General features: G+C 40.1%; 4 protein-coding genes and 1 long non-coding RNA gene across 16 annotated transcripts; 4 read left to right on the top strand and 1 right to left on the bottom strand.

Moving 5' to 3' along the window:
• The first annotated feature begins 1,957 nt into the window (after positions 1 to 1,957).
• MED4 (mediator complex subunit 4) lies at positions 1,958 to 49,487 on the top strand. Of its 8 annotated transcripts, none has more exons than XM_055096759.2 (8): positions 1,989 to 5,144; positions 9,671 to 9,737; positions 13,639 to 13,809; positions 16,646 to 16,703; positions 18,338 to 18,424; positions 20,087 to 20,218; positions 22,746 to 22,904; positions 46,612 to 49,487. In XM_055096759.2, exons 1-8 carry the CDS (start codon positions 5,020 to 5,022, stop codon positions 46,809 to 46,811), a joined length of 999 nt encoding a protein of 332 aa, XP_054952734.1. In that variant the 5' UTR covers positions 1,989 to 5,019; the 3' UTR covers positions 46,812 to 49,487. The 8 variants fall into 8 exon arrangements, with proteins under 8 accessions (XP_063452025.1, XP_054952737.1, XP_054952734.1 ...); XM_055096761.2 differs by having other exon boundaries at positions 1,991 to 5,038; XM_055096760.2 differs by lacking the exon at positions 1,989 to 5,144 and adding an exon at positions 6,414 to 6,548.
• Positions 49,488 to 52,896: 3,409 nt separating this feature from the next.
• On the bottom strand, positions 52,897 to 62,085 carry NUDT15 (nudix hydrolase 15). Its single transcript, XM_003811418.6, has 3 exons — positions 61,928 to 62,085; positions 59,013 to 59,209; positions 52,897 to 54,472 (listed from the first exon to the last, which is right to left on the bottom strand). The coding sequence occupies exons 1-3, from the start codon at positions 62,083 to 62,085 to the stop codon at positions 54,333 to 54,335; spliced, it is 495 nt and encodes a 164-aa protein (XP_003811466.1). The 3' UTR covers positions 52,897 to 54,332.
• LOC129393635 (uncharacterized) lies at positions 61,789 to 97,277 on the top strand. 3 transcript variants are annotated; one of them, XR_010109693.1, is made up of 4 exons: positions 61,789 to 62,226; positions 71,654 to 71,826; positions 84,617 to 84,694; positions 96,501 to 97,277. It is a non-coding gene; the product is annotated as an uncharacterized LOC129393635 (long non-coding RNA). The 3 variants fall into 3 exon arrangements; XR_010109692.1 differs by lacking the exon at positions 84,617 to 84,694; XR_010109694.1 differs by lacking the exon at positions 71,654 to 71,826 and having other exon boundaries at positions 62,097 to 62,226.
• Positions 97,278 to 97,399: 122 nt separating this feature from the next.
• On the top strand, positions 97,400 to 156,675 carry SUCLA2 (succinate-CoA ligase ADP-forming subunit beta). 3 transcript variants are annotated; one of them, XM_003811416.6, is made up of 11 exons: positions 97,400 to 97,927; positions 102,100 to 102,280; positions 110,156 to 110,255; positions 110,434 to 110,596; positions 125,851 to 125,979; positions 130,644 to 130,782; positions 144,818 to 144,979; positions 145,093 to 145,235; positions 149,777 to 149,897; positions 150,350 to 150,438; positions 155,889 to 156,675. In XM_003811416.6, exons 1-11 carry the CDS (start codon positions 97,838 to 97,840, stop codon positions 155,961 to 155,963), a joined length of 1,392 nt encoding a protein of 463 aa, XP_003811464.1. In that variant the 5' UTR covers positions 97,400 to 97,837; the 3' UTR covers positions 155,964 to 156,675. The 3 variants fall into 3 exon arrangements, with proteins under 3 accessions (XP_003811464.1, XP_063452024.1, XP_034792603.1); XM_034936712.3 differs by lacking the exon at positions 97,400 to 97,927 and adding an exon at positions 98,074 to 98,217; XM_063595954.1 differs by lacking the exon at positions 102,100 to 102,280 and having other exon boundaries at positions 97,792 to 97,927.
• A 31,595-nt stretch (positions 156,676 to 188,270) lies between these two features.
• Positions 188,271 to 190,751, top strand: LOC100972230 (protein LSM14 homolog A-like). Its single transcript, XM_034936711.3, has one exon. The coding sequence runs from the start codon at positions 188,449 to 188,451 to the stop codon at positions 189,838 to 189,840; it is 1,392 nt and encodes a 463-aa protein (XP_034792602.3). The 5' UTR covers positions 188,271 to 188,448; the 3' UTR covers positions 189,841 to 190,751.
• Positions 190,752 to 243,793: the final 53,042 nt, after the last annotated feature.

Genomic DNA, 243,793 nt, shown 5'->3' with positions numbered 1-243,793 from the left:
AAATGCTGAGAGTGCCCACCTTTAGTGAGAAGGATATGCTAGGAAGTGGGGCTCAGGAGGTGGTAATTTAGAACTTTTTAATTTTCATTAGAAGCTTTTGAGTACCATTTGATTTTAGACTATGTATATATGTTGTTTGATGAAAATAAAAAATAGGCCGGGTGAAGTGGCTCACAGAGCAAGGCTCTGCCTTAAAAAAATAAAATAGGCCAAGCATAGTGGCTCCTGCCTATAATCCCAGCATTTTGAGAGGCCAAGGCGGGCAGATCACCTGAGGTCAGGAGTTCGAGACCAGCCTGGCCAACATGGCGAAACCCCATCTCTACTAAAAATACAAAAATTAGCCAGGCATGGTGGCACATGCCTGTAATCCCAGCTACTTGGGAGGCTGAGGCAGGAGAATTGCTTGAACCTGGGAGGTGGAGGTTGTAGTGAGCTGAGATCGTGCCACTGCACTCCAGCCTAGGTGACAGAGCAAGACTCTGTCTCAAAAATATAATAATAAAATTAAAAAAAAATTTTTTTAAGATACATAGTGTATTCAGCTATCTATTCTGCCGACCCTTAGGGACAGCGTTGGTTGAGTTTCTCGCTGCACCTCCAAACCTCCACACCAACTGCTTGCAGCTGCTTTTTGCTCAGAATTTCAAGCTGTGCATTTATTTGATAGTGTTTGTATGAGGGGTTCTTCAAAAAGTTCATGAAAAGTGTGTATTATAGAAAAACTATAGATGCATTTCAAAATATTTTTCCACCAAAATAAAGTCATACTAACTTGTTATAACATGTATGAACAGGATCTAGTTTGAGGCACAAGAAGGATAAGACATCAGTTTGACAAGAGCCCCTATCAGAACAATATGAATTCTACTAAAATTGAAGCAAGAATATCAAATTGATGGTGAAGCTTGTGTGGAAGAATGGTGAAATCTTGATGCTTTATGAAAAGTTTATGAGGACAATGCCCTAAAGAAATCAGCGGTTTTACAAATAGAAAACTCATTTGAAGAAGGGATGAGATGATGTTGAAGATAAAGCCTGCAGCAGCAGACCATCCACATCAATTTGCAAGGAAAATATTTATCTTGTTTGTACCCTAATTGCAGAGGACCAGCAATTAATAGACAACACTATAGACATCTCAATTTGTTCAGCCTATACAATTCTGACTCAAAAACTAAAGTTGAGCAAACTTTCCAATCAATGGATGCCAAAACTGTTATGCCCAAATCACCTGCAGACAAGAGCAGGGCATTCAATGGAAATTTTAAACAAGTGAGATCAAGATCCTGAGGCACTTCTTTGAAGAGCTGTAACAGGAGATGAAAAATGGCTTTACCAGCACAATCCTGATGATAAAGCAAAATCGAAGCAATGGCTATCAAGAGGTGGAAGTGGTCCAGTCAAAGCAAAAGCAGACCAGTCAAGATCAAACAGCATGGCAACAGTTTTTGGGATGCTCAAGGCATTTTGCTTGGTGACTTTCTGGAGAGCCAAAGAATGATAACAATGGCTTATTATGAGAGTGTTTTGAGAAAGTTAGCAAAAGCTTTAGCAGAAAAACACCCGAGAAAGCTTCACCGGAGAGTCCTTCTCCACCACAACAATACTCCTGCTCATTCCTCTCATCAAACAAGGACAATTTTGGAAGTGTTTCAATGGGAAATCATTGAACATCCACCTTACAGTCCTGATCTGACTTCTTTTTGTTTCCTAATCTTAAAAAAATCTGGGCCAGGCTCAGTGTCTCATGCCTGTAGTCCCAGCACTTTGGGAGGCTGAGGCGGGTGGATCACTTGAGGTCAGGAGTTTGAGACCAGCCTGGCCATCATGGCAAAACCCCATCTCTACTAAAAATACAAAAATTAGCTAGGCATGGTGGCACATGCCTGTAATCCCAGCTACTCGGGAGGCTGAGACAGGAGAATCACTTGAACCCGGGAGGTGGAGGTTGCAGTGAGCCAAGATTGTGCCACTGCACTCCAGCTTGAGCAAGACAACAGAGAAAGACTCTGTCTCAAAACTAAATAAGTAAATAAAATCTGTAAAGGGCACTCATTTTTCTTCAGTTAATAATGTATTGGGAGGATTGCTTGAGCCTGGGAGGTCAAGGTTGCAGTGAGCTGTGGTTGCACCACTGCCCTCCAGCCTGAGTGACACAGAGTGAGACCCTGTGGCAAAAAAAAAAGAAAAGAAAAAAGTAAAAAAGACAGCATTGACACGGTTAAATTCCAAGGGCCCTCATTTATTTAGGGATGAACTAAATGGCTGGTATCGTCATTTACAAAAGTGTCTTGAACTAGATGGAGCTTATGTTGAGAAATAAAGTTTATATTTTAAATTATTATCTTTTAATTCCATTTTTCCATGAACTTTTTGAAGTCCTCTCATATTTTAGGTCAGAGGTTCCCAGTCCTTTTAGTACCTGAATATCCTTCTTTCTTTACAGAGAGCTGGGATAACCAGTGGTAAAGAGCACAGATCCTGGAGCCAGACTCTGGGTTCAGATTCCAGCTTTGCCATTTACTATATGACCCCGGCATGTGTCTTAACATTTCTGCCCCTCAGTTTCATTATCTGTAACATAGGGATAGTAACAGTACTTACCTCATAGGAGTGTTAGGAAAATTAAACAAGTTAATATTTTTTAAGTGCTTAGAACAGTGCCCAGCATGTCAATAAAATTTCATGAGAAAGTAGTGTCCTTTTTGAATCTACAGATTGAGAAAATATGTACCTAACTCCAAATTACCATGAATTCAGTAATACTATATAAAATAATTCATATTTGTTTATCACGCCTGGATTTGTACAATTTGCAAGACAGTATATCTGTGAAAGATGCTATTACTTATCAGTCTATAGAAACTGTTTAATATGCATATGAATTTGCAATAAATCTGAGGAGGTCAGGAGTTCACAATACACATACATGCTCCACACACTGATCCTCAGTGTCTGCAAAGTAGGACTATAATTGGTCATTTTTAACTAATTAGAATCCTTCTAGAATTTTTATGTTTACACTAATATAATGTTCTCTCTCCTCCTACCAGAGTCATGGCTCAATATGACCCGTGAGAGTTGAGTAAACAAAACCAACACATACCGCAGAAGTTTGGCACCCTGGAAACTTAACATAAGAAATGATTGACTAGAGTACTGAGAGGCATGTTTAGAATGCAAGTGTAATGAACAAAGCTTCAATCTACTTTAACCCATTGCCTAAGAATTGACTGCATTAACAAAAAAGGGTTAGCCAACAGCAGATGCAGGGAACGGTCAGAAAACAAAAGGTGACAAGGATCTCTTGCACTGTCTAGAGGAAAAGGTACCGTGACCTATGAACACAAATAATCCAATCTCTTGAACACAAATATCCCTACACTGTGGAGACACAAAGCCTCATGATTGTGTCATTAATTTTTAATCTATCCTTGTTTGTTCTGATCCAAGTTTAACAAGCAACATCCTGTGATAATATGGCTTCTCATATAGTTTTGTCTATGGGAAAAAGATATGTTTGGCACTATTACTTTTCATCGTAAGTGAGTAAATCAGCATTCTAGATTACGCAGCAGTTGCTATGAGTGAATTTATTTAACATGAATTTCTAAAAGACTTGTCAACTCTGGGTGCCCAGGAGTCAGGTTTAGCACCTCCAAAAAGACAGAGCAGAGGATGAGACCCTGAAATGAAAGGACTACAGGTACTACTACCTCATGGGAGTGAGGCAGTCCCAGACCATCTTTTATAATAGCAATATGGAATCCTCATTCCCAATAGGCTTGTAACTTTGGTTTTTTCTGGTAGAGAGTGATCCCTACTACGTTGTTATCCCTAGGAAAAGTAGGCTAAGACGTATTTTTGCCTTTGACAACCAGTTCTGGTTTGGAATGTGTGGTACATCAATGACTTAAACTATGTTAATTAACTACTACTTATGTACTGTATTGGTTCCTTCAGTTCAATAATTAACCTGAGTAATGAGCAAAACATTTTGTTGGAAGATGTATGGCTATAAAGATGGATTATAGCAATGTGGAAGTAACCTAACTGTCCATCGTCAGATGAATGGATGAACAAAAGGTGCCATATGCATACAACGGAATATTAGTCTTAAAAAGGAAAGATATTCCAGCACATGCTACATCATGGATGAACCTGGAGGACATAATGCTGAGTGACATAAGCCAGACACAAAAAGACAAATACTGTATGATTCTGCTTATATGAGGTACCTAGAGTAGCCAAACTTACAGCAATGGAAAGTAGAATGGTGGTTGCCAGGGCCTGGAGAAAGGGGGGGATAAGAAGTTAGCATTTAGTGAGTACAGAGTTTGTTTTACAAGATAAAAGGTTTTGGAGATGGATAGTTGCTCAACAGTATGAATGTATTTAATGCCACTGAACTATCCACTTAAAAATGGTTAAGGTGGGCCGGGTGCGGTGGCTCACGCCTGTAATTCCACCACTTTGGGAGGCTGAGGCAGGCGGATCACGAGGTCAGGAGATTGAGACCATCCTGGCTAACAAGGTGAAACCCCGTCTCTACTAAAAATACAAAAAATTAGCCGGGCGTGGTGGCGGTCGCCTGTAGTCCCAGCTACTCGGGAGGCTGAGGCAGGAAAAATGGCGTGAACCCAGGAGGCGGAACTTGCAGTGAGCCAAGACATCCGCGACGATGCACTCCAGTCTGGGCAACAGAGCGAGACTCGTCTCAAAAAAAAAAAAGAAAGAAAGAAAGAGAAAAAAACCATTAGGCCCAGGAGAATCAGACTGCGTTGCCCCCACTGTTCTCAGTTCAGCTGTCGCTCCCAGGGTTTGGACCAGAAAGCCCTCGCTGGCCCAACAGATGGCGCCGGTGTCCGCAGTGCGCCTCCAGGCGCAAAGGGGGCGCTCTCGCCAGGCCTCTTGTTCCTCTCCTGGGTGACTCTTCCGCCTTCCGAGCCCGCCTTCTCGCCACGCACCTGCGTCAGCGCGCTCTGCGCGTGCGCCGGTGGCGGGACTCTGGGGAGAATGGCTGCGTCTTCGAGTGGTGAGAAGGAGAAGGAGCGGCTGGGAGGCGGTTTGGGAGTGGCGGGTGGTAACAGCACACGAGAGCGGCTGCTGTCTGCGCTTGAGGACTTGGAGGTCCTGTCTAGGTAATGCGGCGAGCCTGAGAGCCGGGCTGGAGCTGGGCCGGGGGACTGACCCCGGAGCCGGCCGGCCCTGCCTTTGTGCTCGTTCTCGGGGTTCGGCGGGGAGGGCCAGCTCGGGAGTTTCGGGTGCATGAGGGTCATGGACGTGGGGTCCGCAGCCCTCTGGCACTCTGGGCGGCGGTTTTTCCCGTTAGAGGGAATTTTAGTAATGATAAGAACTCGTGCGGTCTGAGCCCCTTCGTCCGCGGCCAGCCACTTAACATTTATGGAACGCTCCTTGGGGGCTCAGCATTGGGGAAACGGTAGTGAAGGGCAGACTGGATGCCAGCTGTCGAGGGAGAGACAGATGTGCAAACTGGCTTGGGGCCTGTTTTTATTAGAGGGCTGCGCTGCGGGGTACTGGAGCACAGGGGCTAGGCACCTTTTCTGGTTCTAGTCAGGGCAGGCCCTCTGAAGAAAGGGCTGCTTGGGAAGCATGAGCTCGCCAAACTCTAGGCAGCACAGGTAGATGGAACAGCAAGTGCAAAAAGCCTGGCTTGGTGGAGTTGCAAGTTGTTTAGGATGGTTGTGTGTCAGAGATAGGAGATGAAATTAGATGTCGTTCTTCATATTCTGTCACCTTTCATGATAAGTCTTTCAAGTTGAAGCCTTCCTTGACTCCCTCCCATTGACTTGGATGGTAAATTATCTTGGTTCTGCCTCCTAAAGTGTTGCTCCAATTTGCCCTCTCGTTCCAACCCCGCTGTTCATAACTCCTTCTTAAATGTAGCCTCTCAAACAGTTTTAATTGCCTCATGCTTCTGCACTTTATCCTTTTATATTGGCCGATACCAGTTTTAAAAGGCATCTTATATCACTTTTCTGCAGAAAAATTATATAAAAGCTACCTCATTGGTAGGTTTGCGTTGTCCAGTGAGGTAAAGTTCAAATTCTTTAGTCAGACTTCCACATCTTCAGTGCCATTCCCAGTCTACTCCCGATTTGGTGAATGATTCATATATCCTTCAGAATCCAGCTCAAATGTCACTTTTTCTGTAGCCAACATTCTTTGACAGCTTTAGAATAAATCTTATCTGTTGTATTTTAAAATATACCTGATATAATCAGCACTTTATTTTTGGTGTAAATTTAGTCCTTGCCATCGTATTGCTACCAACTTACCAGGTCAGCACAATATTTAATGATGGAAGAAAACCCGAAAACACCTAGACACCAGAAATTAAATGGCTTATGTGTTTGATCCACTGTTTAAAATAAACTGTATTAGGGCCGGGTGTGGTGGCTCACGCCTATAATCCGAGCACTTTGGGAGGCCAAGGCGGGCGGATCATTGGAACTTCTTCACAGAATGAAGCTGCTCTGGTGGTGTGACTGGCTTCCAGAAAGGTCTCATGTGTTCACTCAGAGGTAGTTATGTGTACTGATTCTGTGATCTGTGAAGTTTGTCAGTCTCTGAATGTAATTTGTGTCTGGCTTGCATTTATGAAAATGAGAAGAAAAATCACGAATGTACCTTACATATTTTTAGATTTAGCCTCTTTAAAAATAGTGGATTTATAACTTAGGATCTTTTTTTTTCTATTAACCTGATTATATAGCCTTTCGGGATATTTATTAGTTTGTAAAATGTAATGCAAGGAGATAGTCTTAAAAAGTTGAAACACAGGTTGTAGGCTAAACGTTTTTTTTAACCCATTTGTAACTCAAAACTCATTGTTCCACAGAACCATGTTGATAGGAATCTTGAGTTTTCCACACCAGCCTGTTAATTCTGTTTACCTGAAAAGTGTATTACCACTAATAATGTAGGCTCTAACCGCTATGGAAATTTTATTTCTATGGGGAATTGTGTCTGGATTCTAATGCAGTATGCTGGGAATGCACCTTCTTTTTAGCAGGACAGGGCTCTTGAGTGTGGGGGCTTCCTTTGGCCTCTTTTTCGCAGTTGGGGAGGACAGGGGTTTCTATTTTGTCCTGGACTGTTACAGAACATGACTAAGTCTTAGAGACTTCTACCTCCCCTCTACTCCGGCGCCTAAGGCAAGCCTTGTAAAGCCTTCTGTGGACTCACGCTCCCAGATTTGCAAGAACAGAGGAAGGCTTATCCCACATCTCCTACCATAGCCCCACTCTAGTCAGCACCACTCCTGCCCCACCTGAAACCAGCTTTTACTTAGACCAGAGGTTCTCAACCGTCTATGTCTCACTTGTGGCGTACACTAAAAAGTTTACTTAACATGCTGTTTTCATACGCTGTTGATCCATCAGCAAGTCCTGTTAGCTCTACCTCCAAAAGATATCTGAAATCTGTCCATGTTTCTCCCATCACCATTACTAAGTCCTGGAGGCTATAACCTCGTCAAAACCAGTGTCATTTTTTGCCTGGAACACTACAGAAACCACCTAACTTACTTCCTGTTCTGGCCCTCTTACAGTCTATTTACCAAATCACTCAACAGTTTTTAAAAGTATAAATCAGGTCATGCCATTTCCCTGTTTAAAATAATCCAGTGGCTTCTCATTGCATATAGAATGAAACACTAGGCCGGGTGCAGTGGCTCATGCCTGTAATCCCAGCACTTTGGGAGGCCGAGGCCGGCGGATCACCTGTGGTCGGGATTTCGAGACCAGCCTGACCAACACGGAGAAACCCCATCTGTACTAAAAAAAAATACAAAATTAGCCGGGCGTGGTGGCACATGCCTGTAATCCCAGCTGCTAGGGAGGCTGAGGCAGGAGAATTGCTTGAACCCGGGAGGTGGAGGTTGGGGTGAGCCGAGATCGCGCCATTGCACTCCAGCCTGGGCAACAAGAGCAAAACTCCATCTCAAAAAATAAAAAATAAAAAAAGAATGAAACACTAATCTTTACCATAACTATAAGGCCCTACGTAATCTCACCCCTAGCCACCTGGCTGCTACATCCTCACTTTGCTTTCCTCTCCCCATTGTACCAGGCCCTGGCTACACCTCCTCAGCTCCATCTTTGGGGCACTGAACTGTCTGTGTCTTCTACTGTGCTCTTTCCTTCCAGACATCTTGGCTGACTTCTCTCATTTAATCCGTGTCTTATGTCAAAGCTGTGCCCTTAGGAAGACCTTCTCTGACCACCCTATTGAAGTAGCCAACCCACTCCCCCAATAGTCTCTAATAAAACATTGCTTTATTTCCTTCCCAACCCTTATCACTCTAGGTTTATTTCTTCTCTTAGTTCTTCTTGTCTCTTGTATTAGAATTTAAGTGCCATTGTTCACTTTGATACCCCAAGTATCTAGAAAGTGCCTGGCACATGATAGGCACTCAATAAATATTTGATGAATTAGTGAATAAATGAAGACTTTGCATTCTTATATCTACTTTTTTCATTCATTGATTAATTCATAAATAATGGTATGGGGAAGTAGTAGTGGGAAGGGTTGGGTCTAGTTGACATGATCCAGAAAAATGATATGAGGCTAGCTGGAAGGAAGGTGGAAATTTGAAGGTAAAAATAGCCTGGTAGCCAGTGAGAAAGTACAAATGCTCAGGCTGATCAGAGCAGTGTCAGGTAGCTAGTTGTGAAGCTGCCCCTTCTGCATAATTTCTCAAAAGTCCCATCTATCAACAAGTTTGAAACTAATATATAAACATTACCTGCTATACATTTTTCCCAATCTTATTTTGCTCATCAGATACTAATTTTTCATACAGGGAAATTGTCATATTTATTAAATGAGCATTCTAAAAGGATATCATTTTATTATGTGTAAGGATCCCTCTTAGTTGATGTTTAATTTAAAAAATTCAAATAAAGTGGAGAATCATTAAAAAATGGTCCATGCATCCCTTGTTTTATTTTACCTTAAAATATATAAACATATGTTCATTCACTAATCATGTTATGTAAGACAGGAGTCAGAAAACTTTTTCTGCAAAGGCCAGATAATAAATACTTTTGGGTTTATGGGCCATATAGTCTCTGCTGTAACAACTCAACTCTGCCTCTGTATTTAGGGAAAACTGCCATAGACAATTTGTATATTAATGGGCAGACTGTCTTAGGAAAATGTTATTTACAAAAACTGCAGATGTGCTGGATTTGGCCTGTAGACCCCTGATGTATGAGTTTTTCTTGCATAAATTGCTCATAATGCATTGTCTGCAATTGGTAGTTTGATTTCTAGATCAAATCAAAATGAGAACTTATCCTCTTATCAAGCAGTCTTAGGGCAGACCCTTAGTTTTTATGACTTTTCCCTGGTCCTTTCTTTATAGCTGTCCTTTGCAAGCCTCTGTAGAGTCTTTCCAAGCATTAGGCTTAGGTTTTTATAGAAAGAACTCTTTCTATTCACAATAGTCTTTCATTGGCATTTAGGTGATAGCTATTTTTATAATGATAGTATTAAGTAGAACTTTTATAAATAAGTTTGGTAACCGGCACAAGCGAGTCTTGGTGAGCTGTAGTTCACAGTCATAGCGGACTGTAGGGAGTAGCCCTGAGTGTTCAGTATGCTGTGAAAGGGTTTTTGTTGTTGTTGGTTTTTTTTTTAGGGAACTTATAGAAATGCTGGCAATTTCAAGAAACCAAAAGTTGTTACAGGCTGGAGAGGAAAACCAGGTAAGTGGCTTCTTTTTAAATTAGTTAATTTCTCTTTGTTTTTTAATTAAAAGAAAAAAACTTGATTTCTGCAAGTTTCCTCTTTATATTTACTTTGTGTGGGAACAGGAATGTTGGATCCTTTTAAGTTATTAATTAAAACTTTAAAATTGGTATTTTCTTTGTATCATTTACTTAAGATAACAGTGCGCTTAAGAAGAATAGTTGCCTGAGGGTTTAGCAGTATTTTATTATTTTCTCTTACAATTCTAGTTACACTTACATGTTTATTTATTTTTGTCCTTTGAATTAACCAAGAAAGGCTTGTTGTATGGAGATTACAACAATATTTAGAATCAAAAGTTAATGCTCAAAAACTTACCGTGTATTGTAAGTATAGTTCCCTAATGCAACTTGAACATGCAGGGAAATAAAAGAGCATACAACTCTTATTAGACATTGCCTTATAGGTGCGGAAGTACGGGCAGTTTTTATTTGCTCACTTTTCTGTGCTTTCTAATTTTCCATGGTGGGTGAACAGACTTTTTTTCCTGATTCAGAATTTTTTTAGAGGTAAGAGGATAAATTTTATATTATGTTTTTGGCACAGTTTTTTCTTTTTTGAGACAGGTTCTCGCTCTGTAGCCCAGGCTAGAGTGCAGTGGCATGATGACTGCTCACTGCAGCCTCAACCTGCTGGACTGAAGCGATCTCCCACTTCCTCACCAGTATCTGGGACTATAGGCATGTGCTATAATGCCTTGCTAATTTAAAAGAAATTTTTTTTTTGGTAGAGACATAGTCTCACTGTGTAGCCCAGGTCAGTCTTGAACTGTCTTGAACTCCTGCCCTCAAGGGATCCTCCCCACCTTGGCCTACCAAAGTGCTGGGACTATAGGCATGAGCCACCATAGCTGGCCAAAAAAAATGTTTAAGAGAAAATGAATGGAGAGGATTAACCTTTCTAAAGATGATGTAAAGGAGAAGAGGAGACAGTAATAAATCTTTTGTCTGCATCATTACCTTAGTTCTGTCTTATATTTTGAGGGCAGGGAAATCTGATGGACTCAATAGAAAAGTGTCAGTGAGCCTCAAAAGGGGAGGAGGGGATCCAGATGAGGCCACAAGCTAGGAGAAACAGCTAACCTTAGGGGTACTAAGGTTTTTGTTTTGTTTTTTTCAAAAAAGAAAGAGGCTAGAGATAAATATGTTAATAGAAGACTGCTAGTCTCTCAGGTACTCTGTTAATACCCGTGGGATTAAATAGGAATTTATACAAAGTATGCAAGAAGTAAAATGCAAGGCTTGACTTTATTTGATAGACACTTATTAAATGCTTGCTATGAGCCAGGCACACAGATTATTCAGAAGGTGATAATTAAGACCTATAATCAGCACTGATCTTTCTTGTACTTTTTAAAGAGTAGCAATTTGTGAATTGTGTCTTAGTACTGTGGCTTCCTATGTAATTTTCATTGAAACTGTTACTATTAGAGAGGGATGTGCCCATTTGAAAATTTTCTAGCCACCATTTTATTTGGATATTTATAATTTTATATAGAATTTTAGAATTAGAAAGGATCTTAACGATGTTCAGTTCAACCTCCTGTGAGAATAAGCTCCAGGGTGGACGGATGAGGTAGAGGTTAATGGTGAGTGGAACCAGAACCTAGGTCTTCTGACTTTAGTTGAATAATTTTTTTCTACTGAACAATAAGATCTAAAGAGAATATTTTTTACTCATGGGTAGTATACAAATTAATTCAACCTGTATAAACTTCTTGAAAGTTGTCAGGGAACTACTGTGTACTACTTGCTTTAATAATACAGCTTTTATAGAAATGGAAACCTAGCTTTCTCCTACAATGTGGGAGGAATGAGGATTAGAAGTCTGTTAAATAAATAGAATATACTTTACTTTTTACAGAAAAAGCTTTCTGTTGTTATTTAAAATACTCTTAATATTTGGCAGTTTGTAGCTCAGTCTTTTGTCTATTGTATTAGAAGAATTCCTATAAAATGAGAAGAACTTCATGTCAAAAGGAACTTGAAGAGGCATACCTGTACTTTTTAGTCTTCAACAAATCTTTTTAAATAGTTTTAAAATTGATTCTGAATTTTGATAGATATTTTCTTTCTGAAGTAGTATTCTCTACTTAACACAGTAAAGTAAGGATATTTAGACTAGACTTGCATCTTAATTCTGTACTGGGGTAGTGATCGTAATAACTAGCCTTTGCTGAACTCTTCCTGTATGTACTTAAAGTGCAATATATCATGAATCCTCACAATAGCTTCATGTAATGGCTACTATTAATATTATATTCCTTTTCCTATTAAGAACACAGGCTCAGAGAGGCTGGTAACTTTCCCTGTGTCACACAGCTAGCAGAGGGAGGACTAGAGATATGAACCACCAGACTTTCTATTTTATGTGTTTTAGCCTTCATGGTTTTTGCCGTATCTGCATACCACTTGTTTGTTTACTGTTTTATGAAATCACTGTATTTTTTTTTTTTTCTGAGACGAAGTCTTGCTCTGTCACCCAGGCTGGAGTGCAGTGGCGTGATCTGGGTTCACAGCAACCTCCGCCTCCTGGGTTCAAGCAATTCTTCTGCCTCAGCCTCCTGAGTAGCTGGGATTACAGGCATGTGCCACCACCCCCGGCTAATTTTTATATTTTTAGTAGAGACGAAGTTTCACCATGTTGGTTAGGCTGGTCTCAAACTCCTGACCTTGTGATCTGCCTACCTCGGCCTCCCAAAGTGCTGGGATTACAGGCATGAGCCACTGCGCCTGGCCGAAATCACTGTATTTTTAAGATCATCTTCATTGTAAACAGTACTGTGCATAAACTCAGAGTTTCAGTGTCTCAGTTTTTTCTAATATATATTAGCACAAATGTGTAAGTGTAAAAGTTTTTTTAAGTTCTTGGTGCCACCTAAAATCATCTCAACTACCAAATTTTGGGAGAACTTTCATTATTTATATATACATATATATATTTGCGATGAAGTTTCGCTCTTGTTGCCCCGGCTGGAGTGCAATGGCGCGATCTCAGCTCACCGCAGCCTCTGCCTCCGGGTTCAAGCGATTCTCCTTCCTCAGCCTCCTGAGTACCTGGGATTATAGGCATGCACCACCACGCCCAGCTAATTTTGTATTTTCAGTAGAGATGGGATTTCTCCATGTTGGTCAGGCTGGTCTCGAACTTTTGACCTCTGGTGATTCGCCTGCCTCGGCCTCCCAAAGTGCTAGGATTACAGGCGTGAGCCACCGCGCCTGGCCTATATTGTATTTTTAAGGATAAACTTTTTTTTTTTTTTTTTGAGACAGTGTCTTACTCTGTCACCCAGGCTAGAGTGCAGTGGCGTGATCTTGGCTCACTGCAACCTCCACCTCCCAGGCTCATGCAGTTCTCCTGCCTCAGCCTGCTGAGTAACTGGGATTTTAGGCGCCACCACACCCAACTAATTTTTGTATTTTTAGTAGAGATGGGGTTTCACCATGTTGGCCAGGCCAGTCTAGAACTCGTGACCTCAAGTGATCTGCCCGCGTCAGCCTCCCAAAGTTCTGGGATTACAGGCATGAGTCACTGTGCCCAGCCATAAGGATAAACTTTAAAATCGTGTCTTCCCTAGGAAATCACTGAACTTGCTCATGTTGCCATATTGCTAGTTCTGAAAGGCTAGTTTTATTTTGTTTTGTATGAAAGAATAGCTGAAAAAGTAGAAAAGTTTGATATTAATGTTTCGCAAAATAATCATAGGTAGGCTCTTTTTATTCTTAACAAGAATTAGGAATAAAATTTTGAAGGTGTTGAAATTTATAGCCTAGCCAATTCAGTTATGGGTTCTTTGTTTCATTGGAATGCAGCCTTTCAGTAGTCTATTGTCTGATTTAATTGACTGTTATCTGACAGGTCCTGGAGTTGTTAATTCACCGAGATGGGGAATTTCAAGAACTAATGAAATTGGCACTTAATCAGGGAAAAATTCATCATGAAATGCAAGTTTTAGAAAAAGAAGTAGAGAAGAGAGACAGTGATATTCAGCAGCTACAAAAACAGCTAAAGGAAGCAGAACAAATACTGGTAAGTTGACAGAGGTTGGTTCTTAAGGTTAAAAAGGATGTTGTTTAATCTGTTTCTGAAAAATCTGTTATCAATATTTTGAAGAGCAGAAAACTAGACTTGCCAAGTCTAAAGGTGATATCTTGTCACTCACCATTGCCAGTGGTTAAATGAAAGGCTATTGTCATTCTCTTTTTTACTTACTGTTTTCAAATAGTCTGCATTACTTGTGAGCCACATTTTCGTTGCTTAAAGATTTTACAGTATTGAATTATAGAAATGGAAAGTTTTACTTTTATCCTGGTCTGATATAAATTTTAATTATCAGTAGTCTAAATCTCTCTTTTTTTTTTTTGGTCTCTGATCCTTAGCATAAAAATCAGGGAAATTTTTCATTTTTTATATATTTTGAAATCAATAAAAATATATACACATTTTATAAATTGATTAAAATTGACATTAATTTAGTCATTCATCCTCATCTAGGTAGGATTTGGACATATATCAAGGATCCTAGTTTTCCCTTTGCTGTTCTTGGCTACTATTTCAAAGAGGCAACTTATTTGCTATTATTTGCCCAGTTACTTCACTAAATACTAACTAATATAACATGATAGTATTGCAGAAATAGCTGAGCTTGATTCTCACGTCGACCAGACATTGCTGGCATCCTTACCACTGATTAATCTCTTAACAAATGTATTAAAATGAGCTCCAGTAACTAGAAGCCTGGGCAGTTCAGGGTAAATTAATCACCTCTACTAAGGAAACAACTCACTAGCAAATCGTTTTTAAAAATATATAAAAATCAGGCCGGGCATGGTGGCTAATGCCTGTAATCCCAGGGCTTTGGGAGGCCAGCGCAGGTGGATCACGAGGTCAGTCTGTGATTGAGACTAGTCTCAGTTCGAGACCAGTCTGGCCAACATAGTGAAACCCTGTCTCTATTACAAATACAAAAAATTTGCCAGGTGTGGTGGTGTGTGCCTGTAATTCCAGCTACTCAGGAGACTGAGGCAGGAGAATCGCGTGAACCTGGGAGGCATAGGTTGCAGTGAGCTGAGATTGCGCTATTGCATTCCAGCCCAGGCGACAGTGCAAGACTCTCAAAAAAAAAAAAAAAAAAAAATTAGCTGGGCACAGTGACTCAGCACTTGTAATCCCAGCACTTTGGGAAGCCAAAGTGGGCAGATCACCTGAGGTCGGGAGTACAAGACTAGCATAGTCAACATGGTGAAATCCATCTCTACTAAAAATACAAAAAAATTTAGCTGGGCATGGTGATTCACGCCTGTAATCTCAGGTACTTGGGAGGCTGAGGCAGGAGAATCTCTTGAACCCGGGAGGCAGAGGTTGCAATGAACTGGAATCACCCCACTGCACTCCAGCCTGGGCGACAGAGGGAGACTCTGTCTCAAAATATATTATTTATATGTTTGTGTATATTATATATATATTAAAATCTGTAAATATGTATATAAAAATCCTTATGTATGTAATACTTGCTTATCAAAATTCAGAAAATACAGAAAAATGGAAAGAAGAGGGAAAAAATTGTCTTTAGTTCAGCTGCGGAAAGAATGCCACTATTCATAGTTTGGTCTATTTCCTTTGAGTCTCAGGTGTATTAATTTTTTAGGTTATTGTAGTTAGCAGGATACTAACAGACTTTCAATTACTGTTTATTGAAACTTAAGCATTTTTCATATAATTGTATCCACTTTGTTTGATTTTCCCACTTTGTGTTATAAATAATTAAAGACAGTGAACACAGGACCATAAAACTGAATTTCATGACTTAAATAGTAGTAACTAACATTGATTGAGCACTTAGGCACCAGGCCCTGTGCCTTGCATTTTATATGCATTACTTCCATCTTCATAACAGTTTATATCAAGTCAGTGTCGTCATTTAGAGGAAGAAACCAATACTTTAATAACTAACTTGCCCATGGAGGCTAAAAAGTAGATTGAATTTAAACCTTGATCTCTCTGACTCCATATTTTTTTTTTTTTTTTTGAGACAGAGTCTTGCTCTTGCTCTATTGCCCAGGCCAGAGTGCGGTGGCACAGTCTTGGCTCACTGCAACCTCTGCCTCCTGGGTTCAAGCGATTCTCCTGCCTCAGCCTCCCAAGTAGCTGAGATAGGCGTGTGTCACCATGCCCATATAAATTTTTTGTATTTTTAGTAGAGATGGGTTTTTACCATGTTGGTCAGGCTGGTCTCAGACTCCTGATCTCAAATGATCTGCCTGCCTCGGCCTCCCAAAATGCTGGGATTACAGGTGTGAGCCATTGTGCCTGGCCTGACTCCATACTCTTAACCACTGTGTCATAGTCGAAGATATGCATATACTAGGTTAACTTCATTTTGTCCTTTAGTGTACCTGGGGGCTTGGAGAGAGTGTTTTTGTGATAAAGTCATTAAACATTGAGCTGATATATAAACGAATAAGAATATGAATTCAAGGTTGTATCTTCCAAACTAGGGGAGAAAAGGGTATTTTATTCTTGAACTATTTGCAAGAATAGGATGCTTTTGGGGTCGTCCATAGTCTGGGTGTCTTCTGCATGTTTATGGTAGAAGACGTGAAGAAAAAGACAATCCAATTTATGTTTTGTTTCTACAACTAATTTGTGAATGGGAGACTAGTTCCTAAATATAATATTTATTTCATTAAATATGACTGAAATAAATAATGTCAAGTGGTATTTCAGAACATTACAAATAAATTGTTGGGATTTCCAAGTTTCGAAGATTGTTCTTGTAGGCTAAAGGATCTTGTGAATTAAGCCAAAAACTAAGTTTGATATAGTTGAAGAATAAACCACATTTTTTTAATGTTGTTTAAATTAGGCAACAGCTGTTTACCAAGCGAAGGAGAAACTCAAGTCAATAGAAAAAGCAAGAAAAGGTTAGTATCATGGGAAGACTGAATGACCTGAAAAGTTAAGGTTCTGGTTTCAGGAAACCAGTACAAGAGGATATTACTGATAATCATTTGTTGCTGTTGAAAAGATTCAGTAAATTTTTATTGTAAAGTGTGTTGTGTTCTAGCATTGTGCTGGGTTTTGTGAGGGAGGTAGAAGTATCACATCTTTTTTCAGATTATAAAAAGCAATTAATACAAGGCAGTTTATGGCTGTGTGCCCAAATGTGCAGTAAAAACTGAGTTTATAAAATTGGTGGGAGAGGGAAAGAGAAGTGTGGGTTAGAAGTGGGATTTGTACCAAATCTTGAAGGCTAGGACAGAGAGAGTGAGAAGACATCCATTGGGCAGCTGCGCTGGGACTGAAACATCACGAAGTCAGAGCCAGACGTACATGAAGTCAGAGCCAGTTATACCCTTGGCATATAAGCACATTTGGTGGTGCAGAGGCCCACATACCTTCCTGCCCTGCTGTCCCTTTTTCAAAGGCTTCTGTTAAATAGCTAATATTCCTTTTTTTTTTTTGAGACGGAGTCTCGCTCTGTCACCCAGGCTGGAGTGCAGTGGCGCGATCTCGGCGCACTGCAAGCTCCGCCTCCCGGGTTCACGCCACTCTCCTGCCTCAGCCTCCGGAGTAGCTGGGACTACAGGCGCCTGCTACCACACCCGGCTAATTTTTTGTATTTTTAGTAGAGACGGGGTTTCACTGTGTTAGCCAGGACGGTCTTGATCTCCTGACCTCGTGATCTGCCCACCTCGGCCTCCCAAAGTGCTGGGATTACAGGCATGAGCCACCGCGCCCAGCCAAATAGCTAATTTTCTTTTGAGAGTTAGGTTAGGCTGCTGTAGCAAGAAACAAATCTCTAGGAGAGATGGCTGAGGCTGGCTGTTGACTTCTAGACCGTTGTTTGATTCTTTTTTTAATCTTCAAAAATTGTACACACATACACTTTGTTACATTGAAACAGTATCTAAAGTTTGTAAAATGAAGTGTGTGGTTCTCACTTCTCAGAGGTAACTATTAATGTTTGGTATATGTCCTAGATTTTTTTTTCTAGATCTGTGAGTATGTATGTAATAAAAATACAAATACATATATGTACATACATTTTGAACAATCGGGTCATACCGTACATATTATTTAGCAGTTTAGTTTTTTTTTTACCTAATGAATACATTGTAGACATCTTTCTATTTAGGTCTACTTAAGAGCCTTAGGGCATATTGATCGAACAGAGTGGTGTGAACTGTCTGCTCTGATTTCATAGCTTGGATGTCTTTGAGAAATGAAACACTGTTTTCTCTATTTTATTTGTGCTCACTATTGCTTTCAGAAGAGTAATGGTATTTAACGGTAGTTAATAATTGAGATTATTGAGTGCTATGGTGCTAATCTCCAAAATTTGTTTATGTCAGCTAATTTTTCTGGATTAGTGTCCTGTTTTTGGAGATTTAAGTTTATACTAAACATGTAGGTATTGTTAAGGAAGGCAGGTGACTGAGATTATTTTATTTTCAGATAATTTAAAATTAAATACGATGTGTAACTGATAGATACATTTCTAAACTTGTATGTTTGTTAGACTACAGGTTATACTGTCCTCTTAAAACTCTTTCAGGTGCTATCTCCTCTGAAGAAATAATTAAGTATGCACATAGGATCAGTGCAAGTAATGCTGTATGTGCTCCACTGACCTGGGTTCCAGGTAAACATACTCGTCTATTATACTAGATATATGTGGTTTTGAAGATTCTTAGGTGACTATGTACAGACATAGATTTAATTTAAAATGTATTTATCCTTAGAAACCTCTGCCACATATTTTCACATCTTTAATGGTTTATAAGTAATGATATAGGCCATGGGTTTTATAAATTTGGTTTTCTATGAAGCCATTGTTGCTAGGGACTGTGTTTCTTTCGTCTTTTGAAATAATAAATTGATAATTTTTTAAAGTACAAGATAATAATGTGATGCTTCTAAAGCTTTGGATTTATATACCATTTTATCAGGGCTGGCCAGAAGCAAACTCTTTAGAGCCATTAGGATTTCCACAAAGGTTCCAGCCTGAGAAAGACAATTCCAGTTCTCTTAGATGCTAAAGACAAAGCGCTGTGCACCCAACAGTGAACATACAGGCTTGGAAAGAGCTGGGATAATTAGACAGCAAAAGAGAGGATCAAGCTGCAACTATATTGACAGTGGATGAAACATAAAACAGGAGACGTAAGGTAGCAGCCTTATTGGAGGAAGGGGAAATATTAGTAGTTATCTCCACTTCAAAATAACTTCTGAAGGTGCTGTGTTACCATGCTGAAAGCACTAAGGGTGACTATAATTTTGGGGATGGGTAATCTGCAGTTGGTGAGATGTGCCCAAAAAGTCAATCCAAATCTGGTCAAGTTTTTGTCAACCACATACTGCTATTTAGTGTGCTTTCATGTTTGGGATGGACATTACCTGCTCCTGCTATTTTGCCACTTACACGAATTAGTTTCTGAATTACAAGATCAAAGAGGTTGGTTAGAAAAAGGTTTTATCTTAGACAAGGTGGCATGAGGAAAATAAAAGTAAAACAAAAAGATGAAAAATGTAAAAAAAAAAAGATTTTAAATTGAGACAGTCCTTCTATTAAACATTCCAGTCCTTTCTGTCTTATAAGTGTCATGATTTTTTCTCCCTTGCAGCATAATCATTGTCATTTTCTTGCTAGAAAATACAGTTAAGTTTGAATAATTGAGATTATTATAATTTTCTTAAGTTGTCATCTGGAATGTCTACAAAAAAATGACATCTCTTTTTTTTTAAAGTATAGAAAATAGTGTATTCTTGGGAAGATTCAGAAAAGAAATTAAAATGCGTGTATTTTAAAAAGTAATATGCTATTAATAACAATTTATAAGGTGACTTTTATATTTCTTTCTTTCTTTTTTTTTTTTTTTTTTTGAGACAGGGTCTTGCTCTGTGGCCCAGGCTGGAGTGCAGTGGTGCGATCTCAGCTCACTGCAACCTCTGCCTCCCGGGTTCAAGCGATTCTCCTGCCTCAGCCTCCCGAGTAGCTAGGATTATAGGTGCGTGCCACCACGCCTGACTAATTTTCTTATTTTTAGTAGAGACGGGGTTTCACCATGCTGGCCAGGCTGGTCTTGAACTTCTGACTTCAGGTGATCCACCCACCTCGTCCTCCTAAAGTGCTGGGATTACAGGCGTGAGCCACCGCACCTGGCCAGATGACTTCTGTATTTCAAAATTGAAAATGTAGCCTGAACTTTTCAGCATGAACCAGGGAAAATGAGTATGTCAAAGAACATATTAACACTTATTTTTTAAAATATGATTGAATTAAATGCAGTCTTTATTGTTTTAGGGGACCCCCGGAGACCCTACCCAACTGATTTAGAGATGAGAAGTGGGTTACTGGGTCAGATGAACAATCCTTCCACTAATGGCGTGAATGGCCATTTACCAGGAGATGCACTTGCAGCAGGAAGATTGCCAGGTAATGTTAAGCCGAAGAGTGTTTTCAAACAGATCAGGGTTTTCCAGAGATGACAAGGTTGGAATATCTGGCGGTAAAGCAAGTTTGAGATTCCCGACACAATTTTTTTTTTTTTGTAAATTTGAGACAGTCTTGTTATGTCACCCAGGCTGGAGCGTGTTGGCGAAATCTCGGCTGCCAGGTTCAAGTGATTCTTGTGCCTCAGCCTCCCAAGTAGCTGGGATTACAGGCGTGTGCCACCAGGCCTGGCTAATTTTTGTATTTTTAGTGGATATGGGGTTTCGCCCTGTTGGCCAGGCTGGTCTCGAACTCCTGACCCCAAGCAATCACCTGCCTCAGCCTCCCAAAGTACTGGAATTACAGGTGTGAGCCAGTGTGCCTGGCTCTCAGACCCAGTTCATTGTAATAGCTAGATTCTTTGCTGGTTTATTCTGCTCTAAAGATTCTCCTTGAGGGAGGTATGAAATTAGAACAAGCTGCCTTTCTCTTATTTGTAAATATTACACTGTCTTCCTCAGGCATTTGGCCTCTCTTTTTAAATTATTGCTCTAAACATAGCTTTTTTATAATTGTGAAACATGCTATGTAAATAGAGTAAGATAGTTTACGGAATAAAGTGAACACACTCCTGAACAACCCCCAAGTTAACAAAATGAATAACAATAGCTTTTTATAAACTTTTATAACTTTATAAAATAGTATTTCTGTGAGACCCAGTTCATTCTGAGCTTCAGTTTTCCTCAAGTTTTTCATAGGTTTGTGCTATTTTTATATATATTTGTTTTATATTATTCCTCATCTTTTATAGTTTGTAGGTGACTTTTGTTTTGATGTGGTAGAACATTTGGGAAGTAGAAAAAGGCATTTAAAAAAGGAAAAAAATATACCCTTTCTGAGGCAGTCACTTTAAATATTTTAGCCTGTTTCCTTTTTTCCCCTATACATTTTTTGCTTAATGTTACATCATAAGGCTGTCCCTGTGTCATTAATAATGCTTTGTATGCATCATTTTTGTTAGCTACCTAAAGTACAACCGGGGAACTCAACTGTGATATCCTTGGATATCACCTCATATTTCTCATGTTTTAAAAGTACAGGAAAAACAGATATGGGGAGTCACTGCCACATTTTGGACCAAGGAAGGGACAGACCTAAAAACAGTCTTCCCCAGCTCCATCCCAAGGCCGATACTCTCATATCATGGTGCTGTCATTGGAGAGGGTGCAGTGTAATGTGGCCCACTCCATGGCAGAGAAGTTAGATGAGGCATCAGAGGCCAGAGCTGGCGAGCAGGAAATTACCCACTGGGGTTCCAGGGAGACTTGCTGGGAAGCTGCCCTTTGGGATTCTGGTGAAACCTGCTAGGAAACCACCTTTAGAGGCGCCACTGAAAGTTGCTGTGGTGAACACCACTTAATGTCCTGCACACCAACCAGGCGTCACAGCAGTAAAGGAGACAAAACCACCTGATCCAGGAAGTGAAACTTGTTTGCTAGTGGAGTCCCACCTGTGCCCTCTACTGACAAAACTTAATTGTGGCAGCTGGCAAAGGAGAAATGGTTTCAGGGGCCAGAGAGAAGGGTAGATTTGAAGCTAACTGGCATACCTTTCTAGTTAATACCATAACTCTTTCTTTTGACCCTTTAAAAATCTGCCTTCTTTATTTGAGTCTTGAACTATACCTGTTTATGTGCTCTGTCCCTTTGCTTCAGAAATACAGACTTTAAATGTGACTTGGGCCCTTTTTTAAGGTATTTCATATGCATACATTGCTAATCAACCTCTCTTTGATGAGAGTCACTTACAATAGCAGTTCCTCTATCAAGAAATCATTCAAATCTATTATAATACTAAAGTACCTATTACTTGTTTATAATATGTAGAATAATCTACATAACCTAGTATACATAAGTATGTATTACATATGCATATAATAGATACATAGATATAGGAAAAATTTGTAATTACAAATGTCTTACAAAAGAAAAATTATGTCAACTGACTAGTTTCTTACAGAGTAGTATGATTTTTTTTAAAAAGTCCCCAGTTGCTAAAATATCAACTTTTCCTTGATAAATTTGATTTTTATTAATTTGGCTAAATGTGTATTTTTTTCCTAGTCTTAAAAAAATTGGCACAATAGCTTATGCCTGTAATCCCAACACTTTGGGAGGCTGAGGTAGCAGGATAGCTTGAGCCCAGGAGTTGGAGACCAGCCTGGTTAACATAGTGAGACCTCATCTCTACAAAAACTTTAAAAAGTACTCAAGCATGGTGGCGCATACCTGTAACCCAGTTACTCAGGAGGCTGAGGCAGGAGGATTGCTTGAGCCTAGGTCAGGGCTTCAGTGATGTATTCGTGCCACTGCACTCAAGCCTGGGTGACAGAATGAGACCCTGTGTCAAAAAAAGAAGAGAAAAAAGTAAAATTAAAAAAAATACTTCAAATTGTTGCATAAAGGGAAAAGTAAGAACTAGATTAATTACAGATAGAGCTGTTCTTATCTGTGCTTCTTTTTTTCTCCAGATGTCCTTGCTCCACAGTATCCATGGCAGTCAAATGACATGTCGATGAATATGTTACCACCAAATCATAGTAGTGACTTTTTGTTGGAACCTCCTGGGCATAATAAAGAAAATGAAGATGATGTAGAGATTATGTCAACGGACTCCTCAAGCAGTAGTAGTGAGTCTGATTGAAAAACCGTAAAAGACAATATACAGAATTGAATACTGTAGAATTCTGTTTCTTTAACAGTAGCAGGGAAATGTAAACTACAGGTGACAAAAAATACCCAGGTAAACACTGGCTTTGGTAGAATTGTGCAGTCATTAAAAGTCAAAATTTTTTGACTTTCTTTTTAAAGCCAAAGACCATAGTTTTAGTTTTAAGCCACTAGGTAGATATTTAGGGGAATAGTCAAAATTTACTGTTGAAAAAGCAGTTGCTATGTGCTTTCTTACCCTGTTCTTTTCCAGTTTTGCTGGATTTGTACATAGCCATTCTAGAAATAGAGTTGAGGGAAATTATCCATATACATATCACTAATAGGCTTCTTGGAATTATTTAGAAAAGCATTTTTAAACTGGCAGTGGATGACTGAATAGGCATCATATTTCTTTTTGTGTGTCATTTAAAAGTAACAAAAACTCCCATTTGACAGTAAAGGCTCTTGGCTTCTGTTGGAGGCATGGGAAATTGTCTCAATTTGTACAGTTTGTAATTATTGTAATTTTTGTAAATAAATTTGTTTGTACATTGTATGCTTTTTTTTAGTTTAAATATACTGTCAGTGTAGGTAGGAAATTATTTCTGTAAATCCAGTTGCATTTTATAATACTTGAGTGACTAACTGAATTGAAACCTATTACAATTAATAGGGTTCTCAAAGGCCTATTCCTATTAGAAGAAATAATTTTTTTTAATAATTGAAAAAATTTACCACAGCCTTGTCTGATTTTAAGAATAGATTGTGTGAAAAGATTTAGAATGGAAAGCAACCATTTCTTCCCTTCACCTTCCTCTTCGTACAGTTCCCCAGGAGTCATTTTTAACCACTTTTAATTTCTGTTGGTAACCTCTGTGTTTAGGTAATATGCTTATACAACTATTTCTTGATGTATCAGTTTTAGACAATGTATCTTCTGATTTCAAAGGTAATACAACATTTAATGTGAAACATTTAGTGAATACAGTAAAGGAGAAAATAAAATTGTTAGCATTCTACCCAGAGATAATATCAATTCATATTGTAGTGTAGATTTTTTTAAAGTTCACATACACTCTTTTTTGTAAAATGAGAATAATGTTTATTTCCTGAGATACTGCTGTATTTTTTAATTGCTAATCTGTATTCTTCAAATGAACTGAGAATTCCATTTTTCCATCATTTTTTCCTTTTGATTATTTTCGATCTCTAGAAAAATTGGAAAATAGGAGATTAATCTTATATTTTCACCATCTAGAATTAAGGACATACAATGTTTGAATGTCTTTCCCTCCAGGGTTATTTTTAGGAATGGACTAACACAATATCTAATTTTAACCTTGCCTTGTCCGTATACTAGGAATATTGATCCATGTGGATACATTCTTGAAAGATTTACTTTAATGGCTAAAATTTTATTGTGGTATGTGCCATAATGTAACTGCCTGTTTTTATCACCAAATCTTTAGGATAGATTCAAAAGGATTGTGTTTTTCAAATTCTTTAATACTGTATTAGTTTTCAGTTGCTGCCGTAACAAATTACCACAAACTTGGCTCAAAACAACACAAATTTATCTTAGTTTTGTACATCACAAATGTGAAGTGGGTCTCACCTAAAATCAAGGTGTGAGCAGGGCTGCATTCCTTCCTGGAGGCCATAGGGGAGAATCTGTCCCCTGTGTCTTCCAGGTTTTAGAGGCCGCCCTTGGTCCTGCTCCAGGCCTCTGGTTGGTGAGTGTTTCTCATTCTGCATTACTGTGATGCTCTTCTGCCTACCTGTCCCATATTTAAAGGATCTTGTGATCATTCTGAGCCCACTGGATAACCCAGAATAATCTTCTTATTTAAAGTGAGATGATTAGCAACCTTTATTCTGTTTGCAACCTTAATTCTTCCTTGCCATGTAACAAAACAACATTCATAGGTTCTGTAGATTGGGATTTAGACATCTTTGGGGAAAGGGGGTCATTATCCAGCCTATCAGAAATAATCCAAACTTTTCCCCTGAAAATTACACAAATATACATTCTATCAGTTTTACAGAATGAGACTTTATATAAAGTACTAAGTCAATATCATAAGTCTATATATTTCTGAATTTTTTTTTTTGGAGACGGAGTCTCGCTCTGTCACCCAGCCTGGAGTGCAGTGGCTCTATCTCGGCTCACTGCAAGCTCCACCTCCTGGGTTCATGCCATTCTCCTGCCTTAGCCACCTGAGTAGCTGGGACTACAGGTGCCCACCACCACGCCTGGCTAATTTTTTTTGTATTTTTAGTAGAGACGGGGTTTCACCATGTTAGCCAGGATGGTCTTGATCTCCTGACCTTGTGATCCACCCTCCTCAGCCTCCCAAAGTGTTGGGATTACAGGTGTGAGCCACCGCGCCCGGCCTGAAAAATTTTTTTAAAGGTTTTTGTGTGTGTCCCAGTAGATGCCCTTAAAATAACTGCCTCTGGAAATGATGTCTATAAAAGGTCATAAACTCAAATTTATCTGCAGAGACGAGGCCACTCACACAAATGTAAGGAGTTGGCTAGATATTACTTAACAGGGAGTGGTAGAAATTTTGGCCAAAACTAGAGTGTATGCCCAGGCTTTTAAAATTAGATTATATAAACTGTGGGACAAATCTAGCCCAAAAGTGCCTGTTTTGTTTGTTTGTTTCTTTGTTTTTCCAGAGATGAGGTCTTACTTTGTTGCTCAGGCTGTTCATGAACTCATGGCCTCAGGCAATCCTCTTGCCTTAGCCTCTCAGAGTTCTGGGATTACAGGCCACCATGCTGGGCTCAGAAGTACCAGTTTTTGATCTTGGTATAACTTTGTGCAGTTGTCGCTTTGGGAAGCTAGAGTGAGATCTGCCTAAGAATTATGTATTCTGAGGTTGTGAGTGGACAAATCCATCCCTCAGCTGCATCAGCAGTTATTTTTAAGTGGTAAAGGGAAACACCTTGGGGCTAAAAACAAAGGGTAGAGGAAGAAAAACATTTGCAAAGCCACACTTCTGTAGGCAGATTTCTAAATTTGTTCATAGGAAGTTACTATCTTGTATTTGTTTCTCCAATGTCCCCTTTAAGGAAATCTGTAGGCTGTTTATTCTTTCCTACTGATAAGTATAACTTTTAACTCTGGGGATGTCAGTCAGCTTTTTTGAAATGATCTTGGTGCTAGAAAGACTTGTAACTGTTTAAGGGTCTCTCTTCCACTAATCTTATCCTCCTAAACTTCTGCCATACTTGTGACATGTGAAATGCATGGGTGTTCTGAGTAGGTTTCTGCCTTCTCAGCATAGTGCTTGGCACTTTGTAGGCCCCCAGTAAATAATTATTGCAAGAATGAATCTCAGCTCGGTGCAGTGGCTCACACCTATAATCCCAGCACTTTGGGATGCCAAGGTGGGCAGATTGCTTGAGTCCAGGTGTTTGGGTCCAGCCTGGGCAACATGGTGAAATCCCATCTCTACAAGAAATGCAAATATTAGCCAGACATGGTGGCACATGCCTATAGTGCCAGCTACTAGGGGTGACTGAGGTAGGAGGATCACTTGAGTGTGGGAGCTGTGATCGTGCCACTGCATTCTAGCGTGGGTGACAGAACAAGACCCTCTCTCAAAAAAAGAATAAATTTCAATTTATGTCCCTGGAGGACTGGCTTGAAGATGTTAAAGAAAACTCTAAGGGCCCCCTTTACACCTCTTGTTTAAAGCCAGAATCCACTTAACGCTAGACCCTTGCGGGGTGCCCTACCTGCATCTCCCCTAATTATATAGCCAATACAAAGAATTAACCTCCCATAGCTCACTGAAAGAAGATAAAATAACAAATTATATCGTATAAAGAGGCATTTCTGAGGTAATAGATGTTATTTAATTATAAACTGAGTATTAGATGATAACGAAATTTTGTGAGCAGTTAAACAATGGCAGTGTGGTTCTGTAGAGCTATGTCTGCATATTGAGCTGAACCGTAAGAGTGAAATGGGGTGACGCCAAGGATTGTCTTTAAGATACCAATGGGAATGGTAGAGAAAGAACCTATGAAAAGCCACTCTTTAAGAACAATGAGAATAACAAATATGTCAAAATGAACTCCAGAATTCAGGAAATTAACCAAAGGCAATGTGGGAAGTTTTACTCAAGAAAACCACCTGAATCTCAGCAAGAACAGCCTGCTTTGTAGCATTTCCACTAACCCTCATTTCATCTCCATCTCCCAAACTTTGTGTTAGCCTTGACAACCAACAGTGCCACAATCCCAGGGAAAACCAGCAGCCACTGGAGGGTATAGAAGGGGCTCTGAAGCTCCCTCAAAACACCATCTGCTGAGAATTGTTATTTGACCTGACAGTTCTGTGTGGCATTTTTCTGGAAACCCCCCTTCACAATGTTGCAGAATTTTGCCCCTTCAGCTAAAATTGGGATCTTGTCACACAACCAGGAAAATTTGGGCATGCAGACACATTGAAGGGTGAGTAGAGCAGGATTTTATTGGAAAAAAGAAACCTCAGCAAAACAAGATGGAGTGCTGTTAATAGGCCCCCCACCCCACAGATTGATTCTTAGATCAGTCACCACACAAGCTGAAGAGAGCAGGCTCCTCCCCTGTAAGACACAAATTCCCTGGGGCTCCATCCACTTCCCCCAGTGCGTATGTTGGGCTCCAGTCCTTTGTGGGCATGCCCAGACAAGCCCTGGACAGGTTCCCTCATGTGCAAAAAAGCATATGATATAAACACTTATGGGGCGAGGCGAACATTCTCAAGGGACCCTTTTTTTATCTGCCTAGGCATCTGGCTGTCTTATTCCCTCCTCTAAAGAAGTACATCTAACTGCTTTTAGAATAAGGATAAGGATAAGGATGAAGATCGAGCTTAACTGCTTCCTGCTAACAAGCAGTGCTATTTTGGGAAAATGGCAGTCAGATTTCCCTCAGAGGCCTACCTAAGGGTCCCTGGCAAAAGGGACCATCCTCCGAGGCTGCTTTGCATGACCATTTGGAATTTGATGGCCCAAAGGCTAGAAGAGACAAACTGGGTTATTGGAAAACATATCAAAACAAAGCAGGGCGGGGGTAAGGACAGCTCAGAAATCCCGAGGCCTTTTACCAGTTTGCACAGGGAGAAAGAGGCCAAAAGCCCCACTGGTAAAAGACCTTTTACCCTTTTGCCAGCATGTCAGGCTTCTGGGTTGCCTTCCCCTAAGCCCAATCCTAAGCCAAACAATCTAAGGTTTGGGAAATTAATTCTTCCCAGTTTGGAGGATGCATCTCAGGGGAGTGTCCCATAGTATGGAGACATAATTGCCTATTAGTGAAGAGTGGACAGGAGGAAAAAGGAAAAAAGGTGTTTTTTCCAGAGGAGTCCCAGATGTTCAGGATGCATTTGAAAGTGGTACAGACTGGCCGGGTGCAGTGGCTCATGCCTGTAATCCCAGCTGTTTGGGAGGCTGAGGCAGGTGGATCATCTGAGGTTAGGAGTTTGAGACCAGCCTGAACAACATGGTGAAACCCCATCTCTACTAAAAATACAAAAATTAGCCAGGTGTGATACACACCTGTCATCCCAGCTACTCAGGAGGCTGAGGCATGAGAATCTCTTGAACCTCAGAGGTGGAGGTTGCAGTGATCTGAGATAGTGCCACTGCACTCCAGCCTAGGCGACAGAGCAAGACTCCGTCTTAAAAAAAAGAAAGGAGTACAGACTGAAGATGAATGGCTACTCATTTAGAACGAGGGGAATGAGGCATTCCAGGTTCCCTTCCCTTCCTAGCAAATACCCGGGGTATGTGAGGGGGGGAAAGCAAGGTGTCACTCTTTCTGTCTTCTGTCCTTATATCCCCATTTCCCAGCACCCGTGACATGGTGCCACCCATGGGTGTCAAAGCGGCTTTCACCCATGTTAACGGGGGCCTAGGGGGTGGGAGTATCCACTCTTACCCATGTACACTGTACCTCCCCTGCTATCAGTAGTCTTTGAATTCCCTAGACCTTGTTTATGCTATGGATACTAGCATGACCTTTATCCATGAAATGGGAAGCTTGGCTTTATTGCCAGGAATTAGTCATGCTCACCTATGCTGTGCCTTTTAACCTCCATATCTGCCTCTGGATCCCTCAGACCCAGTTTTCTTTCCAAGGGCTTCAACTCGAAGCTTAGAATTGAGTTTGGGACAAAATTGTGTCTTGAGGGGTTGCATTGACTCCTCATCATAAGCCAAATGCTAAGGTGAAGCTGTGGGATTGAGTCCTCCTCCAATAAGGAAGAGAAAAGAATGTCCTGTTACACACCCAGATAACTGGTGGCTATAGTTATGCTTGCTAAGATTTGGGTGCATGGGGCTTGGCTTTGGTTAGCTCCCTTGGTCTTACTTTCCCAAAAAGGAAACCCCCATGTTATGAGCACCCTATTTATTCCCATCACCTGGCAGGATTCGCAGGATAATTGCTCAAAACTAGATTATTGATCCAGATTTTTATATCACCCATTCTCTTTTGTTCCTTCTGAGCTGCAGCCAGAGATTTCTGGTTAGTTCACAGGAACAAGCATGGTTAGTCTAAAATGTAGGCAAAAACTTAAAAACAACTAATGAGTTTATAATTTAATGACAAATGTATAAGTTTTGAAACATAATTTCTCTCTCTCCAGTCCTCATTTTTGTTAAAAAAAAATCATGATACGACTGAGTTGTTTGCAAAATAGACTTTAGTCTTGTACTTAGCCTGATTATTGCATAAAGTGCAGTAAGAATAACTATATCTACATAGGCCTTTTAGATTGGCTTTGGTGGAACTCTGTTCCACAAGAAATCTCAGATAAGATCTTTTAAAGCTGAGCCCAGTCATAGGTTTGTATCCTCAGATACCTGTGAGTTGGGTGATCCTCTCCTCTTAAGGTCCCAAGATAAACTTGGAGCTCCTGGGCCTGTTAGAAAGTGACATTCTTTACTGACTACAGGTCAGGAAGCTGTAGTCTACAGGGACTGTGTAGACAAGGGCATGAAGCCAGTTTTCCTGAGGGGCTTTTATTGGCTCTGCAAGTCGAGCTTGACTCCTTAAAGGAAAGCATACCCTTCCAGTCAAAGCCTTGGTAAAACAACCAGTTTCTCCAGTTGCATCCTGTTGCAAAAGAAAATGGATTTTTCTTGCACCAGTGCAAACAACTATATTGCCATAAGTTAAGAATACTCACAAGTAGTTCCCAAATTCTGGAGAAGCCAGGCAGAGAGAGAGAGACAAATATGCTCCAAATTTTGTTCACAGGAGTATACCTTACTCAATTATTAAAGGCTGTAAATAGCTCAAAATGAGTTTCCTTGACTCTGAAAAACAAACAAAAAAAAAACGAGGATCAGCAATATTCCAAGCAAAAGTCAAAAAGATTACTTTAGTTTTCTACTAGTTCACTCCATTCAGTTAACTCTTGTTTTGCTTGATATTCATGAACATTTCAGCTCTTCATGACTCCTGTACATTTTTCCTTTATCCCAGTGTCACAATCTCCAAAGTTATTAGAAACCTGTATTTGAGAGCACCTGTCAAAGATACACAGCTGATTATAAACGATCTTTTGAAGAGGATCCAAACAAGACAACAATTGTCTATGATAACAAAATGTCCAGAGTAGTTACAGTTAGAAACATAATTGACAAAGACATAACCCCCTTAATTATGATTGATAGCATATACTTCAGACATTAGAATTTTAGAAATCCCAAGTAATTTTGGAACATATATTAGTATTATTCACTAAAATATAACCTAAAAAAGATTGAATATCATTTTGACAATCCCATGTACCTAAACATGTCAAATAATCCTGTTTACCTCTCTTTTGGATACTCCAGGGGCCCTTTTAGCATCCAAAATCCAAGCATCAGGAAAGACTATTTTGAAACTGAAGTTTGATTATTTTGGGGAGCCTGTTAAATACGTTAAGGTTTAAAACACTTGATGTTATGAAACAGAATTCCAAATTACTGTAAGTTATTTATTTTGCCAAAATGATGACTCAGAAATTTTGAAAAAGCAAAAACTTTTTATAACCCTTTACAAATTTTGCTAAAGAGATTAGTGTCTTAAGAGGACTTTGTTGTGCTTTTATTTCAATGCTCAATTTATAGAAAAACCATATAATACCTTTGTGAATTTAGTCAATATGTTCCCACATGGAATTTCTTTTGCAAGATTAATTTTTACAGTCCTTCCACAACTTGTTTGAACTTTTAGCTTATCTAATTCAAGGCAATCCTTTAACTTAGGCAAGAATTTACATTTCCACACCTTCTTATAATCTTTTTCTAAAGACTTACTTTACTGTTCTTACACACCTCTCATGTAAATCTATTTCCAGTAGTTTCAATTACATGTTATAATGGTAACTCCTAGCAATTTGTAACTTTAATGTAAAACCTGGTAAGTTGTTTTAATTACGTGCTAGGTGCAGCCAAGTTTTGACTCCTTCCAGCATAATTAAGGTTGTGGTTAATTCCGTATGTCCCTAGGGCTTACCAATTGTGAAACAGGCAAGTCAAACAGTTCTCAAAGACCAAAAAAGCAGTTTATTACCTTAAAATATTTAGCAAACTTAGTATCTGACCTGCATAATTTAGTCCACCTATTTACATTTTGATCACATCTGCATTTTACCAATAATCTTTAAGACTGTTTTTATTTCTCAAAGATTAAAGTCATGTAAACTGAAAGGTACCACACCTTTTATCCTCCCTTTTACAAAATATTTGATTCAAGTGCTTATCCTTCTTTAAGTAAATTAGAGCTCTTTTTTATAGATGTCACATACACACAACATATGTAACTACACAGACAGGCAGAAGGATTTTTAGCAGCCCTAAGATTTTTCATTTGCCAATCTCCTAATTGGATTATTGGCCTCCAGGTGGAGCCCTTTAAGAGACAGGGCTAGAAAAACATGCAGCTTCTAAGGCCTAATAAACAGGCATAGGTTGGGCAAAAACAGATTTTGAGAGGGATCCAACCACTTTTAATTCCTGGGGTTCCATGAGGAAAACAAGTTTCTTCCCAAAATGGAGTCAGTGGTGCCTTCTCTGTTTTTCACAAGTAGTCCCATGGCCCCAGGAGTTACCTTGGGGCTTGTCATGCATGCATTGAGAGTGACAAGGCAAAATGAAGAAAAATAATTCGGTCGACTGAGAAAAAACCCTTTTTCCAGCAAAACAAGATCCAAGAAAAGAAAAACATAAAGGCCTTTTAAATATACTGATAACTTAGATATCCACTTTTAATTAACCTGAGTGCTCTTTACTAAAATCCTTTTAAATCCCTCGTTATCTGACTTTAGACATACCAAGCGGCCATATTATTTGCTTTCAAACTTTACTAGAGGCTCAGAGAAAGGAAAATCCAAAGTGGTTCATGAGGGGAAGAGAATCAACAAATAGCAAAGGTTGCACAGACATCAGACCAGAAAGGATACATTCCCTAAGCCAGGATTGAACCCAGCTGCCATTGTAAAATGGGCTAAACAAAACATTGCCACGTGGTTACAGGTCATGCTGTCAAGGATGTAAAACAAGATGGAGGCCTGCAGCGAAGTTTGCTGCTGACTATACAGAAAGTCATGCAAAGCACACCAGATTGGCTACAGCTTAAGACAAACCTTACAGATCCTTTTTCATAGTTAAAACTTTACAGAGAATATAAATAATGATCCTTATCATTTCTGGCCTAGTAAAATGTCTTCTAAAAAGAAAAAAAAAAAAAAAACTCTTACTTAAAAGTTAACTGCTGACAGGGTAGAGAAAAGGAAAAAGTTTAAAGTGCAGGGTTGGAAAGACACCTGGAGGAAGAACCTCTTACTCTTAAATGCAAATGGGTTCTTCCAACAGGGAGAGAAACTTAAGAGGGGAGCAGGGGAGCTGCCAGTTTGCCTGTCTATCCAGAAAAAGAAGGAAAAGACTGACATTCCCAACCCCTGGGAGCAACAGTGGTTGGGAGGGGAGGGAGGCATAGTTTTCTCTACCTTCAGAAGTTCGAGGACAAAAAGGCTTAGAAGCAAAAGGAAAAAAGTTTTTGGTTTGCATCTTACACTTCCTCAAGTCCTACATCTGGGTGCCAAAATGTAGCAGAATTTTGCTCCTTAGTTCAGCTAAAACCAGAATCTTGTCACACGATCAGGAAAATTTAGGCACGTGGACACATTGAAGGGTGAGTAGAGCAGGATTTTATTGGGTGAAAGGGAAAAAAAGAATAAAACTCAGCAAAGCAAAATGTAGTCCTGCTAACAGGCCCCCCCCCCCCCACCTCACAGATTGATTCCCAGGTCACCACACAAGCTGAAGAGGGCAGGCTCCTCCCTTGCATAAGGGGTGAATTCCCTCTGGCTCCACCCACTTCCCCCCATGTGCATATCAGGCTCCAGTCAGTTATGGGCATGCCCAGACAAGCCCTGGGCAGGTTCCCTCTGTGCAAAAGTATCTGATGTAAACACTTGTGGGGCAGGTTGGAGATTCTCTGGGGACCCCTTTTTATCTGCCTAGGCATTTGGCTGTCTCAATAAGGTTTGTCTTTATTTGACCTGACTGAGCGCTCTCTCATTGTGAACAGTCTTTTCTCTGGATGCATTTGTCAGAAACAATCAGTGACAAGAGTTTAGTATCACAGCTGCCTGAGGCTGCAGTAACAACTGAAGCAAATAAACAGCTGACTTAAAACGTAGAAGGGAAAGTTTGGAAAATAAGATATCCACATTGGGCTTTGAAAAGCTCTGACATATTCCTGGAAATCTAGAAGGTGACATGCATGCTCAGTGTTGTGTGTATGCCCAGGTAATACCTAAGATGGCCCTAATCTGTCACCTCTGTCTGACCTTGAGGCTTCCGGCAAGCAGGGAGTGAAGGCACGGTAGAGTTGTAAACTGCCTGCAAAAGCATTGAAAGTGTGCTCCAACATGCACGTAGAGCTCACTTGGCAAAGGCAGGGAGACTTACTTGTTTGAGGTAATTATGGAAACCTCTGTCTAATCATAAGCTAACCACTAAACTAACAGTAAAACTTCAAGGATCATACACAATATATTACAGATGACATGATCTTGCATATAGAAAACCATAAGAAATCTACTAAAAAGCTATTAGAATCAGTAAGTAAAATCAGTGAGGTTGCAGAATACAAGATCAACATGCAACACTGCATTTCTATACAGTAGCAATGAATAATCTGAAAATAAAATTAATAAAATAACTCAATTTACCATAGCATAAAAAAGAGCAACACACTAAGGAATACATTGAACAAAAGAATTGTAAGACTTACATTATAAACTCTAAAATATCATTGATATACCCAAAAGAATTGAAGGCAAGGACTTGAACAGATATCTGTACACTCATGCTCATAACAGCATCATTTATAATAGCCAAAAAGTAGAAGCAACCCATGTCCATTGACAGATGAATCAATTTTAAAAATGTGGTATATACATACAATGGAATATCATTCCACCTTAAAATGGTAGGAAATTCTGACACTTGTTATGATACAGATGAACTTTGAGGACATGATGCTAAGTGAAATAAGCCAGTCACAAAGGGACAAATACTATATGATTCCACTTACATGATGTACCTAGAGTAGCCAAACTCATAGTGACAGAAAGTAGAACGGTTTTTGCCAGCGGTAGTGGGGAAGGGAGATGGAGAAATTGGAACTCTCATATATTGCTGGTATAAAATGTGACAACCACTTTGATAAACCTTTTAACAATCCCTCAAAAGCTAAACACAAGGGTGGGTGTGGTGGCTCATGCCTGTAATCCCAGCACTTTAAGAAGCCAACACAGGTGGACCACTTGAGGCCAGGAGTTCGAGACCAGCCTGGCCAACAGGGCAAAACCTTGTCTCTAAGAAAAATACAGAAATAAAATTAGCCGGATGTGGTGATGCACGTCTGTAATCCCAGCTACTCAGGTAGCTGAGGCACGAGAATTGCTTCATCTCAGGAGGTGGAGGTTGCAGTGAGCCAAGATCATGCTACTGCACTCCAGCCTGGGCAACAGAGCAAGACTCTGTCTCAAAAATGTATATGTAAAAAAGCTAAAAACAGTTAAACTTTATGACCCAGCAATTCCACTTCTTAGTTATATACCCAAGAAACTTGAAAACACATCTGTGCAAAAACTTGTACACAAGTATTTTTAGAAGCATTATTCATAATAGTCAATAGCAGAAACAACCAAACTGTCCAACTAATGAGTGGGTTAATAAAATGTGTTAAGTCCATATAATGGAATATGCTTCGGCTATAAAAAGGAAAAAGTACTGATATGTGTTACAACCTGAATGAACCTTGAAGAAAATAGATACTAAGTGAAAGAAGCCAGACACAAAGCCCCATATGGTGTGATTCCACGTATATGAAATGTCCAGAATAGACAAATCTTCAGAGACAGAAAGTAGATGAGTGGTTTCCAAAGGGATGGGGGAGGGAGCAATGGGGAGCAACTAATAGGCACTGGGTTTCTTTTCAATGCAGTGAAAATGTTCTGAAATTAGATGGTGGTTCTTGAATAACTATGAATGTACTAAAAACCACTGAATTGCACACTTTAAAAGGGTAAATTTTATGGTGTGTGAATTATATCTCAATGAAAAAGTATAATATGAATTTGAAATATGTCAATGTAGGGAAACAACTTAAAAAATTTGTGTTTCAACTTCTGCAATTTCCCAGGGACAAAATTGTTTTTTAGATTGGTAACTTGAAATATTTTAGGGCATAGAGTCAATATTATAGTTTGGAATTCTGACAGTGTAAATATTTTATCTCAGTTTAGTTCAGTTTCTTTACCTTTGTGTGTATACCAATATACATAAATTAAGTCATCCCATAGTGCATTGAAGAAAATAAAATGTTGATGGGCCAAGCATGGTGGCTCATGCTTATAATCCCAGCACTTTGGGTGGCTGAGGCGGGTGGATCACCTGAAGTCAGGAGTTCGAGACCAGCCTGGCCAACATAGTGAAAACCCGTCTCTACTAGAAATACAAAAATTAGCTGGGTGTGGTGGCGTGCGCCTGTAGTCCCAGCTACTTGGGAGGCTGAGGCAGGAGAATTGCTTGAACCCAGGAGTTGGAGGTTGCAGTGAGCCGAGACTGCTCCACTGCACTCCAGCCTGGCAACAGAGCGAGACTCCGTCTAAAAATAAATAAAATGGTGATGAATAAAAAAACATACTACATCTAAGGAAAATAGGGGGCATGGAGACAAGGAAGCAAATAAGGTGAAATTGTGGTACTCGTTGAATGGTGATAGGTGTGTGGGAGTTCATTGCCCTATTTTCTATTTCTGGTATGTTTTAAATTTTTCATGTAAAAAAATTCCTTTGTTCTCCACATCAAAAGTATTTCCCCAATACCCTGTTTTAAAATGCCAGGGAGTGGAAAAGTTTGGGCACTCTCTAAAGATGTCCTTGATGTTGCCAGAATTCCAATTCAAGGATGATAGATGTGGAAGGAGTGTGTGGGACCCACTGTAGTGAGTATTTATTGACTCTATCACAGTACTTTGAACACAGCTGTGAGATTTAGGCCATCTGGATTAGTTTGCTAGGGCTGCCATAACAAGATGCAGTGATTTTGGCTTGCCTATGGCCACCTGCTCGCTGAATCTTCCTGTGGCCTTTTCTCTGTTCATGCATCCCTAGTGTCACATGTGTGTCCAGATTTTCTCTTCTTATAAGGACACCAGTCAGAATGGATGAAGGCCCACCCTAATTACCTCATTTTAACTTAAACTGCCTCTTTAAAGGCCCTATCTCCAAATACAGTCACATTCTGAAGTACTGAGGGTTAGGGCTTCAGCACATGAATTTTGGTGGGACACAGTTCAGAGCATAACACCACCCAAGAGCCTGTATAAACTTTATTAATTAAATGTTGAATTAATATGTAATTACTTTATTTTTTGAGACAGTGTCTCACTCCATCACCCGGGCTGGAGTGCAGTGGCATGATCACGGCTTACTGCAGCCTCAAACTCCTGGACTTGGGTGCACCTCCCACCTCAGCCTCCCAGGTGGCTGGGATTAGAAGCGCCACCATGCCAAGCTAATTTTTTGTATTTTTAGTAGAGATAGGGTTTTGCCATGTGGCCCAAGCTGGTCTTGTACCCCTGGGCTCAAGTGATCTGCCTGCTTTGGCCTCCCGAAGTGCTGGGATTATAGGCATGAGCCACCTGGTCCAGCCCAATACATAGTTCTTTCCAGCAGTTTTTATGCGACTAAACCTTTGATCAGTGATATTATCTCCCTAATTATAATATTTGAATGGGAAAATGGTTTTCTTTGTAACAACTGACTTTATGGCATTTTAAAGGAAAGTTTGGTTGCTACAAAGTAGGTACTTTTTAAATTCCTAATAAGGAGTTTAATATTCTCTCCTGCATCTTTTGCTTAAACCTCTCTTTTAAATGCTTTGGCTATTTTAACTTCTGATACGTAGAATCAAAGAATATTAGCATTAGAGACCTTTGAGGGCATGCAATTCAGGGATATGGAATAGGTTTCAGTTGTGCACCATTACCCATCCAGTGACGCTGGTCGCTGTGTTGAAAAGGCTTCCTAGGCTGAATCTGGGCTCAATCAGTGAGAAACAGTATATACCATACCCAGTGCAGCCTAGTGTCCTCATAGCTGTCATTCATCATTCACCATATGTTTGAGAACCTCTGTGTGCCAGGCACTTCTCTGGGTGCTGAGGATACGGCAGTGAATAAGACAGAGTGAGCCTGCCTTACCAGAATTTATGAGTCAGAGGAGCAGGGTTGGGGGGGTAGGGGGGAAGACAGATAATAAGCACATCAATAAATAGAATAAGTCAGATAGTGCTAAGTATAATTTTCATGTGAGTCTGTGTGAAGAGACCACCAAACAGGCTTTGTGTGAGCAATAAAGCTTTTAATCACCTGGGTGCAGGCGGGCTGAGTCTGAAAAGAGAGTTGGTGAAGGGAGATACGGGTGGGGTCGTTTTATAAGATTTGCATAGGTAAAGTAAAATTACAGTCAAAGTGGGGTTCTCTGGCGGGCAGGAGTGGGGGTCACAAGGTGCTCAGTAGGGGAGCTTTTGAGCCAGGATGAGCCAGGAGAAGGAATTTCACAAGATAATGTCATCAGTTAAGGCAGGAACCGGCCATCTGGATGTGTACGTGCAGGTCACAGGGGATATGACAGCTTAGCTTGGGCTCAGAGGCCTGACATTCCTGTCTTCTTATGTTAATAAGAAAAATAAAATGAAATAGTGGTAAAGTGTTGGGACCGTGAAAATTTTGGGGGATGGTATGGAGAGATAATGGGTTATGTTTCTCAGGGCTGCTTCAAGCGGGATTAGGGGGAGCATGGGAACCTAGAGTGGGAAAGATTAAGCTGAAGGAAGATTTTGTGGTAAGGGGTGATATTATGGGGTTGTTAGAAGAAACATTTGTCATGTAGAATTATTGGTGATGGCCTGGATATGGTTTTGTATGAATTGAAAAACTAAAGGGAATAAAAGAAGGAGAAAAACAGGTATAAAAGGTCTAAGAATTGGGAGGACCTAGGACATCTAATTAGAGAGTGCCTAAGGAGGTTCAGCATAGCCTTGCCAGCAAAGATTATTTATTTACTTTAAGAGTTAAGAGTGGCGGTTTGGGGATAGCACCAGGAGATATCAGCTGTGATGGCTTGGAGAAACAGTGTAAACCGGCAGTGTAATCAAGAGCAGGGCATGTATGAGTAGTTGAGAATGGTGAATAGGAGTATGACTAGAGAGAAGATAGTAGGGATGACAAGTTTTTTGGGGCACAGTCTAAGTTGGTCTGGTGTCTGGAATGAGACTGGGGCCTAATAAAAAGGAGCGTCTAAACAGGAGCTTAAATGGGCTGTACCCTGTAGCATTCCGAGGACAGGCCTGAATTCTGAGAGGGGAAAGTGGTAAAAGTATTGTCCAGTCCTTTTTAAGTTGGTGGCTGAGCTTGGTGAGGTGTGTTTTTAAAAGACCTTTAGTCCGTTCGACTTTTCCTGAAGACTGAGGACCGTAAGGGATATAAAGGTTTCACTGGATACTAAGAGTCTGAAAAACTGCTTGGCTGATTTGACTAATAAAGGCCGGTCTGCTATTGGACTGTATAGAGGTGGGAAGGCCAAACCGAGGAATTATGTCTGACAGAAGGGAAGAAATGACCGCGGTGACCTTCTCAGACCCTGTGGGAAAGGCCTCTACCCATCCAGTGAAAGTGTCTACCCAGACTAAGAGGTATTTTAGTTTTCTGACTTGGGGCATGTTGAGTAAAGCCAATTTGCCAGTCCTGGGCAGGGGCAAATCCCCGAGCTTGACATGTAGGGAAGGGAGGGGGCCTGAATAATCCCTGAGGAGTCATAGAATAGCAGATGGAACACTGAGAAGTTATTTCCTTGAGGATAGATTTCTACGATGGAAAGGAAATGAGCGGTTCTAAGAGGCGGGCTAGTGGCTTGTACTATAGCATAGCCTGCCTTTGCTGGTGTGTGGCGATTAGGCCTGGTGGAACTGCCATCAATAAACCAAGTGTGATCCGGGTGAGGAACAGGAAAGAAGGAAATATGGGGAAATGGGGTGAATGTCAGGTGGATCAGAGAGAGACAGTCATGGGGGTCAGGTGTGGTATCAGGAATAATGTGGGAGACCAGATTGAAGTCTGGGCCAGGAACAGTGGTAATTGTGGGACTCAACAAAGAGTGAGTACAGCTGAAGGAGCCAGGGAGCAGAAAGTATATGTGTCAGGTGTGAGGAAGAAAATAGATTTTGTATGTTATGAGAACTGTAGAGAGTGAGTTGAGCATAGTTTGTGATTTTGAGGGCCTCTAAAAGTATTAGGGTGGCATCGGCCGCCGCACGCAGACTTGAGGGCTAGCCAAAACAGTAAGGTCAAATTGTTTGGATAAAAAGGCTACAGGGCACGGTCCCGGTTCTTGTGTAAGAATTCCAACTGCACAGCCCTGCACTTTGGCTGTGGGTAATGAAAAGGGTTGGGATGAGTCAGGGAGGGCTAGGGTGATGGCAGTCTCTAAAGCTGTCTTCAAGGAACGGAAAAAGGAGTGGGGAAAGGATTTAGGAACTATGGGGTCAGCTAGGTTTCTTTTTGTGAGTTTATATAATGGTTTTGTTAGGATGGCAAAACCAGGTATCTAAAGTCGAAAGTATCCAACCATGCCTAGGATGTAGAAGGTGTTGGGGTTTGAGAGATCAGTCAGACACGATCAGCAGGGAGTGCACATGTGTTTTTATGAGAATTACACCGAGACTGGTAACAGATGAGGAAGAAATTTGGGCTTGACTGAAGTAATGGGGGCTGTCAGTGAAGGCTTGTGGTAGTACAGCCCAGGTAAATTGCTGAGCCTGATGGGTGTCAGGGTCAGTCCAAGTGAAAGTGAAGAGAGGCTGGGATGAAGGGTGCAAAGGAATAGTAAAGAAAGCATGTTTGAGATCCAGAACAGAATAGTGGGTTGTTGAGGGAGGTATTGAGGATAGGAGAGTATATGGGTTTGGCACCACGGGGTGGATAGGCAAAACAATTTGGTTGATAAGGTGCAGATCCTGAACTAACCTGTAAGGCTTGTCTGGTTCTAGGACAGGTAAAATGGGGGAATTGTAAGGAGAGTTTATAGGCTTTAAAAGGCCATGCTGTAACAGGTGAGTGATAACAGGCTTTAATCCTTTTAAAGCATGTTGTGGGATGGGATATTGGCATTGAGCGGGATAAGGGTGATTAGGTTTTAATGAGATGGTAAGGGGTGCATGATCGGTCGCCAAGGAGGGAGTAGAGGTATCCCATACTTGTGGGTTAAGGTGGGGGGATACAAGAGGAGGACGCAAAGGAGGCTTTGGATTGGGAAGAAGGGTGGCAATGAGATGTGGCTGTAGTCCAGGAATAGTCAGGGAAGCAGATAATTTAGTTAAAGTGTCTCGACCTAATAAGGGAACTGGGGAGGTGGGGATAACTAAAAAGGAGTGCTTAAAAGAGTATTGTCTAAGTTGGCACCAGAGTTGGGGAGTTTTAAGAGGTTTAGAAGCCTGGCCGTCAATACCTACAACAGTTACGGAGGTAAGGGAAACAGGCCCTTGAAAAGAAGGTAATGTGGAGTGGGTAGCCTCTGTATTGATTAAGAAGGGGACGGACTTACCTTCCACTGTGAGAGTTACCCAGAGTGTCTGTGATGGTCCTGTAGGCTTCCAAGGTGATCAGGCAGTGTCAGTCTTCAGCTGCTAAGCCAAGAAGATCTGGGAAGGAGTCAGTCAGAGAGCCTTGGGCCAGAGTTCCAGGGGCTCTGGGAGTGCTGCCAGGTGAGTTGAACAGTCTGATTTTCAGTGGGGTCTTGCACAGATGGGATGTGGCTTAGGAGGAATCCTGGGCTGTGGGCATTCCTTGGCCTAGTGGCCAGATTTCCGGCACTTATAGCAAGCTCCTGGGGGAGGAGGTCTTGTAGGAATGCTTGACTGCTGAGCTTAGGCGTGTGCGCCTTAGGCATTTTGAAGTTCTTGTATGCTGGAGGTGTGGCTGGGTTTTGTCTCAAAGCAGAGGCAAGTAATTGTAACTCAGAAATGTATTGCCGTCTGGCTGCTTCCTCTCTATTATTGTACACCTTGAAGGCGAGGTTGATTAATTCCTGTTGTGGGGTTTGAGGGTCAGATTCTAATTTTTGAAGTTTTTTCCTAATGTCAGGAGTGGATTGGGTGATAAAATGCATATTGAGAATAAGACGGCCTTTTGACCTTTTAGGGTTTAGGGCTGTAAAGCGTCTCCGGGTTGCTGCCAAATGAGCCATGAACTGGGCTGGGTTTTTATATTTGATGAAAAAGAGCCTAAACGCTATCTGATTTGGGATAAAGAAAAAGGAGCATTAACCTTGACTATACCTTTAGCTCCAGCCACCTTTTTAAGAGGAAATTGCTGGGCAGGTGGTGGAGGGCTAGTCACAGAAGGAAACTGTAAGCTGGACCGGGTGTGAGGAGGGGAGGTGATAAAAAGGATTATAGGGTGGAGGAGCAGAGGCTGAGGAAGAATTGGGACCTAGCTCGGCCTGGCAAGGGGGGGAGAGGTCAGATACAGAAAAGGAAGATTAGAAAGACTCAGCAATGCTTGGGGTTGGGACTGAGGGGACAGGCAGGAGGGAAAGAAGGAAGATTTGGGACGAGTTGCATTGGGAACAGAGACCAGGGAGGGACCGATGTGTAAAAGAATGCCTGGACGTCAGGCACCTCGGACCATTTGCCCATTTTAAGACAAGAATTATTTACATCTTGTAGGATGGAAAAATTGAAAGTGCCATTTTCTGGCTATTTGGAACCACTGTTGAGTTTGTATTGGGGTCAAGGGCATTGCAGAAGAAAATAAGGCATTTAGGTTTTAGGTGTGAATTGAAGAGGTTTTAGGTTTTTAAGAACACAGGCTAAGGGAGAAGAAGAGGGAATGGAGGGCGGAAGCTTGCCCATAGTGAAGGAGGCAAGCCCAGAGAAAAGAGAGAGTAGAGACACGGAGAAAAGGGGTGGGGGGTTCTTGCCCCCCAGAAAAGCAGTGAAGGGGTAGAGACACGGAGAGAAGGGGTCGGGGGGGTTCTTGTCACCCAGAAAAGCAGAGAAGGGGTCGGGGCATGGAAATAAGGGGTTGGGACGCAGAGATAAGAGGTTGGGGCTTGGAAAATAAGGGGTTAGGGCACAGAGATAAGAGGTCGGGGCACGGAAATAAGGGATCGACATGCAGAAATAGGTCGGGGCGTGGAAATAAGGGATTGGGGCGCAGAGATAAGGGGTCGGGGCGTGGAAATAAGGGATCAGGGCGCAGAGATAAGGGGTCGGGAGATGGAAATAAGGGATCAGGGGGTTCTTGCCCCCCAGAAAAGCAGAGAAGGGGTAGAGACAGGGAGACAAGGGGTCAGGGTTCTTGTCCCTCCCCCAGAAAAGTGGGACTTGCCGCTAGGGTGAAGGACCAAGGCAGGCGTCCCTGCGTGGTCAGACACCTCTGAAACGTGGGTGAATAATCAGAGAGGCATCCCTGCAATGATTAAATACCAAGGGAAGGCTGCCTTCCTGAGTCCGTGAACGGCGCCGGAGTTTTGGGTCCACGGATAAAATGTGTCTCCTTTGTCTCTGCCAGAAAATGAAAGGAATTGAAATTAAGAGAAGGGAGAGATTGAAGGGTGGCACCAAGATTGAAAGGAGAAAGTGGTTGAGGGATAGTGAGAGAGGTTGGAGAAGAGAGTAAGAAGAGGCTGCTTATCCAATTTAAAATTGGTGAGATGTTCCTTGGGCTGGTGGGTCTGAGGACCCGAGGTTGTAGGTGGATCTTTTTCATGGAGCAAAGAGCAGGAGGACAGGGGATTGATCTCCCAAAGGAGGTCCCCAATCCGAGTCACGGCACCAAATTTCATGCATGTCTGTGTGAAGAGACCACCAAACAGGCTTTGTGTGAGCAATGAAGCTTTTAATCACCTGGGTGCAGGCGGGCTGAGTCCGAAAAGAGAGTCAGTGAAGGGAGATAGGGGTGGGGCCGTTTTATAAGATTTGGGTAGGTAAAGGAAAATTACAGTCAAAGGGGGCTTGTTCTCTGGCGGGCAGGAGTGAGGGTCACAAGGTGCCCAGTAGGGGAGCTTTTGAGCCAGGATGAGCCAGGAGAAGGAATTTCACAAGATAATGTCATCAGTTAAGGCAGGAACAGGCCATTTTCATTTCTTTTGTGGTGGAATGTCATCAGTTAAGGCAATCAGTTGAGGCAGGAACTGGCCATCTGGATGTGTATGTGCAGGTCACAGGGGATATGATGGCTTAGCTTGGGCTCAGAAGCCTGACAATAATAAAGAAATGAAAATATAAGGAATGAAGAATTCCTAATTCAACAATTATTACAACACCCTTGTTTCTCAAAAGGAGGTAAAAAATTCTTCCCGAGGGCTGTGGCAGAGATCAGAAAGGTATTCAAAGACAAATAAGTAAATATTTGAGTGTTAAAGATATTATGATTAAGAATATGACAAAAAAATTTTATAAACACATGGGTCTCTTATGAAGTACAATCCGAAGTTTGCATACAATTTAAAACAAAAGCAAGAAATGTCACGCTTTGGAAACACTGTTTTTCTCACACTAAAATGTTCTATCTGAAGCAAGGGGAAGTGTCCAAATTATAGTTCACAAAATACCTTTATTTTCTCACAACAAAATCATCCCTAGTCAGCGGCCCAACATTACTCATTTCTGTCATCAAAAACACCCTTTCTGTGGGTTGGTATGAAATATCCGCAGGCATCACAAGTACTATAAGAAAGGGCTTTTTCAAAGTGTCCTGTACTCACTCCTCTTCTAACCTGGGTAAGTTTTCTGTACACAGAGAGTACCGTGTCCTCCTATTGTGTAACAGTAGGGTCTCTTTCACTCGTGTCCATGTGAAGAGACCACCAAACAGGCTTTGTGTGAGCAGCAAGGCTGTTTATTTCACCTGGGTGCAGGCAGGCTGAGTCCGAAAAGAGAGTCAGCGAAGGGAGATAGGGGTGGGGCCATTTTATAAGATTTGGGTAGGTAAAGGAAAATTACAGTCAAAGGGGGGTTGTTCTCTGGCAGGCAGGGATGGGGGTCACAAGATGCTCAGCAGGGGAGCTTTTGAGCCAGGATGAGCCGGGAGAAGGAATTTCACAAGGTAATGTCATCAGTTAAGGCAGGAACAGGCCATTTTCACTTCTTTTGTCATTCTTCAGTTACTTCAGGCCATCTGGATGTATACGTGCAGGTCACAGGGGATATGATGGCTTAGCTTGGGCTCAGAGGCCTGACAGTCTCATTTTGATGAAATGTAATGTTGATATTTGGTCAAATTTATTATAACAGTGTTCTATTTAAAGTGTCCAAGGTTTGAAATAATGTGCTTCAGTAACCTACAATTACCTTTAGGAAAAGCACACCCCATACTAATGACGTTAGACTTGTGCAAGGCACAATGGCCATATTTGTTATTTTTTGTTTGTTTGTTTTTTTGAGACAAGAGTTTTGCTCTTGTTGCCCAGGCTGGAGTGCAATGGCATGATCTCAGATCACTGCAACCTCTGCCTCCCGGGTTCAAGCGATTCTCCTGCCTCAGCCTCCCAAGTAGCTGGGATTACAGGCGCCCACCACCACGCCCAGCTTATTTTTGTATTTTTAGTAGAGACAGGGTTTCGCCATGTTGGTCAGGCTGATCTCAAACTCCTGACCTCAGGTGACCCACCCGCTTCGGCCTCCCAAAATGCTGGGATTACAGGCGTGAGTCACCATGCCTGACCATTTGTTAAATTTCAAAGTGGTATTTCTCAAAGTGTAACCATGAACCATGCATATCAGAATCACCTGGGTGTTTGTTACAAGAGTGATTCAAGAACCTGTTCCTTACCATCTGAATGGGAAGTTTTGTGTGAGACCCTATGCATATTTGAGCACTGGAGCCCTGAAGCCTTTAAGGACCTGTCTTAGTCATTGCCATTCACTATCTGAGAATCTTAGCACCTCTTTCCCCTAGGCGTTTTTATTTATAAGCCAACATAGACAAAGATAACAACAAAGAAACCCAAACAGAAAAACAGGTAGAACTAAGAATACATAGATTACTTTTAAGAAGCATTAATGGGGAGTGAATTTAAAAAAAGAAATGGGAATTTCACATATGCCTCTAAGAAATAAAATTGCTATGTACATGTTCATGTCTATTTATATATATAGCTCCATAACCCCTCATCCAAAACCTTTGGGTCTAAATGTATTTCAGAATTTGAAATTCTTTTTTTGCATTTTGGAAGGTTAATAGGATTTATATACCATGTGTTATATGTCCCCATTAAAGCCAGCAGCAGCACCTTATAAGTCAAACAAGCATATGAAAATTTGTTTGGCAAAAACACATATACTCCATGACCCAGCCTTTTCACTCCTAGGTTTATATTCTTCCAACAGAAATAAGCACACACGCACATGTAAAACACATGTGCACATTATAGAAGCTTTATTTGTAATAGCCCTGAATTAGAAACAACGCAAGTGAACATCAACATTAGGTAAATTTTGTTATAAACAATGGAATACTATGAATTACAGCCATACAGAGATAAATATCTCAAAAACAATGTTGACTGAAAGATACCAGACACAAAAATGCATAATGTATGATTCCACTCAGACCAAATTAGAAACAAACTATGAGATGGTGGTAATAGTGGTTATCTTCGCAAGGTGACACTTTTGGGGTGATGGTAAAACAGTTCTTGATCTAGGTGGTGGTTATATAGGTGTGTTCATTTTGTAAAAGTTCATTGAAAGCCTATGTGCATGCTATACCTGAATTTAAAAGTTAAAAAAAAAAATGCTGCCACTTTACTTAATTTGCTATCGTCTTGTTTCCATAATCCATTTGAATCTTTCAAATAGATTCAAATATTTATGGAGCCCTACTAAAACGCCAGGGACTACACTAGGCATTAAGGATACCTAAAGAGCCTTATTTATTTATTTATTGAGATAGGGGCTCACTCTGTCACCCAGGCTAGAGTGCAGTGGCACAATCTTGGCTCACTGCAGCCTCGACCTCCTGGGCTCAAGTGATCCTTCCACCTCAGCCTCTTGAATAACTGCCACTACAGGTGTGTGCCACCATGCCCAACTAATTTTTGTATTTTTTTGGTAGAGATGGAGTTTCACCATGTTGGCCAGACTGGTTCCGAACTCCTGACCTCAAGTGATCCACCCACCTCGGCCTCCCAAAGTGCTGGGATTACAGGTGTGAGCCACCGCGCCTGGCAAGAGCCTTCTTTACTTAGCACAGAAGATTGCTTAATAAATACTTCTTGGTTATATTGCTTGCCTGTTTTGTTAGATCCTACATAAAACAAACTCTTAGGGGATAGAACTAGCTACTGAACTGGTGTTTCTACCACCGTTCTTACCATCGGTTCTGGCAACTATTGCTCCTGGCCACTTCACTTCTAGCCCTTTGGGTCAGTCAGCTAGACACCCAAACAGTTCACCTGGGATGGCTCATGGGGAAAAATCCATGCATGGTAGCTGGGGTGGGATGGTGGCCTCTCGGGACCTCACTGCACTCTCCTGTTCTGACCTGCTGATCTACTGTTTCCCTGATTCTAAACTCCTCATTCCATCCCCCAGCCCTTTAGTCCATTACTATGGTTCTTGCCCAACATGGCATCTTTCATTACTGAACCTGTTGACCACCTATTCTTTCTCCTTCCATTTGAATTCAACTCTTTGGTGGTGGCATGAGCAGGGACGTTGGTTAAGTTAGTGAACTGCCGTAAGTATTTGTAAACCCAGTGTACGCAAAAGCCATTAAGAAAATGAAAACTCTCCTGGCCATGGATTGCTTCTGTGTAGCACTGCTGATAAGAAAGACGGGTGAAGCAATGTGTGGTCGAGAGCACTTGGTTTATTTTCACCAATGGCAACAACAGAGGGAGGAACAAAGTGCAGGTGTGTGTCCTGCAGTTCTCAAACTGGTAGACCTAAAACATTTTGTGGACAAGTTGAGCCCTTCTTCATAGTGTCTTAAAGCTGCTTCCAACTCCCTCAAGGCAGTTCATGGCTCCTACTTGCCAGACTTCCACCTGTGGTCTGGTTTACCTCTCTTGGGGTTGCAAGAATATCTTACCTAAATAGTCACTTTCTCTGCATCCCAAGTATCTTGTTGATTGAAACATCTTATTGTGTGTCAGGTTTATCTAATTCTACTGATTTAGTTCCACTAATAAAACACAACGTAATAAAATTCTCAAATATGCATGAACACATAATTATATCCCTTTAAAAATACAGAACCTGTTATAAGGTACATTTCACATGCATGTTACTTAATAATTTCCCCTACAACATAGTAAGTTACCCTCATTTTTCCTCACATTAGTAAATTGGCATTTGGATTTCAGCTTCCTTACCCAGTTGTGAACTTTGTGTACATCTTTAGCCAGAGTATCACTTCTGTTTCTATTTTGGACCCTAACTCCTCCTTACTATAGAAACAGATATTCTTCATGTCCCTGCCAATAATTGGAATGCAGTATTTGCATTTCCTATTCTGAGGATCCTCAATACTACTTGTTTTCTTTCTGACCCAGAAAAAGAAAAAGTTAAGAAAAAGAAATACTAAAAGGTCACTTTTTTCATTCAGCTAGTATATATTAGGCATTTAGCATTAGCAGTTACCACTCTGGCTGCTAGGTATATAATAGAAAGACATGGTCTTTAGTCTAAAGGAGTTTACTTTCTACTGGGGAGACAAGCAATCAATAGAAATCAACATGACATCTTCCATAATATACAAGTACTGGCAGCCTTATCGGATGCATCAGACCTAAATCCTCAAATAATCAAAGCTGTGCTCAGCCACAGAAAATACCCTTCCAGAGTCACATGTGATCCCTGAAAGGTGAACATATTTCCTTTTCATTCACATGAATAGCATTTATGAAAACTACAATATTGATGTATACTTGTCTTCAGCCATTTTGAAGGAGGAGGCTGACTTGCAGGCATTTTATCTGCAGAATTTAACTTATTGCTTCACAAATGCATCAGAGGTGAATTCAACCCATTAGAAATTTAAACCATGCTATTCAAAAAGACAAAAATGGGCGGCTTTGGAAGAACACAACTTGTGACATGTCTCATTTAAGCCTAGAGCCTTATGAAATCAAGTGCTACCTCTGAAGTCAACATACAGTAGAAATGGTGTAAGGTGAGATATGTCAAGGTCCAATTGGGTGAGTCCAGGTTTCACAGAGGAAGGAACCTTGAACTAAGGTACGAAAAACTAGTAAGGATCTGTTAAGGCACATTGAAGGTGGGTGTCGCATTCAGTTCAGAAGGAGCTGCAGGCGCACTGGCAAGGAGGTAGGAACCAGCATGTTGCACTGGATGAAGCACAAAGATGCTGAGAGTGCAGGGTGCAACAGCAGGGTGTGATATAATGAGAAAATTAGTCCAGGGAAATTAGGAAAGCTCATATGTCAGGTTAGGGATTTTATTCTACAGGTGATGGGAACTTCCAAAGACGTTTGGGAAGATGAGACATAACTAAATTTATGCTTTGAAAAGTCACTCCAGGAGTAATGTCAAAAATGAATTGGAGGGTTAAGATGATAAGTTTTATGTTACGTGTATTTTACCACAAGAATAAAAATAAGCCATTCAGTTGATTGGCGGAGTAAAGCTGCAGGAAGAGTCTGGGGAAAAGGTGGCACGGGCCTGGCCTAGGGGAGAGGCAGGTGGGACCATGTGATGGGGGTGGATTCAAGAGACAAGAAACAGAATGGACAAGAAAGAGCAACTGCTGGATGTGGGGAAGGGAATCAAATTTGAGCAATTCAGCAGATGGTAGCGCCCTTCTCTGAGAAGAATATAGGAGGAAGTTCAGTCTGAAACACAGCAAGCCAGAAGGATGTAGACAATCAAGTAGAGATGCCTGGTGTGCGGTGGGGCCTGGAGCTTAGAAACGTCTGGGCTGTAGATAATATTGTTTGGGGAGTCATCCAAGAATAGGTAGAAAGTGAATCTACGAAGGAAAAAAAAAAGTATCAAGTTATCAAAAATAAGTCTTGTTATCAAAAATAACAAGTATCAAGTCAAACTGAAGTTGTTGAAAAGTTTGGCTTACTTGCTACTATGTTGCTTTTGCCCACGAATTGATCTGATAAACAAAATGAAGAGTGATACATGATTGAATACAACGTTATTAACCAATATTATTATGCAAAAAGCCAAATATTTAAATATTTTATTTTTTGAGATAGGGTCTCACTCTGTCGCCCAGGCTGGAATGCAGTGGTGGGATCATAGCTCACTGTAGCCTCGATATCCTGGGCTCAAGCAATCCTCCCACCTCAGCCTCCCAAGGAGCTGGGACTACAGGCAAGCACCACCATGTCCCACCAACACCACCACACCTAGCTAATCTTTAACTTTTTGTAGAGACAGGGTCTCACTATGTTGCTTATGCTGGTCTCAAACTCTTGTGCTCAAGTGATCCTCTGGCCTTGGCCTCCCAAGTGTGGGGATTACACTGTGCCTGGCTATTTAAACACTTCTTTTCTGTTTTGAGACAGAGTCTCATTCTGTCCCCCAGGCTGGAGTGCAGTGGTGTGATCTTGGCTCACTGCAACCTCCTCCTCCCAGGTTCAAGCACTTATCCTGTCTCAGCCTCCTGAGTAGCTGGAACTACAGGTGCATACCACCACACCCGGCTAATTTTTCTATTTTCAGTTGTGACAGGGTTCACAATATTGGCCAGGCTGGTCTTGAACTCCTGACCTCAGGTGATCCACCTGTCTCAGCCTCCCAAAGTGCTGGGATTACAGGCATGAGCCACTGTGCCTGGCCTATTTAAACATTTTGAACATGAAAATGAGAAAAAGTCTGGAATGGGAATTTAAGGAAGTGTGGTAGGTTTAACTGACAGTACAAATATTGTAAAGTCCTTATCATACGACTTGGCACACAATAGATGAAAAATTAGATGTTTTGGAGAACCTTAAGTATTAATTTATACTTTTAATTTATTGAAGTACATAAAATGGAAGATGTGGAACACAATGCACATTGTTACCTTTAATTTTCACTTTTTATAAAACTACTCAGCTGGGCGCGGTGGCTCATGCCTGTAATCATAGCACTTTGGGAGGCCGAGGCAGGTAGATCACCTGAGGTCGGAAGACCAGCCTGACTAACAAACATGGAGAAACCCTATCTATACTGAAAATACAAAAACTAGCTGGACGTGGTAGTGGGCACCTGTAAACCCAAATAGGAAGCTGAGGCGTGAGCACTGCTTGAACGCGGGAGGCGGAGGTTGCGGTGAGCCGAGATTGTGCCTCTGCACTCCAGCCTGGGCAACCAGAGTGAAACTCCATCTCAAAAACAAAAAAACTACTCAAGTGCAGCACAGACATCTGCATACAACATAAATAATTACTAAAAACAGAGGCAGCTTCAATATATGATTTTATGTTGAAAGAAGACTTTGGATGTCTTCTCTTATATGAATGATTTCCTGAGCTTGCTTTCTCCCACAATCTCCATTTATTGTGATCATTTCGTGCCACAAAGAAGAGACTATTTCACCTAAAAGTATTTGCCTTGTTTGGGAAGCTGGCAGTCAAGATAACAAAGAAGTGACTCCTCCAAGTGGATCGGAAAGAGGCCGAATTCACCTCAGGCTCCACTGGGAAGACTTTTGGTAAGGTGTTGCCAGAGTCAGTATAGGAGCACTTGCCTATCCTGGGACAGATGACACCTCAGGGTTGGTCCAGCAAATAGACGAAAAGATATTTCCCTCCCAGCAACCTGGCAGTAAAGTACACTTCCGGAACTCTAGCTGACATTCAGTTTTATGAGAATGTTGCTAGTCAGCTTTAGTTTTTTTTTCTATTAAAGGCAATACTCAAACCATCCAGGCATTAACTGCTTTCTTAAGAGTTCTAAATCCTGCTTCATTCATTGACTTAGAGAAATATTTCCTAATTACTGAGTTGTCACTGAATGCCACCTGAGCACATTAAGTGCTGATGTACACACAATCCCCTTCTAATTAATATGGAATTCTTACCTTTTTACCTTTTCCTATGAATAAAACTCCTGGTTAGTTTTTTCTTTCCGTTGAAACACATTTCATGTCAAGTTGGTTGAGTTAAAAAACAAACAAACCTCACAAGCTTTCAATGAGTTTGTCATTGCCTTCCAAGTAGCTGGGACCACAGGCACGTGCCACCATGCCTGGCTAATTTTTAAATTATTCATAAAGACAGGGTCTCCCTGTGTTGCCCAGGCTGGTCTTGAGCTCCTGAACTCAAGCAATCCTCTCACCTCAGCCTCACAAAGTGCTGGGTTTACAGGTGTGAGCCACTGTGCCAGGCCTTGTGATGAGTTTTTGAAGCTATAAAATATCTGCATGGATAAGTACTAACATAAAGAGATATCTTAATGAATTACCAATGAACTGTAGTTGAGATAAACCTATGAAAGGATTTAATCCATAAGCTCGCCTGCTTTCTTATCAAGCCTCACATGTCTATCACTTAGGAGAAGCCAGGGACAGGGATTCAGTCAACTGAGGGAGTGAAATTAAGTAAAATGAGGAAGCAAGCAACAGAAGGACATGGAATAATCAAATAGGAGTAGAAAAATTAGTGTGAAATTAATCCATATATCCAAAGAACAAGGCATACATACACACTTATTATATTTGAGCTCTTCAAACATTCCAAAATCATGCATCTAACATCAAAAATATGGGCAGGGCGTGGTGGTTCATGCCTGTAATCCCAGCACTTTGGGAGACCAAGGTGGGCAGATCACTTGAGGTCAAGAGTTCGAGATCAACTGGGCAACATGGTGAAACCATCTCTACTAAAAATACAAAAATTAGCTGGGCGTGGTGGTGCATACCATACCTGTAATCCCAGGTACTCAGGAGGCCGAGGCAAGAGGATCCCTTGAGCCCGGGAGCTGGAGGTTGCAGTGAGCTGAGATTGCACCACTGCACTCCAGCCTGGTTGACAGAGTGAGACCCTGTCTCAGAAAAAAAAAAAAAAAAAAAAAATAGGTAAAGATACAATTAATAGAAAATGAGATTTCTACATGACAAATTATACAATGTACATACATAATTTTGAAAAAGCAAACAAGAAAGAACTTAAAAAATGATACTCACTGGAAAAAGATTCCTTAGCAAGTATTATGATAGTACTGGGGTCTTTTGAAAGAGCAAAATTCAAAGGTAATCAACTCTAAGAGAAGCACAGGATTTCACAGAAGTGCGCTCAAAATTAAAAATGTGAGCTTTTGGCCTAATCTGGCAAAAATTTGGATCCCTTTGTACTCTTAAAAATTACCAAAGACCACAAAGAGATTTTGTTTTTGTATGGTTTTATCTAGAAATATTTATCATATAGAAATGAAAACTGAGAAATTTCTTAAAATTTTTATTAATCATTTGCAAGTAACAAAAACCAAGTATATATAAACACATAAATAACATTTTTGGCAAATAGCTATTTTTATTTTTTTCACATATTAAAACCCACTAAAAATAACCATTTTTCTAACCAACCACAACAAAAATTAGTGAGAAGAGTACTGCTGCTTTACATTTCTCCAAATCTCTTCAATGTCTGATGACAGACGAAAGCTGGAATCTTGTATCTGCTTTTGCATTCAGCCTATTACAATATCACACCAGATAGCCTCTTGAAAACTCCTCTGCATACTCATGAAAAAATGAGTGAAAAAGATAAATGATGGCTGGGCGTTGTGGCTCATACCTGTAATCCCAGCACTTTGGGAGGCTGAGGTGGGCAGATCACTTGAGCTCAGGAGTTCCAGACCAGCCTGGCCAACATGGTGAAACCCCGTCTCCACTAAAAATACAAAAATTAGCCAGGTGTGGTGGTGGGTGCCTATAATCCCAGCTACTCGGGAAGCTGAGGTAGGAGAATTGCTTGAACCCAGGTGGCGGAGGCTGCAATGAGCTGAGATCGTGCCACTGCACTCCAATGTGGGCAACAGAGCAAGACTCCTTCTCAAATAAAAAAAAGGAAAAGCTATAAATAGTGAAATGATGTCTTAGTGTTATAAAAACAGCTTTGACCTAGAATACCCTTGAAAGGCTCTTGAGGCCCCCCCAGACCACACTTTGACAACCACTGCTCTAGACGAATCTCTTCATCGAATCTCTTCATATATATGAATCTCTTCATATAAGGACCCTGGACCTCAGAAAGAGTAAGTGAGAAACTCAACATCACAGCCTATTAATAGCAGGATACAGATATTAGATGGTTTGTCTCACTTCTCTTGGTTTAGATTCTCAATTGGAAACCTGGGAAATACACCCTAATGACCTGTCCTATTCCCTGTAAGTTGCAAAAATTGTCACAATATATTACCCTCTCCCCAACATTTCTTTAATAAAAGAGGTAATCAACAAATTTGGTAAATTTTGCAATAGCCATACTCTGTTTGAACCTAAACTACAATATTTGAATTCAGGTCTCTATTTGAACAGAAACACTAAGGCAAATTTGACTGCATCCTACTCCATGCAAGCTAGTAATGACAAACTGCACAGTAAATATCATAGGTAAATATGGAAAGCAGATTACCCATAATATCAGTATTTATCATGTATTCTGTGTCTGGAATACAATTCAATGACATATTTCAGAAAAATTTTCTCAAGTACTGGCTGAAAGAGTGGGGGATACATTAAGAGACTGCAAATAAACTGGCAATCACAAGAACTTTTTTAGATAAAATGGAGTTGTTCCGAAATGTATACATTTTTCATTCCCTAACCAGACCTTATTCTTGTCTTTTTAAAGAAAATCAAATCTTCTCGGCCACCTAGAGATGATTTCCTTTGTATCCCACCAGATGGTTCAGATCTTCTTTAAATGGATCATAGCCTTGTTCTTTTAAACAACGCAGTCCCCAGAAAAGCTGGTCCAGGGGAGGTAGTTCTTCCCAAGGAACCCACTCCCAACCTAGAAAAGAAAGATGCTAAATCAATTTATTTAGGTAACAGAAAACAAAGGGTGTTTATTTGGGTAAGCTAACCTATATTTAGAAAAAATTAATTGAATTTAAAAATAACTTGCTACTAATAAACTCATAGTGATGCTTTGCATTTGCTTGGCTATACAAATATAATTTGCATGTAGAATGAAGGTCTTATGAAGAGAATAGTGGTCATTTAAAACATTGTGTTATTTGAATGTGAAGCCCAGTTTACAAAGGCTATGCCATGGTAAACCCAGATTTAGTATTAGTCAATGTTTATGTAAATATTTTTGTAAAAAATGCAAATAACGTTATATACTATAGGTTATACTACATTAAAATAAACCACTTCCTTCACCTATAAAATAAAGTAGATTACAAAGTTTCTAAGATATCCTCCATCTCTTAAAAAAGTATGAAAGCTGTGCAGAGGAAAATAAAATATTGTACCTTGGTATATTTTAAACAAATACAGAAGGAGATGATTTTTAAAAATCCATTGAAACAAGAAAGATTTAACAGTGTCTATCAGTTATAAAGTACATGAAATTCTAGAAAAAGATTCTAGAGAATGGTGTTTCTTTCATGATTTAAATGTAAATAACATAGACGCACAGATGCTTATGACAAATACCTACATATTATATTAAGATACACACTCCATGTTCTAGTTTCTTTATGATCACCTGTTTTTACTATGTGTAAGCACTAAGTATCTTTCTGTCCATAAAATACAGGTATATAGGTACGTATTTTCACTTTGGGAATGCAGGGGCCAAAAATCCATGAAACTGGAATAAGTACAGGAAGAGATGATCAGTAACTGTGACCATACACTAATGAGGTGGGGGCGGGAGGGGGAGAGGGAGGGCGGGAGAGGAAGAGAGAGAGAGCGACAAAGGGAGACAGACAGACAGACACAGACAGACTGAGTACCCAACAATGTGGTGCAAGATGCTTAATTAACCAGGTCTCCAAAAACCCATCCATGAAGTTTACCCCATCCCCTAGAAAATGAAGTGTCTGGATGAGCCTCCGAACTATAATTAGATGGTTGGAGGAAAGATGCACTAAATAGTAAACTGAAGCAGGCTACCCAGATCCAAGGCCTGAGGAGCACGGGATAGAGAGACTGTGTCTTTATCCTAGAAATAAAACAAAGACCCACCAAGCCCTTGTACCTTGGCTAGGCTGCAGCTGGTTATCAGTGTAGTTGGTTATCAGGCTGCAACTGGGAATAAAGTGAACATAATTCCTGCTGTATTGTTACTAACAGATATAGAGCAATAAATGTTTTTGATCAAATCTGATTTGATGCTAGTAATCTTGGACCTTGTAAATCATACTGCTTTATTTGAGACTACTAGCAAGGTTCATGTCAGGGAGTTAACAAAATGAAAGTGAACAAATAAAAAAGTTACATAAATGAATTTTAAAAACCACAAAGCATGTAAAACTACTCCTAACTACTATATCCTAAGAGGAATAAAACAATACATATAGTTACATGGTTATAAAAACTCATGATTTAGTACTTAAAGTAGAATAGTAATCTTATGGAAGTTATTAAAAAGTAGGGCAGTCTAGTACTAAATGAGAGCTTCACAGAAAGAGGTTGGCTTGTATGTTCATTCACTGGGTCCTTCCTTCCTTCAACATATTTTGAATTCTGATTATGAGTCAGACACTGTGTTTGGCAGGGAAGAGTTCAAAATGTATAAGCCAAAAGAACTGTTCTTTATAGATTCAAAGTTCAGTAAAAAAAATAATGAGCATAATTTGAAGTTGAGTTGAATTTGAGATGCCTTCTGAACATTAAGGGAAGATATTTAGAAAGCAACTGGAAACACAGGCCCGCAGCTCAGAGGAGTGAGATTCAAAATTATAACTTGCATCAGGATTCCCCAACTCAAATCCCTACAGAGGCTAGACAGGGCAAAAAGAGGACTGAAGAATGAGGAAGCACCCAGAGGTGGCTTGGTGAGAATGGTCAAATAAAGCTTGTGGGACAGTCAGTGACCTTGGTGTTTTCTCTATAGCACCTTCTCTAAAAATGAAGCCTTTCTATATCTGCTTCCTGTGAAGGATACTGAATTTAAAAAAAAACTTCCATCATATTTTTCTCTTCTAGTCTCAGCTTTATTTGCCCATAGAAAAAAGAAAAATAAGAAAATGTTTAGTCCATTTCTTCTTTTTGAGACAGGGTCTCACTCTGTCGCTGCTCAGGCTGGACAGCAGTGGTGCAATCATAGCTTATGGCAACCTTGATCTCCCAGGGTCACACGATCCTTCCATCTCAGCCTCCCAAGTAGCTGGGATTACAGGCATGTGCCACCACTCTGGCTAACATTTTTAGTTTTGTAGAGACAGGGTCTCACTATGTTGCCCAGTATATGTGTGTACATCCCTTTGTCAGAGACCCTTCCTAACCACCCTATCTGATACAGCACTCATATATCCCTTTCTTACACAGCTTTATTGCTCTTTTTAGTCCTTATTGCTACTATCATAAAATATCTGTAATCTGTCATTTCCCCAGCCCACTAAAATGTAAAGTCCAAGAGGGCAGGGACTTTGTTCTACGCACCATTGTTTCTTTAGTGCCTAGAACAGTGTCTCAATACTCAAAACACTGTACTCAATAGGTATCTGTTGAATGAAAAGATTCTTCCCTATTAGAGAAGAAATTAAATGTTTAGAGGGGAGGTTCAATACATAAGACCACTTGGATAAAGTTTCATATGGCAAGGAATATATTCAAAAAGTCTGATATTTTTCTCTTTAGTTCCTTTTCTGACTGTTTTATGAGAATTTGAGGAGAGATGGTAAACAGAAAACCCTTAGAACAATGCTTAGCACACGGTAAATAAACTTTCAGTGCACTCAATTCAACATAGAGGGTAACAGATAATGAAACCACCTTTGCAATATTATAACAGTGAGAGATATCTAACAAAGCTGACTCCACCTTGCTTCTAACCTCACAAACTGTCTCCTCATTTCTACACACAGGCCAACCTAACTATGGGAGGAATTTAGTTTACAGTTTAACTTTAAAGCAAGGATGGTAATAGTCCTTTCCCAAAACTAACCCCCTCCTTGTTAAGGGACCAAAGCTGCTTTTGTAAAACTAATAAAAGGCCACAAGGTTAAAATTATGGTAAGGGCCAGAACTCTATTAATAAAGATGTAGGCATAGTTAAACTCTAACCAGGCATCATTTTATAACTTGCTTTTTTGTAACTGCTTACTGCTCAGGAAGCATGTAGCCCATGGTCAAAAGATTTATAACTTTCCTATTTACACCTACAGATGACATTGCTATTGTAAACCCTAAGACTAGTGTTTGAGATATTTTTCAGACTTTGCATTCTAATGGACCAACTGGTACCACCCAAATCGGTAAGCCACACAAAGAAACTGACTCAAGTGGTCCTGGGAACCCCCGATCGAGGAACTGACTCAGCACAAGAAGACAGTTTTGACATCCGTATGGTTTTATCCCCAACCCAACAAAGCAGCATTTCTCATTCCCTAGCCCCTTGCTTGTCAAACCATCCTTGAAAAACCCTAGCCTCCGAATTCTCTATGGGTAGGATTTAAGAATTATCTCCCGTCCTCCTCATGCAGCTGCCCTGTGATTATTAAACTCTTTCTCTGCTACAACTCCTACTGTCTCAGGGTACTGGCTTTTTCTGGGTGGCAGGCAAGAAGAACCCAACTGCTCTGAAACAATAATTGTTTTATCAGTGTAATTATTTACCGTAAATGGATGGTATTAACTCTCCTGCGCAGGTGAGAAAACTGAGTAAAACAGATAAAATATTTTCCTTAAAATTACTGCCTGAAACAACATTAAACAATAACAATAAAACTTACTGTGTTCACAAGGTTCTTCGTATGTAAATCCTTACAAGAATCCATCCAAGGTACTTATTATTATCACGGATAAGAAAAGAGGCCCAGGCATGAAATAATTTGCCCAAGGTCACAAAGCTCTAAGAACCAGGACACAAACACAGTCTGGTTCCTCATGGTCCAAATATATTTACCTATGTATATCTCTATATGACATCTCTACATTCATATATCTTAGGCTATTTGGACTGCTATAACAGAATACTTCAGACTACATGGCTTATGAGCAACAGAAATTTATTTCTCAACAGTTCTAGAGACTGGGAAGTCCAAGATCAAGACACTGGCAGATTCCATATCTGGGGAGGGCCCACTTCCAGGTTCACAGACAACGATCTTCTCTCTGTATCTTTACATCATGGAAGGGGTCAGGGGTCTCTTTTATAAGGGCATGAATCCCATTCATTATCTTATGATCTAATCACCTCCCAAGGGCCCCAACCTCCTAAAACCTCGTCATGGGAGTTAGGATTTCTACATAGAATTTTGGGGGAACACAAGCATTCAGACAATAGCATTCTCTTCATATGGCAACATACTGTAATATTCCTCCAGACCACTTGCTCTCCTGAAAGAAAAATGCATGATTATATATAATTCTCTTACTTTCATTTTTTTCAGGCTCTACATTCTTTGGTTCTGAATCATGAGTCACATCCACTTCTCCTTTCATTAATATAGTAACATAATGGTAATTCTCCTTCTCAATGAAAGAATTCACAACTGAGGCAAAGTGAACATTTTTCAGGTGAAGAGCTGCTTCTTCCCAGGTTTCCCTTTGAGCACATTCTTCCCAGGTTTCACTGGAAAACAGAAACAAAAATTAGATTAATTCTATTTTTTTATATATACATATGTGTGTGTATATATATGTATATATATAAATGTATATACGTGTGTGTGTGTGTATATATTTTGCCATGAAATTCTTGGCTAGAAAATTCTAGTGTAAAACAAGAAGAACTGTAATTGGTTCCTGCTTTAAAACAAATCAGCTGGGCATGTGGCTCATGTCTGTAATCTTTTGGAAGGCGGAGGCAAGAGGACAGCTTGAGTTCAGGAGTTGGAGACCAGCTGAGGCCAACATAGTGAGACCTCATCTCTCCAAAAAAAAAAAAAAAAAATAGCCAGGCATGGTGGTGCGTGCCTATGGTCTGTGGTCCCAGCTACTCAAGAGGCTGAGGCAAGAGGATAGTTTGAGCCTGGGAAGTCAAGGCTGCAGTGAGCCATGATGGTGCCATTGCACTCCAGCCTGGACAAACAGCAAGACTTTGTCTCAAAAAATAGTAATAATAATTAATTAAAAAGATAAAAATTTAAAAACAGTAAATCAGCAACCTTGCCCTTGACATTATATCCTGTATCTAGTTATCTAAAGATGAAAAGGACTTAATATTGAATAAAAATTAACATTTAGCCATCTCAGCACTAATTTACAGCCCTGGAACCTGTGTGTAACCAGGAGGCAGTTTAGTGGATTAAGAGCAGACTTTGGAGTCAACTAGACCTGGGATTGAGCTCAAAGTTCATTACTTTCCACCTTGGACAAGTAAAAAGAGAGTATATTACTTCCTCATGGGGTCACTGTAATTGTATCAAGAAGTGCCACTATGTCTTTTCCAGCAGTCTCAGAATTTCAATTTAAGCCTCAAAACTGACAACAATAGGTAAAAAGCACTTCTAAATTCTCAAGCAAAAGGGCAAACAGATGTTATCTGAGCTCAAGCTCAAGCTAAGGAAGGCCAGACTAGACCTGCGACTTCTCCATACCCAGGCTACATAAGAAAGACAGGAGATGTTTGAGACAGAGGAAAGTTTGGAGTTTTCAGCCTAGTAGGAGCATTTCCCTTCCAGACTACAAGGGGCCAACTCTGCCCCCCAAGACAGGTGAGGAACATTCCAAGAGAATCAGTCATAAGATTGGGAGTGACTCAAGAAGGAGATACTCAGTGTGTCACTCCCCTGCTAAAGACATCCTGAGCTGCAGAAACTCACAGGCCTACCCCAGTGCATCAGAGAAGGTGTGCTACAAGGGTGAAAGCTCTTGGGTAAATCTGAAATGTGTCCCTCGGAGTTTCCAGATGCAGATGAATACAGAGGCAGAGCAAGGAAAAAGGGCAGCAGTGGAAATATCATTCCCATTGTGTGTTTCCTTTGGGCCAAGCAGATGCCAAAAGAGACTGCTGGGTAATCAAATAGGAGATCCCAGAAGAAAGAAAACGTGGGGTGATGTGCTAAAAGCAAGAGCTAGGAGGTGGGCCAGCATCACAGAAAGCCCGTCACCTATGTCAGGAAAATCTCTGTGGGACTTCCCAACAACTGACAAACATACCCTGAGAAAGCACACATGTGGATATCATGCCCAGAGGACACCAATGGATGGATCAGAGCAGCATCAGTCACCTGAATGGCTTGCTCTCTCCTCCTCCTCCAACACACTGGAGAAAGAAGGAAACTCAGAGACAGCCAGGTGAGAAGAGGAGGAGGATACAGAAAAGCAGAACAATGGCTCACACCTCCTTTATGCACTGCAGGGGAGGGATTAGAAACTGGAAGTGACACTGAAGGTTTAAATTGGATTGGACTTTTAAATGCTTGGAAGTGAATCATACTGACCCAAATGTGATTTATTTTTATAACCAAGTGACAAGAAAACTATAGAATTTGCAGGAAACGTCACTGAAGAGGGAAAGAAAAAATCATGTTTGAAGGCAATGGAAGGAGAAAATAAAACCATTTCCTGTTTGTTCTCCCATCAAATTTAGCCCACTGAGTGTACCAGTTATGTAAAGATCAAATGAAAGTATACATGCAAAGAGCTTGGCATATTATCCAGCCCTTAACAAAAAGCCTATTAGAGCTCAATGTTGGCTATGGTCATTGACCTCACGGGTGGATCACCTGAGGTCAGGAGTTAGAGACCAGCCTGGCCAACATGGCGAAACCCCGTCTCTACTAAAAATACAAAAATTAGCACGGCGTGGTAGCGGGCGCCTGTAATCCCAGCTACCAGGAGGCTGAGACACAAAAATCGCTTGAACCCAGGAGGCGGAGGTTGCAGTGACTGGAGATAGCACCACTGCACTCTGGCCTGGGCTACAGAGCGAGACACAGTCTCAAATCAATCAATCGATCGATCAATCAATCAATCACATGGAAACGGTGCAATGTCTTAGCTGACAACATCGGGCTGCTGGAGGTTTACACACACCTGCTTTCCTCCTTTTGTGTGTAAGCTGTGAGAAACACACCTCACAGACGAACTCCCAACCACCACCCAGCAGGCGCGCAGCCGGAAAGACCCAGCTAGCAGAGCAAAGACCTCGCCTGACCCGGCACAGCGCCCCCTCCTGGGCGCGATCCTATGTCGCCCAGAGGTCGAGGGGAGGAACCGAGGGAACGAGCAAGAAAGGACGCAGCGTCAGCGCGGACGTTCTCACGCACGGCACACGGAAGCAAGCACTGCGTGAGTTCGTCCCTTCTGCGCACGCCCCGGTTTCCTCGCGTCCGCGGCTGCTCACCCGAACTCCAGATGACCTCCAGGGAGTTGGAAACTGCCAGCTCCAACCGAGCCTTTCCTCTTCCCCAGGAGGACGCAACGCGGATGCTTGCAGCTGGTCACCACGACTCCGACCCCGACTCCTGGCCGCCGCCCGCGCGGCTGTGCGCTGGCCGTCATAGCGCGCGGCAGGACGCGCCTGGCAGCGGCAGGAAGTGACGCGCTCACTATCCGGTCCCGCGGCCGCAGCAACTGTCTCCCCGCGAGGGCGGAGGCGCCGAAATCAAAGCGAGAGTGCGTCGGCCTCTCCAGCTGTCTGCGGTGCGTAATGCGTCGCGGAGGGCTATCAGGTTGGGCAATGCCGTGTTTCCTTCCGAAGGGCAGCGTGCCTTAGAGTTTCGCTGTAACTAAAGTCGCTTACAGTTGTGCTTTGAATATTCATCACCCGTCAGCCTATCCACTCCCAGATTCCTGCAAACCATGCATTTACGTGTACAAGCCGCCTGCTCTTACCAACCTCGGCACCACTGCACATTCTCTTTTCCGTGAATGACCTCGCCCACCGTGGTGCACCCATTTGCCCTGTAGCTCAAATCAGCGTGGTACCAGGATAAGGATAGGTCGTTTAGAAACATCCCATTATAAACAACTATGCTTAAGGTATATTCATAAGTCATGGGAGGAAATAAAGGCTAATTGATAAATCATGCTGGGAAGAGTTAGTTACAAACACTGGAAAACAGACATTTTCAGATGTTTGCACACCATGCACCATGCAAAATACAAACCAGCTGAATCATAAAAACAAATGACTAGTTACTGGGAGGGTTTTCTCTCTTTTTCTCTCTCATTATTTTTACTTCTCCCAAAGTAATGTGCACATACTGGTAATTTTATTTTATTTTAATTTTCACCAAGCTAGCTAATTTTCTTTCTTTTTTTTTTTTTTTTGTGTGGAGGTGGGCTGTCGGTCTTTTGTCGAGGCTGATCTCCAACTCCTGTCCTCAAGCAGTCCTTCCACTTGGGCCTACCAGAGTGCTGGGATAACAGGCGTGAACCACTGCGCCTGACCTATAGCTATAATTTTAAGAAGTAAAATGGTGCAAAAACCGCAACAAGAGCAACCTGACCCTCCTACTTTCAGAAACAATCACTTTTAACTCTTTCAACTGTATTTCTGATATTTGCCTACTTATTTCTAAGTAATATGCTTACTCTCCATGTTATACTAAATGGGTATTAAGCTTTTTACAGCATCTCTCCTCACTATCAACATTCACATTCATTACAAAGGTACTTACAATATCTTCTCAAAAAATGGTAGTATATAAAAAGGATAATATATTAAACAATGAGATTAATCCCAGAAATACTAGGTTGGCTTAATATTTGAAAAGCCAGTGTAATTCAGCATATTAACAGAGGGAGAAAGGAAATACATATAATCATCTCAATAGATGCAGAAAAAAATTAATAAAATCTGATACTCAGTTGTGATTAAAAAAACCCCACAAAACCTCTGAGCAAACTAGAAATAAAATGAAACTTTAACATGATATATGGCATCTACAAAGACCTACAGCTAACATCATATTTAATGACTGTTTTGAGCTGAATTGTGTCCCCTCAAAATTCCTATGTTGAAGTCCTATCCCCCAGTACCTCAGCATTTGGAGACAGGATCAAGTTAAAATGAAGCCATTAGGGTAGGCCCTATTCTAATGTTATGACTGGTGTCCTCGCAAGAAGTGGAGATTAGAACCCAGACTGTGTTCTATTGGAAGACTGTGTGATGACACAGGGAGAAGGCAGCCGTCTACAAGCCAAGGAGAGCAGCCTCAGAAGAAACCAAGTCCGCTGACACCTTGATCTTAGAATTCTAGCCTCCAGAATTGTGAGAAAATTAATTTCTGTTATTTAAGCCACACAATCTTTGATACTTTGTTATGGCAGCCATAGCACTAGCCTAGCCTTATCTCGGTGAAAGACAAGATTTGGGAGGAGCTAGGGTATCCACTCTGAGCACGTTTAGTCATCATGTTGCTGGAGATTCTAGTTAGCACAACTCATAAAATTTAAAAATCAATAAAAGGTAGTTACATTGGAAAGGAATAAGTAACCGTCTTTTTTTTTTAAACAATCCTGAGGAATTAATTAAAAAGCCATTAGAACAAATAAGTTTAGCAAGGTCGTAGGATTCAAGGTTAATATACACAATTGATTATATTTCTATATATTAGCAATGAACAATTAAGTAAATTTTTAAAACAATACCATAAAAACATAAAATACTTAGAAATATATTTAGCAAAAGATATGGAACACTTGTATACAGAAAACTATACAACTGTGAACCAAAAATAAAGTTCTAAGCACCTCCACCCCCAGCCATCTGAATGGATTCCTTCCTCTTGGCCAGAGCACTCCAAAGTTAACCTGAAAAACTGGTTGAAGCCATGACGGAGCAGGGGTCAGATATGCCTCATTATGCCACCTTTCTTTTGGAATTCAGGAAAAGCCAACTAGCATTTAACATTAACACAGACCTTAAATCTGATAAGAAACATTTACAATCTAGTCTCTCTGAAGCCTGCTACCTGGAGGCTTCAGCTGCATGATAAAATTTTGGTCTCCACAACGTCTTATCTTAACCCAGACATTCCTTTCTATTGATAATAACTCTTTCAACCAATTGCCAATCAGAAAAATTTAAATCTACCTATAACCTGGAAACCCTGCCCCACTTCAAGTTGTCTCGCCTTTCTGGACCAGACCAATGGTCAATCTATATCTTAAGTGTATTTGATTGAAGTCTCATGTCTCCCTAAAATGTATAAAACCAAGCTGCTCCCCAATCACCTTGGGCATATGTTGTCAGGGTCTCCCAAGGGCTGTGTCACAGGCCATGGTCACTCATATTTGCCTCAGAATACATCCCTTCAACTATTTTACAGAGTTTGACTTCTTCCTTTTTTTTAATTTCAAGTTTTTGGTTACACGGATTCGTTCTTTAGCTGTGATTTCTGAAATTTTAGTGCACCCATCACCTGAGTAGTGTACACTATATGTAGTCTTTTATTCCTCACTCCCCTCCCAACTTTCCCCTCCGAGTCCCCAAAGCCCATTGTATCACTCTTATGCCTTTGCATCTTCATAGCTTAGCTCCCACTTGTGAGAACTTACAATATTTGCTTTTCCATTCCTGAGTTACTTCACTTAGAATAATGGCCTCCAGCTCCATCCAAGTTGCTGCATAAGACATTATCTTGTTCCTTTTTATGGCTGAGTAGTATTTTATGGTGTATATATACCACATTTTCTTTATCCATTCGTTGGTTGATGGACACTTAGGTTGGTTCCATGTCTTTGCAATTGCAAATTGTGCTGCTATATGTGCATGTGTTGTTGTTTTTTTGTGTGTTTTTTTTTTTTTTTGGAGACAGTCTCGCTCTGTTGCCCAGGCTGGAGTGCGGTGGCGCAATCTCGGCTCACTGCAAGCTCCGCCTCCCAGGTTCACGCCATTCTCCTGCCTCAGTCTCCTGAGTAGCTGGGACTACAGGCGCCCACCACTGCGCCTGGCTAATTTTTTTGTATTTTTAGTAGAAACGGGGTTTCACCATGGTCTCGATCTCCTGACCTCGTGATCTGCCTGCCTCGGCCTCCCAAAGTGCTGGGATTACAGGCGTGAGCCACCGCGCCCGGCCCCATGTGTGTTTTTTATGTAATGACTTATTTTCCTTTGGGTAGATATTCCATAGTGGGATTGCTGGATTGAATGGTAGTTCTACTTTTAGTTCCTTAAGGAATCTCTATACTGTTTTCCATAGTGGTTGTACTAGTTTACATTTCCAGTAGCAGTGTAAAAGTGTTCCCTTTTCCTCACGTCCAGGCCAACATCTGTTGTTTTTTTACTTTTTTGTAATGGCCATTCTTACAGGTTTAGGGTGGTATCTCACGTTTTAATTTGCGTTTCCTTGATGCTTGTGATGTTGAACATTTTTTCATGTTTGTTGGCTGTTGTATATTTTCTTTTGATAAATGTTTATTCATGTCCTTTGCCCACTTTTTGATGGGATTGTTTGTTTTTTTCTTGCTGATTTGTTTGCATTCCTTGTAGATTCTGCATACTAGTCCTTTGTCAGATGCGTAGTTTGCCAGAGTTGGACTCTTTTCATTGACAGAATGTTGCTGAAGAAAATAAAATACTTAAGTAAAAGAAGAGAAATATTATACTCATGGATCAGAAGACTCAGTATTGTTAAAATATCAATTCTCTACAAATTAATTTATATAGATTCAATGCAGTCCTGATCAGAATACCAGAAGGCTTCCCTTTCCAGTAGAAATAGATAGGTTGATTCTAAAATTGGTATGGAAACACAAATAACTAGAATAATAGAAACAATTTTTAAAAAGAAAACATTTAGAGGGTTCACACCACTTGATTTCAAGACTTAGGATTAAGCCACAGTGATCAAGAGAGTATGGTATTGGTAAAAACATAGACATATAGATCAGTGAAACAAAATGGACTGGAAATAGATCCATATATATATATATCCATATATAAATTAATTTTTGAAAAATGTGCAAAGACAATTCAATAAAGAAAAGATAGTATTTTTAACAAATGGTGCTGGAACAATTTGACATATAAATGTAAACAAAAAGCCTTGATTTATAATTGGCACCATATATAAAAATTAGCTCAAAGTGGATTGTAGACCTAAATAAAAACATCTAAAGTATACAATTTGTACAATAAAATATAGGTAAAAATCTTTGTGATCTTTGGTTAGGTATAGATTTCGTAGCTATGAAAAGAATGACCCTTAAAAAATGATAATCTGGCTTTCACCCAAATTAAAACCTTTTTCTCTTTGAGAGATACTGCTATGGACTCAACTGTGTTCCCACAAAATTGACATGTTGAAGCCCTAATCCCTAAAATGATGGTATTTGGAGATGGGGTCTTTGGGAGGTAATTAGGTTAAATGAGATCGTGAGGCGAGGGTTTTCATGATAGGATTAGTGGCCTTGTAAGAAGAGACCACAGAGCTTGCTTGCTCTTGCGAAATGAAAACAGAATTCTAAGCTTCCAACTGACTGAATGGACCCCTCACACCCCCAACTTGGCCAATGGAATGCCAGAGAAACCTTGAATGCTGAATTTACATCTATGATAGGATAGGAGGTTGGACACACCTCATTATACCCCCTCCCTTGTTAACAGTCATTAGGTTTTCAGCCGGGCTCTGTGGCTCACACCTGTAATCCCAGCACTTTGGGAGGCTGAGGCAGGCAGATCACCTGAGGTTAGGAATTCGAGATCAGCCTGGCCAACATGGTGAAACCCCGTCTCTACTAATAATACAAAAATTAGCCGGGCGTGGTGGCCGGTGCCTGTAGTCCCAGCTACTTGGGAGGCTGAGGCAGGAGAATTGCTTGAACCCAGGAGGTGGAAGTTGTGTGTTGGGAGAAAAGCTGAGTGTTGGGAGAGAAGCTGAGGCAGGGCTTGCATGTCTGATATAATGTGAAAGAGTCTTGGAACATGTCCGGGGTCCAGGGTCTAAAACCCCTCGTGGCCTTTGGAACACCAAGCTCTGTGCTAAAGGGTGGAAGGCTGCCGTGCCGCACCATAATCTAAGCCCAGGGCATAAAACCCCTCATGGCTTGGATGGAACCCAGGGCTCAGGGCATAAAACCCCTCACGGCCTCTGGAATATGTCAGACTTGCTGGCTCCTTGCTTCCAGCACTCCCATTATTTCAAGTAGCAGAACATGTTCCATATGCTTCAAAGAAAATGCTAAAGCATCACAGCTATAGCTTATTTGCTTGATGCATCGCTACCTTTCAACCTCCACATCCTCACCACCTGTTTCTTTGTTTGATCACCAACAAATAGCGTGGGCTTCCAGAGCTCAGGGCCTTCACAGCCTCCATACTTGCGTTGGCCCCCTGGACCCACTTTCTCTCTCAAACTGTCTTTTCTCATTCCTTTGACTCTGCCGGACTTCATCACCCCCCATGACCTGGTGTTGGGTCTGATCACCCCAACATTGTGGTGAACCGAGATTGCACCACTGCACTCCAGCCTGGCTGACAAAGTGAAAGTGTCTCAGAAAAAATAAAAACAGTCATTAGGTTTTCTTCCCTAAAGGCTGAACAGAAGCTAGCCCTTTCAAAAGACTGCTAGTTTATCTTCCCAGGTGTAGAACAAAAACAAGATGAAATTAATAGTTCCTTCACCAGTCCCTGAGACAAGATGAGATTAATGGTTCCTTTACCTCTCCCCTAGGTGGCTGCTTCCTCTAGTCCCTTTTTCTTCAAATGTTCACCTTATCATATGTAAAATATAGATTTACTGGGCTTTAACTAAAGTCTCATAAGTACGTAATCATTTATCTCACTGCTGTCTCCTGTTTTTTAAGGAAAATGTATAAATACTAAACCTCCTGAGAACCTTTTTGGAAAAAATAGCCACAGATGCTTCTGTGACTTACGTTTTTCCCAGGCACAGCCTCAAGCTGGCTCAATAAACCTGGGTGATTTGAGACTTATGCCTCAATCACTCATTTTGGTTGTCACTCTATCTGCAGTGGTTTGAATGTGTACCCCAAAGTTCATGTGTTAAAAACTTAATCCATAGTGCAACAGTGTTGAGAGGTGAGAGCTTTAAGAGGTGATTATGGCAGAGCCCTCATGAATGCATTAATGCTAATATCTTGAGAGGAGGTTAGTTATTGTGGGAGTGGGTTCCTGATAAAGAGACGAGTTGGCCCTTCCAACTTTTCCCTTCTCTCTCTCTCTCTCATGCACATGTGTGTGCATATATGTTCTCTTAACCCTCTACCCTTCCACCATGGGATGATACAGCAAGAAAGCCCTTATTAGATGCAGTCTCTTGACTTTGGTCTTTCCAGCCTCCATAACTGTCAGAAATAAGTCTCTGTTCTTTATAAATTACCAAACAGAAACCATCCCTTATAGTGGCACAAAACAGACTAAGACAATCTCTCTGCTCTGTGAGAAGACAGTGAGAAGGCAGCCATCTGCAAGCCTGGAAGAAGGCCCTGACCAGGAAGAAACCCTACTGTCACCTTGATCTTCTTGGACTTGCCAGCCCTCAGAACAGTGAGAAATAAATGTCTCTTGTTTAAGACACTCACTCTATGGTATTTTGTTATAGTAGCCTCAGTTCACTAAGACACTAGTTAAGAAAACAAAAAGGCAAGCTGTGGACTGGGAGAAAATGTTTGCAAAGAACATATCTTATGAAGGACTTGGACCTAGAATATGTAAAGAATCCTCAGCAATCAATAATAAAGCAAACAACCTGATAAATATGTGGACAAAAGAATTGAACAGATATTTCACCAAGAAGAGATATTGTATTAGTCCGTTTTCACACTGCTTATAAAGACATACACAAGACTGGATAATTTATAAAGAAAAATAGATTTAATGGACTCACAGTTCCATGTGGCTGAGGAGGCCTCACAATCGTGGTGGAAGGTGAAAGTCACATCTTACATGGCAGCAGGCAAGAGAGAATGAGAGCCAAATGAAAAGGGATACCCCTTGTAAAACCATCAAATCTCATGAGACTTATTCACTACCATGAGAACAGTATGGGAGAAACTGCCTTTATGATTCAATTTCTGTCACTGGGTTCCTCCCACAACTTATGGGGATTATGGGAGCTACAATTCAAGATGAGATTTGGGTGGGGACACAGCAAAACCATATCAGATATGATGGCAAATAAGCACATGAGAAGATGCTAAACGTCATGAGTCATTAGGAAAATAAAAGCCTAAACCAAACTGAGGTACCTCTGCACATCTATTAGAATGAATAAGAAAAAAATCCCCATGAAAACTGGCAATACCAAATGCAGGTGAAGATACAGAGTTGTTAGAACTCTCATACATTGTTGGTGAGAATGCAAAATTGCACAACTGCTTTGGAAAACAATTTTCTATTTCATATAATGTTAATCATACACTTATAATAGAACCCAGTAACCTTACTCCAAGATATTTACTCACAAGAAATGAAAACTTACGTTCATACCAAGACCTGTATGTAACAGTTACACTGGCTTTATTCTAATCATCAAAATCTGGAAACAAACGTTCTTCAACTGGTGAATGGATAAATCAACTGTGGTAAATTCATACAATGGAAACCCACTCAGCAATATAACGGAGCAAACATCCGATACACTCAACAACATGGATGAATCTCAACTGCATTATGCTACATGAAAGGAATCAGATATAAATGGCTACATGCTATATGATTTCATTTATATGCATTTTGGAACAGGCAAAATTCTGGACATAGAAAACAGGCCAGTGTTTGCCTGGGGCTGAGGATGTGGAGAGGGGTTGACGACAAAAGGACATGGGGGATTTTTTGGGGGTGGTGGAATGGTTCTGTATCTTGATTATCATGGTGGTAATATGATTATGTATTTGTTAAAACTCATCGAACTGCACACTAAAAAAGATGAATTTTACAATCTGTATATTAAAACTAAAATCAAACTTTTTAAAAAAGCCAAAAAAAGAAAAATGTAACATGGATTTGCAGAAAGAAAAAAATCAAGATACAATTCAGCAGTAGAAAGGGTCAAAGCAAAGCTGAGCTGAACTGCTCCACTTAATATCAGAAGTGGTCATCCTTGTGGGTGGAGCTGAGTTTATGAAGATTATATATCTGCAGAGGCTAGCCTTAGCAGGTTCCTCCTCTCACTGGGCCTTAGAGGACTTGGAGAGCCTGGCTCTGGGGTGATGGTATTCATCGTCCCAGGCATTCCTGTTGAGGTGAGTAGGCCGCTCCTAGAACATAGTAAGTAGGAAGTCTGGGGCTAAGAGGGGATGGGAAGGTGAATAGGAGAACCTGTACATTCAGAAGTCACATTTGCTAGCCAGTTTAAAGTTTTCTTTTATTGCATAGTAGTTGCATTTCATTATCCCAAAACCTTCAATAAAACCTGGTTATATGTTATAGCCTGATCTTTACTAAGCTTAGAAGAGTTGGAATAGCCTAAGTCTACCCTCCCATAAAGGAATGACAAGAAAGGAGCATCAGCCCAGAGAAGCATTAAAGTCGAGGAGGATGTCTTTGATGTCAGTATCTCTAGTACCCAAATGGTGACTAACACATATGTACCTCATAAATGAGTATTTGAGTAAAAGCTGCTCTACCTTATACCAGTGTAACAAAATACAGATGTCCCCAGATTAAATGGTTTGATTTAATGATTTTTCTATTTTACAGTGGTGCAAAGGCAATAACATTCAGTAGGCTCCTTATGATGGGCTATTTCCAGATAAACTCGTTGTAAGTTGAAAATATAGTCAAGTTGAAAATCTTGTTTTCAACTTACTATGGGTCTGTTTAGATGTAACGCCATTGTAAGTCGAGGAGCATCTGTCCTTTTAAATAGTTAAACTAGAAAACATTTTTCTTCTTCTGAAAACTTTAGGCTGTGTGGAGAAAGGTGGCATGATTCACATAAAGTACAAATGGTCATGAAAAAAAAGCACCAAGCTGATGTTTATGAATCATATAAAAGAAGTGTCAACCCACATAAATATTACTCTAATTAGAGAACCCCCATATTGAATTCCCTTCTGCAGGATTCTCAACCAGTTGAACAGGATCTACCAGGAGTTATTGCAGCATGAGAACCTGATGCAGCTCCTTATTGCTACACTTTCTTCTGCATTTTTCCAGATTCCTAGATGAAGGAAAGGTGATCCAGGCAAAGAGGCCCCTCTCCTGCCCAATTCCAGGACTCTACCAGGAGAGCACCATTTTCCTCCCTCCATTTACACAGAAATAGCCTCAGTCTGGGGGATGCTGGAATGCTCCTCATACTGGCTATTTTGTTCTGCTCCAGTATATCCGTAAGTTAATGGCAGCCTCTCTGTTCTATTTTCATACCTCTTTTATGTATCTATTATTATTTAGTCAGCTTTTTACCAGAAGATAACTGAGGCTGAGAATATTCCCAGCAATGAAGTATGAAGCAGGCCCTCCTTAATTTACCTGAAGAACATGTAACGAGTACAGTTAGGTTATAAGGTGAAATAATGCAGTTAAGGTCATGCTGCCCAGTTCCTCTTTCCTTCACCTGTAACTCTCAGGAGATTGATTTGGAAGAGAGAGTCCACTGTAGCTGGAACCATTCTTTCACCCCACCCTGCCCTGGGCAACCCTGTGCTGACTGGATGTGCTTGATTATTATTTTATTTTATTTTATTTTATTTTATTTTATTTTATTTTATTTTATTTTGAGATGGAGTCTCGCTCTGTCGCCCAGGCTGGAGTGCAGTGGCACAATCTTGGCTCACTGCAAGCTCCGCTTCCCGGGTTCATGCCATCCTCCTGCCTCAGCCTCCCGAGTAGCTGGGACTACAGGTGCCTGCCACCACGCCTGGCTAATTTTTTTGTATTTTTAGTAGAGACGGGGTTTCACCATGTTAGCCAGGATGGTCTCGATCTCCTGACCTCATGATCTGCCTGCTTTGGCCTCCCAAAGTGCTGGAATTACAGGCTTGAGCCACCGTGCCGGCCTGGATGTGCTTGATTCTACTCCCAGACCTGAGCCTCTTGTTTAAACTCATCCAGTTTCTTTTCCCTCTTTCCTCTGGTCTATCCCTATGTTTGATATTTGAAGCTTCATATGTAAAACTCAAGAATCCACCTTATGGTTTTATGTAGTATTATATGGTATGTATTGTAACTGAATCACAAATTTAACTCACACTGCAACTCAGATGTGTGAAGAAAACGAGTTTCTTTCTTTCTTTTCTTAATAGGGAGTCTGATTTTTCCCCAAATCTGTTTGTCACTATTTGGGATATGGGTCTGTGTAAAATGAATCAAATGTTCAATGTGGTTCAACTTGGTCTCATTAAATCATGTTCACTCTGTCCTGGTTTAAAGGGCTGTCCTCTCAGTCATCTTTCTTCTTCTTGTGCCTCTTTTTTTTTTGAGACAGGGTCTCACTCTATCACCCAGGTTGTAGTGCAGTGGCGTGATCTCAGCTCACTGCAACTTCTGCCTCCCAGGTTCAAGCGATTCTCCTGCCTCAGCCTCCTGAGTAGCTGGGATTACAGGCACCTGCCACCATGCCTGGCTAACTTTTGTAATTTTTGTGGAGATGGGGTTTCACCATGTTGGCCAGGCTGGTCTCAAACTCCTGACCTCAGGTGATCCGCCTGCCTTAGCCTCCCAAAGTGTTAGGATTACAGGTGTGAGCCACTGCTCCCAGCCTACTTAAGATGTTCCTGATGTAGCTGAGTGCAGTGGCTCGCACCTGTAGTCCCAGCTACTAGGGAATGCTGAGTGGGAAGATCACTTGAGCCCAGGAGTTCGAGACTACAGTGAGCTATGATGGTGTCACTGCACTCCAGCCTGGGTGACAGAGCAAGACCATCTCTAAAAAAAGAACCCAGATGTAGGAGGTTGAAGAGTCCTGGCATCCATGTAGACTGAGTATGGTGTCCCTGGATTAGGCAGACCAGAGATGGGAAGAGTCCAAATAGAGGAACAAAGAGTGCTGAAGAGGTCCCTCTCTTTATGGCTACCTGATCATACCATGTTACCAAATTTGCTTTGGTATAGGAGACTCTTTGGGATGACCTCCTCTCAGATGAGGCCTCAAATGGGAAGCACGACAAGGCTGGGGCAGAACAGGAGAATCCCCTCCTGCCTTCAACACTATCCTCATTTATCTAATGCACCTTCTTTCACCAGAGTAAAGATCACAGAGATGAAAAACTAACATTTCACTCCAGTCTTTCCTCTTTATTTCTATTTACTACTATCCTTATGGGACAGAAAGGGGAAGGTTACCACCCTCACTCTATAAAATCTATAATTTATGGACTAGCCCTGATCTTTCATATTCTTAAGGGAGAGAGATAGGTCCGACTTGCAGGCACATTGCCTTACTCCATAATCCTATTTTGAATGTTAGAAATTGAATATTTAGGCTGGACACGGCGGCTCAAGCCTGTAATCTGAGCACTTTGGAAGGCCAAGGCAGGCGAATCACTTGAGTCAGGAGTTTGAGACTAGCCTGGCCAACATGGTGAAACCACGTCTCTACTAAAAACTAAAATTAGCTGGGTGTGGTGGTGCATGCCTGTAATCTCAGCTACTTGGGAGGCTGAGGCACGAGAATCACTTGAACCCAGGAGGTGGAGGCTGCAGTGAGCTGAGATTGCGCCTCTGCACTCCAGCCTGGGGGACAGAGCAAGACTCCATCTCAACAAAAAAAAAAAAAAAGAAAAAGAAATCGAATATTACATTGGTCTATCTCTTTGCATTCCTTCTGCAACAAACACTAATTATTTGGCCCTGCAAAATGAATGCGTTAGTCGTATGTCAGCCTGTGGTAAATTAAAGACAATATTAGCCAAATTCTTTGCTACTTCTTCCATTGAGAAGTGGAATTTATTTTCCCTTCCTTTGGATCTGGGCTGCCAGTAGTGACTTTCTTACAATCCCTCTATCAAATATTTGTTTTGCAAATATTTTATCTCAGTGCACAGTTTGCTTTTATATATATATGAGTTTATTAGGAATAATTAAATCACATGATTACAAGGCGAAGTCCCACCATAGGCCACCAGCAAGCTGGGGAAAGAGAGAAGCCAGTAGTACCTCAGTCCAAGTCTGAAAGCCTCAAAACCAGGGAAGCTGACAGTGCAGCTCTCAATCTGAGGCCGAAAGTCCAAGAGCCCATGGGGGGCTGCTGGTGCAAGTCCCAGAGTCCAAAGGTTGAAGAACTGGGAGCTTGATGTCCAAAGAGGACAGGAGGAGGAAAAGCTGACTTCCAGCACCACACAGGAAGAGAGAGAGAGAAATCTGACTCAGAAAGCCACGCTACTTATCCCCCTTCTTCCACCTGCTTTGTTCTAGCTGCCCTGGCAGCTGATTGGATGGTGCCCACCTGCACTGAGGGTGGGTCTTCCTCTCCTAGTCCACTGACTCACATATCCATCTCTTCTGGCAACACCCTCACAGACCCACCCAGAAACAATGCTTCATCAGCCATCTAGGCATCCCTCAATCCAGTCAAGTTGATGCCTAATATTAACCATCACAGCATGGAAGTAAGAGTTCATAATTCATTACTCTCGTGTTTGCTACAAGGAGAGTACACCTTGATATTAAACCTTATTTGTATCCCAGGTACAGAATCCCAAAAGGTGGTGTATATCATTTTTCCTTAAGTAACTCTTGACTGCAACCATTGGCTCTCTAAGTTTCAGGACTTGGTAAGCATCTTCCAGACCAAGCCATCAGCCTTTTAACTCTATTCTTCTGAAGCAAGTAGTATTGTCCTTTTGATTGACAGAAATGTAACCACACCACACAGATCTCTGGTTTCTGAAAATTTTTTCTGTTGGCCCAGATTTACTTGATGTTTGACTACATTAGCTTGATTTCCTAAGAAGCTCTCTACTACCACTGTAAATGGTTCTCTCTCCCCAGTGCTGCACCCGTTTATTTATTTTTTTATTATACTTTAAGTTCTGGGGTACAAGTGCAGAACGTGCAGGTTTGTTACATAGTTATACACGTGCTGTAGTGGTTTGCTGCACCCATCAACCCGTCATCTACATTAGGTATTTCTCCTAATGCTATCTCTCCCCCAGCACCCCAGCCCCCGACAGGCCCTGGTGTGTGATGCCCCCCCACCTGTGTTCATGTGTTTTCATTGTTCAACTCCCACTTATGAGTGAGAACATGAGGCGTTTGATTTTCTGTTCTTGTGTTAGTTTGCTGAGAATGATGGTTTTCAGCTTCATCCATGTCCCTGCAAAGAACGTGAATTCATCCCTTTTTATGGCTGCATAGTATTCCATGGTGTGTATGTGCCACATTTTCTTTATCCAGTCTATCATTGGTGGGCATTTGAGTTGGTTCCAAGTCTTTGATATTGTAAACAGTGCTGCAGTAAACATACATGTGCATGTGTCTTTATAGTAGAATGATTTATAATCCTTTGGTTATATACCCAGTAATGGGATTGCTGGTCAAATGGCATTTCTAGTTCTAGATCCTGGAGGAATGGCCACACTGTCTTCCACAATGGTTGAAGTAATTTACACTCCCACCAACAGTGTAAAAGTGTTCCTATTTCTCTGCATTCTCTCCAGCATCTGTTGTTTCCTGATTTTTTAATGATTGCCATTCTAACTGACATGAGATGCTATCTCATTGTGATTTGGTTTGCATTTCTCTAATGACCAGTGATGATGAGCTTTTTTTCATATGTTTGTTGGCCGCATAAATGTTTTCTTTCGAGAAGTGTCTATTCATATCTTTTGCCCACTTTTTGATGGGGTTGTTTGTTTTTTTTTCTTGTACATTTGTTTATGTTCTTTGTAGATTCCGGATATTAGCCCTTTGTCAGATGTATAGATTGCAAAAATTTTCTCCCATTCTGTAGGTTGCCTGTTCACTCTGATGATAGTTTCTTTTGCTGTGCAGAAGCTCTTTAGTTTCATTAGATCCCATTTGTCTATTTTGGCTTTTGTTGCCATTGCTTTTGGTGTTTTAGTCACAAAGTCTTTGCCCATGCCTATGTCCTGAATGGTATTGCCTAGGTTTTCTTCTAGGGTTTTTATGGTTTTAGGTCTTATGTTTAAGTCTTTAATCCATCTTAAGTTAATTTTTGTATAAGGTATAAGGAAGGGATCCAGTTTCAGCTCTCTGCATATGGCTAACCAGTTTTCCCAACAGCATTTATTAGGTAGGGAATCCTTTCTTATTGCTTGTTTTTGTCAGATTTGTCAAAGATCAGATGATTGTAGATGTGTGGTGTTATTTCTGAGGGCTCTGTTCTGTTCCATTGGTCTATATATCTGCTTTGGTACCAGTACCATGCTGTTTCGGTTACTGTAGCCTTGTAGTTTAGTTTGAAGTCAGGTAACGTGATGCCTCCAGCTTTCTTCTATTTGCTTAGGATTGTCTTGGCTATGTGGGCTCTTTTTGGGTTCCATATGAAATTTAAAGTAGTTTTTTCCAATTCTGTGAAGAAAGTCATTGGTAGCTTGATGGGGTTAGCATTGAATCTATAAAATACTTTGGGCAGTACGGCCATTTTCATGATATTGATTCTTCCTATCCATGAGCATGGAATGTTTTTCCATTTGTTTGTTTCCCTCTTATTGAGAATTTTTAGCATGAAGGGCTGTTGAATTTTGTCAAAGGCCTTTCTGCATCTATTGAGATAATCATGTGGTTTTGTCATTTGTTCTGTTTATGTGATGGATTAGGTTTATTGATTTGTGTATGTTGAACCAGCCTTGCATCCCAGGGATGAAGCCGACTTGATCGTGGTGGATAAGCTTTTTGATGTGCTCTTGGATTTCATTTGCCAGTATTTTGTTGCCGATTTTTGCATCGATGTTCAACAGGGATATTGGCCTGAAATTTTCTTTTTTTGTTGTATCTCTGCCAGGTTTTGGTATCAGGATGATGCTGGCCTCGTAAAATGAGTTGGGGGGATTCCTTCTTTTTCTATTGTTTGGAGTAGTTTCAGAAGGAATGGTACCAGTTCCTCTTTGTACCTATGGTATAATTTGGCTATGAATCCATCTGGTCCTGGACTTTTTTTGTTTGATTGGCTATTAATTACTGCCTCAATTTCAGAACTTATTATTGGTCTACTCAGGAATTTGACTTCTTCCTCGTTTAGTCTTGGGAGTGTGTGTGTTTGCAGGAATTTATCCATTTCTTCAAGATTTTCTAGTTTATTTGTGTAGAGGTGTTTATAGTAGTCTGATGGTAGTTTGTATTTCTGTGGGATTAGTGGTGATATCCCCTTTATCATTTTTTTATTGCGTCTATTTGATTCTTCTCTCTTTTCTTCTTTATTAGTCTGGCTAGCAGTCTATCTATTTTGTTGATCTTTTCAAAAAGCAGCTCCTGGATTCATTGATTTTTTGAAGGGTTTTTTGTGTCTTTATCTCCTTCAGTTCTGCGCTGATCTTAGTTATTTCTTGTCTTCTGCTACTGTTTGAATTTGTTTGCTCTTGCTTCTCTAGTTCTTTTAATTGTGATGTTAGGGTGTCAATTTTAGATCTTTCCTGCTTTCTCTTGTGGGCATTTAGTGCTATAAATTTCCCTCTACACACTACTTTAAATGTGTCCCAGAGATTCTGGTACATTATGTCTTTGTTCTCATTGGTTTCAAAGAACATCTTTATTTCTGCCTTAATTTCGTTATTTACCCAGTAGTAATTCAGGAGCAGCTTGTTCAGTTTCCATGTAGTAGTGCGGTTTTGAATGAGTTTCTTTTTTTTTTTTTTGAGATGGAGTTTCGCTCTTTTTGCCCAGGCTGGAGTGCAATGGCACCATCTCGGCTCACTGCAACCTCCACCTCCACCAGGGTTCAAGTGATTCTCCTGCCTCAGCCTCCCGAGTAGCTTGGATTACAGGCATGCACCACCACTCTGGCTAATTTTGTATTTTTAGTAGAGATGGGGTTTCTCCATGTTAGTGAGGCTGGTCTTGAACTCCCGACCTCAGGTGATCCACCCCCCTTGGCCTCCCAAAGTGCTGGGATTACAGGCGTGAGCCACTGCGCCCAGCCTTGAATGAGTTTCTTAATCCTGAGTTCTAATATGATTGCACTGTGATCTGAGAGACTGTTATGATTTCCGTTCTTTTGGATTTGCTTAAACTCCCACACAATAATAGTGGGAGACTTTAACACCCCATTGTCAATATTAGACAGATCAATGGGACAAAAAATTAACAACGATGTCCAGGACTTGAACTCAGCTCTGGACCAAGGAGACCTAATAGACATCTACAGCACTCCTCACCCCAAATCAACAGCATATACATTCTTCTCAGCACATCGCACTTATTCTAAAATTGACCACATAATTGGAAGCTTTTTAATTTTTTATAGTGCCTCTTGAAAAGCAGAAGGACCAGATGGTACAAGCAGGCTGGTGACCAATAGGATGTGACATAAATTATGCTATATGTTTTGCCAGGCTAGGTCATAAGAATCCTTGCAGTTTTTTTCTCAGGCTCTTAGACTACTCACTCTAGAGGAAAACCAGCACCATGTAAAAAGTATGATTGCCATACAACTGCCATGTTTTAAAGAAGCCCATGCTAGCCACATAGGGAGGCCATGTAGAGAAAGGGACAAAGCTTTGCAGGAGCCGCCCTGGGCAGAGCTGGACTTAGATCTTCAGTGGCCTCATGTAAACTCGGCAGCCAGCCTCTTCTAGAACCCTAGCCCAAGGACTGGAGCAGGTAATGGACCTTCAAAGTGAAGACTGCCTTGTCCCGCACCTCCTTCTGGCCTAGATTGAAAAATGGGTTTCCTAATGGGTTAAATCCTTTAAAACAAGGAGTTGGGGGGAAGAGTGTCGTGCACTCCTAGAGAAAGGTACACAGTTGTCCGGCTGGGAATGTGCTTTGCATGACCCTGCGGGCATCTGACTGGTCTTCCAGCTCAGGAAAAAGAATTTGAAAGAGGCTTAGTGTGAAGGGGAATCAAAGAGGAGGTTGTGATTTGGCTGAAGGTGACTGGTTTAGTGCTATAATTGTCTTATTTTATATATATATATATATATATATTTCTTGGAGTAAACATTTTAAATAAACGACATCATTGTCTAAAAAAAAAAAAGGAGAAAGGGACAAAGATGCTTGGCCGTCCGTAACTTTTTCATCCATTCCAACACAGGCAACCAGATATGTGCGTAAAGAAGTCATCTTTGACATTTCTGTGTATGCAGACAAAAGGTAGAGAAGAATGAAGAACCCAACTGACAACCAGAAATGAGGGACTGGCTACATAATTTGAAGGGCCCAATGATAAAAATATGGAACTCCTTATTTAAAATTTGTTGAGAACTTCAAGATGGTGGGACCTTTTTATTATTGAGTAAGCACAGGTCACACAGCCATGAATTCAGACCTGCTCCAGATATATGGCCTGTTTGAAGCCATCCCAACAATCTCTAGTGTCTTGAGCCACAGATTAATATTTTGAATATATAAAGAACTCCTATAACACAACAACAACAAAAAACAAACAACCTGATTAAAAAATGAACAAAGGACTTGAATAGGCATTTCTCCAAAAAAGATATACAAATGCCTAATAAATACATAAAAAGATTGGCTGGGTGCGGTGGCTGATGCTTGTAATCCCAGCACTTTGGGAGGCCGAGGAGGGTGGATCCCCTGAGGTCAAAAGTTCAAGACCAGCCTGAGCAACATGGTGAAACCCCGTCTCTACTAAAAATACAAAAATTAGCTAGGCCTGGTAGCACATGCCTGTAATCCCAGCTAACTGGGAGGCTGAGGCAGGAAAATCACTTGAACCCAGGAGGTGGAGGTCGCAGTGAGCCAAGATTGTGCCATTGCACTCCAGCCTGGGCAATACAGTGAGACTCTGTCTAAACAGCAACAACAACAACAACAAAAACTACATAAAAAGATTTTAAGCACCACTTATTGTTGAGGAAATACAATAAAAAAGCTACAATTAGGTCAGGCATGATGGCTTATGCCTGTAATCCCAGCACTTTGGGGGGCTGAGGTGGATGGATCATTTGAGGTCAGCAGTTCAAGACCAGCCTGGCCAACATGGTGAAACCCTGTCTCTACTGAAAATACAAAAATTAGCCTGGAGTGGTAGCAGGTGCCTGTGATCCCAGCTACTTGGGAGGCGGAAGCAGGAGAATCACTTGAACCTGGGAGGCGGAGCTTGCAGTGAGCCGAGATCACTCCACTGCACTCCAACCTGGGTAACAGAGTGAGACTCTGTCAAAAAAAAAAAAAAAAAAAAATCTACAATGAGATCACTTCACACCCATTAAGATGGATTATAAAAAACAACAACCAGAAAATAACAAGTGTTGGTGAGAATGTGGAGAATTTGGAACCCTTGTGCGCTGTTGGGAATATAAAATGGTGCAGCCACGGTGGAAAACAGTATGCTGGTTCCTCAAAAAAATGTAATGTAGAATTACCATATAATCCAGCAATCACACTTTTAGGTACATATACAAAATAAATGAAGGCAGGGCAGGGACTTAAACAAATATTTACATACTATGTTCAAAGCAGCATTATTCAGAATAGCTAAAACAAGGAAGCAACCCAAGTGTTCATTGATGTTTGAATGGACAAACAAAAGGTGGAATATAAACACAATGAAGTACTATTCCATCTTAAAAATGAATTAAATTTTGACATAAGCTACAACATAGATGAATCTTGAAGACATTATGCTAAGTGAAATCAGCCAGTCACAAAAGGACAAATATTGTATGATTTTACACTTATGATGAGGTACCTAGAGTAGGCAAATTCATAGAGACAGAAAATAGAATATTGGCTGCGAGGGGCTAAAAGGAAAGGGTATTGGGAAGTATTTAATGGGTATATAATTTAAGTTGGGGAAGATAAAAAAATTCTGGAGATAGATGGTGGTAATGGTTAGTAAACAATGTGAAGGTACTTACTGTTACAGAACTGTACACTTTAAAAGGGTAAATTTTGGCTGGGCATGGTGGCTCATGCCTGTAATCCCAGCACTTTGGGAGGCCGAAGTGGGCAGATCGCTTGAGCCCAGGAGTTGGAGACCAGCCTGGGCAATATGGCAAATCCCCATCTCTACAAAACATACAAACTTAGCTAAGTGTGGTGGCACGTGCCTGTAGCTCAAGCTACTCAGGAGGTCAAGGCTGCAGTGAGCTGTGATCATGCCACTGCACTCTAGCCTTGGTGACAGAGTGAGACCCTGTCTCAATAATAATAATAATAATAATAAAAGAAAAAAAAGAAAAAAGGATTCACTGCCCAGTTGTGAAGAGCATGGTTAGGCAACAGTGTCCAGTGGTGGCTCCTTCAGGGTCCCCCTCTATTTGAACTGAGGTCACACTTTTCTCAGGGTGTCCCCAGCCAGTGACTGTGATTATTGTCAGAATCAGTGGTACAAGGCATTTCCACCCAATATGGAATTCCTCTAACAGGCAATCTTTGCTCCAGAGCTCCGTGTTGGGCTCCGGTCTTTCTGGCTTCTTGTCAGGTTATGATTTGATGATTCCTCTGTCCAATATTTCTTTTTTTAAAAAATTTTATTATTATTATACTTTAAGTTTTAGGGTACATGTGCACAACGTGCAGGTTTGTTACATATGTATACATGTGCCATGTTGGTGTGCTGCACCCATTAACTCGTCATTTAGCATTAGGTATATCTCCTAATGCTATCCCTCCCCCCCGCCCCCCACCCCACAACAATCCCCGGTGTGTGATGTTCCCCTTCCTGTGTCCAAGTGTTCTCATTGTTCAATTCCCACCTATGAGTGAGAACATGCGGTGTTTGGTTTTTTGTCCTTGTGATAGTTTGCTGAGAATGATGGTTTCCAGTTTCATCCATGTCCCTACGAAGGACATGAACTCATCATTTTTTATGGCTGCATAGTATTCCATGGTGTATATGTGCCACATTTTCTTAATCCAGTCTATCATTGTTGGACATTTAGGTTGGTTCCAAGTCTTTGCTATTGTGAATAGTGCTGCTATAAACATACGTGTGCATGTGTCTTTATAGCAGCATGATTTATAATCCTTTGGGTATATACCCAGTAATGGCATGGCTGGGTCAATGTATTTCTAGTTCTAGATCCCTGAGGAATCGCCACACTGAGTTCTACAATGGTTGAACTAGTTTACAGTCCCACCAACAGTGTAAAAGTGTTCCTGTTTCTCCACATCCTCTCCAGCACCTGTTGTTTCCTGACTTTTTAATGATCGCCATTCTAACTGGTGTGAGATGGTATCTCATTGTGGTTTTGATTTGCATTTCTCTGATGGCCAGTGATGATGAGCATTTTTTCATGTGTTTTTTGGCTGCATGAATGTCTTCTTTTGAGAAGTGTCTGTTCATATCCTTCACCCACTTTTTGATGGGGTTGTTTGTTTTTTTCTTGTAAATTTGTTTGAGTTCATTGTAGATTCTGGATATTAGCCCTTTTTCAGATGAGTAGGTTGCAAAAATTTTCTCCCATTCTGTAGGTTGCCTGTTCACTCTGATGGTAGTTTCTTTTGCTATGCAGAAGCTCTTTAGTTTAATTAGATCCCATTTGTCAATTTTGGCTTTTGTTGCCATTGCTTTTGGTGTTTCACACATGAAGTCCTTGCCCATACCTATGTCCTGAATGGTATTGCCTAGGTTTTCTTCTAGGGTTTTTATGGTTTTAGGTCTAACATTTAAGTCTTTAATCCATCTTGAATTAATTTTTGTATAAGGTGTAAGGAAGGAATCCAGTTTCAGCTTTCTACATATGGCTAGCCAGTTTTCCCAGCACCATTTATTAAATAGGGAATCCTTTCCCCATTGCTTGTTTTTGTCAGATTTGTCAAAGATCAGATAGTTGTAGATATGCGGCATTATTTCTGAGGGCTCTGTTCTGTTCCATTGGTCTATATCTCTGTTTTGGTACCAGTACCATGCTGTTTTGGTTACTGTAGCCTTGTAGTATAGTTTGAAGTCAGGTAGCGTGATGCCTCCAGCTTCGTTCTTTTGGCTTAGGGTTAACTTGGTGATGTGGGCTCTTTTTTGGTTCCATATGAACTTTAAAGTAGTTTTTTCCAATTCTGTGAAGAAAGTCATTGGTAGCTTGATGGGGATGGCATTGAATCTATAAATTACCTTGGGCAGTATGGCCATTTTCACGATATTGATTCTTCCTACCCATGAGCATGGAATGTTCTTCCATTTCTTTGTATCCTCTTTTATTTCATTGAGCAGTGGTTTGTAGTTCTCCTTGAAGAGGTCCTTCTCATCCCTCGTAAGTTGGATTCCTAGGTATTTTATTCTCTTTGAAGCAATTGTGAATGGGAGTTCACTCATGATTTGGCCCTCTGTTTGTCTGTTATTGGTGTATAAGAATGCTTGTGATTTTTGTAGATTGATTCTGTATCCTGAGACTTTGCTGAAGTTGCTTATCAGCTTGAGGAGATTTTGGGCTGAGACGATGGGGTTTTCTAGATATACAATCATGTCATCTGCAAACAGGGTCAATTTGACTTCCTCTTTTCCTAATTAAATACCCTTTATTTCCTTCTCCTGCCTGATTGCCCTGGCCGGAACTTCCAACACTATGTTGAAAAGGAGTGGTGAGAGGGGGCATCCCTGTCTTATGCCCATTTTCAAAGGGAGTGCTTCCAGTTTTTGCCCATTCAGTATGTTATTGGCTGTGGGTTTGTCATAGATAGCTCTTATTATTTTGAGATACGACCCATCAATACCTAATTTATTGAGAGTTTTTAGCATGAAGCGTTGTTGAATTTTGTCAAAGGCCTTTTCTGCATCTATTGAGATAATCATGTGGTTTTCCTCTGTCCAATATTTCTTTCTCACCTTCTAGAAAACAAGTATTACTCTTTACTAAATGCGTTGCACTCCTAACTCCATCTCAGTCTCTGTTTTCTGGAGACCACAACTGGCACCATTTCTTTAGAGAGGACTTGCTCGCTCCCCTTATACCTCTACTTACACTAGAGCTCCTTTTCTAACTCCCTGTTTTTCTTCCATCCCATAGTTTTCTCATAATTATGTTGGGTTTCTTTGTATCTCTTATAACAATGTAAAATAATGAATTCTTTTTTTGTTTTTTGTTTTTGAGACAGGGTCTTGCTCTGTTGCCTAGGCTGGAGTGCAGTGGTACAGTCATGGCTCACTGCAGCCTTGACCTCCTGGGATCAAGGGTAAAATAATACATTCTTTTTTTATGTAATTATTACTCGTTACTCCTTTCCCCTAGCCATTACACTGTAAGCTGTTTGATGACAGAGCTATTTCCTTCTTGTTCAATACAGTGCATCTAAACATAGTAAAGTGCCTGACACGTGCTAAACTGGTCACCCAGTAAATATCTGTTAGATTCATTTTGCGTGAATAGAGTACCTGACTTTTCAAGATCCCTCTTCCATCCTAGAGAGGGAGGTATAGCTTAACAGAAAGAACAAGGCTTTGGAAACAGATAGGCTTGTATATATATTTCTGTTCTGTCCTTTCTTCCTGTATATTAGTTAGCTTTTTCTGCATAACAAACCACCCCAAAAGTTGGTGATTCAAAACAACAACTATTTATTTAGCTTTTCATTCTGAGGCCCAGGTGGATGGCCATCTCAGCATGTCTCTGCTGGGCTTTCATGTTATCTGTTGCAAGGTGGTGCACTGGCACATGCCTAGATGATCTAAGGTGGCCTCATTCACTTGTCTGGTGATGTATAGGCTATAAGTTAGTACAATAGGGGCAGCTGAGCCACGTGTCACTCATTTAGAAGGGTGATCATGGCAGCATGGTTCCAAGAGCAGGAAAAGGGCAAGTCCCTGTGTGCAAACATATTTCAAGCCTCTGCTTGCTGTATTTGTTAATAGCCCGTTAGTCAAAGAAACTCACATGACCAGCTCAGATTTAAGAGTGGAGAAAGAGTCTACACTTCTTGCTGAGAAGATCAGATATGCTATAGTATTTGAAAGCTCACCTGGGGAGGAGGCTTCCAGGGTACATTGCATTTTTGAAACAGTGACTTTGTAAGTCAGGGGACAAGGGCAATTTGCAAAGCTTCTCTTGAGGGGATAGACTTTCAATTTACTTTGTGCTGTATATCCACCTTATTTCCATTGAGGGAGGTTTAAACTGAATTTTCCCACCCATTTCCCCATCATACTACAACTGAAGCAACAGTCAATTCATTCTCACTCTTTTTTTTGAGACAGAGTCTTGCTCTGTCGCCTAGGCTGGAGTGCAGTGGCGCAATCTCGGCTCACTGCAAGCTCCGCCTCCTGGGTTCACGCCATTCTCCTGCCTCAGCCTCCCGAGTAGCTGGGACTACAAGCACCCACCACCACGCCCGGCTAATTTTTTGTATTTTTAGTAGAGACAGGGTTTCACCATGTTACCCAGGATGGTTTCGATCTCCTGACCTCGTGATCCGCCTGTCTCGGCCTCCCAAAGTGCTGGGATTACAGGCGTTCTCACTTTTAACAAGTGTATTTTAAGACATGCAAGGGTGTGGTAGCCAGAAGAGGAAGAATTTTTATCATTTTCCCAATCTACCACAGATACTTTGGGCTAATTGGAAAACTTCAGTTTTCCCTTAAATAAAATAAGAATGATAAATACTTATAATACATTATAGAGCTACTGAAAGGCTTAAATGGGATCCATAAGTACAGGATATAGTGTGGTATATATGTATAGCAAACATTCTATGGTAGCTATCCACTAAGCTCCTAAGGATATAAACAATGTTTTTTATCTTCACTGCATTTTTCTTGAGACAGAGTCTCACTCTGTCACCCAGGCTGGAGTACAGTGGCACAATCTCTGCTCACTGCATCCTCTGCCTCCTGGGTTCAAGCAATTCTCCTGCCTTAGCCTCTGAAGTAGCTGGGATTACAGGCGCCCGCCACCATGCCCAGATAATTTTTTTGTGTCTGTGTATTTTTAGTAGAGATAGGGTTCCACTCTGTTGGCCAGGCTGGTCTTCAACTCCTGACCTCATGATCCTCCTGCCTCGGCCTCCCAAAGTGCTGTGATTACAGGTGTGAGCCACCACACCCAGCCTTCTTCACTGCACTTTTCTAGTGTTTACCACCATAGTAAATGCTCAGTAAGTGAATGAATTTTGTGATGGATTATATTATTATGCCAAATATTCATTGTCCCTTTCCCTATGAAAGGATTGCACATCTCTGTCCAAGGCCATGTGAATTTAGTGCATCCCTTGGAAGGAGTATACACCCCTGCCATAGTATCAGGCTTAGCAACGTGACTTCCTTTGACCAATAAAATGAGGTTGCAATATCCAATTCTTAGTAGAAGCTTTGAGTCTTTGCTGTTTTCCAGTAAGTCAATATTTTCCTCAGACTTGAGAATATGTCTCAGTAGAGACTGTTTGTTCAGCCTAAGTCCTAGAATGAGAAGAAAGATGGAGTGAAGCCATAGCCAACCTGCAGCCCCTAACATGTAACATGAGTGAGAAATACACTATTGTTGTAAGCCACTGAGATTTATGGGGCTGTTTGTTACCATAGCACAATCTAGCTAAAGCAGACTAATACACATTTTTGGTTCTTAGTTGTGCTGAAATAGAGGATATATCCTTGTTGATACTTTAAGGAAAAATTGTGTTTAATTAAAAAATTCTCATCTAGTGACTAATATTACTCTGAAACTATTTGAAAATAATAGTTATTTACTTATTTCCACTTTAGTATCTTGTCATGCTGATTTCCTAAAATGTGTTTCTTCCTCCCATTATAGGTAACAAGTTTTCATGCAGCTCTGAATTTTCTCTTTTATATACTGTAGATGGTGTTTTGTGATACGTATTGACATTAAGTCACACAGCTGGTGTTTTAGCATGTTGTTTGCTTTTCTAACACGTTTCATTTTTATGAAATTTACTATATTGATTCTTCATAATTACTGTACTACTACTGAAATTATTGGAGATAATTTATTTTGGAGCTTTGTAATTCCTTTAGTTTGCAACCAATTTTACCCTAAAAATAGCTGTTATGTGCTTGTGAGGAATTTTAACAGGGCATAAATATTTTTCTACAGTTTTTCTAAATATCAAAATTATATATATTTGATATAGACAATACAGATATAAAGAATTGTACAAAGAAGAAAAAATGTCTCCTAGCCAGAGACCACAATGGTATTTTTAACATTATGCTGTATTTCTTTCCAGTCCTTCTAAGAATTAGCAAGTGTCTTATCTAGCCACTGCTCTTTCCTTCAGATAAAACATAGAATAAAATTAATTGAGACCTGAATTTCCACCTTTGAGTTCAGGTGATTCCTAGTTACACCCTCTTCTAACAGGTCTCTCTTTCTCTCTCTCCTATTTCTCTCTTCCTCTCTTTCTCTCCCCTATTTCCACTACTGCTCAGCCTCTGCTATAGTACTTGAAAGCTCACCTGGGGAGGAAGCTTTCCAGAGAATTTCTGAAACAATGACTTTGGAAGTCAGGGACAGAGGCACTTTGCAAAGCTTCTCTTGAGGGTATAGACTTTTGTATTCGTTTGTTCTCACACTACTATGAAGAACTGCCCGAAACTGGGTAATTTATAAAGAAAAGAGGTTTAATTGACTCACAGTTCAGCATGGCTGGGGCAGCCTCAGGAAATTTACAATCAGAGTGGAAGGCAAAGGAGAAGAAAAGCACCTTCTTCACAAGGCAGCAGGAAGGAGAAGTGCTGAGTGAAAGGGAGGAGCCCCTCATAAAACTGTCAGATCTACTGAGAATTCACTCACTATCATGAGAACAGCCTGGGGGAAACCATCCCCGTGATTCAATTATCTCCGCCTGGTCTCTCCCTTGATATGTGGGGATTATGGGGATTATAATTCAAGATAAGATTTGGGTGGGGACATAGCCAAACCATATCAACTTTCAATTTACTTTGTGCTTTATATCCACCTTATTTCCACTGATGGAGGTTTAAACTGTGAATTTTCCTACCCACATCCCTTCCATACGACAACTGGAGCAAGAGTTAATTCATTCACACTTTTTGTTTTTGAGACAGAGTCTTGCTGTGTCACCCAGGCTGGAGTGCAGTGGCATGATCTCAGCTCACTGCAACCTCCGCCTCCTGGGTTTAAGCAATTCCCCTGTCTCAACCTCTCGAGTAGCTGGGACTACAGGTGCCTGCCACCACACCCAACTAATTTTTGTATTTTTAGTAGAGATGGGGGGTTTCACCATGTTGGCCAGTATGGTCTGGATCTCTTGACCTGGTGATCCACCCGCCTCTGTCTCCCAAAGTTCTGGGATTACAGGTGTGAGCCACCGCGCCCAGCCTCACACAGCTTTTAGTCAAGTGATAAAACACAATCTTAGAGGCGGCCAATCTGTTTTCTCTTAAATGAATGAATATTTATTTATTCTACTATACCAGAAATAGCCTTTTTCCTCCATCTCTTCATCAACTTGTCTTAACTGAAATCTGGTTTTTCCTGAGGTCAGCACTTTCCCAGACAAGGCCAAGCTAGCCCAGAGTGTGGGTTTGAACAATTTGAAAGGCGTACCTTTTGAGCTGACACAGTCCACTGGGGCACAGCGTAGGCAATGATTCTTCTAACATGTCTCTTTCTCTAGGTTTAGTGCTGGCTGTTTACTCTTTTCTGCTGCACTTACCTCAGGATCTGCCATGAGGTTTTGTGTCTGCCTTGCTTTCCACTGCTGCTTCTAGATCATTACTCCCTCACTCTCCTGAGACAAATTATCTCATACCACAGGTCATACTTTTTTTTTGTAATGGAGTCTCACTCTGTCACCCAGGCTGGAGTGCAGTGGTGCGATCTCAGCTCACTGCAACCTTCGCTTCCCAGGTTCAAGCAGTTCTCCTGCCTCAGCTTCCAGAGTAGCTGGGATTACAGGCACACGCCCGGCTAATTTCTTTTTGTATTTTTAGTAGAGACGGGGTTTCACGATGTTGGTCAGGCTGGTCTCAAACTCCTGACCTCGTGATCTGCCTGCCTCGGCCTCCCAAAGTGCTGGGATTACAGGCGTGAGCCACCGCGCCTGGCAAGTCATACCTTTTGACTCCTTCCTAGTCCCTGTCCCATACTTGCCTCCAGGTTACACTCTATCATTCAACAAAGACTTAGATGTGTGGCTCACAGACTTCTCTTTCCAGTGTGCCCTCACCTTCCGTGGAGGGCCCTCAAAAACTCCAATTTCCTCATTTCCACTAACCTCTCTACCTCTTCCATATACTTCCATGACACTGTTATCACCTGGACCTTCTACCTTCAAAATAGCAAATTTAAGCATTTTGATCTGTAACCATGCCCTCCCCTCTTAACAGTCCCAGCCGGTCTCTGACCCTGGGAGGGTGGAACCTGGGAGGGGGTAGAGTGTAGAGTGCAATCTGAGGCCTGTGCTAATAGTGATTGACAGAGGAGCAACAAGGATGCCAAAAAGTCATCACCTTTTACTACTTGTCTTTGCATCTTGGCTCTCACTGCCTAGCTTTCATGCTGTATCCTCTAATACCTTTTCATCATAATTTTAATATACTGAACATTGTTGAAGAAGTGCAATGTTTGGAGAATGTTCAGGGGTAGCTCCACCACCCCACTTTCCACAAGCCATGCTTCTACTTTCCCTTCTAGCCTCATATTCAACCATTTTCGCTATTGTTGTTCTTTAATCTCCTTGGGTCCTCCAGTCCACTACCGCCCCCTCTCCTTTACTCCTTCCAGTCCATCAGGCTTCTCCTCTTGGATTCATGGTCTTTTATTTCAATAACATTCTCACCAAATACTCTAAATTGCCTTGACCCACTGCCACTTCCTCATTGCAATTTGGCAAAACCACACCCTGAATGAACACAATGGTTTGCTTTCCCTGTGTTTGCCCCGGGCCTCCCAGGCTGCTGGAGAAAAATTACAAAATAGGCACATTTTTGTAGGTATATAGTCACCATCACCAACCTCAGATGGTTCTTAACACACCCCAGCAATCCTGCTACTTTTTTCTGTTAACTTTCTTTCCTGCACTCTATAATGAAAACTTCAAACCCTCTTCACTCCCTTCAAATTTCTGACACCCTCACCTTTCACCTAATTTCCAGTAGATCATTTTGACTCCTTTCACTCAGACAAAATTTAAGCTTTTGACAGGACCTCATTCAATTTACTTGTACAAAACCTACCCTCTACCTACCTCTGCATCTACTTCCTCAGTTTTCCCTCCTGTGGCTTCAGGAGAGGTGTTTCTTCTCTCATCCAGGCTAGTGTCTTGACAAAAGTATAATTCTTTCTATCCTCAAGAAGCATACTGTGTTATTTAATCATTTTCTCTCCTTTTATTGTTTGCTATTATTTAACCTCTCACATGCACCTGAATTATTCCCATTAAGTCTTAATCATACTCAGATCTCTTCCATCTAAAATCCAAACAAATAAACAAATGAAAACAAAATGAAAGGAACAAAAATAGTCAAGGTCGTGGTCCTTTTTAACTGCTCTTGTTGAGCTGTACTCTTCATCCTGCAAAGCACATATTTTAGTTTTAGTTATTTATTCATTAGTGTGGGTATTTAACTCATGTCTGCACTCCAAGTAGAGTGTAAGTCACGTGAACAATGATGCTGTGTGGATTTTTGCTTGCCATTGGACCTTTAGCTGCTTAGATCCACAGCTGGAACAGAGCTGGCATTCACTCAGTAGTTATTTTTTGGTTAAATTTCTTCATTCATTCAGCACTTAACTTCTTGACACTGAATCAGCACCAAAGATCAAGCGCATAGACTTGCCTTCAAGGAGCTCAAGTCTGGAGAGGAAAAGAGGTCAAATACCCCAGTGATTTCAATATAATGTGATATGTGCTATGAAAAGGCATACACAGCACAACAACTTCTGCATCAGCCACGGTGAGAGTGGAGCATGAGAGGTAGGCAGAGGCAGTCAGGAAAGGGTTCCAAGATGAGTTGTCCCTTGCATTGAATCCTGATAGAGTTTGGCTCTGAGTCCCCACCCAAATCTTGTTTTGAATAGTGGCTCCCATAATTCCTCCCTGTTGTGGGAGGGACCTGGTAGACAGATCAACAGATTACAGGCTACAGACATATTAAGGAGGAAGAAAAGAAGTAGATCTTTCTGTATTCCATTGGCAGGGCAGAGAGGAAATGTGGTATTGTGGGGAAAATTCTGCAGCTAGAGTCACCAAGTCTGGTTTAGAAGGCCAGCTCCGTCACTTATTGGCTAAGACAATGAACAAGTTTTTCAGTTAGCCCAAAGGATGTTTCTTATATGTGTGAAAAATAATATCAGCTTTACCTACCATATCAAGAGTGTTATGAGCATCAAGTAAGATAATGCATGAGGAATTATGTTGTAAGTTGCTATATAAAAACACAATCTTTATTTTTGGTTGTTATCAATAGTTATTTATGGCTTGACTAATTTCTTTGTCTCAGTAGTGTTTAGTGGTTCTCAGAGTGTGGTTAGCAAGGCAAAAACTATTTTTTGTAATTTTGTTTTGTTTTATCTTTACCCCATGTTGATACTTTCATTGATGATCAAAAGCAATGGTCACTCCTGGCACAATGGCTCATGCCTGTAACCCTAGCACTTTGGAAGGCCGAGGCGGGAGGATCACTTGAGGCCAGGAGTTTGAGACCATTGCTGGAGTGCAATGGCGTGATCTCGGCTCACTGCAACCTCTGCTTCCTGGGTTCAAGTGAGTCTCCTCCTTCAGCCTCCTGAGTAGCTGGGATTACAGGCACACGCCAACACGCCTAGCCAATATTTGTATTTTTAGTAGAGACGGGGTTTTACCATGTTGGTCAGGCTGGTCTTGAACTCCTGACCTTGTGATCCGCCCACCTCAGCCTCCCAAAGTGCTGGGATTACAGGCGTGAGCCACCATGCTCGGCCTTTCCCCCCATTTTAATAAATTTAAGTTTTAAAAATGGGCCCATGAGTTTTTATTTTATTAATGACTTGTAATATGATACATTCTTTTTTAATGTTTACATTCATTATAGGTAGATAATTATAGGTTGAGATAATTATAGGTTCACATGCAGTTGTAGGAAATAATACAGAGTGATCCCTTGGACCCTTTACTTAGTTTCCAACAATAGTAACATCATAACTAAGATATTGATACAGTCTAGATACAGAACATTTCCATCACTAATAAGGATCCCTCTTGTTGTCCTTTTATAGCCATACTTCTCTCCCATACCTCTCCCTCATTCTGGCACCTACTAATTTGTTCTCCATTTTGTCATTTTGAGAATGTTATTTAAATAAAATCATATAGGCCCGGCGCGGTGGCTCACGCCTGTAATCCCAGCACTTTGGGAGGCTGAGGCGGGTGGATCACGATGTCAGGAGTTCGAGACCAGTCTGACCAACATGGTGAAACCCAGTCTCTACTAAAAATACAAAAATTAGTCGGGCGTAGTGGCATGCGCTTGTAATCTCAGCTACTCAGGAGGCTGAGGTAGGAGAATCGCTTGAACCCGGGAGGCAGAGGTTGCAGTGAGCCGACATCACGCCATGGCATTCCAGCCTGGGCGACAGAGGGAGACTCCGTCTAAAGAAAAAAGAAAAAAAAAATGGAATCATATAATGTGTAACCTTTTGGGATTGGCTTTTTTTTTTTTTTTTTTTTTCTGAGACAAAGTCTCACTGTTGCCCAGGCTGGAGTGCAGTGGCCGGATCTTGGTTCACTGCAACCCTTGTCTCCACAGTTCAAGCAATTCTCCTACCTCAGCCTCCCTAGTAGCTGGGACTACAGACATGTGCCACCATGCCTGGCTTATTTTTGTATTTTTATGGAGACGTGGTTTTACCATGTTGGCCAGGCTGGTCTTGAACTCCTTCCTGACCTCAAATGATCTGCCCGACTTGGCCTCCCAAAGTGCTGGGATTACAGGCATAAGCCACCATGCCCGGCTGGGATTGGCTTTTTAAACTCAGTAGAATTCTGAATGTATTAATCGTTTGTTCCTTTTTATTTCTTAGTATTCTGTGGTATGAATTTATCACAATTTGTTTAGCTATTCATTAGAGGACATCAGAATTATTTCTAATTTTTGGCTACTATGAATAATGCTGCTATAAACATTAGTGTAAGGTTTTTTTGTGAACACAGGTCTTCCTTTCACTGGGATAAATGCCCAGGAGTGCATTTCCTGGGTTGTACTGTAGTTGCATGTTTAGTTTTTTGAAGAAACTGACAAACTGTTTCCCATTTTACATTCCCACCAGCAATGTATGAATGATTCATGCCCATGTCAGCATTTTTATTGCACTACTTTTTATTTTAGCTAATCTGACAGGTGTGTAGTAATATCACATTGTTGTTTTAATTTTTATTTCCCCCAATGTCTAAAGATGTTGAACATCTTTTCATGTGCTTATTTGCTGTTTATATGTCCTCCTTGGGAAAATATATGTTCATGTTTTTTGCCTATTTTATAATTGGATTATTTGCTTTTATATGTTGTGTTTGAAAGTAATTCATGTATTCTGTGTATTAGCTTTGTTGGATGTGGTTTGCAAATATTTTTCCTCTGTGTGTAGCTTGACTTTTTATCCTTTTTTTTTTTTTTTGAGATGGAGTCTCTCCCAGGCTGTAGTGCAGTGGCTCATTCTCGGCTCACTGCAACCTCTACCTCCCAGGTTCAAGCAATTCTCCTCCCTCAGCCTCCCAAGTAGCTGGGACTACAGGTCTGCGCCAACACACCTGGCTAATTTTTATATTTTTTTATTAGAGATGAGGTTTTGCCACATTGGCCAGGCTGGTCTTGAACTCCTGACCTCAGGTGATCCACCCCCCTCAGCCTCCCAAAGTGCTGGGATTACAGATGTGAGCCACCACACCTGGCTGAATTTTTACCTTAACATGGCCTTTTGCAAAGCCAAAGCTTTTATTTTGATGGGGCACAATTTATCAATTTTTATTTTATGGATCATGCTTTTGGTGTTGTCTAAGAATTCTTTACCTAGTTTTAGATCTTGAAATTTTCTCCTATTTTTTTCTAAATGTTTTATAGTTTTGTGTTTTACAGTTAAGGTAATTTTGAGTTAAGTTTTGTATAATATGTGAGATTTCGGTCAGGGCTCTTTTTGATTGTTTGCTTGCTTATGGATGTCCAATTCCTCCAGCACCATTTGTTTAAAAGACCATATTTCCTCCGTTGAATTACTTTTGCACCTTTGTCAAAAATCAGTTGGGCATATTTGTGTGAGCCTATTTTTAGGTTTCTTATTAAGTTTCATCAATCTATGTGTCTCTCTCTCCAGCAATACCACACAGTCTTGATTATTGTAGCTATTATAGTAAATGTTGAACTCAGACTGTTTCTTCCCACTTTGTTCTTTTCAAAATGGTTTCAGCTATTCTAGTTTGTCTTTTCACATAAAGTTTATAATACTACATCTGTATGTATAAACAGTTTTGCTTGAATTTTAATAGAAATACATTAAATGTATATATCAATTTGGGGAAGAATTGACATCTTTACTGTGTTAGGTCTTCCAATCCATTAACATGGTAATATCTCTTCACTTATTTATCTTCTTTGATTTATGTCATCAGTATTGTGTAGTTTTCAGCAGGTAAGTCCTGTTCATGTTTTATTAGATTTACATGCATTTCATTTTTAAAAGGAATTTTAGGTGGTATTGTATTTTCGATTTGGGTCCATGTGTTCATTGCTTGTACCTAGAAATACAATTGATTTTTGTATATTTTTCTTGTTTCCTGAGATCTTACAGGGCTCACTTATCAATTCAAAGAATTTTTTTTTTTTTTTTTGGTAAAATGTTTGGGATTTTATACATAGACAATCATCTTATTCTTGTCAGGCCTCTGAGCCCAAGTCTGCACGTATTCATCCAGATGGCCTGAAGTAACTGAAGATTCACAAAAGAAGTGAAAACGGCCTGTTCCTGCCTTAACTGATGACATTCCACCATTGTGATTTGTTCCTGCCCCACCTTAACTGAGCGATTAACCTTGTGAAATTCCTTCTCCTGGCTCAGAACCTCCCCCACTGAGCACCTTGTGACCCCCACCCCGGCCCGCCAGAGAACAACCCCCTTTAACTGTAACAGGCTGGAGTGCAGGGGCACGGTTCACTGCAGCCTTGACCTCCTGGGCTCAAGTGATTTCCCCCCCATCTCAGTCTCTGGAGTAGCTGGGACCACAGGTGTACACCACCATGACTGGCTAATTTTAAAATTATTTATAGAAATGAAGTCTTGCTATGTGGCCCAACCAGTTTGGTCTCAAACTCCTGGGTTCAAGCAATCCTCCCACCTCGGCCTCCCAAAGTGTTTGGATTACAGGCATGAACCATTGTGCCCAACTACTTTTTTTGTTTTGATCGAAATTATCATGTGATTTTTCTAAATATAGTGCATTACACATATTTTCAAATATTAAAACAAAGTTACATCTCTGGAATATATCCCACTTGGTCATATTGTACAATTCTTTTTATATATTTCTGAATTATATTTGCTAATATTTTGCTATGGATTTTTCCATCAATATTCATGAGAAGTGTTGGTATTTTTTTCTTTTTGTACGGTCTTTTGCTGGCTTTGGTAGTGGGGTGATTCTAACTTCATACAGTACATTGGCAACTGTTCCTTCCTCTTCTATCTTCTGGAAGAGGCTGTATGGAATTGGTGTTAATTCTTGTGTAAACATTTTATAGAATTCAGTGAAAGCTTTTGGGCCTGGAGATCTCAGGTTTTTTTTTTTTTTTAGTTTAAAAATTACAATTACAATTTTCTCTAGTTAGAGGACTATTTAAATTATCCTTTTCATATTAGGTTATTTGTAGTAATTTGTGCCTTCTGAAGAATTCGTTCATCTTGTCAAAGTTGTCAAATTTATGTTGTGTGGTGTTATTTATGGCATTCCTTTTTGTTGTCTGAAGGTTCTGTAATTATATTCCCTGGTATGTTCCTCACATTGGTAATTTGTGTCTTCTCTTTTTCTTTTTTCTTTGCAGTCTTGCTGGAGGTTTGTTAAATTTATTTATCTTTTCAAAAACCAGATCCTTGGCTGGGTGTGGTTGCCCACACCTGTCATCCCAGCATTTTGGGAGGCTGAGGCAGGAGGATCGCTTGAACCCACGAGTTGGAGACCAGCCTGGGCAACATAGAGAGATTCTGTCCCTAAAAAAATAAAATAAAAAAATCAACCAAGCCTGGTGACACACATCTGTGGTCCCAAACTACTCCAGAGGCTGAGGTGGGAGGATCCCTTGAGCATGGGAGGTTGAGGCTGCAGTGAGCTGTGATCGCGTCACTGCACTCCAGCCTGGGTGACAGACCAAGAACCTGTCAATCAGTCAATCAATCAATCAATAGCTTCCCTGGAGACTCCAGCCTGCCACCAGCTTTGGTAACTAGTGGCCGACTGTCAGGCCTCTGAGCCCAAGCCTGCACGTGTACATCCAGATGGCCTGAAGCAAGTGAAGAATCACAAAAGAAGGGAAATTGGCTGGTTCCTGCCTTAACTGATGACATTCCACCATTGTGATTTGTTCCTGCCCCACCTTAACTGAGTGATTAACCTTGTGAAATTCCTTCTCCTGGCTCAGAACCTCCCCAACTGAGCACCTTGTGACCCCCGCCCCTGCCCGTAAGAGAAAAACCCCCTTTGTAATTTTCCACTACCCATCCAAATCCTATAAAACAGCCCCACCCCTATCTCCCTTTGCTGACTCTCTTTTCGGACTCAGCCCGCCTGCACCCAGTTAAAATAAACAGCCTTATTGCTCACACCCTGTTTGGTGGTGTCTTCACACGGATGCGCATGACACCGATCTCCTCTTTGAGCATCAGAAGCGCATGACACCGACCATCTTCTCTTTGAGCATCACAAGCGCGTGACACCGACCATCTTCTCTTTGAGCATCACAAGTGGTTTTATTCATTGCTGTAGGCCAAGGGCTCAAGGCTGTTTAGCACGAAGTAGACACTGGGTAATCATTTCTTGAATGAAACACATTTTACAGATGAGGCAACTGAGGCTGAGAGAAGTTAAGATCACACAAGTGGCGGCGCTGGTCACCTTTACATTGCAATTCACTAGGAAGTGTTCAGGTTGCTCTGACCGCAGGGCAGATATTGGGGCTGCGGTGCCCAGTTCCAAAGGTCAAAGCTTGCTCCGCGCCCGCCAGGGAGCTGGTCTAGCGGCTGTAGTGTTAACCCGAGGCCCCGCCCCCAACGGGTGGCGCGAGGCGGCGGGGCGTAGGTGAGCGCTGCAGAGAGGCTGCGCCTTGGGCCGCCTGTGGCCTGTGCGCCTGCGCGCGGCGCCGAGGGGACGGGGTCCGATTCAGAAATGGCGGCCTCCATGTTCTACGGCAGGCTAGTGGCCGTGGCCACCCTTCGGAACCACCGGCCTCGGACGGCCCAGCGGGCCGCTGCTCAGGTAATGCCTTCCAGTCCGCTGTCATCTCGAGGGTCGGCAGGAGAAAGGGTGAGGTGTGAGGGGTCCAGTGGCCCGGCTCGGGGTCACTTCCCCGGCAGTGACATTTTCTGGGTGCCCTGCAAGGCCCTCGGGCGACTTGCCCGGGAGTGCTGCTCGCCAGGACTACGAGCGAGCCCATGTTTGCGCGGCTCTGACCCAGCCCTTAGTCCGCGAGGATCCCCGGCGGCCCGGCCGTGGCTGCTCCTGCAGTTTCTGAGAGATGGGCGGGAGCAGGTGGGCTCTGAGTGGAGGTGAGGGGGTCAGGACATTTTCTGCTGCCATTCCGGCGTCTGGCACGGTGGGCTGAGACTTGCGCCGCCCCTCTTTGGGCAGGGGGGAATGCCCTTCAAAAGTACTTTTGTGTTTCTTGGGAGCTGTCATAGGTGGGAATGTCAGAGGACCAGCGGTGCTTACTGACTTGCCTTTTGTGGGGCAAGGTAGGGAAGTTTCCCCTCTCCTCCAAGTAGTTGTATACTGTTCTACTTGTTAATAGCAGTAATAAGATTATGTTTTCTACCTAACCAGTTGGAGAGGTAAGAAAATAATCTTTTGTATAGCCTTATTTCTGGATAGGCTATAGCATAGTAGTTACTGGCCTTGTTTTGAATATTTGATGTGTGCCAGGTAATGTGCTAAGCGCTTTACGTGTAGTTTCTCAGGTTTTTCAGCAACTGTGAGGAAGTCATTCAATACCTGCATTATTGTTGAACATATTATGGTTAAGAGAACAAGTAATTTGGACTAGGTCATATAGGAGGTAAGATCAAAGCTGAGATTTAATCCCAGAGCTGTCTGGTTCTAAAGCCGTGTACTTGAGTCGGCTCCACAACTTCGAAAACAAACATCTTCCTTCCAACTTTGACAACAAAAAACTGTGGAAGGGCATTATTGGTGTCCTAAGTCAATTCCAGAGTTTTGGGTTTTTTTTCTGAAGTAACTCTTCATACATGTCATAGTATGAATTGATTTAGGGCCCTCCCGCCCCTACCTTTTTTTTTTTTTTTTTTTCATTTTTATTGAAGTTGTTCATACTTTCAGCCTAGGGGTAGTGAGTTCTGTGAGTTTGCTTCCCGATAGAAGTGACTTTTTGACCTTGAACTTCCTTCTTATGAATCTTACAAGAGTGCTATTGAGTTTTTAGAAAATGGGGAATTTAGTGACAAATACGTTTTCATTCTAGTCAAAATCTTTATCTTTTTGGAAGTTCATTTAAAAGCCTTCATTTCTCCATATGGAAATTTCCAATATTATTTTCTTTATAACAGTTGCTCTCTTCTACCCTGGTATTAAGAAATGCAGCTCTAGAGTTTGGAAGGACCTTAGTCCAACCCTTTGCTTTTGTAGATGAGGACATAGAAGTATGGAGTCTTAAGAAACTCTTTCAAGGTCACACATTTAATTTAGCAATTTGTTTTCCACATTTTTTTTTTTTTTTTCCTTGAGACGGAGTCTTGCTCTGTCGCCCAGGCTGGAGTGCAGTGGCGCGATCTTGGCTCACTGCAAGCTCCGCCGCCCGGGTTCATGCCATTCTCCTGCCTCAGCCTCCCTAGTAGCTGGGACTACAGGCGCCTGCCACCACGTCCGGCTAATTTTTTGTATTTTTAGTAAAGACGGGGTTTCACCGTGTTAGCCAGGACGGTCTCGATCTCCTGACCTCGTGATCCGCCCGCCTCGGCCTTCTAAATTGCTGGGATTACAAGCTTGAGCCACCGCGCCCGGCCTGTTTTAAACATTTTTTTAAGTTCTCTGACCCTCCTCCAATTTCTTGGTATCTTTAGCCTAGTGTACCTTAGTTGAAAATAGATATTTCAGCATATGTCCTTAAGAATAAGGACATTCTTCCAAATAACCGCAGTGATCATACTTAGGAATTCAACATTGCTGTAACATGAATATATATAGTTTAGATTCAGGTTTTTCTAGTTGTCCCCAAAGTGTTCTTTGTAGACATTAGATTTTTTAAAAATTTAAACTGGGATGAGACCTTATGACATTTTCTCTGATCCAACTAACCAATTAGGTGCCACCTAGTGACTTATGTGCTAGTGACCTAGTGCTCTTATATGTATTGCAGTTGTTTATTTACATGCCTGTGAACTCTGTGGCCGGGACCCAAGTGTCTTTATTCTTTTAGTGTCCCTAGCCCACTGTCTAGTTCATAGTCATCACAAAAAATATTTGAGGGTATGACTTTTTGCCAGGCTTATGCTAGTTACTCCCCTACCCACTTATTTTTATTATTATTTTGAGGTATAATTTATGTACAGTAAGATGTACAGCTTAAGTGGATAGCTAGATTAATTTTTGTGTATGTATTCACCTGTGTAACCATCGTCTGCATCAAGATATACAATGTTTCCAGCCCTCAGAAGGCTCTCATGTCCTCTCTCTTATCAATACTCTCTGACAGAAGGTAGCAACCAATTATGACTTCTGTCACCATAGGCTAATTTTGACTGGTTTTGAATGCTATAAAAATAAATCATGTAAGTATATATTCTTGTTGCTGGCTTCTTTCTCTCTACATTATGTTTGTGAGATTAATCCATCGATGTGTGAGCCATAGTACTTTTTTTCTTTTTATTTCTCTGTAGTATACTATTATATACATATACCACAGTTTATCCATTCTCCTGTTGATGGGCAATCAGCTAATTTCTGTTTTCTGTCTGTTATAAATAAGCCTGCTCTGGACACTCTAGACATTTTTATGTGTGCCTTTTGATAGATGTAAGGACTAATTTCTATTGATACATACCCAGGGATGGGATTTCTGAGTCAGAAGGTGGAGGTATACTAAACAGTAGTTTGAGAGGTTGCTGGGTTTTTTTCTTTTCTTTCTTTCTTTCTTTTTTTTTTTTAACTTATTTATTTGTTTTTTTAGACAGGGTCTTGCTCTGTTGACCAAGCTGGAGGACAGTGGTGAAATCACGGCTCACTGCAGTCTCAAACTCCTGAGCTGAAGCGATCCTCCTACCTCAGTCTCAGGAGTAGCTGGGATTATAGGTGTAAGCCACTGTGCCCAGCTTGGTTGCTGGCTTTTAATATTGAAGTCACACTAAATCAAGGAATTGAGCTACCTAGGTCAAATGTTACCAAGGATTTTAGCTTGCTAATGGATCAGAAATAAGTTGCTATTATATATGATTGATTTGTAAGACTAGTAGTTCTCATAACTGTAGCGTTCTTAAGAATCAACTGAGTGACTTGTTGTGAATGCAGATTTCCTTGGGCCCAGTCCAGAGATTCTAATTTTGCAGTTGAGAATGGGTCTCAGGAGTCTGCAGATTACAAGCACCCAGTTAATTTTGAGGCAAAAGCTCATGAACCTACTTTAAGAAACAGATTGTTTATATGACCTCTTTAAATTTAATTCTTAGGACACTGTGTGTTTCATATGAACCATGTTTCAGTATACTGCATTCTGTATTGAGATTATGGAAATGCGTGGATAACATTTAAATGTGTGATTCCATTGACCAGTCATTGGGTGCAGGCTGACAGTGGGAAGGAGGTGTGACTTTGGGCAATTAGGCTCCAGTAAGAGGACTTGGCTGAGAGCTGTCAGCAACCAGCACTCCCAGCAGCAGCAGCGGGGGCTATGAATGCCTTGGTCCTGAATGGGGAGTGCCAGGGAGATCTGGGCAGCATACTGCAGCATCCACTACAGATGAAGCCATGGTTTTGAGTATCGAGTGTATGAAAGAGTAATGGTATCAAATCATTTTATTATTACATATCTAGTGCCAGGTGACTTGTTAGGTGTGGAGGAATGGTAGAGAGAAGAAAATTGGGAAGGATTTTTGGTTTGGTGGAAAAGGTGAGATTGGTTTTAGATCCGCTGAATTTGGCATTGAGGTAGAACTGCCCTGTAGATCATTGGAGATATGATAGTAAAGCTGAAATCTAAAATAAGGAATAGAGATGATGAGGAAATAATTAAAATGACAGTGGTAACAGTGATATTTAGCTGATAGGCTAGCTTTTAGTTTTATGCTGTAATTCAGGTACTCTGAATATTGTACTTTGCTAATGTAATATAACAGTTTTGTTATAGTTATGAAGAACCAAGTAGTTAACAAGAGTGACTGCCAAATCACTGTCATATATAAATATGTCCCCAATCTTTCTAGGTTCTGGGAAGTTCTGGATTGTTTAATAACCATGGACTCCAAGTACAGCAGCAACAGCAAAGGAATCTCTCACTACATGAATACATGAGTATGGAATTATTGCAAGAAGCTGGTGTCTCCGTTCCCAAAGGATATGTGGCAAAGTCACCAGATGAAGCTTATGCAATTGCCAAAAAATTAGGTACTAAATTAAGAAAAGCTTTTGCCACCTTGACATGAGAGCTCTGAGAAGATTTGAAGTTTATTTTTGGTTTGATAACAACTTTTAGCTTTTTAAAAAAAAATACATTTTCTTTGCTTAAAATAGAAGGTAGAACTTTATTATTATTGAAATTCTAAAATTATTATTATTATTATTATTATGAGCACCCATAATGCCAGTGACATGGGAGTCACTTACATTGGCATTAGGAAGCTGAAGTCCTGTTTTTAGTTGGAATAAAATTATGGGGAAGGGAATTCTACTACTACTACTCTAACTACTCTGGAGCTTAAAGGATGGCAGTTGTGATGATTCTTCAGGGAAATGGTGAAGGAAAATCTTAGCTGTTTATGTGCTTATAAGGAGAGGTCTGTGCTTCCCCCTCCATTTTTTTGTCATGAAAAATATGGAACCAAAGGGGAACAAAAAGTAGAGTGCTAGAATGTAAACTCCTTGAGAGCAGAGTTTCTTTTTCTTTTCTTTTCTTTTCTTGAGACGGAGTTTCATTCTTATTGCCCAGGTTGGAGTGCAATGGTGCAATCCTGGCTCACTGCAACCTCCGCTTCCCGGGTTCAAGGGATTCTCCTGCCTCAGCTTCCCGAGTACCTGGTATTACAAGCACCACCACCATGTCCGGCTAATTTTTTTGTATTTTTAGTAGAGACGGGTTTTCACTATGTTGGCCAGGCTGGTCTCGAACTCCTGACCTCGTGATCTGCCCGCCTCGGCCTCCCAAAGTGCTGGGATTACAGGTGTGAGCCACCACGTACAGCCCGAGTTTCTTTTTCTTATTTGTTCACTGATATATCCCAAAATCTTAGAAGAATGCCTGACACTTAGGTAATCAATAAATACTAAATGAATAAATATTAAATGAATTTAATAGTTGCCCATGTTTATTAGCAGATTCCTTTATTGATAACAGAAGCCTTAATAGCTTTTGTCAATTTGGATTAATCTCTTAATCAAAAAATAATTTTTGATTTCAGAAAATAAGCTTACATTTTTAAAGATGTAGCATGAAAACAATGAGCTGATGTACTAGCTATACACTGCAGTTTCTTTTTAGCAGTATTTTAAATCCCACCAATTTTACGTAGATGAGCATAAATAATCTTTCTTCTATGTACATTTAATTAATAGGCTTTAAATATGATTTGGTGAATACTTTGCTTTTATATTTTTTAAGAAAGATAAGGAGCATTTTCAAAGTGTTTGAAATTTTAAAAGTATTCATCTTGTGTAGTACTTATTTGTATCTAGAATGGATTTTTCTTTCAAAATTAAGGATATATACAAGTTCAGAAAACTGTCATATAAGCTATGTTTTTGAATGAGATGGCCATGATTTCCTTGACTTGGAAGCATGATTTTTCATTTATAGTTTTGTTGTTTTTATTGTTGTTAATCAGAAAGAATTATTTTAAATCAGATTACAAGCAAACTTTTTATTAAGCAAAAGCTTTGTATAAGTTCATACTAATTGTGGTGAAATTTTTGTTAATTAATGGTGACCTATAATTGGAACTTCTGCATGGTTAATGTTAATGGGACCTGATTTATATATAATTACGTCGGTAAAAATGGTTTTCCCCTCGTTTCCAGATTTTAAAATTCCAAAAAAAATTTTTTTTAGAGATAGGGTCACTGTGTTGCCCAGGCTAGTCTGAAACTCCTGGGCTCAAGTGATCCTCCTACTTAGGCCTCTGAGTAGCTGGAACTACAGGCACATGCCACTGTGTCTATTTTTTGATTATTATAATTGGTTTCTTTAACTAGTTTTCCGTATGTTTTCTCATTTAGTGAAATTCCATTGTTTTGTCAGAAAAAATAATTTGCATAGAAACTTTTTCATAAAATGAATAGGATTAATTCAGATGCCAATCTGTTTTGCTTATGCCTTATAAAAACTTAATGATTCTTAGGTACAGAAGAAAGAAATAATATGTGCAGGATAAACTGTAACTATGAGTATTTCTGGCAAGTTCTCTGGGACCAGAACTCACAAGTAATAAGAAGCAGGTAGGCAGCTCTGATTTTGAGCCCCTTGGAACAGATACCTTGTTCATTTAGAAAGTGTGTTTTTTGTCAAAGAATATTGCAAATGATGATTATAGTGTGGGAGGGAGACTAATAATTAACAAGGAAATTTAAATCTAGAGGAGTAAAAATGCTAGTTTTTAAAAGATAAATTTAGAAACTTCTATGAAAATACGGAGGACAATTTTGTGGTTTTTTTTTTTTTTTTTTTTTGAGACGGAGTCTCACTCTATCGCCCAGGCTGGAGTGCAGTGGCGCGATCTCGGCTCACTGCAACCTCCGTCTCCCAGGTTCAAGCAATTCTCCTGCCTCAGCCTCCTGAGTAGCTGGGATTACAGGTGCCCGCCACCATGCCCAGCTAATTTTTGTATTTTTAGTAGAGACGGGGTTTCACCATGTTGGTCAGGCTGGTCTCGAACCCCTGACCTTGTGATCCACCTGCCTAGGCCTCCCAAAGTGCTGGGATTACAGGCGTGAGCCACTGCGCCCAGCCCAATTTTGTGTTTTTAGTGAGTCATTGATAACAAAAGATAACGATTATGGGATCTAGTTGCACAAGGTGTAGAATGAGGGGCCTTAGAAATACACTTGGTTTTGTTCATCTAGCTAGCAATTCCCAATGCTGATTTTTCATTACTTCAGGGTGATTTTTGCTTTTTGACTTTCTGCAAAATTCATAAAATGCTAATTTTCATTTCATAAAAACTTTTTTTTTTTTTTTTTTGAGACGGAGTTTCGCTCTTGTTGCCCAGGCTGGAGTGCAATGGCGCCATCTCAGCTCATCGCAACCTCCGCCTCCTGGGTTCAAGCAGTTCTTCTGCCTCAGCCTCCTGAGTAGCTGGGATTACAGGCATGTGCCACCACCCCGGCTAATTTTGTATTTTTAGTAGAGACAGGGTTTCTCCATGTTGGTTAGGCTGGTCTTGAACTCCCGACCTCAGGTGATCCACCTGCCTCAGCCTCCCAAAGTGCTGGGATTACAGGCGTGAGCCACCACGCCCGACCTTCATAAAAACTCTTAACTGAGCGCTTTGCTCAACAAGTGATATAATAGAACATAAATGCTTTACAGGTGTGCCAAACTATTGTTTCTTCCCAGTCCTGTGGTGGCAGGAGAAGTTGAGTTAGCATGGGGTTTGGGGCCACTGAGCCTCTTTACCCAGTATTTCCTACCATGTCCATCATTTTCTGTTTGTGTGATGATGTGAAAAAAGTTGAGAGGCATTGTCCTGGAGGCAAGTTTTACCTGTTGTGAATAATTGAGGTTAGGAATGGAGGAATGGTTAGAAATCTAATTCTAATATTTTAAAAGACTATATGAGTCCCCAAAATGAAGGTTGGTGAGCTTGAAGATCATGAAGTTTCTGGAATAGATTATCAAAGGCATGGTTATTAGCACAGATAAATGTAGTAGATATTATTTGGGGTCAGTTCTGAGAGCAAATTATCTCTAACAGTTCATAGTTCAAGGAAATATGATTTTAGTAAGGATTTGGCAGAATGTTTGTGTTGTTTTGTTTCTGAGGCAGTGTCTTGTTCTGTCACCTAGGCTGGAGTGCAGTGGTGTGATCATGGCTCATTGCAGCTTCGACCTCCTGGGCTCAAGCCACTTCTCCCGTATCAGCCTGCTGAGTAGGTGGGACTCTAGGTGTGCTCCACCATGCCTGGCTAATTTTTGTATTTTTTCTTGAGATGGGGTTTCACCATGTTGCCCAGGCTGGTCTCAAACTCCGGGGCTCAAGCCATCCACCCACCCTTGGCTTCCCAAAGTGCTGGGACTACAGGCGTGAGCCACTGCGCCTGGGCACAGATTTGGCAGAATTTTTATAATTTCCCTATTGACTATAGAAAGATAGTTTGGCTTCTAGTATATTTAAGGTGGAATCCCTATCTGGTTGAATAGATACATGTAAAGGGTGCTGATTAATGAATGTCAGCCTGGAGGGAGATTTCTAATGGCATATAATAGGACTTTACCTTCTTTCTTTCTTTTAAATATTTATTAGTTAGATACCTGTATACAAGGAATGCTTAAAATGTTTGTGAGTGACTAAAGGTAGGTGGGATAGTGATTGTGTTTTAGAGAGACAGTCTTGGGATCCAAAAAAGATCTTGTCTGACTAGAGCAGTGCCAAATGTAATAAGGCTGCAGGTTCTATGAGGGCAGGAGAGGTCTCACTCACTGTTGTATCTACAATGCTAGCACAGTGTCTGGTATGTAGATGAACCTGTTGAGTGAATTAATGGAATTGAATAAAATGTTTGTTTCGACCAGTTGTCCTCAGACTTCTCTTCTAATCTTTCTTCCTTTCTTGATAGTTGATGAGACTGTATTTCATGAAATTTTTTTTTGCTTTCGTTGCGAAGGGCTTTTTTTTTTTTTAGAAGGAACTTTCGAAGAATCATCTTTTGCCCTTAAAGACTTTATATTCCTAAAGAAAGGAAATTGACACTTTGCGGGGAAGAGAAGAACCTTCTGTCTTGCAAAGTGTTTTTGAAAAAATAGAGCTTCATTACTCTTACTTAATAGGTCAGTGTGTTAAGTTCCCAGTTTAATGAATAGGAATGATTGAATTTAGCTCAGTAAAGCACAGTGTAACTATGACCGTTTTTTACATTACATTTGCACTGTTTGCATTGTAGTTCTCTTCTTTGGATATAAACAAATATTTTTTCTTTGGATATAAACAAATATTTAAAGTGCTGGAAAATCAGGACTGGACAGGTAAACAGAAACAGGTGGAATAAATAGTGGCTGCTCCCTTCCGTTTGGGCACAAACTCTCTAATTTGCCACGGTTCAGAGACTACCTGTAGTACTCTCAATAAGAACGTTATTGTTGGTTTTAAGGAAATTTCTAAGTTGTTTCTATTCGTTACCTAATATTAGTTGTGATACATTTGTGAATAGTAGAGACAGGGTAATTGAAAAGGGTTTGTCTTATCTAAACAAGATACTTTTTCTAATCAGCTCTAGTTGTAGTACTGTGCACCCAGTTTTTCCCATTGGGAGTTTTCGTAAGAGCAGTGAAAAATCTAGATTTATAAGAATTCTGTTCATATTTTTAAATGTTCCTTTTTTTCAACATTCAGCAAAATATTATGTGCTAGGAACTCTCCCAGACGCTTGTTAACATCTATGAATACAACAAAGATTCTGCCCTCCTGGGCCTCTTTTCTGATGGGGAAGCAAAACAACAAATGATATATGTAAGAGAATTACATATGTACGAAGATGATGAATTCTATGGCGGAAAGAAGTGTAGTAGGTAAGGGGGATTGGTCACAGATGGGCAGGTTAGTAGGGTAAGCTTCATGGGCAACATGAGATTTAAAGAGAAACTTGAAGGATCGGGGGCTTTTCCCACATGGACACCTGGTGAAGAGTATTCTAGGCAGAGGGTGCATTAGAGCCAAGTCCTGAAGGCAGGAACATGCCCAGGAATAGTGAGGGGATTAGTGCAGTTGGAACAGAGTGAGCAACAAGGAAGACCTAGGAGATAAAAAGGGTAGAGGGTATTATAGGGTATAGGGGGTATTATAAGGTCTTCTAGGCCATTGTAAGCACTTTGGCATTTAACTGAGTGAGACTGGCATTCAGTGCAAGGTTTTAAGTAGAGGAATGGTGTGCCTGCTTTGGCTGCTGCCTTGAGAATATTCTGTGGGGGACAAAGGTCATATAGTTAAGAGATAGTGGTGGTTGGGATCAGAGTCTAAACTGCAGGTGATGAGGAATGGTGAAGATTCTGGATAAATTTGAAGATAGAACCAGTATGATTTCCTGGCTGAATGGAAGTGGGGTTTGAGAAAGACAAGTTTTTTAAACACTCTCTTGGCTGACTACGCATAGGGTCATCATCTGGTTTAAATAGCATGTATTTCTGGTGAAGGCTTACATCAGTAATTTTCTAAATGTTCTTTTAAAATAATTGTTAATGTGTAAACTTTAGGTTGTTTTTGTTTGGTTTCAAACTCCATTTCCTACCTCATTGATTTGGTTGGTTCATCTGATTAGGTGGGAGCTTCCTCTCATTCTGCTTGATAAATGCATCGTGGAGTGACATCCTAGTTGTAGAGGACTCTACTTCAGTCTGTTCAAATCCATGTTTATGGAGTAGTTGTTATATCCCAGAGACTTCCTTGTGCTTGGGATATAATGAATACAATGAGACCTTTAGCCCTGATCTCAAAGGTTAATTATTTTGCCATAATGCATAGTTGGTGCCACCCTGCCAGTATGGGCAAAATGCTATGAGAGGCAAAATGAGGCTCTGAAATTCTGCCTGTCTGGTACACAGAGAATGCCTTTCTAAGAGGTATTACTCTTTTTTTTTTAACTGATACATAATATTTTTGTGGTACATATTATATTTTGTTACATGCATACAGTGTGTAATGATCAATTCAGGGCATTTAGGAGACCCATCACCCAGAGCATTTACTCTTTTGAGACAGCCTTGCTCTGTCCTCCAGGCTGGAGTGCAATGGCACAATCTTGGCCCATTGCAACCTCTGCCTCCCGGATTCAAGTGATTCTTGTGCCTCAACCTCCCAAGTAGCTGGGATTACAGACATGTACCACCATGCCTGCCTAATTTTTGTATTTTTAATAGAGATGAGATTTCACCATGTTGGCTAGTCTGGTCTCGAACTCCTGGCCTCATGTGACCCGCCTGCTTCAGCCTCTCAAAGGGCTGGGATTACAGGAGTGAGCCACCGCACCCGGCCCATTTACTCTTGATCATGAATGATGAGTACTATCTAGGCTAAACAGCCAGTTTGCTGGTTTTCCACAGCAAATTAGAAAGGAGAGGAAAAGGGATAAATAGTAATCAGTGTACCTGTTAAAGAAGAAAAATTCAGTCCATTTATTTAAAAATATGCATAAGCTTTGCAAGCATAGAATTCTGAAATCTTTTTATACAGATACCTTAATAACTCCTGATAGTACTACTCATGCAGTACTGCTCAATAATGTATTTTAATATAACTTTCTCTTAGTGGGACAGTATAAATCAGTATCAATACTGGTAATGGTAATATCCCCCAAATCATGACATATTCCTGCTATAGCGTATATAACTCAAATGTTCTCAGGACAGCAAGTTTACATGTGAATAGAGAGGGAGGAAAGTGTTAGGAAGACATGAAATTCAATTTTCTACTTTTGATACTTTCCAAAGTTCTAGATGACACTTTCCAAAGTGTCAAGGAATGGTTAAATTATTTTCAGTTTACTTTAAGAAATGGTTTAATGTGGCCAGGTGCGGTGGCTCACGCCTGTAATCCCAGCACTGGCTCACGCCTGTAATCCCAGCACTTTGGGAGGCCGAGGCGGGCAGATCATGAGGTCAGGAGATTGAGACCATCCTGGCTAACATGGTGAAACCCCGTCTCTACTAAAAATACAAAAAAATTAGCCAGGCATGGTGGCGGGCGCCTGTAGTCCCAGCTACTCAGGAGGCTGAGGCAGGAGAATGGCGTGAACCTGGGAGGCGGAGCTTACAGTGAGCCGAGATCGCGCCACTGCACTCCAGCCTGGGCGACAGAGCGAGACTCTGTTTCAAAAAAAAAAAAAAAAAAGAAATGGTTTAATGTAAGTGACGAATTTTGAAAATTGTGGGTCTTTTAGACAGTGATTATTTTAGTGTTCTAATCTAGAAAATCTACATAAATAGAATGCCTCATTTTTGGACACTGTGAATAAATTAGACTTGATTTAATAACACCTGTCAATATGTATGTTAAATAACAAAATACTATGTCTGGCATGCTGCTCCATGCTTCATATTTAATAGAAGTGTTTTTCTTCTAGGTTCAAAAGATGTTGTGATAAAGGCACAGGTTTTAGCTGGTGGTAGAGGAAAAGGAACATTTGAAAGTGGCCTCAAAGGAGGAGTGAAGATAGTTTTCTCGTAAGTCATATTTTTTAAGGAAAAATCATCCTTGTTAAAGACTGATTAAAGATTACTTATTGAATTGATGAAAATACTGAAATTTAAATATTAGATGAGATAAAATTTTGGCTATTATGTGGATTTGCTTTTTCTCAACTGGAGGAAAGAAAAATTTGAGTTCTTTTTCTTATTTTAGTCCAGAAGAAGCAAAAGCTGTTTCTTCACAAATGATTGGGAAAAAATTGTTTACCAAGCAAACGGGAGAAAAGGGCAGAATATGCAATCAAGTATTGGTCTGTGAGCGAAAATACCCCAGGAGAGAGTACTACTTTGCAATAACAATGGAAAGGTCATTTCAAGTGAGTAATTGTAGACATGATACATACACGATAAATTTATGACATTCAATTTCAAAAGTCCATTATTGTTTCTATTTATGTGGGAAAGATTTTAAAAGTACAAACTATAATCTGTTTGTATGTCATGAGCATGATATTTATGTCATTTAAAAAACAGCTTCTTTAATGCCATAAAATTTGATATATAATATCATGATCTTAAAATTATAGGAAAAATTCTGCTGTAATAAATTTCATGGGATTCTCAAATTGTTAATTCACTAAAAGCAGCTTAAATCATCTCTGGATCATCTCCAGATTGAGAAAATTATATCTAGCATAGTAAAATATTCTAATGAAAGAGAAAGTTGCTGAACCCACTAGAAGAATGTGTATCCATTGCCTCATCTTCTGTTTTCTCAACTTCTTGGGTTTTTTTTTTTTTTTTAATAGTTTCGGGTTTGTTTCACTATATGATTCAATATTTGGTAAATTGAGGGATGACATTAAGTAGCAAACAATATGGTTTTAAGGAGTATTACATTAGCACAGCTCTCCTCTCTTTATGGAACCTAAAATGTTGAACATAAAGCTTCTGGTGAAGAGAAAATACCTTTATAGACCTGGTGCTTGGAAGAGAGCATTGATAATCATTTTATACTAGAATTATCTGTTTTTCGAGTGTATTAGGTTTTACAAGCTGAATCTGTGTGTTAACTAGCTTGTTTTTTGAAGCAACTGGGTATATATTTGAAAGCCCCAGTACGGATATCATGTAGAACATTAATTGTGTAGAATTTAGAGTAACAAAAATTTCAAGAGTCATGAAAATAATTTTCTTATGTAGAACAACTTTTTAAAAAATAGCAACTTTCTGTATTGTGATTTTTCTTATTTACAATTAAATCTATTAATGTTTGAATGATATGTCTTTTGCAACTTTTAATTTTTATAAGGAAGTATTTCTAAAGATATAACACTAGATGGTAGTAAAAATCCACTCAGAATATAAAATTAAGAAGCATTGTTTTATTCTTAAGTGATATTCTATGTGATAGAATTTAGTTTGTAAGTTATTTTAAAAATCCCATGACAGTAACCTCATATATTACCCACAATTTACATAAATTATATTTTTACACATTCACTTATTTTCACTACATTTTATTTTTCTTTTCATTGACATTATATATCAGCATCTGTCATTTTGTTAGTTATGTTTTTACTTTTTGTTATAGTAGCCAGAAACAAGGTATAAATACCTGGATGAATTGAGATAGGAGTTCCATCCATAGTAATTCATCTTTATTGTAGTAAAGGTAGGATACTGAATATGTATTATTAAAGATATGTTAAGGCATTTGGGAAAAGGATCAAATTTGAGTTCATCTTAAGAACTTGAATTTCCTGACAACTATTTAGGTCTTGTTGAGGATAAAATGTTTTTATTTTAATACTTGGTTAATAATAATACGTGGTTATAATTCAGGTTAAAAATACTGTAGTACCAGTAAAACTGTTTGACCGAAGACATTATAAATTCTTTGATATTATCACATTAGACCAATGTAGAGTTGGTTGGTGTTACTTTTTGGGGTATAGCCATGTTTTTGGGAATCCCTGTGGACAGATCTCTGTTGAACAACAAAAATTAGTCACCTATTTAAACTACAAAGAGCACTTGTGATTGAGTTAATGTCCCATGCATGGGAATTAACTAATCATTAGAAATTGCTTTTGTTAAAATGGGGAAAGGATTTCCTATTTAATAAATGGTGCTGGGAGAACAGGCTAGCCATGCAGAAAATTGAAACTGAACCCCTTCCCTACACCATATACAAAAGTTAACTCAAGATGGATTAAAGACTTAAATGTAAAACTCAAAACTATAAAAACTCTAGAAGGAAATCTAGGTAATACCATTCATTCAGGACAGGTGCGGGCAAAGATTTCATGATGAAAACGCCAAAAGCAATTGCAACAAAAGCAAAAATTGACAAATGGGATCTAATTAAGCTAAAGAGCTTCTGCACAGCAAAGGAAACTATCATCATAGTGAACACACAACCTGCAGAATGGGAGTAGATTTTTGCAATCTATCCTTCTGACAAAGGTCTAATATCCAAAGTTTATGAGAAACTTAAAACAAATTTTCAAGAAAAAAAGCAAACAACCCCATTAAAAAGGGGGCAAAGTACATGAACAGACACTTCTCAAAAGAAGACACAGGCTGGGTGTGGTGGCTCACGCCTGTAATCCCAGCACTTTGGGAGGCCGAGGTGGACGAATTACCTGAGGTGAGGAGTTTGAGACCAGCATAGCCAACATGGTGAAACCCTGTCTCTACTAAAAATAAAAAAATTAGTTGGGCATGGTGGTGAGTTCCTGTAATCCCAGCTACTTGGGAGGCTGAGGCAGGAGAATGGCTTGAATCTGGGAGGTGGAGGTTGCAGTGAGCCGAGGTTGTGCTACTGCACTCCAGTCTGGGCGACAGAGTAAGAATCCGTTTCAAAAAAAAAAAAAAAAACTATACATATGGCCAACACACATGTCATTAAAAAGCTCATCACTGATCTTTAGAGAAAAGCAAATCAAAACCACAATGAGATACCATCTCATGCCACTCAGGTGGCTATCATTAAAAAGTCAAAAAACAACAGATGCTGGTGAGGTTTTGCAGAAAAAGGAATGCCTTTACAGTGTTGACGGGAGTGTAAATTAGTTCAACCATTGTGGAAGACAGTGTGGCAATTCCTCAAAGACCTAGAGGCAGAAATACTGTTTCACCCAGCAATCGCACTACTGGGTATATACCCAAAAGAATATAAATCGTTCTGTTATAAAGATACATGCATCGGTATGTTCACTGCAGCACTGTTCACAATAGCAAAGACATGGAATCAACCTAAACATCCACCGATGATAGACTGGATAAGAAAATGTGGTACATATACACCATGGAATACTCTGCAGCCATAAAAAAGGAATGAGATTATGTCCTTTGCAGGGATATGGATGGAGTTGGAAGCCATTATCCTCAGCAAACTAATGCAGGAGCAGAAAACCAAACACTGTGAGTTTTCACTTATAAGTGGGAACTGAATGATGAGAACACATGGACACAAGGTGGGGATCAACACACACTGGGGCCTGTCGGGGTGGGGGTGGAGGGAGGGAGAGCATCAGAAAGAATAGTTAGTGAATGTTGGGCTTAATACCTGGGTGATGGGATGATCTGTACAGCACACCACCATGGCACATGTTTACCTATGTAACAAACCTACACATCCTGGACATGTACCCCTCAACTTAAAAGTTGAAGAAAAAAAAAAGAATAAGCAAAGCAAAACTAAAACAAAACAGAAAACAATTACTTTTATTACTGACTTGTTTTTAGGAGATGTATCATAGGTTCTACTGGTCTTTAGTACCTCTCACATCCTGATTTCGGGAGGTAACTTCTATGGGGTTGGCGTGCCAGAAAATGAATTCAAGTACCTACTCTCTGTGTGATACCTTTGTTAAATTAGATTTCTTAACATTTGCCTAGTGCCTGTTGGGTACTTTTGGTCTGAGTCAAGTCTATTTAATAAATCACATTTACTACTTTATTTTTCTGGTAAAACAACTGCAGTCTTCTGCAAATGAGTGGGACATTTTCCTGTGTCAATTTTTGACTTTACCTGAAATAGTTATAAAATGTGCTTAAGAATTCTAATTTTACTTCGTATGATTTTTTTTTAAATACACATGTTTATTTTTTATTTTTATTTTTAATTTTTTTGAGAGTCTTGCTCTGTCGCCCAGGCTGGAGTGCAGTGGTGCCATCTCTGCTCACTGCAACCTCCGCCTCCCAAGTTCAAGTGATTCCCCTGCCTCAGCCTCCCGAGTAGCTGGGATTACAGGTGCATGCCACGATGCCCCGCTACAGATCTTTATTATATCATATGGCTGCTTTCTCATTTAAGCCTTTTACATTTAAGCCTATTTTAAGGCAAATTTTAAAAAATACCAACAAGAGAAGAAGAATTTAGGTTAAGAAAGTGAAAAGCAGGGCTGGGCGTGGTGGCTGACACCTGTAATCCCGGCACTTTGGGAGGCTGAGGCGGGCGGATCATGAAGTCAGGTGGATCATGAAGTCAGGAGATCGAGACCATCCTGGCTAACACAGTGAAACACTGTCTCTACTAAAAATACAAAAAAACAAAAAATTAGCCGGGCGTGGTGGGGGGCACCTGTAGTCCCAGCTACTCGGGAGGCTGAGGCAGGAGAATGGCATGATCTCAGGAGGCGGAGCTTGCAGTGAGCCGAGATTGCACCACTGCACTCCAGCCTGGGTGACAGAGTGAGACTGTCAAAATAAAAAAAAAGTGAAAAGTAGAATTATTAATATATTTGAAATTTCAGCTACTTGCTTGAAATGAAATTGTTTTGAAAGTTTATTACTAAGATTTAAAAGTGAAGCCAAGTCGTTTGAACATGAAATAGCTATTCATTCTACAGTGTTGACTAAATGTGGAACTATAGTCATTGTTTAACGTTTACCCATGCAAGTTGGTTTCTTTCTAATTGGTTGTGGAATTAAGACAAATAGAGACTCCACTTTCTTCTATGTATTATTATTTCCTTTTTTTTTCTAACTTATAACCAATTGTTGACTTAATTTTTACTTTAGTGAGAATTTAATATTAACTTTTCTCCTCGTGTTGCCTTCTCTGTGGCTTTTCATTTCTTTTACCAGTTGGTATAAAAAGAGAGTAAAACTAAAATGAAAAGAGGCTGGGTGCGGTGGCTCACACCTGTAATCCCAGCACTTTGGGAGGCCGAGGCGGGCGGATCACAAGGTCAGGAGATCGAGACCATCCTGGCTAACACGGTGAAACCCCGTCTCTACTAAAAATACAAAAAATTAGCCGGGCGTGGCGGCAGGCGCCTGTAGTCCCAGCTACTCCGGAGGCTGAGGCAGGAGAATGGCGTGAACCCGGGAGGCGGAGCTTGCAGTGAGCCCAGATCGCACCACTGCACTCCAGCCTGGGCGACAGAGTGAGACTCCGTCTCAAAAAAAAAAAGGGGGGGGGAAGAAAACTAAACTAAAATGTTAGAATATTTTAAAGATTTGTTGGTCTGTACCTCTCCTGTTGAATAAAATTATATTTTATGGTTATCTGTAGATTTGTCTATATTCTATTTCAGTGGCATGACTAAAACTGAACCGCCTCTTCTTCAATCAGAATTTTTTCCTGCTCTTTAGATCTTTGTAAAAGCTGATAATTATGCACTGCCTTGCTAGAGAGAAAACGAAGAATACCCTTTCATTTGAAATTTATAGAGGAACTGAAAATTAAACCATCATTTCAAACATTTCTCTTTACTTAGACTTGCTAATGTTCTCTTCTTTAGCCTCAGAAGGCTCTGAATTCTTTTATTTAAAAAAAATTTTTTTTATATTGAAAGGAGTTCTAATACTAAGTGCCCATAGTTTAGCTAAACTTCAGAGGCTAAGAGCATAGTCCTGCACATGATTGCCCTTACTTTAGACACCAGCCTCAATTTTGGTGGTCCCCAGGTTACCCTCATTTCTGACTAGCTAGCTACAAATTTGAGGGTTAATTCCCTAGAACGACTCACAGAGCTCAGGAAAATGTTAAAGTTAGGATTACAGTTTTATTATAGCCAAAGGATATAAAAATCATAACCAGCCAACAAGGTCTGGGAGGGTTCCCAAACACGAAGTTTCCACTGTTCTCAGGAATGTTTTGTCTTGCTAGCATCTTAATGTGTGGCACTATGCAGAATATTGCCAACCCAAAGCTCCCCAAGCTTTTGGTGTTCAGAGATTTTTTTTTTTAGATTGTCAAAAATATAACAAAAAATTTACCTTACCCATTTTGAGTATGCAGTATAATAGTGCATTCTCAGAAAGAAAGAAGGAAGGAAGGAAGGAGGGAGAGAGGAAGGAAGGAGAATGTTAATTTCTCTTTTGGTAAAAGGAACAGAGTAAAACAATTTGTGCACATTTTGTGCAACATCTGCAGAACAGATATCCAAATCTTTTTTTTCTTTTCTTTAAATTTTCTAGAACTTTTTTGTCTTACAAAATTAAAACTATTCATTGAACGGCTCCCTTTTCCCTCTCCCACTTCCCTCCAGCTCCTGGTAATCACCATTCTACTTTGTGTTTCTAAAAGTTTGAGTATTTTAGATACCTGAAGTAGTTGTCTTTTTGTAACTGGTTTATCTAAGCATAATGTCCTCAAGGTTTATTCATGATGTAGCGTATGACAAAGTTTCCTTATTTATGGCTGAGTACTATTCCATTTTATGTATATACTGCATTTTCTTTATCCATTCATCTTTTGATGGACATTCAGATTGCTTTCATCTCTTGGCTATTGTCAGTAATGCTACAGTGAACATAGATGTTCAAATATTTCTTTGAGATCCTGTTTTCATTTCTTTTGGATGTATACCTAGAAGTGGGATTACTGGATCATATGGTAATTCTATTTTTAATTTTTTTGAGAAGCTTCTATAATGTTTTCCATAGCAGCTGTACCGTTTTCTTTAATTAATTATTTTTTTGAGACAGAGTCTCGCTATGTCTCCCAGGCTGGAGTGCAGTAGTGCAGTCTCGGCTCACTGCAACCCCAGTCTCCCGGGATCAAGTGATTCTCCTCCCTCAGCCTCCTGAGTAGCTGGAATTACAGGCACCCACCACCACACCCTGCTAATTTTTTTATTTTTGTATTTTTTTGAGACGGAGTCTCGTTCTGTTGCCCAGGCTGCAGTGCAGTGGTGCGATCTCGGCTCACAACCTCCGCCTCCTGGGTTCAAGTGATTCTTCTGCCTCAGCCTTCTGAGTAGCTGGGACTACAGGCGTGCACCACCATGCCCGGCTAGTTTTTGTATTTTTAGTAGAGACAGGGTTTCACTATGTTGGCCAGCTGGTCTTGAACTCCTGACTTCAGGTGTTCTGCCTGCTTTGGCCTCCCAAAGTGCTGGGAATACAGGCATGAGCCCACTGCACCTAGCTGAGCCGTACCATTTTATATTCCAACTAACAGCAGATAAAGCTTCCAATTTTTCTGCATCCTCGCCAACATTCATTTTCTGTTTTTTTGGTAGTGGCCATCCTAAAGGATGTGAGATTATATTTCACTGTGGTTTTTATTTGCATTTCCCCCGTGATTAGTGATACTGAGTATCTTTTCATATGCTTACAGGCCATTTGCAGATCTGCTTTGGAGAAATGTCTATTTAAGTCCTTTGCCCATCTTTAGATTTTTTTGTTTGGGTTTTTTATTTTTTATTTTTTTGGTTATTGAGTTGTAGAAGATCTTACATATTCTGAATTTCAGCTTTTAACCAGATATATGGATTGCAAATATTTTCTCTCATTTTGTAGATTGCCTTTTTACTTTGTTGATTATTTCCTTTGCTATGAAGTTTTTAAGTTTGATAGAGTTCCATTTGTCAATTTTTGCTTTTTTTCTGCCTGTGCCTTTGGTATCATGTTTAAGAAATCATTGCTAAAGCCAATGTCATAAACTTTTTTCTCCGTTTTCTTCTATGAGTTTTATAGTTTCAGGTTTTATGTTTAGGTCTTTAATCTATTTTGAGTAGATTTTTGCATATAGTAGTATTGGTAAGGGTCTAACTTCATTCTTTTGCATGTGGATATCCAATTTTTCTAGCACCGTTTGTTGAAGAGACTGTTCTTTTTGTCCTCTTGTGTAGCTTTCGCACCATTGTTGAAGATCATTTAATCATACACCTGAGGGATTATTTCTGGGTTTTCTGTTCTATTCCATTGGTCTATATGTCTGTTTTTTTATGCATTATGCTGTTTTGATAACTGTAACCTTGTAATATATTTTAAAATAAGTGTGAGGCCTCTAGTTTCTTTTTTTTTCTCAAGATTGTTTTGACTGTTCTGGGTCCTTTGAGATTATGTATGCATTTTAGTGTATTTTTCTATTTTTATAAAAAAAAGCCATTGGGATTTTGATAGAGATTACATTGAATCTGTAGATTGCTTAGGGTAGTATGCACAGTTTAACAATATTAAGTCTTCCAATCTGTGATCACAAGATGTCTTTCCATTTGTTTGTGTCTTTTTATTTTTATTTTATTTTTTATTTTTTTTTTGAGATGGAGTCTCGCTCTGTCACCCAGGCTGGAGTGCAGTGGCATGATCTCAGCTCACTGCAACCTGCATTTCCTGGGTTCACACCATTCTCCTGCCTCAGACTCCCGAGTAGCTGGAACTACAGGCTCCCGCCACCACGCCCAGCTAATTTTTGTATTTAGTGGAGATAGGGTTTCACCGTGTTAGCCAGGATGGTCTCGATCTCCTGACCTCGTGATCTGCCCGCCTCAGCCTCCCAAAGTGCTGGTATTACAGGCGTGAGCCACCGCGCCCTGCCTGTTTGTGTCTTCTTTAATTCCCTTCAGCAGTGTTTTGTAGTTTTCGGTTCATAAGTCTTATGCCTCCTCGATTAGGCTATCCTTAAGTATTTTATTCTCTTTGATTTTAACTGGAATTATTTCCATAATTTCCTTTTCACATTGTTCACTGTTACTGTATTAAAAGGCAACTTATTTTTGTTTGTTGATTTTGTATTCTGCAACTTTGCTGAACTGATTTATTCTAAGAGTTTTTTGTGTGTGTGTGCAGAATCTTTAGGGATTTCTACATATGACAACATCTCATCTGCAAACACAGAATTTTACCTTTCCTTTTCTCTTTGGATGCTTTTTATTTTTCTTACCTGATTTCTGTGTCTAGGACATCTAGTGCTGTGTTGAATAGAAGCGGCAAGAGTGGGCATCCTTGCTTTGTTTCTGATGTTAGAGGAAAAGCTCTCAGCTTCTCATTTTTGTGGATGATGTTGGCTGTAAGTTTTCTTTTTTATTTTTATTATTATTATACTCTAAGTTCTGGGATACATGTGCAGAATGTGCAGGTTTGTTACATAGGTGTACACGTGCCATGGTGGTTTGCTGCACCCATCAACCTGTCATCTACATTAGGTATTTCTCCTAATGCTGTCTCTGCCCTAGCCCCCCCACCCCCCGACAGGCCCCGGTGTGTGATGTTCCACTCCCTGTGTCCATGTGTTCTCATTGTTCAACTCCCACTTATGATGAGAACATGCGGTGTTTCGTTTTCTGTTTCTGTGTTAGCTTGCTGAGAATGATGGTTTCCAGCTTCATCCATGTCCCTGCAAAGGATATGAACTCATCCTTTTTATGGCTGCATAGTATTCCATGGTGTATATGTGCCACATTTTCTTTATCCCGTCTATCATTGATGGGCATTTGGGTTGATTCCAAGTCTTTGCTATTGTGAATCATGCCACAATAAACATACATGTGCATGTGTCTTTATAGTAGAATGATTTATAATCTTTGGGAATATACTCAGTAATGGGATTGCTGGATCAAATGGTATTTCTGGTTCTAGATCCTTGAGGAATCACCACACTGTCCTCCACAATGGTGGAACTAATTTACACTCCCACCAAAAGTGTAAAAGTATTCCTATTTCTCCACATTCTCTCCAGCATCTGTTGTTTCCTGACTTTTTAATGATCACCATTCTAACTGGCATGAGATGCTATCACATTGTGGTTTTGATTTGCATTTCGCTAATGACCAGTGATGATAAGCTTTTTTTTGTATGTTTTTTGACTGCATAAATGTCTTCTTTTGAAAAGTACATGTTTTTTGGCCGCATAAATGTCTTCTTTCGAAAAGTATCTGTTCATATCCTTCTCCCACTTTTTGATGGGGTTGTTTGTTTTTTTCTTGTAAATTTGTTTAAGTTCCTTGTAGATTCTGGATATTAGCCTTTTGTCAGATGTATAGATTGCAAAAATTTTCTCCCATTCTGTAGGTTGCCTGTTCACTCTGCTGATAGTTTCTTTTGCTGTCCAGAAGCTCTTTAGTTTAATTAGATCCCATTTATCAATTTTGTCTTTTGCTGCCATTGCTTTTGGCGTTTTAGTCATGAAGTCCTTGCCTATGCCTATGTCCTGAATGGTATTGCCTAGGTTTTCTTCTAGGGTTTTTATGGTTTTAGGTCTTACATTTAAGTCTTTAATCCATCTTGAGTTAATTTTTGTATAAAGTGTTAGGAAGGGATCCAGTTTCAGTTTTCTGCATATGGCTAGCCAGTTTTCCCAACGCCATTTATTAAATAGGGAATCCTTTCTTATTGCTTGTTTTTGTCAGGTTTGTCAAAGATCAGATGGTTGTAGATGTGTGGCATTATTTCTGAGGCCTCTGTTCTGTTCCACTGGTCTATATATCTGTTTTGGTACCAGTGCCATCCTGTTTTGTTTACTGTAGCCTTGTTTTGGTACCAGTGCCATCCTGTTTTGTTTACTGTAGCCTTGTAGTATAGTTTGAAGTCAGGTAGCGTGATGCCTCCAGCTTTGTTCTGTTTGCTTAGGAGTGTCTTGGCTTTATGGGCTCTTTTTTGGTACCATATGAAATTTACAGTAGTTTTTTTCTAATTCTGTGAAGAAAGTCATTGGTAGCTGGATGGGATAGCATTGAATCTATAAATTATTTTGGGCAGTACGGCCATTTTCATGATATTGATTCTTCCTATCTATGAGCATGGAATGTTTTTCCCTTTGTTTGTGTTCTTTCTTATTTTCTTGAGCAGTGGTTTGTAGTTCTCTTTGAAGAGGTCCTTCACATCTCTTGTAAGTTGTATTTCTACATATTTTATCCTCTTTGTAGCAATTGTGAATGGGAGTTCACTCATGATTTGACTCTTGTTTGTCTGTTATTTGTGTATAGGAATGCTTGTGATTTTTGCACATTGATTTTCAGTTTCTCATTATTGTGTATGATGTTGGCTATGAGTTTTCTTATATGGCCTTTATTATATTGAGGTTGTTTCCTTCAGTCTTTGTTGAGTATTTTTATCGTGAAAGGGTATTCAATTTTGTTAAATGCCTTTTATGTATCAATTGAGATTATTGTGGTTTTTGTCCTTCATTCTGTTAATAGCATGTATTACACTGAATTTTTGTATGTTGAACCATCCTTGTATTCTAGGAGTTAAGTCCCACTTGATCATGATGTAAAGTCCCTTTAATGTGTTGTTGAATTCAGTTTGCTAGTATTTTTTGAGTTTTTTTTTCATCATTATTTTTTCAGAGCTATTAGCTTGTAGTTTTCTTTTAATACCTTCTGATTTTGGTATCATGGTAATGCGGGCTTCATAGAGTGAGTATGGAAATTTTCCGTCCTTTTCAATTTTTTAAAAAGAGCTTGGGAAAGATTGGTTCAGTTCTTTAAATGTTTGATAGAATTTTCCAGTGAAGCCATTTGGTCCCGGGCTTCCTGTTGCTTAGAAGTTTTTGATTACTGATTCAGTATCATTACTAGTTATAGAGCTGTTCATATTTTTTATTTCTTTATGATTTTGAAGATTGTTTCTAGCAAGTTATCAATGTCTTCTAGGTTATTCAATTTGTTGATACATAATTTTTCATAGCAGTCTCAGACTCTTTTTCTGTGACAGTTGTAATGTCTCCTTTCACTTCTGATTTTTGTTATTTCAGTCTTTTCTATTTTTTTATAGTTAAAGGGTTGTCAATTTTATTCACTTTTTCAATGAGCCAATATGCAGTTTTGTTGATTTTTTTTTTTTTCTGTTCCTTGTTTCTTTTATTTCTGCTCTAATCTTTATGATTTTCTTCCTTTTGCCAACTTTGGGTTTAGTTATTCTCTTTGTAGTTTCTTGTGGTATAAATATAGGTTGAGCCTCCCAAATCTGAAATTCTGAAATCCAAAATGCTATAAAATCCTAAGCTTTTTTAGCACTGACATGACACTCAAAGGAAATGCTCATTGGAGCATTTTGGAATTCAGATTTTTAGATTTGGGATTCTCCAATGGTAAGTATAATGCAAATATTTCAAAATTCAAAGAAATCCAAAATCTTCTGGTCCTAAGCATTTCAGATGAGGAGTACTCAACCTGTTAAAAAAATCAGGAGCTGGGTATGTTTCCTTAGTTGTAGCAAGCTGTGTCAACTTCTCTCTGGGATGTTACACATTTTCTGGTATTGCCATGAGCCTGTGTACTCTCCTTTGTTCTCGATGCCCCACAGGCATCCAGAGTATGCTGGTTCCCCATCAGCACCCATATCAGTTGAGACAGGAAACAGTCCCTTGGACAGCCCTCCAAGAAGCTGGAATGTTGAACATGTGTTCTACTCTTCTCTTTCTCTCCCAGTGGAGAAGCTTCTTAATCCCAAACTATGTTAGTTTGAAGTGGTGGGGGGAAGGATGCTGATGTGGATAAAATGAAATGGCTTTTCTTACCGATTTCATTGCAGATGTTCTTGGCTTTGAGCTTACCTGGGGTACTGTGACTTCCTAATTGGTTACTGTCATTGTCATAAAAGGTTTTTGGATCATATATTGTTGCTAAAGTGTTTTTGTCAGGGAGCAAGGTCTTGGGCTTCCTATTTTGTCATCTTGCTGACCTTGGTGTCCAGAGTTTTCATTGGGGTTCTATGGTGTAGGCATTAAACAAAAATTTTTTTTTAATTTTAAATTTTTGTAGAGACAGGTTCTCACTATGTTGCCCAGGCTGGTCTCAAACTCCCGGACTCAAGCAGTCCTCCTGCCTTGGCTTCCCAAAGTGCTAGGATTACAGATGTGAGCCACCACACCCAGCCTGGGTATCACTGATTGAATCATTGTCTGTGCAGTTGACTTAGCCCATTTCTTCTATGCAGAGTGGGTTGATACAATTTGACTGAAAGCCCCAAACCTCTAATCACATTATCAATCTTTCTGGCATGGTCATTGCCCACCTGAGTCATCTCCTTAGTGTAAACTGTCTAGGGGCCCACCATGAGGCTCCTTGGTAGCATCAACTATCAGATGTGGTTGGAGGGTTTAGAAGTTACTTCCAAGACCCTGGGGACAAAAGTCATCCGAATTCCTTGTTACAAATGTATACAGAAATCGAATACATGGTACACAATCATTTTTTCCTAAATAAAAGTTTAACACTCTTAAAAAAGTGATAGATTCTTCTTCTTTTTAATTTTTGTTATTGCCTTATTTTAAGTATTTGAAGGACTGTTTAATTCTCTAAACAGTAATGAATGCAATACTATTCCTTTAATTTATACTTTAAATGAGTATGTTACTAAAACACTAAGTGCTAGGATAGAAAAGTGGAATTAGGCTGGGCACGGTGGGTCACGCCTATAATCCCAGCACTTTGGGAGGCGAATCACCTAAGGTCAGGAGTTCGAGACCAGCTTGGCCAAGATGGTAAAACCCTGTCTCTACTAAAAATACAAAAATTAGCTGGGCATGGTGGTGCATGCGTGTAATGCCAACTACTTGGGAGGCTGAGACAGGAGAATCCCTTGAACCTGGGGGGCGGAGGTTGCAGTGAGCTGAGATCGCACCATTTCACTCCAGCCTGGGTGACAGAACGACACTCCATATAAAAAAAGAAAGAAAGAAAGAAAGAAAAGTGAAATTAGTCTTTTGATTAAAAAAAAAAGTTTTCATGCCTGTTTTTTTTTCTGGATGTAAGAGTAGTATGTTCATTGTAAAAAAATTTTATTTGGAAAATAGTTGCATTTAAAATAACAAAAGTCTTTTAATGTTTTATTTCCCACTCTTTTATTGTTTCTGTCAATATGGAGCACATTGAAACGCACTTTATGTTAAAAAATAATACAATTGAGAAAACGACCTAGGGCTTTGTATCATTTTTTTCATACATAACACTACATGTAAACATACACTACATTACCCACTACAGATCAGTAGTTTCCTGTCAGTAAATAATCTTTAAATGCAGTTTTACTGTTTCTCTTTTTTTCATGTTAACATTATTTCTAGTTTAATGCATAAATTAGTAGATCTATTAGATAATTTATGATTTTTTCTTGATTGATTTTCAAGGCCTTAAAGGTTAATAATTGTTAGTATTGATACCTTACCTTCTCATATGGTTCATGACAATAGCCAGAGCTATTCTTTCAAACTAGTTAGCTTTCTCTTTTATTTATTTTACTTTACTTTTTTTTTGAGACAGGGTCTTTCTCTGTCCCCATGCTGGAGTGCCATGGTGTGATCACAGCTCACTGCAGCCTTGATCTCTCAGTCTCAAGCCATCGTCCCATTTCAGCCTGCTGTGTAGCTAGGACTAAAGGGGCATGCCACCATGCCTGGCTAATTTATTTGTATTTTTTGTAGAAATGGAGTCTTACTATGTTGCCCAGGCTGGTCTTGACTCTTGAACTCAAGTAGTCCTTCTGCCTTGGCCTCCCGAAGTGCTGTGATTACAGGTGTGAGCCACTGTGCCTGGCCAGCTTTCTTTTTTATTGTCTTGCAGTAGGGCTAGAGCTTAGACTTTCCCTCTTCTTAGGCTTTTTCTTTCAAATATCTGTTTTCAGGATTTTCTAGTGTTTATGCTTTAAGCAATACTTTTAATGTCCCCTCAGTTTTTATGAAAAATGCATAGGTTATATTTCACATTCATATGTTTACATATTTGGTGTTAAGTTTTTTTTCTTTTCTTTTTTTAAAATTATACTTTAAGTTCTGGGATACATGTGCAGAAAGTGCAGGTTTGTTACATAGTTGTACATGTGCCATGGTGGTTTGCTGCACCCATCAACCTGTCATCTACATTAAGTATTTCTCCTAATGCTATCCCTCCCCTTGCCCCAACCCCCTGACAGGCCCTGGTATGTGATGTTCCCCTCCCTGTGTCCATGTGTTCTCATTGTTCAGTTCCCACTTATGAGTGAGAACATGTGATGTTTGGTTTTCTGTTCCTTTGTTAGTTTGTTGAGAATGATGGTTTCCAGCTTCATCCAGGTCCCTGCAAAGGACATGAACACATTCTTTTTTATGGCTGCATAGTATTCCTTGGTATATGTGCTGCATTTTCTTTATCCAATGTATCATTGATGGGCATTTGGGTTGGTTCCAAGTTGTTGCTTTTGTGGTATAAGTTTTTGTGTATATTTTAAATCTATTTTCCTTGCAGGCAAGCCATTATTTTCTTCTTTTTTTACTTTTTTGTCCATTGCTTTAATTGAATATAAGAGGGCACTATGCTGGAGATGTGAGGATAAATTCTCAAGAAAATTTTAAAATGTGGGTAGAGAGTAATAGATGCTTACATCTGATATTATGCACGGGTAGGTTTTAAAGTTTCATTGATGAGTCTAAAATAAATCTAGAGTTTTGGTTGTTTACTTCCCTTGCCAGGGTCCTGTATTAATAGGAAGTTCACATGGTGGTGTCAACATTGAAGATGTTGCTGCTGAGACTCCTGAAGCTATAATTAAAGAACCTATTGATATTGAAGAAGGCATCAAAAAGGAACAAGCTCTCCAGGTATGTTGTATTCCTGAAAATTTTCTAGCTTATGATTAGAGAATTATGATACTTAAAGATAACTGTGCAACTGAAGTAATTGTCAAAACTTATTTAAACATTTTGAGTGTCAGGCAAGTTAATAACTTGTTTGAAATAGCTCATTTTGGAATTATTTACAATTTTTTCATATCTCTATAAATATTTCAATGTGGATTCTTTTAAAAGAGTCACTGGCCGGTCACGGTGGCTCACGCCTGTAATCCCAGCACTTTGGGAGGCCAAAGTGGGCAGATCATGAGGTCAGGAGTTCGAGACCAGCCTGGCCAATATGGTGAAACCCCCGTCTCTACTAAAAATACAAAAAAAATTAGCCGGGCATGGTGGTGCGTGCCTGTAGTCCCAGCTACTCGGGAGGCTGAGGCAGAAGAATCGCTTGAACCCAGGAGGTGGAGGTTGCAGTGAGCCGAGATTGTGCCACCGCACTCCAGCCTGGGCAACAGAGTGAGACTCCGTCTCAAAAAAAAAAAAAAAAAAAAAGAGTCACTATACCATTACCCTATCTAGTAAAATTTACAATAATTTCTTTTCTTTTCTTTCTTTTTTTTTTTTTTAAGACGGAGTCTTGCTCCGTCACCCAGGCTGGAGTGTAGTGGCGCCATCTTGGCTCATCACAACCTCCGCCTCCCAGGATCAAGCAATTCTCCTGTTTGAGCCTCCCAAGTAGCTGGGACTACAGGCACCTGCCACCACGCCTGGCTAATTTTTTTGTTTTTAGTAGAGATGGAGTTTCACCTTGTTGGTCAGGTTGGTCTCAAACTCCTGACCTCAGGTGATCCACCCGCCTCGGCCTCCCAAAGTGCTGGGATTATAGGCGTGAGCCAGCGTGCTCAGCCAACAATAATTTGTTAGTATCATCACTTAGTCATTCAAATTTCTCTAGTTGTTTCAAATCAATTTTTCATCTACAATTTGTTTGAGTCAGCATCCAAATAAGGTTCTTCATTGTTATTTTATTTATTTTCTTTGAGATGGAGTCTTGCTGTGTTACCTCGGCTGGAGTGCAGTGTTGCCACCTTGGCTCACTCCAACCTCTGCCTTCTGAGTTCAAGCTATTCTCCTGCCTCAGCCTACCGACTAGCTGGGACTACAGGCGCACGTCACCATGCCCGGCTAATTTTTGTATTTTGTTTTAGTAGAGATGGGGTTTTGCTGTGTTGGCCATGCTGGTCTTGAACTCCTGACATCAGGTGATCCGCCCTCATTGGCCTCCCGAAGTGCTAAGATTACAGGCGTGAGCCACCGCGTCCGGTCCCTTCATTGTTGTTGACTGATAAGTCTCATAGGTCTTTTATAACTTACAGGTTTCTCTTTTTTGCTGTCATCTTTTTTCTTTCAGTTTAGTTGTTGAAGAAACTGAGGTGATTATTATTCATTGTTTTTCGTAGTCTGGATTTTATATCTCCATGGTTTAAGTGGTTAAACATTTAAAATATTCCTGTGTCCCCTTTATTTTCTGTAAATTGTATAGTTTAGTCTGGATTTTATATCTCCATGGTTTAAGTGGTTAAACATTTAAAATATTCCTGTGTCTCCTTTATTTTCTGTAAATTGTATAGAATGGATGGGACACTGTCTTACATATCTCCATAGTAGAGCTGTGGTTTATGAATGATTTTAAGAATTCTATGAATGCTGTGGTCCTTCTTTCAGTTCTTTCAATTTGTATGTGTTCACAATAAAATTTTGCCTACAGTTTTACTGGTTTTCTCTATTGTCCTTGTGTGCTGCTTCCCCTCCACTCTTCCCCCCACTAAAGAAAAGCCCCCATTGAGTTTAATATTAAGGCCTGTGAGAGTTGCTTGGTAATATTTGTAATGCTGCTATTGAATTAAATTGTTTGCTTTGGATATAAAAATAAGTGACTCATCTTTTCATTTGTTTGTTTTTGAGATGGAGATTCTTGCGGGTGGATCATGAGGTCAGGAGTTCGAGATGGAGATTCTTGCTCTGTCGCCCAGGGTGGAGTGTGCAGTGGCGCAATCTTGGCTCACTGCAACCTCCGCCTCCTGGGTTCAAGCAATCCTCCCACCTCAGCCTCCCAAGTAGCTAGGATTACAGGCATGCACCACCATGCCCAGCTAACTTTTTTTTGGTATTTTTAGTAGAGACAGGGTTTCACCATATTGGCAGGCTGCACCAGAACTCCTGACCCCAAGTGATCTGCCTGCCTGGGCCTCCCAAAGTGCTGGGATTACAGGTGTGAGCCGCCACGCCTGGCCTAATGACTCACCTTAAAAGAAGAATTCGAATATTGGACTTTGAAGTTAAACATTTCTTTTTTTATTATTATTTATTTTTATTTTTAGTTTTTTTTTTTGAGACGGAGTCTCGCTCTGTCGCCCAGGCTGGAGTGCAGTGGCGCGATCCTGGCTCACTGCAAGCTCTGCCTCCCAGGTTCACACCATTCTCCTTAAACATTTCTTAATGAGAAAACTATGTCAGAATAAGTTTATGATATTGAAGTACAGCAAATGCAAGAATTATTTTTTTTTTTGAGACGGAGTCTTGCTCTGTTGCCCAGACTGGAATGCAGTGGCATGATCTTGGCTCACTGAAACCTCTGCCTCCCGGGTTCAAGCGATTCCCCTGCCTCAGCTTCCCAGGTAGCTGGGATTACAGGCGCCCGCCACCATGACCAGCTAATTTTTGTATTTTTAGTAGAGATGGGGTTTCATCATGTTGGCCAGGCTGGTCTCAAACTCCTAACTTCATGATCTGCCCACCTCGGCCTTCCAAAGTGCTGGGATTACAGGCGTGAGTCACCGTGCCCAGCCAAGTGCAAGAATTTTGACCGGCACAAAGTTTTAAGGAGATAAATGTTTCTGATGGATAATAAAGCAAATTAATTTTGGCAAATGAATGATGTAAATGTTTAAAAGGCATGGATTTGATTTATTAGGTAGTTACGTGAAGATGATGATTGGAGAGTGAAATTTAGATGAGGAAGAAAATACTTGATTTACAAGAATACATGGAGGAATAATCTAAGATTATAGCATTTTGCATGATGGTGATAAGTGGAAATAGAGCCTAGCATTAGAAAATTGATGTCATAATGGATTGATCAGAATTACTTTGTAGTTTTCAAATGTTTAAGCCTAAACATTTGGTTTTAGTTTTTGTTTTTTTAGGTGAGTTGTGACATAGTGAAAAACTTTCATAATAAAATGGTACTTTCATATTATTCTTTATTTGAAATAGGTCAAAACAAAAGATTACATTCCTTAGTGCTTTTTTTTGTTGTTGGGGGGAGACAGAGTCTCACTCTGTCGCCCAGGCAGGAGTGCAGTGGTGTGATCTCGGCTCACTGCAACCTCCACCTCCTGAGTTCAAGCAGTTTTTGTGTCTCAGCCTCTCGAGTAGCTGGGATTACAGGCATGCGTCACCACACCTGGCTAATTTTTGTATTTTTAATAGAGACAGTGTTTCACCATGTTGCCCAGGCTGGTCTCAAACTCCTGGCTTCAAGTGATCCGCCCTCTTTGTCCTCCCAAAGTGCTGGTATTACAGACTTGAGCCACTGCGCCCAGCCTACATTGTTTAGCTTGATCATTCACTTTACTTATTGGCATTTGACTCTTTGCAAATATCTTCTTCATCTTCAAAGAATTTAAGATTTTTTGTTATTGAAAATGAAAAGAATGTGTTACAACCTTAGATAGCAACTGAAAAAGAGGAAAGAATTCTCTATAGTGTTCCTGAGCAGTGGCAGCACTGTTAGAATAAACACATAGACATGTATCCTCTGTACCAGTGGTTCAGAATTGCTCATGGAACTTGAAACATGATAGATGCTTGATCCAGTAAAGAACTTGTCAACTAGAACTTCTGAGTTGGGACCTTGATATTGTATTGTTTAAAAGCTCTGTGGGTATCTCTATTTGGGAATCCCTCAAGACTGTAAACTCTTTTATTATAAAGTTAAACATCTTTATCTTTTGGGCCTAGCACAGTGCCTGGAATGTATTAGGTGCTTGGTAGATTTTTGAATGAATGGGATAACACTCATTTGACTGTATGACATGTATTCTTATTGCTTGGTAGACACTCTTTATAAATTATACAAAAGGTAAAATAGGGTCTTCTAATATTTTGGCTTTTCTTTGGACCATAAGGGTTGTCAGTCCACATTTTATATTTTTAGTAGAGATGGGGTTTCACTGTGGTGGCCAGGCTGGTCCATAACTCCTGGCCTCAAGTGATCTGGCCCCTCAGCCTTTCAAATTGCAGGCATTACAGGTGTGAGCCACTGTGCCCGGCTCACATTTTATATATAGTTTTAATAAAATATAAACCTCTTCTTTCAGCTTAGGTTGGCAGTAAAGCTTAGGCAGTATGGACACTATGGAACTGGAATCTAGGCCAATGAATGGCAAGTTACTTGATCTCTCTGAATCTCTTTCTTATCTATAAAATGGGCATAATATCTACCTTTTGAAGATTTTGAATAAAAAGTTTTGTTTAACCATTTAGTAATGGTAGCTGCTATTTCAGTAATTAATGTTTGACTATAAATGACTCATGTTTATCATTTAAGTGATAAACTACAAGGCTTTTTATTTATAGTAATGTTGATTAGACATATGCAAACTACCTATAATAAAAAGACATATTGATTTCAGCTTGCACAGAAGATGGGATTTCCACCTAATATTGTGGAATCAGCAGCAGAAAACATGGTCAAGCTTTACAGCCTCTTTCTGAAATACGATGCAACCATGATAGAAATAAATCCAATGGTGGAAGATTCAGATGGAGCTGGTAAAGTATCTTCTTTTGTCTAACATGATTATGCATTTATTTCTCTAACATGCTTCCCTAAGGAAGTTAAATCATAGAAGTTAAAGAAGTTAAACTTCTACCTATGTAGAAGCTTTTTAAAAAAAATAACAGAATGAATATGAACAAATATTAAACCCATTAAAACAAAACACTATTAAACCCATTAAACAAACAAACAAAAAATAAAACAAACACCTTATAGAGACGTGCACAGAGGGGTCGGAACTGTACTGTCCAATACAGTGACTATCAGCCACACGTAGTTATTAAAATTAATTAAAGTTACATAAGATTTAAAAATTCATTTACTTAGTTGCGCTAGTCATGGTTCAAATACTCAATAGCCAAATGTGGTTACCATATTAAGAGAGCACACACACAGAACATTCCCATCATTGCAGAAGGTTTTATTGGCCATGCTGGGTTAGTGTATGCAGTGTGGTGGTGATTGAGCTGTAATTTTATGGAATTAGCTATCTGGATATATAGATTGCATACAATATACATTTTGCATCTTTCTTTATTCACTTAATAACATATTCTGGGGAACTCTTTATGTATATGGGGTCTTTATATATTAGGGATGGCAATCTTTTTTCTGACATTTGGCGTGAATCTTTTTCTGAGATTGTCCTTTATTGTTTAATGTTGTTTAATGTTATTTGATTTTGGGGGAAATATTTTTGTTTTTGCATGTACTCAAATCTCATTACTTTTTTTTTTTTTTTTGAGACTGAGTCTTCCTTTGCTTTGTCGCCCACACTGGAGTGCAATGGCGTGATCTGGGTTCACTGCCATCTCCACCTCTTGGGTTCAAGTAATTCTTCTGCCTCAGCCTCCCAAGTAGCTTGGACTACAGGCATGCACCACCGTGCCTGGATAATTTTTTTGTGTTTTTAGTAGAGATGAGGTTTCACCATGTTGGCCACGCTGGTCTTGACCTCCTGACCTTAGGTAATCTGCCTGCCCCTGCCTCCCAAAGTGCTGGGATTACAGGCGTGAGTCACTGCGCCCAGCTGAGTTCCATTACTTTTATGCTGAGAGATTTTTTTATTCTCCATCTTAAGATCAGTAACTATTCATCCTCAATGTGTTCTGTTTTTTTCTTTTGGGTCAGTTTAGTCAGAGATGTTCTATTTTTTAAATTGTTTCATTTTTTACTTTTAAGTCTTTAATCAATTAATATTTTACTTTAGCTTTACTTTTAGTTTTTTAGAGTATCTTATTCTACTTTTAGTAATGCTAAAGTAAAGGTTCTGCAGTGAGAACTTTATTTTCTTTTTTTAAGCTTTCTAGTAAAACTAAAATTAGATTAAATTGCCTTCACTAGATGTTCCTTATGCCCCCCTGTCCGCGCTTTTTTAAAATTTAATGGGCTACCCAACATTTGGAAAAACACTTTTTTAATCCAAATACTGATTTAGAAAACCTTAATACTGAGTCACAAATTTAAAAGTTTCAGCAGATATCCAAGAATTCATAACACAGATGATGATCTGTAAACACAAAGCAATAACATTGGAAATTAATATAAAATATTATATTTTTAAATTTTTTGAGACACAGTCTTGCTTTGTTGCCCAGGCTGGAGTACACTGACACAGTCACAGCTCACTGCAGCCTTAAACTTCTGGGCTCAAGCGATCCTCCCTCTTCAGCCTCTTGAGTAGCTGGGACTACAGGCCCATGCCACCACCATGCCTGGCTAATTCTTTTTAAAATTTTTTGTAGAGACGGACCCTCAATATGTTGTCTAGGCTCATCCAACTCGTTTACTCAAGCCATCCTCTTACCTCAGCTCCTGAAGTGCTGGGATTAAAGGTGTTGAGCCATCACACCCAGCCTTTTTTTTTTTTTTTTTATTTAAAGAAAATACTTTAAAATAATTTCTGAATTAATGAAGAAATAATAATGGAAATGAGAAAATATTTCAAACTGAACAACTGCAAGGAATGTAGGAATTGTGAGGAATACTCATTATCAAAGGGGTCAGTTTCTTAATATTTAGGTTGGTGCAAAAGTAATTGCAGTTTTTGCCATTTTTTTTTTTTTAAACGGCAATTACTTTTGCACCAGCCTATCTAACTTAAATGTGATTATCTAAGGATTAACTAAAAACTGTCCAAGAACCATCCAAGAGTGGATCCTTATGCAGTTTATATGGAAAGTAAAAGGATAAGAATTGCCAATTTTTTTCCTATTCAACAGCATTAATTTAATTTAATGGGTGATGTTTTGCTGAACTAAATCATTCCTTACTGTGAATATGGTACCATGTGTGCTTTTTTCCCCTTACTTTTAAATTTTGATACAGAAATAAATACTATAAGGAACTCCCAAATACACTTTACTCAACATTGCCAGTTGTTTACATTTCACCCTGTGTTTTATTCTCTTTCTGCTCTCTTTCTATCTGTGTACACATGCATTTGTGTGTATAAAAATATAAATATATTTGGAACCATTAAGAGTAAGTTGGAGACATTGTTCTTCTAGTGTCTAAAAACGAGAATATTCTTTTCTTTTTTGAGACAGAGTCTTGCTCTGTCGCCCAGGCTGGAGTGCAGTGGTGCAATCTCAGCTGACTGCAAGCTCCACCTCCCGGGTTCTCACCATTCTTCTGCCTCAGCTTGCCGAGTAGCTGGGACTACAGGTGCTCACCACCGCGTATGGCTAATTGTTTGTATTTTTAGTAGAGATGGGGTTTCACCATGTTAGCCAGGATGGTCTTGATCTCCTGACTTCGTGATCTGCCTGCCTCGGCCTCCGAAAGTCCTGGGATTACAGGCGCAAGCCAAGAACGTTCTCTTATATAACCTGACTACATTTATTAAAACCAAGAAATTTAATACTGAGAAAATATTATCTAATTCATAATACATATTCAAATGTAGCCAGCTGTCCTAGTGATGTCCTTTATACTATTTTTCCCCAGGACCACCAGGATCACACATTGAATTGAGTTGTCACATCCATTTGACCTGGAACAGATCTGGAAGTTTGATTTATTTCTTGACCTTATTTTTTGTTGTTCCTGTTTTTCTTTGTTTGTTTTTTTAAAGAAGGGGTCATTTATTTCATAGAATGCCCTTCAGTTTGTGTTTCTCTGTTTGATGTTCCCTCATGGTGTTTTTTTCCTTCATAGTGCACAATGTCAGGAGGTACATTATGTTGGTTTGTTCCAGTATTGATAATGTTAACTTGGCTCACTTGTTTAAGATCGTTTCCAGAAGCTTTTTTCATTATAGAGTCATTAGTTTTTCCCGTTGTAATTACTATGAAATTTGTGGGAAAATATTATATTCCTTGTCAAACTTTTACCCATTAGTTTTGGCATCTGCTGATGATTTTCTAACTACATAATTCCCTCTATATTTACTAGTTGGCTTTGTATTATACAGAAGAGCTTTCTCTTCTGCCCCATTCGTTTGTATCAGGATGGGCTCATCCATTATTTAATCAATGAGTTATCCATTTTAATCCTTATTTTGTTACGCAGACTGTCCCAGATTTGGCCAGCAGAGGCCACTTTCAGGCTTGCTCCTGTGTCCTCTTTTTTTTTTTTTAAATAAATGAAAAATTATAAATAAAATTATAATTTAACTTACAATATTGAAACAAATACAGACTTTCAGGAGGTTGTTAAATTAATAGTCTTGCATGCCCTTCACCCAATGATGACATTTTTTTTTTTTTGAGACGGGGTCTTGCTCTGTCACCCAGGCTGGAGTGCAGTAGCGCGATCTCAGCTCACTGCAAGCTCCACCTCCCAGGTTCACGCCATTCTCTTGCCTCAGCCTCCCAAGCAGCTGGGACTACAGGTGCCCGCCACCACGCCTGGCTAATTTTTTGTATTTTTAGTAGAGACGGGGTTTCACCGTGTTAGCCAGGATGGTCTCGATCTCCTGACCTTGTGATCCGCCCACCTCGGCCTCCCAAAGTGCTGGGATTACAGGCTTGAGCCACCACGCCTGGCCCAATGATGACATCTTATTTAGCTGTATATACACAAACAGTTAGTTGACATTGGTTCATTACTGTTAGCTAGACTAAATATTTTACTTAGTTTTCACCATTTTTTTTAACATTTTAAACCTGCAGTTATTTGTGTGTATATGTATAATTTTATTTAATTTATTCCATACATAGATTTGAGTAGCCACTACCACAATCAAGATACAGACTATTCCATCAACACAGGAGACCTCTTTGCATTCACATCATCTACCAATTCTTTCCTACCCTGTCCCTGTGCCCTGGAAATCACTAGTCTATTCTTCATCCTCTATAGTTTTTTTTTTATTTTGAGAATGTTACATAAATGCAATCATATAATATATAACCTTTTAAGGTTGACCTTTTTACTATACATAATGCCTTTGAGGTCTATCCAGGTTGTTGCATCTTTTTCTTTTTCATTGCTGAGTAGCATTCCACTGTATAGAAGTACCTGATTTCATTCAGCCATTTACACTTTGAAGGATATTTGGGTTATTTCCAGTAGTTTGCTATTACCAACAAGCTGCTACAAACATTTGCAAGGTTTGTGTGACTGTAAGTCCTCCCTTTGTCCTTTTGATATGCCCATATTTTTATTTGAGCAAGCCTTTTACATTTTGTGCAACAAGATATTCCAGGATTATCTTCAGTTTTCCTTGTCACAGTTCGGCAATCCACCTTTTCTCCAAAGGACCCTGGCTTCTTTTTGTGGAAAACAATATTTATTAATAGGTACCAAGATAGACATACTACTTAATGCATATTGCTAATCTTGTCATTGCTTCTAGGCCTTTTCAGCAAACAGAACCAAGAAGTATGTGTGTGTCTATGTGTATGTATATGTTTGTACACGTACATAAAAACACACCTATATTTATGTCTTTTTTGTTTGGTTGTTTGTTTTGGGACAGAGGCTCGTTCTGTTGCCTAGGCTGGAGTGCAGTGGCATGATCTCAGCTCACTGCAACCTCCGCCTCCCGGGTTCAGGCAATTCTCCTGTCTCGGTCCCCCGAGTAGCTGGGATTACAGGCACGTGCCACCATGCCTGGCTACTTTTTTGTATTTTTAGTAGAGATGGTGTTTCTCCATGTTAGCCAGGCTGGTCTCAAACTCTTGACCTCAGGTGATCCGCCTGCTTCAGCCTCCCAAAGTGCTGGGATTACAGGCGTGAGCCACTGCACCTGGCCTTCTATCTGTGTTTTTAAAAATCTCCAAATTTATACTGATAACTCTAATTCCACTTGAGTTCTTCAAGGTTCATTCTAGTTTTACCACTTTCTATGTTTATAATTTTCTTATTCAACATTTACATAAATGGCTTTTATTAGCTTCAATATAGTTATTCCTTTCGTTACCAAAACACCAGGGGTTTGGTCAAGGTCCTGCTGCACAGAAAGTCAATCACTGAGAAGTATTGCCAAAGAAGAAGGGTTTAATTGGGTGCTGCAGCTGAGGAGATAGGATCTCAGTCTCAAATCTGTCTCCCTGACTGACTAAAACCAGGGGTTTATATGGCAGGGAAGAAACGTAACAATGTGTAAGAAAACAAGAACTAGGGAGGGGCAAGGAAGCAGTCATGATGAATACGTGGTAAGAGTCTCATTGTCTGGATGTGGTGATCTGGTGAGTTGCAGTTCTTCGATACATTTTTTTGAGAGGTCCCAAGGTCCCTTCCTGAGGAAAAACTCGAAAGTTTTAAGCTTTAAGACCAGAAAGGTCAATTTCTGTGTTTATCCAAAAGAACAGTCTATGGGACTGTTGGGTCGGTTTCAGTCTTCCCTTTCTATTTATCAGTTCCTCAATCATGAGGAATCCAGTCATTGGTCTTTCTGGCTGCTTCATGCTGAGGAAGGGTGTCATAGGCAGCTCCATACCATAGGTGACTATGTAGCCACCCAGGAATCAAAGGTTCATCTAATAGAGAGTTTCTTCTGACACATAGTATTTCTCTCTCTGGCGTACCACTTCCACCAAAGACAAACCACAGCAGGATCTACCTGCAAAATAAGCTTCTACCAATCTACCTGCAAAATAATCTTCAGTCCCATATACTTGGCCTGATTACCCGCACACAGTGCGACAAGAATCATTGCCCATAGATTCTTCCAAATTGGCTTTGCTGGAACATTTCACAAGGTCATTTGAGTCAAAGTCCTAGGAAAATAACCAGTTCCTCTGGCTGTGTCCCATTACAAAAGAAAACAGGTTTTTATTAAATGTATGCAAACAAACACATTTTCCATGAATTAAGAATATTCACAGTTTCCAAATTCTGGAGAAATTAGGCAGAGAGAGAAATATGCCTCAAATTCTACTTATAAAAGTATCCTCTACTCAATACACTTAAAGTATATATCAAGGCTATATATAGCTCAAAAGGAACATATTCTCCAGACTCTGAAAAACAAAAAACAAACAAAAGAATCATCAATATTTCAAACAAAAAAAGCCATAAAAATTATTTCAGTCTTCATTATTTCAGTCCATGCAATGAACTCCTGCTCTGCTTCATATTGGGTTAGCAATCTTTATAAACACATCAGCTCTTTAATTAGAGTCCTGAAAGGTCTCTCTAATCCAGGGGCACAAACTCCAAAGTTTTTAGAAACCTGCATTAAAGAATCCTTTTCATGAACTCCTCCAAAGAAGCAAGCCCTGGACCATAGGTGATTATAAGTCACTTTTAGAGGAGATTAAAAGCAATATATCAATTGTGGATGTTGAAAGTCATAAGACAGTCATAAAGACACAGTTGATAAGGATATTTGGTTACTTGTGTGGCATACAACAATTTAACATAATCATAATTACTACTGACAACATATATTAAGACACATCAGAATTTCAGGAATGTCATACAATCCTGGAATGCATATTAACAACATATCTAAATAAATATAACCCAAAGACAGTTAAATACTACCTCACATTTGATAATGCTTCCTGTATAATTCTAACATAACAAGCCTAATAAGCCTAATATATCTCTCTTGGACGTCAGGGAACCTAATATCCAAAAAAATTGGTTTGAGGTCAAAAAGACTGAATTTCGATCTTGAAATTTTGCTTATAGAAAGTTTGCCAAATATCAAAGTTTTAAGACACTTGTTATCACAAAATAGAATCACAAAGTCACTGTAAAATGTCATTCATTTAGCCAAAATTATACAAAAACATTTACTTTTTCATAGAGAGGAGACTAATTTTCCTAAGCAATAAGATGTAATAAAGATAGCATGCCAACTAAACCTGTCTGGCCCCTCCCCCTCCATTTTCTCTTTGCAACTTACTCAGAAGGTAAACAAAATCTTTTATTTCTTAATATTACACAAACATTTTGTTCAAAAGCAAAAACCAAAATTTTCCTTTATATGATATATTATTAAAGTTAATAAAACTGTATAAACAAATCTATCTAATTTTAATCAGTTTGACCATAAGGTAAGATTTCCATAAACTTTTAATAACTGGTCCCAATTTTCTTTTTAAAGAGCATATCAGTGCTCCAAGAAAACCATGTTCTTCTAACACATAGACCCAGATGCTGGCCTTGCATCAGTGTGCTTTTGGTATTAATGTTTAATTTATAGAAAAACTCTGACCTTATCCCTCAAAATCGGCCTTTACAGCTTTACAGTCTTACATGGCTACCTCTTCCGCAGTGATCCCTGGGCCTAGAGGGATTGAATCATTTTAACTTCTGGCCCTGTGTCTCATAAAAGCAGTTCATTATGAGTGTTCATCTTCAAACCAGTGCGACACCTGCACATATTCTGTTCACAAGTACACATGAAAGCCCATCATTGATAAACATCTTGGGATCAAAAGTCACTAGAAAGTCTTTTTTTTTTTTAACTACTTAATTCAAATGAATGTCACTTAATTTTAATAATGGTCAACACAACTAAATTAGTTTGAGGAGAAAACCTAATAAATATAATTTCCTTAATGACAGGGCCAGTCTTTTCTGAACATTAAAACTTTGTACCCACATCACAGTTTTTCTTCATTAAATTATTGATTGAATTGAATTATCTTGGATATAAACATTTAAACATTTTTATTCTCACCTACTTTTTCCAAATAACAGAATATATAATGTACTGTTCAGAACTTGTCTTTTATTATTATTTTTGTGTGTGTGCCAGAAATCTTAAAGCTCTTGTAGTTCTTTAGATCATTAGAGGTAAGCAAAATCCACCAAATTTTAAATGGCTGGTGTCCTCTATCAGTTTTTAAAGGTTTGACCACAGTAGCTTAGGAACTTTAGATAAATAGGGCAAATTGTAGAACCAAATAAAAGCTTTCCATTAGAAACTTAAAAAGTTTACGGTTTTATATATATGTATACACAAGCAAAACCCACAGGAGAACAACAGCAAACAAATGAAAATTAGAAGCAAAAAACAAACAGGAAACCCAGCCCTCAGTCTTTCCCCTACTCAGTCTACCCTGGAGGCTACAGTGTTACCCAGAACCTCCCAAAAAAACCACATGATGAATATTTTATTCCTGGTACACAATTCAATAACCTTAAGTCCACCAATATCACCATACATCTTGTGCAATCAAGAAATTCACTCTAGGCCCATGACCAGTAAATACTCCAGCAGTATCCATGCAAAACAGCTAACATAGTGTGAAGCAATGCAAGCATGTATGTGAAATATGGGTCCACACTAGATCTGGCTTCATGCTTAACTATTAAGAATTGCTAAATTGCTGATGCATTTCTTTACAGTATTTCTTATTTTACCTTCATCAAGACTAAGAGCTTTAACTATGAAATGTTAATTAGCCAAATTTCTCTCGTTCTCAGGTTTTAAAGGATCTATTATCTAAACTCTTCTGTGTTCTGTTTTCTCTTTTTGTGCATGAAGATAGACTATACACTGGAAAACCAGAAAAGCTACATGTGACTTACACAGACCATCCATGACATGCCTGGGCTTTCCAATCAGTACCAGATTTTTTTCCTCTTCCTCCTCGTCCTCCTTCTCCTGGGCTTTCCGATCAGTCCCAGATTTTCCTCCTCCTCCTCCTCCTCCTCCTCCTCCTCCTCCTCTTCCCCTTCCCCCCTCCTCCTCCACCCCTCCTCCTCCGCCCCTCCTCCTCTGCCCCTCCTCCTCCTTCTCCCTCCTCCTTCTCCCTCTCCCTTCTTTCTTATTTGTTTAAATAACATCATTTTACTCCAGGACAGCAATTTACCATACAAGATCTTTTCACATACAAAATTATTATCTTTATAACCTTCCTTACCAAAAATACATGATCATCATATACATAATTTTTTTCATACCTTTCTCCCCCACTTGTTTCCTTACTACCTTGTTTCATAAAAAACTTTTTCAAGCCCATAATTTGAATTAACTTTTAGATAACTTCTGAATTAAACAAAATTACTATTTTTCTCATAACACATTTTTTGGGGCACATTTTTTAAACAGAATTATATATTATTTCTTATCCTTAGTAACCTTAAATGTTAGTGAAACCCTAGAAAGCAATCCTGAACTATATTAGCATTTTATAGATGAGAACAGTTCCACAATTTTTAGAAACATATTTCCCTATATCACAACCCTTTCTTAACTGGAAATGACCCAGATATCCAATCAGCATCAAAAATAATTTCAAAATTTTAAATTACACAAGAAGTTTACCTAAAACATTTATCCCAATTACAAGTATTCAGTTCTTTCATTTTAAACAGTTTATCTAGATTACTTCTGAAAACATATTAGATGCCATCATTTAAAGTTATTTCCTTATTAACCATTTTATAATCTATGAATATCAGTCATTCACTGAAATAAGAACTTTAAAGTTAACTACATAGGCATTTTCACGAATAACTATTTTCATTAAACCAATAACTTAATTAGTCTTTTCAAAAAATTTGCACAAAGATCATTTTGTTTTGGCTGGGTTTATAGTTTTATAACCTTCTATGCCAAACCCTGACACCTCAAAATATCTACCAGAGACAAATATAAAATCCAGGCAAAAATGTATGCTGACAATTCTGAGGACATTGCTACTTTCATTTTACTAATTATTTTAAAGCTAGCTTGTTTAGTAAAGATTTACTTAACTCACATGAACTTAAAAATTGCTTGGACTTAATTTATGAGTGCTCTTTTACTTATAAGCCAATTTGGTAGACACAACATATAACAATAAGTGTACATACAAATAAACACATCTAGACATGTATGTATACACACACACAAATAAAAATCCTGTAGTGTTTACCTTGGAACTCTAGCCATGAGATAGCAATACTAACTCACTGATTTTACATGGTTACACTTTGTTTACTCCAATAGGTAATTCACTGAAAGCTGTGAACCAAAACTTTGGGTAAAGCAGTTTTCATGGCAGTTTGATTTTCTAAAGGCCAAACCTCCCCAGACTCCAAAGAACACTGGGGCCAAACATCAGCAAAGGAGAACTGATCACATACTAACCAGGCTCAACCCTGCTTAGCATAGCAGCACAAAAGTCTGGGTAACACACAACTCCATCCCACTTTTTCATTCAGCAGCAAACTCCAGATTCCAAACAACACTGGAACCAAACAGTATTGTAAAAGTGTATCATTTTACCAAATTCTAATTTCTCATGACTATATAAAACACACACAATCACCCAAACACTATCCAGCTGCTACAGCAACAAGCCCCAAAAGTGTCCAAACTGACACACTTGAGGTGCTTCCTCTCTCTATTAGTTGGGCTTGGTCAACTGCAAACAAAAATTTCTTAGGAATTTCCCAAATTGAGAGGAGCTGATCCAACTGTCCGGTACCCACAAAGGACACTAACTTCCCCGGACACAACACACAATTACAGAAAAACCTCCAAGAATGTTCTTACTGAAACAGTTAGGGTGCTTCCCTCTCTCAGTCATTTGGGCTTGTTCAACCTACAAATGAAAATTCTTTAAAGATTTCCCAAAATGAGAGGAGCAAATCCTTATGTCTAGGCCCATAAAGGACACTTACCTATATTGATGCAATGTCAAGTTTCAAAGGCAGTTCTAGTGAGGCAATCAGGAATGTGGTTGGGGCCGGCTGTGGTGGGGCCAGAGAGAGACTGACACTCACCTTCAGCCAAAATTGGGTGGGCAGCTGCTTAGGATGGCTTCTGAGACTCCCTGCCCACATCAGCTGAGTCACAAGCAACATGTTCCCTGTCAACTAACCAAAATCTGTTACGGAATCACTAGGGGTTTGGTCTAGGTCCTGCTGCTCGCCACACAGAAAGCCAATTACTGAGACAAGTATTGCCAAGGAATAAGGCTTTAATCGGGTGCTGCAGCTGAGGAGATCGGAGCTCAGTCCCAAATCCATCTCCCTGACTGGCTAAAACTCGGGGTTTATATAGCAAGGAAAAAAATGTAACAATGTAAGAAAATAGGAACTAGGGAGGGTCAAGGAAGCAATCATGATGAATGAGAGGTCCAGAGTCTAGTCTCATTGTCTGGATGTGGTGATCTGGTGAGTTTCAGTTCTTTGACACATTTTTTTGAGAGCCATGAAGGTCCCTTCCTGAGGAAGGAACTGAGATAAAACAAATGTAAGCTTCAAGCTTTAAGACCAGAAAGATCAATTTCACTGTTTATCCAAAAGAACAGTCTGTGGGACTATTGGGTTGGTTTCAATTTGCTCATATATTTTTGTTCTTTCCTACCCATAGATGAAGATTTACCAACATTGGCACTATTGACATTTTAGGGTAGGTTGATTTTTTTGTTGTTGTTATGGGAGGCTGTCCTGTGCTTGGTCGGATGTTTAACAGGATGTTTATCCAGTAGCATTCAGGTGCCCGTAGCAACCTCCATTTGTGACAAACAAAAATGCCTCCAGACATTTCCTGATGTCCCCTGTGGGACAAAACTGCCCCTTCTTGACATTTACTACTTTAGATTCAGATTTCCACGTTACATCCCTTGAGCCTGAAGAACTTTCTGTAGCATTTCTCTTAGCACAGGTCTGCTAGTGATGAATATTGTTTCCATTATTCTGCAAATGTCTTTATTCTGTCCTTCTTTTGAAGTATATTTTCACTGGATATAGAATCTTGGCTTGATATATTTTTCTTTCATCACTTTTTTCCTGTCCCATTCTCCTTTTCTTCCAGTTTCACATTAGACTTCTTGATATTGTCCAAGAGGTCACTGAGGTGCAGTTTCTTTTTTCTTTTTTTTTCGTCTGCAGATTGGATAATTTCTCTTTGTCTTCAGGTTCACTGACCCATCACCAGTCTGCTGTTAAGTTCATCCAGTGAATTTTTTATTTCAGATATTATACTTTTTAATTCTGGATTTTCCATGTTGTTCCCTTGTTTTATTCTCTGCTTAGATTACCTGTGTGTTCATTTATTATGACCATATTTTCTCTTAAATCCTTAAACATGTTTTAAAAAGTTTATAATAGTCTTCTGATTATTCTAAATGTGGGTTACTGTGGGTTTGGTTTCAGTTGACTGTTTTTTCTCTTTACTAGTGGTCACATTTCCCCGTTTCATTATGGATCTAGTAAGTTTGACTCTTATACTGTGCATTTTGGGAGCTATGGTGTAAAGACTGAATTCTATTATCTTCCTCTGAAATCATATTGACTTTTGGTATTAATGGTACTTAACTTAGCTGGGCTCCAAACTTTTTCTCCTGTGTTGGGCAGCAGCTGAAATTGCTTGCTTCTTTCAACCCTGTATCTTTTCAGGAGCTGCAAGGAGAATGTTATGGTTAGATTGGAGTGAGGAAGGGGTAGAGTACTGAAAGGTGAAGTCAGAGAGGTGACCTTTGTTAAGAGCCATTTTGGTAGAGTGCTGGAAGTAAAAGCCTGATTAGAGTGGGTATAAGAGAGAATGGCAGGAAAAAAATTTGGTACAAGGAGTTTAAGCACAGGGGTTGGCATTTAATAAGTATTTTAGGCTTTATGGATCACATACAGTTTTTGATGCTGCTGTTTTGCTTCTTCTTCTTCTCTTTCTTTTCCCCTTTTGTCTTCATAATCCTTTAAAAGTATAAAATCCATTCTTAGCTTACAGGCCATTTGAAAACAGGCACAAGTTGGGCTCAGTTGCTCACACTTTTAATCTCAGCATTTTGAGAGGCTGAGGCGGGTGGATTACTTGAGGTCAGCAATTCGAGACCAGCCTGGCCAACATGGCAAAACCCTATCTCTACTAAAACTACAAAAATTAGCTGTGTTGTGGTGCATGCCTGTATTCCCAGCTACTCGGAAGGCTGAGGCATGAGAATTGCTTGAACCTGGGAGGTGGAGGTTGAAGTGAGCTGAGAGCATGCCACTGCACTCTAGTCTGGGTGTGAGAACGAGACCCTGTCTCAAAAAAATAAAAATAAAAACAGGCACAGGCCGAATCTGGCCATAGTTTGCTCACCCCTCTATTTCTTTTTTTCCCCAGAAACCCTTGTTCTGAGACCCTTCTTTTAATTAGACAAATCTTCAAGGAGTTGCTATGTAGTAAAGAGTAAGGGGGAAATAGGAGTTAAAAGATTTTTTTTTCTTTTTATTAAGGTGAGGAAATAAAACTGTTTTAGCAAGTCGGCAAGATTTAGCCAATAGAAAGGTAAGGGGTGGGGGAGGCAGATTTATGATGTAGGGGAGACGGAATTGCTGGAACATTATTTTTGAGTAGAGGAGAGGGGATGGGATATGGGGCCCAAGTGATGGGGTTAGCTAGGAACAAGGATAGTTAATTTTTGACAATTTTTAAATAATTTAAAATATTTTTGAGGTTTTCTTTTTCTTTATGTAGTGCATAGCATGGATGTAGACCCAATAACTTTGATGGGGCAGTTTTAATTCCCAAATATTCTTTTTTAAAGAACAGTTTGAATTCATAGTGAACATAAATTGAAATATTTTCATTAAGTAACAAAATTAAAATGTGTCTTTTCCCTAAATGAAAGACCATTTGATTATTTGATACTTCATTGTATCTGTCTTGAAATTAAGGTCATTTTTCTCTTTTTCCCTTCAAAGTATTGTGTATGGATGCAAAGATCAATTTTGACTCTAATTCAGCCTATCGCCAAAAGAAAATCTTTGATCTACAGGACTGGACCCAGGAAGATGAAAGGGACAAAGATGCTGCTAAGGCAAATCTCAACTACATTGGCCTCGATGGAAATATAGGCTGCCTAGGTACCATGTGTTTTTATGTTAGAATTGGATTCACTAAGTTTAATTTGGATTTACTAAGTTTAATTTATTTTATCTGTGTTTGTTGCTTATACAAATCATTTTCCCCTATATAGTAAATGGTGCTGGTTTGGCTATGGCCACAATGGATATAATAAAACTTCATGGAGGGACTCCAGCCAACTTCCTTGATGTTGGTGGTGGTGCTACAGTCCATCAAGTAACAGAAGCATTTAAGCTTATCACTTCAGATAAAAAGGTAAGGGCAGGGCTTGATATATTTTTATGTCATGTGAATATATAAAATAAATACTTATAAAAATGTATATTTTTATGTTTTAGAATTTAGAATTCATATATATGTCTTTTAATATATATTTTGAGTCTTTTTTTGCTATCATATCTTGAAGATTTTTGCAATTCACCAAGAGAATCTTCTGAAACACTCATTTTTAATGTTTGTGTAATCTGTCGTTATAGATGTGCCATAATTTAGAACTATGTGTTTATTAATGATTATCAAAGTACAAGGGATGTGAAGTATCATAATTCAAAAGACATATATATTATTAATCACTAGATATTTGTTAAGGAGTGTATCTGTTGTGTGGCCAATGTAGATTTTGTAAGGCTTACAAAAAAGATAATCTCTGTGGAACTATTCTTACTGGATTTAGACCGAGAATTCTTCACTGATAGGGATTATATCTTACTAATTGTTGCTTCTCGTAGTGTCTGGTATAATACCCAGTACATATGTAGGTCATTAATCAATATTTATTATTGATGATGCTGCTGACAATGTATATTTTTATTTGTGGTGTTAGACTGTAGAATTCTTTAAAATATAAATTTATTTCAATGCCTTTTCCTTTGAGCCTACAGCCTTATTTTCCATATTTATTAATTTTGCAAGGAGGATTAAACTAAAATGAGATGTAAAATGTGCATTATTTCCCTTGTTTAGTAATTACTAAAACAAGTAAACATTTTATTGGAATTATATTTCTATAGCTTCTTTTGACTTAAACTCGAGAAGCAGAGTATTAAAAACAATCTAATTATCTAACTGTTGAGTACTTACTACTAGAATTGAGTTGAGTACTTACAACTAGAATTAGAATTCTAGTTGTTTATTTTTCTAAGCATGGCTTTTAGGGCCCAGGTGCAAGAATGGAGAAAAGTATATGAAGAGTTACAGTGTAGGGGACTGACATGATGGGCGTCAGAGTTGGAAACAGAATGGAAACCCAGGGTGTCAATGTGGATAGCATTGAAGTGGCCATATATTTTGTGATGGTCACTATGCTTGGACTTGGAAATACATGGGCCCTTCTCTTAAGTTACTTATAGTTTTACTGGGGTGATTGACAGAAAATAGTGCTGTGGAAGAACAGAAGACAGAGGCAAAAACTGGGAGAATCAGGGTGGCCTTCACTGAATGGATGATACCTTAAGCTGTCTTGAAAATTAAATGAGGGCAAGAGGAAGAAAATGTACAAAGACATAGAATCCAGAGAGGGCCATTATGTTCATGGGGTGGTAAGATACTTATGTGTAAGAATATGGCATTATTGGGATAAATGATAAGAGATAATGTTGGCAAATTGTGACTACATTTGTGAAGATCCCTATTATCTATAGTTAAGGAGTTTGGATTTTAACTCCCTACCCCAGCACATACACAAGAGAATTCATTCATTATGAATTCTCTTGTCATTGAAGAGATCCCTGACAAAGGCAATATCAGTAAGAACAAATTAGAGGCATTTCTGAGATAGGGTCATTAAATTCATTTTTTTCTTCTTTTCTGGGAGCCTCGTAGAAGGGTTGGTTAAGTTAACATTAGGACTTTGGGCTGGGGAGAATCATTGGGTGGTGATGCCTTTCATGCTGTCAGAGGCAAAGTCGAGGAATAGGTATTTCAGAATGAATGTCAAGTTTGGATTGTGGTGACTATATCTAGTAGACAGTTCGTTGAAAAGATATTGTACTTCCTATAGTGGAGAAAAGTTGAAGTCTTAGGAGTTGGTGAGGTGATCCGTGCAAGTGAGATGAGGAACCAAGAATGGAACCTGGCCCCTCCATTTTTGTTGAAGGGTTGAATAGAGAAGGAAAACCCAAATAAAAAACAGAGAACAAATGACAGAGATAGGAACAGATGGGGAGAGAGTGGTGACATCGAAGGACCAAGGTGAAGAGTTTTGAGAAGTAAGGCATTGGGAAACAATGTCAAATGTTGTAGGACTATTCAGACAGAGTAAGAACTGAAAGAGGTGAGTGGGAACCTTCGTAAGAATAGTAGAAGAGATGGGGGCATAGGACAGATTGTAATGGATTGATTTGATGAGGAATTGAGGGAATAGAGATATCCAGGAGAGATTACTCTTCCAGGACTTTTTTTTTTTTTTTTTTTACAAACGCATGGAAGGGATGCAGTGCTATCAGTCGAAGGCAGTAGGACTGAGGAGAGTTTTGTGGTGTATGTTTTCTTGCTTGTTTAGAAGATCAAGAAGATGAGCTCTTTCTAGTTGGAGGAAGAGAAGAGATTTGAAAATAAAGAGAGTGAATGTAGCTAGAGGGGTGAAGACCTGGAGGAAATACTATATAGTAAATAGATGGAGATAATTATCTGGCCAGGTTAGCTTTGGAAAGGTAGTTACTCCTTTCCTGAGGTGCCACTAAAGAAAGGAAGGTTGTATGCTAAAAGTTAGAGAGCTTGCATGGGATAGAAGGCTTATGAAGAGAGTTAAAGATATGAGGCCGACTACTAAGTTGAGGATTGCTGATGAATTATTATTTTATTGCTCTTCAGGTTATGCTAGTGTTTCCAGTTTTGTTTTCAGTTTTTACTTTTTTACTTTTCCCTGAATAAGCTATGGCTGGAATCATCCAAAGATGCATTGTTTGAAGTAGGATGGCAGAGGAATAGGTATGACAGAATTGAGCATGCAAGTGGCAGTGACACTGAATTGCTTAGCCATATGTCCCAGGCTCTATAGTGAAGAAAGTCAGTTCCATTGAGAGTTAATAGAGTAGAAGATTAGAGAGGGATTGAGGGACTAGAGGCTTTTTTTTGGGAGGGGGGCAGGGTGGGGGACTAGAGGCTTTTAAGAGGAAAAGATTGTGTTTGATAGAGCTAGAGGAGAAAGGCATTAAAGTGAAAGGGGAAGGAGGTTGAGCAGAGAATGAGATTTATACATTTAATATTCTAGAGACACTCGTTCTGGCCTAGTCCAGGATTTATCCATGGTAGTAATTCGTTTAAATTGACTACAGGTGAAAGTGGCTTGGTAGAGTAAAGATCCAAGAACTTTAAGGCTGGAGTGTTAGATGGTGCCTGATGGTGAATATGGAAACTATCCAGAATGAGGTGAGAGGGAGAGAGATGAGAGATGCCAAAGGCTGCTATGAGTTCTAGTCTATTATGAATTCCAGAGCTTCATTTCTTAAAGGTCTGGGAATAATAGTGGTAAGGTAAAGAATGTATAGTATAGCTCAGTGTGTCTCACCCCTTTTCATGTCATGGCATTCACAGAAGATATTTCAATGGGGCCTTGGAGGTAGATGGAGAAGATTGCTTGTAGTCAGAGTCCACTGGCCCTGAGGCTCCTGCTGCCCCAGAACATTACTAGCTGCCCCAAGAATTGAGGGGAACGATATTTTGGTGTATCTACAATGCATTTTAATCTCATTGTTTGAGAAGCCCTGGTATAGCTGAGTGAACTAAACCTCTTTTTTTAAAAAAAGAGAGATTATTTGGAAAGGATAGGAGAACACTGATTCAGAACTATCATTGTGATGTTGAAAGAATGCTGACCCAAACAGGTCCTGAGATTTGGATGTGAAATGTACCCAAGAGAGGGCCATACAGGAGAAGCTGGGTGATTCTTAGGGCCTGGTTTGTGTAAAACGTTGATACATTGATGGGGATTGTTTTTGCAGTGAGCAGGTCTATGCACATATACCCCCAGAGGCCAGGGGATCTGAGAGGCCAAAGAAAGAGGCTGGCAAATCCAGTTCTCAGAAAGAAACTAAATTTATACAGGGACTTAGAAACAGAAGCTATGGCTTGGGTGGCTGCGAGATGGTGGATCCCCACACTAGCCCTCCAGAAATTATCCTTTATATAGTGAGCTTTTTTTCTTGGTAACACTTGCGCAGCTGGTCACATCTCAGACCCTCTTGTCAAACTTGTGCCCATTGAGGAAGTTAGGTAAACATCTTTATGAGTTGTCATTTATGCTACAGGCATTGTTTCTTTATAAGGGTTATCTATGTTACAGGCAGTGTTTCTTGACCTTGCTGCAGAAGGCCTTGCTCTGCAGGAGTCAAACATTAGTCATTATGACAGTTTTGCTTCAAGATGGTGTTACTCTTGCCACACAACACGCCCTTTTCCTACAGGGATAAATGAGGAAATGATAGGTGACAAACACTAAATTGGAGATCTTGCACATGGGACTATCTTACAGTATGATCTGGGGGTAGTCAGTTGGTGAATGGCCAAATTTAACAGGAGAAAGTAAATGGAATTAGATGGTCTTGTTCATATGGGATATAGTAGAGAAGGAAATGTGAACTAGGTGTTGAAATTACCCAAGGAGGTGGAAATAAGTTCTGGTGGGCAGTGGACTACATAGACTTCAATAAAGAGAGCTAGAAGAGGGTATGGTGGTTTGGTCTGAAAATCTTTCTATCAAGTTAATGTTTATCATGAAGCACATATACTAGTATTTTTTGGGGAAAAGAACTTAAATTTCTTTTAAATTTTAATCTATCAGAACACTTTATTCATAGGTACTGGCTATTCTGGTCAACATTTTTGGAGGAATCATGCGCTGTGATGTTATTGCACAGGGTATAGTCATGGCAGTAAAAGACTTGGAAATTAAAATACCTGTTGTGGTACGGTTACAAGGTGAGTATAAAAGATATCTTGCAGTTGTTCCTAATTCTTTAAAAGTTCACATTTCCATGGAGTTGAGTTTGTTAAAACATAGTTTTTAAATAGCTGTGTCTTTGAAAGCATTATACAATATGAAATTAAAACTATAGTTTTTAAAACATTTTAACATTGGGGCAAAATGTTTATACTTTTGCTTGGTATAATTTGATACACTTTTTATTTGTTGTGATTTGTCTTGAATTCTGACTTGCCTGAATTACTAAGCAAGTCAGAATTATTGTAAGGCAAAATATTTTATAAGATAACCTGGGCTTTTACAGTGTTTTCTTTGGTTTAGAAGCGTTTATACTAAATAATGGAAGTCTCCTCTGTTGAGGTTTCATTCTTGTACCATGTTTTGGCAAACATTTTAAAATGCTTTTGTGTGTATTTAAAATATTTATATTTGCATAAATCATTTACAGGTACACGAGTCGATGATGCTAAGGCACTGATAGCGGACAGTGGACTTAAAATACTTGCTTGTGATGACTTGGATGAAGCTGCTAGAATGGTAAATTGGCCATGTTCATCTAAGGAGGATTTATAAACACAGATTCTAAAATGAACCTAATTATTAATACAGCTAATAATTTGTGTTTCAGCTAAATATTATGAGTGTAATGAATGGTTAAAGAAAACGATTATTCATGACTCTTGCTGAAAGATGTTAAGGCAGACTTTATTCAGAGGGACTGTTGCAATAAGCATAGAGACTACTGCAGTGGAGTTTTGCAGTAGGGGAGAAAGATTGGGCCCAACTCCAAATACAGCAAGGAAAAGTGGGAATTTATAACCAAGGAAGAGGGTGGGGGCAGTGGATGAAAAATTACTAAAAGGATACATTATGGGTAAGGGAGGATCCTGGCTAAACTGACTAAAGCAAGATTCTTGGTAAAATTGGACTATGCAGGGACAAATACAGAAGTCCAAAAGTTAGGGCCAAGTTGAGAAGAGAGTTCAGAGTAGCCTTTGGGAGGCTGAGGCAGGAGGATTGCTTGAGTCCAGGAGTTTGAGACTAGCCTGGGCAACATAAGGAGACCCTATCTTCACACACACGCACACACACACACATGCACGCATATGTATGTATGTGTGTGTATCTATCTATATATTCGATAAATATATATTGAAAAAACAAAAGAGAGTTTGGTCAAGGAGAGAATCTTTGTCAGAACGTCTTATACCTGTGATCATCTTAAACAACGGTCAGCTCCTGCCCAATCTTGTTTGTTGTTTTGTCTGTATTCTTACTTCCTCCCACAGCTGTGATTATTTTCAAGCAAATCCCAGACATTATATCATTTCATACATTTCATCATGCATCTGTAAAAGATAAAGGTATTGATAATGGTATAAAAGAATTACTGTTACTTGTTTTAGGTGGGGTAATGGTATTATGGTTATGTTTTATAAAAATACAGTCATTGTTGAAATTTCTGAGTCTCATATCTTTTGTTTAAGTTCTTTGTAAGGGTCAGAATAAGTCTCTGCATTGTAGTTGGTTAATATGTCAGTAAGTTTCTTAATCTGTTGGTTTCCCCTTTTAAAAAGAAAAGTATTTTCTGTGGTTTATTTGTTGAAAAATCCAGGTTGATGGTCTTGTTAAGTTTCTCATAGTCTGGATTTTAATGGTTGCATCTTTAGGCTGTCATTCATTTACTGAGTTCTCTGCCCTCTCTGTGTTCTCTGCCCTGTGTATTTCCTGTAAACTGGGAGTTCAATCTGTAGGCTTGACCATATTCATATTTGATTTTGGGGAGCAGGGAACAAGAATATTTCATAGTAGGTGTTGTTTAATTTCATCAAAACATATACAATGTTAATCTTTTTGTGGTATTACTAGCCATTGACATCATAGCTTAGATCCAGTATTTTGTTTGTGTTGCAAAGCGGTGCTATTGTAATTCTGTCATTCTTCACTTATTATATGTAATGCTTCTAAAAAGTAATACTTCCACGTGTCAACCATTTGTTACCATGGAGTACATTTTGCATAGGAAAAGTAGGATAATTACCTGATTGTTTGCCTTTATTGACCAATTTTCAAAATAATGTTTGTTCTATTATGTCCAATAAAGGTGACCTAGGCTTTTTTTTGTTTTTTTTTGTATTTTGTTTACTTTTTGTTTTCAGGTGTGTGTGTGTGTGCATACACATGCATACACATGTGTGTTCATACACATGCATACACATGTGTGTTCCGCTGGCATACTGTTTTGAACTTATGACTTAAACATTTGATGTAGTTCAGTTCATGTAAGTTGTGATTGAAATTGTCCAACCTTTGGTCTTTGGGAACCTCTCTTCAGGTTAACTGTTGCATCCTTCTGAGAAGCCCTCTATCTGGTATGATAAAATGTTTCAGGCTCATCTTTACGTTTCTTGAGTCAGAACTTGAATGGGCCAAATGGTATTTAGAGAGCACAATTTGGGCCTTATGAGTATTCATAGATACTGGGTTGATTATTGTTTCTGAGCTTTTTAAGTGGCAAGTCTGAGAAAACATGTATTTTTTAAAGAGGTAATACTTGAGTTCATACTGATATTTTCAATGCAAGTCCAGGAGTATAGATTTTTTTTTCTTATCTGACATCTGTTTGTGCCTTCGTTCATGCCATACTATCATAATTATTCATTTGCTTTGTCCCTTAGTACAGATATGACAATTTTATAATAAGAATACCAACAGTCTGATTACTGAAAGCAATTATATCTGCATTTCTTTCTGTCCTTTAGGGTATGTCCCACAACTTAGTGGATTTTAAAATTCATGTGAAATAATTCTCTGTGTGTTTTGTCTCAACTTAATATAGTTTCATTGTTTTTAAAGGGATTGCTTTAAAAAAAAAAAAACCACAACCTTTTGTTTTTTATTTTGTATTTACATGATTCCAAAGTGGAAAGTATAGAACAAGGTATTATCAGGGAATCTAGCTTTTATATATTTCCCTCTTTCCTTCTTCCCCAACAGGCAACCTTTTTACCTTTTTTTTTTTTTGTTTTTTAAGAAAGTTTTGGTTTATCTTTCCACTTCTTAAAAACATAAGCTAATTGTATGTATATAACTATATATATGTGTGCAGTAGTCCCCCCTTATCTGCAGGGAATGTGTTGCAAGACCCCCAGTGGGTGCCTGAATCACAGATAGTTCCAAACCTGTATATACTGTGCTTCTTCCTATACATATATGCCTTTGATAAAGTTTATGTATTAGACATAGTAACAGATTAACAACAACTAATAATAAAGTAGAACAATTATAACAATATACCGTGATAAATGTGAATGTGGTCTCTCAAAATATCTTATTGTTCTGTACTCACCTTTGTGGTGATAATGAGATGATAAAATGCTTACTTGGTGAGATGAACTGAGGTGAATGATGAAGGCATTGTGACATAGTGTTAGGCTACTACTGACCTAATGATGTAACAGAAGGAGAAACATCTGCTTTGGTTCATCCTGGATCATTGAGCCATGATGTTGATGGTTGGATGTCAAGAGCAGATAATGTTGATGACTAATGGAAGAGTAGTTTATACAGCATGGATACGCTGGGCAAAGAGATGGTTCACATTCCACTTGGAGCAGGATGGTGCAAGATTTCATCACACTTCTCAGAACAACACACAGTTTAAAACTTAATGACTTTTTTATTTCTGGAATTTCTCATTTAAAATTTTTGGACCACAGTTGACTGCAGGTTATAACTGAAACTGTAGAAAGTGAAATTGGATAAGGGGGGGACTTTGTGTGTGTGTGTGTGTGTGTGTGTGTGTGTGTGTGTGTCTCCCTTTTCCCACTTTAGATTAATGGTAATCTATAATTTGTTTCTTTTACTTAACAATAATGTGTATCAGAGAACACTTCATAGTAGATACAGAGAGATGAGAATTTTTTGTCTTCCCTTCCATTATGTTTATGGACATTTCATTGAACACTCGAACACTCTTTGGGCTCTATAGCTTAATCAATAGTAGACTCTTGATTTTTTTTTTTTTTTGAGATTGAGTCTTGCTCTGTCACCTAGGCTGGAGTACAGTGGCGTGATCTCAGCTCACTGTAACCTTTGCCTCCTGGGTTTAAGCAATTCTTGTGTCTCAGCCTTCTGAGTAGCTGAGACTACAGGTGTGTGCCACCACGCCCAGCTAATTTTTTTTTTTTTTTTTTAAGACAGAGTTTTGGTCTTGTTGCCCAGGCTGGAGTGCAGTGGTGTGATCTCGGCTCACTGCAACCTCCATCTCCCAGGTTCAAGCGATCCTCCTGCCTCAGCCTCCCAAGCAGCTGGGATTACAGGCATGTACCACCATGCCTGGCTAATTATGTATTTTTAGTAGAGATGTGGTTTCACCATGTTGGTCAGGCTGGTCTTGAACTCCTGACTTTGTGATCCACCTGCCTCGGCCTCCCAAAGTGCTGGGATTCAGGTGTGAGCCACTGCGCCCAGCCTTGTATTTTTAGTAGAGATAGGGTTTTGCCATGTTGACCAGGCTGGTCTCGAACTCCAGACCTCATATGATCCTCCCACCTCAGCCTTCCAAAGTGCTGGGATTACAAGCATGAGCCCCCACACTTGGCCAGACTCTTGAATTTACTGAGTTAATGTGATGTCATTTCACAAAAATAATAAAAGTCTTATGTCCTTCTTTGGGAAAGTAGTTACTAGTAAATAAAATTTAACTCCAGTTTGGAGACAGAAGAATTTAAACTTAAACCTGAATTAAAAATAAAGAATTTGAGCAAGGGAATAGTAGGAGAAAGTATTTCAGAAAGCCTATTTTGACTTTGAGATGTGGGATATATTGAAGGGAAAAGGGGAGAGATAGTAGGAGTCCATCTAGTGCAATACTTAGATATGAGAAAAGGTGAAGGTAATAAATAGGTTATAACTTGTCTCTGAAAGCGCACTTTTTTGGAATGAAAACTTAAGAAAAGCTTGGAGGACATGAAAAGAAGGAGAAGAACCAGTAGGACCTTGATCAAATAGATCATGAGAGGTAAAAGTGAACAGTTGATTTAAGTTATGACTACAGTGTTTTTATTGACTGGGAGATTATAGAAGTCATAACAATAATAATATTGAATGAGATGATGATATTAGCAGTTACTACTGTTTATTGAGTATTTGCTGTGCATGCAATGCTAAGCTGTTTTCTTCAAGGATTATCTAATTTAATATGAGTTTGGTGATAAAATTTCCATTTTTATAGATGAAGAAACAGGCTAGATAAGTTAACTTATTCAAGGTTATATGTCATAAGCATCAGAGGGGGGATTTGAATCCAAGATATCTAACTTCAAAGCCTTTTCTTAACTAATTTACTGAGGAAGAGAGAAGCTGAGTTTGTTTTTTTGGTCTTAGACATGTCTAAATTTGTATGATGTTTTGTATGGTAACTGGTGGATATTTTTAGACAGATTGTGGAGAGAATTGGAACTCAGGTTAGCAATTGTTAACTTACTGACAAAAAGTAAAATACTAACTACTAGACCCAAACTTCTATCCCAATATTTTAAGTTAAGATTGTATACTTATTTCATAACAAATTTTTACTTAGATGTGCTTTGAGTTGTGGAGTATCCAACAAAGACACTCACTGTTTCTGTCTTTAAGATAAAATTTAGAATATTATATTTATATATATACACACACACATACATACACACACACACACATTTTATACACACATATATAATCTTATGTAATACATATGTATAATCCTAGCAGGTGGTATAACATCTTAATCAGAAAGTATTTAATTGAAGTTTGGGCTATGAAGAGTGTCAGACTTGATTATCCTTTGAGAATGTCATTTGCTTATAAGAACGTAATGTGATTTATAGCAATGTCAGAATAGTCCAGATGTTTTAAATGGAAAAAATTGAGTGTACATTAATTTTGCACTGACCTGTAGTTCTGAATTTACCTTTTTGTGAAAATTCTTCATTCTTTTCTTTTAGGTTGTAAAGCTCTCTGAAATAGTGACCTTAGCGAAGCAAGCACATGTGGATGTGAAATTTCAGTTGCCAATATGATCTGAAAACCCAGTGGATGGCTGAAGGTGTTAAATGTGCTATAATCATTAAGAATACTGTGTTCTGTGTTATTGTTCTTTTTCTTTTTAGTGTGTGGAGATTGTAATTGCCATCTAGGCACACAAACATTTAAAAGGATTTGGTCTGCATTTAATTGTACCATTCAGAATGGACTGTTTGTACGAAGCATGTATAATGCAGTTATCTTCTTTCTTTCGTCGCAGCCAGTCTTTTTTGCTTCTCCTACAAAACGTAACTTGCAATTTGCCAGTTTATTATTGTTGGATACAAAGTTCTTCATTGATAAGAGTCCTATAAATAAGATAAATACGAAGATAAAGCTTTATTCTTTAGTGTTAAAATACAGTATATCTAATAACTAGCCTCAGTAGAGCAGTATATTAAAACAATGTTTTATGTAAAAAGTGTTTATCTTCAGCACCAAATACATAATAAATGTATCAATCACTATTTATAAACAGAGCTTTCAAACACTCCTCAGAATATTCTTCTAAGTATTTTGATGAAGTAACTTTGTAATTATTTGAACATTGTTTTAATCATTAGGAAACACTGATTAACTGCAAGTCTTCATGATTCTGTCATATTAAGAAACACCTGTAGGTTTGTTTCAAATAAAGGCATGTATACCAAGGACTTATAGACAAAATTAAGAATGTCAATTTAAGTTAATAAAAATCTCCCAGTATGATTTGGGTTCATGGCTTTTGTTTGCTTGTTTTGAAGTAAACACAGTAGAAGTTGATTTGTTCGTTATTGCAGTATAGAGGTCTAAGCACCAATTCGTAGATCATATACTTGCCATGACAGTGATTTGTTTTTTTTTTTGAGTCAGGGTCTCACTCTGTCACCCAAGCTGGAGTGCAGTGGTATGATCATGCTCACTGCAACCTCTGCCTCCTGGGCTCAAGCAGTCCTCCCACCTGAGCCTCCTAAGTAGCAGGGACTACAGGCACGTACTACCATATGTGTTTTTTTTTTTGTTTTTGATTTTTGTTTTTTTTGGTAGAGACAGGGTATCACTATGTTGCTTAGGCTGGTCTCTTACTCCTGGGCTCAAGCAATCCTCCTGCCTTTGCCTCCCAAAATGTTGAGATTACATGTATGAACTACTGCACCCAGCCAACCATACATATTATACAGCTACTTATAGATAGATAGTTCACTGGAAGTCTGCTATTTATGTGTATGCCATCTAGTATATCCTCTAAAGGAAACAGAGGGGAGAATTGAATCCAAGATGCCTAACTTCAAAGCCTTTTCTTAACTATTTTACTGAGGAAGAGAGAAGCTGAGTATATTTTTTGGTCTTGGACATGTCTAAATTTGTATGATGTTTTTGTTTTTGTTTTTGTTTTGAGACGGAGTCTCGCTCTGTTGCCCAGGCTGGAGTGCTGTTGCACGATCTCAGCTCACTGCAAGCTCTGCCTCCGGGGTTCACACCATTCTCCTGCCTCAGCCTCCCAAGTAGCTGGGACTACAGGCGCCTGCCACCACACCCAGCTCATTTTTTGTATTTTTAGTAGAGGCAGGGTTTCACCGAGTTAGCCAGGATGGTCTTGATCTCCTGATCTCGTGATCTGCCCGCCTCGGCCTCCCAAAGTCTGTATGATGTTTTATATGGTAACAGGTGGATATTTTTAGACAGATTGTAGTCACATGGTTCTTTTTGTCCATATATGTAAATATATGTGTGTGTGTTTATATACATATTGACCTTTTGCTCACTGCATAAAACTTGGTAGTTAACTAATGCCATGGAAGGAAATGTTGACCAAGCAGTAGACTATTTAACCATACTGATGGATTTAAGAACTTCTACCTATTGTGATGTTCTTAAAGTGTGATCAGATGTATACAGTATGAGAGGCAGCATAATGTAGTGATGATGAGCACAGACTTTGAAAGTAGACTGTCTTCTTTGAATCTGGATCCACTACTTACTAGCTATATGAGGGCTTCTTTTGTTTTTTGTTTTTTTGAGACAGGATCTCAGTCTGTCAACCAGGCTGGAGTGCAGTGGCACAATCATGACTTACTGCAGTTTCAATCTCCTGGGTTCAAGTGATCGTCCTGCCTCAGCCTCCTTTTGTAGCTGGGACTACATGTGCATGCCAACATGCCCAGCTAATTTATTTTTTATAGAGATGGGGTCCTGCTACATTGCCCAGGCTGGCATCAAGCAGTCTTTCTGCCTTAGAGTAAGTTTTAATGCTAGTGTCCCTCAGTTTACTTAGCTCTTTTCTTATCAGTGAAGTTTATTTAGTAAGGGAAGAGAACAAAAATATGTGAGAGAATTTATATGTAGAAAACAAAATATGTATTTTTAGCCAAATATATATTTGGTAGTTTACATATATATGACACAGAGTATCAGAGCCATAAACCATTTAAAATTGTAGCCAGGTGCGGTGGCTCACGCCTGTAATCCCAGCACTTTGGGAGGCCGAGGTGGGTGGATCACCTGAAGTCAGGAGTTTGAGACCAGCCTGGCCAACATGGTTAAACCCTGTCTCTACTAAAAATACAAAAATTAGCCAGACATGGTGGCGGGCGCCTGTAATCCTAGCTACTTGGGAGGCTGAGAGAGGAGAATCGCTTGAACCTGGGAGGCAGGCGGAGGTTGAAGTGAGCCGAGATCATGCCACAGCACTCCAGCCTGGGCAACAAAGAGCAAAACTCCATCTTAAAAAAAAACAAAACTTGTGATAATTAGAAGTCCAGTCATTCAGTTTTTACTTTTTAAAGATTCATTCCAAAGAATACCAGCCAGTGATTAACTAAGATTGGCATTATTTGTATTATTTGTATTATTCAAGGTCTACTTAGGAGTTAAAAACAATGCTTAGTATATCAGAAAGGATATAATACAGATTATTGGTAATACTAGTGTTTTAGTTATCTATTCTTGCATAACAGATTACCCCAAACACTTAGTGAGTTTCGAACAACAACATTTACTATCTCATTTATATCTCATATCTGTGGGTTTGGGATCAGTTTAGCTGGGATTAGTTCTTGTGCTGCAGTTATTCAAAGGTGTCACTGAGCCTGGACGACCTACTTCCAAGGTGGCTAACTTGTATGGCTGTTGACCAGAGGCCTCAGTTTCTTACCATGTGGACCTATCCACAGGGCTGCTCGTGTCCTTGTGACATGGCAGCTGGCTCTTTGCTGCCCGCCCTGCCCCCCAAGCCACAGTGCCTTTGTGTTCTAGTCTCATTGTCACTTCTGCTGCACTGTTTATTAGAAAATCCAGCCCACAAAGGGGAGGGAAATTAAGCTCCACTTTTTGAAGGGAGAAGCATCAAATATTTTGTTAACATTTTTCAAAACCATCACAATTCATGCTTGGAGACTGAAAGAACAAACAGTGGATGTTGAGTTAACTCAGAGTTTAGTAGCTGCTAGGACAGAGGTGGTACTTCGAATCTGCTAGGAGTTTGGAAGACGTCTGATGCTTGGAATGCAAAAGAAGAGTGCATGGCTTTAAAGTGTTTCTTAAGTGACTGAAGGGGAAAACTGTAACAAAGTATTAGGGAAGGCAAGGGAAAAATATTTCAAGGATGGAGTCATCAATGGTATCTAATGCAGCTCAGAAGTCAAGTATAGTAAGGACTAAAAAGTAACCAGTGGAATTGAAACTAACTAGTCTTGGCAAGAATGGTTATGGACAATGATTGTGGAGAATGGAGACTTGAAACAACCAGCTGGTAGCTACTTATACACCTTCACACCTCATTTCCTAAAACACATACAACCTTGAGTATTCTTTATGCAGTGCTGATACTTGCTTCCTTGTGGCCCTACCCGCTTCATATGAAAAAAGCCTATTTTAACATTTGAGTTCTCTAAGGTATAGTTGAGTAGATACTAAATACTATGGTTTGTACCAAGAGTATAACCAATTTTGACTATTAACCTTGCAGTTGCAAAGCCTAGACTAAGCCAGCTTGATTCTGGCACTTGGTAGCAGATGCCCATGAAGGGGGAAAATAAGCAGGCAAAAACCAAAAAACAGAAACCAACTCTCAAAACTCCAGCAGAGGGCAATGAAGCTGTTAATATTTTGGTGAGTTGTTTCCATCTGGCAAAGAATTCTATTTAAAGAAGTTGCAAGGCCGGGCGCAGTGGCTCACACCTGTAATCCCAGCATTTTGGGAGGCCGAGGTGGGCAGATCACAAGGTCAGGAGATCGAGACCATCCTGGCCTAACACGGTGAAAGCCGTGTTAGGTTTCTAAAAATACAAAAAATTAGCCGAGCATGGTGGTGGGCACCTGTAGTCCCAGCTACTTGTGAGGCTGAGGCAGGAGATGGCGTGAACCCGGAAGGTGGAGGTTGCAGTGAGCCGAGATCGTGCCACTGTACTCCAGCCTGGGCGACAGAGCAAGACTCTATCTCAAAAAAATAAAAAAATGAAAGAAGTTGCAAAATGATGGATGTAAATGTTGGATGGTGGGTCAAGGGTAGAGGTCTGTAGTTAGTCATGCTCTTTTGTCCTGTCAAAATGTAAAGGGTGAGGAAAGTCCTGTGGCTTTTAGATTTCTATAATTTAACGTGTAGTGGTAAAAAAGATTTAGAGGTTTGCAGTATAAAATGAGGAAAAAAGTAGGCTAGGAGCAGTGGAGCACACCTGTAATCCCAGCACTTTGGGAGGCTGAGGCAGGTGGATCACCTGAGGTCAGGAGTTCGAGACCAGCCTGGCCCACATGGTGAAACCCCATCTCTACTAAAAATACAAAAACCAGGCGTGGTGGCGTAAAATAGGGGAGATTATCCTGGATTTCCCTGCAGGCCCAGTCTAATCATATGAACCCTTAAAAGCAAAGAATAATCCACAGCTGGAGGCAACAATTCAATGCCCTGTTGCTGCTTCTGAGATGCAGGGTTTGTGTGCAAGGACTGGAGAGAGACCTTTAGCTGGGTGTGGCTGTTAGCTGACAGCGAGCAAGGATGTGGGGGTCTCAGTCCTACAAGTGCAAGGAGCTGGCTTTTGCTAGCCATCTGAATGCATTCTGAGGTAGGTTCTTCTCACAGCCTCCTGATGAGAGCACAGCTCACTGACTCCGTTATTTTGGTTTTGTGAAATTAAGCAGAGAAACCAGCCAAGTCTATGCAGATGCCTGCCCTACAGAACTGTGAGATAATACGTTTGTGTTGTTTTAGGCTGTGAAATTCCTGCTAATTTTTGATGGCAGAGATAGGAAATTTAATACACTACCATATTTATGCTTCTGTGCATAAGTTATAATAAGCCAGCTCTTAAACTGAGAGGAAAGATGAGTTTTTAAAAATAAGGGCCATTTTTTTTAAATTGGAAATTAAAATTCTATAATGGACTGATTCTTTTATAAAAAACAATTACTAGAAAAGTGAAATTTTCAAAAAGCACAGAAAAGCCTCAATTCTTTTATTCATTTATTTTTGATTCTACAGGATAAAATTGCTCTTTCAAACTGCTGTAGAAGTTTCTAAATATTTTTAAATATCTGTTTATCGCTTGCAGATTTGTGATCTGTTTGTGGACTGGCATCAGTCCACAGATAACATTTTGAGTAGGACTGAAAAAAGCACCATCACATCCAATTTATGAAGATATAAACACAAATTGGAAGTAGGCTATAAACAAATGTCTACGGATAAGAGACTCAGCATTGAGTAGTTGTGGTTAACATTATGGTACTCATAGCTATGTAAATCTGCGAAACAATTGCCATTAACTAAAGAAGTCATGACTGTTGGGTCCCCTAGAGTCTAGTCAGCACTAATACAGTAACACAGAAATCACTAAGTTTAGCAAGTTGGGAGAAGTATTGACAGGGCCAGGAGTGGCCTAAGCTTCCTGGTTCATTTGTTGCCAATTATATTAGTCCATTTTCACACTGCTAATAAAGACATACCTGAGACTGGGTAATTTATAGAGGAAAGAGTTTTAATGGACTCATGGTTCCACATGGCTGGGGAGACCTCACAATCATGGTGGAAGGCAAGAAGGAGCAAGTGATGTCTTACATGGATGGCAGCAAGCAAAGCGAGAGCTTGTGCAGGGAAACTCCCCCTTATAAAACCAGTGGCTCACGAGCTGTAATCCTAGCACTTTGGGAGGCCGATGCGGGCAGATCACCTGATTGTTAGGAGCTCAAGACCAGCCTGGCCAACATGGTGAAACCCTGTCTCTACTGAAAAAAAAATACAAAAATTAGCCAGGCATGGATGTGTGTGCCTGTAATCCCAGCTACTCCAGAGGCTGAGGTAGGAGAATTGCTTGAACCCGGGAGGTGGAAGTTGCACTGAACCGAGATTGTGCCATTGCACTCCATCCTGGTGACAGAGCGAGACTGCATCTCAAAAAAAAAAAAAAAAAAAGAAAGAAAAGAAACCCAAAAAGCAAAAACCAAAAAACCATCAGCTCTCACAAGACTTATTCACTGTCACGAGAACAGCACAGGAAAGACCCACCTCTGTGATTGAATTACCTCCCACCAGGTTCCTCCCACAACACATGGGAATTGTGGGAATTCAAGATGAGATTTGGGTGGGAACACAGTCAAACCATATCACCAACTAAACACTAACATCTATTAGTGTCTTCAGTAGGAGTTGACTGACCACCAGTTGAGACCCTGCAGTTCATCAGTTGAGAGTGACAATTCCAGAGTGACCAGCTGAGCATGTAATATGAAGGAAACTGGAGAAAAGCCTCAACTACTTTATGATTATTCCTATGATTTGTTCTTAAAGCAGAGAAGCATCTTTTTATTTGTTTTTGATATCCTTGTTTGATGAAACCAGCATCGTTTTAAAAAAAAAATCTTTGTTTTAGTAAAAATGACACATAACTCATTGAAAAAATAAACCCCTTCAAAACTGGAATGATACAAGAAAGTGCAGACAAGTAAAAATCACCTGCAGTGCCGGAACCCAGAAATAACTAATGTTAACAGTTTTGTAAACAATCTTCTGGTCGTCTCTAAATATGAGCATATGTGGATAGATATGAATACACTTTTATATAAATAGGATCATATACATAATGTTCTATAATCTTCATTTCTTCAGTCAAATAAGGATCTTTCCATGGCATCAAATATAGGACTACATAATTTTTAATAGCTGCACATACAAGAGAATGTGTATATCATGGTTTATTTAACCTAGACTTGCAATTATTGACATTTGGTTTATATGTCTTTAACATTATAAATAACAGGTGAACACTCTGGTGCATATGTCTTTCAGCACATGGGTAATTTCTCCTTAGGGTAAAAACCTGTAAGTGGAATAGCTGTGTAAAAGCATGAACCGCTTTCCAGAAAGTCTCTTTTGGTTACTCTTCCATTCATAATGCACAATAATATTTCCATACTTGATAACATTGTATTGCTAATTCCAATAGGCAAAAACCATGTCCTGTTTAATGTTGATTGAGCTTTCATCTGTTGACTGGGCATTTGTGGAAGTGTATGTGTGTGTGTGTTTGTGTGTGTCAGCGTGTGACTTCCTTTTCATGTTCTTTTTTTTTTTTTTTTTTTGAGACGGAGTCTCGCTCTGTCACCCAGGCTGGAGTGCAGTGGCGCGATCTCGGCTCACTGCAAGCTCCGCCTCCCGGGTTCACGCCAGTCTCCTGCCTCAGCCTCCTGAGTAGCTGGGACTACAGGCACCCGCCACCATGCCCGGCTAATTTTTTTGTATTTTTAGTAGAGACAGGGTTTCACCGTGTTAGCCAGGATGGTCTCGATCACCTGACCTCGTGATCCGCCTGCCTCGGCCTCCCAAAGTGCTGGGATTACAGGCGTGAGCCACCGTGCCCAGCCCTTTTCATGTTCTTTGACTGTTTTTCTATTGACTGTTCATTCTTCCTAGTATTAATAACTTTTTGTATATTTGAGATTAACCATTTTTGCCTATTATGTATTTTATATATATGTCATATGTCATTTTAAATATAATGAAATGTATTAGTCTTTGTGGTTTCTAGTTTTCATGATATGTTTTGAAAGGCTTAATTGTTTTGTTATAAAGTCTGAACTTGAGTTATGAATGCAAATTTCCCCTCTCAAATGCCTAATCTGTTTCCCAAACACCATTTACTTATCCCTTAAGGGATTTACTTTTCCCTATTTGATCTATTTCCCACCAATTTTAAAATGTCATCTTTATCATATACTAACTTCCTGTATGTTCTTGCGTATATATGAAACTGGCACATACAGGGAGACTCTTTATTTAACTTTTACTTAAAGTAGGAGGTAGGAAAGAGATCTGTTGAAACCATGACAGAGAGTGTTGCAGCACCTGTCAAAGTTATCCTTGCTTATTTGTAGAAAAATTGAACTTTCCATTTTCCTAACTTTCAACTTTCAGTTGAATGACGCTGATTCTACTAGGAAAAAAATAAAAGCTATACTATTTGATGCCAGATGTATGACTGTGGGCTGATGAGGAAGAACTGGAAACAAATGACAGGTGATTCACTGCTTTGTGTCTGGTGTGCCATGACTCTCTTGAAGGGGGGCAGTGTTGATCTGAATCTTTTTGTCTAATGCTTTTTCTTCCTCTAGGAGGGATGCTGAAGAGGGGCAGCTGAAGGAGCAGTCTTAAGCAAATTGGTCATGGCTTTCTTAAATATTGTGATTCGATTGATATGGAACATTTTTTCAGTCTGTGAGAGACTTTTCATTATGGGCTAACTCATAAAAAACCGTAGATTTAATTTGCCCAGGCTGTTGGTTCTCTTGTGTTTGGTATCATATGTCAGCGTGAAACCTTTGGCCTTTGCGGAAGCCTTGTGGAGACCACTGAACAGACTTGGAGCCATATCTGACTCGCCTGCCAGCATTCCTGATGTTCAGTGCCTGTTATTGCCCCTCTCCATGGCATTCTCTTCTGTGGTTACGTGAAAGGAAAATAAATCACTAAGCCAAGGGAAAAATCAAACTGGGAGCTATGTCAGGCAAACCTGCCTCCCATTTTATTCCTAAATAACATAGCTACATACCTCCCTCACAATTTGCCACAGATCCTCGTCCACAAGGAAATTCACTGTGGACAAAGGACAGACAGAACTCAAAGTCATCCCTCTGAGACTCACCTGAGACAAATGCATATCTGATTGCTTCCTTTGCCCTATTGTTTATGTAAAAATGCAGATTCACTGAGTCAGACTAAGTTGTGTATTGAGTGGAAGGCTGATCAGGACTCAAAAGAATGCACCCTTATGTCTTTTATCTACTTCTAACCTGGAAGCCCCCACATTGAGTTGTCCCGCCTTACCTGGCCAAACCAATGTACATCTTAGACATGTTGATTAATGTCTCATGTCTCCCTAAAATGTATAAAAGCAAGCTGTACCCCAGCCAACTTGGGCACATGTCGTCAGGGCCCCCTGAGGCTGTGTCACGGGTGTCTCCTTAATCTTGGCCAAAAAGACAAAAAAAAACTTACTAAATTGACTGAGACCCGTCTCAGATACTTTGGGTTAACAGTTAGGTTTTACCCTTTGATGCCTGTTTACTTGACTGTGTACTGAGACCAGTTGCTTCACTGAACATTAATACCACAACAGGCAACGATTTTGTTTTGTGGTAGGGTACTTGGCCTAGTGCCCATTTTGTAGATGTGTCATTGCTGAGAAGGCAGAACAGTAAGGGGATTTAAAAAATTTATACACTGTTATACATTGTCACTGAAATGCCAAATGATTTAGCTTCTGTTATTGTCACTCAGCCTGCTTACTTGAGCAGGGTTTGGCAAGCCAGTAATTTAGGGGACTTGTGAGTGAAATACCATGTGAATAAAGTCCATTGTTTCCTTAGTTAGAAAAAGGCTAATTGACTTACATGCTGTTTCTGAGGTAAGGAAGTTCCATTAACAAAACGAAACCAAGTCAAAGAATCCAGTGTTTCTCAATTTAACCTAGTCAAATATCTGATATCTCTTTGAGAAATGGATACCCAGTGTCAATAATCCTATGAGGTTAATGGCAGTTAAACAATGGTTTGCTTAAACAGTAACTGGCAAATGCTATAGGGCAAAGCCCGTTTATGGTGTAGGGGGTGCTTGCATCAGTTGATCGGCTATGCTGTATTCACGTGCTTTCTGAAATATCTGTGGCAGGGACAAAAGTTCCTATTTGGTGCTCACTTTGGACTTTTATTTTTGTTTCCTTTGCAGTTGCAAAGATCTTTTCTGTAGCCTCAGCTGATCTAATCCAGTGGTTCTCAGATTTCAGTGTACATAAATCTTTGGGATGCCTGTTAAGCATACAGATTCCTAGGCCCATACCCAGCTATTCTAATTCAGCTGGCCTGGCAACAGGCATGTTTAATAAATTTCTTAGGTGATTCTAATGCATGTGTTCCTTTGAAAAAAAATTGGATTGGGTCAGGATGTAGGAGAAAAGGAATTGATACCGTTTTATGCACGTGTTATGTACTAGATCTGGTTATGGCAGGATGCCTCATTTCAGTGGTTCCCTTCTAAACCCCAAATACCATGTCCACCTGTTGGAGACATAATATCCCTATGTTTGTGAGAACCTGTGCTTAGGGAATGATTCCTTCGGTTTGAAGCTTCTTATTGTCCTTTAAAATGCAGATATGCAGGAGGAGATATCTTTTTATGGCTTAGCACAATGCTGCTCAAAGCGCCAGTCTCTGAAGCTATTTGTTCCTGACTTGCAACCAGGTAAGGATCTTTTGCCAGGATTTAAGTCAATTATGTCATGAAGCACACTATTTAGTTCATCTGAAATATATTTTTATCTTGGTAGCAAGGTAGCAAGACTTTTCCAATGCAGGAAGCTTCAGTGCTTTCATTTATATTCTGATGTAAGTTATCTTATTGCAGACTGGTAACAAACACTGTCTTCACAGACATTTGAGCCTTAGGTATGAATGGAGCAGCTTTGGGTGGAGGGATATCTCCATGACTGGGTGGGAAAAGGTCCAGAAAGACAACATTGGAGTCCCCAAATACTAACTGTTCACTAGGCTTGGCTGTTATAAAAGCTGCCAAAATTCATGCTTATGGTTTGACTGGATTTCTTTTCTCTGCTTAGTATGCCCTTCAGTAGAGGTGCCAAAAAAAAAAAAAAAAAAAAGACAAACCCAGTTATATAGCCCAAAGAAGAGGATTAAGTTAGTTATCTGCAGCCTCTGGATTGACTGTGAAGTCTGTTTGAAAATGCGAGTGTTGGCCAGTAAAATATTTCCCTAAAAAACTCGAAGCTGAGGCCAGGCGCGGTGGCTCACGCCTGTAATCCCAGCACTTTGGGAGGCTGAAGCGGGTGGATCATGAGGTCAGGAGATCGAGACCATCCTGGCTAACATAGTGAAACCCCGTCTCTACTAAAAATATGAAAAATTAGCCGGGCGTGGTGGCGGGCGCCTGTAGTCCCAGCTACTCGGGAGGCTGAGGCAGGAGAATGCCGTGAACCTGGGAGGCAGAGTTTGCAGTGAGCCCAGATAGCGCCACTGCACTCCAGCCTGGGTAACAGAGCAAGACTCCGTCTCAAAAAAAAAAAAAGAAAAAAGAAAAAAAAAAACTTGAAGCTGAGTCTTTCTGGGGACTCTCATGAGCATTTTTGACCATCAATTTAGAAGAAATATTCTGATATTACTATTGCATTACCATTATTTTATCTAGATTAAATTGCTTCATTTCTTAAATGGTTCAGTCTAAATGGGAACACTTGATAATAAACAAATAATAACTAAAAGGATTAGAAAGATTCTATGATTCTAGAATTCTTTCAAGTACACAGTTATTTTAGAGATCCACTTCCAGTATTTATTCACTTCATTCAACAAATATTAAGTGCACACCTCCTATGTGCCACACAATGTACCAGGGCTACATGGTATACAATGATCAATAGGAGACATGGTCCCTTATGGTGTTTGTAATGTAGTGGGGGAGATATAAGCAATTAAATCCAAGTCAATGTATGAATAAATATATAACAATGAATTGTGAACCTCATATGAAATGAAAAGGCAAATAGTTAATAATTGTCAGACATAAATTTCAGTTCAATTGAATTCAGCAAACGGTTTTTGAGCATCTATTTTGTGCCAGGCACTGTGCTTAGTATTAGGGATACAGAGATGCATAGGAGAACATTCTTGTCCTCAGATCCACTTGGCACTATACCTGAGTAACACCTACCCCTCTCCTCAACTCCCATTTGATTTTGTTGGTTGATTTGTGTAGGTATGGCTATTTCACCTGCTGTTCATTCCACACTCTTAGTGTGTAACAGTGAGGTAGGGCTTTCTGGTACCTGTTTGTCTGCAGATGTAGAATCAACTCTTGTGTTTGTGAATTTGACTCAGAGAAAATATTTAAATGATTTGGACTTTGAGATGCCCAGCTGAGCTGCTGAGCAGACACAGACTCAACAGAACTAAGAATTGTTGAACATCTGTCATAAAATTATAGGCTTAGATTCAAAGTGATCACAGGATATGCTCATTTCTTCCCTTCCCTTCCCTTCCCTCCCTCCCTCCCTTCCTTCCCTTTCTTCCTTCCTTCCTTTCTCTCTTTTCTCTTTTTCTCTTTCTCTCTGTCTTTTTCTCTCTTTCCTTCCTTTTCTTTTCTTTCTTTTTTTTTTTTTTTTTGCTTTGCTTTGCTTTCTTCTTTCTCAGGGTCTCCCTATGTTGCCCAGGCTAGACTCAAACCTCTAGGCTCAAGCAATGCCCCTGTCTCAGCCTCTTAAGTAGCTGGGACTACAGGCATGCACCACCATGCCCAGTTTGCTCATTTATTTATTGTATCTGGGAGTCTTCCACATGCTAGGCACTGTTCTAGGCACAGGGTAATAGCAGTGAACAAAATGGACACACACCCCCTGCCCTCATGCAACTTGCACCTCACCCAACGTTTAACGTATCCTGACAGTCGGTCATTCCTTTCAACTTAAACACCTTCACTATCAGAGAACTCATCTCCTTATGGGGAGTTGTCTCATTTTTAAACAGTTTGAAATATTGGAAAGCTCTTTATTATACTGATCCCAAATCCTTTTCCCTGTAGCTTTTACCTGCTAGTCTGACTAAGGTTTTATATTTGAACCAGTTTGGAAATAGCTAATCCTTCTTTCTGGGAACCCTTCAAATATTTGAAAAAAATACTTGTGTTTCTTTTAAGGCTCCCCATTTCGTTAGCTGATATAGAGAAATATGTGTAGATACACGAGTACTTGGATATCATCTAATAAAGCAATTGCACCTCGAATTTTGCTTGTTGGGTGTATTTGTCCTTTAGTTCTCAGAATCTATAAAGTGCAGGCATGTTAACCATCTCTCCATCACGGTTGAAATAGAAACTTACCCTTTCATGTGCAGTCATTTGATGCTCACAACAATCCTGTGTGCCAGGTGTTATCATCACCATTTAACAGATAAGGACGCTGAGATGAAAAAGTTAAGAAGTTCTTACCCTGTGTGTCATAGCCTATGACCTGAACCAGGCCTTCTGCCTTCAAATTTTATGTTTTTCGTTTCTTTCTTTCTTTCTTTCTTTTTTTTTTTTTGTATTTTTTTTTGTAGAGACAGGATCTTGCTATATTGCCCAGGCTGGTCTAGAACTCCTGAGTTCAAGCCATCCTCCTGTCTCAGCATCCCAAAATGCTGGGATTACAGGTGTGAGCCACAGTGCCCAGCCTCATGTTCTTCATACTCTATTACTACCCACCTCCTCCATACCTTGCTGGTCTTAAAGTGGAAGTGATGTTAAGCTTTAGAATTTCTGTCATCAGATAGTTGTTGCTGGAAGAATAGTGAGTTCAATCTACAAAGGATCCTTTTCTGCATGTTAGGAGAACTAGATCAGAGGGCAGTTCCTGGTGGCGCCCACTGTGCCTTACCACTCCTGGGATTCGTTTCACTTATTCCTCTTCCCTGCTTCCCTTCATTTCCCTGCCTTTCTTTTCTATTCTTTGTTTTTCTTTTTGCTTTTCTCTTCTGCTAATACATAGGTTTTACTCTCATGGTCTGAGCTCTGACTTCAGAGCTAAAGCATTCTTTGTCATTGGCATGAGCAGTGGCCAGACTCCAAGTACCTCTGAGTCTGCAGAGGAGGTGCAATAAGCATACCCATTAAGCCACCAAATTGAAAAGTATTTGGAGGAAATTGCTCCAGCAGTAGATTCTATGCTCCATGTTAGGGGGCAGTGAGAAAACCCCACATAAAGTATAATATACAACTTAGTAAACTACAGTAAAGCCGGAGGGAGCTTTGGTTAAGGACATAGATACCAAATGTATAATGGGATGGTGCTGCTATAGCTTGGATATCTGACCCTCTAAACCTCAAGCTGAAATTTGATCTTCAGGGTTGGAGGTGGGGCCTAGTGGGAAGTATTTGGGTCTTGGAGGAATCTCTCATGAATGACTTGGTACTATCCTTGAGGTAATGAATGAGTTCCCACTCTATTAGTTCCTGTGAGAGCCTGAGAGCTTGTTGTTAAAAAATGTCTGGCACCTCCCTTCTCTCTTTTAGCTTCATTCTTGCCATGTGCTTTCTGCATATGCAGCCCCCATTCAACTTCCAGCATGTGTGGAAGCAGTCTGAGGCCCTCACCAAAAGCAGATGCTGGCTCCATGCTTCTTGTATAGCCTGCAAAACCATGAGCCAAATAAACCTCTTTTCTTTATAAACCACCCAGTCTCAGGTATTCTTTTATAGCGACACAAATGGACTAAGATAGTGCTGTTATAATCATATTCCAGAAAAGCTGTTAATGTTGCACGGGAGTAGAAAGAATATCAGACCTTATGAGAAGGAATGAGACATGAACTCCCTAGAGGCAGCATAGTGTAAGGAACATCTTGCCCCTTAATTTTCAAGGATTAAAAAATCTCTTCTGTCTCTGGCTAAAAATAACTCCAGTAGTTCACTGATGCTGTACCTTTAATCAGCAAAGAATACATATCTGGGTAGTAAATAACTTATGCAGAGTAAGATTTGTGCTTACAATTTGCTTTCATTTTACTATAAGCTGTCACCTTAGGTCAGCATTGGCCAGGATACTGCTTTTGCCGTTTTTAGACAAGATAGTGCTATTATTAACTGCCCAGGAATTAGCTGCTTTTTCTCATATGGAAATCTCTATCACCCTGAAAGACAGCATCAGAGATTTATTTTCCTCAACTTAAACCAAATAGTTCTTTATGGGTTAAAGGTTCTGTCCTTATTTTCTATGGTGACACACCTAAGATCCAGCAAAAGGGCGTTTGCAGGAGGGATCGTTTCTTTCTCTGAGAGGTAGAGCTACTGCTTACCTCGTAACTCACTCTATTTCATATTTCAGTTTTATTTATATTCTTCTTTCAACAAAAGGACTTTTGGTGGCTACAGCAAAAGACTTGCAGTTCCATTTGGTTAAACAAAATAGACACTTAGTTGGAAATAGGGAGTGCAAAGGTGACTGAGGCATGATTTCTGCCCTTTAAGGAGCTTCGAGGGAAATACAGGAAAAACACGCTGCCCTTTTACTAGACTGTAGCTTTCACAATGGTATATTCAGGATGCTGAGGGAGAAGAGATGGTGTGGAGAGAGAGAAGGCTTTCAAAGCCAGATCTTGAAGCAGGAATAGGAATCTACCAGGTTGGGACAGGTAGGCTGGAGGGACTGAGCACACGTGGAGAGGTGAGATACTGTGGCTTGTGAGCAGGTACCACGTGCCCAGGGACACTAGCCTAGAAATGGAACATTAGGATAGAAGCAGGGAGGAGGACTAGGTGATGAAATATGAAGGTAATGGTGTTCCTCCATTCATTTCTGAGTTTCCAGGCAGCCAGTAGGGCCCAGGGCTCAAAGGATCTTTATGAGTAGTTATTCTTGAATGACAGCATGATAGAGAAAGGACACTTATTTCTATACTTCACACCTGTAAGGTGAATTTAAATTTGTTTTGTAACCACTTGTTGTGGGACTTGGAGTCTTAATCATTTCTTCTGAGCTTCAACCTTGTCTTTCAAAGGTACTTTAGATTTTCTACATCTAATGGTGGCAAATAAATCCACTAGCTGCCAAATACATGGGAAATGACCTGTGAAAACCACAAGTGGCCCAACAAACTGTACATCTTCAATTTGACAGCACAAAGGAATTATTGGTTAGTATTTCATTGGTTGAATCTTTTGTTTAATCTGGCCTGGAATATTAGTATTAAAAGACTTAAAAATTTATTTGGAAATAATTCCAAACTTACTAGAAGTTGCTAAAATAAAAATAGTACAAGGAATAGTCATGTATCCTTTACCCAAATTTGCCTATTCTTAACATTTCACTCCATTTGCTTAATCTTTTGCTCTCTCTTTCTCTTTCTTTCTTCATGATGTTTTTTGAACCAATTGAGAGTAAGCTACATATATCATGGCTCTTTCTCCCTAAATGCTTTGAGTATTTCTTAAGGATAAGAATATTCTCTTCTATTGTTTTATCCACAGAACAGAAGCTGAAAAAGCATACTGCTTGCATTTCAGGTGAATAATTTATGATTTATTCTTCAGTTTTAAATTAAACTGATTAATTCACTTCAAGGCCTTAAATTATCTTCAATGTCTTCTCTCCTTCATATAATACCTTAATTTTTCTATTGTATTTTGTCTTTTTGATCAAGCTATCAAGATTGCATTAGCTCTATAATGCGGTAATATTGATGAGATATTAGGTTTTAAAAGGCTCTTCCATTATTTTGAGAAAAGAAAAATGAATTTTATAGGGTTCATCCTATGCTACCTCAAAGCTTAAAATTAGATTATCTTTAAAAGCACTCGTATTGGAGATTACCAGTCATGTCTCCAGTCTTAGTCTATAAATATAGGAGAATCTCCGTACCCTTAAGGTCAGTTATGGCAATATACTGCTTTAATTCTAGTGTATTTTTCATTTCAGGGGGCAAATGTACAATGAGTTGGCCCAAATTTTTAGTAAAATTTGTGATGCTTGTATGTTAGCTGTCCAAAAAACTGTGGGTTTATCCAAGTTTACAATATAGAGAACTGAGGTTAGGATTTCATGAAGGAAGCATGTACTATATGGAAGTAATTTTTAAAAAAATTGTATGGTCATCTACATTTACATGAAGAATTCTGTACATGTTAAAAGTGAGGATGGCCAAATGTAAATAATGTAAATTTCATGACTGGGCCAATTAAGAAAGAGATATATATGTATATATATGCACGTTTAATGTGTAACTTTTGTATGCTGAGTGGTACACACATTTTTTATTTGTTTTTGAGGAAATTAATAAGGTATAATTAATTGTGTCTTTACTTTTGAAAAACTCTTTTAAGACAGATGGAGGCAACAGGGATGTTTGTGATAATAGATAAGACAGATATCCTTGATTATAGCTAAATTGGTTTGGATTGCAGATATTCATTGTTGAACTTACTCCTGTTTTATCATACTTTGGAAAAGACACCTGAACAATAAATGAATCCTGTATAGGCTACTCTCCTTCAAACAATGAACTGATATTATTTGCTTGTAGGAGATGCATAGTAAAGGAGAGAACTCTTGGGCTTTGTCAGGCCACGCATTGAACCTTACCCTGATGCCACTGCCTTGCTTTCTCCTTTGTGTTTCAGTTACTGTACTCACATTGTGGATGATACTGCAATTCTGCATAATGTCAATAGAAGAAACTATAAACTTCTCAAATAACAGAATATTCATTTATATAACATTAGTACTGTTGTCGGTGTGAGACATGCACATTGATAGAATGCTTTACCATCTATATTCCAGTTTTGTCAGTTGACCTCATAATGTCTTTTGTGGCATTTCTCCCTCCAGTGCAGGATTCAGTCTAGGGTTAGGTATTGTATGTAGTTGTCATGTCTCAGCCTTTTTTTAACCTGAAACATTTCCACAGCCTTTAACAAACTTTAATGTTTTAAATTTAATATTGATCTAGTTTTTTTCTTATGATTAGATACAGATTCTGCATTCTTGGCTTGAAAGAGCACTGTGTCATTGATTTTGTGCTCTCAGCGCATTGACAAGTGCATGGTGTCTGTCTGGCCCTCACTGGTGATCATTTCAATTACTTTGTCAAAGTTTTCCTCAATTTCTCCACTGTAATACATTTACACTTACAATTACACATTACCATTACCACTCTTCTTTTTTCTTTGTAATTAATATGCATTCTGTAGGGAGACACTTTTAAGACCAGCCAAATATTGTGCTCATTAAAAATTCCCCCTTGGTTTTAGCATCCATTGATGTTTCTTGCTTTATCCAGACATCACAGTGATAGCCCCCAAATGATGATTTTTTCCAATTTGTTCTGCATTGACTAGTCACCCCTCAGCATTCTGTTAGGGTCGGTGCAAAAGTAATTGCCATTGAAAGTAATGGCAAAAACCACAATTACTTTTTTTTTTTTTTTTTGAGACGGAGTCTCGCTCTCTCGCCCAGGCTGGAGTGCAGTGGCACGATCTTGGCTCACTGCCAACTCCACCTCCCGGGTTCACGCCATTCTCCTGCCTCAGCCTCCCGAGTAGCTGGGACTACAGGTGCCCACCACCACGCCCGGCTAATTTTTTGTATTTTTAGTAGAGACGAGGTTTCACCGTGTTAGCCAGGATGGTTTCGATCTCCTGACCTCGTGATCCGCCCGCCTTGACCTCCCAAAGTGCTGGGATTACAGGCATGAGCCACCACGCCTGGCCAACCACAATTAGTTTTGCACCAACCTGATACTACAAGCAGGAGCCATCTCTTGCTTGGACTTATGAATTCCTGTTTTTCAATGGTTTACAATTCACTACTATTTTATTTTTTACTTTTTTTGTTTTTCCCATCTGTCTTAAATTTTTTTTTTTAATTTTAATGGTTTTTTTTTTTTTTTTTTTTTTGGTGGAAGGGAACAGGTGGTGTTTGGTTACATGGATAAGTTCTTTAGTGGTGATTTCTGAGATTTTGGTGCACCTATCACCCAAGCAGTGTACACTGAACCCAATATGTAGTCCTTTATCCCTCACTCCCCTCCCACCCATTCCGCTGAGTCCCCAAAGTCCATTGTATCTATCCCTCACTCCCCTCCCAACCTTTCACAAACTCCACTGTATCATTCTTAGGTCTTTGTGTCCTCATAATTTAGCTCCCACATATGAGTCAGAACATACGATGTTTGGGTTCCCTTTCCTGAGTTACTTCACTTAGAATAATGGTCTCCAATTCCATCCAGGTTGCTGCAAATGCCATTATTTCATTCCTTTATGGCTGAGTAGAGTTCCATGGTATATTTATACCACATTTTCTTTATCCACTCATTGATTGATGGACATTTGGGCTGGTTCCATGTTTTTGCAAGGGCAAGTTGTGAGTGTAAAACATGCGTGTGCAAGTATCTTTTTCATATAATGACTTCTTTTCCTTTTGGTAGGCACCCGAGAGTGGGACTGCTGCATCAAATGGTAGATCTACTTTGAGTTCTTTAAGGAATCTCCAAACTGTTTTCCATAGTGGTTGTACTAGTTTACATTCCCACCAAAAATGTAAAAGTGTTCCCCTTTCACCAGATCCACACCACCATCTATTATTTTTAGAGTTTTTAATTAAGGCCTTTCTTGCAGGAGTCAGGAGTAAGGTGGTATCACATTGTGGTTTTGATTTTCATTTCCCTGATAATTAGTGATGTTGAGCATTTTTTCATATGTTTGTTGGCCATTTGTATATCCTCTGTTGAGAATTGTCTGCTCGTGTCCTTAGCCCAGTTTTTGATGGAACTGTTCTTTTTTCTTGCTGATTTGAGTTCCTTGTAGATTCTGGATATGATTCTTTGTTTTTTTGAGTCTCTGTCACCCAGGCTGGAGTGCAGTGGTGCGATCTTGGTTCACTGCAACCTCCGCCTCCTGAGTTCAGGTGATTCTCCTGCTTCAGCATCCCCGGTAGCTGGGATTAGAGTCATGCACCACTATGACCAGCTACATTTTTTTTTTTTTTTTTGTATTTTTAGTAGAGACCAGGTTTCGCCATGTTGGCCAGTCTAGTCCTTTGTTGGATGCATACTTTGTGAATATTTTCTCCCATTCTGTGGGTTGTCTGTTTAGTCTGTTGATTATTTCTTTGGTTGTGCAGAAGATTTTTAGTTTAATTAAGTCCCACCTATTTATCCTTGTTTTTTGTTGCATTTGCTTTTGGGTTCTTGGTCATGAAGTCTTTGCCTAAGCCAATGTCTAGAAGGATTTTTCCAATGTTATCTTCTAGAATTTTTATGTTTTCAGGTCTTAAATTTAAGCCTTTGATCTATCTTGAGTTGATTTTTGTATAAGGTGAGAGATGGGGATCCAGTTTTATTCTTCTATATGTGGCTGGCCAATTATCTCAGCACCATTTGTTGAATACTTTATGTTTGTTTTTTTTTTTTTTTTTTGAGACAGAGTCTTGCTCTGTCACCCAGGCTGGAGTGCAGTGGCGTGATCTTGGCTCACTGCAAGCTCCGCCTCCGAGGTTCATGCCATTCTCCTGCCTCAGCCTCCTTAGTAGCTGGGACTACAGGCGCCCGCCACCACGCCCAGCTAATTTTTTGTATTTTTAGTAGAGACGGGGTTTCACCGTGTTAGCTAGGATGGTCTTGATCTCCTGACCTCGTGATCTGCCCACCTTGGCCTCCCAAAGTTCTGGGATTACAGGCATGAGCCACCGCGCCCGGCCAAATACTTTATGTTTTTGTTTGCTTTGTCAAAGATGAGTTGTCTGTAAGTATTTGGCTTGATTTTGTGGGTTGTCTGTTCTGTTCTATTGGTCTATGTGCCTATTTTTATACCAGTACCATGCTCTTTTGGTGACTATAGCCTTATAGTCTAGTTTGAAGTTGGGTAATGTGATGCCTGCCTCCAGATTTGTTCTTTTTGCTTAGTCTTGCTTTGGCTACACAGGGTTTTTTTTTTTTTTTTTGGTTCCATATGAATTTTAGGATTGTTTTTTCCAGTTCTGTGAAGAATAATGGTGGTATTTTGGTGGGAATTGTATTGAATTGGTAGACTGCTTTTGGCAGTATGGTCATTTTCACAGTGTTGATTCTACCCATCCATGAGCATGGGATGTGTTTCCATTTTTTTTTTGTCATTTGTAATTTCTTTCAGCAGTGTTTTGTAGTTTTCCTTGTAGAGGTCTTTCACCTCCTTGGTTAGGTATATTTCTAAGTATTTTATTTTTCTTTGCAGCTATAGTAAAAGGGGTTGAGTTCTTGATTTGATTGTCAGCTTGGTTGCTGTTTGTGTATAGCAATGCTACTGATTTGTATATTAATTTTGTATACTGAATTCATTTATCAGTTCTAGGAGTTTTGTTTTGTTTTGTCTTGTTTTTGAAATGGAGTCTTGCCCTGTTGCCCAGGCTGGAGTGCAGTGGTACAATCCCGGCTCACTGCAACCTCCATCTCCTGGGTTCCAGTGATTCTCCTCCCTCAGCCTTCTGATTAGCCTGGATTGCAGGCATGTGCCACCACACCCAGCTAATTTTTGAATTTTTAGTAGAGACAGGGTTTTGCTGTGTTGGCCAGGCTGGTCTCGAACTCCTGATCTCTAGTGATCTGCCCACCTTGGCCTTCCAAAGTGCTAGGATTACAGGCATGAGCCACTGTGCCTAGCCCAGTTCTAGAAGCTTTTTGGACGAGTCTTTAGAGTTTTCTAGGTATACAATCATATTGGCAGTATGACTTCCTCTTTTCTAATTCGAATGCCCTTTATTTCTTTCTCTTTTCTGGTTGCTGTGACTAGGACTTCCAGTATTATGTTGAATAGAAGTGGTGAAAGTGGGTATCCTTGTCTTGTTCCAGTTTTCAAGGGCAATGCTTTCAACTTTTCCCCATTCAGTATTATGTTGGCTGTGGGTTTGTCATAAATGCCTTTTATTACATTTAGGTATGTCCCTTCTATACCCATTTTACTGAGGGTTTAAATGTTAAAGGGATGGTGGATTTTGTTAAATGATTTTCTGTGTCTATTGAGTTGATCATGTGATTTTTGTTTTAAATTCTGTTTATGTAGTGTATCACGTTTATTGACTTGCATATGTTAAACAATCCCTGCATCACTAGTATGAAACCCACTTGATTGTGGTGGATTATCTTTTTGATATGCTGTTGGATTCAGTTAGCTAGTATTTTGTTCAGGATTTTTGCATCTATGTTCATCAGGGATATTGGTTTGCAGTTTTCTTTTTCTGTTATATTCATTCCTTATTTTGGTATTAGGGTGACACTGGCTTCATAGAATGATTTTGGGAGGATTTCCTCTTTCTGTATCTTTTGGAATAGTGTCAATAGGATCGGTACTGATTTGTCTTTGAATGTCTGATAGGATTCAGCTATGAATCTGTCTAGTCCTGGACTTTTTTTGTTGTTGGCAATTTTAAAATTACCATTTCAATCTTGCTGCTTGTTCTTGGTCTGTTCAGAGTTTCTATTCATGGTTTAATCGAGGAGGTTTGTATATTTCCAGGAATTTATCCATCTCCTTTAGGTTTTCTAGTTTCTTTTCAAAGAACCAGCTTTTTGTTTCATTTATCTTTGGCATTGTTTTTTGTTTGTTTGTTTCAATTTAACTTAGTTATGCTTTGATCTTTGTTATTTCTTTTCTTCTGCTGGGTTTGAGTTTGCTTTGTTCTCATTTCTTTAGTTCCTTGAGGTGCTTTGTTCTCATTCTTTAGTTCCTTTGATTGTCTATTTGTGCTCTTTCAGATTGCTTTATGTAGGTATTTAATGCTATGAACTTCCCTCTTAGCACTGCTTTTCTGTATCCCAGAGGTTTTGATAGGTTGTGTCACTATTATTGTCCAGTTCAAAGAATTTTTAAATTTCCTTCTTGATTTCATTGTTAACCCAATGATCATTCAGGAGCAGGTTGTTTAATTTCCGTGTATTTGCATGGTTTTGAGGGTTCCTTTTGGAGTTGATTTTCAATTTTATTCCACTGTGGTCTGAGAGAGTACTTGATACAATTTTGATTTTCTAAAATTTATTGAGACTTGAAAAGTGGCCTATCATATGGTCTATCTTGGAGAATGTTCCGTGTGCTGAGGAATAGAATGTATATTCTGCTGTTGTTGGGTAGAATGTACTGTAAATATCTGTTAAGTCCATTTGTCCTAGGGTATAGTTAAGTTCATTGTTTCTTTGTTGACTTTCTGTCTTGATGACCTGTCTAGTGCTATTAGTGAAGTATTGAAGTCCCCAACTATTATCTGTTGCCATCTATCTCATTTCTTAGGTCTCATAGTAACTGTTTTTATAAATTTGGGAGCTTCAGTCCTAGGTGCATATGTATTCAGGATTGTGCAATTTTCCTGTTGGACTAGTCCTTTTATCATTATATAATGTGCCTCTTCATCTTTTTTTAACTGTTGTTGTTTTAAAGTCTGTTTTGTATGATATAAGAATAGTTACTCTTACATACTTTTAGTGTCCATTTGCATGGCATATCTTTTTCCACACCCCCCTTTTGTTTGAGATGGAGTCTGACTCTGTCACCCAGGCTGGAGTGCAATGGTGTAATCTCCACTCAATGCACCTCCCAAGTTCAAGCCATTCTCCTGCCTCTGTCTCCCAGGTAGCTGGGACTACAGGTGTGCGCCACCATGCCTGGCTAATTTTTTTGTATTTTTAGTAGAGACAGGGTTTCGCCATGTTGGCCAGGCTGGTCTTGAACTCCTGGCCTCAGGTGATACGCCTGCCTTGGCCTCCCAAAGTGCTGGGATTACAGGCATGAGCCACCGCACCTGGCCTATGTGAGTTGTTCTGTGTTAGAAATGAGTCTCTTGGCTAGGCGCAGTGGCTCACGCCTGTAATCCCAACACTTTGGGAGGCTGAGGTGGGTGGATCACCTGAGGTCAGGAGTTCGAGACCAGCCTGACCAACATGGAGCAACCCTGTTTCTACTAAAAATGCAAAATTAATTGGGTGTGGTGGTACATGCCTGTAATCCCAGCTACTTAGGAGCCTGAGGCAGGAGAATCACTTGAACCTGGGAGGCGGAGGTTGTGGTGAGCTGAGACTGTGCCATTGCACTCCAGCCTGGGCAACAAGAGTGAAACTCCGTCTCAAAACAAAAAAGAAAAAAGAAATGAGTCTCTTGAAGACAGCAGATACTTGGTGAGTTCTTAGCCATTCTACCATTCTGTATCTTTTAAGTGGAGTATTTAGGCCATTTACATTCAATGTTTGTACTGAGATGTGAGGTACTATTCTATTTGTTGTGCTAATTGTTGCCTGAATACCTTGTGTTTTTTTTCTTCCATCGTGTTATGATTTTATAGGTCCTGTGAGACTTATGCTTTAAGGAGGTTCTATTTTGGTGTATTTTGAGGATTTCTTTAAAGATTTAGAGCTCCTTTTAGCATTTTCTTGTAGTCCAGGCTTAGTGGAGGTGAATTCTCTCAGTGCTTTTTTGCCTAAAAAGAATGATTTTTCCTTCATTTATGAAGCTTAGTTTTGCTGGATACAAAACTCTTGGCTGGAAATTGTTTTGTTTAAGGAGGCTAAAGGTAGGATCCTGATCCCTTCTAGCTTATAGGGTTCTGCTGAGAAATCTCCTGTTAATCTGATAGGTTTTCCTTTATAGGTTACCTGATGCTTTTGCCTCACAGCTCTTAAGATTCTTTCCTTTGTCTTGACTTTAGATAATCTGATGACTATGTGCCCAGGCAATGATCTTTTTGTGGTGAATTTCCTGGGTGTTCTTTGAGCTTCTGGTATTAATATCTGCATGTCTAGATCACTAGCAAGACAAGAGAAGTTTTCCTTGATTATTCCTTCAAATGTGTTCTCCAAACTTTTAGATTTCTCTTCTTCCTCAGGAACACCAATTATTCTTAGTTTTGGTTGTTTAACATAATCCCAAAGTTTTTGGAGACTTTGTTTATTTTTTAAAATTCTTTTTTCTTTGTCTTTGTCAGATTGGGTTAACTCAAAAGCCTTGTCTTCAAGCTCTGAAGTTCTTTCTTCTACTTGTTTGATTCTATTGCTGAGACTTTCCAGTGAGTTTTGCATTTCTCTAAGTGTGTCCTTCATTTTCAGAAGTTGTGATTGTTTTTTATTTATGGTATCTCTTTCACTGGAGATTTTTCATTCATATCCTATATCACTTTTTGGATTTAAGTTGGATTTCTTCTTTCTCTGGTGCCTCCTTGGTTAGCTTAACAATCGACTTTTTGAATTCTTTTTCTGGCAATCCAGAGATTTCCTCTTGGTTTGGATTCATTGCTGGTGACCTAGTGTGATCTTTTGGGGGTGGTAAAGAACCTTGTTTTGTCATATTACCAGAATTGTTTTTCTGGTTCCTTCTCATTGGGTTACATTATGTCACAGGGAAGATCTGGGGCTCAAGCGCTGCTGATCAAATTCTTTTGTTCAACAGGATGCTCACTTGATGTGGTGCTCTCCCCATTCTGCTAGGGATGTGGCTTTCTGAGAGCCTAACTGCAGTGACTGTTATGTCTCTTCTGGGTCTAGTCACCCAGCAGACCTACTGGGCTTTGGGCTGGTACTGGAGGGTGTCTGCGAAGAGGCCCATGATGTGAACTATCTTCAGGTCTCTCAACTGTGGATACCCGCACCTGCTCTGGTGGAGGTAGTGGGGGAGTGAAGTGGACTCTGTGAGGGTCCTTGGTTGCAGTTTTGTTTAGTGTGCTGGTTTTGGGTTGGTTGGTCTCCAGCTAGAAGGTGGTGCTTTCAAGAGAGCACCAGCTATGGTAGTATAGGGAGGATACAAGCTTGCCTAAGCTTGCCTGGATAAGTTTTCCTGTTCCTCAGGTGGTGGGTGGGACCACAGAGCTCCCAAGAGATTATGTCCTTTGTCTTTGGCTACCAGGGTGGCTAGAGAAAGACCATCAGGTGGGGGCAGGGTTAGGCGTGTCTGAGTTCAGACTGTCTTTGGGTGGAACTTGCTGTGCCAGTGAGGGGGATGGGGTGTGGTTCTTAGGCTGATGGAGTCGTGGTCCCAGGGGGATTATGGCTGCCTCTGCTGCTTCTTACAGGTCCCCAGGGAAATGGGGGAAAGCCAGCAGTGATAGGCCTCACCCAGGTCTCACACAGCTGGAAAGGCCAGTCTCACTCCCACTGTGCCCCCTCAACAGCACCAAGTTTATTTCCAGGCAGCATATAAGTAGGGCTGAGAACTTGCCTCAGGTTACAAACCTCCCTGCTGAGAAAGCAAGCAGGGCTTTTGGGTTTCACCGCTCCTTGGCTGCCATGGCTTCTGTGCTGGTACCTGCTCTCCCAGTTTACCCTCTCTCCCAGATTCTGTCCGGGAATCTTTGCATTCAGTTGAAATTGTTAACTTGTTAACAGAGTTCAGTTGGAAGTTTCTTTCTCCCTATGACCTTTCCCCAATTCCACTAGCAGCCCTCCTCAAGGATCCCTGCAAGACAAAGTTGGAAATGGCTTCCCTGGGGATTGAAAGTGCCCACAGGGCTCTTCCTGCTGCTTCCTTTACCCCTATATTTTGCTCAACTCTCGAAATTTGTCTCAGCTCCAGGTTAGGTCTAATCCTTCTCCCATGATCTGGACTTTCAGGTTTTCCAGTGAGGATGTGTGTTCAGGGGTGGACAGTCTCCCTTCACACTTTGAGGACTCACAGTTTTTTGGCTGTCTCATGGAGCCTGCAGAAGCAAGCCACTTCCTTTAAAGGGTCTGTGGATTCTCTTGGTCTTCCTGGTATATTTCTGCAGTATTTCTTGCAGTAAAAATTCACAATGTGAGTCTCCACATGCTGCTGTTTTCATCCAGGTGGGAGCTGCAAATTAGTCCTGCCCCCTATTCACCATTTTTCCCTACCTCATTACTATTTTAAACTATTTAGGTGCTCAGTTTACACCAGATTTGACCAATGGAAACCCCTTCAAGCTGGCTTCTATGTCTTCATGATATGCCTCATCTTTTTTTTTTAAAGCACTTTCTTCTTAGGCTTACTTTGTTCTATCCGTGGAATCAGAAGTTTCTCCCAGGATCCCTGTTTCCTTTAGTGGAAAGTAGTACTAGAGACCAAGATCTGGGCTGTAAGTGTACTCATTTCTACTGGGATGTCACTGCTTCTTGGCCCTTTAGCAGACAGAACTAGTAAATTAATGCATGTATAATATTCACACATGTGTATATATGTGTATGCACATGCAGATGTATATACACCCTGTGTGTGTGTATACTTATTTTAGAAATCATGAACTCACACCAATACTCTAATTTCAATCTATATCAACAGGGATTTTTCTTGCTGTCTCCCATTTGATATCTATTCCATGATGAAATCCTATATATCTACAGTATCAACATATTCACTCTTTTGCTCAGTTCAATAATACATCCACAGTAGTTACAGAACCGTTTTGCCATATCACTATAAAACGAAGCCTATTAAGAAGCGTTTAGGATTTGTTTTTGCTTCTTTCCCTTGTCCCATATTCTACCCTCCCCAGACTGAGGATATATGGTCAAATACTTTGCTATACTGTATTCATAAGTTACTTGCACTAGTTCTTCCTTTTTATTGTTTTTCCCTTTGCTGTGGTTATGTTATTTATTTGAAATACAGTTAGGTTCATTTGTTTGAAATTGCTTTCAATTTGAGTTTTTTCCCCCCAGTTTCTAATCTTATTGATTTAACTTTATCGTTTTGAACAGGTAAGATATAAATATGCTTTCAAAAGTCAAAACTATACAAAAAGATATATTCAGAGAAGCATCACTTTCCCATTTTTCCTTCCCTCCTCATCCTTTGTAGGTAATGAATTACATTGTTTACTAGTTTGTTATTCTGGTTTTTTTTGGAATGATAAGAAAATATGATTTTTTTTCTTATTTTTAATAAATTTACCTAAAAGTTGTCTTTTTTTCTTTTTTTTTACTGGGCAGTATCTCCTGGAAATCTATTATTAGTTCATAGAGGATTTTCCTTATTCTTTTTAGGTGCATGGTACTCTTGTGTGTGTATTTTCCATATTTTATGCAACCAATCCCCTTTGCTTGGACATACAGGTGGTTTCCAATATTTTGCAGTTATAATTAATGCTTTAATGTATGTGGTCATGTATTTTGATGTTATTGAAGTTGTATCTTTTTTAGGGTGAATTCCTAGATGTGAGTTTACTGATTTGAAGAGTAAATGTACGTGTGGTTTTTTTAGATATTGCCAAATTGTCCTCCATAGGGGCTATTCCATTTTGCATTTCCTTCCAACAATGTATGAGTGTGCCCATTTGCCCACAGTGTTGCCAGCAAAGTATATTGAAACTTTTTGAGTTTTTTGGTCTGATTTGTTATTTTTTTCTGATAAGTGATAAATGCTAACTCAGTAAAGTTTTAATTTGCATTTATTATGAGTGAAATTAAACATCTTTTCATTTGCTTTAAATCCATTCATATACTGTATCCTTTTTGTGAATTATCTGTTGATGTCTACTGCCTATTTAACATATGATTTTTGATCATTTTCCCTCAATTTTAAAGTTTAAAAAGTGAATTGGGGATATTAGCCCATTAGCTATTATATATGATGCAAATATTTATTCCCAGTTTTTTGTCTTTCAACTTTGCTTATGGTATTTTTAATCGTGCAAAAGTTTGAGACAGTGTCTCATTCTGTTGCTCAGGCTGGAGTGCAGTGGTATGATCTTGGCTCACTGCAGCCTCTATTTCCCAGAATCAAGCTATCCTCCCACCTCAGCCTCTTGAGTAGCTGGGACTACATGTATGCACCACCACATCTGGCTAATTTTGTTTGTTTTTGTAGAGATGGGGCCTCACTATGTTGTCCAGGCTGGTCTTCAAATTCTGGGCTCAAGTGATCCTCTTGCCTTGGCCTCCCAAAGTGCTGGGATTACAGGAGTGAGCCATTGTGCCCGGCCAAAAGTTTTAATCTTTTTAAATGTTGTCAAGTTTATCAGTCTTCTCTTTTATTGCCTCTGAATTTTGAGTCATGATTAGAAAGGCTTTTTCTACTCCAGAGTTAAAGGAGAATACACTCATGTTTTCTTCATGTACTTGTATATTTTCCTTTTCTGCATTTGGACTTCTGATCCATTTGAGATTTTTTCTTTTCTCCGCTTTAAGGAATGAATCTAATTTTATATTTTTTCTAGATGGCTGTCTAGTTGTACCAACACCATTTACTGCACATGACTACGTTTGTTCCAGTGTTTTGATATATCACCTTTATTATATGCTTGATCTTTATAAATAGTTGAGTCTGTTTCTGAACTTTCTATTTCTTTGATCTATTTGTCCAGTCATATGACAATACTACACTGTTTTAACTATGGAGGCTGTGTAGTGTATTTTTATTTTTATTTTATTTATTTATTTATTTTATTGTACTTTAAGTTCTAGGGTACATGTGCACAATGTGTAGGTTTGTTACATAGGTATACATGTGCCATGTTGGTTTGCTGTACCCATTGACTCACCATTTACATTAGGTATTTCTCCTAATGCTATCCCTCCCCCAGCCCCCAGCCCCCCAACAGGTCCCAGTGTGTGATATTCCCCTCCCTGTGTCCATGTGTTCTCATTGTTCAACTCCCACTTATGAGTAAGAACATGCAGTATTTGGTTTTCTGTCCTTGTGATAGTTTGCTGAGAATGATGGTTTCCAGCTTCATCCATGTCCCCACAAAGGACATGAACTCATCCCTTTTTATGGCTGCATGGTATTCCATGGTATTTATGTGCAACATTCTCTTAATCCAGTCTATTGTTGATGGACATTTGGGTTGGTTCCAAGTCTTTGCTATTGTGAATAGTGCTGCAGTAAACATAAGTGTGCATGTGTCTTTATAGTAGCATGATTTATAATCCTTTGGGTATATACCCAGTAATGAGATTGCTGGGTCAAATGGTATTACTAGTTCTAGATCCTTGAGGAATTGCCACACTGTCTTCCACAGTAGAGTTGAACTAATTTACACTCCCACCAACAGTGTAAAAGCGTTCCTATTTCTCCCCATCCTCTTCAGCATCTATTGTTTCCTGACTTTTTAATGATCGCCATTCTAACTGATATGAGATGGTATCTCATTGTGGTTTTGATTTGCATTTCTCTGATGACCAGTGATGATGAGCATTTTTTTCATATGCCTGTTGGCTGCACAAGTATCTTCTTTTGAGAAGTGTCTGTTCATATCCTTTGCCCACTTTTTGATGGAGTTGTTTTTCTTCTTGTAAATTTGTTTGAGTTCTTTGTAGATTCTGGATATTAGCCCTTTGTCAGATGGGTAGATTGCAAACATTTTCTCCCATTGTGTAGGTTGCCTTTTCACTGTGATGATAGTTTCTTTCGCTGTGCAGAAGCTCTTTAGTTTCATTAGATCCCATTTGTCTATTTTGGGTTTTGCTGCCATTGCTTTTGTTGTTTTATTCATGAAGTCTTTGCCCATGCCTATGTCCTGAATGGTATTGCCTAGGTTTTCTTCTAGGGTTTTTATGGTTTTAGGTCTTACATTTAAGTCTTTAATCCATCTTGAATTAATTTTTGTATAAGGTGTAAGGAAGGGATCCAGTTTCAGCTTTCTACATATGGCTAGCCAGTTTTCCCAGCACCATTTGTTAAATAGGGAATCCTTTCCTCATTGCTAGTTTTTATCAGATTTGTCGAAGATCAGATGGCTGTAGATGTGTGGTGTTATTTCTGAGGCCTCTGTTCTGTTCCATTCGTCTATATATCTATTTTGGTACCAGAACCATGCTGTTTTGGTTACTGTAGCCTTGTAGTATAGTTTGAAGTCAGGTAGCGTGATGCCCTCAGCTTTGTTCTGTTTGCTTAGGATGGTCTTGGCTATGCGGGCTCTTTTTTGGTTCCATATTAACTTTAAAGTAGTTTTTTCCAATTCTGTGAAGAAAGTCAATGGTAGCTTGATGGGGATGGCATTGAATCTATAAATTACCTTGGGCAGTATGGCCATTTTCACGATATTGATTCTTCCTATCTGTGAGCATGGAATGTTCTTCCATTTATTTCTGTCCTCTCTTATTTTGCTGAGCAGTTGTTTGTAGTTCTCCTTGAGGAGGTCCTTCACATCCCTTGTAAGTTGGATTCCTAGGTATTTTATTCTCTTTGTAGCAACTGTGAATGGGGGTTCACTTATGATTTGCTCTCTCTTTGTCTGTTATTGGTGTATAGGAATGCTTGTGATTTTTGCACATTGATTTTGTATCCTGAGACTTTGCTGAAGTTGCTCATCGGCTTAAGGAGATTTGGGGCTGAGACGATGGGGTTTTCTAAACATACAATCATGTCATCTGCAAACACAGATAATTTGACTTCCTCTTTTCCTAATTGAGTGCTCTTTCTTTCTCTTGTCTGATTGTCCTGGCCAGAACTTCCAACACTATGTTGAATAGGAGTGGTGAGAGAGGGCATCCTTGTCTTGTGTCGGTTTTCAAAGGGAATGCTTCCAGTTTTTGCCCATTCAGTGTAATATTGGCTGTGGGTTTGTCATAAATAGCTCTTATTATTTTGAGATATGTTCCATCAATACCTAGTTTATTGAGAGTTTTTAGCATGAAGCGCTGTTGAATATTGTCGAAAGCCTTTTCTGCATCTATTGAGATAATCATGTGGCTTTTGTCATTGTTTCTATTTATGTGATGGATTACGTTTATTGATTTGCATATGTTGAATGAGCCTTGCATCCCAGGGATGAAGCCTACTTGATTGTGGTGGATAAGCTTTTTGATATGCTGCTGGATTCAGTTTGCCAGTATTTTATTGAGGATTTTTGCATCGATGTTCATCAGGGATATTGGCCTAAAATTCTTTTTTATTGTGTCTCTGCCAGGCTTTGGTATCAGGATGATGCTGGCCTCATAAAATGAGTTAGGGAGGATTCCCTCTTTTTCTGTTGATTGGAATAGTTTCAGAAGTAATGGTACTAGCTCCTCTTTGTACCTCTGTTAGAATTCGGGTGTGAATCTATCTGGTCCTAGACTTTTTTTGGTTGGTAGGCTATTAATTATTGTCTGAATTTCAGAACCTGTTAGTCTATTCAGAGATTCAGCTTCTTCCTGGTTTAGTCTTGGAAGGGTGTATGTGTCCAGGAATGTATCTATTTCTTCTAGATTTTCTAGTTTATTTTCGTAGAGGTGTTTAGAGTATTCTCTGATGGTAGTTTGTATTTCTGTGGGATCAGTGGTGATATCCCCTTTATTATTTTTTATTGCATCTATTTGATTCTTCTCTCATTTCTTCTTTATTAGTCTTGCTAGCGGTCTGTTGATTTTTTTCAAATGCTCCCAGCATGCCCCGCGCCGCCGCCACTGCCGTCGCCGCCGCCGCCGCGCCGCGGCTTGAGGGCGGGAGGCTGGGGGAGGGTAGCGGAGCCGGCGCCGCCGCCATGTTGGGTCTGAAGCGGCTGCTGTAGGCGCCGACGGAGGGAGCGGGCGTGCGGAGCGGGCGACAGTGGCGTGGGATCTGCCTCTCTGCGAGCAGCTGGGAGCGGCGGCGCCATGAGCGGGGGCACCCCTTATATGGGCAGCAAGATCAGCCTCATCTCCAAGGCGGAGATCCGCTACGAGGGCATCCTCTACACCATCGACACCGAAAACTCCACTGTAGCCCTTGCCAAAGTTCGATCCTTTGGTACAGAAGACAGACCAACAGATCGTCCAATACCACCTCGAGTTGAAGTCTTTGAATACATTATATTCTGTGGGAGTGACATTAAAGACCTTACTGTTTGTGAGCCACCAAAACCACAGTGTTCTTTGCCTCAAGACCCAGCTATTGTTCAGTCCTCACTAGACTCATCGACTTCTTCATTCCAGTCCATGGGTTCTTATGGGCCTTTCGGCAGGATGCCCACATACAGTCAGTTCAGTCCAAGTTCCTTAGTTGGGCAGCAGTTTGGTGCTGTTGGTGTTGCTGGAAGCTCTTTGACATCCTTTGGAACAGAAACATCAAACAGTGGTACCTTACCCCAAAGTAGTGCGGTTGGTTCTGCCTTTACACAGGATACAAGATCTCTAAAAACACAGTTATCTCAAGGTCGCTCAAGCCCTCAGTTAGACCCTTTGAGAAAAAGCCCAACCATGGAACAAGCAGTGCAGACCGCCTCAGCCCACTTACCTGCTCCAGCAGCTGTTGGGAGAAGGAGTCCTGTATCAACCAGGCCTTTGCCATCTGCCAGCCAAAAGGCAGGAGAGAATCAGGAGCACAGGCGAGCTGAAGTACACAAAGTTTCAAGGCCAGAAAATGAGCAACTCAGAAATGATAACAAGAGACAAGTAGCTCCAGGTGCTCCTTCAGGTCCAAGGAGAGGGCGTGGGGGTCATCGGGGTGGCAGGGGAAGATTTGGTATTCGGCGAGATGGGCCAATGAAATTTGAGAAAGACTTTGACTTTGAAAGTGCAAATGCACAATTCAGCAAGGAAGAGATTGACAGAGAGTTTCATAATAAACTTAAATTAAAAGAAGATAAACTTGAGAAACAGGAGAAGCCTGTAAATAGTGAAGATAAAGGAGACTCAGGAGTTGATACCCAAAACAGTGAAGGAAATGCCGATGAAGAAGATCCACTTGGACCTAATTGCTATTATGACAAAACGAAATCCTTCTTTGATAATATTTCTTGTGATGACAATAGAGAACGGAGACCAACCTGGGCTGAAGAAAGAAGATTAAATGCTGAAACATTTGGAATCCCACTTCGTCCAAACCGTGGCCGTAGGGGATACAGAGGCAGAGGAGGTCTTGGTTTCCGTGGTGGCAGAGGGCGTGGTGGTGGCAGAGGTGGTACCTTCACTGCTCCTCGAGGATTTCGCGGTGGATTCAGAGGAGGTCGTGGGGGCCGGGAGTTTGCAGATTTTGAATATAGGAAAACCACAGCTTTTGGACCCTAAAAGGCCTGGATTGATCGTACTGCTTTCTGAAAGAAAGACAACAAAGTTGCTGCATAGTCTACAAACAAGTCTCTGAAAATAGGTGAATTTCTAGCTCTTCATGGTCCTGAACATTGATTTCAGTCTTTGCAAAGAATGAAGAAGTGAATTCGCTGTACATTTGTCACCAGTACTGGGTTTTTGTTTTTTGTTTGTTTTTCCGCTTAATTTCAAAGATAAAATGCAGTTACTTTTGGGGGTGGAAGGCTCATCTTAAAACATGAGCATTAAATATATTTGGAATAGCAGAACGTTAAGTAATTTCTTATGTATAGTTAAACTAAAGCAGTACTTCAGTGGGACTTAACAAGTATTTTTTCATCACTGAAAGGTTTGTTTTTTTTTTATCACTAAATTGTATTTGGCAATTCCAAGTTGCCTGCAGATAGGGCTGTGATACTGTGTTTTGAGCCACAGAAGGTTGTGTGTGTGTGTGCGTGTGTGTGTATGTGTGTGTGTGTGTGTGTGTGTGTATCTTTTTCCTCCTTTCTTTTGGGGAATCCTGTAATATGAGGTAGCTTATTTCGTCAATTAATTAGGGTGCTGGATGGTAGAGAATTTTGTCAGTCAACTATGTACACACAGTAAATACTGTTTCTTAGGCAAAGGTAACTTTTTTATATAGTTGTAAAATTCCATTATATTCCATTGCCAAAGAAACATTAAGAACTTTGTATAGCTGTTTAAAAAGCAACTAATTTTTTAAAGAATAAACATTTTAAAGTCCAAAAAAAAAAAAACAAAAAACCCCCCAAAAAACCAGCTCCTGGATTCATTGATTTTTTGAAGGGTTTTTCGTGTCTCTATCTCCTTCAGTTCTGCTCTGATCTTAGTTATTTCTTGTCTTCTGCTAGCTTTTGAATTTGTTTGCTCTTGCTTCTCTAGTTTTTTTTATTGTGATGTTAGGGTGTCGATTTTAGATCTTTCCTACTTCCTCCTGTGGGCATTTAGTGCTATAAATTTCCCTCTACACACTGCTTTAAATTGGCCCCAGAGATTCTGGTACATTGTGTCTTTGTTCTCATTGGTTTCAAAGAACATCTTTATTTCTTCCTTCATTTTGTTATTCAACCAGTAGTCATTCAGGTGCAGGATATTCAGTTACCATGTAATTGTGTGGTTTTCAGTGAGTTTCTTAATCCTGAGTTCTAATTTGATTGCACTGTGGTCTGAGAGACAGTTTGTTGTGATTTCTCTTCTTTTGCATTTGCTGAGGAGTGTTTTACCTCCAATTATGTGGTCAATTTTAGAATAAGTGCAATATGGTGCTGAGAAGAATGTATATTCTGTTGATTTGGGGTGGAGAGTTCTGTAGATGTCTATTAGGTCGGCTTGGTCCAGAGCTAAGTTCAAGTCCTGGATATCCTTGTTAACCTTCTGTCTCCTTGATCTGTCTAATATTGACAGTGGGGTGTTAACATCTTCTATTATTATTGTGTGGGAGTCTTAAGTCTCTTTGTAGGTCCCTGAGGACTTCCCTTATGAATCTAGGTGCTCCTGTATTGGGTGCATACATATTTAGGAGAGTTAGCTCTTCTTGTTGAATTGATCCTTTTACCATTATGTAATGCCCTTCTTTGTCCACTTTGATCTTTGTTGGTTTAAAGTCTGTTTTATCAGAGACTAGGATTGCAACCCCTGCTTTTTTTTTTTTTGCTTTCCATTTGCTTGGTGGATCTTCCTCCATCCCTTTATTTTGAGCCTATGTGTGTCTTTGCACATGAGATGGGTCTCCTGAATACAGCACACTGATGAGTTTTGTCTCTTTATTCAATTTGCCAGTCTGTGTCTTTTAATTGGGGCATTTAGCCCATTTACATTTAAGGTTAATATTGTTATGTGTGAATTTGATCCTGTCATTATGATGTTAGCTGGTTATTTTGTCTGTTAATTGATGCAGTTTCTTCCTAGCATTGAAGGTCTTTACAATTTGGTATGTTTTTGCAGTGGCTGGTACCGGTTGTTCCTTTCCATGTTTAGTGCTTCCTTCAGGAGCTCTTGTAAGGCAGGTCTGGTGGTGACAACATCTCTCAGCATTTGCTTGTCTGTAAAGGATTTTATTTCTCCTTTGCGTATGAAGCTTAGTTTGGCTGGATATGAAATTCCTGATTGAAAATTCTTTTCTTTAAGAATGTTGAATATTGGCCCCCACTCTCTTCTAGCTTGTAGGGTTTCTGCAACGAGATCTGCTGTTAGTCTAATGGGCTTCCCTTTGTGGTAACCCTACCTTTCTCTCTGGCTGCCCTTAACATTTTTTCCTTCATTTCAACCTTGGAGAATCTGACAATTATGTGTATTGGGGTTGCTCTTCTCAAGGAGTATCTTTGTGGTGTTCTCTGCATTTTCTGAATTTGAATGTTTGCCTGCCTTGCTAGGTTGGGGAAGTTCTAGATAATATCCTGGAGTGTTTTCTAACTTGGATCCATTCTCCCTGTCACTTTCAGGAACACCAATCAAACATAGATTTGGTCTTTTCACATAGTGCCATATTTCTTGGAGGCTTTATTTCTTTTCACTCTTTTTTCTCTAATTTTGTCTTCTCACTTTAATATCATTCATTTGATCTTCAATCACTGATATCCTTTCTTCCACTTGATCAAATTGGCTCTTGAAGCTTGTGCATGTGTCAAGAAGTTCTCGTGCTGTGTCTTTCTGCTCTATCAGGTCATTTAAGGTCTTCTCTACACTGTTTATTCTATTTAGCCATCCGTCTAACCTTTTTTCAAGGTTTATAGCTTCCTTGAGATGGGTTTGAACATCCTCCTTTAGCTTGGAGAAGTTCTTATTACCGACCTTCTGAAGCGTACTTCTGTCAACTCATCAAACTCATTCTCCATCCAGTTTTGTTCCTTTGCTAGTAAGGAGCTGCGACCTTTTGGAGAATAGGTGCTCTGGTTTTTAGAATTTTCAGCTTTTCTGCTCTGGTTTCTCCCCATCTTTGTGGTTTTATCTACCTTTGGTCTTTGAAAATGGTGACCTACAGATGGGGTTTTGGTGTGGATGTGCTTTTTGTTGATGTTGATGATATTCCTTTCTATTAGTTTTCCTTCTAACAGTTGAGACCCTCAGCTGCAGGTCTGTTGGAGTTTGCCGAAGGTCCACTCCAGACACTTTTTGCCTGGGTATCACCAGCAGAGGCTGCAGAGCAGCAAATATTGCTGCCTGATCCTTCCTCTGGAAGCTTCATCCCAGAGGGGCATCTGCCTGTGAGGTGTCTGTCGGACCCTACTGGGAGGTATCTACCATCAGGGTACACGGGGTTCAGGGACCCATTTGAGGAGGCTGTCTGTCCGTTCTCAGAGTTCGAACGCCGTGCTGGGAGAACCACTGCTCTATTCAGAGCTGTCTGATAGGGACGTTTAGTTCTGCTGAAGCTGTCTGCTGCCTTTTGTTCTGATATGCTCTGCCCACAGCGGTGGAATCTACAGCAAGGCAGTAGACCTTGCTGAGCTGCGGTGGGCTCTGCCCAGTTCAAGCTTCCTGGCCTCTTTGTTTACAGTGTGAGGACAAAACTATCTACTCAAGCCTAAGCAATGTTGGACTCCCCTCCCACTGCCAAGCTGCAGCATCACAGGTCGATCTCGGACCGCTGCACTAGCAGTGAGGAAGGTTCCGTGGGTGTGGGACCTGCTGAGTCAGGCACAGGAGGGAATTTTCTGGTCTGCCAGTTGCAAAGACTATGGGAAAAAAACAGTATTTTGGCAGGAGTGTACTGTTCCTCTAGGTACAGACTGTCTCAGCTTCCCTTGGCTAGGAAAGGGAAATCACCCAACCCCTTGTGCTTCCCGGGTGAGGCGACACCCTGCCTTGCTTCGGCTTGCCCTCTGTGAGCTGCACCCCCTGTCCAACCAGTCCCAATGAGATGAACCAGGTACCTCAGTTGGAAATGCAGAAATCACCTGTCTTTTGTGTTGATCTTGCTGGATGCTGCAGACTGGAGCTGTTCCTATTCAGCCATCTTGGAAGCCTCAAGAGCTGTGTAGTGTATTTTTAATATCCGATTGAACTTGTTTTCTTCAGAGCCCTTCCTTGTCATCAGTGTTTTCTTTTCTTTCTTTCTTTTTATTTATTTATTTTTTTGAGATGGAATCTTGCTCTGTCACCCAGGCTAGAGTGCAGTGGCACAATCTTGGCTCACTGCAACCTCCACCTCCTGGGTTCAAGTGATTCTCCTGCCTCAGCCTCCCAAGTAGCTGGGACTACAGGCATGCACCACCATGCCCAGCTAATTTTTGTACTTTTAGTAGAGATGGGGTTTCACCAAGTTGGCCGGGCTGGTCTCATACTCCTGACCTCAAGCAATCCACCTGCCTTGACCTCCTGAAGTGCTGGGATTACAGGCATGAGCCACTGTGCCCAGCCCCTTGTCAGTGTTTTCTTAACTCTTCAGTGTGTTTATTTTTCCATGTGAACTGAAGCATTATCTCTTATCTGACATTTAATTATTTTCTTGTTATTATTTATTTATTTATTTATTTTTTGAGACAAAGTCTCACTCCATCACCCAGGCTGGAGTGCAGTGGTGTAATCTCAGCTCACTGCAACCTCTGCTTCCCAGGCTCAAATGATCCTCCCTCCTCAGCCTCCTGAATAGCTGGGACCACAGGTACATGCAACCACACCTGGCTATTTTTTTGTATTTTTGATAGCGACAGGGTTTCGTCATGTTTCCCAGGCTGGTCTTGAATTCCTGAGCTCAGGAGATTCACCCACCTCAGCCTCCCGAAGTGTTGGGATTACAGGTGTGAGCCACTGTACCCAGCGTTGACATTTAATTCTTGATTGTATTCATTCCTGCAGGTGTTCTGGGACTCAGTGTTAGAAGCTGTCTGTCTGTAAGAATCTTGCTGTCTCTGCCTCATGAAAACAGTTGCAGTGATGAGAACCAGTTACTAATGGCATACATCACATATTTCAGGTATTTTGGGCATTAGCATACTAAATCTTAACGTTGGCTGTAGATTAGAATCACCTGAAAAACTTTTAAGACTTATCAATGCTGGCCAGGCATGGTGGCTCATGCCTGTAATCCCAGCACTTTGGGAGGCCCAAGGTGGGTGGATTGCTTGAGCCTAGGACTTCAAGACCAGCCTGGGCAACATGGCAAAACCCTTTCTCTAAAAAAGAAAAGAAAAGAAAAGTAAAAAAGAGACTTAGTGCTGGGCATCCCTGAATTAAATCAGAATCTCTGAGGGTGAGGCCTTGGCAATGACATTTTTAAAAAGCTCTCCAAGTGATTCTAATGTGCAGCTGGGATTAAAATTTGTGGTTTCAGAGATGTAACCAGGAAAATCCTCGTTTAACTTTAATGAAGTTTGCCAGGACCCAGGAAATTTTATGTAATGAGTTGTGGTACAGGCATACAGCCAGAAATACTAGTCCTAGAAGAGAGTGAAGGTGACTGAGAGCTAGTGGAAAGTGACAGAATGGTGATATTTGGAATGGAAAATTGTGAGAAAGAGAAGATGCTGACTACCAGGATGGCCTAGGAATTCTCAGAGTGGACATAGAGCGTAAACTTCAGGTTACTATCTATGTCAAATAGCGTGCTCTATTAATTATAGTTGAAATCACTGAGGGTAGAAATGTTTTTGTCAAACTTCAGAGATACCCAGGAGTGCTGAAAAGTGGTTTTGCCTGTATGCGGGGAGAGAGCAAAGATATTTCCTCAAATAGTAACTTAAGAGAATTCAACTGAAGTTACATGAACCAGGAGCTACTCTCTGGATAGAAGAAACTATTTGTTTGTGAGGGGTGTGGGTGTGGTGTCTTCCAGTTCTCTTCTGGAACATTTTCACAGCACACTAGGTTATCATCATTGGAAAGTCCACACTATTTGACCAGGTAACAGCAGTCATTTTGTACTTGGTTTTAGCTGAAAGACCGAGAAGTGATACAATAATCATTCTAATTTTCATGCTGCACACTTGTGTTTTGTCAGTTACCTGTCTTTGAAGAGTAGTTTTTGTACTTTTACCTACAGTTTCACCAATTGTAGCTGAGATATATTCAAGAACTAGAAGGAAGGAATGAGAATGTTTTAATTTTTTTGGGGGGGGGTCAGGGTGTCACTTTTCCACCCAGGCTGGAGTGCAGTCGCATCGTCATAGTTCACTGTAACCTCAAGCTCTTGAGCTCATGATCCTCCCACCTCAGTCTCCCGAGTAGATGGGAGTGCAAGCATGCCCCACTGTGCCTAGCTTTTTTTTTTTTTTTGTAAAGATGAGGTCTCACTATTTTGCTCAAGCTGGTCTCTAACTCCTGGCCTCACATGATCCTCCTGCCTTGGCCTCCCAAATTGCTGGGATTACAGGCATAAGCCATGGCACCTGGCCTGAATTAAAATATATATTTTGTGTGTGTGTGTGTGTGTATGTATGTATGTATGTATGTATGTGTGTGTGTGTGTGTATATATATATATATATATCAGACCAGCTCCCAGGAACATGCTTCTCATTATAAGTCTTTTGCAGGTTATGTCAACTGCATTGTCCAAAGATTAATTATAAAACCAGTCTCTCTAACTGCATCTTTCTTTGAAGCCCATCTTCTGGGTGAGCAGGTGGTTGAGCTGTCCCTCGCCTTTGAATCAGGAAGTTAGCATCAGAAATGGTATGTTGCTTTTCCTTCCTTTTATTTTATTCAGTCTTGGCATGGTGTGTCACCTAATTAACAAAACAAATGTAATTTTATGTGACTTTACCTCTTTTCATGGCTCATTATTTTCCTCCAATATAAGAAATTGATGTTCACATCATTTCTTATCCTCCCTCCATCTAAAAGGAAAAGTCCAATTTGGAAGACATTTTCTTTAGTCTTCTATGAAAGCCCTCTCATGACCTTTCTGCTTGCAAACAAAAGAATCATTTCCTGATCAGCACCAGCAGTCAGCTCCTTTACAATGGAACCCATTTAAGGTCAGTGCTGGCCTATAATAGAACTACTTAAATAAGTGTAACTTCAAAGAAAAATGGAAATAATGTGTAATATTGAGATGTGATAACATCTTAGAGAAAATAGTTCGTTTTTCTGCTATTTTTAAAGTAGTAGCCAATGGTGTGAAGCGGTTTCTAAAGAAAGCTCACACCACATCCCACCACCAGAAAGCTCCTCCACAACGTGGGCTGGATCCAATTCAGTTCCCAATATGGCGTTTCAGGAGAGATTGTCATGGATTAGAGGAAGGTATTCAAGATGATAAAGGGCCTAGAAAAAATATCTTGTTGGGAGTGTTTAAAAAAAAAACTTTAGACAAATTAAATTGAACAGATTTTAACTGAGTAAAGAACGATTTGTAAATTGAGTAGCTACCCCCCACCTCCCAACCCGAATAGGTTTGGAGTTACTCAGGCATTGCCAGGAGTTCAAAAGGATATATGCACAGATAAAGGAAAATGATGTACAGAAAATCGAAGTGAGGTACAGAAAACGGAAGTGAGGTACAGAAAACGGAAGTGAGGTACAGAAGACGGAAGTGAGGTACAGAAGATGGAAGTGAGGTACGGAAACTGCTGGGTTGCTTACAGCTTGCGTTTGCCTTCTTAGCACGGTTTGAGAGGTTGGCTGCCTGTGAGTGGTCAAAGTCTGGCTGCTGGGATTAGCTGAGACTTAGCTACTTGTTCCAAGAGCAGGTTCCGGTCTGTTTCCACATCCAGTCGGGTTTCAGTTCACTATGTACCCAGAAACCTTGAGACTGAACTTAAAATACGCGAGGAAGCAGCTTTAGGTGAAACAACGTAGCAGGAGTATAGCAAAAGTTCAGTCTGATATGAAGGAGATAGGACAGACGGATGCCTGTGGCCATTGTCCATCTTTGAGAGGGTATTTAAAGGCTGGCTTGTTCTGTTTTGCTTCTGAGACATACTAAGTACCGATCGGTAGAAAGTGAAAGCAAATGATGGCAAGGACACCTCATAAATTAGTGAGTCACTCCCCATCATTTGAGAGTATTAAGCAAGAGGGTCAACGATTATTTGTAGGGCTATTTTAGTCCTACAAATTTTAAAGGGATTTCCTGTGCTGGGTGGATTTTTATGATTCTTATATGAGCATGCTCCGTTTTTCATGATGCTAAAGAGGAAATACTTGCTTTGTTAATTTAAAATGGATTAATTTAAAGAATTCTTGGCTGGGCACAGTGGCTTACGCCTGTAATCCCAGGACTTTGGGAGGTCGAGGCGGGCGGATCACAAGGTCAGGAGATCGAGACCATCCTGGCTAACATGGTGAAACCCCGTCTCTACTAAAAATACAAAAAATTAGCCGGGCGTGGTGGCAGGCGCCTGTAGTCCCAGCTATTCAGGAGATTGAGGCAGGAGAATGGCGGGAACCTGGGAGGCAGAGCTTGCAGTGAGCAGAGATCATGCCACTGCACTCTAGCCTGGGTGACGGAGCGAGACTCTGTCTCAAAAAAAAAAAAAAAAAAAATCCTTGAGTCTTTTCACATCATAAAATGTGCACTAAAATTTTACGTTGCAGAGAAATTTTTTATCTACCTGAGAAACAGTTTTTCAATATAAAATGTTAAGTATATGTGGGTTGTTGCTTATAAATATTCACAAACAAAATGCTGCTCTACTCTGAATATTAGACACACATGCACTAATTTCCAGTAAGCACTGTAGATGGAGCAATTTCTGTGGCCTTCTTCATTCAGCTTCAGAGAATGGGAGTTATTACAGATCCTGTTGTAAGTGAGAAGTCTTGGGAATCCTAAGCCAAGATATGTCAAATTGATTAACTTCAAGAGTTTGGCCCTTTCTCTTAACAAGACACTTTTTCACCATTTCAACATGCAGTGTTCAAAGTCAGTATCTGTTGTCTTTGTTTTCTGAAATACCATCTTGATATGGGTGACATGAAGCCAACTTATTCAAGGTGTTAAATCAGACCTAGAAAGAAGTGTCTGAGATAGTCTAGAATTTCCTAAAATAAAAAATTGTTCTCTTTACTCTATAAAAAAAGAGAAAAAGGAAAACTTCCACCTGTCTTTTTGACAACTAGAACTCTCCTCCCCATGTAGTCTGATAAGCTTTTCAGCCTCTTCAGAACTTTCTTATTTATAACTTATCGCTGATAAATGTCCACACTTACTGCTTATCATTCAACAAATCCAAACATCCCAAGGACAAAGTTTACTGTTATCTGCTTCATAGGGAGGATTTAGTTTGGGTACCTGCAGTATGTTACAGTCTTGGCCTCTCACTTTTCTTGTGACAAACACTAAAGATAATTTATATCCATTTTTTTTAAAAACACGTTTTTGAAAGCATGTGATGCCCTGGTGAAATGCCATAAGTTGGCAGGCTTCATAGCATAAGAAAACCTCTTCTTCAGCAAAACAATTAATTATACTCAAAGCACCCTCAGTCCTCCCATGACTGTTTTGATGTTCAAAATAAGGTTAGGACTATTTAGCATTTAGGTGTGTCAGGCACTGTACTAGGTGCTGCACAGATTCTTTCTTGCTTAATCTTCTCAGTGACACCAAGAAGTAGGTGTTACTGTCCTTACTTTGAAGATGAGGGAACAAAGGCTTGGGAAAGTCAAGCAGCTTGCCCATGATCACACAACTGATAAATGATAGAGCTAGTCCCCGTTTCTCCAAGGCTGATGTTTTCCCCACTGTCAAAAGATTTGTTAAGGTAGGACATGTGATGGATGTCCATAAGATTGTTGTCTGCCCTCCCTTTCCTGCTGGTTCCTTCTTCCCCCATCCATTCCCACAATTGTGGTAGGAGTTGCCATGTTTCTACAGGACCTGGACTTCCTGCCACATTTGTCTGGTCTGGGGCATTTGATCTAACTTGGGCCAATCAGTCATTTCCCTGAGATTTTAGGTTGGGGAGTAAGAGCTGGAGATAGGCTTCTTGTTGGGTGCATGACTGAGAGTGTAGAAATCCTGGGAGCAGTGGTGGCCAGGTTCCACCACGTAGATGGAGAAGCAGAGGAGGCTGGTTTGTAGTAACAGGGAAGAATAGAGCAGACATAGAGGGAGAAACAGATGGGGTGTTGCAGACAGATGCCTCCAGGTTCTCTACAGGGCTCCAGCCATGGTTCCATTCCTGAGGCTGGCTGCATCCCTGTCTTTGAAGTTTGTGAGAAACGCTGGATCTTTCCAGTGAATTCCTCTGTTCAGTTAACCTAGTTCAAATTAGGTTTTCACTGTAACCAAGAGCCCTAACTATGAGTAACAAAGGATTCATTGAAAAGACTCTGGGGGCAATTCACGAAAGGGAAATAAAAGTGTCACAAGTGTGGGAAAGGCTGTGGGCAGGTGGCCTGGAGGTCACAGCTACAGGAGCTTCTGGCCCTTGTGCCCTGACTTAGTTCTGGCCCCTTCCACATATGTGAGTCAGCACTGGAGCTTTACACTCTCAAGGAAGAGAATGATAAGCCCCTGCTGGGGCACTGTTCATTCCTGTGGTGATTTCTTTACAAGGGAGAAAATCTACTGGCTGACAAAGTCAGAAGCCATTTCACGCCTGGACCTGATTTGCTCTCTTCTGATTTCCCTCACATCAGTGTATTGATGGCTTGGTTGCCTAGGGAAAGAGAGGAATTTCTGTTTCTGAAGGTTTGATTAATCTCTCTCTCTTTTTTTTAAAATTATACTTTAAGTTCTGGGATACATGTACAGAACGTGCAGGTTTGTTACATAGGTATACATGTGCCATGGTGGTTTGCTGCACCCATCAACCCATCACCTACATTATGTATTTCTCTTAATGTTATCCCTCCCCTAGCCCCGCACCCCCAAACAGGCCCTGGTGTGTGATGTTTCCCTCCCTGTGTCCAAGTGTTCTCATTGTTCAACTACCACTTATGAGTGAGAACATGTGGTGTTTGGTTTTCTGTCATTGTGATATTTGCTGAGAATGATGCTTTCCAGCTTCATCCATGTCCCTGCAAAGGACAAGAACTCATCCTTTTTTATGGCTGCATAGTGTTCCATGGTGTATATGTGCCACATTTTCTTTATCTAGTCTATTATTGTGGACATTTGGGTTGGTTCCAAGTCTTTGTTGTTGTGAATAGTGCTGCAATAAACATGCGTGTGCATGTCTCTTTATAATTGAATGATTTATAATCCTTTGGGTATATACCCAGTAATGAGATTGCTGGGTCAAATGGTATTTCTAGTTCTAGATCCTTGAGGAATCGCCACACTGTCTTCCACACTGTTTGAACTAATTTACACTCCCACCAACAGTGTAAAAGCATTCCTGTTTCTCCACATCCTCTCCAGCATCTATTGTTTCCTGACTTTTTAATGATCGCTATTCTAACTGGCATGAGATGGTGTCTCATTGTGGTTTTGATTTGCATTTCTCTAGTGACCAGTAATGATGAGCTTTTTTTTCATATGTCTATTGGCTGCATAAATGTCTTCTTTTGAGAAGTGTCTGTTCATATCTTTTGCCCACTTTTTGAGTGGTTGTTTTTTTCTTGTAAATTTGTTTAAGTTCTTTGTAGATTCTGGATATTAGCCCTTTGTCAGATGGGTAGATTGCAAAACTTTTCTCCCATTCTGTAGGTTGCCTGTTCACTCTGATAATAGTTTCTTTTGTTGTGCAGAAGGTCTTTCATTTAATTAGATCCCATTTGTCAATTTTGGCTTTTGTTGCCATTGCTTTTGTTGTTTTAGACATGAAGTCTTTGCCCATGCCTACATCCTGAGTGGTATTGCCCAGGTTTTCTTCTAGGATTTTTATGGTCCTGGGTCTTATGTTTAAGTCTTTGATCCATCTTGAGTTGATTTTTGTATAAGGTTTAAGGAAGGGGTCCAGTTTCAGTTTTCTGCATATGGCTAGCCAGTTTTCCCAACACCATTTATTAAATAGGGAATCTTTTCCCCATTGCTTGTTTTTGTCAGATTTGTCAAAGATCAGATGGTTGTAGATGTGTGGTGTTATTTCTGAGGCCTCTGTTCTGTTCCATTGGTCTATATATCTATTTTGGTACCAGTACCATTCTGTTTTGGTTACTGTAGCCTTGTAGTATAGTTTGAAGTCAGATAGCGTGATGCCTTCAGTTTTGTTTTTCTTGCCCAGGATTGTCTTGGCTATGTGGGCTCTTTTTTGGTTCCATATGAACTTTAAAGTAGTTTTTTTCCAATTTTGTGAAGACAGTCATTGGTAGCTTGATGGGGGATAGCACTGAATGTATAAATTACTTTGGGCAGTATGGCCATTTTCATGATATTGATTCTTCCTATCCATGAGCATGGAATGTTTTTCCATTTGTTTGTGTCCTCTCTTATTTCCTTGAGCAGTGGTTTGTAATTCTCTTTGAAGAGGTCTTTCACTTCCCTTGTAAGTTGTATTCCTAGGTATTTTATTCTCTTTGTAGCAATTGTGAATGGGAGTTCACTCATGATTTGGCTGTCTGTTTGTCTGTTATTGGTGTGTAGGGATGCTTGTGATTTTTGCACATTGATTTTGTATCCTGAGACTTTGCTGAAGTTGCTCATCAGCTTAAGGAGATTTTGGGCTGAGACGATGGGGTTTTCTAAATATACAATCATGTCATCTGCAAACAGAGACAATTTGACTTCCTCTCTTCCAATTTGAATACCCTTTATTTCTTTCTCTTGTCTGATTGCCCTGGCCGGAACTTCCAATATGTTGAACTGGAGTAGTGAGAGAGGGCATCCTTGTCTTGCTGATTAATCTCTTACTAAGAAATACAGTGTCCAGAGCAGAGGAACCTGGACAATTTGCTCCCCCACACCCCTTGATGCCATTCAATCTCTCTGTCCTGGATAGATCCTCTTTAGCTTCCTGACTACCACTTACCAGCAGCATGACCTTGAGCAAGGCATGTCATTATTCTGTAAAATGGAAATATTACTAGCACCTACCTTATAAAGTTGTTGCAGGCACGAAATGAGGTCGTGTTCATAAAATACTTTGTCTAGAGCCTAGCACCTAGAAAGTGATTAACAGCTGGTAGCAATTATTATGTTTACTTGCAGATATTTTGATTATGAGCTCTGAATTCTGAGCTATCTTGAATACTGAGCACTGAAGCCTGATAGCTCTGACCTGAGCAACCTAATTGGAATCTCCCTTACTCATCACTATTTTAACACTGACGTCTTGAGCTCCCATAGCCCATGCTTTCAAATTTTTTAAAAGAATGTAGGCCGGACACAGTGGCTCACGCCTGTAATCCCAGCACTTTGGGAGCCCGAGGTGGAGGGATCACGAGGTCAGGAGATCGAGACCATCCTGGCTAACGCGGTGAAACCCCGTCTCTACTAAAAATACATAAAATTAGCCGGGAGTGGTGGCGGGCGCCTGTAGTCCCAAGCTACTCGGAAGGCTGAGGCAGGAGACTGTTGTGAACCTGGGAGGCAGAGCTTGCAGTGAGCCGAGATTGTGCCACTGCACTCCAGCCTGGGAGACAGAGCGAGACTCTGTCTCAACAACAACAAAGAAAGAATGTAATATACCTACAGATAAAAACCATCTTTTTTTTTTTTCAACTTTTATTTTAAGTTCTGGGGTACGGGAACTTAATATGCAGGTTTGTTACATAGGTAAACGAACACACATCTTTTAAAATTTTACCTATGTATATACCCCTGTAATCACCATTAGGACAAATATCTAGGACACTTCCAGCATCGCAGAAAGTTCTTTTATGTCCCTTCCCAGTCAATACTCACCCTCTTCCCCCGAGATAACCCCTAGTCTGACCTCTTTCACCACAGATTTGTGTTTCTGGTTCTTGAACTTAATGGAATTATACAGTAGGTACTTTTGGTGTCTAGCTTCTTTCACTCAATATTATGTCTATCCATATTGTTGAATATAAAAGGGGTTTATTCTTTTTGTTGTTATGTAATAAAATATGAACCTGCCACAGTTTGTTTGCCCATTGTACTGTGGATGTACATTTGGATAGTGTCTAGTTTTTGTCTATGATGAGCACATGTCTTCTGAAAGAGACATACACTCAGTTTCTTGGGCACATGCTCTGCAGTAGAATTGCTGGGTCATGGGGTAGGCACATATTTAGTTTTAGTAGATTTGATCAGATAGTTTCCCTGAGCCTCATTTGAACCTTGAAGTTGAAGCCTTTGCCTTGGTGAGCCTCAGGTCCCCCAGCTTACTCATAATGCAGTACTTCTGAGCCCAGAGATTGGGGAGAGGATATGTGGGAAATAACTGGGAGCTAAGTGGCAGCTTAGCTGGAAGGTCTCTAGTACCTTGAAGGAATTTCAGGAGCAACCCCAGCCTCCACTATCAGACATCAAAGGTCAGACAGGATAAGGCAGGTAGCCCCTTCACTTTGTGAGAAAGCCAGAGCCCAGAGAAGCCACAAATTCTATCTAGGACAGGCCAGGAAAGAGGTGGTATGGCTGCATTCCAGGCTCAGCGTGGGAAGCGATGAATCAACAGAACTTGCTATGATTCTGGATCCACATGCAGGGAAGTAAGTACCTGGTTTCAGCAGTAAGTTCTACAAGACAGGATTCCTACTTGACACTGGGAAGGCAGGTCCCAGCTGACCTGATTCATCCTCACCTTAGAAACTGCAACAGAAAATTAGTTACTGTCACCTACACCGTGGGCTTCTTTCCAACATTTTTCCAAAAATGATGCTTTGATTCTGAGGGTGACATCTCTGCCTAACTTGAGAATGGACATTTGTTCTGATACTTAGTTTTCACAGTTATCATAATTTCTTTTTTGAACAAGATATTTTAACTCTTTTGACTGCACATATTTATTTTCCCAACTGTTCTCATTTGCCAAACTAAAGCTTTAAAAAGTATCTCAGAATTTGTAATGGCTAACACTTTTAAAAATGAATTTGGTTTTATAAGTCAAGCTGACACAACACAATTTTTCGGACAAATTAAGTCCCCAACTTTGCTGTTGCCTGAATAATTTGTGCCCCAAGTTACAGAGCTATTGACATCATTCTCCTTTGGACCATCACCCAAAAAACAGAGTGTTTCTATTCTAGTTCTCCTCCTTCAGGGCAAGACACATGTCACTTTTTCCAGACAAGTTGACACCCAGGCAAATTTCAAACATTGTTGTATAACTACTTTAGAATCAGAGACTTCGAACCTTTGACTAGTAATATGTAAAAAAAATTTTTTTTCAGTACTGTGCCAGAGAGCACTGTTCACATTTACTATTGCAGAATGCCTCGGTTCAAACCTTGTATTTGCCATCTGCTAGCTCTGGACCTTGGGCAAGTCTCCAAACAGGGATTTCCCCATCTGTGAAAGTCAGGATACTAGAAAGGTCTTCCCAAGGTGCTGTTGTGAGGTAACAAGTAACTGTTGTTTTTTTTGATATTCACAAAAATATATGTGTATTAAATTGAAATTATTTTAGAAAGTTATGTGATTTATATAATACCACTTATGTCAATTTAGGGTTTATTAGACACTGACAAATACTAAGAACCTACTGTGTCAGGAACTGTTCTAGGCAAGCAATAGAAGCCTTCCCTGTTAAAGCAGAAAGGAAATTGATGAGAAAGTATGGAGTAACTTATGGAATCTCCAGAAGGACCAGGCTCAGAGGCTGCAGAACGAGTCCTGTGGAGATGAGTCGCCCTTGCCATCAGGAGCAGGTCCTGCTGACACCACGCACACTGTGGATGGGCCACGCTGGCTGCTGCTGCAGGGGCTTCTGTTGCAGGCACCTCCTGGAGCTGCATGGAGTGGCTGCTGTTCTGCCGCATGTCATCTGAAGGGAAGTCCCTGCTTCTCTGCTTCAGAGCTGTGGCAGATGTGTCTGATGGGCAGAGCCCAGGCCACATATCCTGGCCCCAACCACAGGGAATCCTGAGAAAGTGAGGAGCTGCCTTTCTTGCTTTATAGCGAGAGGTAGGTTTAACCTTCTGTACGAGTTTGCTAAGGCTGTCATAGCAAAGCACCACACACTGAGTGGCTTAACTAGCAGAACTTCGTGCCTCACGGGTCTGGAAAGTCCAAGTCCAAGATTAACATGTCGGCAGGGCCGTGCTTCCTCTGAAGGAACTGGAAAAGGATCTGTGCCAGGCCTCTCTCCAGTTTTTGGTAGTTCCCTGGCTGTGGCAGCACAACGCCAGCCTTCATGTATTCTCCCTGTGGATATGATTGTCTCCAAATTTTCCTTTTTATAAGGACACCAGTCCCATGGGATTAGGGGCCTACCCTACTCCACTACGAACTTATCTTGACTAATTAGTCACCCTATTTCCAGATCAAGTAACATTCTGAGATATGGGCATTAATATATGATTTTTGAGGGGACATAATTCAACTCATAATACCTCCTATGGGTGGGAGACTTTTCTTTTTAATGTTTTTAGTTTTTCTTGAGAACGAGTCTCGCTCTTTCACCCAGGCTGGAGTGCAGTGGCGCGATCTTCTCTCACTGCAACCGTTGCCTCCCAGGTTCAAGTGATTCTCCTGCGTCAGCCTCCTGAGTAGCTGGGATTACAGGCGAGCACCACCACGCCTGGCTATTTTTTGTATTTTTTAGTAGAGATAGCCAGGTTGGTCTCAAACACCTGATCTCATGTGATCCACCCACCTCAGCCTCCCAAAGTGTTGGAATTACAGGCACCGTACACGGCCAGGAGACTCTTTGAATGCAGAAAAAAGTAAAAAAGAATGAGAAATATCAAGTATAAATTCAGAAAATTGTATTTCCAATCTGTGATGCTTTAACAGCTTATTGTTGATAATACAGTCTTATGTGGCTATTAAAATTATTTTAAATAATTTAAAAATTATTTTCTATGAATATTAACCAGAATGAATTGAAGAAACTGAAACCATTACACTTTTACAGCTGGAAAGAACCTTGGCAATTCACCTGATATTTGCTTTCTTCCAGTGAAAAAATACAGTGGTCCAGAGGAGTTATGTGACTTGCCTTAAAGTCACACAGCAAAGATAGAGCCAGATCTTGAACTCTGTCCAGAGGTTTTCCTGCTCATGGTTCCTTTCAAAATTGGGTTTCTTTTAGGTCCAAACACCAGCATCATATTAATGCAAATCTCAGGCTCTGATTCTCTGTGAGGATTGTCCTTAGAGACTCAACACCCACCTGCTGTACCCTTAGCTGACGGGCTGCAATTTGGTCTTGGGTTGCTCTGATTCAACACAGTCCTGGCCCTGATTGTGGGGCAAGAATGACTTATGGGAGGTGCAGAGCCCATTCCTGGAAGCAACTGCCAGCTTTTTTTGAGAAAGAAGAGGAGAGGGCCCTGGAAGGATAAACCCACTGGCTTTCTCTGCTGGGAAAGGATATAGAAAGAATTTCAAAAGGAATATTTAGAAAATAAAATATTTGTGCTATGCTATCCTGCTAGGACCATGCTCTAGAATGAAGTTTAGATCTTTGCCACTTGAAAAATAAGGACTCTGGGCTCTCCTGATGGAAGGTTTTCTTCCTGAGATGTCTGGGAATGCTTAGCTTCCCAGTGGGTGGATTTGTGGGACTTTGATTCTTAAGGCGTTAAGGTAGAATATTTAGTCTCTGCTTTTCTATTTTAACATTGTTGTTGTCTTAAAGATTCGTGATAGTGAAATGGCTTCTAAAGATGTTCATCCCTGGGTATTAATGATAAAAATATACCAATTGCCAGACCTTTCTTTCCTTTTTGCCATTTCTCTGTTTTCCCTGTCCCCCTGTTTTGTTATATTTTTATCCAAAGACAGAGCTTAGGTTTGAGTTTTCCCATCTCCCTACTTTTCTGAGCATATCCAAGAATATTATCTAAGTGTTGTGCCACCTGTTCTTTTCCATTCTGCTGATTATGGCCCTAGTGAAGGAGGTTGTTCTGATGACAAACTCTGGAAAGTTTTTATAGTTCTTGTTCCTTTCTCAATTGTCTCCTTTTGAGTTGGAGAATTTCTCACATTGAACAGCCACAGCTTCTCCTCTGTAAGAATGGCCAGTCCACACATGTGGATTTCTATACTTTACTTTTCTTCCTTGTCACGCTTGATTGTCTCACCTCTGGGAGAGACTGAGGCAGTCCTGATGGGGGTGAATCCATCAGTTATTTGAGACTCAGGTCACATGGAAAAGAGGGAGAGGTTTTGTTTATTTGGCTTAAGTGAGATTTTTGAAGAACCTGTTCTTTCTTCCCCCTGTCTGAATCCTCATGACCTTGGAGAATTAGATGTGTTTGCCAGTGCCTCTCATTGTGACTGGCATTCGATCAATGTTTGTTATATTAAATTGCATCTTATTAGTCATGGCACAGAGCTTGGGGTGAATTGGCTGAACATCAAAATAACCAGAGAGCATTTTGTGGCTTCCTGTTGAGGAAGTCCTTTTCCTAGAGACTTTAAGTTTTTAACAATTGATCTGTTACCATATAGTCTGCTAGGGCTGCTGTCACAGACTAGGTAGCTTAAAAAACAGAAATTAATTTTTTCCCAGTTCTGGAGGCTGGAACTTTAAGATCAAGGTGTGAGCAGAGTTGTTTCTCCTGAGGCCCCTCTCCTTGGCCTGCAGATGGCTGCTGCCTCACATGTCCTCACACGGTCTTTCCTCTGTGTGCATGCATCACTGGTGTTTCTCTTTTTGTATACAGATTTCTTCTTCTTATAAGGATACTGGTCAAACTGGATTAGAGCCCACCCACATGACCTCATGCTGGTAATGCTCATATCCAAATAATATCACACCTTGAGGTACTGGTGGCAAGGGCTTTAACAAATTAATTTTAGGGTGACATGATTCAGCCCGTAACACTGTATTATTCTCTGTACCTGGAATAGATACTAAGTCAAGGACTGGAGTGGAGTTCAGATGCCTGGTCCTCCTCACTCACTTTACAGATGAGGAACCCGAATTTAAGAGGGAGAATGGAAACTCTTTTTTTTTTTTTTTTTTGAGATGGAGTCTCGCTCTGTTGCCCGTGCTGGAGTGCAATGGCACGATCTTGGCTCACTGCAACCTCCGCCTCCCAGGTTCAGGTGATTCTCCCTACCTCAGCCTCCCAAGTAGCTGGGATTACAGGTGCCCACCACCACGCCCCACTAATTTTTGTATTTTTAGTAGAGACGGGATTTCCTCATTTGGCCAGGCTAGTCTTGAACTCCTGACCTCAGGTGATCCACCCGCCTCGGCTTCCCAAAGTGCTGGGATTACAGGTGTGAGCCACTATGCCTGGCCAGAAACTCTTTAATGTTCATATTTTTAAAATCTGGGCTAAAAGAAAATAGAGAATCCCAACTTTCTTCCACCACAAGGCCAACGTCTTTTAACTCTGGTCTGGACTGAAGTTACTACCTACCCTTCTCTGTGCAGGTACAGAAGACAGTCAGCCAGAACCTTCCACAGGTTAGCAGCCGTGTCCCAGAGGCAGGAGGGCAGTGGTGCCCGTCTCCTTTCTTTGTGAAGAGGGCTCCTCCCAGCTCCAGGTGAAGCCTTTCCAACCCTCAGCCTTTTCTCATGTTTGCATTGTCTGCCTTAGCAACAAACTGACCAACCCAAGCTCGTTTTAGGGTTCTTGCTGGAATCTCCAGCAGTGCCCACATCAGCTACTACCCACCCTGCACCCCCACAGCCCTCTGCTCACGTCTCCTTTGTAGAAGTTCTCATCCAGCCCTGTAATTGTAGGGAGATATGTTGGTGTCCCCTCCTAGACTGTAAGCAACTCTTTTTAAATGTGGGTTTTATTATTATCCAGGTATGGTGAGGCCAACGGATTAAGAGATGATTGCCACTGAAAAGATAGTTTGTTGCTCACAGTTCCCAAGAGGAGGGGCATGCCACACCATGCTGGGCCACCTGGGGAGGCACCAGGGTCAGTCAGGAGGCAGGGGAGTGAGAGGGAAATGTGGGCAGGAGCCTTTATCATGGTTTCTGTGGGAAAGAGCTGGGGAGGAAGGGTAAGCATCTTAGGATTGGCTAGTTCAAATGATTTCAGTGGGTTTTGGGGCATAGGGATTGTCCTGAGTTGTCTGGTACCTGCCTGGGGGTGATTAGGGCGGGGAAATAAAAGCTCTGCGTGTCAGAGTCTGATAGAGGAGGTGGTGGGGGCATGGGCTCTGGATTGCTCGGAAGGTGCACTTGCAGGCAATTTATTTACTATCTCTAGGAATTGGCTAGCCCTGGGAAGGGCAGTCTCTCCAAGGTCAGCAAAGCCCCAGATGCCAGAGCATCAGATATATATAAAACAAAAAGCTATGATTAATACAGCAGTAAAAGAGCAGGGACAGCATTCCCTTGTCCTCTGCACCCTGCATTTATTTGGAGCGTAGTAGACATTCCATATGCTTATGGAATGAATGTTATTCCTAATTTCCTGGCCACCGCTCAGCATGGTCACAGCTTGGTTGGGGATGATTAACGGCTTGTGTTCACTCTGAGTGTTGAAGAAGAGGTAACTGATTATTGCCATGCAAACTGATGGGGTAGGTGCTCCATATCTCCACTTCATTTTTTTTTTTTTTGAGACAGAGTCTTGCTCTGTTGCCCAGGCTGGAATGCAGTGGCGTGATCTCAGCTCATTGCAACCTCTGCCTCCTGGGTTTAAGCGATTCTCCTGCCTCAGCCTCCTGAGTAGCTGGGATTACAGGCATGTGCCACCACGCCCAGCTAATTTTTGTATTCTTAATAGAGACAGGGTTTCACCATGTTGGCCAGGCTGGTCTCGAACTCCTGACCTCAAGTAATCCTCTCACCTTGGCCTCCCAAAGTGTTGGGATTATAGGTGTGAGCCACTGCGCATAGCCATCCACTTCATTTTGTTACTCATTCATTACTTCAAACATCTTTTTTTCTTTTATTTGTAAAATTGACATGTAGTAATTGTATATATTTATGGGATACAGAGTGATGTTTCAATATATAATGTATAGTGATCAGGTCAGGGTAATTAGCTTATCCATCAAATTGAACATTTATTATTTCTTTTTGTTGGGAACATTCATTATCCTCCTTCTAGGTATTTGAATCTATATGTTGTTTCCTGTAGTCATCCTGCAGTGCTATGGAACATTAGAACTTCATGCATCTTGTAAGCACCTACTCTGTGTTGCGCAGTAGACAGAAGCAAAGCATATTCCCTCCTCTCAAAGAGTTCTACATGGGACACTGCAGAGCTGGAAAATTTGTCTTTTCCACTTGACATCATAGATTTGGTAGAATAGAGACTTGAAATTACAGTGCTGGGCACACAGTAGCCTCTGAAAAGTTCTTAAATAGCTTAACTTGGCTTGTGTACTTCTGATACCTTTTGTGAACACTGTGGTATCACAGTGCAAAGTGTCACCTGAGAAATAAAGGCTGACTTACCTGTTTTGTTGTGGTTTGCCTTGATGTTACTGGAAACTCATTTTGGTTGTCTGCACTCTTCAGGCTAGTCACAGCTTCCATATCTACCAGTGTTCTCAATTCTAGAAAGAAAAATAAAAGACTGAAAATCTTTTCATGACAGTCCTGCAATTATTGCTTACATTCTTGCATTAATATGCCAGGTATTAAAATATAATTTTCATGATAATTTTGGGGAGTGATAAATCTTGTGCCAGGGACCTTTTTTTGGATATGAGGTTGCTAGAATGATGAAATTCTCAGTGTGCATGACAGGAAGCTGGGGTGGGGCTATGAGGAGAGGAAGAAAGGAGGAGGCTGTACATTCTTTCTGTGGAGGAACAGCAGCAATTGATGAATTTACTTACCTCAGATGCAGTTTTAACCCTTTGCAGTTTTTTTCAATAATTTTTCATTTCTAAGATACAGTAGAGCCACTTTTATGCAGTTGAAAGAACATCTTATAAATGTATAAAGTTAAATCTTTTGGTTAAAAACATCTGCTTTAAATAGGTAATACAAGCCCGTGATATAAATATACAAAGAGTATACAGTGGAAAATGAGTGGGGGGGGGCATTAGTAATTCTTCTTAGTATTGTGGTAAAATATACATAACATAGTATTTATCATTTTAACCATCCTTAAATGTATAATTCAACGGCATTAAGATTGTATTAATATAATCATCACCACTATTTTTTTTTTTTTGAGATGGAGTCTCACTGTCACCTATGCTGGAGTGCAGTGGTGCAATCTCCACTTACTGCAACCTCTGCCTCCTGGGTTCAAGCAATTCTCATGCTTCAGCCTCTCGAGTAGCTGGGATTACAGGCATGCGTCACCGTTTCCAGCTAACTTTTGTATTTTTAGTAGGAACGGGGTTTCACCATGTTGGCCAGGCTGTCTTGAACTCCTAACCTCAAGTGATCAGCCCACCTTGGCTTCCCAAAGTGCTGGGATTATAGGCTTGAGCCAATGCACCTGGCATCCTCCATGTTTTTGTGGTTTGATAGCTCACTTCTTTTCTTTCTTTTTTTCTTTTTTGGGATAGAGTCTCACTCTGTTGCCCAGGATGGAGTGCAGTGGCACAATCTCGGCTCACTGCAACCTCTGCCTCCCGGGTTCAAGTGATTCTCCTGCCTCAGCCTCCCGAGTAGCTGGGACTACAGGTGCCCACCACCACGCCCAGCTAATTTTTCTATTTTTAGTAGAGATGACATTTCACCATATTGGCCAGGCTGGTCTTGAACTCCTGACCTTGTGATCCACCTGCCTCGGCCTCCCAAAATGCTGGGATTACAGGCGTGATCCACCACGCCCGGCTGATAGCTCATTTCTTTTTGGCACAGAATTAATATTCCATTGTGTGGATGTACCACAGTTTATCCATTCACCTACTGAAGGACGTCTTGTCACTTCTAAGTTTTGGCAATTATGAATAGAGCTGGTGTAAGTATCCATGTGCAGATTTTTGTGTGGACATAACTTTTCAGCTCCTTTGACTACCAAGGATCGTGACTGCTGGGCCATATGGTAAGAGTATGTTTAGTTTTATGAGAAACTGCCAAACTCTTTTCCAAAGTAGCTGTACCATTTTGCATTCCCATGAGCAATAAATGAGAGCTCCTGTTGGTTCATATTATTACTGGCATTTGGGTGGTCAGCATTCTGGATTTTGGCCATTCCGATAGGTGTGTAGTAGTATTCTTTAATTTTTGAAAATGTAAAACAGTATATTATTGCCTTATTCACTAGCCCTCACTTAAGACTTGAGAATGTAAACTGTGGGCTGCAAGTGTTAATTAATAATTGAATAATTTTCCAATATCTGTGCTTGGGGCTGGGCAGGGAACAGGTGCTGCTGCCACTGTGAAGCTCTGTCTATTTCCTGATGAATTAAAAGGCAATGGCGAGGGTCTGTGTAAAAAGCTCAATAGGAAGGGGCAAGGAGTGAAAAAACAAGATGGGATCTCCATGTACATCAGAGTCAAGAGGCTGAGAAAACTGTGATCTGGAGAGATATTGCATTGTTGCTGTGTTCTGTGGTCTCTTCTCCCACTTCAGCCTTGTCACCAGATACTGTTACTGCTGGAATCCTTGATATTTGACCCCCAATCCCAGAGTAGGGTTGATTTGGGTCCTATGTACCTACATTAGGGTATGTAGTATCCTGGAGGGCTCTTTTAAGACAACTTCTTACATCTCAGGCTGGAATGCCTGCCTTGCTTTGTCCTACCTAGTGGCTTTGGGTCTGAATTTTTCAGGAAGGAAAGGAAACGAATAAATAGAAAGAGGGGATTTGTCTTTTGAAAAGGCTACTCTTGCTACAGTGTGGGAAGCAGATTTAGGGGAGCTCAGAATTGATATGTGGACCCAGTCAGGAGGTGGCCACAGTCATCAGGTGAGAGTTGATGGCAATTTGGATGAGGGTAGTGGTGGTGGAGGCAGAGATCTATGGATGGATTCAGGAGAATTCTAGGCGGCAAAGCCATCAGGACTGGATGATGAATTCTCTAAGCGTGTGTCAGAGAGGAAGGTATGAAGGAGACAGGTTTCTGGCTTGTGCAAATGGTTGCAAGGTGGGCAGTTCATAGAGACAGGGAACCTTGGAAGAGGAACAGGCTTGGTGGGGGAACTTATCAAGAGGATGCCTGAAGAAAGAACATCTCCCGTAAAAGAATAAATGCATTAGAGTTGTTAATTCATCCCTTCATCAGTTATTTATTGAGAACCTAGTGAATGAAACTTTTTGGAAATGGCTGTAACTGCATTGTCTACCCCATGTAGCCATGGTGAAGAGTAAATGAGTGCTCTTCATGTTGAGTGCACAAAGCACTCAACCTGAAGCCTCATCATTCTCCTTAACTATTTGGAAATGGTTTCTGTTTCCTTATCTATAAAAATGAGGGCCTTCATATGGGTACTTTCTAATGTTCTCAGTAGTTATTGTATTGTGAAAAGTGACATTTCTGCTTCCTGCCTCTGTCCTACTAGTCTTAGACTATAACTTCCCTTGGGGTAGGGTTCATACTACCCTTTACCAACCCTACCCCATAGGGGATGGACATAATTCAGCTTAACATTCATTATAAAAAAAAACAATCTTCTTGTTATGCTTTCTGACATTAAATAGCCTACCTTTTCTGTAGGATATTCCAAGTCCTAATCACTTGAATATATTTTTATCTGCATCCATTTCCTGCAGTAAACTTGTTTCCGAGTCAAGAGAGAGAGAAAAAAAAAAGCCACCAAAGAACCAAAAACAAAGTAAGCTTATGTGATTCCTATCTATGTCTCTTAGTAGCCAGGAGGACTAGATCCAGTTGAACTATTCTGAGCTCCTTCTCCAAACATCCCCTGGGGAAAGCCTTTTGGGATCCAGTCAAAACAATTCAGGGCAACAAGAAGGACATTCAGGCTCAGAAGCCATTTTATGGGACAAAGAGCAAAAACCAACACCAAACCAAAAAATCTACTCCAAATCATAAGCAACTGATATGGTTTTGCTGTGTCCCTACCCAAATCTCAAATTGTAGCTCCCATAATTCACACGTGTCATGGGAGGGACCCGGTGGGAGGTAACTGAATCATGAGGGTGGGTCTTTCCCATGCTGTTCTTGTGACAATGAATAAGTCTCATGAAATCTGACAGTTTTATAAAGGGGAGTTCCCCTGCTCATGCTCTCTCTCTTGCCTCTGCCTTGCAAGACGGGACTTTGCTTCTCTTTTGCCTTGCCACCATGATTGTGAGGCCTCCCCAGCCAGCCCCCCACTCTGCTATACACACACACACACACACACACACACACACACACACACACACGGTGCCCTTCTCCGAGGCAGTGAGCATACAGTGGGACTCTGACTTGGCCCCTTCCAGTCAGAGTCTAGGGCTATCTTTTGCTCATCAGCACCTTGTCCTCTCCGTTCTGCTGTCAGTGACTTCTGAGGACTCTTAGCAGTGGACACAGCAGCAAGCAGGTTAGACTCCGGTTGGTGCCTCATCTCCTCCATGTCATTGCAGCCCTCACCTGTGCTGAGCCAGAACTGAGCAGTTTGGCATCATTGGCTCTGAGATCATCGCAGCCACCGCCCTTGTGACCTGAATGTCTTGGTCTTTGTTTAAAAGTCTCTAGGGCCAAGACTTAGGGGAATCTTGCTAGAGGCAGAGCTGTGAGGTAGCGGGTCATATTTCTAGGAGCTTCTCAACAGTTAACAGAAGTCTTGGCCAGTTTCCTGTTTGTTTCTTAGCATATCTTTAAAAGTGAAGAAATGCCAAGACAGGATATTAAAACTTGTGTGGCTTACATGTTTAAATTTAATAAGGAAATATCTTAACACATGTAAATATAGTTGTTTTAGTCCTGAAATATAAAATTAACATTATTTCTTTTTATAGTAGGAAAATGTTGTGTTTCTAATCAGTGGAGAAAAGATGAATCAGTCAACAAATGGTGTTGGGACGCACCATTACACCAAAAATAAATTCACAGTGGAGCAAATATTGAAAAACAAAACAGATTCTCCCCACCCTTACAGAGGAAGTTGTGCATATTCCTAACTACATTTTTTTAAAAAGAAATGTGTGCCAAAATGCTTCCATTGACTCCACTTCCCCAGGATCAAAAAAAAAAAAAAAAAAGTCAATATGTCCTTCAATAAAAAAGAACCCGAAGCTTAATTTATCCAATTTGCACTATTTTGTTATATCCAATGTTTAAATTGACTTTCAAGTAATTGCTAGGCCTTTTATTATATATGGCAATGGTTCAAGAATATAAATTCAGTCTCTTTGAAGAGACTGTTATTCCCCTTACCATAAACTCATCTTTTCCTAACTTAAGAAATATGCCATTTTAATTACAGAGGAAGTGACTGTGAAAAGTCAAGCTTTGCCTATTTTTGTAAACTGAAACCTCCTAGGACACAAATTACCCATGCAGCCCACATGTGCCATGCCAACAATAGACCAGGCTTAGCAGCAAGAAGGGAACATCACTGAGACACAAATATAGAGCAAAGATGTTAGTGGTAACTAAGAAAGAAAGCAAAATGCATCTGGCCTTTTTTTCCCCTTACAACTCCCACTACTGTGATAGTTACGAGAGATGCACTCATTTCTTTTATTAGCATTTAAAATGGGTGGGTGACACATTATGGAATTTACTTGCTGAATATAAGAGGCATCATTACATAAGATGCCAAAATAGGCTGGGCGCGGTGGCTCACGCCTGTAATCCCAGCACTTTGGGAGGCTGAGACGGGCGGATCACGAGGTCAGCAGATTGAGACCTACCTGGCTAACACAGTGAAACCCCGTCTCAACTAAAAACACAAAAAATTAGCCGGGCGTATTGGCGGGCACCTGTAGTCCCAGCTACTCGGGAGGCTGAGGCAGGAGAATGGCGTGAACCCTGGAGGCGGAGCTTGCAGTGAGCCGAGATCGTGCCACTGCACTCCAGCCTGGGGGGCAGAGCGAGACTCCGTCTCAAAAAAAAAAAAAGATGCCAAAATTTTGCTCTACTGGCAAATGGGTACCCTGGCTCTTTTAAGCCACACTTTATATGCTAGCCATTATAGCACTAATAGAATATATAGGTGCTGGTGCTGGGAGGCTGAGATCAGATATGAATAGAATTTCAAGGTCTGGGAGGTAAAGCAAGAGTGAAGCAAGGGTGGTATTAGATAAGATATGCACTTAATAGTAGTAGCTGCCAAGGATGGGAAGGGCCAATGGTCTGGGCTGGGCCAGACCTGCTGAATTGGCAAGATAGAAGGAAAGGACAGTGGGACTAGAGAACATATCTGTGAGATCAGGTAAATTCACACTGATAACCATTCTTGGTGTGGCCAGACCTCTTTTCAACCCAGCCCTGACAGCCTTGGAGAAGCTGTATTCTGTGCCGGGGCATCTGAGAATACCCATCTTTATGCATCTAAACTCTCACACCTGCTTCACCATGCTGCCGCTGTAAAGGTTTCCAGTGGGGGCCATACAAAATTGCTGTCCCCAGAGGTCACTGAGAATGAGGAAAATACCCATCAGTCAAAGAGGAGTAGAAGTGACAAGATGAACTTGCAGAGCCCTCCAAGTTTCTGCTTTCCAATAGCCTTCACAAGGAATTACCCCCGACCCCAAACCACCACATCTGCTTTGTAATCCAAAAGCCTTCCCAACTGCAATAAAGCTGCTGTATCTATTTCATCTAAGTGCAAAGAAAAGTAACCAGAGGGCATCAGAGAGAAGGAAAGCACAAAGAATTAGAACTAGCAGCTTCCAAAGTAAAGTGATGAGGATTTGGGGAGTCTTAGAGGGTCAGTATGAGACTGTCAGGCATTCATTCATTCCTTGCTCACTGGCCATATTCCAGGAACCTTGTTGGGTATGAGAAGATGAAGATGAAATTCATTTGTAATCTCAAGGACCATCACATCATTGCATAGCACAGTGTGTTACTACAACAATGAATAAATGCTGAAGGTGTATGGAAGGGAGGACAAATAACTGTTGAAGGGTTGATGGACTTCATGGAGGAGGTGGCCACTGAACTAGATCTTAACTATGGAATGGAGATTCCAATGAGGCCTGAATGGGCAATCCAGGAAGAAGAGCTGGCATGCAGGACCTCTGATGGATCTGTAAATAAAAAGCAACAGGAAACATAGAATCCCTGTGTAAGATCACACAATTCTTTCCTTTGCTGTCATGATTTTCTGGTATGAGCAGAAACACGCATCTTGAATTTGAGTAGAAACTGGGCCCCAAAATGATGCCATTTTTTCTCTTTAAAACATTATCTGTCATGAGTGCACACTTTACTATATGATCTTAGATCCTGAGCCAGAAAAAAAAATGACATAATAGATATTGGAATAATCAGAGAATTGGAGAAATTTAATTAAGGTATAGACAAGTCATTCAGGGTAAAAAGTCCCTGATGAAGATCTTCTGTCTTTCTGCAAAGGAGTGGGAGTCAAGCAAGATGACTTACCTTTCTGAAAGTTATCTGATTTAAAATAACAGCAAAACCTGGGACTTCAAATACTAAAAGTGTCAGGATCATGCCAAAGGAACAAAAGAGATGGCCTCTTTTCTCCCTTAGCATCTCCAGCTGGTAATGTTTGGGGTGATTTGCCTTTCAAATCATAAAAGCCTAAAATTAGTATTTATACGTGTGTAAGTCAAAAGTGTAATATTTTATATTTCTGTAATCCATAAGACGTGGATAATTGTGTTAATTTAGAATCTTGAAATAAATATGATTAATAATTAACATTAGTAATTTTGCTTCACAAAAAACACTTCAGAGTGATTGTTTCCTGCCATGTGGAGTCTAACAGGAGTCCACTTCCTTGCCAATCTCTGGGAAATGTGAGATGTTGCAAGCACACAGGCATCATCTCATTCCGCTGGAAGCCTTTTTCACCACCAGTTGGGGAGAGCACCCTGAGGCCTCAATCTGCACAGAACCTCTGATGGGTCTGCAAATCAAAAGCAACGGGCAGCATAGCATTGCCGTGTAAGATCACACAACTCCCGGCTTTGCTGTCATAATTTGCTGGGATGAGCAGAAAGATGCATCTTGAATTTGAGTAGAATCTGGACCCCCAAACAATGCCACTTTTGTCCTTAAAACTTTTATCTGTCATGAATACACGATTTAATATAAGATCATAGATTGGCTCCTGAACCAGAAAAAAAAAAGATATAATAGATATTGGGTCAATTGGAGAAATTTAATGAAGGTATAGATTAATCCTATATCAACGTTAAATTTCCTGATTTTGATAAGTGTAATATGGCTGTGTAAGAGAATATCTTTATTCTTAGTAAATACACACTGGCATGTGTGGCAAGTGGCATGATTTCTGCAACTTATTCTCAGATGGTTCAGAAAAATAACATAGAGTGAGAAAATGATAAAGCATATGAGGCAAAATATTAGCAATTGGTAAATCAGGGTAAAACATGTACAGGAGTTTTTTAAATTGTAGCTACAATATTTCTCTAAGTTTGAAATTTCAAGATAAAATTTAAATTGGGTTGTATCTGTGCCTCTCACAGCGCACTGAGCCACTTCCTGCCTGCTTCCTACCATCACGTTGATTCCTTCCATCTGTCCTTCTCCCCTGTGATTTTTGTTATGGCTTGGGGAGCATTTATGTCAGAAGCACCATGCTAGGAACTCTCAGGGAAATAAAGATCAGCGCAATGCAAGCCTCACCCTTAGCTCAGTGGGGAGTTCAAGTATGGACACCATGACCACCTTGTGAGATGGAGGCTGCCACATGCAGGGCCAAACATGAGGAAGGACACAAGAGCAGGGAGAAGGCATGGGGGCTTGTTGAGACCATGGAAGGGATCATATAGAGGACACTTGAGGTCAGCCATGAGGACAGGTGGAATTTGACAGCAGAACACAGTGCAGGACAAGTGGCACAGACAAAGGGGCAGAGGGAGTGTCATAAGAAGAGCCCCAGGCTCAGAAGAGCAAGGTGGGTTCCATCTGGGTGAGTGCTCTGGGAATGTGATGGGCAGGACTGGGAAATAAGGCTAGAGAGGAAAGACAGGCTCAGATGCTGAGTGGCCTTAAAGGATAAGAAAGGTATTTTGAAATTTATTCTAGACAATAGGGAGTTGAGATTGTTTCCTTCCAAAACTGGGAACCATGGCTTGAGTGTCTTTTGTGGAATTTTACTTCATACATAGTTCACACTGAAGGGGTTAAAAAATACCGCTTTCACATATTGACTGTTTTGAATTAAAGGCATTTGAAAGACAGAAGTTGCAAGAAGATCATTCTGACCTCTTTTCTGTTTCTTAAAAGCAGAAGATGAAATTCCCATGTGAAAGACATACTTCCTGTACTAGAAGGAAAAGCAACATCTGTATCCTTAAGGACGAGAAGTCAAGGCTGAAAGACTTCTTTACAGACCTTGTTAAGATAACTCATATTGTTGAAGTCTCCCCACATAATTTAGTTGCTTCTTCACAACTTAGTATTCTTTTGTCCAATGCAGTATATAAGTAACTGACTGTAGCTGGTTTTTTGGGTCTTATTTTCCTTATGAGGGCTCCCCAGGCCACGTAAAACTTGTATTAAATGAATTTGTATGCTGCTTTTCTCCTGTTAATCTCTCTTATGTCAATTTAATTCTCAGGCCCAGCCAGGACTTTAAGAGGATGGAGGTAGAGTTTTGCTGCCGCTGCAATAGTCAATAAATAGTGGTGGTGTGATGTTTGCAAAAATGAACATTTACAACCTCATGCAATTTAATTCAAATTCAAATATCAGAGATATATGTTGTTAAAATATGCAGTCAATGAAAAAATTTTTTTTGGAGAGACAGAGTCTCACTTTGTTACCCAGGTTAATCTTGAACCCTGGTCTCAAGTGATGCTCCCACCTTTGCCTCCCAAAGTGTTGGGATTACAGGCATGAGCAATTGCACCTGGCTGAAATCAATGTCGAAGGAGGAAAAATTGTTGGGCAAGATCCATGTACCAAATGTTTTAACTATTCTATCTTATTACATATTCTATCTTATTTAATCCTCCCAGGTTCCCACATTTCACAAGTGGAGTTAAAAGACTGAGTGAACCCCCAAAATCAGAGTTAATCAGATCAGTCAGGGTTCTTTGGTTCCAGGCAACAATAATGACATTTGAGCAGGAAGATGGTGAATAATTTAAGAAATGAAAGGAAAGTTTGGGAACCAGATTCAGAAATTTCACTCATGAGCCAAGGCAGTGGTTGTTAAGATGAATCAGCTTTGTTGTTTCTAATTTCTTTGTCCCTCCACCCAAGATACCACTTCTAGGAAGAAATCATTCATAGATGTGTTCAGTTAAGGAAAGGTGTAGCATCCTAACTGACATCCCCATGAGACAGTTTCCATGGGGCAGCAAAAACAGAGTGTGTGTTTAGAGGCCATGGTGGCCATGGGAATGAGCCTCGGATCTCCTGCTGCAAGGACGGAGTTGTCTGGCAGCCCTTGCTGTAGCCCTCTGGATGCACCATCACTTTCCTCCTGAGCCACACATCTCCCAGCTTCTCCTAGCCAGTGATTGAGCAAAGTCGGGTCACTAAGTGAGGACCAATGCAGGGTCATTCCAGCGAGACACAGGATTCCTCTCATGGGCACCTTTGACTTGATGAGTCCCCAGAAACCTGGCCAAACCGTCCTTTCGGCACTACAGTTTGAGACCTCCCACCCCATCCTCCTTCCCTCTCTCTTTCTCCAGGTGTCAGACCTGCACGTGATCTGAAGTTCTGTCTAATCCCTTCTTACAGTCTGCTTCTTAACAGACCAGAACTAATGCAGAGGCAAAGCTAAGAGTTGAGGTCTAGCCTATGTGACCTCAAATCTATATTATGCTATTTTATTTTTTATTTAACAGCCTTCAGGGTGGCTGTTCTGGCAGGCTGGGAAGCACAGCCTTCAGCCAGAAGCCAGAAACAGATACTTTTCAAATCTGTGTTCTTTTCACTTTACTCACAGGAATAGTTGTAGACAGAAAAAATTGTTTCTCTAATAATTACAGCTAATAAGACCCCATTATCTTAGATGTCAAATAGCGAATGGACTAATCCATAACACTGGACATGAAAATAATTTAAAAAATCAATTAAGGGGTAATTTTTATTATTTCCTAAATTTTTGGACTCTTTAGGGGATTTTTTTCAACTTCTGAGTTCTGAGAGTGTGTTTGAAACATGCAGTGACTTGCCTCTGTGCTCCTGGATGCCTGCTCTGTGGGAATGGAGCTCCTGTACTTGCCAATAGCATGCGAAAAGTAAGAGTTTAATATCTCTCCACCCAAGCACTCTTCCCAAATTGGACATAGATGCAAGAGTTAAGTCCCATTGATAACAGAGAAACAAAATCACAGGTATCAGGCAGCCTCAGTCCTGCTGCCACCCTGTCAAGGTCAAGGTAAACAATGCCTTTCAGACAAAGAAAAATTGTATCTCCATCAGTTGAACCAAACCCCGGTGGCAGCCCTGTGTCAAGAGACTATGGAGACATCAGCCAGAAAGACCCACAACCATGTCACTCAATTCAGCAGTGTGAAAGATCCAAGAAAGAGAAAACTACCTGTCCAACTGGGAACTACATTGAAGTGAGACATTTTAATTTGTCAGTTCTTTCCACAACACACAACTAATAAAAGATATTTCTATACTACTGAACTATGTCTTGAGGAAAACTGAAGGTATTCATAACAGAACAAAATAAGCTAGAGGTCTTAGGAAAAAATCTTCACCGGAATCGGGAACCTTCTATTTATCCATTTATTTAGTAAATATATATTGAGTACTTCCTAAGTACATAGCTGCATATATTAAATACCCCTTCCTTCAGAGAATTTATAATTTAAATAAGGAAGTAGGGATGGTGAATGGAACTAACATTTGTTGAGTACATTCTGTGTTCCAGACAAGGCATACTCTTATGAAAATTTCAATAGCAATATGGAAAGAAAGATCTCTTATCTCAAAACATATACAACTAAGTGAAAAACACCAGGAATATAGATCAGTGGTTCTCAAAGTATGGTACTAGAAAGAGCATCGGCAGCTCCTGGGAACTTGTTAGAAGTGCAAAATTGCTTGCACCATCCCAGATCTCCTGAATTCTCTGGGGGTGGGACCCAGGAATCTGTGTTTTTACAAGCTCTCTGGGTGATTCTGATGCATGCTAAAATCTGAGAACCACTGACATACAAAATAAGGTTTTGCACCTCCAAGTTGAGAGCTCTGGGGGCTGAAGTGGTCAGTGAAGACATCTCAGGACCTAAGTTAGACCCTGGAAAATGAGTAAGAGTGAGGGGAGAAAGAGAAGTAGAAAGAATGAGGAGAAAATGGCACCAGAGTAGAGAAGGGCTGGTATGTGCACATACCAGTGAATCCTCTGCCACTGTCCACATGGGACCTGAAGACTTCGTTTTTTCTTTTCTTTTCTTTACTTTTTTTCAGGATGGGGTCTTGCTCTGTTGCCCAGGCTGTAGTGCAGTGGCACAATCTCAGCTCACTGCAGCCTCCACCTCCTGGGTTCAAGAGATTCTCATGCCTCAGCCTCCCAGGCAGTTGGGATTACAGATGTGTGCCACCACGCTGGCTAGGTTTTGTATTTTTAATAGAGATGGGGTTTCACCATGTTGCCCAGGCTGGTCTCAAACTCCTGACCTCAAGTTATCCGCCCAGGTAGGCCTCCCAAAGTGCTGGAATTACAGGCATGAACCATCGCACCTGGCTGAAGGCTTCATTTCATCATTCATTCATTGATTGCTGAAGGTAATCAAATTGCTGCATCATAATTCTTAAGAGTAGATTCAAAACACGTTAGCCATAATTTTATCAGTGAATAATTCAGTCTAATCCTGGGCTCTGATACTTGATCTAATTTAATCTCTCAGTTAAAACAGTTCAAGCAGTCCTTAGTCTTAAAAAGATGACATTATTAATTCTTAACCTCAGATAAAACACTCTCTAGTTAGCTCCTTTCAGGTATTGCTACCTTGGTTGTTTTACAAACTCCCTTTGGTATCTTTCGCTTTCCCCTGTCCAAATAGAAGTGGATTTTAAAAGGAAGATTTTATGAAGTATTAAAAAAAGAGAATATGAATTTTAATCTACCATTCCATGGAGAATTGCACATTTCAAAGAATTATTTAAAACTTGGTTAGCAACTTGTTTCAAGTTGCAGCTGCAACTTAATAGCCAATCACAGCACAGCACTATGTGGGAATTTCTAGCAGTTTTGCAAATAATTCTAAGGCTCATCAACCTGTTTCCCAAAATGCCTCTCTATTTTCCCAGCAAAATTTGCATTTCATCTGCCAATGTCCTGCCCTCCTACGCACCCATATTTCTTTCTAGCACTCCCCAAGGCCCCAAGTATAGTGAGAACAAGTTATAGCTAAAACTGCATAGTTAAAACTATACACTGATAGAAACAAGTTTTTCATTCCAAACCACCAAATGAAACCTGACAAAGACCTTTCACTCTAAACAGAGCCCACTATTCTGCTCGTTTTATTCATTCAACAAACAGTTATAAACACTTCCCATTGGGAGATGCCAGCCACCATGGGCCCCGAGCATCTTGCATGTTCTTGCCAACTGTGCCAGACCACAAGGCTCGTCCATTTCCTGATACTGAACGATCAAGGCAGTGACAGTATAACCACCATGTAACTGCTTGTTTGCCTGAGGAGGGGGATTGGCTTGTTTCTTGCTGCAGTGTTTGCTGCTTGCTCTAAAAGGTATGAGGACTTTGGCCCTGGGTTCCTCAACTGTGATGTAACCCATGGCATGTAACATCCATCCCGAGCCATCATGCCCCACAAGGGTGGTGGAACTGGTCCCGCTTTGCTAATGTTCCTGCTGGTTACTCTGCTATGAGTACTAAGGTGATGGCTCTGATTCTTGAGTTTTGTCTGCTTTTGGCACTTAGAGAGTTGGTAATGGGTTTTCTCTTTGCCATTCCCTGTGAGATTGGGGTTTTTACTGACACCAGCTATGTGCCACGACCTAGGATACTTCCTGTTGCCCTGCCTCCCAATACCAAAATGCCATGGGCCCCACAAGGCATCACAAGGGATGTTGGGATGGGACTTGGACTCATGGACATTTTCTGGATCTTTATGCAAAGTCTTATGTCAATCTTATTTAATATATATTTTTGATTCATTAACACTGAACTCATGGCCAATGGCACTATCACTCCTGCTTGAAGGAAGCTTATCGAACACTTGCCTTGCACTTAGGAATACTAGACAGCCCGTCAGCTCTGTGCTTGGGGAGACCATTGTAAATAGCAAAATCATCCACAGAAAGCACAATAATGCAAAAAGCAAGGTACTAAATAGACCACAAGAAGGACTCTTGTTTACAGTATGAGAGCTGGAACAAGAAGGCAGAGTGTCACCTTGTTTGACCTCAGCCATGACTGTGCACATTGGGTGAATCAAATTTTTCACTACTCTGCATATGTCCACTAATGACCATGAAAGCACCATTGATTTTGGGGTTACAAACAAATCCTGTGAGTAGACAAATTCACAAATATGGAATACACAAATAATGAGGATTGACTGTACATGATTATGCATGGCATTATTTTTATAACAAAATTTTAATTTGGTTATCCAGGAGCTAACCTATGCTTAGTTAACCCCTGTCTGAGGAGATCCTTGATCCCACACAGTTCTGCTTTGATCTGTAGAGAGAAAGCATAGGAAGATAGCAACAAGTGGACCAGGTGCTTGCTTTGCAAATCTGAAACCCTGTGTGATAGCAAAGGCCCTTTCACTAGTTCAGGGGTTAAAAACAACAGCCTAAGCAATGACTATCCCATGTGCCTCACCACCCTCATGAGAAATCACACAGACTTAATCTACTTTTGCCTTCCCTCCGTAACTTACAACAATTAGGGCATGTGAAGCATGGAAGGATTTTAATCTTGAGATAAGACTCCCATCACAGGAGAGTCAGGAACACAAGGATATTGCCAAAGCTAACCTTGCATGTCTCCTGAGACAGGCCCATCAATTAAGCAGTCTGCAAAAGAGGACACAGCCCAGGGATTTAAACCCAGACATTATCACTAGGTTCAGGAATTCGATTCGAATGTGCCTTGGTGTGTTTTTCTTTTTTTGTTTATCTTGCATGTGGTATTTTAAACTTCTTGGATCTATGAATTTATAGTTTTCATAAAATTTATAGAGATTTTTCATTTGTTAGTTCTTCAAATCTTTTTTTGCACCCCTCCCATCCCCACCCCTCTTTTTGAGATTTCAGTTTTATAAATGTGAGACAACTCTAGACTTTTTTCTAAGTCACTGAAGCTCTGTTTATTCTTTTTTTTTCCTTCCTTTTTAGTCTTTTTTTCTCCTTCCTTTTTAGTCTTTTTTTCTCTCTGTGCTTCACTTTGGATATTTTTGATTGCTCTGTGTTGAAACTTACTAATATTGTTTTATATAGTGTCAGATATGGTTCGGGTTTGTGTCCCCACCCAAATCTCTTGTCAAATTGTAACCCCGGTGTTGGAGGAGGGGCCTGGTGGGAGATGAGTGGATCACAGGGATGGATTTCCCTCTTGCTGTTCTCATGACAGTGAGTGAGTTCTCATGAGATCTGGTTGTTTAAAAGTGTGTAGCACCTCCCCCTTTACTCTCTTCCTCCTGCTCTGGCCATGTAAGATGTGCCTGCTTCCCCTTTTGCTATGACTTAAAGTTTCTTAAGGCCTCCCCAGCCATGTGTCTGGTACAGCCTACAGAAATGTGAGCCAATTAAACCTTTTTTCCTTATAAATTACTTAGTTTCAAGTATTTATTTATGGCAGTATGAGAATGGACTAATACAATGTCTAACCTGTTGTTAGTCCCAACCAGTGAATTTTTCATCTTAGATGCTATATTTTATATCCCCAGAAGGCTCTCCTTTTTATCTTCCATGTCTCTCTTCACTATATTCTTGTTTTTAGAAAATATAATTGATCATAGTTATAACAGCTTTTTTCCTTCTGTCTGCTAATTCTGTTAATTTTCTGGGTCCATTTCTATTGATGGCATTTCCTTCTGGTTTTGTACCATGTTTTCTTGCTTCTTGATATGTATAATAATTTTTTGTTTAATAATACACATTGTGATTTTTGCATTGTTGAAAATCTATACTCTGTTCTCTTCCTTTAAAGAGTATTGGTCTTTGTTCTAGCAGCCAGTTAAGTTAACTGCAGCACAGTTAGGCCTTTTAGAGACTTGTTTGTAAGATGTATTACAGTAAACAGAGATTGCTCTTTAATGATAGTTTACCACACTACTAAGGCATGGCTCTTCTGGAGTCTACTGAATGCCTCCAGTGATCACAATAATTCTTCAAACTGGCTAGTTAACTCAAATGTCTCAAAAGCCCTGTGAGAGTTTAGGCAGTTGTTTGGATCACTGCTCCCTTGTCTTTCTATGCTCTGCTTCATGGAGTTTCATGCTATACCCTCATGTATTCAGTAAAGACACAAAGGGACCTATGCAAATTTCTGGAGTTTGGCTGTGTCCCCACCCCAATGTCATCTTGAATTGTAGCTCCCACAATTCCCACATGTTGTGTGAAAGATACAGTGGGAGATAATTGAATGATGGGAGTGGTTTCCTCCATACTGTTTTCATGGTAGTGAATAAGTCTCATGACATCTGATGGTTTCATAAGGGATTTCTGCTTCCAATTGGCTGTCATTCTCTGTCTTGCCTGCTGCCATGTAAGATGTACCTTTCATCATGATTGTGAGGTCTCCCCAGCCACGTGGAACTGTAAGTCCATTAAACTTTTTTTTCTTATAACTTATCCAGTCTCAGGTATGTCTTTATCAGCAGCATGAAAATGGACTAATACAGTAAATTGGTACCAGGAGTGGGGTGCTGCTGAAAAGATACCTGAAAATTTGGAAGTGACTTTGAAGTGACTTTGAAACTGGGTAGTGAGCAGGGTTTGGAACAGTTTGGAGGGCTCAGAAGAAGACAGGAAAATGTAGGAAAGTTTGGAACTTCCTGGAGACTTGTTAAAATAGCTTTGCCCAAAATGCTGATAGTGATATGGACAGTAAAGTCCAGGCTGAGGTAGTCTCAGATGGATATGAGGAACTTGTTGGGAACTGGAGCAAAGGTGACTCTTGTTATGTTTTAGCAAAGATGCTAGTGGCATTTTTCCCCTGCCCTAGAGATTTGTGGAACTTTGAACTTGGTAGAGATGATTTAAGGTATCTGGTGGAAGAAATTTCTAAGCAGAAAAGCATTCAAGAGGTGACTTGGGTACTGTTAAAGGCATCCAGTTTTATAAGGGAAACAGAGTATAAAAGTTTGAAAAATTTGCAGCCTGACAATGTGATAGAAAAGAAAATCCCATTTTCTGAGGAGAAAGTCAAGCTGGCTGCAGAAATTTGCATAAGTAACGAGGAGCCAAATGTTAATCACCAAGACAATGGGGGAAATGTCTCCAGGGCATGTCAGAGGTCATCACAGCATCCCCTCCCATCACAGGCCTGGAAGCTTAGGAGGAAAAAATGGTTTCATGGAAGGGGCACAGGGTCCCTGTGTTGTGTGCAGCCTAGGGACTTGGTGTCCTGCATCCCAGCTGCTCCAGCTGTGGCTGAAAGGGGCCAATGTGGAGCTCAGGCTGTGGCTTCAGAGGGTGCAAGCCCTAAGCCTTGGCAGCTTCCACATGGTGTTAAGCCTGTGAGTGCACAGAAATCAAGAACTGGGGTTTGGGAACCTCTGCCTAGATTTCAGAGGATATGTGGTAATACCTGGATGCCCAGACAGAATTTTGCTGTAGGGGAGGGGGCCTCATGAAAAACCTCTGCTAGGGCAGTGTGGGAGAGAAATGTGGGGTCAGAGCCATCACACAGAGTCCCTACTGGGGCACCGCCTAGTGGAGCTGTGAAAAGTGGGCCACTATTCTCCAGACCCCAGAATGGTAGATCCACTGACAGCTTGCACCATGCACCTGGAAAAGCCACAGACACTCAATGCCAGCCTGTGAAAGCAGCTGGGAGGGAGACTGTACCATGCAAGACCACAGGGGCAGAGCTGCCCAAGACCATGGGAACCCACCTCTTGCATCAGCATGACCTGGATGTGAGACATGGAGTCAAAGGAGATCATTTTGGAGCTTTAAGATTTGACTTCCCTGCTGGATTTCAGACTTGCATGGGCCTGTAGCCCCTTTGTTTTGGCCAATTTCCCCCATTTGGAATGGGTATATTTACCCAATGCCTGTACCCCCATTGTATCTAGGAAGTAACTAACTTGCTTTTGATTTTTCAGGCTTATAGTCAGAAGGGACTTGCCTTGTCTTGGATAAGATTTTGGACTGTGGACTTTTGAGTTAATGCTGAAATGAGTTAAGACTTTGGGGGACTGATTGGTTTTGAAATGTGAGGACATGAAATTTGGGATGGGTCAGGGGTGGAATGATATGGTGTGGCTGTGTCCCCACCCCAATTTTATCTTGAGTTGTAGCTCTCAAAATTCCCACATGTTGTGGGAGGGATCCAGTGGGAGATAATTGAATCATGGTGGCAGTTTCCCCAACACTGTTCTCATGGTAGTGAATAATCTTAAGAGATCTGATGGTTTTATAAGGGATTTCTGCTTTTGATTGGCTCTCATTCTCTCTCTCACCTGCTGCCATGTAAGACTTGCCTTTTGCCTTCTGCCATGATTGTGAGGCCTCTCCAGCCACATGGAACTGTAAGTCCATTAAACCTTTTTCTTCTTTATAATTTACCCAGTCTCAGCTATGTCTTTATCAGCAGTGTGAAAATGGACTAATACAGTTATTATTCTGCATCATTCTCTACAACTTTTAGCTGCCTCAGCCTCTCTCAACTCTGATCACTGTCTCTTAAACTCAGTAAAATAATCATTGTCTGCTTCTGATCAACATGCTATCATTCAGCTCCATGATGTGGAGTACCACCAGGCAGAAATCTGAAGTGATCATAGGGCCCATCTCACCTGTTTCCCTTTTCTCAAGGATCACAGCCCTGTGTCATTTGTTGTCTGAAAACAGATCTCTTATATTTTTCCAGTTTTCTGATTATTTATGGTGGTGGGGAGGAGAGGAAGAAAATCCAGCCCTTATTATTTCATTATGGTCAGAAGAGGGAGTCTATGAATGTATTTTGAAGTTATAATATCCATATATGAATATGAAGTTTTACCATTATTTTGTTATACATCATTTTAAGCAACATTTGTTGGGCTCCAACTACATATAATAACACTGTAACGTACCATGGAGAGCCAAAGATTTAGAAGACAGGGGTCTGACCTTAATAGAACCCTAAACTCCTGGGAGAGATAGACCTGTGCACTGGTGATAAAACATGTTAAGAAATGGAATTGAGGCTGGGTGCGGTGGTTCATACCTGTAATCCCAGCACTTTGGGAGGCTGAGATGGGTGGATCACTTGAGGCTGGGAGTTCGAGACCAGCCTGGGCAATATGGTGAAACCATGTCTTTACTAAAAGTACAAAAATTACCAGGTGTGGTGGTGCACACCTGTATTCCCAGCTACTCGGGAGGCTGAGGCATGAGAATCATTTGAACCTGGGAGGCGGAGGTTGCAGTGAGCTGAGATCATGCCTGGGTGGCAGAATGAGACTAGACATGGAATTGACATGCTAAATCAATATAGACGAGGAAGGCAATATTAATAGGATTAAATATGGCTTAAAGGAGGAGGAAGAATATGGGCTGAAAATGAATAAAATTTCAATAAGAGCACATATCAATAAGCAGTACAGTATAGTCAGTGCCTGGTGGGCAGTGACGGGTCTTGGAGAGAGAGGGAGAATAAGTTGGGAGATGAGTCTGGACAAGAGAGCTAAAGGTAAACTCTGGAAACCTTCTGTGACATTCCAGAGAACTTGGATATGAAAGCTGATATTTGTCCAGGCTAGTTCTTCTTTAGCTTACCATCAATATGGCAATGATGTGCAAGCCTTGCATAGAAAGAATGCTCATAATTTTAATATTAGACCTCTAAGCTCTGATATTTATCCACTCTGCACTTGAGCCCTTACTCCTTCTACTCAACAGGCTCAATTATCCAATTGCTTCCTACTCTCCATTTATATTCTTAATTTCTCTTTATCTTTTACCTCTCAGCTCCCCTTGACAGCATTTTCATCGAGAATCTCTCAGGCAAGAGCCCTTCCAGCTTGACTCAGTTCCTATGACAGTCTCTTTAGCATGTTCATTCATTCATGTATTTATTCAATATTTAGTAACCCACTATTAAATGCCAGGTAGTATAATAGGTACTTAGTAGATAAAATAGCTATAGGACTATTGGAGTTTGTATTCGGTGGGGAGATAGTAAACAAGTAAACACATAATTAAGCAACATAACTCTGATATGTGAAGGAAATAAACAAGACATTATAACAGAATAACTGGAACAGGTGTTACATTAGATCCTTGTCAATCAAGTGTGGTCTTTGGACCAGCGGTGGGGCCCTTACTTGGAAGTCTGTAGAAAATGTAGAACCACTCCAGACCTATTAGGTAAGAATCTACATTTTAACAAGATCTCCCAAATCTTAGAAACACTACTTCAGGTAAAAGCTATTGCAGACCTCCCTTGGCCTGATGCAATGCACTACAAGAACTCATACACCACTAACTGATAAAGAAAACAAAGGGAAAGGGGAAGATTGGTGAAAGCTAGATCATGACTTTTGTTTTGAATAAAATATGGGTGTATAACTCAGGAGAAGGTTCAGAGTTAAAGCTGTAGATTTGGGAGCTAAGGTCTCCAGAATGAAGCAGGATACAGAGTTTATGGTTTACTCATTAGTTAGTCATGTGCCAGTCAATCTGATGAACCAGGGGATTCTCCACTTTAGCCACACATTAGAGTCATCTAGGAAGCTTTAAAAAATGGTGACGCTTGTGACTTACACCCAAAGATTCTGATTTAATTGGTCTGAAATGTAGACTGGGCATTGGGACTTTTGAAAGCTCCCCAGGGGTGATTTTAATTTGGAGACAAGATTGAGAACCACTGTTGATCAACACAGACACACACACACACACACACACACACACACACACACACACACGAGCCATGTTCAGCATTTGGGACCTGAGCTAAGCTTCTCCTGTTAGGAAATTGCTCAGTACATAAAATTGTAATTCTTGGACAGCACTCACTTTCTTAATGTTAAATTTTACTTTAATTGCCCAATTCATAAATATCTCTTCCTTGAAGTCACATGAAAGAATAATCATTCAAAGGTTATTGAAAAACCCTTTCCAGCAAAATGGCCACAGGTAGCCACATTTTAATCAAAATTCTCCACAAACATAGTCATTAGAAAGGCAAAGGAAGTAAATTAGTATTGATAATTCCTTGACATTTGGTGCAAGGTGCTGAACAGTGAACATGTCAAGGGTATTTTATAACTTGAATTTGTGTTGCTTTTGGTCAAAAACTCTTGGAATTGCTTCTTTTCATCTCAAAGCAGAGCATGAAATTTCAGGCTGGCATGAAGAAATAGCATCTCCCAAAAGGCCTAATGAAGAGATGACCCTCAGATTACTACATAAGCAGCCAAGCACTCTGAGACTATAAAAATTAAACTTTATTATTATTAATCAGATTTTAAGCTCCTAAAACTTAATGAGGATAGTCAAAATAATTTGAAATCTATCTCAAATTATCGAGGAATAGTCTTTAGTGACTTCAGTCCTCCAGTGAAAACATTTTTTAATTACAGCTTTTTTATAACTCACCAAGGTAGTATGCAGCGTTTTGATATTTGAAGGAGAAAATCCAAACTACTTAGTGATACCATTTGTGAATCCTACCTACTTGTAATAGATACAAAGGGCTTCTCAAAACCTTTTCTAATGTGGGGGTGGGGAATACCACACAAGTGGAAGACAAGTCTGCACCTTCCTCTACGGAAGCCAAAGAGGGCCAAGTATTCACTCTCTGAGCAACCTGGTCCCATGGGCTCAGCAAATCCAGTGTTTCCACTTGAGCCCTCCAGTCTTAAGGGAATGACTCAAAGGCCCAGGGATCATCAAGTGTGGTGAAACCAAGGGCACCTGAGTTAGTTTTGGTTGATTGTAACCAACCAAGAACTTGAGTGGAACTGCACTTCTCAAAGTCTTCATTCTTTCTTCATTTACTTCTCTCTGTACCTGCCAAGCATATACAGAGTGGAATATGCAAACACTCTTGGTCTCCTCTGTAGAGCCAAGACTTGATTATTATTAAAAATTTCAGATATTCCCATCCTTAATTTTTCCTATGTCTTTTCCATCCCTTTAAACTCAATATGTAGATTTTTTTTGTTACTTTGTGTATTTTGTTTTTAAATAAAGTGGACCTTTTCATTCAAGTAGACATTCCTTTTCCTCTATGTCCCCACAAAACTATATTCCTGGTAAACCTTCAATGAATATTGACTGCCATTTTGGTTCAATTATTTGAATGAAAAGACAACCTGAGTGAGCCCTTTTGGAAAACAAAACAAAACAAAACCAACCCAACCAACTTTTGCTTAGTTGCCAAGTGTGAGGAATTAAACATGGACCAAAAGAAAGACAGAAAAGTTCATTGTCTTGTGTCATCCACATAACACACATCACCAGAAGCAGTGAGCAGACTCGCTGGTGGAATGTCCTCATAGAAGGAAATGTGATAAATTAAGTCTCCTAATTTTTAAGACTTTCTACAAACAAATTTGGGATAATTATTACTTCAAAATTTGTCCTGAGTGTTAAAAACAATGTAGAAGGAAGCATAGAACTTGGATTTTTCAGTGGAGAAATCCACTTGCTGCCAGGAGCAGTGGCTCATGCCTGTAATCCCAGCACTTTGGGAGGCCAAGGTGAACGGATTGCTTGAGTTCAGAAGTTTGAGACCAGCTTGGGTAACATGGTGAGACCCCCATCTCTACCAAAAAAAAAAAAAAAAAAAAAAAAAAAAAAAAAAAAAATTAGCTGGGCCTGATGGTGTGTGTCTGTAGTTCTAGCTACAAGGGAGGCTGAGGTGGGAGGATCGCTTGAACCCTGGAGGTCAAGGCTGTGGTGAGCCATGATCACGCCACTGCACTCAGGCTTGGGTGACAGAGTGAGACCTTGTCTCAAAAAATAAAATAAAGTAATAAAAAAGAAATCCACTTGCTCATAGGCTCCGTGAGTTGTCCACTGGTAATAGTCAAAAGGATCTCAAGCATCGTCCAAGTATAAGCCTTGCCTAGTTTCCTTTTGTAAAAAATCCAGTGGTTCTTACTCAGAAAAGCACAACTTTTCACAGGTGAGCCACCATAGAGCAAAGGGGCTTGCACCTAGAGGAATGGAGTGATAACCATACAAAGTTATTTTTCACCAAATCCATCCTTCAAGTGGATATTCAAGTCTTAATTCTTTCAAGAATATAGCTAAAAACAGCACATACTCAAAAATAGTTGCTGAATGCAAAAACGTTAAGAAGCAGTTTGGTAATTTTTTCACCATGTTTCAGTTTGATATGGCTGATATAAACTTTAAAAGCTCAACATCATGCCATCAATAACATTCAACTTCAATTTAAATGATTAACTGTTTCCTAATAATTGCATACTCAGAGCAGTAAATTGCACAAAAGATCCATTGGTCTACTAGGGCATGTGCTAGCCGTTCAAACATAAAAAACAAAAAGAAAAACAACCCTAAAAAGAACTATGAGCTGGCAGTGCCCCAAGTCCAATGGGGGTTGCATTTCACCCTCTGGGCCCTTATGAAGCTCAAGACAGAAGGGACACATATAGATAGTATTGAAAGTTTCAATTCTTGAACTTCATAGGTCTAGAATTCTAGAAAGGTTCAGCAATATATTAATACACATTTGATAAAAGGTCTAATTCAGTTTTTATTTTGCATTTCTAAATATGTAATACTTTCGGCCTGGTGCGGTGGCTCACGCCTGTAATCCCAGCAATTTGGGAGGCCAAGGTGGGCAGATCACGAGGTCAGGAGATTGAGACCATCCTGGCTAACACAGTGAAACCCCATCTCTACTAAAAAAAATACAAATAAATTAGCCAGGCATGGTGGCAGGTGCTTGTAGTCCTAGCTACAGGGGAGGCTGAGGCAGGAGAATGGCGTGAACCCAGGAGGTGGACCTTGCAGTGAGCCGAGATAGCACCACTGCATTCCAGCCTGGGCAACAGAGTGAGACTCCGTCTCAAAAAAAAAAAAAAAAAAAAAAAAAGATGTAATACTTTCTTTCTCCAATCCAGACAGTTTCACTTTGATAATCTCAGGTTGCCTTTTCATTGCCAAATTGATTTTTATGGCCATTTTGTTTATTTCCCCTTTTCTATGTTGTGTTTCAATCAAATTATGAAAGCAAGAGTGTTGGTATAATTCTCAGCTTTATGCAAAAATCAGATAGTTGTTTTGGCTTGTCAGTTATCAACTATAGCAGAACTTTTCTTTAGAACCACTTCTGGAGGGAGAGGAAGGTAAATAAAGAGGGAGAAAGAAGAGATTGCAATTTCTAATCTAATTCGATAGGCAAGATTCCCACATGAAATTATTAAAATTGTTAAGGAAATAATATTTCAACCATATGAAATAAGAAAGGTTTACATCATGTTTTGCAAAATCTGACTTATGTAAGTGCCAAAACTAGGATGTAGCCAAGCGCCTCAGAAAGTCATGAATTCTTAGGAAGTCTATTGAACAGTCACCATCTGTAGATGGGAGATAGCCTGTCTTGACCCAAGATGCCCAATCAGAGTCAGGAGTATCACCTTCGGCCACAAGACCTCAATGCAGAAATTTACCCTAGATAAGAAGTGAACTTCCTCATTGAAGGAAAAGAGTGCTCTTCAAAATTAAGATCTGGCCAATGCCTCCTCTCCTCTACCACCACCTGTAAACTCCCACCATGGCACCTCCGGCCCCCAGGATCTGACACACAGAATAAATGCTTCCCCTGAGAATCACACCTCCCGCCAAATGAAACTGGCTTTCTCAGAGCTGTGGTCAATATTTTATTGACATCCAGTTGCTCTCTTAATTTCTAACTCAGTTGATGTGATGATTTTCTTGTGATCATTAACATAGTTTTATTGTTTAGAAAAGGAATTAGCAAAAACAAAAAGTGGCGATGCAGTTAAAGTTTGAAGCTGCAGAATCTTTTCTCAGGTAATTCCCGTGTTGCCAAAAGGCGACTGTGATTTTGCAATCACAGGCAAATAGAACTTCCAACTATGACCTGCTTCCAGATGGATTTATACAAGAAGGAGCAAACGGAGAGAAGGAAGGAATGAGGGAGGGAGGGAGGGAGGGAAGGAAGGGTCAAAGCCAAAAAAGCCAATTGTAATGCATGAATAACAGGTACCTTGACTCAAAAAAATAGAAAGAGTCATAAGGTTCAGCTCTCTATTCCTATCACCACAAACCAATTCCATCTAGCTGCATGCAGCGGTTCTTAGGAGAAAGAAAAGCCCCCTTTATCCAGAAAAACTCTCTTTGGATCCTAGTATCTCTCCCTGTCAGAGGCAGCATCTTCTGAATGTAGGAGCTATTAAATGCAATGGTACTGTGTAGTGTAAGTGTAAGTGACCCCAGGATATCACCAGAAGCAAGCTGCAAAATAAGGGGAAGGGGCTATGAAGACATCCAGTGCCTGACCCAGGGTCTAGCCAGGTACATATGGGGATGGGCCAATTTTTTTGTTATTTATTTATTTATTTATTTATTTATTTTATTTGTATAAATTTGTGGGGTACAACTGCAATTTTGTTACATGCATAGATTGCATAGTGGTTAAGTCGGGGCTTTTGGAGTATCTGTCACCTGAATAATGCACATTGCACCCATTAACCAATTTCTTATCCTCCATTGCCTCCTGCCCTCTCACCTTTCTGAGTCTCCGTTGTCTATCATTCCACTCTCTATGCCCACGTGTATACATATTTTAGTACCCACTTATGAGCGAGAACATGCAATATTTGTCTGTGTCTGGGTTGTTTCACTTAAAATAATAATCTCGAGTTCTATTCATGTCGTCACAAAGGATATGATTTTATTCTTTTTTTTTTTTTTTTTGAGACGGAGTTTCACTCTTGTTGCCCAGGCTGTAGTGCAATGGCGCTATCTTGGCTCACTGCAACCTCTGCCTCCCAGGTTCAAGTGATTCTCCTGCCTCAGCCTCCCGAATAGCTGGGATTACAGGCATGCACCACCACGCCCAGCTAATTTTTGTATTATTAGTAGAGACAGGGTTTCACCATGTTGGCCAGGCTGGTCTTGAACTCCTGACCTCGTGATCCACCTGCCTCAGCCTCCCGAAGTGCTGGGATTACAGGCGTGAGCCACCACGTCCGGCTGATTTTATTCTTTTTTTACGGCTGAATAATATTCCATTGTGTATATATACTACATTTTATTTATTGAATCATCCATTGATTCACACTTAGGTTAATTCTATATCTTTGCTATTGTAAACAGTGCTGTGATAAACATACAAGTACTGTTTTTGATATATTGACTTCTTTTCCTTTGGGTAGATATCCAGTAGAGGGTTTGCTGGATAAAATGGTAATTCTGTTTTTATTTCTTTTTCTTTTCTTTTTTTTTTTTTTTGAGGTGGAGTCTCAGTCTGTCGCCCAGGCTGGAGTGCAGTGGTGCGATCTTGGCTCACTGCAACCTCTACCTCCTCAGGTTCAAGTAATTATCCTGCCTCAGTCTCTTGAGTAGCTGTGATTACAGGCACACACCACCACACCTGGCTAATTTTTGTATTTTTAGTAGAGACGGGGTTTCACCATGTTGGCCAGGCTGGTCTGGAACTCCTGACCTCAGGTGATCCACCCGCCTTGGCCTCCCAAAGTGCTGGGATTACAGGTGTGAGCCACTGGCCATTATTTTTAGTTCTTTGAGAAATGTCCATACTGTTTTCCATAGTTTCCACAGTTTACGTTCCCACTAACAGTGTATAAGCATTTCCTTTTCTCCACATCCTCTCCAACATCTGTTATTTTTTGTCTTTTAAATAATAGCCATTCTGACTGGGGTAAGATGATATCTTGTTGTGGTTTTAATTTCCATTTCTCTGATGAACAGAGAGGTTGAGCTTTTTTTTTTTTTCCGAGACGGAGTCTCGCTCTGTCACCCAGGCTGGAGTGCAGTGGTGATCTCGGCTCACTGCAAGCTCCGCCTCCCGGGTGGGTTCATGCCATTCTCCTGCCTCAGCCTCCCGAATAGCTGGGACTACAGGCGCCCGCCACCACGCCCGGCTAATTTTTTTGTATTTTTAGTACAGACGGTGTTTCATCGTGTTAGCCAGGATGGTCTTGATCTCCTGACGTCGTGATCCGCCCGCCTCAGCCTCCCAAAGTGCTGGGATTACAGGCGCCAGCCACTGCGCCCGGCTGAGGTTGAACATTTTAAAAAATATACCTCTTGGCCATTTGTGTGTCTTCTTTTAAAAAATGTCTGTTCATGTCATTTGCCCAAGTTTTAATGGCGTTTTTTTGGTTGTTGTTGGGTTGTTTGAGTTCCTTGTAGATTATGAATATTAGTTCCCTGTTGGATAAATAGTTTGCAAATATTTTTCCATTCTGCAAATTGTCCTTCCTCTGATTCTTTTTATGTGCAGAAGTGCATTAGCTTAATTAAATCTCATTTGTCTATTTTTTTGTTGCCTGTGCTTTTGAGGTCTTAGTCATAACTTCTTTGCATTGGCCAATGTTCAGAAGAGTTTTCCCGAGATTTTCCTCTAGTAATTTTATAGTTTCGGCTCTTACATTTCATCCTGAGTTGATTGTTATGTATAGTGAGAGATGGGGTCTAGTTTCATTCTTATGCCTATGGCAATCCAATTTTCACAGCACCATTTATTGAAAACAGTGTCATTTCTCACAGGGAGGGGAACATGACACACTGGGGCCTGTTGGGGGGTGGGGGACTAGGGTAGGGATAGCATTAGGAGAAATACCTAAAGTAGATGACGGGTTGATGGGTGCAGCAAACCACCATGGCACGTGTATACATATGTAACAAACCTGCATATTCTGCACACTCACCCCAGAACTTAAAGTATAATAATAAAAAAAAGGAAAACAGTGTCATTTCTCCAATGTGTATTCTTTTCAGCTTTGTCAAAGATCAGTTGGCTGTAAATATGTGGTTTTATTTTTGGGTTCTCTATTCTGTTCCATTGGTCTATGTATTTTATACCAGTACCATGCTGTTTTGGCTACTAAATCCTTGTCATATAATTTGAAGTCAGGCAGTGTGACTATAGCTTTGTTCTTTTTGCTTAGGATTGATTTGGCTATCAGATACTTTTTGGGGTCCATTTGAATTGTAGGATTGTTTTTTCTGATTATGTGAAAAACGATATTGGTATTTTGATAGGGGTTGCATTGAATTCATATATTGCTTTGGTCAGTATGGTCATTTTAACAATATTAGTCCACAAGCATTGGATATTTTCCCATTTGTTTATGTCATTTACAATTTCTTTCATCAGTGTTTTGTAGTTCTCCTTGTACAGATCTTTTACCTCCCTGGTTAAATTTATTCCTAGGTATTTTATTTTTTGCAGCTATTATAAAGGGAATTGCTTTCTTGATTTCCTTTTTAGCTAGATCATTATTGAGGCATTAATGGATCATTATTGGACCATTATTATTTAGTAAAGTTGCAGGATACAAAACCCACATACAAAAATAAGAAGCATTTCTGATTTTTGTATGTTGATTTTGTAACCTCCAACTTCGCTAAATTCATATATCAAATCTAAGAGTTGTTTGGTGGAGTCTTTAGGTTTTTCTAGATGTAAGATTGTATTGTTAGCAAACAGGGTAATATGACTTGTTTTTTAATTTGGATGCCCTTTCTTTCTTTCTCTTGCCTGATTGCTCTGGCTAGGACTTCCAGCACTATGTTGCATGTACTGAAAGTCCTAGCCAGAACAGTGGTGAAAGTGGGTATACTTATCTTGTTCCGGTTCTTAGAGGAGAAAGGCTTTCAACTTTTCCCTATTCAGTATGATGTTGACTGTGGATTTTCATATATGGCTTTTAGTATTTTGAGGTATGTTCCTTTTGTGCCTAGTTTTTTTGGGGTTTTTATCATGAAGGAATGCTAAATTCTATCACATGCTTTTTCTGTGTCTATTGAGATGACTATATGGCTTTTGTACTTCATTCTGTTTATGTGATGAATCCCATTTATTGATTTGCATATGTCAAACCATCCTTATGTCCCTGGTATAAAGCCCATTTGATCATAGTGTATTACCTTTTTAATGTCCTGTTGGATTTTGTTTGCTAGCATTTTGATGATGATTTTTGTGTCTATGTTCATCAGGGATATTGGTGTGTCTTTCTTTTTTTGTTGTACCTTTGTCTTGTTTTGCTGATACTGGTCTCATAGAATGAGTTAGGGAGAATTCCATTCTCCTCAATGTTTTAGAACAGTTTTAGGAGGATTGGTATTAGTTCTTCTGTGTATGTTTGGTAGAATTCAGCTGTGACTTCATCTGGTCCTGGGCTTTTTATTGTTGTTGGTAGATTTTTTTATTAGTGATTCAATCTCAGCTTGTTATTTGTCTGTTCAGGTTTTCTGTTTCTTCTTGGCTCAATCTTGGGAGGATTTATGTTTCCAGGAATTTATCCATTTCCTCCAGGTTTCATGTTTGTGAGTGTACAATGCTTCATGATAGTCTCTAATAATCTTTTGTATTTCTGGTATCAGCTGTAGTGTTTTCTTTTTCATTTCTGATTTTGTTTATTTGGGTCTTCTCTCTTCTAGCTAGTGGTTTATGAGTTTTCTTTATCTTTTAGAAGAACCAAGTTTTTGTTTCATTAATCCTTTGTATTGTTTTTTGGTCCTATTTCATTTAGTTCTGCTCTGATCTTTGTTATTTCTTTTTTTTTTCTGCTAATTTTGGGTTTGGTTTGTTCTTGCTTTTTTAGTTATTTGAGGTGGGTTGCTAGATTGTTAATTTGTAATCTTTCTACTTTTCTGATGTAGGCATGTAATGCTATAAACTTTCCTCTTAGCACTGCTTTTGCTGTATTGGGGGGTGGGTCAATTGAAAAGTCTATGCTTTGTCCCATTATAGAACCACATTCTGGCAGTGCATGGTTTAAAAATTTTTATTTATTAATTAAATTAGTAATTCATTCTCATAATATAAAATATAAAAGGTTTAAGTGCAAAAAAATGAAAAAATAGATCTCCTTTCCATCTCTGTCTCCCAGCAACCCTGTTTCAATATAGCTTTGATATATATTCTTAAGGTAGAAACATAACATACTATGTAAATTGTTCTGCACTTTATTTTTAATTTTTTCTTAACAATATGTTTTGGAACTTACTCCATATTGGTATATAAAGATGTACTTAGTTTTTTAGTAGCTGTGTTGCATTGCACACATTTGCACTATTTTGTTTAACCCATCTGCTCTTGGTAGACATTTAAGTGGTTTTAATATTCTATACCATGCTGTAATGAAGGCTCATATATCTGTCATTTTATACTCGCATGGGAGTAACTCTAGGACATAGTCCTAGAAGTGGTTCATGAAGGCCAAAAGGCACATACATTTGTAATAGAGATCAGTGTGAGCACATTGGTCTCCATGGAGTTTTTACTCCCACCATCAAGCTATATAAGAGTGCCTGTTTCCTACGCCTTCCCTAACAGAATGTTATCAAACTTTTTTTCGTATTTTCAAATTTAATAGGTAAAAATGATGCCCTAGTGTTCTTTCAACTTGCATTCTCTTATTAGGTATAAGGTTGGGCATCTGTTTATATGTTTGAGCCACTTCCACTTCCTTGACCTTAAGCTATCAGTTCATATCTTTTGTCCACTTTTTCATTGGCTTGTTGTTTTTTTATTAAATTATAGAAGCTCTTCATATATTAAGAAAAACAATGTTTAGTCACTTAAATGAGTTGTAGATTTTTTTCTTATTTGTTATTTGTCTTTCGATTTTAATTATGGAGGATTTTTGCCTTGCAGAAATGTTATACTTTCATTTGTTTAAATATATCAACAATATCTTTTCTGCTTCTGCATTTCGTATAATACTTTAAAAATATTTAAACTCAAACAATGAAATCATAAATGTACTTGAAAAAGCTGTGGAATAATTTTTAAAAACTGCTTTTGGCCTCAGGTACTATAGATTTAAAGCATATACATTTGGCCTCTTATACTTGATGCACACCACACATCTCCTTGCGGATTCTAAAGGGGTTGCCGATGCTTTGGTTGAGACACTGTAGTTCTCAGTCCCTGTAAATTCCAGAAGCAACAGCCTATAAGAAGCTAACGAAGGCATTAGTGCTTGATATGTTACTGCTGATCTGGGACTAGTTAAAACTGCAGCAGTGTGTTACACCTTCAATAAAAGGAATGGTGACAAATTGCTGCTATGAGTTTCTCAGAACCATCTGGAAGAAATTTGAGGTTGACTTGAAGGAGGAAAAATCTTTAGGAGAAAGTATGCTGCCTCTGGTGGGAAAAAAAAAATCTCACTATGGGCAAAAATTCCTGCATCATCTTTGCATGTAATTGAAGTGAAAATACTTTTAGCCTGAGTTATTTAGCTAACTGCTTCAATTTTCTACCTGGCATGTCAGTTAAGATATGAAGCATATGAACTGATAGCTATGATGTGAATAAATGCCTAGTTCTAGTGATGATTGAAATAATGGAAGTGCAGGGGACCATGAAGATCAAGTCCTTTTCTTTTTTGATTATTTATTTAGCAAATATTTGGGGTCTACTGTATGTACAGCTTTGTACTGAAAAGTGGTCACAATTCTGTCCTCGAGAAGTGGCAGTTTAACTAGGGCTTCTGAAATGTGAATATGTTGGTAAGCCTGTCCAGCACGAAGCCAGATGGTGGCTTTCTGTTCCTTGATAATCCTACGTACAAAAGGTGAAGTCTAATTTCCCTTCATGTGAGTGTGAACATAAGCTGTACTTGGTGACTCACTTCTAACTAACAGAATGTGGTGGGAGTGATGTCCTAATCTAGGTCATAAAAAGGATACAGCTGAGAAATGGAACTAAGTTTTGTTGGAATAATAGTTCTGGATCTCTAACTCAAATCACATTCTAGCTGAACAGACAAATCTTTTAATCTAGTTGAAGTTGATGTAACCCAGTTGAGCCATGCTAGACTATAAAGCTTGGTCAGTCCAGGTCTGGGGAATGGTGAGAGTGACAACTTAGATTAGACTTGACGAAGGTTCTTTAGCTAGCTAGCAGTGCAAAGATACACACAAGGTGAAGGCTACATGCTGGTATTGGTGGATGTAGCTTCTCAGTATCTTCTTTGTCCCTTGTGGAATTGTTCTGTCCAAAGTTCAGAGGTCTCAGCCATGTGCAGTGAAGCAAGAATGGGTCTAGTCAGAGGAGCTTGTGAATTTATAATTATTTGCTGCACTACAGTTAAATAACTAAATTCTAGAATGTATCTTAGCTTGGGTTCCCCAGAAAGCAGAGCCTGAGGCAAAGATTATGTGCTCTTATGCTATCAAGGAGTGCAATTCCCCAGAGCACATGAGGAACAAGAGGAAGAGACAGGGAATGACAGGGATAGAGAGCCATTTGAAGTATCCACTGTGATCATCGCTTGATCTCAGTGGAACCATGTTTCAGGAGGTCATAGAAAGGACTGCCTCTTTTGATCGTCCACTGAGGGAGAATTATTAAAAAGTCATCTGCTGTCTCCATTTCCCTGGATCCAAGATTTTCATCATGGGACATTAATTCCCCAAGGACGTCCAGGTTGCATGTATATGGGTGCCACTGAGACCCACAATGTCTCATGCCTCTATGCCAACAGTGCAACCATGGGGCAGGAAGTGAGAATGGGAGGCACAGGCATGAGATGAAATCCTGATGGATTGTGATCCCTGGTCACAATGTCTTCAGCAAATGTCTGTTGATATTCTCTTTCAATGCTTTCTACCTGCCTGGTTTCTTATACATATATCCCTTTCCTTATTGGCTTTTTAACTCTAAACTATTTTTGTATCACAGTTATGGCTATTACAGTTGACCTAGTATTTATA

This window comes from Pan paniscus, chromosome 14 (genome assembly GCF_029289425.2).
Source record: "Pan paniscus chromosome 14, NHGRI_mPanPan1-v2.0_pri, whole genome shotgun sequence".
Lineage (NCBI taxonomy): Eukaryota > Metazoa > Chordata > Mammalia > Primates > Hominidae > Pan > Pan paniscus.
This window is presented reverse-complemented; position numbering and strand designations above follow the sequence as displayed.

What these genes read in the sequence shown, in the direction of transcription:
- MED4 (XM_055096759.2), top strand. Translation starts at nt 5,020, where the DNA reads ATGGCTGCGTCTTCGAGTGGTGAGAAGGAGAAGGAGCGGCTGGGAGGC. An exon ending in GACTTGGAGGTCCTGTCTAG is followed by an intron (nt 5,145 to 9,670) that starts GTAATGCGGCGA and finishes TTTTTTTTTTAG; the next exon opens with GGAACTTATAGAAATGCTGG. An exon ending in TCCACTGACCTGGGTTCCAG is followed by an intron (nt 18,425 to 20,086) that starts GTAAACATACTC and finishes TTATTGTTTTAG; the next exon opens with GGGACCCCCGGAGACCCTAC.
- NUDT15 (XM_003811418.6), bottom strand. Translation starts at nt 62,085, where the DNA reads ATGACGGCCAGCGCACAGCCGCGCGGGCGGCGGCCAGGAGTCGGGGTC. An exon ending in GGAGGTCATCTGGAGTTCGG is followed by an intron (nt 59,210 to 61,927) that starts GTGAGCAGCCGC and finishes TCTGTTTTCCAG; the next exon opens with TGAAACCTGGGAAGAATGTG. An exon ending in AGAGCCTGAAAAAAATGAAA is followed by an intron (nt 54,473 to 59,012) that starts GTAAGAGAATTA and finishes TTTCTTTTCTAG; the next exon opens with GTTGGGAGTGGGTTCCTTGG.
- SUCLA2 (XM_003811416.6), top strand. Translation starts at nt 97,838, where the DNA reads ATGGCGGCCTCCATGTTCTACGGCAGGCTAGTGGCCGTGGCCACCCTT. An exon ending in GGAGTGAAGATAGTTTTCTC is followed by an intron (nt 110,256 to 110,433) that starts GTAAGTCATATT and finishes TTCTTATTTTAG; the next exon opens with TCCAGAAGAAGCAAAAGCTG. An exon ending in TGGAAATATAGGCTGCCTAG is followed by an intron (nt 144,980 to 145,092) that starts GTACCATGTGTT and finishes TCCCCTATATAG; the next exon opens with TAAATGGTGCTGGTTTGGCT.
- LOC100972230 (XM_034936711.3), top strand. Translation starts at nt 188,449, where the DNA reads ATGAGCGGGGGCACCCCTTATATGGGCAGCAAGATCAGCCTCATCTCC.